Source organism: Anoplophora glabripennis, unplaced genomic scaffold (genome assembly GCF_000390285.2).
Source record: "Anoplophora glabripennis isolate ALB-LARVAE unplaced genomic scaffold, Agla_2.0 scaffold31, whole genome shotgun sequence".
NCBI lineage: Eukaryota > Metazoa > Arthropoda > Insecta > Coleoptera > Cerambycidae > Anoplophora > Anoplophora glabripennis.
This window is the reverse complement of record NW_019416897.1, coordinates 1,838,573-2,107,075: the sequence shown is the minus strand read 5'-3', so window position 1 is coordinate 2,107,075 and position 268,503 is coordinate 1,838,573. Positions and strand designations below refer to the sequence as shown.

General features: G+C 33.2%; 12 protein-coding genes across 32 annotated transcripts; 6 read left to right on the top strand and 6 right to left on the bottom strand.

Annotated features, from left to right (window-relative positions):
* Positions 1 to 15,434: 15,434 nt before the first annotated feature.
* On the bottom strand, positions 15,435 to 29,488 carry LOC108905734 (tropomyosin-1). The gene is made up of 6 exons (XM_018708738.1): positions 29,392 to 29,488; positions 18,903 to 19,195; positions 18,626 to 18,759; positions 17,117 to 17,294; positions 16,834 to 17,053; positions 15,435 to 15,811 (listed from the first exon to the last, which is right to left on the bottom strand). Exons 2-6 carry the CDS (start codon positions 19,140 to 19,142, stop codon positions 15,729 to 15,731), a joined length of 855 nt encoding a protein of 284 aa, XP_018564254.1. The 5' UTR covers positions 19,143 to 19,195; positions 29,392 to 29,488; the 3' UTR covers positions 15,435 to 15,728.
* An 8,266-nt stretch (positions 29,489 to 37,754) lies between these two features.
* LOC108905719 (tropomyosin-2) lies at positions 37,755 to 98,132 on the top strand. Of its 18 annotated transcripts, none has more exons than XM_018708715.1 (10): positions 37,755 to 37,867; positions 51,709 to 51,861; positions 51,942 to 52,067; positions 74,076 to 74,209; positions 77,246 to 77,363; positions 84,229 to 84,299; positions 84,677 to 84,752; positions 87,892 to 87,954; positions 90,341 to 90,410; positions 97,814 to 98,132. In XM_018708715.1, the coding sequence occupies exons 2-10, from the start codon at positions 51,748 to 51,750 to the stop codon at positions 97,891 to 97,893; spliced, it is 852 nt and encodes a 283-aa protein (XP_018564231.1). In that variant the 5' UTR covers positions 37,755 to 37,867; positions 51,709 to 51,747; the 3' UTR covers positions 97,894 to 98,132. The 18 variants fall into 18 exon arrangements, with proteins under 18 accessions (XP_018564231.1, XP_018564227.1, XP_018564229.1 ...); XM_018708711.1 differs by lacking the exons at positions 77,246 to 77,363; positions 84,229 to 84,299; positions 97,814 to 98,132 and adding exons at positions 79,267 to 79,384; positions 83,511 to 83,581; positions 92,582 to 93,793; XM_018708713.1 differs by lacking the exons at positions 87,892 to 87,954; positions 97,814 to 98,132 and adding exons at positions 88,323 to 88,385; positions 92,582 to 93,793.
* A 6,993-nt stretch (positions 98,133 to 105,125) lies between these two features.
* LOC108905696 (46 kDa FK506-binding nuclear protein) lies at positions 105,126 to 113,296 on the bottom strand. The gene is made up of 7 exons (XM_018708679.1): positions 113,129 to 113,296; positions 112,732 to 112,928; positions 111,038 to 111,221; positions 110,784 to 110,974; positions 110,379 to 110,726; positions 105,947 to 106,119; positions 105,126 to 105,476 (listed from the first exon to the last, which is right to left on the bottom strand). The coding sequence occupies exons 1-7, from the start codon at positions 113,136 to 113,138 to the stop codon at positions 105,395 to 105,397; spliced, it is 1,185 nt and encodes a 394-aa protein (XP_018564195.1). The 5' UTR covers positions 113,139 to 113,296; the 3' UTR covers positions 105,126 to 105,394.
* A 2,089-nt stretch (positions 113,297 to 115,385) lies between these two features.
* LOC108905701 (protein spindle-F) lies at positions 115,386 to 116,834 on the top strand. Its single transcript, XM_018708684.1, has 2 exons — positions 115,386 to 116,299; positions 116,420 to 116,834. The coding sequence occupies exons 1-2, from the start codon at positions 115,573 to 115,575 to the stop codon at positions 116,701 to 116,703; spliced, it is 1,011 nt and encodes a 336-aa protein (XP_018564200.1). The 5' UTR covers positions 115,386 to 115,572; the 3' UTR covers positions 116,704 to 116,834.
* A 369-nt stretch (positions 116,835 to 117,203) lies between these two features.
* LOC108905731 (39S ribosomal protein L32, mitochondrial) lies at positions 117,204 to 118,852 on the bottom strand. The gene is made up of 3 exons (XM_018708733.2): positions 118,627 to 118,852; positions 118,311 to 118,550; positions 117,204 to 117,545 (listed from the first exon to the last, which is right to left on the bottom strand). The coding sequence occupies exons 1-3, from the start codon at positions 118,715 to 118,717 to the stop codon at positions 117,283 to 117,285; spliced, it is 594 nt and encodes a 197-aa protein (XP_018564249.1). The 5' UTR covers positions 118,718 to 118,852; the 3' UTR covers positions 117,204 to 117,282.
* Positions 118,853 to 118,859: 7 nt separating this feature from the next.
* LOC108905730 (decaprenyl-diphosphate synthase subunit 1) lies at positions 118,860 to 224,018 on the top strand. The gene is made up of 8 exons (XM_018708732.2): positions 118,860 to 119,012; positions 177,354 to 177,566; positions 184,405 to 184,544; positions 200,938 to 201,076; positions 219,792 to 219,881; positions 219,962 to 220,093; positions 220,191 to 220,385; positions 220,491 to 224,018. Exons 1-8 carry the CDS (start codon positions 118,860 to 118,862, stop codon positions 220,710 to 220,712), a joined length of 1,284 nt encoding a protein of 427 aa, XP_018564248.1. The 3' UTR covers positions 220,713 to 224,018.
* Positions 224,019 to 228,596: 4,578 nt separating this feature from the next.
* On the bottom strand, positions 228,597 to 234,610 carry LOC108905694 (ras-related protein Rab-8A-like). Its single transcript, XM_018708677.1, has 5 exons — positions 234,487 to 234,610; positions 233,242 to 233,441; positions 233,097 to 233,183; positions 228,803 to 228,916; positions 228,597 to 228,692 (listed from the first exon to the last, which is right to left on the bottom strand). The coding sequence occupies exons 1-5, from the start codon at positions 234,608 to 234,610 to the stop codon at positions 228,597 to 228,599; spliced, it is 621 nt and encodes a 206-aa protein (XP_018564193.1).
* Positions 234,611 to 238,499: 3,889 nt separating this feature from the next.
* LOC108905693 (serine/threonine-protein kinase Nek7) lies at positions 238,500 to 242,191 on the top strand. The gene is made up of 5 exons (XM_023455641.1): positions 238,500 to 238,582; positions 238,736 to 238,927; positions 241,647 to 241,785; positions 241,842 to 241,970; positions 242,024 to 242,191. Exons 1-5 carry the CDS (start codon positions 238,500 to 238,502, stop codon positions 242,189 to 242,191), a joined length of 711 nt encoding a protein of 236 aa, XP_023311409.1.
* Positions 242,192 to 244,543: 2,352 nt separating this feature from the next.
* On the top strand, positions 244,544 to 248,378 carry LOC111692007. The gene is made up of 4 exons (XM_023455642.1): positions 244,544 to 244,869; positions 246,911 to 247,152; positions 247,930 to 248,083; positions 248,140 to 248,378. The coding sequence occupies exons 1-4, from the start codon at positions 244,738 to 244,740 to the stop codon at positions 248,206 to 248,208; spliced, it is 597 nt and encodes a 198-aa protein (XP_023311410.1). The 5' UTR covers positions 244,544 to 244,737; the 3' UTR covers positions 248,209 to 248,378.
* A 9-nt stretch (positions 248,379 to 248,387) lies between these two features.
* On the bottom strand, positions 248,388 to 249,647 carry LOC108905733. Of its 3 annotated transcripts, none has more exons than XM_018708735.1 (6): positions 249,558 to 249,647; positions 249,227 to 249,504; positions 248,955 to 249,161; positions 248,766 to 248,904; positions 248,566 to 248,707; positions 248,388 to 248,510 (listed from the first exon to the last, which is right to left on the bottom strand). In XM_018708735.1, exons 2-6 carry the CDS (start codon positions 249,368 to 249,370, stop codon positions 248,405 to 248,407), a joined length of 738 nt encoding a protein of 245 aa, XP_018564251.1. In that variant the 5' UTR covers positions 249,371 to 249,504; positions 249,558 to 249,647; the 3' UTR covers positions 248,388 to 248,404. The 3 variants fall into 3 exon arrangements, with proteins under 3 accessions (XP_018564251.1, XP_018564253.1, XP_018564252.1); XM_018708737.1 differs by having other exon boundaries at positions 249,582 to 249,598; XM_018708736.1 differs by lacking the exon at positions 249,558 to 249,647 and having other exon boundaries at positions 249,227 to 249,547.
* Positions 249,648 to 252,024: 2,377 nt separating this feature from the next.
* LOC108905732 (alcohol dehydrogenase class-3) lies at positions 252,025 to 257,445 on the top strand. The gene is made up of 7 exons (XM_018708734.1): positions 252,025 to 252,263; positions 252,317 to 252,560; positions 252,613 to 252,833; positions 252,898 to 253,114; positions 253,173 to 253,439; positions 256,862 to 257,000; positions 257,318 to 257,445. The coding sequence occupies exons 1-7, from the start codon at positions 252,246 to 252,248 to the stop codon at positions 257,346 to 257,348; spliced, it is 1,137 nt and encodes a 378-aa protein (XP_018564250.1). The 5' UTR covers positions 252,025 to 252,245; the 3' UTR covers positions 257,349 to 257,445.
* Positions 257,446 to 257,500: 55 nt separating this feature from the next.
* LOC108905698 lies at positions 257,501 to 268,034 on the bottom strand. Of its 2 annotated transcripts, XM_018708682.1 has the most exons (9): positions 267,879 to 268,034; positions 267,402 to 267,820; positions 267,084 to 267,347; positions 265,722 to 266,609; positions 262,481 to 262,664; positions 260,392 to 260,546; positions 260,084 to 260,293; positions 257,726 to 257,856; positions 257,501 to 257,650 (listed from the first exon to the last, which is right to left on the bottom strand). In XM_018708682.1, exons 1-9 carry the CDS (start codon positions 267,970 to 267,972, stop codon positions 257,623 to 257,625), a joined length of 2,373 nt encoding a protein of 790 aa, XP_018564198.1. In that variant the 5' UTR covers positions 267,973 to 268,034; the 3' UTR covers positions 257,501 to 257,622. The 2 variants fall into 2 exon arrangements, with proteins under 2 accessions (XP_018564198.1, XP_018564197.1); XM_018708681.1 differs by having other exon boundaries at positions 257,501 to 257,856.
* Between the last annotated feature and the right edge of the window lie 469 nt (positions 268,035 to 268,503).

Below are 268,503 nucleotides of genomic sequence, written 5' to 3'. Positions count from 1 at the left end.
CAGCAGAATAATAATAGAAACTTATAAGTAAAGAATTGTTATAAAGCAATATATGAATAATGTGAAAATATATATACAGGGTGTTCGGATAACATGCATACGCATTTTAAGGCTCGAACACAGAATCGATAGGAGTGAAAGTCGACGTAGTATATACTGGAAGAAATAGAGCCTGTATGGTTTACGAATAACTTCGTAATAGGCAATGGGACAGGAGCTGTAGAAGTAGGTTTGAGGCTCAGGTGGCGAAATAGCTATAATGTGGGAAGTTTCCCTACAGTATTCTAAGTAACAGTTTTTGCTATAAATGCGTGTTTATGTATCTGATACTCAGGATGTAATAGACATGGCTCAGTACATGTTCTCTTAAATGAACCAGCGGCTACTATCATTTCTAGTCCAAGTATTCTGTGACGGCCTAATGTTAAATTTGCAGAAATTATTACCTGAACAAAAAAATATGACCGTATAATTCGTGAAAAAATAACAGCAATTTCTTTCTGTAAAAGTCGTTGTCATAAAGTAAAAATTGAAATAGTTATAGGACGTACCAAAAAAAAGTGAGTTTTTTTCTGTCATTTCTTTATCCTTAAAATTAATAGTCATCAAAATTTTTTAACAGCATGGTAATACCAACCCTTTAAGAAGAAAATGAACTGAAAATCGTTACTGCGTAGGGTCATCCGCTGAAAAGATCTAGCCAATTTTCGAGAACGCATTTTTTTTTAAATCGATATATCTCGAAAAATAATTAATATTTTTAAATTTTTCAAAATTGTACTTTTTTGGCTTGACACGGTCTATGCTTACAGTAAATAGCAAGTATGGGAACGTAAACGTAAACGAGTTATAGAAAAAGAGAAAAGAGAAGATTCTTAACGGTTTTTCGATATATCTCGAAAAGTAATAAAGCAATTGATACTTTTAATTAAAATATTTTGGATTAGAGCTATAGTTTTTTTAGTTATTTTAGAAAAACCATTTTTTTCAACTTTGCGATTTTTTTTTCATGTTCGCCATTTTGGATTGAGTTTAAAGAACAAGAAACTCAATTTAAAATTTAATTTCCTATACGGTCATATATTTTTTTTCCACGTAGGTAATAATTTCTGTAAGTACTTCTCTAAAGTGCTTGGACTATTAAGAAAAGTTTTCGGCGCAACCGCTTGGAACACTGCTCTTGTTAGTTTTTATCACTGAGATACCAATCTACAGGGTGTTTCCTAAGTACGGTCCGTAACTTTAGGACACGAATTTCTCTTTAAAGAAAAAAGTTCCTATAAACATGTGGTCGGAAACGCTTAGATTCCGAGATACAGGGTGTTGAAAATTTAAAAATATATATTAATATTTAAAATAACTGACTGTCCCAAAGTTATTTAAAATATTAATATATTCTTTAAAATTTTCAACACCCTGTATCTCGAACAGTCAATGTTAGATACTTATATACAGGATGTCCCGAAATTCATGCAACACAATTTGGTCACAGATTCTTAAGACAAATTTAGGGGACCCGTATTTTTTATTTTTGCCAAGTGGCCCCATCTTTCGGAGTTACAGCCCCTTGAAGTCCGCCCCTAAGAATAATCTTTTTTTTATCTCAGAACCCTGTTGTACGAGAATCACTAAATTTGGTACACAGGGGTTTTATTACATGTGGAATCTGATGGTGCTACGTTTTTTGGCGGGGAACCCCCTTAAGATAATTTTTCTTGGGCCCCCTTGTCCTTGGAGCCAACAAAATTTAGTCGCATATTTAAATTTCTTAAAAATTATCTGTCCACTAGGAAGCCACTAAATTTAGAAACTTTTTGTCTCTTTATACTTTTTCGTAAAACGCAATGTTTTCGAGAAAAATGTCAAAATGCGATCGAATGCATATCGTGATTCGTCATTTTCCTAAAAAAAAACATTGCGTTTTACGAAACAAATATCAAGAGACAAAAAGTTTCTAAATTCAATAGCTTCCTAATTAATTAAAAAAAAATCAAATTTGCGACCAAATTTTTCTGGTTTCAAAGACGAGGAGGCCCACGAAAAGGGGTTTCTCGCCAAAAAGCGTAGCACTGTGAGATTCCACATGTCATAAAACCCCTGTGTATCAAATTTAGTGATTCTCGTACAACATGGTTTTGAGATATAAAAAAGACTTCTTAGGGGCATATTTTAGGGGGCTGTAACTGCGAAAGAGGGGACCAATTGGCAAAAAGAAAAATTACGGATCTCCTAAATTTGTCTTAAGAATCTATGACCAAATTTTGTTGCATGAATTTCGGGACACCCTGTATAATTACATGTCTAATTCCTGGGACTATCCAATTTAATTTGACCAAAATCGATCGTTCCAAACAAATGTTGGTTGTATTATTTCAACTAGATCTTTTTAAATTTTTTTATAATTTTAATTCTGTTGAATAGTCCAATTAACTAAGCCTTTAAATCGAAATTTTGTCAACTTGGCTGAATTTTTGATATGAGTTAGTTTAAGGTATATTATAACAAAAAGTGAGAGTAATTTTTTGTTCAACCCCCGGCCAAGGGTGGAAAAAGATAAAACAAAGGGCTTTTTCAAGATAACTCAAAAAGGGTAAGAGCTAGAAAAAAAAGTTCTTCATGAAAGTTGTAAAGCAGACAATTCTACATAAAAATGGCCTCTTAACTTTTTCTTGTACTATTACAATTAACAGAGTTAGGGAGGCTAGAAGTTAAGGGAAGATTTCAGAAATTTAAAAAAAATCATAACAAACAGAAAAATGATTGAATTTTGTAATTTTTTTTTTCAATCTGCTCTAAAATATGTAACTTTTCTTTTCAGAGAAATAGATATATTTTTTAATTTTTAATAAGAAAGTTATAACAAAAAATCAAATTTTTAATCGTTAATTTTAATGATTTAACAAAATTAAATTTCTGAAATCTTCCCTTAACTTCTAGCCTCCCTAACTCTGTTAATTTTAATAGTACAAGAAAAAGCTAAGAGACCATTTTTATGTAGAATTGTCTGCTTTACAACTTTCATGAAAAACTTTTTTTTTTGCTCTTACCCTTTTTGAGTTATCTTGAAAAAGCCCTTTGTTTTATCTTTTTCCACCCTTGGCCGGGGGTTGAACAAAAAATTACTCTCACTTATTGTTATAATATACCTTAAACTAACTCATATCAAAAATTCAGCCAAGTTGGCAAAATTTCGATTTAAAGGCTTAGTTAATTGGACTATGAAAAAACCTAGAAAATGTTTTTCATAGACTTGGACAAAACCCGCGCTGTATGGAAAGAATTTTGATATGTGGAGAGTGACGGATCTCAAACATTATTGACTGGACTAGTGAGGTCACGATTGATATAAGTATCGTTTTTGTAAAGAGCACGCTCTTTTTTGTCGAAAGCAATAAAGGCTCTTTAATTAAGAATTTAATAAGAACTTACCCCTGGCGGTGTTTTGGATGGTCCAGTGGGACTGGGAGACTTTTTCAGGTAGTGCGTGCCGCCTCCGGTACCGGCAGGGCTCTTGACGGCCGTGGGACGGCGGTGGGTGTGGAAGGCCAGGGGTTGGTCGGGTCCGTGGCGTTTGTGATGCAGCACTCGCCGTCGGTAGCAGTACCAGGTGACGGCGACCATCAGCAATCCAAAGAGGACACCTCCCAGACAGAGTCCTATTATAGTAGGGTAGGCCACTAGAAAGAAAATAAGCCAAAAATTTAGTTTTTCGTAATCAGAATTGTGGGCGTCGTCGTTAACGTGAAATCCAAAAGACGGGTAAATTTAAATTTTTATGTCTAAGGTCCGTGAGTAAATCGTACGTGGTGTAAAAAGCAGGGACGGATTCAGTATACCGCGCTGGCGTTACAGATATGAAGAAATTATAGGTCATATGTTTTAATTAGTGATTTTGTAATATACAAAATTACAGGTGTAATAAATGGGTAAGTAGTCCAATTATTACTGACAGAATTAAAGAAAATTAGCAAGTGTTTAGGAATTAAGTTTAGTTTACCGTTGCGAAAAATTCAATTTCATGGAACAAAATAATGTATTTGTATGTAGAGTCTGTAGAGGAAACGATAGCATATTTAAAATATGTGAATGAAATTTAAAAACTAGGTGCCCACCATGGGATCTCGAAAAGGATGGCACGCATATGTGTACATTTTTTTTCATAATCAGCTAATTAATACAATTAGGATTTTTTATTTTTCGCAAAATTTTCATTTTTCTTAAAGTAAAAGCATTATGGATTTTGAAAAATGGGATGATACTACAAAATTAAACTATAAAGAAATGTAACTAAGAAAAGTATTTAATTTTGTAAAAAATGAAAAAACTAACTATACAGGGTGTCCGGTAAGTACCTCCTAATCTCTCGGGAGTGTATAGGGGAGGTCAAAATAAAACTAGTCCTTCCTATAATTTTTTTTCCTAATGTGCCCCCTAACGGAGTTATGGGGGGTCAAAGGGGTACCTAGAAATTAACGTTTAGGGTTATAACTTTGAAACCACCCTGTATATTTTAATAAAATTTTCGTACGTTGTATTACACATGGAGCTCTACGATTTGATGCTAAAATCAACTTTTTGCTATTATCAGGTGTCCAGAAACGGACTGGCCCTATCACAATTTTTCTCAAAATTTTGACAGAAGTAATTTTATCAAACTGAAAATATTATTATTAGATACTCTGAAGGTTTTTCTTTAAAAATGGTACTCTTTATTTATTTCGAAAAAATGAACGGTTTGCGAGATAAATCGGTTTTGAAAAAAATTGGTAACAAATACAACAATTAAAATTTATTTTTTTTACATATTATTTCATGCATTTAATTTCTTTAACTTTATCAAGTCCAGAAATCTTTGAACGGGTTGGCTATACTTTATGAGCAAGTAGTGACCAATTAAAAATAACATTTGAAAAATAACTTACTTACAAGACATGCAACAAAGAACATTCAACAATGAACAAAGGTACCTAAATGTTACTTCGGTAGATGTTCAAAATGAGCACCCCGTACTTCAATGCACTTTCTAATCCTACGAATGTTTTCCCGGTGCACTTGAAATAATATTCCGTGATTATTGCGGAGATGGTCACAGTTCTGTGTTAGCCTCAGCAGAAGTTCCTCTCTACTATTTACGGGTGTTGAATAAACGTTATTTTTTAAATGACCCCACAGAAAAAAGTCTAATGGGTTTAGGTCGGGCGACCTAGGTGGCCATAATACAGGTCCGCCTCGACCTATCCATCGATCACCAAAAACATTCGTCAGATGTTGACGTACTAAACGATCAAAGTGGGGTGGTGCACCGTCATGCATGTACCACATTTCAGTTCTTATTTGAAGGGGCACTTCTTCTAACAAAATATTTAGATTTTCCTCTAAAAATTGCAAATAAAGAGCACCATTAAGTCTTTGCTCCAGAATAAATGGACCAATCAAATGATTCCCGATAATGCCAGCCCACACATTCACCATAAACCTTTGTTGGTAGCGAGTTTGAACTAAAGCGTGAGGGTTTTCTTCATCCCAGACATGTAGATTATGCGAATTAATTATGCCGTCTCTTGTAAAACCTGCTTCATCGGTGAACAAAATAGATGTACCAAAATTATGATTCCGAATATGATGCTGTAAAAACCAATTGGCGTATTGAAGTCTTTTTGGATAATCATCTGGAGACATAGCATGTACTTTTTGGATGTGGTACGGGTAAAGCAATTGTTCTTTCAGAGTTTCATGTACAGCCCATTTTGTAACATTGTTTTGCGCCGCAAGCTTCCTTATGCTATTTGAAGGATTATTAGCAACGTCTTCCAATATTTGTTCCTCTACATGAGGGTCTCGTACTCTCCTCGGGGCTCCTGCTCCACCACGGCGTGGCAAAAAGCTTCCTAAATAAAGGATTCGGAAGAAATTAGTTTCACTAACGTTTTTCACTATTTTTTTTTACCTGTTTCTCTTAAACTACGATCAACTCTTTCAAAAGTTTTTGGACTCGGCAAATGTCGACCCGGAAACCTTTCCTCATAAAGTCTTCTTGCCTCCACGGAGTTGCATAATGCTTCCCCATAAATTAGGTGCATATCAGCATATTCTGCACAGGAATATTCTTCCATTTTTAAATGTTATTTCTAACGGCTTAAAACGAATACCACAATAAAATTGAATTTTTATTCTGTCACGCGCCTTTGACAAGTACTTTAAAATCAACAGGGTCTAACAACGAAAACAATAGAAAAGAACTCCATGGAGACAAGAGCAATAATAATTTGTAGATGTATTTTGGTCATAGATGTTGATTTTACAAGAAACGGCATTATTCATTCCCTTAATTCACCACCAGTAAATGTTTATGGTGAATCTGTAGGCTGGCACTAGCGGGAATGATTTTATTGTAAAAAAATAAATTTTAATTGTTGTTGTATTTGTTACCAATTTTTTTCAAAACCGATTTATCTCGCAAACCGTTCATTTTTTCGAAATAAATAAAGAGTACCATTTTTAAAGAAAAACCTTCAGAGTATCTAATAATAATATTTTCAGTTTGATAAAATTACTTCTGTCAAAATTTTGAGAAAAATTGTGATAGGGCCAGTCCGTTTCTGGACACCTGATAATAGCAAAAAGTTGATTTTAGCATCAAATCGTAGAGCTCCATGTGTAATACAACGTACGAAAATTTTATTAAAATATACAGGGTGGTTTCAAAGTTATAACCCTAAACGTTAATTTCTAGGTACCCCTTTGACCCCCCATAACTCCGTTAGGGGGCACATTAGGAAAAAAAATTATAGGAAGGACTAGTTTTATTTTGACCTCCCCTATACACTCCCGAGAGATTAGGAGGTACTTACCGGACACCCTGTATACGTTGTTTTTTTTCATAAAAAAAATATTTTGCGCATAATATACATGCACCCTTTTCAAGATTCCCGGAGTCGGCATTTTAATTTCTTATTTCGCAAATTTCGACCGAAATTTTTCCCTTTATGGTCCTAAACACCATCTAAATTATTGTCACAAATATTGCGAATTGTGATACTTATCTGTGTATCTATATGCCAGCCACATAAAAATAAACTATACCTACATGTGTTTATTTTTTAGACAACTTGTAACAAAAACCTGTTTTTATTGAACTACTTACGAGTTATTATAATTAGCAAAATTTGCAAAGAATGTGGGAAACTGAAAATTATATTTTCTGTCTAGACAACATAATTGAGACATTCCTAAATTACATTAATACACTAATTTTCATTCATTATGCGAATTGTAGAATGGAAGAGTATAATTATAAGGAGCCATCATAATTCCTTGAAAATATTTTACATATAATCATAACATTAGTTATTAGCCCACAATATTCACAGATTTATGAGAAAATAATTGAAAATAGTAGTTCAAAGTACTTCTGAATGTCAAAGTCGAAGGCCTCTATAGAATTTGTGATCAGAAATTGCAATGAAAAATAAAATTTAATCAACAGTGTCAAATCAAGCATGGGCGTCTTTAAAAAAATCAAAGTACAATCTCGGAAACAAATAAATATGAGATATAAGTGTTTTAAAAATTGCTCTAATAAACTTCGATAAAATTTCCTCAAAACACAAACTACGAATATGTTTTTTCTCATTTTTCAAAAACGGTATCGAATAGGGTTTGGAATTATCAATTCAAACTACTTCTTAGTTCTACAAACTTCGATAGATATTAAATGGAATAGTTAAATATGACTGAAGTTTGATAATAATTTTTAGTTTTCATGTACACGTGTACAGAAAAATTACTTGTAAATTCTGTTCCAGTTTCAATAATTTTATACGTATACTCTTTTTATTTCCAAAGTTAATGGTTAAAACTACTTGATCAATAAATGACGACAAAATTAATTTTTTTAGTAGTGTTAAGGGATAGTTTTTAGTGTATCTCCCCATTTTCCTATTTGAAATTATAATCAAAAACATATTTTCCCCGTTCTGAGTGTTATGCAAGTAACTTTTTTCACCTTTTATCTTTTCTGCCATTCCAGAAAAAAAGGTAAAGGGGAAATTAAAGTTTACTAAATTTGAAGATACAATTTGTATCTTTTCAAATAGAACACTATGTTCTATTTACCACTATAGTTTGAAATATGCACACTGACCATTATTTTTTAAGATTTTCACTTATAGTATCCCTATTCCGTTTTAAAGCATACAAATACCCATTGTTAGTCTAAGATATTTGACGAATGTTTAGTATTTATAAATTTAAAAAAAACTAAGGTACAAATTTTTGTTTGGTTTATACTCTGAGGGAATTATCATTTAGCCATACGTAGAAATTGATTAAGACTAAGAAAATATCTGCTTTAGATTGCCTCCAGAAAGTTTACGATGTTGTCATAATAAAAAATATTTTGATAAAGGAACCTATTAATGGTTAAAAAATTTTCATGTACTTATTGTTGCAGAACCAGTGCAATCTTTTACCTATTAAAAGCTTTTATTGCAGTTGTTACTTTTTTTAATGTAGATAAGTGATCTTCTAGACACTAATAGCTGGATTCAATTATTATTAAATTAAATTTTCCCTTCATATTTAATAAGTTACAAGTGAAAAACAAGATATCTATAACTGGACAGTTTCCATCATCCCTCGCTTAACCGGTACAAGAATTTCCCCACGGATCTTCCCCAAAGAGTTCGTCTTTGTGAATGGTGGAGCAATCATCTGGATACTCTTTTATCTAATGAAGCGACATTTACAAGAGATGGAATCAACAATTTCCACAACGATCTTGTGAGGGCAATCGAAAACTTGTTATTCGAGAAACCCATTTTCAGAGAAGATTCTCCGTAAAAGTTTGGGCTAGAATAATTAATATTACAATTCAAATCAGAAGGACGATGTTCTTTTTACATAATGGTGCTCCATCCCATTACGGAAGGTGTGTCAATAATTTCCTCAATGAAAAGTATCCAAATCGATGGATAAGTTACGGTAGTCCCATTGCTTGGCCACCGCGATCTCCGGATCTCAACCGGTTGGATTTTTCATGTGGGGACATGTGAAGACACTTACCTATTCAATGAGAAAGCCTAATCGCAGGGACCAACTCACTGAGATGGTTCATACAGCGTTTGATGAGGTGAACAACAATATGGAGAACTATAACTGGAAACGAGAACTTCGACAGAGGATTGAGTTATGCACTGCACAAGGCGGTGGTCACATCATGGAACAGCTTTTTTTTCTAAGCCTTCTAGTCACCCCATACGACCTGGCAAATTCAAGCCCCGATATTTCAAGAACCATTGAAAATTTGGAAATGAATTTCTGCTTAAAATTAGTCAGAATTCATACACGAACTATCTCGATTAAAGTCACTTACCTAGTTCAATAAGTTATGTATCTACTTCAGTGGAAAAATGCTAGAAAAAAAGTATCTCTTCACCGTAGCAAGGTTTTAAAGTAAAATTGTATTAGCAAAATAATTTGTACTAAGCTTGGCATTGATATTAACAGTATTGAGAAAAATTGCTTATATAATACAGATTATCTTAGTAAAACTTTCTTATTGGTCGATTTCTCTCAGTGTAGGGGAATATTCCCAGAAGTTGCAGTGCATTGTATGTCCGCTTACTAATAGAAAATCCGAAAAGCTGATGAACTGAGTAAACAAAGCATTTTCTTGGAAATACTGTCCGTTTGTTGGAAGACTGAAATGTCGTCACTCATAATTTAGCAGCCGGTCTTGCAAAGCCGTGAATATTTCACGCCGAACGATCGATATACCTGCTTTTAGAAAAACAATTTCTTACAGAGAAGATCTGCTGCATTGAAGTGACTTGTCTTATATACAAAATGTATTTAGTGTTTCATACTTTCATACCTTTTTCCACGAAAGAGATGATGACTATGAACAATTATGAAGTTAGAAAGAATTTAAAAAATTGTAAATTATGGGCCGTATTTTTATTTATTTATTTAGTTATTTTGTTGAGGAAACATTAGTTAATTACACTCAAACTAACCTTTAAAAAACAAATACCGTAAGAGATATTCTAAAAATGTTTTATTATAGGTGAAAAAAATACATGAGACTTGAATATAGTGACCATATTATAAAAATTAGAAAGATGTTGACATTTTTTAAGGTGATACTAACAAGAAAACATTTTGAAAAGATGTAACTAAAATGCTAGTGATGGAAATTTTTATTTATTTATTTTTAATTACAAAAAAAAAGGTTTGAATTAATTTATTTCAAGTTTGGCATGCACTTTTTGATTTTTTAATTTTCTCCATACTTTTGTTTCTTCCAAGCTTTTTCAAATTTGACTCACTATTATAACAAAGAGCTAAAGGTTCTTTAAAAATATGTTTGCGTGTTGCTAGGATGTACAAAAATAATAGTTATACAAATAATAATTTTATCTATGAATTAAATAAATATTTACAAGGCTTCGCTCGTTTGTGTTTTGTATTTTGAAATGAGTCACATATTTTCTCAATTTTGAACACGAAACTTTTCCAAAATCGCGTTTATAATATTTTTTTGTTAATTTGTGAGTAGAATCTCCCCTTCAAGTTTGGTTAAATATTTTGATTACATCCTGTATCCTTTATAAGAGTAATACTTATAAAATTAATTGTCTTTGCTGTAAACGAAAAAATTCTAAGATTCTAAAATGTATTACTGAATTGTGTTATTTTTTTGGATTAACAATAACAATTTTAAGTGTGCCTTACTCTTATTTTATTATTTTGTTAAATAGAGAGAGACCAATAAAATGACACAACGACAAGCGGTCAATAACATACATCTTTTGAAATACAGTAATGTAGAAACTTGAAAAGGCGTAGAAAAATTAATACATAATATGTACAATAGTACTACTTTAATAATATGTATTTTGAAAAATTGTCTGCATGGTGTTCTAGGAAAATAAAGCATATTTAACTTTTTTAATGGCAATTTTGCAATACTAAAGTTAAATACTTATACAATGTTTAGTGACAAGTAAACAATATTTAATACAAAACTCAAATATTGCTTGTGCATCTATTTTATAGCAATAAATATTGAATTTTTTCTTGACATGCAATTTCATTGCAATAAATAATAATAGAACTCATATTAGAACGCCTAATTTTTGTTATTACGCAGTTTTTTTTTCAGTATAATTTAAAGTAATAACATAAAAAATTGTGTCAAAACGAAATGGTACTACGAAACAAAGTAACGTAATTTCTAAAAAACGGAAAACTTTCAAAAGGATGTAAATATGAACACCATCACCGACAATGGTGCTTATCCGCAATGAAAATGTCACGGGTATAACTCACCCCCTTGCACGGGCTTGATCTGTGGGCCCTCGCCGGCCATGGTATCCAAGAACACCACTTCACAGAGGATTTACAGACTGTTGGGCGCGTTAACGACGGGCCTTCACCCGCAGGACTTTTCGCTTTGCTCAAATTCGCCCCCGAAATATGCTGGGATGCTGTTGCGATCGTTTTCGGGTTTTCGACTTAGTCATACAGACGTAGGGCTGATCAATACGGCGTCCGACGCAGGCGCCGCGACGCCCCGTGACGTCATGGTACGTGGGGGTTGCTGATGGTCAGCTCCGGTAGGTTTCGGGCTTGGGTCTATACTCCATTCGCGATGGCTCTTTGTAATGGCCACCCCCGACCCGTACTTCTTTTATCTGTACATTATTATTGAGGCTAGAGATTAATGTTCGTCCAAGGGATGACTTTCCATGCAGGGATGGTGTGCCGTGACAGTGTGTGGGTGGACGAAACTCGTAACAATTTTTATTTTGAGATAGATGCGTTTTGGCACTATCTTTCACCCTAACAATTTCCACCCATGGAAAGGTGGGTAAAATAATTCCTTTTGAAAGGTCTTTTGTTAACAAGAAAATAATTAACATATTTTACCCAAAACACAGCCCCAAAAAAAAGTTGCGTACCAGAACAATGAGTACATATTTTTTTTGGTAAAGCGCTAATATATCCACTAAAGTAAGATGAAATAGTGACGATAGAGGTAAAGCTTTATAATGAAAAGCAACAATTTGTAAATACTATTAGAAAACATTTTAAAATGATATTTTGAGTACTGGAAAGAAATATATGCAAACTAAATCCACACCCACCCCTACGAGGGGGTTAATTCTACGCCCAAGATCAAATAACGAATGTTAGTGCAAAACAATGTGAAAAACCATAGTCCTGTATTTTATACTGCCAAATACATAAGTGTATGTAGGTTGATAGACAACATACAAAAAAAATATAATATAACATCTCTCAAAGGGTTGGAAACCACCTACAAACCAGGGTCCCACTTACCCCTTTAAATCACACATTTTTCTACTCAGTATTTTTGCCTGCATTTTATTACCGCTAGTTTTTTGGGTCGCTGATTACGAATCTGAAGTCCGAATTCGAAAATTCCTGAATAAAAAATGGCGTATCCAATATGGAGGAAAAAAACCGCCAATCAGAATTATAAGGTTAATTGGGAATTTCTTAAATCCAAAATGGTGGACCCATTATGGCGGATTGAAAGGTACCATGGAAATTGGTATTTACCACACAAAGAAATGCGTTCTGAATATTAAAAAAATTGAATAATGTGAGTAAAAGCAGGTGAATGTATAAAAATGAGAAACAATAGTTATTTACACTATAAAGGAGGTAAGTATTGTTTACCTGTCGAGGACGATTTTGCGCCCGAGCGGAGCGAGGGCTGGCAATAGAGTCCGAGACTGGTAAATTATACTTAACTGCTGCGTGGTGTATAACATTTTATCGGTTCACACAGTTCTTATGGTTCATGAAATAAAGATTAGGTTCTATTTTTTGACATTTTGACAGATTCGAAATCTTGCAAAGTCGCCTTGGTTGTTTGGATTTTGTCGTTTCTAATGTGTTTATAAACAAAGCTAAATAAAAGTTACAATTTTGCTGGTTTTGAATTATTATTTCTTAATGAGTGATTTTCAAATATTTTTATTGCCCGAGAAGTCGAAAGTGCGCTACGGACGAGCATATAGAAATTTCAATGAATGATGCCAGAACAAAAATACTGATGTTTCTGAAATGTCACTGCTAGCATATTTCATGGAGAAGTCAAGAACTTTAAAGTCACTTGCGAGTTTGTGGAGTAAATACTCAATGATTAAGTCAACTATTTTCATAGAGGAGAATGTGGATATATCAAAATACCCCAAGCTGAGAACATTCTGAAAGGTAAGAATGACAGCTATAGACACCTAAAAAGTCAAACGTTTTTACAACAGAACAAGTTACAGTGGCTATGTGCAAGACAGTGGCGACAATAGCGACTAAACCCCGCCCATCCGCCATATTGCATCCAATGTCAAATTGAAAGTAACTTTTATAAAAAATAAATTAAGTACAAAAGTATTTTTGTTTTAAATTTTACGCAAAGTTTTAGGTAAATAACTCCCTTGGAAAGTGATTTTAAATAATGAATGAATATAGAATCTACTTGCGCAATAGGGAAGGATAAATATATAATAATAACAACTATTGGTTTATATTTTCTAGGCAAGTAAATTTAAGCATACCTACATTACACAATGAAATTTATTGGGTTTACATTAGAAAAACGAATACTTAATACTAGCGATAGTATTGTTTGGAAGCTATTTTTAATTGGAACATAATAAATCTTTTAACAATTTTATTTTTGATCTGATGATAACTTGGTAGATCTAAATTTAAACCAGACATTTCTTTTAAGAAAACTCTTATAAATTTATGTTTTGTCAAGATTCAATCGCAAAAAATGTTGTAAAAGTATTTTCCATCTGCAAGAAGAAACAAAATACCGCTTCATTGCAAAAAAGACTGAATGTTCTCTAATTCTCTTAAGTACGCTAAATTTTGAACATGTTTCGGCGTTTTAGAACCAACAGCATGGAGACAGTTTGTACAAGTTTTTGACGTTTTAACGATACTTTGGGCAATATATCCGCACACATTATAAAGATAATTTAATTCACTAAAACTAAGATTAAATTTTAGTTTTTCTATGTTAGCAGGAACCAACCTTAACTTCCTTATAAGTAGGTCTTATATTTTTTGTTATGGTGTCCAAAAAGCCTGAAAGAAATTCATGGTCATCATCCTCATGAAGCTTCTGCAGACGTTATAACTTTCCCTTAGCACAGAATACCCAATAGTTTCACTAGTAATCACCAAAATTAAAATAAAACAATACAAATATTGAATAATACCATAAGAACGCTCCTGACACCATGACATTTCACAGATGAATTTGACACTGGATGCAACATGGCAGCTAAAATCACGTGGACCAATTAAAAATGATACACTCTATTGTCGCCACTGTCTTGTATAGAGTCACTGTAGAACAAGTCAACGATTTTCTCGTTCAGGCACCGATGACACATATTTGCTAATGAAGGTAGTGACGGTCTTAGGCATTGCAGGAGCATGCCGTTCTGATGAAAGTTATGCAAACTTACTTTGGACAACGTCAATTTCAAAAATTTCGATGACATTATGGTAATTACAATCCCAGATTCTCGTCTGGGTTCTGTTTCTATGATTCCTAATAAATTGTACAGTTTTTGAAACTAGAACATCCTGAAACGTATACAGGCCATTCATTCCGAAGAACATCGGTAAATGTTACTAAATGTGATAACTAGAATTACTATAAATATTCGTTCATAATAATTAATAAAATGTAATGTTCATCAAATATTTCTATGTATTTGTTCATAAAATCATCAATCATTTATAACTCGAAACTTGTCTTTGTTGCCAATGTTTTCTCTCTCTAATGTTGAAACTGTAGTTGGTTTTGTAGAGATGTAATCTCTGCAACGTCAAATCATTTGAAAATAAAATAACGGTATTATTTTTCTAAAACATTTCAAAACATTGTATTTAATAATCCTTTAGCCCCATATTATTTTTATTTGATTCATTGTTTCCATAAAATAAAATGATAATTTTAATTTTAATAACGACCTATTTTTAAATACAAAACTTTAAAAATTATAGCTGTTTAGTGTTTATATTTTAATAATAGTTTTGTTTGTAAAATTTTCGTACTAGGTCGATATATTTCTGTCTGTTGTAAAAACTGGTCAAAATTTTAATATACACAAAAAGAACGTTTTGCATAAAAATGACCTTAGTTAAAGCCTCTCAAAGTTTCCAAAAAAATATGGAATAGTGGCTGTAATTTTAAAACCAAAAAAGGTATGGTGGTGAAACTTTACATAAATTTTCTACTAATACATGTCAATTTTTCGAATACCGGTACAATTTCTGCTACTTCTTTTGAAAACCCTTGTAGAAAAAATATTTTTTTCCCGTCTAGAGACACCGTTTTATACATACATATGAGAACAGAGAGAAATGAATTCAAATAAACAAAAATTTAATAATTGTTTTTATTTAATAAATTAATATATCCATGGCTTCTAAACGCGAACATAACTGAGTGGCTAAGGGGCACTTAAATTAACAATTTACACTTCTAGTTAACCTTAACTATTAGTGGCACTTCTCCATGGTTTTTTGTTCTCACCGACAGACAACTTGGGTGTGTTATAAATACAAATAGATACATCAGAAATACAATATACAATTTATAAAACAAAACTTTGGCTTATCCGGACTGGGATGATCTCGACCCGGAATATATCCCTTTGGAAGATGGTGAGCGGTTAGTAACCGGCCAATTCGGCGAAGGTGGAGTCCATCTCGTCGGCGAGGGACTTGTACCTGTCCTTGTTGATGCCAAGCTCGTCTGCAAAGGTCAGAATATGTTAAAAGAGTTCAACATTACACTTTTGAAATACATAAGGTGTCACGCACAAGACATACAACGTGATTTATTTTACGAAAGTGGACTTAAATCTGGCAAGTTTGCTGGTCGTTTAACGAATAATACAGATTATATGGTAAATATAATGACCAGAGCCGTAGGAAAGAAGGCTGGTGTCTACGTCAGAGGCCACCAAAAGCCACTCGAGCAAATAAGTATACAGGGTGTTTCAGGATTAATTGGACTTAAATTGCAGGTGATCAAAATAAGTTCTTATTTAAATTTTTTCCAGTGGTACACCACGAAAGGGTGAATACGTCAAATGTTTTGTGTGAAATGATGAAACATTTTTTTAAGCAATTTGGGGGGCATTAAATTTCCATGGTATAGACATAGACAGTACAAAGTGCAAGGGTAAGACTGTGGACATAACAAAATCGCTACATCAACTTACCCTTCATTGTATAGCAGCAGAAGAAAGCAAGAAAAACGGAGAAGTATTAGTCAGCGTTACAACTATATATCAATAGTAATTATAGCTAAATATTAACATGTTTTATATAAAATTAGAAGTTGTAAATTAGTCTAAAAGCATCTTAAAGTATTGCCAAGGTAACACTAGTATTTACAATGAAAGAAATAGTTGCTAAGTAAATGTACACTTATAAAAGCTACTGAACCGTGGAGGATTGAACACCTAAATAGGAAATGACGAGCGCTATTGCGTGCAAAAGTGTTAAGGGCGAAGCGTTCATTTCTTTTCGCCAAGCGCGGACATCTCGACAAAGGTCTTGTCGATTTCGGTGATGATGCCGATATATTTGTTCTTTTCTCGGAGTACGAAATCTGAAAGCAGAAAGGCAGGCGCCGATTAAGAAGCTTGAAGCAAAGTCCAGGGAAAATACAATTCACTACTCTCGCAACATTTTTTGAAAAGAGATAGAGAAGAAAGCAGCACTTACAAACCAAGAATGCATTGCACTTGCAGAAATGAAAAGGTTTACCTTCTAGTCTGTCGACTTCCTTCTGCAACTTCTTAACGGTCTTTTCAGCAAATTCAGCACGGGCTTCAGCTTCCTTTAGCTTGACGGTGAGACTCTTCAACTGTTTCTTGAACTCCTCGACCCTCTGGTTAGCCTTTTCCTCGGATACTTCCAAAGATTTGAGGGAGTTTCCTACGACCTTCAATTCTTCTTCAAGTTCCATGATCTTGGCATCACCACCCTAAAATTCATCATCAGAATGACATTAGTGTTATTTGGTATTTGCCTCAATGGATCATCGTACCTTGACACGATCTTCAGCTACTTCGAGCTCATCTTCAACGAAGGCCAGCTTGCGGGACACTTCATCGGATTTGTTGTCGGCATCTTCAGCTAAGAGACGAGCCTCCTTCAATTGGTTAGTGAGTTGGTCCATACGTTCTTCATCTTGTTGAGCACGATTCTCCAATACCTTGCACATACTGAAAAAGAACAATTTCGACTGTATTCCTTTAGTCCTTATTTAAGTAAAGAATATATCTAAATGGTGAGATTTTGAAAAACAACACCTTGCTAAATTGATATCAGACAAAATTTCTTCTACAGTTCTATAGGTACACCCTTCCTCTTTTGCACTGTTGAAAATCTGAGATTTGGCTGAATCCAGTTCAATTTCGTCCTCCATTGTCAAAATAGAAAAACAAACTGTCAATTTTGCCTTATCTGACATTTTTAACGAGATTTTTTTTCGAACTTATTCTAAATCAGTTTGTGTGCAACATTTTATTCCTTTTTATTTGTTTCGGTGATACTGTTTTCTTGAGGATCAACCGCAATAGTGATACAGAAATTATGTAAATGTTATAATACTTTTTGTATATCAAAATAAGCAAAATGGAGAGATGTAATGAAATTTCCTTTTATACGATGACATATATATTCATATCTCAATATATATCTCACATATATATTCTTTGGCGCTTAAAGGTTTGGTAAACCAAAAAGAATTGCGGAACAGCCTTAGGAAATTATAGGCAGCTATATGAAAAATGTGGTTTTCAGCCAAAAATGATCTTATAGTAGTAATACGGAGAGAAGTAGAGAAAATACGTTAATTTATTCATTTCCACGAGATTCGCGATTATGAGAACTACATCCATTGCAATTCTAGAGATTCTGTTCCATCTACCACCAATTACTTCATTTAAGGAGAAACAGGGTTTGTAATAAACTGCAAGAACAACCCACCAATTGCCTGGTGACAGGGTGGAGCATGCCAGCGTCCTACAAGGACGCCTTCTGCGCCATCGGTAACTAATTATGACAGTTATACGGGAATGATTGAAGACCAGAAGAGTACCAGCATTGGTGGCAAGAAAGCCTAGGAGGATCATGGAATTAATTCCTTCCATGGTCCGACCTACTAAACCAAAGGCTTGAATTAATAAAGAAAAAGTAGGACTACCAACTGGGCAGTGCATGTAATGTTGGATTGATAGAAGACAGCCCATGTCTTTTTATGCCAGTATGAAGGTCCAGCAAGGGTATGCTGTCTATTGTTCGGAAGAGGAAAGACTTAAAACTGAGCCATAAAAAGGACCCATTGTCAAAGTTACTCGTAATTAGAAGACTAAGAAACTTCACGTCATTTTGTCCTCTCCTAACTTACAGATGTGATAAGATTTGATAATATCACTATTTTCTCATAATTAATTATTATCAAGAAGTTAATAACTTGTACGGCAAGTAATAACTAACTTAGTATTGTTCTAGAAACAGAAGCAATACTTATAAAAATGTGTAATGTGTATACCGTGAGCTCTCGTCAGCGGCTTGGGAAGCTTCAGCGAGTTTGGTGGTAGCTGTGGCCAAACGTTCCTCAGAGCGCTCCAAATCCTCTTCAATCAGTTGTACTTTACGGTTCAGGGCGGCTACTTCAGCTTCAGCCTGAAAGTGATACAAAATTTCATTCAGTAGTCACTTACATAAAGGACATAAGAATTTTTAGAACATCACAAATCTTAATAGACTCCTCATTCTTCCATAAACACATTTTATAGAACCAGTTAATTATAACATCGTATTTTTACCTGGGTGAGTTGTTTTTCCTTGTTCTCCAGATCCTTGTTGGCGTTCTCGAGGGCCTCCTTGTTGTTGATGAGGTCGTTCTCTACCTGGGAGAGCTTCTTCTGCAGATCGCGCACCTCCTCGTTGATCTTCTCGACGCGTGCGCTGGCGTCCTTGAACTGACCTTCCATCGCGTCGGCTTTGTCCGCCGCATTGTCCTTCTCAAGCTTCATCGCTTGCATCTTCTTCTTGATCGCGTCCATGGCGGCGGCTGTTGGTTAACTCTCTCCTCACAAGAACAAGAAACAAGGGATACCTGAAAGGAAAAAACAACGCTACAATGCACTGAATTATAAGACAATGTTACTGATTTCATTTTAAGGTTTTTAAAATGCATATTTATCATGAGTAGTTATTGAAGGATTTTTAATATGTTCAAGGCGTTTTCAAAAATAATTCAATAATAGTAGTCAATGGCCGAGCGGTTCGAGACATCAGTAATCGATGAATGCCACTGACGCGGGTTTGATTCCCGCGGTCGTATGATCAGCTTTATTTGTAGAGAGGAATTAGACACCCTCTCTGCGTGTATGGTAGGGTGGAAAGACGTTAACGTGGGTCAATGTAAGAGATTGATACCGGCCGGCGTTTGACCATCCCCCTAATTAATGAGGTTTTCCAGGTTTCCCTCATTCCTGCACTGAATGGTGGTTAAGACTTACAAACGTAAGACGTTCCTGGGCGCACCTGCGGCCTACTGAATAATAATATACCGTCCCCTCCCCCGTACAAGTCTACGACTTTTGAGCTAATCCTTGCGATTAACATGGGGATTGAGATATTATTATATTACTTATTTCCGTAGGCATGTCACCATATTTGCATATTAAATAGAACACCCAGTATATATTGTTGCATTTTATGTGGATGGATATTATAATTATTATGGATGGATATGCATGGATATTGCAATTAAGATGTCAGAAAATAATACTAAAAAAATGAGAAATTAGACACTCACAAGTATGCAGAAAATATAATAGGGAGAAATATAAGTAAGTTGTTGACACTGGTTACAACATTAGGACTCTGGGGCGCCGCTCCACCAAGGAAATATCATAGTAAAGAAATTTAATTTAAAATTTATTTTGCAATGTTATCTGGATAACTAAATGGATTAGCCTTATGAAACAAATTAAAAAGAAAAGTTAAATTTGTAATGTGCAGTCAATTCAACTCGACTTGGAAAATTCGTTTGAAAAACTTCACGTAGTTCGCTCCTACATCTGTAAAGTGTTTACAGCGGTGGTCATGGTTACAGTCGCGCAGCAATGAAAGATGTAGTGGGAGTAGCGCATATTTATTTATTAGTAGTGATTCTCGTACAACAGGGTTCTGAGATATAAAAAAGGATTATTCTTATTGGCGGATTTCAAGGGGCTGTAACTCCGAAAGAAGGGGCCACTTGTCAAAAATAAAAAATACGGTTCCCGTAAATTTGTCTTAAGAATCTGTGACCAAATTTTGTTACATTAATTTCGGGACACACGGTATTTCAATAGTAGGTAAGTACTTAAAATAAAACTGCCTAATTATTTTTAATTTTTTTTCAATACTTTGTACCTAAATTTTTCCGCCCTCCCTGGTGTGGAAGTCAAGAGCCGCCACTGGATAATAATGAAACATCAGTATAAGAAATGATTCAAACTAAATTTAGTTAGCTTTAGAGAGCACCCTTAGATTTTTTAACGCTAATGCACTATTTTTAATCAAAACCAAAATATTTATACAAGCCCACATTTGAGCTAGCCAACATCTGGCATGTTCTAGAACCCCTTAAAATTAAAAACTAAATGTTCCTTTAACTGCTATTTTAGGTCTCACATATACATTAAATTTTTAGCAGATTTCAATTTACATTTAATAGACACGATTTATATATTACGTATTATTAAATTTTACAAATATCTATTTGTATAAAATCATTCTTACAATAAAAATATACTATTTCATATACCTTTTTCTGGAAAATACCAGAAAGATTTCCGTGTGTTTCTCCGAGTTTTCTATCCCATTTGCATTGAGAAATATTAATAATGGAAGGATCAAAGTATCGAGTTGTCTTGCACATAAAATTCTGAAGGACATCCTGTTCTATTCGGGTATTTCAGTGATATGCAAATAAAAATGTTCTCTTGAATATCAGCATGAAATAAAATCATTCTCGGGCTTTCCACGACACGTGCTTTCGCACTTTTGCCCATATGTCACACGATTTTGCAGTCCACCGAATTGGGGAACGGCAGTCGGTATTTTCTTTTATATTCGGCAATTTAAAATTCTTTTGTACGGTTGTAGGCATATCAAATTTTTATGAATTTCTTTTTTGATACCCCACATAAATACGTTTTATGTTTAGCTTCCTTTTGGTAGCTTTACTTATATCTGCTTCTGATTTATTGAAAAACTGTTTAAGCTAGTCGCAATGATTTGTTGGCGAGACAAAAGATATTCTATGGCCAGCCAAATAACACGATTTAACGAAATTAGATATTTTGTAACTTCAGTAAATATTATTCACTGATTTATACATATAGAGTATATCTAAGATATGGTAACAAACTCAGACAGGAAATAAAAAATGCCATTCTTAACAGCAAGTCAGACAAGATTCCTAATTAGTGATATTAATTTAGATATATGATTTTTGGTTTTTATTTTGGATTAGGTATGTAATACTTTGTATTAGTAATTATTTCTTTCTCTTACTATTAGAGTTGCACCCATCAGACTTATGTAAAGTTTGCTGCAATTGTAAAAAGTAATTCTATCAAAATATATAGAAATATATGTAATATTCCATTAAAAAAAATCATATTTACTGATGTATCTGAAAAAATACCAACTATGTCAAATTTGACATTTAGGACATATAAGGTGTATACTGTTAAAAAAAAATAATTTTTATCAACTAATCAATGTAATTATTGTTATTTGCATACAACACAATTTTCTATTTTCAAATTCTGATTCGTTTATTCTGCAAAATAGATAAATTTTAACTGCATAAAATAGTTTAAAATACATTTTTTTTTTCGGGAAAGATCAATGTAATTGGTTTTGAAAAAATATCGCACATAATTACGTTTTCCAGTCAATAACAATTTTTAAGCCTCAATTCTTTAAAATCTTTATAATTTTGGTAAGTGTAGTTTATCATTTTTTTCATAAATGAAATTAAGAAATTTAAAAAAATATATGTAAAAAATAATGAGAAAATCAATTAAAAAATGTAATACCTAACTGATATTATGTAACTCCATTAATATTGAATTTTGGAAAAATGGTTAGATATAGGTTATTTTATTGAATAGAATCGCCTACTTATTTTTTTGCTCATAATTTCTAGACGTCCCGTATATGTTAAACTAAGAACGTATTAAAGTTAATAATTAAAATATTAATTTGCTGTAGCAAAATATATGTTTTCTCAGCTTTCGCCAATATAAGCCTGTTCGATCACCGTCACGGTTATTTATATTTCAAATATTTATCAAATTTTCCGCTAGAGCCCCAAAAAAAAACAATCCCGCCTAATCTTCCGAATTTCCCCGGCTGAAAAATAAGCGATAGATGGACATTAATCATCAGCTATAGCACATTCGTAATCGGCACGTTCGCTGGTGGGAAATCTGCTGCTCGTGGAGATATCTAATGGCAAGTGGCTAATTTTAACCCGCTCCTAGTTTAGGCAGAATGGGAGGTCGACGGAGATGCCACCGACGCCTTCAGTGCGAAACTGAAATGTTCCTGTTGCGCCGAGCACACTACAATAGATTATTAAATTTTGACAAACTTTCATCATGATATTTTACGAGCATGTTCTTTTTTTAAGTTGACATTCGATAAATATGCACCGAAATTAAACTAAAAATACATACAAGGATACAAATGCTATACTTTCTTACCTATTTGGACAGAACGTTATCTTATTAGGATTGCAGTGATAAAATGTTTGATGGGCCTACCTCCAATAATAACAGATATGCGGTTATTATGCGGCGTGTGGGCTATTACCATAATGTGTTAGATAAAGATTTGGTTGCTTATAACAACTAAAAATAATCTCTTTCTCTCTTTGTAACACATTGAGGTTATGCCAGACGTATTTAGCCCATATCTCGTTGACTGTTATAGATAAACCTATTAAACCTTACATTTTTGTAATCGGAAGCATGCGCTCTATTTAAATATGTAAAATATACAAGTATTCTATTACAAAACAAAATTCCCACAACTTTGGTGTATGTACCTAAACCAATTCTTCTGAGTACGATGTTACAATAGTAAGAAACTTACGCGAATATCTTCATATGTACAGAGATTTTCTCATAACCTTCTATTCTCCTTATCTTTTTTTTTCGTTTCATATAGAAAAAAAATGAGACAGAAATTTACCTGAGATCCTAAAGAAATACATACTGTTCTGTTTTGGAGACATAAATCAGTTTTTTAATGACACTGTATATTTGTGTTTTTTTTAAATCGTTCCCTTTTTAGTCCAATTAACTAAGCCTTTAAATCGAAATTTTGCCAACTTGGCTGAATTTTTGATATGAGTTAGTTTAAGGTATATTATAACAATAAGTGAGAGTAATTTTTTGTTCAACCCCCGGCCAAGGGTGGAAAAAGATAAAACAAAGGGCTTTTTCAAGATAACTCAAAAAGGGTAAGCGCTAGAAAAAAAAGTTTTTCATGAAAGTTGTAAAGCAGACTATTCTACATAAAAATGGCCTCTTAACTTTTTCTTGTACTATTACAATTAACAGAGTTAGGGAGGCTAGAAGTTAAGGGAAGATTTCAGAAATATAAAAAAAATCATAACAAACAGAAAAATGATTGAATTTTGTAATTTTTTTTTTCAATCTGCTCTAAAATATGTAACTTTTCTTTTCAGAGAAATAGATATATTTTTTAATTTTTAATAAGAAAGTTTAATCGTTAATTTTAATGATTTAACAAAATTAAATTTCTGAAATCTTCCCTTAACTTCTAGTCTCCCTAACTCTGTTAATTTTAATAGTACAAGAAAAAGCTAAGAGACCATTTTTATGTAGAATTGTCTGCTTTACAACTTTCATGAAAAACTTTTTTTTTTTTTCTAGCTCTTACCCTTTTTGAGTTATCTTGAAAAAGCCCTTTGTTTTATCTTTTTCCACCCTTGGCCGGGGGTTGAACAAAAAATTACTCTCACTTATTGTTATAATATACCTTAAACTAACTCATATCAAAAATTCAGCCAAGTTGACAAAATTTCGATTTAAAGGCTTAGTTAATTGGACTATTTTGTGGCATAATATTTTGGTTTCTTTCATAGCTTAGCACATAGAATGAAATAATTATTACTATGGAGCTAATGCATATTTATTGTTATAAACATTTCTATAAGAACGCAAAATAATTTCCTGATTTTTGTCATTTTTTTCTATACAGAAAGGAAAAAAAGAATTCAGGTCAAGAAAATACGCTCTGAAGCTAAATACTTCTGAATAATTTCATAAATAAATAATTTTCGGCAATATATATTACCCATCCAACTTGTAAATTTTGTAGTTTTTGTAGTTTTTTTTTATACAGGTAGCCTTAATTGTTTCCCGATATTATCAGGATGGTATATCAAATAATAAGAGTATCTTTTTATATAATCTTTTTCGATATCGAATAATAAGGAAAATATGCCTGTTTAAATGCCATGGTATATTTTTGAATATCTTAAAAGTCCTTCGAGATGTCTTATTGATTCAATCCCACGTCTGCGTAAGAGATGACACCCAAATTTCGTTTTCAGGTTCATAGAACTTCCATTGCATATGCTTTGTTTCTAACTTATTCTGTAAAACAAGTGCTTTAGTTGTATTGTCATTTAAAAAAAAAATAAAATTACATCTCTATTTTCAAATATTTTCTTAAAAACTGTTTAAAAAACATTTCTATTTTTAGTTCACGGAAAAGTTATACCAACATATAAATAAAAATTGACGTCAAACAGAATTGGTTTATTCATTATTACCGAGATTATTATACTGCAAATGCACCCTCTTTTGTAAATTTCTCATACGTGATTGTGAATTTCTCCAAAACTATTGGATTATCGAAAATAAACAGTACCTAGTACTTTTTTCTCTATAGGCTTAGATATCTATATTTTTAAAATATAAAAACGGCATAAAAATAAAAAAATGGGGATATAAAAGTGACAATCACCCTTGGAAATTGAATAATACTGAGTAAATTAGTGTCTAAATTTAAAATACGATTGTTGAAGCATCTAGAAGGAATTTTAAAATATTGCAAAAAACATCATTTCTATTTCATCTGCACTTATCTAAGGATATATCTCCCTTATTATCCTTTTTCGGCAATTTGTTTATATGTTTTTAAGTTACTATCGACCTGAAATATCCGGAGACAATGTAGGGCCAACTCATAATAATTATTGTATTTTTTACATTTATTTCAAGTTCAATAACAAATTTTTAAACAGTCACAGCATAAAAATATACTTGGATAAAAAAACTTCATTAAATATACATGCAGTGTTTGAGACACGAATTTCAAATAAATCAGAAGTAGAAACAATGTTAAAATAGACTGGATTTGGGAAAGTTTCCACCGTATTAAAGTATATAAAAATAAAATTGTGTCAAACTCATCTGTAGAGTATAAATTTAGTCCTACTTAATACTGAAAATATGCAAAATACTGTAAACATGAGCTTAAAATATCCACGTAATCGCCATGTGAATATATACATTTTTAGTCCGTACTATCGTAGGCGAAACAGAAGTTTAAACTGAAAGGAAATCTTGCAGTTCAATTAATTGTTTCATTTTAACGAGTAACTGTTTGTTGTTTAATTATAAACCAATTGTTTTGATGTACAAATCAACAGTTCCATGCAATTCTATTACATAGCCGGAAACAATTCTCTTGAAAATTTGAAAATTTGTACGTTTTATGTTAAAAAATTTTAATTAACATCCGAAATTTAAAAAAACAGTCAACAAAAGTATTGTCAACTGACAAGCAAAACAGGTAGGTACTCAGTATTGAAACACGCGTTGCTCTAATGTCGTTCAAACTGTTCCCAGGTCTAATTTTAAGACCTTAACTAATATAACTCTTCTTTTGATGTTACATTTTAATTAAGAAAATCAAAATATGAATATACATTTCTAACTAAGCTTCTTATTTTAATAAATACATAAAAATTTCGTATAAAAGATTTGAGCTCTTGGTATTTTAGCTACTGTAAAAATTTTAGTCAATCTTATTGCAATATCCAAAATAAAGAATAAAGCTAAAGCCTGGTTCATAGTCATTTAATATATAATGTTGGTTTTTGGACCACAAACACAATATCACCAGGAGAGTCTCTGGATATTTATCTCTCATAAAAAGTTTGAGACATAGAGGTTCTTGTCAACCAGGATTTGTTAAGAAATTAAAAAAATTGCATTGCAAACTTTTTAAAAGTAAGTTCAAGGTCTTGTTGACAAAATGTTACTCTAGTCAAATGTCATAAAGGACTTTGTCTTAAAATATAATTTCGACAAAAATTATATAGTGCCTCATTTAAATAGATATATGTTAAATTAATTAGCGCAAACAATTGTTCCACTCTAGATAAATACATGAGTAAAAATAGAATCCTCAATTCTGACTCAACACTCATCACATCAGCATCTGCACCAAGTATTTCCGATCATTGATAACGCGGCTGCATACTATATCCGATTGTTTAATTGAAAATAGAATTTTCGGCAGTGATGGGATGCAACATTTTTTGGTCCCAATGGTGTGTACATGGGCGTATTTTGATACATCCCGAAATATCACTTCAAACACCTACACTGGTAGCCTTTGCCAGAATAGCGTAATTATTATGAAATTAACCAGAAATACTTTATAAAATATACGAACGTGTGGATGGACTGAAAAGGATATCGAAAACAACTTCATTTTTTGATTGTCGACAGTAGCGAATGAAATACTGAAAGACACAAAAAATCCGTGAGATTAATTACGTGTTCTTCAACAAGTGAACTCGATTATCAACTGTTACAGTTAGATAACTGGATTCTATACAAAAAAAGTCACTTGACAGCTTGATTTTTTCAGAAAAAAACCCATACCTAAATCGGAACAAGCCCAATTTTGTTTTTAAGTTGCTCTGTTCTAAATGTCAAAATGGTATGTTGATTACTGGTGGCAGAATTCATTTTACAAATTAAATTTACCGCCCTATATCTTCATAACCAAATACGATAGACTCGGAGTTCATAGAAAAACCCATCTCGTTTTTCCCCCTAGTACATATGGTATGTCCTGAAGCACTATGTATATAAATGTTATTAGATAAGTATTTACTTTTCAAATTATTTAGGAACATTTATTGATTTTTTGCTTCTAATTGAATAAAATTACATCTTCGTTGGAACCCACGCAATAAGTGGGAAGACGTCGAGTCAGGAAAAGTTTGATGAAAAATTTAATTAGCAATTCCTGTTTTTGTTTAAAATAGAATATAGAAATATTTGGAGTACAGAAGGATGAAATTTTATAAGATTGCATAAATTCTCTTTTGTAAAAGTAAATTACTACAATTAGTAATATTTACCGAGAAGTTAAAAAAATGTAGTATGACACAATACAAAATAAAATATGCAGGATCAATATAAATTAACTGCCACTTTTTCCTGGAGCCACAAAGGAGTTTTAAATATAAAATTACCTTTTCTGTTTAAATAATTTAAACGTTACACTAAACTGTCTTCGGTTTTCTTAACTAGAAATGTTTTTTCAGTGTATATATTTCATTTGCTCTAGTTATTTTCTGTGTCACCGCTCTAGTTAAGTCAGTCATTTCGAGAATCATGCGTGCCTTACATTTGACACACCCTGTACAAGAAATGCATATCTAATTTTCTCGATGCGTATAGAAACAAACGCAAAAGGTTCGCGTGTTACCCGTATTTCCATATATGTATATTATTTGCGGTGAATAAACACTTTGTTCGGGTAATTAATGTTTATTATTATTTTTTTCTTTAAATGTATCCTGTTCGTGTGATTGCGCGTTTCGCGGACTTTCAAATGAGAAAATTCGCCGAGAAAATATCCATGATTATTTATTCATCAATTTTCCAACCGAGTAGCTGCTAGTTAATGCGGAAAAACGTGGTTTAATTAAAAATTGGGTCGGAATTATACTGAATCAAACCGGCTTCATTTTGTGATACAAATTGTGTTGGCCCATTTATTGAAAGTTTGATTATTGGTTTATTTTTATAGAATCATCTCTTAAACGCACACAAAACTGGATCTAATCTAAAATGAAAACATCGAAACAATCCCAAGAATGCCAAATAAAAGACCAACGGGTTCTTTAGGTCTGATTATATGGTATACTTCAGCGTGCGTTTATTTTTAGCTCATCTTTCGAACTTTGTAGGTTAAACATGAGCAATGGATTCACAAATATAACTTTAGCATCGTTTAAAATATTAGTCTTTCTGTAAAATGATACCTTGATTTATATATACAGTGCAAGTAAAAAAACCTATTCATAATGTACCCTAAATATTTTAACATACATTTTTATAAACACTAAGATGTCCTACTGATTATTTCTTAATCAAAAGATCCAAGACAATTCAGATAAATACGTAATAAAATAATATTCGATAGTACATAGTATCTTATCCTTAAATACACTGATCAAAACCTTCGTTTATCATTTTGCCCTTAAATATAAAACGGACAGGAAAGATTCTCGAAACAAGAGAAGAATTCTTTATACAATGCAATAAAATTTTCTGTGTCCATCTGGATGATTTCGAGTCTTTATGAAAACATAACCTTAAAATAAAACGTAAATTTATCGAAAACCTGAAGTACCCCAAAAAAGAAATACTGAAAAGGAAAACGCAATCTACTAATATGGGATACAAAATTTAAGCCGCATTGCTAAAATTGTTCATTTGGTAACTTTTCTTCTAAGAAACAGGCGTACCAACATCGAGACGAAAATGTCGAACGCACACTGAGATATTTCTAAGGGTATTTTTAGATCTTGCAATAGTTTATAGGTTACACGCGAATAATCTTCAAAAATAGCGAGTGTAGCACATACAAATCTGGAAATTCAAGATACCACCAACTATTTTCAAACGGTTGGCATCGGGCTTATGCAACTACCAAAACATTTCTTAAATATATAGTTAGTAAGGTTAACAAATCTGGTACAAATTCGACTATTCAGTAAATTAGTAACTTAGTTTTCCATTAAAAAGTTAGTGATGTGTGGACTATACATTTTTCAGTGGTACTGGTTTTATTTTATTAAGTGATACTGTACCTTTTCGACAAGTTCGCACATTACAAACACACGTACACGACACTTTTTAATGGAAACCATGGTAAAAAACCACCAAAAGCACTGTAACCTACCTGTGCCTGAAGGCGGTCAGAGGTTGACGCTGTCCTAGTAGCTACAGGCGTCGCGACGGCCTGAAAAACGTCGCCGTCCACCTCTACCAGTTTCCCCTACCAGTGTCCCACCACTGTCTGCCGACGGAGGCTTGATTATGCTGGTGGTCCCCAAAATGTTGGGGTTTGTTAGCTCTCTAGGACAGGTCATACTTTTTCTTACCGCGGTATAAAACCGGTTGATATTGATTCTTGAGGATAATTCTGAAAGATTCCAGGTGTCCTGATCGTCCTAAGAACAACCAAAGAAAATGAAATGTTAATTATATGGGTAGGTAATAAAGATATTTATTTAAATTTAAAAAACAAGAACAACCAAAAATGTTTTAAAAAACATTATTAGCTCTCGCATTAGAGTTTTGCTGACAGTCTAGGAACATCAGTTCGGTACCGTGGTCATTTGGACATTTCGAAAAGCTCTACAAGGTAACATATTGACGAGTTTCTAACCTGTAGGGACATACAATAGTTATTTACACCATAAAGGAGGTAAGTATTTACCAGTCGAGGACGATTTTGCGCTCGAGCAGAGCGAGGGCTGGCAATAGAGTCCGAGACTGGTAAATTATACTTAACTGCTGCGTGGTGTATAACATTTTATCTGCCCCCACAGTTCTTTATGGTTCATAAAAAAAGATTAGGTTTCATTTTTTGACATTTATTGTCTTGGTGTTTCTGAAATGTCACTGCTAGCATATTTCATGGAGAAGTCAAGAACTTTAAAGTCACCGGTGAGTTTGTGGAGTGAATACTCAATGATTAAGTCAACTATTTTCATAGATGAAAACGTGGATAAATCAAAATACCCCAGAGCATTTTTGAAATGTAAGAATGACGGCTAGCAAGAATACCCTTTCTATGATTCCCAATAAGATTGCACAGTTTTAGAAACTAGAACATCCTGAAACATATACAGGCCATTTATTCCGAAAAACATCGGCAACGTTACTGGCTAATACAGGAGTTGATGTATTAGCAATCAAGAGACATGGTAGGAGGAAAATAAGCCTCAATTGCAGAAAGTTAAGTTGTTGACAGTTTAAGTAACTCCAGTTTCCAGTAGTACGTCGCATGCTGTTTTAATAGATCAGTCAGATAATATTTAGCTTCCGGTGACTGAAATGGAGCGGACAAATCATTTTGAGAAAAATGTGACAATTAGTAAACGCGAGGGGAATAATTACCCAGATTTTATAAATGTTACTAAATGCAGCATTATATAACTGTACAATTATACTATAAATATTCATTCATAATAATTAATAAAATGTAATGTTCATCAAATACTTCTATTTATTTGTTCATAAAATATGCATTTTTAACTCGAAATCGCTTTTTTCCTAGGGAGGTAAGTTACCTCACTTACCCCCCGTTGTCCATAGCAACTTCCACTTCTACGGTAAAATCCACTTACCTCCTTAGAAACAATGTATTAATAGTCTATTTACTATAGTGGGAACAGATAAATACAATTTTTCTAGCAGAACACGGCAGTCAATTTTATATTTAATTAAAATATACATAAAAGAAATTGCTGAATTGCTTCTAAACAGGAACAGTGCAACTGTAAAGCAAGGAGTAGCACATTATTGTCTACGATATACTTCTCTTAAGATATACACATTTTTTTTAGAAATAAACTTTATAACATCCCCTGAACCTATCCTATTAGATAAATAGAATGTTGGTAAAGTTCCAATATTATTGACTCTTACTCTGATTTACTCCTTATGAGTAACAATTTCATTGAAGTAACATTAAAAAAATAGCTTATAAATAATAGCTAATAAAAAATCCTAAGGTCGCTACTATACCTAAATCGTTAATATAGCTCATAAAAGTAAGTTTAGAATCAAACAATATTCCCAATTTTTTATCGGTTGATCAATTTTTAATAGGAGTATTATTAATTTGATTATTATTATATTGTGACTGTTCCCTATTTCATGTATGAGACTATACGGATATACAGGGTGTCCCGGTACTTGATACAAAAAAGTCAAGTACAGTTAGATCAGTTCTTCATATAAATTTATTTCATACAGGCATTCGTTAACAAGTTACGGGCCCAAAAAGTGAAAATTAAAAAAATATATTTATTTAGTCTCTAAACCATTAACTTCAGCATGATGCAAATTTGGTGACCGATAACACATGCGTACAGCTTGTTTTTGATGTTGTAAGTGAAACTTCATTATGTCTAGAACGCCAGGGACGGACTATGCCCAATGGTTAACAACCCAGAATTTTTGCTCAATCTGCCTGTATAAAAAATAAGTTCCTTGAAGAATTTACCAACGATAATACTTTCTTGGTTCATGTCGGTAAAATTAGCAGTTTAGGAAATATTTATGATTTTATATGTTATAGTGCACATCGAGCGGCGCATCCACCATATTTTGCTTTTAATTTTTAATTGGCTATAATTACTATGTCAGAACCGTACATATTTTAAAAATAAGAGCATAGAAAATCTTACTGTCTGCTAATGTTATTTTCACCAACAAAATTTGACAAACACACTTTACACATAATAAAATAAAAAAACAAAACAAGAATAAGTTAGTGTTAAAAAAATAATTTAAAAGAACGAAAACTATCAAAATACATTTTCAATATGGGCACTTTCCACCTCCACACACTTCCTATGTCTACGAGTGTTATTTGTTTGTACACGCAAAAACATTTCTGGGGTATGTCTAATGTTATGACAATGGATATTAATTCTTTGTATCAATTCATCCCTTGTCTGTACTGGGATTGCGTATGCTAAGCTCTTCAGGTATCCCCACAGGAAGAAGTCCATCGGGTTAAAGACTGGAGAACGTGGTGGCCATGAAATTGGACCAATCAATATAGAAATGGCGAGGAGCCCTTTCGTGCATGAATCAAATGTTTCTCCGGGAGTCTAATGGAACATCGTCTAATGGTGGCCGTAAATTATTTTACAAAAACTTCAAATATCGATGTCCATTCAGACGTTCCTCAAAAACGTATGGACCTATTAAATTATTACCCCAGAAATGCTTTTTTGTGTACAAACAAATAACAGTGTTGACTTCTTTAATAGAACGATAAAGAGATTATTTCATTTCATTTCTTAAAAGGACCGCAAGTTTAGGAACGCCTCGTATTCGTCGGAAATGAGTCAGCCACCGCTAGACCCGCGAAGAAAAGAGCAGCAAACCCGACCTTGCCCCATAACAGCTTCTACGTCCATTCCTTATACAAGTAAAGCACCCACAGAAGTACCCGAAGAATCCTGCAATTACCATTTCCGTGACGGGGCCGAATTCGACGCCACGGCCCATTTGTTTCGTTGCACGCGGAATGGCCCAATTTACCGACCCCTGGAATGATAATACTAGGGGTAATAGGCCCTTTTCGGTACATTTGCGTTGGCGTGCGAGAAGTGTGTCGTCATGCGGGTCAGTGGAGCACGTCTCTGTCCAATGCCGCACTCTCGCTTTTACGAGGCTATTTTCTAAGGATAGCTATAGCATGATTCGAAATACTGATGACATAAAACAACTAAACAATTCAGTACGATAATATTGTTAATATTAACGATAAGTTATTCGATCTTGTCTAACTTACAAGAATCGCTTGATCCTTTACGAACCATTGATATTCCTCGCCACCCTTTGAATATAATTATATTTATCTCAAAATAGTATTAAAAAGAAAATTAGGCTTTCTGTTTTAGAAAGGCAGATTATCGTGGTTTGTATCAGCATTTAAGTACCCAGGACTTTATACAGGGTGTTTCTGAAATAAATGCGTTCCTTAAAATGGGTACGAAAATGAGTAACTTTCATTAAGCAACGGATGATCTAAATCTGTTTTCGAGAAAATTAACTAAGAAAAGTAACCATAAATGTAAGTAGACCCTGTGCATCTTGTGCACGTGCATTGTTTGCTGCAGTATTACTTAGCCAGCGTATAAAATGTTTTCTGATCAAGAACTATCAGATATGGTGTTAATGTGCGGAGAATGTCAGTACAATTTAAATGAGAGTTGTCGTTTGTATGCGGTCCGTTACCGTAACAGACGACAACCTAACAGAACAGTGTAAAAGGTAGTTCAAAGGTCACGGGATACAGGGAATGTCCACCTGACAGATGAAGGTCGTGGACGGGAAAGGCCGCAACATGTTTTCGACAATGAAAGAAACATCATAAACCTCGTTGAGGAAGATCCGAGGCACAGTACTCGCGACATGGGTCGAGAAGTGGGTGTATCTAACAGTACCGTGTGGGTGTACTACGGGAACAATTATTACACCTCTATCATGTACAAAGGGTTCGGGCAGGTGTGGAATTTTGCTAGTGGTTTCGACATCAAATAATACAAGATTTTGCAAACAAGGTGCTTTTTACGGATTAATGTACGGATCATAGTAGCATTAGCCAAGAAAAAATATTCACCTCCACCAGTCAAAGCAGTTTCCTCATTTTTGATTAACTATTTTTATCGGTGGTGAAGTAAAAATGAGGAAAGAAACCTATAAGAAGCAGAAGTTATTACTAATGAAGAGGCTGCAAATAGGTTGAAAAAGAAAATTTACCTAAACCTGAAAAGAAAGTATCAAATACAAAGACAGCAGATGATATAAGGAAAGAAACAGCAGGAAAAAAGATTCTCTCGCTGTCACAATTATATGGTTGTAGTAGCGATGAAATAATTTACAATAATATCAGTGACGAAGATTTTGGAGAAGAGATTATGGAGCACGATTCTCTAAATGAATATATAAATGAACTAAACAAATTAGTATTAAATCTGTAGTCTTTTGCAGTCCGTACAATATTTATTGAGAATTCCAAAAGAATAAGCCAATAAAGTTCTGTTGTCGAAACTACGGTAACAATTTACCGTGGCAGGGCCGTGTCTGGAATTTTCCGCCGATGTCTTTATACCTCGGATGTCGATTGCGGTTGATTCCAAGAAAGTGATGCAGGGGTCTTCTTGTAATTCTATCTCAACAAATATAGTACAAACTGTGTAAACCTGTGGAAAGTTAAGTCACTGTTACTGACTGACTTATTATTGGATCTACGATGTCCTGTTATTGTCATGTTCTCCGTTCATTGCTGTAGCTACAGGAAAACAATTGAGCATCAAGTTTTTGAGGCATCGATTTATGAAGATAAAAATATTTACAGATCTTAAGATGTAATGGTCTTTTTACTGACGGTAAGAAGGTATTCTATACTAAAAGTATTAACAGTTGCAATGTAGATGGACTACACGTAAGCTGTTTCAAAATCAAGTTTTCAAAGGAAAAGATTATCTTCAATGTCATATAGCCACTATTGTTTGGGAGATTATAGAGCCCTTAGGATTTGTTTAGAAAATATGTAATTCTCGCTTTTCGTGTATTTTTCTAAAGCAAGTTTTGTTTTAACGTCCATCGCTGTTAGATCCTGCACTTATTACCTAAATTAAAATGGACAGTTTTTTTTCTTTGTTGAGTTTGTTCAGAAAGTGTCGTAAGAGTTGTTGAATTACTTAATACCGTTAATTATACTCGTAGCAAAGACACCAAAAATTGGCCACAATGTTGTGAATCTAAATATAACTATTATAAGTCTATTAAGATGTTTGGTAAAATCTCGCATGTCGAGACAGTTCACAGATTTCTCATGAATATAAATAATATGTAAAATCTATCAATTAAGAACAAATAAAACTCCTGACTGCATTAATTGGTTTAATTGACACACTGACTTTCTCTTATTTATTTAATTACGGAAAAGCTTTATGTTATAAATTATGACGTAAAAAACCCTAGTTCCAAAAGAATTTCAGATAAGCATTTCTTTATTTGTAAAACAATTATCGGGTTTAACATTCATGTCAAAAGTAACTCTTACCAGGGGCTGTAAAGACCCTTTTCAATCGGAAATATTTATTTTATTATGCATTCCCCGACGATCCTCGGTTCTTTGACCTTTAGATTCATGGTAAGCTTGCTCGGGTTACTCACATTTTCGAAGATAATGGAAATGAATTAAAACATCGTTTATGGATGAGGTGTTACGCGTAAACCGATATTAGGCTATATCGTTTAAACAAATATTTGGTGACGTACAAATAAACTATTAAAAACATATTTTTATTATTATCATTTTTTCCAGAAGTAAGAGAAATTAGTACTTAAATAAGTTACACTCATTATTTAAAGTTGAAAGAAATTTAACTGTTTTTGAGCACCAATATAACACTTAAATCAGTATTGCAAAATTGTAGAGAAGGTACATTTTAGAACGACATGGAAAACTTTTTCGTAAGTCACGTAACATATTGCAGATAATAATTTATAATTTTATACAGGGTGATTCACAACTTATCGAAAAAAATTTGGGAATAGATGCTTTACGAAAAATGGAGTCAATATCTTAATAAAAATTTTTGTAAAATCCTTATAGTTTCCGAGGAAAAAATTATTGAAGTTGTAGTATTTACAACCTTTAAATCGACGGGGTTCTGTAATCTCTAGTGTCATTCGCGTTGTGTTGCCTCCCCACGTAGTCTCAGGCGATTCCGAATACTGAAATCCGAGTATTAACGTTTTTGCGATAGTGTTTACCTTAGTTTTTCAAGTGTCATAAATGGCTTACGTGTATAACAACTCGAAGTTGATGGATATCGTTTTAATTTATGGTGAAGCAAGACAACATTTGTGTTATCGTGAAGCATTTGTGTTATGGTGAAGCAAGACATCATTTGTGTTAGTTCGTAGAAACTGGGTAAGACGGGCCCAAATGTTCATATGCATTTCCAACCAAAAGTAAATTAACTTTAATTATTTCGCTTGACGGATGTAATACAAAAAAGGCAATATAAGAATTTCCATATCACTTGTAAGAAAAAAAAATCGCTAAATCTCCAGATTGTTTCGAACATAAAATGTACAACAAATTACTTGACGAATTTAATTAATTAAGGGTGAATATTTATTTAAAGATGCTAAAGAAACAGTTTTTAATGAAAGAATGTTACTCTACAGGATGTTTCAAAGAGGTGTTGCCAAACTTGAGGAGAATATAGAGGACTATGTAATTGAAACTAAGTTGTTTTGGGCCTGGAGCAATTTTTGTCCAAAAATGTAATGTTATCTCATTGACACCAAAAGACTTTGATATTTAAGTAATTTTTATTAAGGATAACGAAAAAAATTAATAAACACTTCTGATAAGTGTTTACCAACTGCATGTCCTACACAAGATCTATTGCTCGCTTCTATTCTAGCCATGCAATGTCATCTATGTCACGCTGTGAGGAATAATGAAACAAATGAACAGAGCTGTCACGTAATAAGTGGTCAGGCCTAAGGCTTGTTTTGGTTCTGTCTACGGACAGTCTTAGAACAGTTCAAAATAGTTACCCAAGTGTATTGTCAGTATGTCTTGGCTTAGATGTTCTTATGAATGAAATGGTCAACTGATTTGAACTGTCCTAGAACCGTTATCTGTCGGAACCAAAACAAAGCTCTAATTGAGTGTTTCACATTTGTTTTGTTTGCAACGAAATTTTGCTTCGAAGTTGTTGAAATGGACCAAGTTACGTTCGAAGAGTATGCAGACATGCACCTTATGTATGTCGAAGCAAGATGCAATGCTAAAGAAGCTGAGCGCTTTCCTAAACCTTGCCGAACATCATTTTCGTCAATCCATCGTTGGTTAAGAGAAAAAGGCATCTTTAAACCAGAAGGAAGTTGGCATCCACGAACTGCATGGACAGTGGTCATTGAGGAAGAGGTTTTACATCGAACTAAAGAACAACCTACCACAAGCCGTTTTGAACAATTATTATTATAAATTTATTATTTTTGCGTAGTCCTTAATAAAAATATAGAACCGTTTTGGGGTCAACGTAATAACTACGTTTTTGAACAAAAAATGCTCCAGGGCCAAAACGGCTCATTTCCGACTAGAGGTTTGTGTACAAAAATTTTCTTCCGCCATGTCTCTAAAACCCGCTCAAGTTTGGTAACACCTTTTTGAAACACTCTGTATATTGGTATTTTTGCCTACGTTGTCTTTGTAAGTTTTATTTGACTATTCCTATGCATGTTATGTCACTAAAAAAAATAAACAAATATTATTTGACTTCAGGAATGCCTAAAAAAAAATACTTTCGTATAAGCGTCCAAATTTGAGGCTTCCAACCGCAATTTTCTCCCCGAGGACCACCCTGACGGCCGAAACATTTTTGGGACCTCTCCGCGACTGCATCTCCTCCCAGGGGGAGCGGGGTGAGGCGGCGTCTTCGCCGTCGGCCTATTCTTGGCCGGGTCGGTGGTGGGGCCCTCGCCAGCAGCAGCACCCGGTAAGGAGCCCGCGTAAACTGATAGCACCTTCGCGGCAACGTCGTGCCGTTAGTCGCTCGAGACCGTGTGTAGTGTCAACGGGTAACTCAGGATCCTCAGAGGTGAGTACCACCAGGTTCTCTGGTTTTTTCTCGTCTCGGTGCCATGGCGCCGTTGCTACTTGCGAAAGCCTTATTGCGGCCGGTTTAAGGCGTTTACTTTGCGAAATGCACTTCGCGTTGCTATGTTAAACCATTAGCTGCGAGTGTTTCATTCAAAAAGTTGTAATGCGAGCGTCTCGATGGATAAATAAAACGTTAGGATTAACCCTTGTCCTGGAGGATTAAATGTACCTACCATAAAGGTCCACTCACCCCTACTGTTAGACCGTAGGCCAGGCTTCACTTTTCGCTATATCAAAATTTTCAAAAACGTGTCCTTGGGTGATGTACATAGAATAAATGTTTATCAAGAAAGGAGACAGTAATTTTTACGCATCTTTCGAATATTCAAGTCGTTTTCTAAGACATTTGTAACAGAAGTTGGTATAATTAGACTTTAAAAAGGTAGTTTAAAAATACCTTGGATATATTGAAACTCGTGCACATGTATTTATGCAATAACTATTACATTTAGAACTATATTTTCAAAAATAATTTACCTAGGCATGCATTACTTGAATTATTTTATGAACACACTCTAGTGAAGTAGTAGTTAGGGAATGTTCAAATTTAATTGATACACTTCAGTAAAAAAATTGTTTATAGTGAATTTAATATTTTTTATCATGTGGTCAGTTTAAGGATTTACTTTGTGTAACATCACTTTGCTATGTTAAAGACTGGCTGTGTGTACTTCGTTCAGAAAGTTCAAAAAGTTGCAGTGCAAGCATCTTGATAAATGAGTATTATGCTGAAATTAAGCTCTAACCTGGTGTATCAAATTTTAACCCTATTGTTACAAAATAAATGATTAAAAAAGAAGAAATTTGTCAATGACTTGCGATGATCAGTAGTTTTTACGCATCTTTGGAATTTTCAAGCCGTTTTCTAAGCCATTTTTGACAGAAGCTGGGTATAATTAGACTTTAAGAAGGTAGTTTAAAAATAGCTCAGTTGTAGTGAAACGCCTTCACATATATTTATGCAATAACGATTTAGAACGGTTTTTTAAAAAATGATTTACGTATGTATTACTTAAATTATTTTATAAACACGTATTAGTGCAGTTTTACCTTTGGGATTTTTCAAATTTAATTGCTACACATTAAATAAAAATTTGCTCACAATGAATTTGATATTTTTTGTCGTGCGACCGGTTTAGGAATTTACTTTGTATAATACACATCACTTTGTTATATTAAAGACTGTCTTCGTGTATTTCGTTCAAAAAGTTGTAATGCAAACACCTTTGATAAATAAAATTATGGTGAAATTAACCCTGAAGTATCAAATTTTCCATAAGGGTTTATTTTGCAGTTTAACGCTATTGCTTCACGCACCCCTACTATTATATTGTAATAGGACACTTTACTTTTGCTGTATCAAAATATAATAGCTCAATTCCATTCAATAGATATTTTTTTAAATATGAAAATTGAAAACTAAGAACTGACTGCAAAAGTACCCCTCCATAACAATATTTCCGGAATTTAGAGCTTTTAGAATTTTATAGTTTTTTTTTTCGTTCTTTTGAAATTCGGATATTTTAAAATTTAAGATAAAAATTTTCGTTACTAATGGTTACAACTGTGGGAAATAGACAAATGAAAGTTTCCTGAATTACTTATTGTCATTTAAGAAACAGGACTTTATTAGTTTCGTTCCTAAAATGATCCACAAATAAAACATATCTTCCACTTAAACTAGAATATCTTAATAGTGGTAGCCATCAAACTGATAATTAGGTCAATGAAATATACTTAAAACCTCATCTTATGATTCAAAGCAGACTTGCAATTTTTTATTCGATGTGTTAAACTTCTACATTATATTTTCGCCTCAACCATCTTGTATTACATGTAAATGATATACAACAGAAGTTAACACTAATAATTTTATGAAAAACATAAATTATATAACACATAAGTATACAGAAGTATTTTTATTTTCTATTCAGCTTCATTATTTTTTTGCTCCTTATATATAGAGCCCCCTGAGATACCAAAATAAATCTAAAAAATCTCATTTCAGGAATTTATTAGCAATCTTTATTAACAAATCTTGTTGAGAATATTTCTGTTCAACCAATAAGGATAAATATATTATAAATATAGGGTGTGCCGCATAAGAACCGACACAGGGCAGATGCATGTAGGGGTGTCCAAAATATTGTAATTTAACCAAACTTACCTTTATACAAAGTTGTACTCCTGAGGAATTATTAGCCCCCAAAGTGGGGCCCTAAAGTTCGAACAAATATTAATATCTCTGCAACACTTTACCTGTCCTCTGTCGGTTCTTATGCGCGACACCCTGTATATACTTTTTGAGATTACGCCAATATTTAGATGAAATATTTGAATAAAATAGCACATATTTCAAAATACAAAACAATTTTAATGAAAACTTCACTTTAAATTCACACTTTCAAAAATTCAATCAACTTTGCATGCAGCCCTATTAGGCGATTCCAAACAATTTTGTTAATATAATTTCCCAATAAATAAACCTTTCTCTCTCTCTCTCTCTCTCTCTCTCTGCTTATAAACGTGCTCATAAATTAAAGTGAAAAAAATTTGCAAGATCTAAAAATGTTATAAGGGTTACAGTCATAAGTGGATAATGAAACTGTGGAATATTACCATTTACATAAGGAACATATAGGACTTTTTCGTATGCAAACAATATTCAGTAACTTCGAAACGTGTAAAAAAAATTAAATAAACACAATCTAAAATAATTAAATCATTTGCTGAAATAGAATCTCCATCATCATTTCCAAATCAAAATCTCAGGCTCTAGTATATACCATTTATTCTTTCAGTTCAAAACGTGTTGTTACATTTTATCGCATTTTCAATGTGCAGTTCAATTTTTTGCGTGGGGACAAGTTCCTTTGTCACGTTTGTATGCACAAGCAAGAGCTCGGAATTCTCGTAAGATCTTCGAAATACACAATGGTATGTGGGTCAGATAGGGGCATTGAGTCAGTTATTAAATATTTGTGACTAACAATATGTACGGAACAACGAAATCGAATTTCAAGCTACAGAATTTATGATTAATTGTTTTAGAATCAATGTTCGCGTTTATTATACAGGGTAGATAATCGTTAGGAATGTGATATTCAAGTGGTGATTCATCAAAATAAAAGTACAAGTTCGTATAACCGTTTTGTGAAACATAGGGTACAGTCCATACAATATTTGTTGAGGTAGAATTCAAGAAAAGAATAAGCCAATAAAGTTCTGTTATCGGAACTACTGTAAAAATTTTTTGCGACAGAGGCGTGCCTTGAAATTTTCTAACAATGTCTCGGATGTCGAATGCGGTTAAGTGACCCAGAGGTATTCTTGGAATTCTTTATCAGCAAACATCGCACGGACTGTATGTAGCTCGAACTTTATCTTTTTTTAATTAGAGATTATGGTAGAGTATCATAATTTTTTAAAAATCTATCAGATAGACTAAGGCTGGAAAACCCATAAAACCTCTTTAATCTTGACACACACTGTAACTTAATATCATCAAATGATCCTTCTAGTTTTTAGCTACAACTTTCTGATTTTTCTCTACAACCAGTCATTATATTTATCATCAACAGTAATAATAAAATCAGTTTGTCTTTAAAAAGTTATAGGTATTTTACAGATATGCAATAAGACATTTTTTGGAGTAAAATGTCTGTGGATTCTAAATATTGTAAAACTGTTTTTAATAATAGAATTGCAGTATATTGTCGACCACATAACATTAGAAAACAGTTACTATATAGATTTCCAATACGATATAATAATTTTTTTTATTTCGAACAACATTTATCGACACATTTTTAGGTATATGGACTATCCCCATTAATTTTCAATGATCTAGTGGTGGACTTTGGCCCGTTCTTTAGCTGAGCTCTGTATATTGTCGTCAATTTTGTGGTCAAGTTATAATGATTTAATGAAAATGCGATGTCGTTTTACCCATATAAAGCCTGGTTATGCGATTACACTATACGTATTTGGTAAATATTTGTTTATGAATAGCAGATGTTGCATAAACAATAAAATTTGTTTTTAATTTTCTGTTTACGTCAAGGAAAAGTATATGGGTATATATGTAAATACACCCATTCATTCATTTCTGTTAAATCGTTAGCTAGTGATTGAGTGATCTTTTTGGGTTAAGCTAAAGAAGTTCCTTTTTTTCAAATATTCAGCCAAACTGATTCTATACAGTTCCCTACAATAATGTTTGTTAAGCTGGAATGACCAGATGTAATGGTAGCAACGTTAGTCAAATTGTTAAAATTTGACTGTAACATTAATTATAATTGTTTTATTTGTTAATCTTTCAAAAATTTAGCAAGTTATTGTTACATCATCATATATTTATATCAAAGAAAAATTTCAATTAACTGCAACTTGAAAGATACATATTTTTTCCCCGAATATAAATACAAAATTCACGCAAGAAGTAGTTATGATGGAAAACACAGATTTTCGATTAAAAGGACCCCGCACAAATCTTATGGAAATTGGGTCCCGGTCAAATTCGCTGAATTTTTGATATGTGATAGAGTTCATCATACTGGTCAATTGTCTCAATGGCCACAAAGCTCAAAAATGGATAGTTTGGCCGGTACAGAGCTTTAAAGTTCCGAATATCCTCCACGGATTTATGTATATACGCAGTGTGTATAGACTTCTGAAATAGCCTATTTCATTTTTTTTATTATCTAGGTTTATATTTTTGAGGTTGCTGAATTCAGATCTGTTGTTAGATTTTTAAAATTGACAGTTGGCAGCTGTCAAATAGCTGTCAATGTGCTATAATAAAGCCAAAAACTTGTTTTTTTATGTTTTATCTTTCTCTTTTTTTAGTTCGATAAGTTCAAAGACGATATCAAATCAATAACAATGACTATCGGCAGCTGTCATTTAGCTGTCAACAATTCTTCAAAGTCCGGTAATAAAGTCAAAAAATTATTTTTTGTTTATAACTTCAAGTTTTTTAGATAAGTGAATATAAATATGATATAAAATTATGTAGTCATCAGCTTACAGCTGTCAACAAGCTGTCAACTAACTGTCAAAATGCAATAATAAAGTCTCAAAGTTACTTTTTTTAAAAAGCTTTAAGTTGCTTAGATCACTGAGTTCAAAAGTGATAAATCATAAACTTATATCATGTTTGATTTCTTATCCACAAAGTTAAGCACAAAAAATAAGTTACTTGCTCTATTATTGCATTTTGACAGTTAGTTGACAGCTTGTTGACAGCTGTAAGCTGATGACTACATAATTTTATATCATATTTATATTCACTTATCTAAAAAACTTGAAGTTATAAACAAAAAATAATTTTTTGACTTTATTACCGGACTTTGAAGAATTGTTGACAGCTAAATGACAGCTGCCGATAGTCATTGTTATTGATTTGATATCGTCTTTGAACTTATCGAACTAAAAAAAAAAGAGAAAGATAAAACATAAAAAAACAAGTTTTTGGCTTTATTATAGCACATTGACAGCTATTTGACAGCTGCCAACTGTCAATTTTGAAAATCTAACAACAGATCTGAATTCAGCAACCTCAAAAATATAAACCTAGATAATAAGAAAAAATGAAATAGGCTATTTCAAAAGTCTATACACACTGCGCATATACATAAATCCGTGGAGGATATTCGGAGCTTTAAAGCTCTGTACCGGCCAAACTATCCATTTTTGAGCTTTGTGGCCATTGAGACAATTGACCAGTATGATGAACTCTATCACATATCAAAAATTCAGCGAATTTGACCGGGACCCAATTTCCATAAGATTTGTGCGGGGTCCTTTGCAAATTTTTTATTGAGTCATAAAGTATACAGTATAGGGTTATATCTGGAATAGCATATCGGGTAAATGGCCTTCACGACTTTACTGGCACATACGCACTCTTTTGCCGAAATTTTCCATGACTGTTTTGCATAAATCTGGCAGTATTTCGTTGATACAGCGCTCAATTTCCTCCTCCAAGGCGTGGGTGGTCGAGGGCTTGTTGACATCAAACTTAGACTTCAAAAAAAACTAAGAAAAAGTCTAACAGCGTTAAGTGTTAAGTCGTATGATCTGGGCGGCCAATTCTGATAACCAGCACGGGAAATTACACGACCAGGAAATGAGTCATGCAGTAATTGAATTGTTTCTCGGGTTGTGTGGTATGTGACAACCTCTTGTTGTAACCACACGTCGTCTGCGTCCATATCATGCAATGTAGGCATAAAAAACTGCATTATCATTTTGTGGTAGCGAGCACCATTAACTGTTATTGCCCGACCAGTCGCATGTTCGATGAAGGATGATCCGATGATGTTTCCAGCCTTTCCACACCAAACAAACGCGTTTTGAATGCATTTGTTCCTCAACAATCACTCGTGGATTTTCTGAACCCCAAATGCGTAAATTTTGTCGATTAACAAAGCCATCAAGATCAAGATTTTGTTCGAAAAATCAGCATCCATTTGTTGTTGTTCCATAATCCATTCAACGAACTTTCTTCGCTCTGCGTGATCAGTAGAACAGAAGTTCTTGAGTCGATTGAACTTTATAAGCAAATCTTTCGTGAGAATGCGCTGTAAAGAGTCTCTCGAAATACCCAATTCTTCACCACGGTACCGAATGTTTCTGAACTCTCAACAACACTCCCATGAACTTCTTCGATGCTTTATTTTTAGATTTGTTGAAGGACGACCAGAGTGTTTAATATCACTAATTGGTTCAGCCTCCCTGAATTTTCAATTAATCTCTTCAGAGTCGATGAATTAAATCACTATTTCGACCATATTTTGTACGAAAATCGCGAACTGTAGCTGTCAGACCTTTTTAATGTTTAAAAATTGCTCAAAAATGGAAAGGTGTTGTTCTTTCGTGTAGTGTTCCATTTTCAATAACCCTGAACTGTCATCTCTCACGCTATCCTTTTTTTCGTTCAAAATTCAAATCTATTTTGAATTTTGGGACACCCGATAAATCAAAACTAGCCATGATCAGTTTTACGTTTAATTTTTTTTTATGATTAGGCTGACAAATTCTATACTAAAATCAAATACCAAAGTGAAGCCGCTGTAGGAATTTTTGAATCCACATATTTCTGAAGTACATCCTAAAAAATAGATGATGATTCTGAAATTCGCAATATTTGGAGAATTACACTCACTGATTTCGAAACTTTAATGTTTTTGTATGTTTACGTATGTAGATCTGGACTAGACTTAAGACCTTGCTTCTTATTGATTTATTTTTAAACAAACAACTATTTTCAGTCACACGTCATGTTAGTAATCATCAAGCAGATATGAAGACACAAGTATTTGTAAATATCCACCGGGGTGTTTTTTTTTCTGCAAGCTAAGCAGCATACTTTAGCGAAACATTCAATAACAAATACTCTTCTTTGTTTATTAGCAATAGCCTGCTCTGGCAAGGAGAACGGTATTCCAATCGTACTCGAGCACGGCGAAGAAAATGTTTTATTTCTTCTCTTTTGTGCCGTTGCCGTCAAAACATTCCAATCGTGTCACCGAAGGAACTAACTAGTGTGTATAATGAACATCGGTTGCTTTCAAGCATTTACAATAGTATTCCAAACATTTTGATTTAGTTACCTACCGTTTCAATAATTTCTGAATTATATACAGATACGGTATTTCGTAAAGTGTAAACTAACTATTTAATAAACAATTATCATCTATTAAAGGAAGAATAATTTAATTAACATTCAGGCTACTGCTAGTTGATAGTGTACAGGGTGGTTGGAAAAGTGTCATCGTTTCTTTTGTCGTTGATTGAATATTTTAGTTTGTTTGCAATAAATTTAACTTCGCATTCATGATATGCATATACAGGGTGTAAGAAGTTTGACTGCCATTACTTCAGCATGAGATAGAGTAATCTTAAATGAACAAAAAAGTTGTATATTACAGAGGCGTAAGATTAACAGTTTTCAAAATACAGCGAGTATTAATATTTCACAGACCACCTAGACTGGACGTATCTAATTCCAATGCACGGGTACCAGTGAATGCAAAATCCGGGGAAGTGGAGTGTGGAAGGCAATCGGATCGCGCGCATCTTTAAGCAGATCCGGATTAAGTAATATTTTTATTACATATTAAACATTATATTGCATCTTATGACAAATATTCAATTTAAAGTTTATAATTATTCAGAAAATAGTACATTTTAGTGTCATATTAAATAAAACTACAAAATAATTTAAATATATTTATTATCCTCTAAATAATATTAATTTATTTAATATTTATCTTTTCGTAGATTTTACCGAATTAAATAATTTGACTTCATGATTTATTCGTACATCGATATACTTTTCACATTCAGCCCTTACAAGTTCTATTAAATGATTACAATTGTAAGGCAAATTATCAAATTGATGTTTATGCAAATATTCAAATATGTTCACATTCAGAAAGTTTTTTAATACATGATAAACAATTTTATTTTTTCTGTAGCCTAGGTGTTCTGCTTTCATCATTATTTAAAAATTTTATTAATTTTTCTGTTTCTTAGCATATTACTACGACATCTCGAGATGAATACGTGAAACAACCACGATCTTTAATAAAAATTAATTGACTGTACGAATACTGAATCTGAAATTAGTTTTGTTTGCAATTTTTTAAATTGAAAAAAATATTTAATTAATTTTTAGCTATCTCGAAATGACGGGAATTGATAAAATTTCATAAAAATTTAAGACTCACATAGAGTAAATAATTACTAAAAATATTTTACAGTAATTCATTCATTATTTTATAATAACAATATCACGTTAATCGCTACACTATGTGGGCGAACAAAATTATAAAGCTAACCCTGGAAACTTGTGACGTTAACCGAAATATGGCGTACATATTTACCTTTTATATATTCCTTTTTTTTACTTACCTAAAGAAGGAAACTTTTCGCCACTCTTCAACAACTCGATCACTTCTATTTATACAATGTTTCACAATACACTTGCCCATGATAAAACGTCTAATTATCGAAATCACAGCGATGCGTTCACGTCAAATGCTAGGACACGACTGAGCGCTGGGCTCCAAATCAGGCTCCAAAGTGTTTTCACCAAAGTCGCTCTATAAGCCAGTCTAGGTGGTCTATGGGGAGTTTCATCGCAACGTGACAATAGCGCTTAACCTAACGCTACACAGCTGGTGCCTACCACATGTCCACTAGTCAGACTTGTCCTACGGAAAAAATGTAAATAACTATTATTGTGAAACATTTAGTAAATTTCAAGACAATTGTTTCCCAGTTTTTTAATAAATAAAATAAAATGTATCGATTTTGTAGTACGAAGATAGTGTTGTGCTTAAATTTTAGCTCGAATTTTAATAATTATGAATCTCTTAAAACAGGAACTTGACTTTTAATCAAATTATGAATTTGAAAAATATGTAATTAAAGTACCCAAAGATTCACGTCATCCAAATAATCATACGAATTAAAAATAATTTACCAAAAAGCAGAATTCAGTAATTTTTAAACACACAAGTATAAAACAAATTACAACATAATCTGCTCAAAATGTCCACCGCCATTTTCGACGCACGCGTGATACCTTCGATTCCAATTTTCGCGCAGTGGCTGGAAAACACCTCGAGAAAAGGAAATAGTGGTACGCAAAAAACACTCAAACACGGTCCAATTCCAGATACAAACTGAATCAAGTTGGAGATTTTGATAATTTTTTTCTCGGAAATGGTTGAGTTTAGGACCTATGTCATATAAAGTTTTTTTTGTTTATTTTAATGTATTCTATCATCTGTTAAAATTAAAGCAGTTAAACTAACACCCTGTATGTATATTTATTTATTTTGACTGTCGCATTGTCTTGTTTTTTTAGTGGTACATAATTACAAAGGTTGTAGATATTTTTCTGAATTATATTTTCAACAACGCCTTTCCTTTTAAAATCATTTACACATTCAGTTTCTTCGGACTATAGAAATATAAGGTTTACGAAGCCTCTTTACTTACGTATGTATATTTAATATTAAAAGGGAAATTAGCCAAAAAGAATGTACCATATGTGTATGTCGACAAATAATTATTCCCTTCTAAAACAAAATAATTTTCTTAATACTGGAAATAGACCCACTATTTAAAAAGTACAAATTTGGGCCATATTTTTGAATGCTACATTTAATTATCAAAGAAATCTGGAAAATGTCTTTCTAAAAGAAATACATTGTATCCGAGATCTACGATCAAAATATGGATAATTAATGACTTTGCATCCACTTATTACCTAAGACATAAATGGGACAATTCTAAAAAGAATAAATAAATAAAATGAAATGTTCTGATATACGAAAAATATTGAGAAAATAGTGCCTATCCATTTTGCTTTTAATCGAAAACTTATCCATTTCTTTTTATACATGAGAATTAACTTATTTTTCTACATAAAAATTAACATTTTTCGTAACGAAACAAGCTTCGGTTTGTTTCCGCAACCATTTGCTTAGACTTAATTTTATTATGTTGTTTTCGAAAATACCACTATTAATAAGTTGATACGAACATAGGTAAAGCCATGTCCAAATGGATCTGCCGATCTTGTATTTGGATCAATGCGAAATTCTCATTAAATTACACTTTAAATAATTCGTGTCAGGATATGATTCAAGATATGACTTCAAATAATTAACATTGACAGTTGGCGTTGGTCTGACCTGATGTGAGCGGTTTTTGTTCGCGAAGGATACTAGATTAAGGATAATCCTCGTATTATAACACCAAAAAGAGAAAGTTTCTACAGGTTCCGAATACATGAATCATGTTTTTTAACAACACATCTCTGACACATTTTCTTATTTCTAGTAATAATTCAAAATATAAAAGGTTTCAGATCATTTAATAACTCAAAAACTCTCATCCCTGTGCTTTTTACATAAGCGAAAGCTTCGGATAGCGATTTCGTCATTTTATTTGTTTCAAAAATCCAAGTCCAGTCCAAATCATCCTGACTACCTGACTAACTTCTGTTGCTCTCTCGGGTAAACGCCTGTTCTGTGATCTAGCAAAGGCATCGAAAATCGAAATTGCTCAACCTCGTACAACGCTTTGTCGCCGCTTTGTTGGAAATCCGGCAATTCCGACCATTTCATCAGCGTTTCGGCCCCCCAGTTCTGTATCACGTAGCACGCATTCATTCCGAATTGATCGTGACCCCAAAACCAATCCGTTCGTACATTCGATACATTAATCAGAAACATATGGCGCCTCAACTTGACCCAATAGGGTAAAAATTGAATCGGGCCCGAGATCGGGCAGAACCTCGACTGCCTTGAGAGATTTGTAAGGAGATTTCGTTGCACATGTCGAGGCGCAAGTACACATATGTCTGCGTTTTTTGTGAAGACTTACAGTAAGTCGTGCACATGTTTCTCATTTCACGATTTTTTTATGCACTCTTTGATTTTAAAATATATCACTTTTACTCGAATATCTCCGAATATATTTCACTTGAGTTGATCAAATTTGGCGGATGATTAAATTAAGTAAAGGTAAACTGCTAAATTTGCATACAAATCTGGGAGACACTAAGAACCCCACAATTTGGACGCCACTGAGAATTTTCGAAAAATGCATTTCATTCCTAATAGCATATCTCAAAGAAAGATGTCTTCGGTTTTACGCAATTATTGTCTAGTATTTTTTTTTTTATAATTTAAAAAGATAAAATAATTTTTCCACAAACAAAATTGCAAGAAATTTTTTATTCGAAATACATTTTTAAAACAAATTTCTACGCCAACGATTTTTAATGTTGGTTATACAGGATGTTTGGTAAGTCGATCCATTCCTTGCAGGGGGTTAAATATTACTGAAACCGCTCAGATTATTTTAATGAAATTTTACAAACTTTGACTCGTAGTTGAGAATTTTAAGGGCCCCATATTCTTTAAATAGTGTTTTCCGCAAAGACAAATAATTTCAAACATTTAATAACTGAATAATCTAAAGCTTATCAAATAATAGGAATGTTATGTCATGCCACCTGAGTATTTTCAAAGACTCCGCAGTAAAACGAATAAACAGGTGCAAAAAACGATCAAACCATCAAGGTTTTAGGTACTGAAATCTACGAAAATACTAACTTTTTTATATATAATTCCACATGTAAATATTCTTATAACATTTACTTGCTTAGTCCTACATATAAAATTGTTTACTTTTATTTATAAGTACGTGAAAATAATTCTTAAAATGTGGGGTTAGAATAACAGCAAACGCATGTTTTACAAACGCTTTTTTTTAGTTATTATTTTATTTGAGTAAATTTAAATGGTAACAATGAATAAACAAAACATCAAGGATTTTATTTTTGTGCTTACTTTTGTTCTACACGTTTTACTTTTAAAGATTTCAGTACCTAAAATCGCCAGAAATTTCACTATTTCTCGGCCAGGAATATGGCCACCTTAAACCCATTTTCCAATAATGTAGATCTAAAAGAAATTGTAACAGCATTATTTTATTTATGAAGAATACATAAAAGAACAAAACAAAATAGGTAGTGCCTATGCCAAATTATAACTAATTGTAGATAAAATTGGCATGGAACAACAGAGTTTGGTTGGGACACCCAGTATAAGAGTAGTTATAGATTTCTCAACTTGCCAGTATACCACCAGATATTACGAAGTTTTGATTTCATTATTAGTTAACTCCATCTTAATTAATAATGATGAAATAAAGCACAGATTTCTTCAAAATTGAATGTTTTTTTCTTTATTACAGCATATAGTAAACAAAATTTTGATATTAGTAAATAATAATTAACAGTATCTTCGTGTTATATTAACAGTGGCGTATCAGACCTCAAATGGCTGGGAGTCTCATTAGGATTGTTAATTTTTGAGTATCTACGTATGTAAATTTTATATTCCGTGGGAAGACTCACAATCAGAGGAAGAAATTGATTATTTCAAAGGTCATTATAGACATTTAAACAAATGTTTTTGCATTTGTTCCATTATCATTATTTTGTTAGATATCGGGTCATTAACATATTTAGTACTTTTTATCTCACTAGTAATTTACAAATCCATTTTCTTCATATTAAACTGAATTAAGAAAATAAAAGCTAAGTATATTTTACCCTAACTTGAATTTGGTATCGCAATTTACCGGCACATTCAGGTATGTTTCAAAAAATAATTTATTTTTATTTGCAAAGAAGTTACAGCCAATATTAATACACTATTATTTTTTTCATACAAATTACTCTATAATACAATATATTTTTAATATTTATTAATTTTTCTTGCTTCCTCAGGTTGCTATTTCTATTATTTCTCAAAGTGACATGACAAATCGTGACCTGTGGGAAGTTTAACTTTACAACCACCTTGTACAAAATGTATAACGATATCTAAGGCTAGACAGTGTCCTCCTATCACAAATAACGACTTCTAACGATCGAATATGTCAGTTTTAGAACGCGGTGGCAATCCTAATTGATGAGCAAACCGACTAGAATCTTTGGAACGCGTCGCGGAATAACAATTTTTCCGGAATACAAATCTCGCACATTCCTATGTGTCTGTGCCCCTGCTATAGTCCAATTACCTTATTTTAACACTGTAACCTCGATCGTTCATGCAAATTCCGCCAGCGATGAATACAGGGGAAAGTCGAAATGCACCCGTAACATTTTTATTATACGAGTAGAATAGGGAATTGTAATCGAGAATATTTTACGAATTTCCAATAAACAAACTTGTTTTGTTGCAGTTTTTCTTTCGGTAAGCGCGAAAAAAATAAACCGCCGCCATGGACGCGATCAAGAAGAAGATGCAAGCGATGAAGCTTGAGAAGGACAATGCGTTGGACAGGGCAGCGCACAACGAACAGCTCGCCAAGGATGCCAACCTTCGCGCTGAAAAGGTAATTATTGGTTTCCATCACGGCTCTAAACGGGGCCCGGTCTTATTTATTTGATGCTTAATAATCGTTTCTTGTGACAGGGCGAGGAAGAGGCTCGTTCCCTCCAGAAGAAGATCCAGCAGATTGAGAACGACCTCGACCAGACCCAGGAACAACTCACCCAGGTTAACGGAAAATTGGAAGAAAAAGAGAAGGCCCTCCAAAATGTAAGTACAAGAATGTTCATTTTATAAATTTTCAGGAAAACTGTACGAAAATACTTTATTAATCCACAACCTACAAGGTGCGTTTCAAAGTCAACAGGACTTTTCAAAAATAACAACAAAAGTTTTTTGGTACAACCGTTTTTTTTTATTCAAAATAGTTTCGACCCAATACAGCGATTTTCACGGTCTAAAAGCATGCCGAATTAGTGTTCTAGATCGTTGGCCGGTATGTCCTTCCGAATGTCGGTACAACCCTTTTGGATGGCTTCTACGTGTGCAAAACCCTTTCCTTTTACCGGCAAATACATTTTTCTGAAAAGGTAAAAGTCGCACGGTGCCAAATCAGGCTAATACGGTGAGTGGCTGACAGTTGAAATGTGATTTTTAGTCAAAAAAAATCGGTCACAAGTGTTGGTCGATAGGATAGTGCATTATCATGCACTTAACACCAACTTCCTTCTGTGCGATATTCTGGCCGAATACGATACAGCAAATGCTTCGAAACGCCGAGATAGAATTGTACGTAAACGATTTGGCCCGGTCGTGGAACGAACTTTTTGAGGACAATGCCTTGGAATCGTAAAAGGAAATCAACATTGCCTTAACTTTTGACTTCTACAAATGAGATTTTCTGGGTTTTGGTTCGTCTGGCGCCTTCCATTCGGCACTTTGGCGCTTGGTTTCTGGATAATATCGAAAACACCACGTTTTATCACCAGTCACAATGTTATAAAGGAATTTTTTGTCCTTTTTGGCCTCCTTGACGATATTCTTCGAATTTGAATTTGGAGCGATCATTTTTGGTCGGCACACACTTTTCGGTACCCAAATATTCTGCCAAAATGCGATAAATTGATGTTTTTGAGATGCTCAATTCCTTTTCCATGAATTTCAATGAAGGTTTTGGCTAATCTTTGATGAATTCGCGCACAGTTTTGATAGAATCTGCGATGATCACGGATTTCGGTAGGCCAACATGTTGCTCATCATTTCCTCACGATCGTTTCTAAACCGCTTATACCACTCATGAACGGGGACCGCCTAGCCGGGTGTCTTGGCCGATGGATTTCGATCGGCCGAGGTAAACATCACGGACGCAGGCTGGAACTTGGATGGGTGATCTAAGGCAGGCTCGGGACGTGGCTGTGGCAGCCTACCAGAGACCTGGGTCGCTCAACACCTTCCGCCTGCGTGTGGTCCCCGATAAAATGGTAATGAGAATAGAGCAATAAATCTCTGTAACTCAAGACCATCATCCATAAAAAATTGTACGAGACTTTGCCACCAAGCCACCCGTGTAGTAATAGGATGGTTTGGAGGAAAGTACTCGAGTAATGAGAGGGGGGTATACAAGGGGCCTAACAAGGCCCAAGTGCCGGGGTGGAAAAAACAATAAACTTGATTCGTCAATTGAAACGTTTCGGTAAAAGTTTTACCAAGTTAAAAAAACTTGATATTAGCCCTTTGGCGGATGCTCATTTTTGTACCAATCACACATAGTGCCACTTCACACGCAATGACTCCGCTTCTATTCGTCCAAATATCATGAAATTTTGACAGTACATCAGTGATGACTGATGGATCTACCTATGGAGTGCAGAATAGGAGTGAAGACTCCATGTTAAAAAAGTGAGCCATTTCTTAGATCACATAAAGGCAGCGCTGATGTAAGTAAGTAGAGAATGCAGATGCGCGACATTGTATTAGTCCGGGAGCCAGCGCCGAAATTTTGCACCCATGCCTAAAGAGCTGTAGGAATAATTACATCAATAGTGTCGCTGTCCGCGAACTATAAGCTCAACTTCATTAGTGGACTCTCCATTAATTTTTTCAACATCAATTCTAATTTTTGATTTACTGAGTTTTTTTGGTGGTTCTGATTCTACGTCTAGTTCTTTATTTGTGATTAACATTCCTAGCGTAGACTGGGTGATGCCGTATTTTTCACAGCCATTAGGACTTCAAATGAGTGCTCATATTTTTTATAAAAAAAACGTTCATTATTGGTTGCCGATAAAATACAAGTACCTAATTGAACTCGTGCCTTATCCTCCTATCATGCTTACTTATTGCATTAGTTTTCTTACCTATGGCATTAAATTTTTATGGTGTAAAAGAACCACGTTTGTTAGGATTAATACTTACACTTGCTCCCTAGTTTATTTTTTCTCTGTTAATATGAATCCAGCCGTTTCCCTTTTAAAAAATGACTCAGTATAAAGATTAAAGGTCACATTATTCAATACTAAACTCGGTGCCAAATCTAGTACAACATTGTTGATTCAAAATTATTTGTTATGTGTTACATTTTGTTATTGTTTTTACTACTGCAATTAGCAGCCGTTGTAGAAATACTGGAACTGTGCACGTCTGGTCGTCTGGGTACATATTAATTAAAAGGTTTTGGCTAATTTGATTTCGTTGTGTTTCGCGGCTGATCTGGTTTAAATTCTGAAATCATAAGAAATCGTTTCCTTGGAACGGTCTAAAAATACCCACGAACTCGATCTCTTGCCAAATATGGACCGACCACAGGCCATCTGTCCCTGTCTATCCCACATTCTCCCGTGACGTAAGTCGTTCTCGGCCGACCATGACGTCACCCTACTTGAACAAATTCCGAGAAAATAGAAAACGCGAAAAGAATCTAGGTCAATGATCACACACCGGTGTTTTTACTTTTTAATCATTACAGGTGAATATATGACGTTAATACATACACCATCTTTTTTTCTTTTAATCCGTAATGGAATCGCGTGCTGCTCGTGCAGAGTTAGTTGCATACACGAAAGGAGCTCGCGCCCGCGGTGCAGTGAATCTAGTTGTCCGCGCTGCCGCTAGCGGTTCGAGGATCGACCGCTGCCAAGTCAACGGCGCCAGTGTGGCAAGATGGCTGAAATGAGTTGCACGCGTTAAGTTCGATCTCTGCGAAAATGTCAACACCTAGGGCAGTGGGGAGCGCGAAAAAACGGGGGCACCAACACCACCCCCGGAACGAAGGCACGAGAAGAAGGGCGGCCCTAGATTTGAGTTCCAACAGCGCACCCCTAAGCATTTACAGCAAAAATAACGTAGTGACAGTGCAAAATTCAACAGTAACGAATCAAAACAATGTGATTACTAACAGTGCCTCCCCCGGTAAAAAGGAACCAAGCATAGAAATTAAGAAAACCACTCCAAACAATGCCAACAATAATTGTGATATAGAAGTGATAGATTTAACCAATTGTGATGACGATATTAGTAACGTTAAAAAAGAAAGTAACGCCAACACCAACACCATCGAAGACAAAAATAACGAAGTAGTTAGTAAGAGCGTCAAAGAGGACCGCAACAAGAAACTGAGAAAACCGAAAAGGTCCAAAAGTAAAAAGAGGGATGAGGAGATGCAAGACATGTCCCTCATCCACCGGCCTGAGGCCGAGGGTTCGAGCCTCAGCGACCTAGAGAACGAGTTCAAGGAAGACAATATAGATCCAGAGATAGAGGAATTGTCCAAGCTCCGCTGTACGTCTGAAATGACTGAAGTGGTAGCTGAAAGGGAGAAACGTCGGAACCGAAGGTGCGCGGACTACCCCGGGCTAGCATTCAGCTCGATCTTCAGCTCCGACACCCTGATGAAGTTTTCCATCATCCGAAACGAGTTGCATAACATAATGAATACCCAGCTAAAAAGGGTAGGTACAAGGTTGAACGAGTTAGAGTATTGCGCCTCTGAAAAGTCGGACGCTTATTCAGTAGTTATTTTTAGACCTTAAACAAACAAATCCTTCCTAGTTGTAAGAAATATTTTGGTTTTCGTCTGCGACATGGTTACTTCCCCTTCATAAAGGGCTCTGACCTTTCCTATCCTAGCCGAGCTATCAGCATCGAAATGTCACGGTATCAGCTGTTGCTTGTCACATGGCACGTGCACATGCATGCACATGAAACTTCAGAGATTTATGGTGTAATTTTAGTACTTCGTTTTTTAGTCGAGTTAAAAATATAAGGAATTAAAGGAATGTAACTATGGTTGAAAAAATTTAATTAATGATTCCGTTTAATTTACGGTTGAGAAAGTTTTGCTGCGGAGTTGGCTCTCGGAAATAATTTATAACAATCACCTAGTTGTTACTGTTAAATTCTAATGAAATGATAATGAATTAGTCACCGTGGAATGTGTTTCAAATGTGTGCTGACAGTTTAATGGCAGGGGGAAACTTTCTTTTTGCTATGAGCTTATTATAGAATATGGAATTATTTCATTGTATTGGCAACTGCGACAAATTGTAACAGTCTTTGATTTAGTAGTTCGTTAAAGCATTAGGTAATGTAACACTTTATGCGGTAGACTTTATGGCAGCTGATGCAATACCTACTTAATAGGATTCCAATCACTCATTAATTATTGCAACTGGTATTGCTTTAAATTCGTCGAAGTGCCTTCCTTAAATGAGCTTGTTTATGAAGTACCCCTGCCATTATTATATTAACCTGATTTAAGATAATTTTTATGTTGTTTACGATATGATTTTGTAATTAATTATGACGAATAGTACATCGGAATTTGTTTACATAAATCCTCAGTAATCGGCTTCCATATCAATTGCGATTGATTAATTGCGGAATAAATAAGTAGATTTTCTTCATTTCTAACAGTTAAATAATGGATATATTTAGTTAAATAGTCATTTGGAGAATATATTTCGTCATATCATGTATTTGTTAAAATTTATTGTTCTGCATTATCATTACATTTCCACATTAGCTTTTACTTTTACTAAAGGGATTGGGAGATATATGGAAAACAGGACAGGCTCCAATTTATCTGCGCGAAAGCTGTCGTTTTGCGCGTTTAAATGACTTAGGTGGGGGAGAAAACGGACAAATTTTTCTTGCAGTATAAAATTAACTGCCCAAATGAGCTGTTCCACTTCAACTTCACGATACTAACAATATTGAATCGTTTCCAACCTAAACGGACTAACCCCCTCACCCTCCTTTCCCCCTCCACCCCCTTAAATACCGGAGAAACCATCGCTTATTAGAGGAATCTTTAAAGAGCTTAGAGATGTGAAAGACATTCAATTTCTATGAATCTTACATATGAAGAGTTTTTTGAGTCGCTGATCACGAATCTGATCTCAGAATCTCGAAATGTAAGATGGCGGATCCAATATGGCGGACAAAAAATTAAAATGTCTTCAAAATGCACGAATGGGAGTGTTGGGAGTTTTTGTGTCTTTGGGTATTCCATTTGGCGAGTATAAAAACTGAAATGACTTCAAAATGCACAAATTGTGTTGAGGGGTTTTTTGGGTCGCTAAATTACGATTCTGTTATCTTTTTCTTTTTTACTTTATTTAAAGCTAACGTGTGTCTCCATTTTAAACCTTTGCTTAATATTTCTGCTTAAATCCAATTTTTACAGACATGTATGGAGGAAACGAGACATTTCATAATAAATAGTCATACTGAATACATAAAACCTTGCTTTCAGTGGGCTTAGACGTATATGGTGATACCAATAATACGAAACACATTGATAATCTACACATTGTGCTACCAAGAGACCATCGACATCTTTCATTAACATATATCTTATTTCTAGTTTTTTTTGCTTCTACTCCCTCTTACCACTATCGATTTACTTTTCCCGATTATATTCCTCATCTCGATCATATCCTATGCAAAGGCCAGTCACCCACCTAATTACCCTTTGCGTTTTAATTCCAATGTATACAACGAAAAGGAAAAAAATCAATAATTAATTATAAATATATACATACATGTTTGTGCATATTTAATTAGCCACTTTAAATTTCGTAATTCTGAATTCATAATTGTAATCAGTGATCCAAGAAAGAAAATATTTGAGGATTATGAAGATCTTTTTAATTTTTTTGTCCGCCATATGGAATACGTCATTTTGAATTTCGTAATTCTGCCTTCAGATTCGTAATCCCAAAAAAACCCATTACAAAAAAATCATGCATTTTGAAGACATTTCAATTTTTTTGTCCGCCATATTGGATCCGCCATTTTGAATTTCGTGATTCTGAGACCAGATTCGTGATCAGCGACCCAAAAAACTCTTCATATTTAAGATTCATAGGAAATGAATGTCTTTCGCATAAGTTCTTTAAAGATTCCTCTAATAAGCGATGGTTTCCCCGGCATTTAAGGGGGTGGAGGGGGAAAAGAGGGTGAAGGGGTTGGTCTGTTTAGGGTGGAAACGATTCAGTATTGCTAGTAGGTACTAAAAAAAAATTTTCAGATTTTTTCAGTTAAAAATAAATAAGGCCAAAAACCGGCCTTAGGAGCCATCCTCCTTACGTCTATTTTTTTTATAAAATGTTTTGTTTTCATTAATTTTTGTGTTTTGTTTTACCATGAATATAAGAACGAACAAAATTTAATAATGCAATTAAATCAATGATAAGGTTTAATTAAAATTAATTTTAAAATTTGACTGTTTTCAGTCTTTATTGATGTGAACTGCTATCTGCTAGGAGAATAAAGAAGTATACATATATGTTTTGTTCCTGTATACTTATATTGCTGTATAGCTACTAATGAAAGTTCACGCACAAATGGAAACTGTACAAGCAATTTTGTTAATAACTGGCTATAAATTTTTATTCGATTTTAACCATTTTTCGATTATTGCCAACGTCAAACTTATAACGTAGTAGACTTGACATATTATTGTAGAAAACTTATTTTTTAAGCTACTCTTCTACGTTACTAGATAAAATAACAATGGTTTGATGAGTTGCATCTCTTATTAATAGATGGCACAATAAAGCTGCCTACCAAATTCGTTTCACTTTTATATTTTTTCGAGCGGGAAGGAATACTACTAAATATTATCGAAGTATTACTCAAATAGTAGTACTCTCAAACTTGTACACCAAATATTTGAAAAGGTGGTAGAAGCCACATTACTAAATCTATCACTAAATTAAATATTAAGTATCACAGTTTTTTCCAGGAAAACTCAAATACCAAAAACATTGTTTTTTAAATTAAAAAATTAGTTCAAAGTATTTTAATAGAATCTAATAAATATTGGTGGTTGGAGGTATGAATGTATTTTTACTTCTTCAATTTTTCTTGGAGGACTGAAATCGGCCCTGGAATTTTACCGATTCCAGTAAAGAGGACCTTGAATCTCTAATAAAGCGAACCCCTTAAAAGTAGTTAAAACACGTAACGAAACGCACACAGCGGCATCGACATGCTGTTGAGTAGTTTGGCCGCAGCCTTACATCATTACCAGAGGATGACCATATATGGGGGGCTAGTTGCACGTTATGCGGGATCGAACGGAGGCAATGAGGTCAAAAGTGTCGCCACTACAACGCCATATGGCCGACAGACAGACACTTTCCTTGGACCAACTCACTATTCTTTTTATTTTCGATAATAGCAATTGTTTAATTGAAATTTTAGATCGACTGTGATCATCAAGTCCTTATAAAGCCACAATCAAGTTAGGCAGTACGAAATATCAAATTTTTGGCTTATTTTCCTGTATTTGAACCAGGTCATCATGGCACATTTAAATTATTCATAGTTAAATGCATTAATTTGTCTTTTTTACTGTAGGGCAAAATTTATTGTTATTAAAAAATATAGATACATCATTAAATATATTAAATATAGATACATATAGATACATCATTTTAAGAAAAATTTATAATACCTAATCGTTTATCTGGCTGATGCGCTGTGAACATTCGTAAATGTTTTTATATCCCGCTTCTGATCACTTCAACCTACCTAGGATAAAAACTATTTATTTGAATATCTGTATCATAAATTGTAAAAAATATGACTTATTTAAGGATAAATTTAACCTCATTTTCAACAGTACCTCAGTAGCTTCTCATTCAATGGTTAAAGCAAAACCTATACATTTTTTTGACAGAACACCCTGTATTCTTTAATATTTTTTAATATAGCGCTTCGTTATCTTTGCAGTTAAACGAGGTCTACCCCTAATAACAACATATATTTAGTCACAACAGTTTATTGTTAGCATACTTTTTTTGGCCATATCTTCTTTATTATTAGAGTTAGATCTTATCAGTCCTTGTATCATTGTAATCTGAAGGAAGTAAAAATGTGCTAAGTGTTCTATCAAAAACATAATATATGTCACAAGAAAGTTGCCTTCAACTTTCTTACTTATATAATTTTTTTATAAATATGAAAGCAATAATTTCAGATAAAAAGCGCTAACATAGTTTAACTTTTACAGATTGTCAAATAATGTGAATTATTATAATAATTATAATAATGGTAAAAATATCATTTACAGGAAACAAAATGTTTCCATACCAGAACTAACACGAAGTAAATATATTGGAAAAATTTAATTTTTTTTTAATTCTAACCTAGAATACGGTAATACGGTACGTTATCTGAAATCTGAATTAATACAAGCTCATAATTCATTTATTTTCTCATTTTCCTTTAAAGGTAACAAACAATTAAATATAAATTACTGTTTGGTAATTTTCTTAATGACTTAAAGTTTATTATCATATGAATAAATTTTTCAAGTCCATTTTGGAACTATTTGTGGTAATTATTTACTATAGTGGCACCTCGAGTGGCACCCTCTCCAATTTTCACAAAATTTTGTCTACCCCCCTATTTTCGATGGTGCTGAACACGAATTTTTTTTGTGCTGTCGAACCCAGTTTTTGAGAAATTTTTTTTTAAAATTCTAACCTGAATATTTCAGATAACACTATGTAGAACTCTGTATATTTTATGTAGCTTTCAGAACATCTGTAATAAACAATCAACATTATTTAAAAAACACATTTTCTCAAATTTGAACTCAAAAAAATACTTATGTATTTAATACATAAAATTATAGTAACTTTATGTGGAATGAACAGAGATGAATGAGAGTGGGTGAACTCAATGTTGTTATCACGAATTACAAATGGCGGATTCAAACTACAAAATTTTTATTTATTAAATACATATTTTTTTACTTGAAATTTACGAAAATGTGTTTCGTGAACAGTGTTAATTGTTCATAACAGATGTTCTGAAAGCTACATAAAATATACATAGTTCTACGTAGTGTTATCTGAAATATCCAGGTTAGAATTTTGAAAAATTTTTTTCTCGAAAACTGGGTTCGACCGTACAAAAAAACTGCAGATTCGTGTTCAGCACCATCGAAAATAGGGGAGTAGACAAAATTTTGTGAATATTGGAGAGGGTGCCACTAAAGCAAATAATTACTCTTCACTGTCTAGTTATCTACAACTTTTAAATTATTTAAGTTGTTATTTTATATTAGTTTTTAAACAATGCGGAAAACAACGGGACCTCCGAGTGCGCGCCTAAAATTCAAACCTGCTGTCAGTAGTTAAGTTGTCCTCTCGAACTCCGGCAGGTGTCTGCGCCTGCGCCGCCATTTTGCCCGACGAGACTCGCCCAGTTGGATATTCGTCACAATCGCGGCGGTATTGCTTCTATCGGACATCGCCGACTTACCCGTTTGCCGACCATTTTTTTACCCGTGTAGTGCAGTGTGTGCCACAAAAATGACCACGAATATCCATCAGCAGGGGTCCTTACTGGACGTCCTCAAGAAGAAAATGCGCCAGACCAAGGAGGAAATGGAGCGATACAAGGACGAGTGCGAGGAGACCATCAAGAAACTTCAGCTAGAGACTATGAGGAGAGAGGAGGTACACATTTAACGTTTTTATACTGCCGTTTCTATGCGAGGATGGCCGTTAGGTTTCGGGAAAAACTACTTAAAAACACGCCTGGTCACGGTATCGGCCAGAAAGTTGTTCCTGTTGGAAGTTTGGGTGCGATGGCCTCTTATATATTGATTTCGGTGATGACGTGATCGTTTTGGACGGTTTTCCTTTTTGCATGAAAATTTTATGGGCTTTTATGAACGGTACAGCACCCACGCCATACCCGCTACAGAAAATTGAAAATGATAACGCCAACTGTCAACCACATAGGTATTGATCTAGTTGATAAAACATTAAGCCCAATCCTACAAATATTTTTTTAACATAAAACATGACTAGTTAAATTGTTATTTCTTTTAATACGAGCGAAACAAGTCAGATATATCATATTTATCACTAAATAGAGAACTTTAGATACTTGTTTTTCTGTAGGTAATCTTATCGCTGATACTGGATCGAATTTGTAGCTAATTTGTAGAAAGCTGCACTTGTTTTGTTGCCGCATAAATCCCAATATCTCCATTCGTATTTACTTAGTTTTATGATTAAGTGCTGTCCAAATATAAGCTAAAATGTAGAGATATATTAGGTACCTACTCATTTTTGTATTTTTTTTGTGCTGTAGTTTACACATATGAGTATCAAGTGGCTAGTTTATTTCAGACGTATAGACAACTTGTACAAATACCTACTTATCTACTTTCTAAATAAAGTATCAACACAAAGTCTGCGAATATACCTAATTAATGTTTTTTTAATGAATTTTTCGTGTTTAGTAGGCCGATAAAACATTACATTTAATTATTGTGAAATTATATTAGGTATCTTTCTTGTGAATTGATAACCTGATAAATTGCATATCTGATATACCTATTTTCGATGACTTTTCGGTAATACCTACACTCGCCTTTACGTGATTTTCAAAGAATATATTTTTATCTCAAATATAAATCGACAAAGTACTTATTGTATGAATCACTAATTACCGTTCACAGTTTCCAAATTACATAAAATTTCAACTTCTAAGCATTTAATAAATAAATTCGCCTTATAAGGATTTGTTGTTCTTAAAAAAATATGACTATGATTATGTGACCACTGATAAATCTATAAAAAACGTGTCTTGTATTATTTAGAAAAATATACCTACAATATTTTTATATAGCAAAGATGCAGATAAAATCGAGGATGAAACATTTTATATTAATAATTAAAATAATATTAGAATCATACCCAAATGTGCATACAGACATATAGGTATTTCCTATCTCTATAAAAATAGGAAAATGGATCAATCAATCTTTTAATTTGTTAACATTAAAGTATTCAATAGAAAATTCCAATCTCTGACAATAAAAAAATTGAATTTAAAACTCTGAACAAGGGAAGGTAGAAGAGCTCGATTTAAAAAAAAATCGAAAGGCATCTCGATATTTTGATTCCCTGAAAAAATACATGACGTTTTTAAATTTTGGATTAACAATCAAAAATGAACGTAATGTTATTTTTGTAGATGTTTCATTCAGTCATATTTTATAGTTTATAAACGTATTTTTCTACAATTTTTTGGTTTTAAGTTAGTTACGTTACCTTCCTCCTATAACCCAAACATATTTTTCTAATATATTTTTTTAATGGAACACTCCATTTATCTTTATATTTTTAAAACCTACGTAAAATGTTTGTACATACATATGTTGGATATACAGAGTGGGCCAATGGAAACTTTCCACCCCGATTTTTTTGGTTTAAAGTAAAAATCTGGGAAAACGCTCTGACACGTCGACTTTTGATTTGAGGGGGAACTATTTTTCAGTTTTTTTATCCCCGTAGCTTTAACCCCCTAGCTGGGGAGAGAACAACCCCTCAAATTTGATTAGGGAATAGGGGTCGTGCCATATCTCTTTTTAAAGGTCTCATCGAGTTCTTTATGACCCTACAATTTCGCCTCATTATTTTTATCCGTAACGAAATGACAGCTTGTCAAAATAAAAATAAATAAAAATACTAATTTATTAATTAGGTCTACACGTGAACTTTATCTAACAAACAGTTCAAAATGTTCGCCATTAACATCCATGCAATAATAAAATTGATTCTCTATCTCTTCTCTAACATTCTGCAACATATCGGCATTTATCCTTTGACATTCTACAGTTATGCGTTCTTGCAGAACTTGAAGAGAAGCTGGCTGTGTTTTATAAACTGTAGACTTCAAATGGCCCCAGAGAAAGATTTATTTAGAGTCTCACACTCAACATCCTGAAAAGTTGAATGTCTGGGCAGGTATCTTAGGCAATAACTTAATCGGCCCATTCTTTTTGCAAGGCAATTTGACTGGATAGATGTATCTTACTTTGCTTCAAGACAATATTGTTCCTAGAATAAGGGAGGTCATTGCCGAAGATAATAACTTGTCCACAACATGAAGTGTTTTTTCAACAAGATGGGGCTCCAGCCCATTATGCAGCCCCCGTTCGGCAATTCCTCCACGAATATTTTAGAGGTCATTGGATTGGCCGTAGGGGATCTATTGAATGGCCTGCAAGGTCCCCTGATCTTTCCTGTCTAGACTTCTTTCTCTGGGGCCATTTGAAGTCTACAGTTTATAAAACACAGCCAGCTTCCCTTCAAGTTCTGCAAGATATGTTGCAGAATGTTAGAGAAGAGATAGAGAATCGATTTTATTATTGCATGGATGTTAGTGGCAAACATTTTGAACAGTTTGTTAGTTAAAGTTCACGTGTAGACCTAATTAATAAATTAGTACGTATTTTTATTTATTTTTATTTTGACAAGCTGTCATTTCGTTACGGTTAAAAATAATGAGGCGAAATTGTAGGGTCATAAAGAACTCGCTGAGACCTTTAAAAAGAGGTATGGCACGACCTCTATTCGCTATTCAAATTTGGGGGGTTGTTCTCTCCCCAGCTAGGGGGTTAAAGCTACGGGGATGAAAAAAACTGAAAAATAGTTCCCCCTCAAATCAAAAGTCGACGTGTCCGAGCGTTTTCCCAGATTTTTATTTTAAACCAAAAAAATCGGGGTGGAAAGTTTCCATTGGCCCACCCTGTATGTTATGTACTGGAATGTCTTAGGGAATATCGTATGTAAGTTAAACTAAAACAATTTGTAGAACTAACAAAATGAAAACTTAACTAATTTTATTTTCATTTAATATTAAAAATTCCGATATACACAAATTAATAGTAATACTTCATCATTTAAAAAATGTGTACCAAATTATCTCGGTATTTATTTTAAAAGTAATTGTCGCGGTAATGTTCATTCATTATAACAAGAATTTTCAATTAACTAGATATTCCACATAACCTCGTACAGAAAGAATTTAATGACGTAACATTAATATTTATTTACATTCTACAAAGTTCCACGATTCAAAATTATTGACAAATTGGGATTAAAGTTATGGATAACTAGAATGCCATATTTTTTTTTGTTCAGAAGCTTCTATTTTAACATTTTTAAAGAAATATATAATTATACTCTTCCAAAGTAAAATTTTACGCTTTGAGTCTTTTTTTATATGTAAAAAAACTTGATTCTCACTTGATCATTAATTAAAAAAAATAAAAACTGATTGGATTTTTGAAATCTACGTAAGTCGATACACCACCTATCCGCGATAATTTTTAAGATGCAAGCGCACCAAGCGGCGAAAGTAGTAAGCTCCGAGACAAGGTAACTTTGACATTGCCGTTCGTGTTTACACATTCATTTGAACAACATTTTTGTCTTATTTGCCATTATTATTATAAAAAAATAGTAATTTTGTTATCAAACTGCGGTTATTTGACTTTTGTGTTATTTTATAGGTTTCAAATATTTCATAAATAAATTTTAAGGCAAGTATTTATGTCTCTTATTTGTCTCTAGCATTACAATTTAATATACATTTTATTAGGTTATAACTATGAACTTATCCGTTGTGGAATACATTTCCTATTTATATATATGCCAACGAAAACTCTCGTATATCAGAAGGAGAGGCAGTTTTTAACGCTGATCATGTGGGGGGTATGGGAAAATTGAGCAAAGTTAATTTAAATTTAGAAATTTATATTGTCTGCAAACCAGTGCCCTTACTTACTAACAACCCTCATGAAATTCGGGGAGTATTATCTTTGGTATTATCTATCGGCAATAATATTATGAAAATTTCTTCAATGGTTTGATGAAAACTTAATTCTGGTTTTTTCTTGGACCATGAAGAGCAACCTTGAACTGAACAATAATAGTTTGACAGTTTCTTCTTTCTATCCATAATTGCTGAATTTTTCCGCACACTATTTTCTTAAATAACAGTGTTCAAAAAACGAACACTAAACGCAGTTTTAAATAAAATACAAAACGAAATGTCACAGAAGAAATGTTTACCTTGTTTCGCTAGTATCACTTGTCACCGCCAGAGGGCGAGCTCTTAGCTGCATTCGCGATGTGTTTATAATAAAAGTGCTGACAATATTATTAACTATTACGTGTTATTGTTATTATTTAGGTGATCTAATAAACTGTTAGTTGAATCAATATAGTGGGTTTTGTTATATCGAATTATATAAATGCTCATATAGAAGTAAACTGTCATTGGTGAGACAAAATATAAATAATAAATCGGCATTGATTTAATAAATTATTTCCACCACTCTTTACATTTTTTTAAATAATTTCCAAAACATCCTCTTAAACACATTAAAGATACCTCTCAGACGTGGATTTGAGATTTTTGTTTACAGTTTCGGTACACACGGTGCGTGGCCAATCAGCCGTTACTTAATAGAAAATATAGTAAACGCGATCAACAATAGGCCGGGCCATAATTACGTCAGTTCTGCACAGTTTACGATTCCGAGCGGACGGAAGGAAGTGGGCTTCGCTTCCTCCCATTCAACCGGCCGACGAAAACCACCTCACCCTGTACCAAAAAGCGGCTGATTACGCAAGTCGGTGCGTGTGATGGACGTGCTGCGTTTGCATGCTATTCAATTCGCTGAATGGACCTGCCGGGGACGAATTCATTTGTTTTTTTTCCTACAATTTGACAGATAAGGTTACTTGTTGATTTTGTCCAATGATGGATGATTGTCACATAGCGCGACATATATAGCGACACCTGTGGATAGAATTCTAGACTATTAGTTCTCATCAATACTTGACAAATGAATAAAGAAAAGAGGAAACGCCAGTGTTTTTCTGACCTTTAAGAAAATACTTGAGAATTACAAAATTTAGGAAATATTAAATATTTTATATTTTATTTAATGTCAAAACGTGAAAATTAGCGTCGAATTGTAAATAAAGAATTATTTTTCTACATTTTTGTAGTAATAATTAGAAATAGGGAATATAAGCAATATGATTCAGACTATAGATTAGGCAAAGAACTGTAAGCAATGTGTTTTAGAGAGAAATATGTAAGTAATAATTCGTGATGTGCTACAATATCGCAAATTAGGTGTTTTTCAACTTTTTAAGTACGTCACAAAATGAAAATACATAGCTTAAAAAATGAAAATATGCATCGTAGCGTCATTAAGCGAAAATTTCAGATCTAGCGCCAAGTGGAGTAATTTTTAGAATATTGCAGCAGCAGCAGCATGCAAATATCCGCTTCGAATTTTTATGAACATTTGCTTCAGTGTTACCAGATTGATCCACTAAGCTGATGGTCTTAACAAGGCTAATAGCTAGAATAGCTCTTATAATAAAAAAATTAATATCTTTGTAAATTGAATATAAAATTATGATTAGATTAGATATTTTTAATTACTGGTTAATAAGTTAAAAAAGTTATTGTGGCAATTGTCAGGCCCACAAAATATGAAGTTTCTAGTTATCGATATTTCCAGATGATACGGTTTTAATTGATATCTTAAGTGTATTAGTTGCATTTACTAGAATGTTTTGCAAACGAAAAAGCATCTAATTTATGACAGATCGCTCAATCTGGCAACGATAGGTCCATCTTTCAGTTATCCAAGAACCCATAGCAACCTCTAGCGGAGGAAGGATTTTTTTTTGTATTCTCTTTTTCATTTGCGGTTAATGAAACCTAAGTACAGCCTTTACAGGCTCGAATTAATACAGGGGTTAGTATGTACATACCTACTAATAATGATTCTATAAGCTACGCTTAATCCTATCCGGGTGAAGCTATTGTCTTTCTTTCTCTCTCTTTTTTTTTGATTGGTGCTTCTAGAAATACAGTAACTTATTGTTCTGTATCTTCATTTTGTAATATTTTGACATCTTTTACTATTCCACCATTAGCTCAGTTCTGTTTCTTTTTTCCTTTCATTTATCCCATTTTCTAATGTAACAATGAGTAAACATCATGTAACGCACATTTGGTCTTTTATAAAACAACATATCCAATCTAGTATGTATTAAAACCTATCCTTCATCTTATTTCCGTGCTTATTTCTACAATAAGAATAATCTTATGGTTTTTGTGGTCAACCATATTTCCTACTTTGGATAAAAACTTTTTACATAAGCAAGTCACAGTAAATCTGAAAGTTCTACTTATTAAATTGGCTTAATACTATTCGTATTAATGGCTCAATTTATTAAAAGCGCTGCCGATATCAGGTTCACTGCAGATTACTCGTCGTGCTACTGTTACTTCTGCAACTTTGGCCACGTAGGCAGTGGTTCCGGCTTTTCGAACAAATCGAAGAAAAAATCGATCTGATCCAGATGGCTTCGTTAATATCAAGACCATAAACGATTCTAAGATCGGTGTTCTGTTCACACAGATACGACCTTGGCATGGTGGGGTAAGGTCGAATAGGCCATGCTCTTATTTAGACTTTCTCGCCGTCGACTGTTTCTGAACGCTTGAACGCCTGCTTTTGTTTCGTGTCGTAGGCGACTATGCGTTTGCGTCGGCTGCAACAGGCAAACGTCTCATTATTATATTAATTTGATAGATAGCACGAGTAGGTCGGACTATTTTAATGGATCCATCAGCTAATTAATCTTATCTCGAGGAGAATAATTCGTCAATTGGAACAAATAGTAGGCTTAAGTCTGTCAAAATGGGGTTTTGCTATCGGAAGATTTCTGTACATGTTATTTTGGCGAATTATTCAAACGAATAGCAGCCTTATCTCAATGATTTCTTGAACTGAAAAATCCCACAACTCGCCACTGTTGTACGAACTTGATGTAAATGATAAAACTTTTAAATTCTTTATTAATAAAAAATATATCTTATTGTAAAAGGTGTTCTAGAACACCTTCATGTTATTCTATTGTAAGTATTTTTTTTATAATGGCAGTGCCCTTTGTTATCGGCCTTGTAGATTAAATTCCCTTTGTCTAGAAGCAAGATGGAATGTAAAATAGATGTTATTGTTGGTATTGTTACCTTTTATACATGGGTCATCACAAAGCAGTTATCTCGACAACAGCGGGGTCATTCGTCAGAAATTAAGAGGGTATATGAAACAAATAACAAAATTACTGTTCTGTCAATAAAAACAAATAAATAGGTAACTCACCGGGGGGTTACACTCCCCCTAACCTTAGGATTCAAGGTATATCCTTCCATACGTTTCCATTACATTAATTAGCAACTATGTATCATTCTTTCTTCAACAACTAGCTAGTGTCACCTGAAATAAGTCGAGGCTCCCCCGGACGCCAACTAGTTAGCATCCCAACTACCGGGTGTGTGAGTCACACTATTATTATTATGCCACCTACTCAACACCACCCAGTATGTGTCAATCAAAGCGCATGCAAGACCCCGTAGAACTTACAAGACACACTTTGAAGGAACCACAGCCATAAAGACCGGGAACACGTGGCATGCCCTGGGGTTTTCAAAAACATAAACGAGTATGGCATATTACTCACAAATTCACAAATCATTAAACAAATATATTCAAGCTAGCACACAGATATAATCGACCTTATTCGGGCGCTGGCCAGGCACCACTGTCTCAAAGAACACCCTCTCTGTTTCGGCATCCTGAGCTACATCTTTGTATATACCCATAAATTACATTATTCAAGGGCACATAAATACTTGGCTGGCGCATTCCGTGTATACAGCAGAGGTTTTATTCAAAGCAACCACGATAGTTTCATTTCATAATAAAATATATATTGATTCGTATTATTACAATACGTTAAAAATAAACAAGTGTTACATTCGGCCAACCTGATATTGGTTGCGTCCCCGCAACTTATTCCGACTCGCTATCAAATAGAATGGGCAGTGCGACTCCATCCTCATCACTCAGCAATGTAGTTGAGACATACATACATTTGTGGCAACCCTCTGAAGAATGAAAGTAGCATGCTAAATACAAATATGCAACACATAGAGATGCATTAAAGCAACATGCAGTTCCGAAATAGAAGTTTCTAAGCATAGAATAGTAGGTACCACACATTTTTCTCTCTGCAATCTTCAATCAGTCACACTCACCTATGCTTTTCTTTTGCACTTTTTCGTTTTAAAAAAACAGCCTAATAATTATTATTAGTACGCCACTGCTTCAACGTGTCGAATAATGAGTATTCAATTATTAACACAATAGCAAAATTCGTGGTGTTTGGTTTAAACTATACTAAAGAATGTAAACAAATATTCAGAGCATACAGCCCGTCCCTATCCCATAATTAATCATTCATCACTTAGTTTAAGAAATTTGAAATATAAACACTCGATAACGGTCGAAGCCGCCAGCCAGTCTTTGCCCATACTCGAACAGTCGCATCATTTTTTATAATTTTCATGTAATATGAATATTACACAACAAATACCCTCACCTTATTGTTGTCAAGACAAACAGTTTGTGCGACCCCACACCTGAATGTAAAATAGATGTTATTGTTGGTATTGTTACCTTTTATACATGGGTCATCACAAAGCAGTTATCTCGACAACAGCGGGGTCATTCGTCAGAAATTAAGAGGGTATATGAAACAAATAACAAAATTACTGTTCTGTCAATAAAAACAAATAAATAGGTAACTCACCGGGGGGTTATACTCCCCCTAACCTTAGGATTCAAGGTATATCCTTCCATACGTTTCCATTACATTAATTAGCAACTATGTATCATTCTTTCTTCAACAACTAGCTAGTGTCACCTGAAATAAGTCGAGGCTCCCCCGGACGCCAACTAGTTAGCATCCCAACTACCGGGTGTGTGAGTCACACTATTATTATTATGCCACCTACTCAACACCACCCAGTATGTGTCAATCAAAGCGCATGCAAGACCCCGTAGAACTTACAAGACACACTTTGAAGGAACCACAGCCATAAAGACCGGGAACACGTGGCATGCCCTGGGGTTTTCAAAAACATAAACGAGTATGGCATATTACTCACAAATTCACAAATCATTAAACAAATATATTCAAGCTAGCACACAGATATAATCGACCTTATTCGGGCGCTGGCCAAGCACCACTGTCTCAAAGAACACCCTCTCTGTTTCGGCATCCTGAGCTACATCTTTGTATATACCCATAAATTACATTATTCAAGGGCACATAAATACTTGGCTGGCGCATTCCGTGTATACAGCAGAGGTTTGATTCAAAGCAACCACGATAGTTTCATTTCATAATAAAATATATATTGATTCGTATTATTACAATACGTTAAAAATAAACAAGTGTTACAGGAATTATCATAAATAGTGTTTTTTAAATAAAATATTTAAAGACCTTTTTAGTAAATTTAACAGTGGAAAAGTATAAATATATGCACTGGTTGCATGGCAAACTTGACTTTATCTATTGTGGAGTGACAGTAGATAAACCAAAATCTGTGCAAACTCTTACGGCAAATGATATAAATATCACTAAATCAGAAGACATAGGGCTTCCAAAAACGACAAATATAAGAATGTTGCATAAAAAAACAAAAGTTTAATTTATATTTCCGAAGTGCAACATTCATTTATTTTTTATACAGGGTGTTATTTAAGTACTTCATGGGGTGAATTTTTGAGCGATTCTTAAGACGAAAAGTTGATATAAAACGGTAATGCTTCGTTTTCAAGAAATAGGGCGTCAAACTTTTTTAAAAAATCGTTTTTACGTAAAAATCTTATAATAATCCTTTAGCCGATTTTGTTGAAATTTGGCAGTGTTATTTATGGTAGAAAGGGGCTAATTTAGCCCTAACTAGATTAAGATTATTAAGTCTAGTAGCGTCCCAGGGGGGGCCCTTAACCAATATTTTCAATAAAAAACTCCACTGGCATTTTTAAAACTTATAATTTTTTGCATTAAGCAACTAAAAATACCACTTACTTAAAATACTTTTTATCTCTTCAGTTTATTCCATTTTGTTTTTCTAGATATTTAGACGACTAAATGAAAGATAAAGTTAATACAATGTTATGTGAATACCCTAGTATACAGGATGTAACGTAAAGGTTGGGATTAAATTAAACGCTGGATTTTTTATTAAAAAAAATAAATATTTGTCATATAAAATTATGCTCTACGGGTTTTCTTTTCCAAGCTACAGGGCCCTAAAAAATTTCAAAAAATTTAGCTTTTCAATATGGTTTTCAATGCAAAAATCTTTTTTCAATGCCTATATAACCATGTTCGGTAGCTGAGTCAAAGCATACTTCATAATGTTTTTGTTATTTTTCTTTTCCGTTGTTAGCAGTGGGAAAATGGTATTTACAAAAGTTTTATTTACGGAAAAATTACAAGAGCTGGGAATAAAACACGAGGGTAATTTTGTTTGAAATAAAAAGTGGATCATAAAAAAATATGTTTTTACCAGTAGCGTACCACAATTTTCTTCGAAAAACCTTACGGTACAATTCGTACGCACGCCACTGAGTAATTTACAAAGTCAATCTTTTTCCTGTTACTAGGGGATTACCAAATTAAGCTAAGGCTAAAATTTCGTTCCATTATCTTATAATGTTCGAAAGTTATTGGAGAAAAACTAAATTTTTTGAAACTTTTTAGCGCCCTGTAGCTTGGAAAATAAAATCTGTAGAGCATAACTTCATATGAGAAAAATTTATTTTTTAAACCAAAAAATCCACCGTTTAATTTATTCCCAACCTTTACGTTACACCCAGTATAGCTATTTTCTAGGGTTTTTAAATATGTTTCTATCATTTTCTTTTAGTATTAATAGTAACGCAATATACAATATTGTTATAGTCTTTCCGAAGTCAGTTATGTATAAAAAGGCCTAGCAATAAAATTTAATGAGTTTCATAGGCGACCCTACAAAACTTATATTATATTGTTAATAATTATAATAATTTGTTTATAATATGTAGAAAATTTCTATTATATGTTCATTTGGCCAACAACATATTTTAATTATTTATATTCTCAAACAATTTGATTATATTGATGGCAAAATTTCGTTCTTGTTCCGTTTCAAAAGGTCTTCAAAATGCCATGTTGTAATAATATTAGTAAACAAAATATTCCTCTTATTTCTCCTTTTCGCAATTGTAATATGAATGATTAATAGAATATGCCTATAATAAATTAAAATTACCTGAATCGTACCAAATTCCTCATTGCTGCACTGAACTGCTAGGCAATTTGTCAACCACTTTTCAATGGCTGAGATTTATTGCCCAGATTTTCAAATATTTCAATGCCAAAAAACATCTTTTTATTGTAAAATTTACCAAACTAGAGAAAAAATTAGTCAAAACTCTTCAATTTGGAACCCCAAAAATAATTCCGAGTAGATACATTATTCCATTATTCAGATTAATAGGATCAACATGAAATGATTTTATTAAATTTATCACTATCTAAAGTTGCTTTATTTAGCATTTACAGGGCGGCAAATTTTGGTAACTAAGTTTTAGACCTATTTTGATCAAAATAAGTTAAAACTGTTTTCGCACAATGAAATTCTTTTATTAGTTATTAATCATTATCAACGCATTTTCGATATAAATCCGGTGTGTCATTAAAAATGTATAGTAGTTCCATGTGCCTACAAGGAATATTGATATAATCTCTGGCATAACATAAATATTTGGGTAATCCCTTTCAACAGTGCATTTAAAATGGACATTATTTGTAGGACGATACATAATGATGTCTGTAAACCATATACATTTCATGTGATTTTATTACTCCATTGATGTCTTTATAACTGTCATATATCAAAAACAAATATGTATATAGCATCTATGTTAACTCGGAAAAGCACAATTCTATCGAACTTTTACGCCAGTCTGCATACTTGCGTAATTAGAAAATACATGCATACTTTATTTGGTTCTCTTTTTTCCAGGCTGAATCCGAAGTAGCCGCCCTCAACCGCCGCATCCAACTTTTGGAAGAGGACTTGGAACGTTCCGAAGAACGTCTGGCCACAGCCACTGCCAAATTGGCGGAAGCCTCCGCCGCCGCCGACGAGAGCGAAAGGTTTGTTCACGCCTTCGCGAACGGTCGCGAGCAGATCGGTCGCCGTGCTAGGCGCGATTCCTACTAACCAAAACGAGAAAGAGGTGACACACAACGCTCCTACCTTATCAGTTATCACATTTAACTTCCAAAAAGTAGCATATTTGACCACCTCGTATATTTTAAATTTTATCTAGGCTAGATTTAGTAAATCTGATAAGTGTGGTTATTTGAGGGACGTTGTTCTAAATATGGTGAATACATTGTATTTGCTATCATATAGAATCGGTGACTAACAGACTTTTTTGATGACATCACTAGTTTCCACGTCGCCTGGATTAATATTATGACTATACGCATATTACTGGGAATTGTCAAGACGGACTTATCAATGTGATATTTCCTATTCAAACATTGTTTTAATGGCGCCACACGCATTTCAAAATCTTTAGAAGTGTTTATGTCTACATTTATGGCATTCTCGATTCGTGTCTGCGGGCTGTTCAGACAAGCAGGCAAGAATTGATAGTTTTCTTGAGTGCACTCAGTTTAATGACGAAATAAAAAAGTAACGTTTTAATACTTTTGGTGACTAAAGATATTTTCATTCACAATGACGATACGGACGATTCCGGCTCACCAAGAAGGGTCTCGACCGCGCGCTAGAGGGTTAGATTTATTATTGAATTGGCGAATTCTCTTCGGTTCTTTATAACACTTTTATATTTTTGGCTTAAAATAGCAGTAATCGGGAGCTATTCATTATTTCATCCTTAGTGTCCCAAAATAAGTTAGTTTCAGTGAATTTAAGCTTAATTTTTTTTAACGTGCGTCGCCATTGTAGTGGGAATTTTTTAAGTTCAAGACTTCAATTTAAGGGCATGTTGATTTTTATTATTTTATGCCAAATAGGTAATTAACCAAGTGTCACTGGTTTTCGAGATACAAGATGGTGTTGAAGTTAAAATAAATGTGTATCATATTTTACTCAAATATATATATAGGTAAATAATTCGTTAAATTTGAGTTAGTCGGGATTCTGGGGTTTGTACTACTAACTCTGTATAAGACCTCTGTTACTTTTTGAAATACATTATTTTTTCTATATGTTTTACTAATTCGATTCCTCAGTTGATTTACTTTTCACTACATCTACACAAAATAGAAGGTAATTTATAAAATTGTCCTAATGTTCGGCTGTTAAGCTAATCAAATCCGGCAGTAGTTCGTATCTTCTAGAAGCGTGCTTTACAAATCGTTAACGTGTTTCGATAATCCTTATCATTTGAGGGCCTTAGATTGAACCTAATCGCTGTATTCTGATAGCCTCGCGCATGAGCTGGAAATTCCTGCCTTATCTAATTATCTCGTTAAAATTCTTGCGGGACGTATTGTCTGGAACTGTTCACATTGTGTTGTCTGAGTGCTTTGTCGCAGAAGTTTTGCAGGAATTCGAAAAAAGAAAACTTGTCATCAATAAAATTAAAACCAACACCTTTTTTAGTAGATATCTGTGGATTTTGACGATAAATATTTACTATTAATCATAGTAAGAGATAAGACTAAAGTTTCAAATTTAATTACTCTAGATAATTTCTAAATTGTTATGTATATAGTGTTACACAACTTAATTTTTTCAGAAAAGAACTTGTGATTCTGTCATGTCTTAACTATGTTTCTAAATTGACAGTGCCAACAACTGCCAATAATAACGATTAGCCTTGCTTAAAACGATTGAAAATCGACAAGTGATGTATCTCCTAAATCTTTTAAAGAAAAAAAGAAAAGAATGACCCAATTATCTTGGAAGGTGATGCCAGGTTGCCCACTTTTGTTTACTTTCCGGCTTTCTAATAATGCCATCTTAGCAGTAATCCAATTACGGGCGACATCGGCATACCACTAGCCATTAGGCAATAAATATTGTTTGTATAAAGCAGTCTATTTTCGTAACTTGATACGGCGAACACACAAATATTTTCTCACACAATTTCACCGTATCTGTGATATGGAACGCCCAGTACCACCTCATTATAATTCCTCCTCTGTACACGGTAAAATGTTTTCCATTTAATACCTGAATATTAACTCCTAAATCGGATATTTAGTGTGTGAACTAGTAAGAAATGATTTGGTTAAATTTACAAATGTAACAAAATATGAAATTGGAAATAAACATTTACCGAAATTACATTTCTTAAATTTATGTTATCTCGTTTCATTACATTGTATTGGTGATATAAAATCGGCATATTGGCAATCGTGTTTGAATTCAGATTGATGAAAATGGTGAAATAAGTCTATGTACAACTTTTAGACCACCTAAAGTGATTATAGAAAAGGATTACGAAGTATTAAAACCATAACAATAAATTCCTTAAATTAATAATTTTACTACTTTTAAGTTATATACTTATCACGATCTTGATCTATTTTTAATACGCTTTTCAACACAAATAAGAAATTATTACGGTCCTGATTACCGCATCTCTATCCAAGGTGACGAAAGCTGATGAATAAAGATCAAAATGCCGTTGTATCTCACTATATTGATAATTCTAGACTGGAAGCAATCTTCTGGTTTTTTATTTTCACGATTTGACAAATTGCACACCTGGAATTGATTTTGTCCTTGGAATGATAGTCGATTATAGACAATTTGTCTCGCAAAGTACTTCATCCGAAATTCAATTCAAAATGCAATATTTTGTGTCTAAAGCGCGCCAAATTGTCACGTGAGTACAAAAACTGTAAGAACCACCGGAGTAGACGTTGTTGGTTAACACGTTGCCGTGGCACGTTTGTAAAGGCTTGCTTTGATGCAGTCAATTAATTACGACTTCCTGTAACTAAATATCGAGCTAAATATACTATGTCTACTTGTAAGTCGAAGGTTACTTTAATATGTTCCTACACTTCAAGCTGAAAAAAATATAATGTACGAGAAAAACAACTATCTCTAAACCAAGTACAGTTGTGTCGCGCCTCTTTCTCCACCTCCCCCATCGCGGTTTTTTTGCTTAACCCTCGACTGACCTAACGACCAATTCCTCTTAGGATACGAAAAGCCTTAGAGAACAGGACGAACATGGAAGACGACAGAGTATCGATCCTGGAACAGCAACTGGCCCAAGCGAAACTGATAGCGGAGGAGGCAGATAAGAAATACGAAGAGGTATATAGTAGCGCCCCCTTTAACACTCATTAACCCACACCTTAATGCCGATCGGACAAAGTTGCGGGCTCTCGCCGAAATTTGTCCGATCGGTGTACAGAATACACGGTTTGTGCGAGGACTTTGAAATTTTTTCGATGCGAATATTTTGACGTAAAAATCAAATCATATAAAAATGGCATTTCGCGAAGGAAATGGTACAACTAATTTCAAATTCATCGCACAGACGAGACAGCAATTAGGGACGTTAGGATGTTTTTCTCCCATTCATTTTCAGCATTAGGTACGTCAAGGCCTTGGTCAGCGAAGATGATGCACCGAACGCCTCGCCAATAATTAATTAAGTTTTGTGCATAGCATCGACTATCTATTGTACTTTTAATATCTTACACCATGTCTGTAACTCCGAATTCGTCGAGTGTGTGCACATTGACGGTTGTTGGTATGAGCAGGTATAGCGGCTCTGTCTTGAATGTTAATTTTAAAAATGCTTAAATCGTGAGTCACCGCCAACAGGGCATCCTTGTCTTATTCTAGCAAATAAGGAATAAATACATCGGATGGATGTAGGTCGGTGTTGCATGTACGAAAAACATCGCTGTTAGGGACACGTTTACGTCTGTGTTACTTTGAGGAACGGTGATTTTTTAAAAGAGTGATAGAAATGGAATAAAAACAGATTTTTCAAAAAAAAATAAACTGTCATTCGGTTTTGTTTAAAAAATATGGCAAAAAATACATTATTTCTCAAAATTTCCGAAAATTTAATACTTATTAAATTGAAATTTTGACTCATGGAAATATAATTATGTATAAATACAAATATATAAGGGAATATATAAAGAAAATTAAAAAATATACCTACTTTTCTTAGATGTTTTGCGAAATTTTGAAAAACAAGGCTTTTTTAACATTTTTTAACAAATTTGACATATTAATTTCCTGCACGTCATTTGGTGTTATACACCGTGTCCCGTTTTAATCGATCAACCCGACTCACTTTGCAGGATGAGCTCCAATTGAAAAACAGAACAAAATTTGGAAGCTTTTAAGGGGGCCGTACGATAATGACCTAGAAATCAAACTTAGGGGTCATTTAAAGGTCAACTTCGGAATTTCATATGGAAACCCCATTTGTTCTATCCAGCAGTGGAAAGAGCAGATATGTATATTTCATATTGGGTCAGATTGACACCTAGGTCAAATAACCTTAAATTTGACCCCAGGGCGCAAGGTCAGAGTCACAATTAGACCACAAAACATGGCCACGGCAGTTTGTGCGAATTTGCTACAAAAATTAATCAACATTTGGCATAAAATATTAACATTTAATTCGGAAAGCCGGTTTGACCTTCAAGCCCCTAGGGGTCAGTTTGACCCAGGTTCAAATATACACCCCTGAACGTAGAATTTCTTGCTCTTTCTATTTCTGGGTAAAACAAATGGGAGTTCCATTTGAAATTCCGATAGTGAGCTCCAAATGACCCCTAAGTTTGACCTCTGGGTCACAACCAAGGTCATTATCGTGCGGCCCCTTTAAAACCTTTCAACTTTTGTTCTGGAAGTTTTTAAACGATTTAATTTGATAAAATTACAAAAATCAAAAACCTTCGAATTAATAAATTCGGTTTTCAAAAACTGTTCTTGCATACATATTTGTTACGAAGTGTTGATATTACAGAGATTAACTTTAGTAACATCAGTTTATTAAATTTTTTTTATATAAAAAATATTTCATTAATGGTCTGTCAAAATTACAGTCATGCAACTTTTTTTTACTTTTACTGTTATTTAACGACATTTCTAGTACAGGCGCCCAACCTTACCAACAACCTTCAGTATTTCCGCACCTCGACGCCCCAATTTTTAATCTATTTGTATGTAAACCTTGTATTTAACTTAGGCAACGCAAAGTACTAGAAAACCGCTCCTTGGCCGATGAAGAGCGCATGGACGCCTTGGAGAACCAGCTCAAAGAAGCTCGCTTCCTTGCTGAAGAAGCCGACAAAAAATACGATGAGGTTTTTAAAATGCATATGACTTAGTTGTGTGTTACTAATAGCCAAATACGTGGTGATACTAATCGAAAAAAAAAAATGCAGCCGATCCCTTTGGCTTAAGTGATCTGAGCAGCTCTGAGCTAGTGTGCGCTGACAGTGCCGATCCTAGTTTGTTTTTGCGCTTGTTTCTGGAAGATATCGTGGAACGTACCGTCACATTTTCAATGCCTTTTGGGGGATGGGGAATGTCTTTCAGTGTAAAAAGTGTTGGGGAGTGCGGAAAAGTGAAAAAAAAAGTGTTCCATAAAAAGGTCGAGTGTTTATCGTCAGAAAATATGTGTTTTTTCGTGTTTGTATGTTTTCAACGAACAAACATAATTGAATGACTTCCGCCGTCCTTTCAAGCGCATAATAGGCATTGCTATATTTTTTTAATTGGGGTTAGGAAACAAAAAGTATTAAATGGTTCTTTTGCTTATTTATTTGTAAATAGGTTATTACGACCTGTTGAATTGTTATTGCTTTAGAGTATTTAATTGTATACACGGCGGCTTAGCATCTTTATACTCAAATAAAGAAAATTGTTTCACGAGTTTCGAACAAATAATTTAAAGATATTAAGAAAAAGTAGTTGTTAACAGAATTAATATATAACGTGTTGGAAAAGGCATAAAAGAAATATAAAAAAATATATTTAAATAATTATGTAGGTATTTGATATTTTTATGGAGGGAATATAAAGTGTTAAACATTATAAAATCTTAAAAATAATATTTATTATATAAAAAAAAATAAAATATTTCTCTTGCTGAGTAAATTGGCAACTTAAAAATATAAAAGACATTCAACTCGAATCGAATAGAGGGCAATAAGTAATATGCCCTCAAAAAAAAAAAATATTTAAACAAAGATAATATAAAGAATAGTCTCTATAGAACGGGTTTTACGTTTAACCTTAGATATTGTAGTTTTAAAAAAGCGTTTTTTATTTGATTTAATACTAATTTAAATGTATGTTGGAAAAGTGGTTGATTTTTATGTAAAAAAAATATGCAGCTTTGAAAAATGAAATTCATAGTTTAAAAAACAAGTAGTTAGCAATGGGTTGATTTTCAAAATTTATCGTTGTAAAGTATTACAAGAAACGAACCATGGAAAATCGATTAAATAATTTAGTAGGGTTGGCAAAACTAATTTTGAAGATCCGGTTAATAGACAGAAAGAAAATATATATAAAAAATTGATTTTACGATTTTGTTTAATACCTAGTGCTGATAAATATATTTTTACGAAAATGACAAAATATTTATTATCGAAGGTGTTATTAATTTTTTGTTCATGGAACTTTAAATTATTATTTACAAAAACACCTTTTAAAAGAATTCACATTTTACAGAACGTATTTTGTAAATTTTTTGGAACAGACATTGTTTGACTTTGACACTCAATTGGATTTTTCTCGAAAATGGTGCAATTTCAGCAGTTTTGTGTAAAATTAATTTTAATTCTAGGTACATTATGTACCTATTTAATCTAATACAGAAAATATAACTTAAACAAAATTAGGCTTATAAAGTGTAATCGCCATGTTAGCGTAAGTAGTCGGTTGAGAGTGCTTTGAGCCGAGGGATCAGCTTTCTATTACCTTCTTCAAAAAATATCTCGCCGCCTCTCAGGCCCATTGTTTCACAGCACTGTTGATCTCGCCGTAGGTAGAAAACCTTTTTCCACCTATAAACACCTTCAGAAAAGATAAAAGTTGAAATACAGAAGGTGCCAATTCAGGGCTGTGAGCAGGGTGGTTGATGATGTTCCAACAATGTTCTGAACGAATCCAAGAGTTGCTTCGTGGCGATGGCTATATGAAGTCGTGCATTGTCATGCAACAATAAGCATAATTTCTTCCTTAACGTTCCCGTTCTTTGTTCTGTATTGCCCTCCGTAGTGTTTTCAGAGTTTCAAAGTACCGCGCAGCATTAATTGTTTCCTCCTGAGGCAAAAAGTCAGTGATGAGGATCCCTTTACGGTCCCAAAACACAGTAGCCATGATCTTTCGGGTTGAAACACGGGTTCTTGTCTCAGTGTCGTGAGCCATCCACGATTCGTCGTTAGTCACAATACAGTCAAGGAATCGTTCACCTTGTGTGATTCGGAATAGCGACGCTCATTTCAATACGTCACTTCAACAACAGTTCTCAACTGACTAAGACAAATGAGCGCGCGTTCTGCTTTCAATACATGAGCCTTAAATGCAGTGTTGGGAACTTTGTCGAAAACAAAAACCGTAGAGCATCAGTTTCAGTTTTCTTACTTTGCGGATATGCCTCGTAGAATACATTTTGTGATTGGTTTCAAAACATTTTAGTTAAAAAATAATCTTTGATGTCTGTAGCTTAAAAATCAAAAACACAAGTCCTTAGTCTATAAAATAAAATTGTCTTAAGTTTTTATATAGATTTTTTTTAAAACATCTATTCGGAATTTGGAGTATTGCCAACCCTGAAAATATTGCAACAAAATCTAGTTATTTTTATATACAATTTCTAAACATTTTGTAAAGAAAAATTATTTTTTTTAAATTGCTTACTATTTCTACATGTTTGCAAAATCGTTGGTATTTCAAGTTCCACGTACTTTTTTAAAAAAGTCAGTCGATTTTTCATGTAGGGTTATAACTTTTTTATCACCATGAGCAACCGTTGTACATATTTCTAAACAGCGTATTGTAATTATTGTAATTATAAACGTTTAACTATTAAGTGTATAAAAATGTAGAAAAGAGAAAGGTTTATTTTTGTAATTAGAGCTAGGTAAAGGCGAGCAGCTTCAAACATGAGCATTGGGTAGTTATTAATGATTTAGTTTGCTTCTGTTAGACCAAAGTTATGTTAACGTTAATATAGTATTAATTTTCCGTTAATAAAAAAAAAGTAATAACGCGAACCGGAGTGTTGCTTGAACTGCAGAGCTGGACTGGATAGTAATTATTACAGTAAAAGAACAGTTGCCTAACAGTCTAGTAATTAGAGTGGACAGACTTGGATTGTTCCGATCGACCAAAAAAAAGTTTATTCGCCGGAGGCTGCAAATATGATGAGTATGTTCCATGGTATTTCATAATTTTAGTTGTCTAGACCAATATTCGAGAAATAATGGTTGATTTTCGATTTTCATCATATGCTTTTGTAAAATCTCTGGATTGCATGTGTTTTTGATTATGATGAAAAATTGTTTAAAATAATATATAACTATTTCACAACCTAATCATATGAACTAGAGTACTTGTATGCATTAAAACTACAATTTTTCTTTAAATTTGTTCAAGAAGTTGTTTAAATATAACCAAAGATTTGTGAAGTACGCTATACATTTGTTAATGTCTCTGGAAAATTTTCTTACCAAAATAATTTTTAGTCTATACAAGTGTTTTTTTTTTTGTTTGTAACACCCCCTTTAGTTATACGGTTCTATACCGATTGTATTGGTGATATCAAATTTAACATCCAGTAAAAAGCCATGGTCAATCTAGGATCAATTACATTATTGCCATTATTGAAGATGGTAAAAATTCGTTACAAGTACGGAGAGTGTGTAGCTGAGACTGCGTTACTTTTAGGACACTTTATTTGCCAGGCAACGAAGCTTTCATCATAGGCTCATCAAGCCTGACATGAACGAGAATTTTTACAAATAGATTGAAATTCATTAAAAACAAAATGTTTCTTTTATATGAAAAAATTTCCATATAGCGACATTATAATTACTCTGATTAGATGGACCATGTCTTTTGATCCCTTGTTAAATTTGATATTAACAAAACAACCCATCTAAAAGTTACACTTAATATGGCATTAAAAAAAACACCGTGTATAGATAAAAATTTGGAGGAATATCAATATAATTTTCTGCCAAATCTGTTAATGTGCCTGATTTGGTACTTGTTTTTATTACATAAATTTAATTGTGCTATCTTTAAAAAACTTCGACCTATTTATGTAAATTAAATTTATTGTTTATGTGATGGCATAAACATTTTGAAAATACCAGGTGCCAGAAAACTAACAATCGAGTGTGTTTTTCTCACTAAAACTGTTGCGAAAATTATTGGTTATTAAGGTACTCACACACTCTTCTCTTCTACGTCTAGGTAGCCCGTAAGTTAGCCATGGTTGAAGCCGATCTAGAGCGCGCTGAAGAACGTGCCGAAGCAGGCGAATCGTAGGTTTCATTTGTTTCGCACCCCAAGTGTTCTGATTTTGAATGTGCAGCATGCGTTTTATCAATGAAATCAGTATTTTCGTTGTTAGAAATGCAAGCCAACTAGATCTTAAGATGTGAAGTAATGATTTATAGAGACAGTGTTATATTTCAATTATGTTCATTCGTAGTTTAATGACGATATTATTCCAATTGTTAATCCGTATTCAAAACACCAGATATTAATTTACTTTTTCCTGTCTAGTTGGCTCCCATTTCATTTTTTTTTTTATATTTTTTATTGATTTTTTTAGCACTTCAAAGAGGCAGAAATGATTAATCGTGAATTATATTTATTGTAAAACAGTTAACTTTTTAGCTAGCTATTTCATATTAAAAATAATAATATAATATGTAAAAGTGGTGTGATATTCTTCGTAGAAAATAACAATTTTTTTCAGAATTATTAATTTAAGATTTCTAAAAATGAAAAAACATTTTTTGAAGTATTCATTCAATTTTAATTTTGATTTTCAAAAATTAAAAGTAATTTTTCCGAATGAAATGAATATACATATTTCGCAACACTTGCATATTACTTTTATTAGTTTATTTTTTACTTTGTTTATTTTTTACAATTGCTTGCTGCATGTTTGCAATGTTGCTAGGTTGCCCGAAAATTGGTTTTGATGGAGCAGGACTTAGAAAGAGCAGAAGAGAGAGCAGAAATTAGCGACAGGTGGGGCAGTGCTTTTTTTAAATATTGTATGCAAAGTGTCCTATAAAAAATATCATCTTTCACTAAATTAAAAGATAATAAACAAGTCTCACTTTTTGAGGCAAAAAAGTTAAAACATGACACCTAATCACTAGGGCACTTCGCATATTTTTTTTCTTTTTGCATGTGCATGTAATTTTTTTGTAAACTATTTTTCAAAAGACGATTCTTGAATTCAGTCTTCGACTTTTGTGTCAGTTCTTACGTTTATACTGAGAGGTCGAGAAAATATACTAGAAATTTAAGAAATTTTTTGATACAAGAACCGTTTTTAGTTATATTCAATATTGTTTGTAAAACTAAAATATGTATGTTAATGAGAATTGAACTGTTTACAGCAAAATCGTAGAACTTGAGGAAGAACTCCGCGTAGTAGGCAACAACTTAAAATCCCTTGAAGTGTCAGAAGAAAAGGTAAGATTTTTTTATAACTTTTAGATATAATTCATAATAAGAATGATATATAGGGTGACATAATTTGTGTACAATTTTTTAACAGGCGAATGTTTTTCAGCGAAATTAATATTTTTTATTAAGCCAATTCAGACTAATTCTAAAAATTATCGTCAAATTAAATCGTTATGCTTTTTGATATTAAATGTCTAGGTATGCTAAAGAAACAATTCCATACGCAAGATGGGCATCAGTAATGGGCTCATTCAGCAATTTTTTTTTATTTGCTTAACGGAAAGATATTGAAATTTTAAGGTTCTCTGCAAAAAATTAAAATTTTATATCGCCTACAAGTCATCCAAAAAAAAAATCATAAACTGGCGCTCTGAGTATCCGCTGAATCGGCGGGTGTGACGTCACCGCATGGGAAACCGATGCCGCATGCTTGCGTGTGTTGTGTCAGTCGGGTAGTCGGGTTATAGTTGCCTGTTAAGTTTCAATTGAGTACGTTAAGATACCGAATTTTGTTAGCAATATGGAAACAGATTAATAATGTATTGGTTTATTCTTATTTACTATTCTTATTGTACGAAAACATCAAAACTTTCGCTACAAACGTACTTTAAAGAAGAAGGTTTACACGTTATTGAAACGTAACCTTTGCATTTTCACTCCTCTCATCTCGGTACTGATAAAATCGTGGTATTTATTTAAAAAATCCATAACTATTAACAAACCTACTTCTGGCAAATTAGAAGAATATGCTTTTACGAAATTTTCCTCAATTTTTAAATTTAATGTGCACAAACGCTAAAATATTCTGTAGATGCAGAAACTCATCTGAAAGTAGCGTCATGCCGGCTGACCGTCCCATGCGGTGACGTCATTGCATTGCCGGTTGAGACAAATATTCGCATTTTGAAAATCATATAGTTTGAAAACCGCTCAACGGATTGAGTTGAAATTTTCATGATCGCCTAATTATGAGTAATACTTTGCGTATACATAAGAACGTTTTTGGAAATTTACAAATATACATTTGTAGGTATATGGGTCATTAACAAATATAAGTAAAAACCATGAATGTCAAATACTTTTTATTAAATAGACCAAGTATATACATATTTGGAAACTATGATTTCCTCAAAATTGCAAATCCTAAGCCTGCTACGATTTTATTTATTTATTTATTTTAAATAAATGTCTAAAAAACGTCTATTTTGTACTTTATAGAAGCAGATAAAACTTTTTTTCTCAATTAATCTTTAATAAGAGAAAAACAGTAGCAGTGGGCAAAGCCGAGGGATGTAGAATATCGTTAGGATTGGAATAAAAAAAATGAGTAATTTTATTTTAAAAAATTGGCCTCAAACGATTTCGTAACGGGTTTAGGATTTACAATTTTAAATAAGTTACAGGTACAGATTTCAAATAAGCGCATTCTAACTTACGGTCCATTTAATAAAAGGTATTTAATGTTTCGTTTTTTATTTATATGTTACTGGCTTCTACATGTATAATATCCTATTCTGGATATCTTATAATAAAATATTGGCGTTGAAAAAGCGCATTGAAATCGTTAAGTATAGTAATAAGGGTGTAACTTTGAGTGGAGATCATATTTATACACAGGCTTCATTTGATCTTTAGAAATATGTGTCAATACGTTTTTTTTTTCAAATTCAGTCGTAAAAACTTCATTTTTTAACCTTATTTTAGTAATTTTCGTACCCCGCCGCTAGACAAGCTAATGTAACCTCAAATAACGGCGCGCATGCATAATGTTCTTTGTCGCTAGCGCTCGTTACTCTCGTTGAGTACCACAAACAGTACGTAACAAGAAACCTAGCAAAAAGCTGAAGCAGTAAACAGTAATGATAAATGAATTGCACAAAAATAAGTAGTCTGTTTTTATAACACTTTGTGTTTGTTCCCGACCAATATCCGCGTATAGTCGTTCAAAGCTCGCATAATCTGAAATGTGTAACCTGCTACTTTTTTAACTATGTGGACCTCAGGATACGGAGTTCGTTTGCAATTTAAAAACGATGAAAAACATTAAAATTCGCACTTAGATGTAATATCTTCAAATGCGTCACCGTTGACCCACACTATCCCGCCTCATGCACTGTAGGTTGCCGACAATCTCGTTATAAATACATGAGTAATACAGTGGCGGCGTACACAAAAGAATTAAAGTGTATTTTAAAAAACTAATTATAACGAGTATTTATTTGATTAAAAAAAATTATAATTTCAAATTAGTATTCTAGGAACACCCCTAAAAAAACTAACCCCCTAAGTTACTCAGTGCAAAGTTTCAAAGAAATTATCTCCTATTATTCTACGAGCTATAACATCACTTTGAAGAAAAATCAATATAAAATCTCACCGCAATGACATAGCTAATTTATGTATTATGCATTTTTAGGATTGTTTTTTTAGGTGACCTGCTTTTAAAAATCTATTTAATAGATACTTAAATGCTAATAAATAATTACATATTTAATGTGAATTTAACGAATATTCATTTTAAATTAGCTATTCATAAATGATTACAAGCCACGTGACCAGTAATTTTGTTTGGAACAGTAAATTTATTTTCGTCACATTGACAATAAAATTTCGGTACAATTAAAAATTATTACAATAAGATCAAGATTACATTAAAACACAACATTCTGTTTCACCGGCTGTGATTGGTGTATTTTTTCACGAGATTTCTATTCAACCAATCAGCTGTCGCATTATCTCGAGCGTAAATATAACGGTTTGCCATTGTTCATTGTAAACAAATCATTAATGTTAATGACGCTCAGATTTAGGGATTTTTAGTTAATAGTACCAGTAGTAGAAAACGAGTATAAGTTTATGTGAACCACATTTCTTGTGTCACCCTATATAACAATGTGTTTTTTTTTTTCGTTTCCAAATTTCACAGAATTCTAGATCTTTCCATATTTGGTACTTAGTAGGAATCGTTTATTAAAAAATATATACCTGGAACTGTTTTCCACGAAATTACATTTCACATGCATTTCATTAATGACGCAAAAGATAAGAAAAAAAATTAATAAATTTGCGTTAATTTCGTGGAGAATTCGTTTCACTCATGTTGCTATGTCGAACACTGATTAATTTGAAATGTGATATTGCATAGGCCAATCAACGTGAGGAGGAATATAAAAACCAAATTAAGAACCTCACCACCCGTCTAAAGGAGGTACAACGGCAGTGTTTCTCTAACATTGCTGTGCCTTAACCTCTTGCTGCAGTTCGTTGGCATGTACTGTTGCTTTTTTACGCGCACACGTAAAAATAAATCTCATCCGTAACAGGCATAACGAAATAATATGAAAGTACACCGATAATTTTCATAAACCATCGCAAATCTAGCAACCCATGGACCATTTAATTTCTCTTTTGTTATTAGCTCCTCCTCTAGTAACAACTTCTATTGTTTTATTGAAACCACACCCACATATCTCGGTGTGTACTAGATTTTGCCACTATTTTTACGTGTGCGCGCAACGAACATTGTTGTTTTCCGTTTGTCTTGTCGATTTTATTACAAACTAACTCTTAACACAGGCCACACGCAAAGAGGACGAATATTCGATCACCTTAAAACAGGTGGAGCAACAACTGAGAGAGGTAATTTGGGAAGCGATCCTAGAAAAAATTGGGAATGTCTATATATATATTTATTATACATACTAGGTGCTCTGTGCTAGCTGTCCCATTATTAATGTTTAGCCTGTATATACTATATGTTGGTTCTTTTAGCTCTGTTATGGTCAATCTACGGGTTCCAACTTCTACCATGATACACAATGTCACAATTTTTAGTTATTTTGCATATCGGCTCCATAAAAAAGAAAACTTTATATGTAACTAAAAAAATCAAGTAATGCCAAATCTGGATAGCAAACAGGACGAATTTCGGCCCGATAGTTAAAAGATAACGTAGAATAACCTGAGTTGTGGCGTTGTGGAACATTATCCTATTTCTTTATCTTGTATTTCGGCATGTATAGACTTGTGTATATGTTGTTTAGGCAGCTGTAACCAGAGAACACAGCGAAGACAAAATCCGTTCCATCTCTGATAAATTGCGTGAAGTAAGTGTACATTTCGATAGGTGCCTTTTTGTAAAGTTATCCTACTTTCTATTCTATAAGTATTATCAACAGAAATGAAGGTTAAAAGTTTTAGTTACATGATACAAATTTGGAAAATGAACACACTAGTTAGATTGGGTTGAGAAAAAGGAAAAGCCCTGTTGATGGTGCTTTGTTTAGATACAAAAAGGTACCTCGGTACTGGTTACGAATATACGTTTCATCTTCTTACATAATTTGAGTGTAAAAAAACTAAACCAGATAATAATTTGAAAACAAGAAATAATTTTACCGATAGGTAATGGTAGTAGAGTATGTAGATACAAATTTACCTAACACTCGTTTCTATTTCATTTATCATATAAGAAACAGGTTTTAATTTTATTCACTACAAACACTACGCCTTGTAGAAAAAATTGACGGAGAGAAAAATGTAAGCGGTTTTCTCTATTTAAAAAAATATCTGCAATATGATAAATTATCTTTCAAGGCATAAAAAATATTGTTCATGTTTTAACAAAATGTTCCTAAAGTGCACAAAAAGATCTGTAACGATTCTTTAGGGATTTTTCAGTTTTTGAACAAAAATGTTGTAGTTTTTATAAGACAATTTTTTATAATCAAACAGTTGGCAGGTGAAACGTTTTCAACACTTCCAATCTTACCAAAATAATTAATGTATAACAATGCTACATATCGAAGCCTCATCGCGGCATGCAGTGCTATACGGGCTATTTAACTTATTATAGACGTTACGTAACGTGACACTAATCTAATTAGCCAATTTATTCAAAGTAGTGTAGACTTTCCTCTTTTACTGACTGGCATGTTTGAACACTCCCGTCCTTGCTTAATTCACGCTTATCCCGCACAGGCGCAATATGTATAGTCCATTCAAGATTTTCACGTACGTATAGTCCATTCAGAATTTTTTTTATGATCATTTCTGTTGATATGGGCTTTTCCGTATCAAAATTTTGAATGGACAAACAAGGTCATATGTATATTTAAGTTGTTCTTTCGAAGGGCATTGTCACGGGTGCTTGTAAAAAAAAAATACACTTCCACTTCCTGTAAGTATTGGTGTTTCTGCATGTTTTGGTTGACGTCTTATTTTATTTAGATTTTTTGTTAAGTTTTTTCTTTTTATGAAATAAATAGGACTATGTTTACAAATAACCAGAGAAGTTTATGAACGTGTACTTATTAATTTAATTACATCATATTATTTTGACTAATTTGTGAATATAGAACTATTTTTAAAAAAATGCATTTTGTAACCAGGCTTCTTGATGTGTGTATAAAAAATATGAGAGCTTAATAGTATCACTAAATCAAAATTGATTGTTTCGTATCACTTTAGGATGAAAATAGTAAATTTTTATTTTATAAAATTTTGGTGTCTCTCTCTTTTTTCTTTTTTGAGAACAGTCAATTTTGATTCGTAGCCATCTGAACAATTTAATGATATTTTTCTCATCCCTTTAGGCTGAAGCTCGTGCTGAGTTTGCTGAACGTTCCGTACAAAAGCTCCAGAAGGAGGTTGATAGACTAGAAGGTACGTAATTAAAAAAAAAAAGATGTAGAAAGGTAAAATTGAAGTTTTGTTTATGATTGTTGTTGACTGATCTAATCAAATATGTTTTACCACTTTGGCGCAATTAAGAACAAGTTATTCATATTTGCTAGTGTGTATAGTAAAAATACAGTTTTTTTAAATATTTTTTTAAATTAAGTTTTTTCAGAATTAATTTCTAAACTTTAAATTTTAATTTGCTCAAAACTGATCTCAACATTTTTTTTGCGCGTAAATTTATTACCAACGCACGAGAGAATCAGAATATGTGAATTTTCTGATTATCTACCGTGTTTTATAAAATTTAGTAAAAAAAAAAAGTTCATAGGATTGTAACTTTGGAAAATCTAAAAAATCATTTCCATACAAATTTTCAGTTTGTTTAAAAAATACAATCCACCAAAAAAATATCCGGAGTTTGTCATTTAAAAATTCCAGGTAAAGTAGATTTAAATTTCTTTTTTGATGGGAAGTTGATAGCACTGTGCTCTACTTTGACGCGAAGTTTGAGAGCTACCTGTCGAGTAGTTTTTTTACAGCTTTTAATTTTGTTAGTCCACCTAAAGTGTGTTCCGCGATTTTTACTATGGATAATGTTATTGACCAATGAGTTTGCCTAAAATTTTGCGCTACTAACGGAATTTCTTGTACTGAATCGTTGAAAATGTTGGGAATGGCGTATGGTAATCCAGTTTTCTGGAAAACTCAAACATACGAATGGTACAATGCATTCAAACATGTCCGAGAAGTGGTTGATGATTTGCCATGTTGTGGTCATCCTTCGGCGTCTTCATCTGAAGAAAACATCGATAAAGTGCAGGAAATGGTGCTTACAAACCGTCATTATAGTTTGAAAGAGCTGACATATGAACAAAACATATCTCACTAATCAGTTCGCACCATTTTAGGTGATTTTTTGGGTATGAAACATGTTGCAGCATGGTTGGTTCTAAAGAAGCTAAATGTTCTTCAAAAAGAGCATTGCAAGTCATACTTGAACGAGCTAATTCGGACTCTACAATCATGCAACACATCAAAGCGTGTGTCGAAAAATGGGTTTACGAGTTTGGCATGCAAATGAACCAAAAGCTTCAGAATGGTGCTTTTTTAATGAACCGGAACCAAAAAACCATGTCAAAGTCGATCAAAATTCAGTAATTGACAGAATTCCTTCCCGATGGAGAAACGGTCAACAAGGAATATTATCTAGGGGTTTGAGAAGTAGTATCCGCCGCAAAAGACCAGATTTATGGAAGAACAATTCTTGGACTTTGCACCACAATGAATTTTTGACGAAATGTCATCGTACAGCCACCGTATTCGCTAGATATGTTCCCTGTTGACTTTTTTCCTTTCTCAAACTCAAATTATCACTTCGTTGAACACGTTTTGGGTCGATAGAAACGAAAATCGCTGGAAGGGTTAAATCCATATCGTAACACGCTTTTAAATAGTGCTTTCACTACTGGGTTGTTCCTTGCAAAAAGTGTATTGCTTCAAATGAAGCCTATTTTTAAGAAGACAAAATAAATTTTGAAGATTTATTGGATAATTACAGATACTTGTTTGACAGAATGTATTTATATACCGTTTCAGTAGATTTTTACTTTTAATTAGATAAAATATTTTTAGTTCCATCAGTGCATCAAATGTCCAGATATATTTTAGAAAACAAAATGGTTTTGGACATTTCTTTTTTTGACTACTCGATTTGAAATTTCACGTTTGGCCAATTAATCCTGGTACATCCTGTATACTCTTTATAATTCATATTTTTGCTTTAAAGATGTTCAGCTCATTCAAATTTATTTTAAAAATTTTCTGAACTTTTAGATTTTAAGATTTTTCTTAGAATTAATTTAAATCAACTTAATAGCTTTACAGAAATAGTTTTTTTTTGTATTTTTTCAAATATGAATAACTTTCTAGATTTCGATATTCAAGCCTGAAATTTCTCAAGATTTATTAGCACAGTCTTAAAATTTTAATGTTATTAGTTTTTAATAAAGTCCTACATGTTGAGAAACTTCAGTCTTGAGCGACGCCTTAGAAAAACACTAAATCCACTAATACCGCAAACGCATCATTTTTATTATTTCCTTTTTTGTATTATTTTCGTTTTGTGTGTTGCCTAATAACCCTGTGCCTTGCAGACGACCTTTTGACGGAAAAAGAAAAGAACAAAATGCTGGCCGACGAGATGGAGATGACATTGCACGACATCCAAAACATGTAAAACGCTCCCCGTTTCCGAAAGGCCGCCCTCACACATACACACGACAAACACACATTCCTGCCTTGTTTCATGCATTCCCGCACAACATTTGTCGGACTCTCAATTTCAAAACCACACTGAGCTAGTGCTCGTGCCGCGCGTATCAAACTTTTCCAAAAATTTATTGGTGCTTATATCGCTGCAAAAAATCGTTTCGCTTATTATTTTTCCTTGTTATATTTTGTTTGAGGGAACAGAATAGCCCTTGCGGGCGCGCTGGACTTTTCGGTGCTATTTTTGGTCTTCAGATAAAAAACTGAGATAAAGTATTTTTTTTACAAAAGTTACAGTTAACATAATAGTGATTAGTCTATTTGGTGTGATTGAATTAACTTTCACATAAATACCAAAATTGAGTTGTATATTTGTCGAAGGAAACAGTTCCGTGATTAATTCATATTTTGTTATGAAACAAATAAATTTAGTGGGAGATCACGAATAGCACCTTTTTCGTCGGCGCGTCTTGAAAGTGCAAAGTTAACGGTAGATTCACAGCACACATAGATAGTTAGGCGTTTGTTTCATTCCTTCACATATGTTAACGAAGCGTGGCCATTGTTTCCTTCCTCTATTTCTATTTTCGTTTGTTTTGTTGATCTCCGCCAGCTGCAATATTACTTGAAACCGATCAACACTGCCATATTGAAAAGGGGCCCAATACTTATGCTTCGTTAATGCATTTTTTTTTTCATCGGGGATATTTTTTGTATATTGTACATTCTTCCACGAAGTTTAGTCATTATTTTTTTTAATTATTATTTTTTTGTAATTTATTTTGACCACAGAGGGGCCGTTCGCGGTTCTGTCGCATATGTTTGCAATTAATCGATGGAGTGAGGTTTCGGGTTTATCGTACAGGTCAGATCCGTAGGCCCCTTTGTGTGCGACAGCGTTCTATTTACTTTTCTCAATTGAGTATTATAGGGCTGCGTGGGTGCGGTACGAGATAGGCAAAGGAAAATTGTTTGAATGTCAGTGGTGACATTACGAAGAATGTTTAGTTCAAATGTACCGCATTATGGTAATACATGAACGTTGTTTGAATGAACTACCGGCGATAGGATTATTTAGATATATTAATTTGCAGTTGAACAAGGTTAATCCTTATTAAGATTCCTTTGCTATTGTCTCGTATTGTGACACCCGCCCAGCGGCATAAATAAAATTTTCTATTTTAAAGCCTGTTTATATTCTAATATTTACTATGTATTTTATTTAGTTAAACTAATAATTAATTATATAAAAGTTTTTAATATTTGTTTTTTTATTTTTTCCCTTTTTGTTTTGCATGTATTTTTTTTAATTGTTGTTTTCGAGTGTTGTGCAGTGATAATAACCGAATAACCGCAAGTAAAAATCGTTTACTGAAAATCTGGGTGAAAATCTATACAAGACACTTGTTATACGGGATGTAAGAAGTTTGACTGCCATTACTTCGGCACGAGATAGAGTAATCATAAATGAACAAAAAATTTGTATATTACAGGGGCGTAAGATCAACAGTTTTCTAAATTCAGCGAGTATTAATATTGGGAACTATTGTGAAACATTTAGTAAATTTCAAGATAATTGTTTTCCAGTTTTTTAATAAATAAAATAAAATGTATCGATTTTGTAGTACGAAGATAGTATTGTGCTTAAATTTTAGCTTGAATTTTAGTAATTATGGATCTCCTTAAAGAGGAACTTAACTTTTAATCTAATTATGAATTTGAAAAAGATATAATTGAAGTACCCAAAGATTCGTGTCATCCAAATAATCATACGTATTAAAAATAATTTAGGTACTTATCAAAAAGCAAAATTCAGTAATTTTTAAATGCATAAATACAAAACAAACTACAACGTATGCTCAAAATGTCCACCACCATTTTCGATGCATGCACGATACCTTCGAATCTAATTTTCGCGTATTCGCTGAAAAAGGAAATAGTGTTATGCAAAAAACACTCCGACATGGACCAGTTCCAGATACCAACTGAATTGCGTATTGCTGGACAGCTTAGTATCTCGTGTTATCTGCCGTGCTGTTGTCACATTGCTCGATATAAATTTTATCAAATTTTAAATTCTAATTATTTTTTAGAATTAAGCATAAAGAAATTCAAAAAAGTGATACACATATTTTATGGTATTCTATGCACGCAGTTATGTCAATATTCCTTAATTAATCGAACTTTTGTACATCAAGTTGCAGATTTTGATCAATTTATAACTGAAATGGTTGAGTTTAGGGCCCGTGTCATAACGGCCGGGAATACTGGGAAAAGTCAGGGAATTCGTTATTCTTCATAAAAAATGGAATAATCTGGGAATTTTTAAAATATTCATTATTAGGGAATTTGATGTTTGCAACTGGAAATTTTGTGAAAACCGACCCTGGATTCTTGAAAGAGAAAACTGTTTGTGGTTTTGAAAGATTTATAAGATGTTTTTTGGTAAAAAAGATTGTGGAATCGTCGAGAAAAAATTTAATGCATAAACATCAATTAGTATGTAAAAATGAACTACAAGTGACTTGGATTTTTTTTTATGAGTCGGGGAATTCTTTATTACTTTTGAATTATCAACCCTGTATAAGGTTTTTTTGTTTATTTTAATGTATTCTATCGTCTGTTAAAAAACACTTGGACACGGTCCAATTCCAGATACCAACTGAATTGCGAATTACTGGACAGCTTAGTACCTCGTATTATCCGCCGCGCCTTTGTCGCATTGCTCAATATGAATTTTATCGAATTTTAAATTTATTACAACGCAAATTATTTTAGAATTAAGCATAAAGAAATTCAAAAAAGTGATAAACATTGTATTTTATTATATTCTAGGCACGCAGTTATGTCAATAATCCTTAATTAATCAAATTTGTACATCAAGTTGGAGATTTTGATCATTTTTTCTTGGAAATAGTTGAGTTTAGGACTCACGTCATATAAGATTTTTTTGTTTATTTTAATGTATTCTATCGTCTGTTAAAATTAAGGCAGTCAAACTTCTAACACCCTGTATACAGAAGACCTGAAGAAATAAAATAATCTTGTTACGTCACGTATCAAAAATTTAAACCAGTATTAGCGTCACATATTTATAAAATGATGTACTTTTGGATATCTTATACAATATCCATTTATACTGAACAAAAGGAAAAATATTTCTATTTTCCATTTTACGTAAAAGTCTAAATTTGGCTAGCTTTTTAACTAAGATTGTCGCAGAGAATTTCAAATTTGTATGCTGAGGAAAAAGATCTGAAGATGATGCAGGAGTAAACCGCATATATTTTAGTAGCCTGAAAAATACTGTATGGTAAAAGAGATTGTTGGGCGAAATAAAAATCAATTTTGAAAATACTCTAGAAAGCTCCTGTGCAAGAATAACGATTAACCTTGAACGTAAAGTATCGTAAAAATGTCACTAATTAAAAAACTTTTAACGATTCAAAGACTCGGGAAAATTGTTGGGTGTCGTAAAAAACAAAAATATGCTTCACTGCAATATTCACTTCATTTTACCAGATTCTTTTTTAGTTTGGAACAAAGACAATTTGTCCACTTTGATATAACAATTTTCCTTAATAGCATTTTCTCATGTCAAAAATGAAGGCAGATCTTGCACAATTTATTGAACACTATATAAGCAAATTTTAAAGTTCATGGCATCTGTATTTTAAAAATGCAAAATTTTTTGTAAAATAAAACATTTGCATGTCCACTTTAACCGAAGACACACTGTATACTTCTCTAGTTATCTTTTTAAACTTTTCGTATGGAACCCGACCATAACATACATTTTTTATGATCTTGCAGTTCACTTTCCAATTGCATTCCAAACCACTGAAGCGTATCATAGCTTTTTTAACTACGTGTTAATTTATATCTTTAATATAATTTCTATTTATAAAATTTGAAAGTGCAACGAGCTTTAAAAAATGGTAGTCTCAAATTTTTCATATTGCAGTCAGTCTTTTACTTAAAAAATTACATGTAATTACTTATTGCAGATTGCATTTTTGAAGCTAAATGTTAAAATTCGTCTTATACAGGGGTCGCCATAAGTCAGGCAACGCTCTCGAAAAATCGGCATAAGTCCGGCAACGCTCATAAGTCTGACAAAGCTGTCGAAAAAGATTAAAACGAAGCATGTTTGTGTTTCAGACAGTTGTGTCTGTGTCATGAATATGATAACACGTGTTCGTCGAGTAGACGTGTTTTCAGAATGAAAATTAATGCTCTTAATGCAAATTGGTTGCCTGACTTATGCCGACCCCTGTATGGGTGTTTTTTTTTTTAATTAAATTAGTTAATTGACGAACCCTCTAACTCTTATAAGGATTTTCTGATAGATGTTAAATTGGATATTCTGGGGCGGAACACGGTGTGATGAAAATAATTGCATTGTTGCCAGTTTGTCATTTTTCAAATATAACGGGAAATGTTTGTAATTGGATTTTTTTCTTTTGTTAACAATTGCAATGAGATAAGATTTGATAGGTCGTACTCTAGTAAGAAGGGAGATATATCCAACAGACTGCGATAAGCCAGCAGTGTTGGCTACTGAGGCAACCCCAGTTGCAAAAAAACGTGAAGGGGAGGGGGTAAACAATTAATTAATTTCTTATGTCTGCCTTAATATTAAAGAGCAGTCCAATAGTTTTACAGTCTCAGTATAATAGTAAGAAAATATTTTATAGAAATAAGTAGAAACGTACAGTGTGTTCCATTAAAAATAGGTTTTTGTCATATCTGAAAATAAACAATTGAATTTGATCTTACTTCGGTGATATGCCATTTAAATAAGACACCCTGTATACTTAAAAAAAATAAAAATATATAAAGTCAAGAATCAAAATCATTAATATTTAATACTGTAAAAAATATATCGAATATTTCTGTTTTCTCTTCAGTTCTGAATTTCAAAAAAAAAAAAATTAAATCACGATTCAAATCCATAAAATTGAAGCAAATGTCGATAATTTTTGCATACGAACAAAAAAAATTAAAAATTCCTGATTCAAAGTTCAGATCAAGTAACAAGTAAGTAATAACCCAGATTTCAAGTGTTGCTAAGCTTCTCGTTATGACGGTACATCTGACACTCAATTCAATTTCAGACGAGCTGGTGGCTGAAAAAGAACGCTACAAGGAAATTGGAGACGACTTGGACACTGCCTTCGTTGAGCTCATCCTTTAAATTTCCCTTCTTTCTTCTTGTGCCTCTCTGCGCTCCCTGTAGTTGATCTTCCTTATCACGGTTATTCCAGCATAGCGACTCACTATCAGATAAATATTCTCACACCGTTTGTCAAGTACAGGGTGTTATGGTAATGCAGAAGGTGTATTGTTGAGTTACTCTTTTATTTTAACATCTTCAGAGTATTTTTATCATTTATTATGTGTTTTTATTTATGTATGTAATATATGTACACAAATAATACAATTAAGTTCAAATTTTATTTTGTTTTATTTAATTTTCGTTACCCCCTTTTTTTTTCTATAATTTTGTTAAGTTTATTTTCAGACGTTTGCTAAGGTAAAGTATTAAAATTTCAGCAGACCTCAGTCATTTCAAGACTACAAATTACGATGCGCATGTTGAGAGTTTGTCATACTTCTAAAAAGCCAGTTTTACATTTCTAGATGAACTCGTTGACGAGAAGAGCAAGTATAAAGCCATTGCTGACGAAATGGACCAGACGATGGCCGATTTGGCCGGATACTAAACGAACTCATATCCAGTCTACTGAAACTGCCATTCGAATTTGTAACGGTTGAAATTCTGAGATGAAAACAAAATTTTGACCTATTAAATGTTATAAAAGTTTATATTTGGTACAATCAGTATATAGAAATTGTTTTCGTCTCAGAAATAAAACAATTTTCTTTATGTTGTGCCAGGAGAAAAAGCAAATCAATTAAATTATATTAAACAATTTAATAAACTCCATTTTTTTATTTAAACTTCACCAAACAGTAACGAGTAGAAATTTGTAATGTCCAGCACAGTAAAACAATTGATGTGCTTTTAAATCTGGTACTGGTAGTGCTTTTTGCTTAGGAAAAAGTAGCATCAAAAAAATTGATTTAGTTGCGAGTTTAGCTTTGAAAATTTTGATATGAACTTTAAATGGATTCTCGTTTGTTTTTTTCTTTTGCGAAGTTATAACACGATCGTCGAATGAAATATTTCAAGTTGGCCAATCGTATAAAAATGCATGTTGTTTACAAAAGGTTTGTGACTTCTCTTAGATGAAGACCTGAGGGTATATTTACATTTGTTTGAATTTCTAGACATTTGTAAATAGGCTCTCCTACAGTTTACTTCCTGTGATTTACTCGAATTAAGAGAAATAATCCTGATCTTTACACTTAATACATTCCTCTATTAAAAATATACCCACTTGTCGTTTTAAGGTGTCTGCATCTACCAATAGTGTTTCGAAATAATAGTACATAATTCTAACCAGGAAGTTGTGTATTGGGAACAGAGTGGAACGGATATCTTCAACTATAGATTCCCCAACCCTGATTTTAAATGTTACACAATTTCCCGGCGCCACACCTAATATAACAATTTTTTTGTGAATTTAATTTGCCTTTTTTAAAACCCTTGCAATGTTCATGTATGTAGTGTTTTATATACATTATTGATGCTCATGCTGTTCAAACCTTGAGAAAAAATAAATATTTTTACGGAATTTGTATACTTGCACATTTTATTTAAGGAAACACACGTAAATGATCTGAGTAAAAATTTAAATCGCCCAAAGGAGGAAAATGAGTAGTTCCCCAAATAAACCATGTGGAAATGACTAGTATGTTTGCCCTTACCTGGAATGTTCTTTATAATGTATAAAAACATCTATAAATTTTAAATATTGTGGGTTACTAACAGTCGCTCAAGTCTCTTCCATAGTATTTTGCAGTCCGAAATAATATAGTAAAAAACAAAATTGTTTTATTTTGAATTTACAACTTTTAATTTTGAAGCAATTTCTCAAAAATAGTGAAAATTCTGTTTTAACGTCTCAATTTTACACGTTACAAAAAAGAGTAGGTCAAGCCATTAATCAAATTCTTTGAGAAAAAATAATGACAAGTCAGTTTTTCAGATGTTATAGTTACAATGTAAATAGTTATTTATATCATAAAGGAGGTAAGTATTATTTACCAGCCGAAGATGATTTTGTGCCTGAGCAGAGCGAGGGCTGGCAATAGAGTCCGAAACTGGTAAATTATATTTAACTGCTGCATGGTGTATAATATTTTATCTGCTCCCACAGTTCTTTATGGTTCATGAAATAAAGATTAGGTTTTATTTTTTCACCATTTCTTAATCGATTCATTTTAAGATTATTCGAAATCTTGCAAAGTCGCCTTGGTTGTTTGGATTTTGTCGTTTCTAAGGTGTTTATAAACAAAGCTACATAAAAGTTGCAATTTTGCTGGTTTTGAATTATTATTTCTAAATGAGTAATTTTCAAATAGAAAGTGCAGACGAGTTTTTATTGCCCGAGAAGTACGCTACGGATGAGCATATAGAAATTTCAAAGAATGAAGCCAGAACAAAAATACTGGTGTTTCTGAAATGTCGCTGCTCGCATATTTCATGGAGAAGTCAAGAGCTTTAAAGTCACCGGCGAGATTGTGGAGTGAATACTCGATGATTAAATCAACTATTTTCATAGAGCAGAACGTGGATATATCAAAATACCCCAAGCTGAGAGCATTTCTGAAACGTAAGAATAACGGCTATACATCTAAAAAGTCTAAATGTTTTTACAACAGGACAAGTCAACTATTTTCTCATTCAGGCACCCGATAACACATATTTGCTAATGAAGGTAGTGATGGTCTTAGGCATTGCAGGAGTATGCCGTTCTGATGAGTTATGCAAACTTACTTTGTACGTCAATTTCAAAAATTTCGATGACATTATTATAGTTACAATTCCAGATTCTAAAAATGGTATGTCACGTATGTTTACAATTACTTCTCGTCTGGGTTCTGTTTCTCACCTAAAAGTTCTCAAGAAATATATCAAGATTATATTGGAAATTAAAACTGAAATTTCACGCAGTCAGCAAGAATACCCTTTCTATGATTCCTAATAAGATTGTGCAGTTTTTGAAACTAGAACATCCTGAAACATATACAGGCCATTCATTCCAAAGAACAGTGGCAACGTTACTGGCTGATACAGGAGTTGATGTATTAGCAATCAAGAGACATGTTGGGGGAAATCAGCCACAATTGTCGAAAGTTATGTTGCTGACAGTTTAAGTAACAAAAATGAAATAGCCAACAGGATTCTTTACAGTGACACTTCAACTCCAGGTTCTAGTAGTATGTCGCATCACGCTGTTTTAATGTGTAACAAAGTCATTTTTTTCGACACCCCACATTTGTTTTCTTTTCATTAAATGCTATTAATAAATGTAATTTACCGCACCGCCATTATTTTTTGGCATTTCAAACGCCGTCCATCACCACGTAGCACCAAGCCTATAGCCGAAAAATCCACGCCGCGACACCGCGGAAGGCAGTCGTCCACCAGCCAGTGCCGAGACCAGTCGTGCCGTTCTCCAGCCTGCCGTCTAGCCAGCGATACGTCACCGCCTGAGTAAGAATTTTACAAGTCCCGCTTAGGAGAACTACGCAGCCGCTACCGAAACGTCACCAGGACCTAGGAAGTAAGCCGCCGTCAGCGTTTTAGTTCACCACGAGGCATCGTAGAGACCAGTCCAGCCGTCAGCCGTTCCAGTAAGACCTACATCACCAGTAAGGAATGAGTAAGAATTTTACAAGTCCAGCCTGAAGAAACTGCGCAGCCGCCAGGATCCGCCATACCAATACAGCAAACAAGCTGCCGTCCGAGATTCAGTCCCTCACAAGCCGCCGAAACAACCAGTCCAGCCTGAGAACAACTCCAGCAAGCCGAGACGTCACCGCAGGAAATAGGTAAAATTTTACAAGTCCAGCCTAGAAGAATTGCGCAGCCGCCCGTTCCCAGACAAGGGACTTAGGAAAGAAGCTGAATTTGGAAATTCAGTTCCCTGCCAGTCGCCGTCGCAGCCAGTCGAGCCGTTCCAGCCCAGCCTACGTCACCAATAGGAATTGGTGAGATTCTGCTAAGTCCAGCCTGGCAGAACCGCGCAGCCGCCAGAGACCACTCCATCTCCTGTCATCACCAGAAGCCGTCCAATCCGACCATCAAGGTATCATTTGCCACCGTTTAGCAGTAGAGGTAGAGTAATATGGTGTAAATAGGTAGAATTGGACTAAATAAATGTAAATATATACCCATTGTGTGACTTTTATTCCTGTGTGAAGTCTAACTCTCTCTAGACCCTCTGGACATACCGTGTCTTCACTGCAGCCGCCCGCGTAGTGGTGTTTCTGCACTTTAAACAGAATCTGGCGCCCGAGGAAACTACCGCCACTTAGGCGTCATAGTGACGAACAACGAAAATACCAAGCAAGCGCGTCACAAATGGATCAGATAATATTGAGCCTCCGGTGACTGAAATGGAGCGGTCAAATTATTTTAAGAAAAATGTGACAATTAATAAACGCGAGGGGAATAATTATCGAGATTTTATGTTACTAAATAAAATGTAATGTAATTTGTTCATAAAATATGCATTTATAACTCAAAATCGCGTTTTTTCCTAGGGAGGTCATTTACCTCCCGTTGTCTATAAAAAGTTCCACTTCTACGGTAAAATCCACTTAGCTCCTTAAAAATAATGTATTAATAGTCTATTTACTATAGTGAAGCAGATAAAAAAAATAGCTGCATTGTTTTTTATGGCAATGGACAGAAATTTTTCAGATTTTTATCTTACGCTGGCATATTTTTTTATTAATTTTGTTAAATTTGATGTGCAGATGGATAAGTAGAGGCTGTAGTACACACTGACCACCCACATTTACAAAATTTCAAGTCTCATCGTTTTAGGGCATTGTAGACGAGTCGAAACCAAGCATTCATTTGGAAAAGGAATCATCTCTGGGATATGGCCCAATTTCAAAATGAACTGCACACTTCTTACTTTGCTGTGAATAAGTATTACGAATTTCAATTTACCAGTCAAGAACAAGGTGCAGTGATTGCTAAACCCTTCATAGGGTGTTTTCACATATACCGACACCGGCACGACATCAACACAGCACCGATACTGACACAAAATCACAACAACGCAAGTGGAGTAGCCTGTCACGACACAATACCAATATATTGGCGAGTGTGAAAACATGACCATTTATTTATAAGAGATTACGCATCCACCGGCATCATTGGCGTGTCGGCCAGTGTGAAAACGGCCATAGACTTTTGTTTACTGAAGAAAACTAATTTATTACTGTTCATCCCTAATCCATCAAGTAATCCTGCTTATACTGAGAAAATTCATATAAACGTTAAAAAAATTGTTGATTTAAAAACGTATCAGTACGTGCGAGATACACAAGCAGTTTTATGATGAGCTCTACCTTTCGCCCACGACCACCAACGAAGAAGTTCCTGAAGAATTTTGAAACTGTTCATTATCTTCTGCAGGCACTCCAGCATAATATAACTAAATGAAGGTTTTCAGTTTTGCGATTGCAAATTATGCATTTCCGAAGCTTTTAAAATACTGCAAATAAACTTTTATTGAAAAATAAATGTTTTGCTTTTGAAAACCCAAGTTCATTTGGAAACGGGTAATCTCCACTGTGAAAAATTTATTTTCCTGTGCACCAGAACAATTGAAAAATGTCAAAAACCCCATTAGTGTATCAGCCAGAATGCTTGCTAACAGAAAAAAATCTTCAAAAAAAATCAAGTTATTATTAAAAGTTTAATTTAAAGTTTGAGACCCAATACATTGCAAAAAAAAGACACCTAATTAAAAACTGGCATTAAGGACTTGCTTTTTGCAACACTCTGTATGTATATAATGTTCAACAAATGTGTCAAAATTTCTACCATGCAACTTGTTGAAGGCAATAACTTCTGTCTAATACATTTTTTCAAAAACTTATAGAATCATTCGTTATCTCTAACTTTTGAAAATTGAAATGGGATGTTGAATTAGTTGTTTTTTCGTGAAAATTAATGCTTTATTTAAAAAAATTGGTGATGTCACTGAAAGTATTGACCATCGCTAGGCCTGCCCATCTTTCTGGCAGCATTTTAATTCAACGTAGGAAAAACGACACGTCTTTTGAGGTTATCCAAGAATCAACCTATTTTTTTGCAGCTTTATAAAAATGGAAGTGCTGCACACCCAATCCATGTGCCATTGATCGGAACAAGTGATAATCAGAAGGGACAATGTCTTGTGAATACGGCGGGAGAGGTAATGTCCCATTTAAACATTTCCAAGAAGGTTTTCACTGGTATTGCAACATGTAACCAAGCATTGTCATGCTGCAAAACAAATTTATCGTGTCCCTGCTTATACAGGGGCCATTTTTCTTTGAATGCTCAAATTAAACACACCAATTATAGTCCAGGAAATCTCCCATGATGGTTTCATTCAGTTTGAGCAGCCCATAGTGAACTACACCCAGCTGATCCCACCAAATGCAGATGATGTTGACGCATTGCCAGGCTTCCCCTCAATTTTCTATGCTTAGGATTATCATAGCATATCTATTTTTCATCGCCAGTCACAAAACAACGTAAAAAACCTTTCCTTCTCTGCCGTTGAATCTTGTTCACACGTACAAAGATGCCGTTCGACGTCTATTGGCTTCAACTCATTCGGCACCCAATTTCCTTTCTTTTGAATCATTCTTAACGCTTTCAAATGTTTTGCAACTGCTGTGATCAACGCCTAATGATTCTGCAAGTTCAACTAGTGTCCGACATGAGTTTTCATCTTCAACTTGTTTCAGTGCGCCAGAGTGTTGTTTATCTTCAACGTCAATATCATTATTTCTGAAGTGTCTAAAGTCTGCATGTTGCTTGCGACGGAGTATGGTCGCCGTAAGTCTCAACAAGAATTCTGTCTGCTTTGGCTGCAGATTTCTTTTGAATAAAGTAGCGCAGTAAATTTCCCCGCAAGTACTGTTTTTTCGGCACGACTTTCGTTTGATATGAAAAAAAAAAGGTTGAAAAAATGACAGTTCGGGTGTCGCCACCTGGTGGAAAACAGCGAGAACTTATTCATTATCCCTCTATCATAAAAATTAAGATTCTTGAAAAAATCTTTAGACAAAATTGTTGCTTTTGAGGAGTTAATTGTGCAGTAAAAATTTTGCACTTCTTTCTGTATATCATAATTAATTCCTAGTCTTTTAATATCATACAATAAAACGCTATTGTGGAAAGTCAGATTTATTACGATTTTACAGAAGTCAATTCATAAAAAAATGAATTCTAAAAGCGATATGAAAAAATAAACGAAACAAAACAGTTTAAAGTAAAACTCAACCTACTGAAAAATAGTTTATTCCAAATTTAAAACAAACGATTCACAAATAACTAATCAAAGTGGGTAAATATAAAAAAAAATTAGAGCACTTACACGTTCCAATATATCCAGTAACAATAATACCTAACATAAATTCAATTAAAATAAAAGATCTTAATAATCGGCAAACAATAAATCGTGAAAAAGTCACTGCCGCCTTGTCTGTAGCAATTGACATACATGAATAAAGACGTACATGAATAAAAAGAATAATAATACTTCACGATGGTTTTAATTAATTTTTCTAAGTTCTACGTCGAACACTAATGTTGAATTAGGAGGAATGGTGGGCGGTGAACCTTTCTGACCGTAACTGGAATAAAGATTCAACATTCAAGTTTACGATATTGCAGAAATTATTGACAAATACAACAAATCAAACAAAGCCCAAAATATAATCGCCCTCTAATATCAAATTACAATCACAATAAAAACATTTCTGACTTACGAGAGGTAAGTGCAACCAAATGAATTGTTATTTACATTGCAGTAAAATTTTATGGTGATTTCAAACATGTTAAAATACCAAAAAAAAATAAAAAATATTTTTTGACAAACACGCTTTCATAGGCCGCACTGTATGTAATAAAATAATGTTCAAAATGTGAATTTTTTGTTCTGTCCAAAATAATATCAGCTTTATTAATAACACACCCTGTATGTAACGGTAAATAAAATGTGTAAAAAAGCCACGTAAAACTTAATTGTGAAAAATAAGCTTGTCTAAAACTACATTCAGTGTGACCGACGAACGATGCGACGAAACTACAAAAAAATACTTACGCCATAGCGGGTGGGCACGTTATCCTCCTCTTGCCCCCAACTTTCATGCCTGCCACTCCAACATCCCATCCTTTGACTACCTCACCATTGCCCAGGCGAAAACTGAAGCCAGAACCTTTCGTCGTCGAGTCAAACATTTTGTTATTTTGCTTTAGCCTGCCTTCATAGAACACCTGCGAAAAAGTATTATTGTTCCAGTCTGTTACAATAGTAAACCCAGAAAAACATGTCCAAAGCTTATATGTGGCATTGTGTAATGGCTCATACAAGAGGCAACAAGTTTCCAAACCATGATGGAAAACAAATTACAAAAATCCCAACCAAAAGGACTTGTCCTTTTGGTTGGGATTTTGCAATTGCAATTGTTATTATGCTGAAATTTGCCACGGTTACATTTAAAAAAAAATAGGTGATTTTCTAACTTTATACGGGGTTAAGTAGATAGTAGTAGAGCTTTAGACCATTTTAAAGAAATAAGTATGAATTTTTAGAAAATGCGCTGGTTTACCAATTTTTTACTGCAAAAATATTTAGAATCTCTTAAAAAGTACAACCACACAACAAAAATTGAATATTGAGTTCTACACTACAGGGTGTCCCGAAATTCATGCAACAAAATTTGGTCATAGGTTCTTGAGACAAATTTAGGGGACACGTATTTTTTCTTTTTGCCAACTGTCCCCCTCTTTCGGAGTTACAGCTCCCTGAAATCTGCCCATCTTTTTTATTTCTCAAAACCATGTTGTACGAGAATCATTAAATTTGGTACACAGGGGTTTTATGACATGTGGAAACGCACAGTGCTACGCTTTTTGGCGAGAAACCCCCTTAAAACACTTTTTCGTGGGCCCCCTTGCCTTAGGAACCAGAAAAATTTGATTGCAAATTTGACTTTTTTAAAAATTATTAGTTAGCTAGAAAGCCATTGAATTTAGAAACTTTTTTGTCTCTTGATATTTGTTTCGTAAAACGCAATGTTTTTGAGGAAAATGGCGAATCACGATATGCATTCAATCACATTTTGACATTTTTCTAGAAAACATTGCGTTTTACGAAATAAGTATAAAGAGAAAAAGTTTCTAAATTTAATGGCTTTCTAGTGGACTGATAATTTTTAAGAAATTTAAATATGCGACCAAATTTTTTTGGCTCCAAAGACAAGGGGGCCCACGAGAAATTGTCTTAAGAGGGCTCCGCCAAAAAATTTTGCACCATCAGATTCCACATGTCATAAAACCCCTGTGAACCTCTCGTACAACAGGATTCTGAGATATAAAAAACAGATTATTCTTAGGGGCGGACTTCAGGGGGCTGTAACTCCGAAAGAGGGGGCCACTTGGCAAAAATAAAAAATACGGTCTCCTAAATTTGTCCTAAGAATCTATGACCAAATTTTGTCACATGAATCTCGGGACACCCTGTATAGTCCAGTAAATGAAAAAAAAATCGTTTCAGATTGAAACTTGGTTTAATCGTTAGTTTAGGCAAAAAGAAATAATATTTCCCAAAATGTATCAGTTTAAAACAACAAGATCATTGTTTAAACAATGATTATAACGTAAAAATTAGCAAAAATTGAGATTTTTTGGCTGTATTAAAAAGCGCTCTTCAACAGGAGTTTTTGCTTTTGTTTATACTTATAGGTTTTCAAAAAATGCTTCATTTGAGACCTGCTAAATTAAAATCCATTAAAAATTTGTTTAAATAATTGCAAAAATCCAGCAAAACTTGAATTTGCTATAAATAGAAGAAAAGAGCATAAATCGTCTCTAAACTGCAGTAACAGTTGTATTTTGTTACCCTTAACCCTTTCACTGCTCCAGACGTATATATTCGCTAAAAATGTATAGGGCTCAAACTGCTCCAGACGGATTAATTCGCACGAATAGTTAAATTGGATCAGGCTGCTCAAACAGTATATATTCGCAACCGTGCGCATAGTGACTCGGTTATTGCAATTGGTAAGGCGAATTTTTGCGGGCGAACTTATACAGATTGTGACAAATATTTTTATGGAAAGAGGTACTGGTAATAATACCAAGATTGTTCATGTTTCTTTCAGTTTCTATTTAGTACATATACTGTATTTTATTCAAAATAAAATCGTAAAATTTATCGTAAATCGTAATTTAACACAACATAATGTAAAACTATAAGTGGTCTAACTGCTCCAGACGTATATATTCGCACGCGATAAACTTTCGCGCACGACGCGGTAGCTACGTTCAGACGTATTGTGCAGCGAAAGGGTTAAGAAACCCTGAAAATTTGGTAAAAAATATTTATTTGTTTAAGAGTTTTTGCATTTATTTATTAGAAATAGAACATTTTTCAATTGCAAAAACACGGTTGTTAGCATTATAGTAAAAGGACTTATGATGGCTCATTTGTTTCGTCTTGACTTATATTTTCAAGATATGCAATTGGAGATTGTAATTTCATAGGCTAACCTCCTACACTAGGCGCTATCTGTTTTGGTTTGGGTGCATCGTATATCCATGGTGATTTTTGGCTTTTTGGCTTTCAAATATCACTAGAAATGAAAATTTTTCTATGCGCATAAAAAAACGTGGGCTTAACTTTTGGCGGCATAATATGTTAAAAAAATTCGAAAGACGTCATATTTTTCTTCCTAGGTATTTAATTATGTATCTTTTCAAGAGTTGATTTTAGGCGAAAATGGAAGAGGATAAAAATGTTTGTAAATAAATTATTTATAAAATATGACTAGTTACAAATCGAATGAATGACGATTATTATTGTAAAAATCGAAAAAATAAGACAAAAATGGGGTTAAAAACATAACTTCTTAGGGAATTTTTTTGGGGTCTTAAAATTGGGTATAGGACCTTCATACTTGTCTCAAGAAAACTTCATGTTATGTAAAATCTTCACACCAAATTTCATCAAAATCAGTTTGATAGATTTTGCATAATAATTTTGCAATCCAAATTTTGAAAAAAAATTTGCAAATTTTCAAAATTTTGCACAGCAAAAACCAAGGCCCTTAGATACTTTCTCAAGCTTTCAAACGCTTTTTGAAAAATTGGAATCCTTCAATTAGGAGCTCTGGCGCTTGTTTAAACATTGGTCGAATTTTTGCACTTATAAACAATTAGAATAACTTTGTGAATATTCAATCAAATCAAATTTTTTAAAGCAGGAAAAGTTATTGGAAAGACGCTTCTTTAAAAAAAAAAACAGATCAATTGGTCAATTAATTACGTAGTTATAGCCAATCAAAGTATAATTCAAATATTATTTATTGTTTAAAATATAAGCAAATGAGAAATTAACTCATTGCATTACTAATTTTGCTAAATGCGAAAAAAAATTTATTTTACAAAATTAATAGTTTATAACAAATTAATAATTATTACAAAATGGACCGTGCAGTTATTTTCAAGCGCTACCCCTGATTAAAAAAAAAAAATTAAAATTGGTCCACAATAACCGGAGATATCGCAAAATTTTTGGGCAGTTAAGATTTGAGGTCTCAATGTCCACTTTTGAACGTTTCTGTCTTATTTCCCCCACCACATTCCAGGTGTAAAAATGTATTCGATGACGTTTTTTAAAGGGTTAAAAATTTCTTCAAAATGCATTTTTTTTGATATCTTTAATCGTTATTATGAAGTTTAAGGGTCGATTGATTTATTCCCGAAACTTCAAGTCTTAATGCAGTTTATAAACAAGTTATGATTTTTTTTAAAAAAAAACGCCATCTCGGCTAGAAATGGTCCTAGAACAATTTTTTTTTTTAAATTCGTGAAAAATTACCAGGATTACGAATATCAAAGCGGCTTTAAAAAAAAATATTCATTCTTCGCAGTTATTAAAGAAAAACCTTAAAAACAAATTACACTGTTTATACGCCATTTTGAGGAGGTTAGCCTATGAAATTACAATTTCCAGTTGCATTTCTTGAAAGTATAAGACAACACGAAACAAATCAGCCCTCATAAGGTGCTTTATTAAAACGCTAACAACCACGTCTTTTCAACTGAAAAAATATTATTTCTAATAACTAAATGCAAAAACTCGTAAACAAATAAATATTTTTTTACCAAATTTTCAGGGTTTCTTAAGCGTAACAAAATACAACTTTTACTGCAGTTTAGCAAATTAACAATCTGTAATAACTTTCGTTCTCAATAGCTGTCTTAAGCAAATATTTCTAATATTTTTAAAACCATAGGTACTTTACTCTTGGCAATTTTTGAAAATTCACCGTAAAAACACCCTGTACATAAATTAATTGAACTAATTTTTTCAACAACCCAGTTTAAGGCCAAGCAGAGATGATGCCCAGAAGCTCAAATTTCCACTCGAAACATTTTTGTCATTTACACCCCACGTACACTTAATCCGTGGACACACTGTATATCTAATTCGACCCTATGCCCAATATCGACAAATTTTAAATACTTACAGTGACAAACTTCCCACTCTTCGCCGGGGCACCCTGGCCTTCCTTAATATCTTCCACAATTACACCACCTCGCAACGATCTCTTCTTGGGTGTCTGATTTTCCTTATTGGGAGTCTTTGCTTCCTTCTTCTGCTCGTTCTTCTGTTGTGATAATCTCTTTACCGGTTCCGTTTCTTTCTCTTTGTTCTTCTTATTCTTCTTTTTTTTCTGTGATTCATTTTGGCCGTTTTTGGAACCAGGCACGCCGTTCACCTTCGGTTTAGCCACTTCTTCTTCTTCTTCTTCTTCTTCACCGCTGCCTGCCTCACTTAAAGACGATTCACCTTCTTCCTCCTCCAGATCTTCATCCTAATGACAATGCCAATTATTATTCATTAAGAAGTTAGCGGACTTCTTCAATCTTACCTCTTCTTCTTCTTCTCCCTCTTCGCCATCATCCTCTTCGTCTACAGACACATCACTGTCTTCATCGTCCTCATCCTCATCCAAAGACTTCCCAAGCAGACTCTTAATGTAATCGCTGTTATCCGAGTCGTCTTCATCATCTTGATCTTGGCTGCTGGTAACGACTCCATTTTTAGACTTTTTGCTGGGTGCTGAAAGTGTAATAAAAAGAGCTGTTAAAAATGACATAAATAAAGGATTGGAAATACACTTACGTCCACTTTCTACACTTTTTATAGGTCGTTTAATCTTAGGTTTAGGGGATGTTTCTTGCTGCACCTCAACCTCGACTTCCTCCTCTACTTCTTCTTCTTCCAGATCTTCAAAATCATCATTTAAATAACCAGTCAGGTGTATATGACATCGACCATTGGCTGCAAAAGAAACTTCGCTGCCAACCTGAATAAAATGGATTTATTTAATATATTAAATATAACAAATTTAACAGCTTTTTCTTATTTTTTGCATCTACAAACTTCTAAATTGGTTAAACATTTTGGACAATTTAAACCAGTTATTCCTAAAGTGGATCGCAATCCCCTGAGAGGCCTAGAGAGACATCGCACAAAGTCACTAAATTTTGTATGTTAAAAAAAATGATGAGACATATATATGTCCGTTTTTAAGAAATTAATTTATTACATCTACAGTTCGTTCTTCAACTTTAATTATTGCAGGGATTTATAGTTCTTTAGAGATAATACAGATTCTTCATAAATGTTTACAAGCCAAGTGACCCCCGAATGTTTTGTTTACAATAAACAGTAACAAACCATTATGCCTACGCTCGAGATAATGTGACTGCTGATTGGTTCAACAGAATCTCTTTCGTTTGACTAAAAAAAAAGCGAAATGAGAAAGTTTTTTCTGGGGTGGGTACCGGGTTTTCTAGGGCAGGCCGTGCACACCCTTGCCCCTCCTAGTTACGCCCATGTTAGTCATAACTTCTATATTGTAATACTGACAATAGCTTCGGTCAATGGCCCGTTGGTTTGTCCAATAAAATACGTCCGGTTTTGTATGAAAGTAGCAACCAATTGTTTCACAGCAGCGTTTGCTTGATAATTGATTAAAATATGCCAGTTGACTTTACACCTGTTATGATATGACCAGGGATGGTAAATGGGTAAAAAAAAAACATTCTGCCAATGTTAATTTGACAAAACTAGAACGGCTGAATAAGTTGGTTTATGAAAAGGCATTCCTATAGCATGGGAGACAATTTCACAACTTTCTGCATGACGTTTTAGTTTTTACTAGAATTGAAATAGAATTTGTATAGTGCAGTACCATTCCATTTTAGTTAAAATTTACAGGAAAATTTAAGCTAGTATTTAGTGAAGTAGTGTACAATCTTATAAAGTTATATATTTCAATGTTTAGTGACAGTACAATAAATTTTTGTATTTTCATTTCCCAGTCTTTGTGTGACATGAAAAAACATGGATACTAATCAAGAAAGAGTTGAAATGACTAGAGCCTACTTTTTGTAAAGATAAAACATGCTTCTGCAAAAATATGATATCCCATGGTGATCCCACCCGACAAGCATATCTGTAAGATTGGTTCAACATTTAAGACTGTGGGAGCTTTGAATGACAATATGCTAATGTTGGCCATACACTCAGAAACTGAGAACCAGAATGGTGTGGAAGAAACTTCTAATACCAGTAGTAGATTAACTAGATTTTAAGTATGTCAAGGAATTGTTAAAAAAACTAAAATATGAAAAAATGTTTGATTCAAATTACTATTCCATTCCATGCAAACCATTATAGTCACAAATATTATGTTACCTATACAAAATTAGTCCAAAAGTTTGGAAAACAATTAAAATATCTCACAATTCCACTTTTGTGATTAACTGCTAATGAAAATATTTAATAATTAATAAAATGAATACGCTTACATCAAAATTTAGATTCAGTGGACATTGCAATACATCTGGTTTCTTCAATGTGCACAACAGATAATTTCTACCTTCGAATCCACACATTACTTGGGCAGGTTCAGTTGAAGATGTTGATAAGTCTAAAGCTGCCATAGAAATATGAAATGCTTTCTTCACCTTTTGAGTGTACCGCCGCTGCGGTTCCATTATAAGTCCTAAAAATGTTCCAAATATAAGTTATTCTGAAGACAACCTCTTATTATCAACAGACGAATGATTTAATTAAAATCAAAATAAAAACAAGACAGATCTGTTTTTAAGTTATTTTTTCAACTAAAACACGTGCTGCCGGTTCACATATTTATCACAAAATATGGTTAGAATATATATTTCGCATTTACATTGAAGTACTTACCCCAAAACATATTTAAAACTGCCTGATAAATTTTAAGAAATAGAAGAAAAGGCTTGACTAGAATCTACACGAGAAAGTATAGATTTTTTTGTAAAATTGAGAAAAAAAATTACAGCACACCGTAACAATCAACATCAAAATGAGGGAAAAAGAAAAACTGTATTTGGATTACCAACTACGCCGCATGAAAAGCGCCAATCGCATACGCCCAGTAGAAGCTACCAACAGAAAAATCAAATATACCTAACGACCACTGAATGAAGATGAAAGATGGGCGCCATTATTCCATGGCTAAAATTTGGCCTCAATGATTTGGGATCGAGGGGGATTATCCCTCTTTATCCTGCCTCATCTCGTGTAGGCCTGGACAGCCTTCGTAGGTGGGCCCCATCCGTCATCTACGCCGACCGCAAATGCGGCCGGTGTAGGCGCTTTGTGGGACCTCCTTTTGTCCTGGCTGGGCCCCGCCGGCTAAGGCCCTTTCTTCTGGCGCTCTTCTTGCTTCGCTGGCTCGTCTGTGTAAACCCCGGAGGGTAGTGCGGCTATGCAGCCTGGGATGCGCTTTGCTAAGGTGGCCCTTAGGCTAGCTCGGGAGGGGAGGGGAAAGGAGGGTATGGGGGGTGTGTATGTGTCGTTGTCTTCGTTTCTTGATCCTGGCGGTCTCTGAAACAGAAAAGGGAAGCGGGCACGGGGGGGAGATGTCGTTGGGGTGGTATCCCAGGGTCAAATAATTGGTGTCTAGGTCTTTTGTGTTTGTCGGTCACGTCGGGAACGTAGTCAACGGCTTGCCTGAGGAGGGGATTGTCATGTCCAGCAGCTACGTCAAACCGTTTCTCCGTGTTTTGTCTTATTGCGTCTGTATAGCGTTTGTGTATTGTCTCGTAAATGTCAGTGTTTCTTACGTACCAGGGCGCGTCGGTGGCCGTGCGGAGGGCTATGTTTTCCACAGCCTGTACGTACCAGGGCGCGTCGGTGGCCGTGCGGAGGGCTATGTTTTCCACAGCCTGTAGTGACTTTAAGTGGCTTTTTGACGCGTGACCCCACGCCGTGGAGGCGTAGGTTAGCTGCGGTTGAAGTACCACCTTGATAAGCGTTCGCTTATTCCTTAAACTGAGGGTGTTTCCACCTTTGAGTAAGGGATAGAGCCTAGCCTGGTGGTCTTCACTCGCGCCACCGTCTCCACGATGTGCGGTTTCCACGTGAGACGCTGGTCCATCGTCACGCCCAGGTATCGTGTTTGTCGATTCCAGGAGATGGGTTCCTGGGATAGTGTCAGTCTATCGAGGTTTTGTGGGATTTTTCGTTTGGTAAAATGGCGGTTAATATGAACAAAGTTGTTCCATTATTATCGTTTTTATCGAGTAGAGTAGTGATGATGATGAAATGTATGTTATAGCAGTTATACGAAAACAACTGCCAAAAGTGGAAGGATTCATGGAAAATGTCATCTACAAACTTAAATAAGTGATCCGTTTCAAATTTAATTCTTGTTCATTGTAACTACCTTCTTTGAAAAACTTCGACTGGTGAACTGTTACTTTGGCTGAATAAAAATCAAAACATAAACATAACAACCTATAATGTCAGAAATCCACGCAAAAATTGATATTCCATTGAGATTGCACCAGAGCATATTTCTCATACAACCAGTGGAGTGTCAGTGCTACCCGAGTGCAGCTCCAGTTTTCCCCAATGGAAATCGCTATAAAGAAGTTTGACCTTCGAGCATATACCTACTAGAGGCATCCTTCAATGCTAAATGAGCTGGTTAAATGAGCGAACAGACGTGCGGGAGAGATACCAATTAAAACTATTAGCTATCTATCTCACTAGGTAAATTTTATTGGTTAATAATCAGACCCCGTGATTCTTAACGGGTTCCCTTTTGTGTTCCGTTGCCCCCCTCACGCACCACCTCTTACTGATGAGTAAATTACACTCGTAATTGTTTTCACACTATGTGGAGTTAGATATATAATATATTTCGTTATGGTTATTATTTTGAGAAACTGTCCACTAATAAGGGAAAATTTTTTTATTAGGTTCTGTCTTTTGGCTCGCAATTTTAAAAATAAATACTTTCGTATTTCGTATTTCTCTTGGAGGTGTTTCAATTGTTTAAGTTGGTGTGTTGTCGACGAACACTTCAGGAGCAGTTCGCTGACAATTGGAAAGCAGCTTTTGTCAAAACGAAAGCACCTGTGATGGAGTTGTATCACGTATCTAATATGTCAAATATCAAATGATTTGACGTTTATTTTGATAATTGACACAATTATTTTTGTTTTTATTTCTGTTTTCTGTGAATTCCCAAGAATTTCTACATACGTATATATAATAATGAGTCTTCTAACGGTTCTATTATACTATTCCTGCACATAATCTGCTAAGCCTAAAACAAGGTAAAAAACAAATATTTATTTTTTTAGTTGATTGTGCAAGAAATGGAAGAATCTCTGGGTGCTCAGTATGCCATACAAATAGCTGTACAAACACTTCGAGATAGATGTAAAAGTTTACAGCATCGCGTCGCTGTTCTAGAGGAGGAAAATATGAATCTTCGAGTCCAATGTAGCCGAAGTCAAGAAAATGAAAACTCCTTAACAGAAATTGATAAACTGAAGGAGCACGTAACGGAACTTACAGAACAAAAAGACCAGCTTCAGAACAGAATTAGAATGATCTGTAATGAAAATCAAGACTTATGGAATAAGCTGGGTAAATTAACAACTGTAAATAAGAACTTGGGTGAACAGTTACATAAAATTAATGATACTGTTACTCAAGTAACTTTTCCATTACAACCACACACTCCTCTGATAAGATCAAAGACTTTTACACAGGATGAACCTCAGACTAGATTTCTCCAAAAAAATTTAGAAATCAATGAGAAGATTAGTTTAGAATTAGAAGATATTTCCTTGAAATTGACCGATAGTTTTTCTAAGCAAAAAATGGAATTGGATAAATTATGCTCCGAAATGGAGGGCATGCAATTTAACGATAATATAATAACAGAAAATTGTGGTTTCTTTTATGAAGAAGAATTAGACGAAGACATAGTGGAAGAAGTTAAATACCTCTTAGAAAACCTAAAAATGTTGAGGGATGAGGCTTTACAACAGAATGATATTATAAAGAAAAATTTAGGAAATTTAAATGATTTACAAGGTAAATATTATTTGTTACAAGTTTTTATTTAAGTATTCAACACAAAGCAAGTATTATCTCTATCGTTACATTTGTTTAATTTAACGTGCAATCTGTCCTTGATTTTTTTTCTTTTCTTAGGGAACTTGGTGTGTAAAACTTGTGAAAAGAAAACAAATGGTATGTGTGACCGAACAACTTCGACTAGCGATATTCCCAAATCAGGCATAGATAAATGCACGGAAATTGTAAATTTAGACAATGAAGTACCATTAGGAACATCAAAAGACTTACCTTCACCTGAGAAAGAGAGAATGTGCCCAGTATGTACGAAATTATTCCGGAAAGATGTGCAATTTTTAGAGTTCCATCAACATGTTGAGGATCACTTCAGCACGGAAGTGGATTCTTATGAAGTGTTATGAGAAAAATATAAATAAATAAGGCGAAATATATTTGGAGTATTAGATTTATTTATTATTTTTAGAGATTTTATTACTATTTATGGGTTGTAAAACAGTGATATATCAAGATAAATAATAATTTTTTAGTTCTGCCCTGGTTTATTCATTATTTCTTTTTAATTGTGAGCTATTTGGTTAATTAATAAAACTAATTATTTTTTGATACAACAATGCATAATTTCATTTTTCTCTAAGCAGTTTAATATTTCAGTTTTTGAAAATTTAGTATACAGAGTGTCCTAATTGATGTGTTCACGGTGGTCCAAAGTTTACTTGCCTTAAAGAGGTCGAATTTTTCGAAGAAATCGTAAGCATGCTATTTTTTTACATGGCAATTTATTGAAAAATTATTAACAATTTTTTACAATAAACCTACAATTAATACAAAAAATCTAATAACAACTTTTAAAAGAAATTAAGAGTAATTTATTTTAAAATTTTCTTCAATCAAAAAAAAGTTATTTGCATAAAAATGCTTAGATTTATTGATTACTATTAAATGAACAATACTTTCATTGTAATTTTCTACAAAATAACGGGTTAACCTAAATCAGAAGGTTTAACATCGCTAGTGGTAGCGGGTTTCTGTGTAGTTTGCTGTAGAAGATTTTTACTGAACCATGCCGGTCGGGGTTTCTTCACTTCTACTATTCGCTTTCCTTCAAATGTCTCGTCTGGTTTTTCATCTTTCTCTCCTTCATATAACACTACCACTTCTTTTTCTACCGGTTCAAGTTTCAGTTCTTCTTGAATTGCTTCTTGCATGGCTTTAGTTTCATCCATTACTTTTTTGTAACATGTCGCTAAGAAGTAAGTTATTTTTAAATATACCTGAGTGACATTATTTTGTAGAAGTTCTTTTTTTTACAAAAATGATTAGAGCTTAAAAAAATAAATGCAGAAAGTGCAATTGAGCATTTCCCTTGTTCAAATTTTAAAATTATTAGCTTATATAAACAGTATACTGAATTATTTTAAGGCAAAAATAGAACCTATCAGTAACCAATAACAGTTCAGAGTAACTCTAAGTTGCTACTAGTTGCTGATAGCTACTATTTTTGCCAAATCGAAAAGCCCTACTGTATAAAAATGCTATAAAAATTAAAGGGTTGGCAGCATTGACTGATAAAGCGACATCTTTAAAATTTTGTCAATGTCAACATTGAACATTACCAACATTATTTTTATAATGAATATGAAGACTGAAGCTATTTTTGTTTTTTTTACCAATTTTTGGACAATATGATTAATATAACGCAAATCAAATATGAACTATTGTTAGTTTGAATAATATTATATGATAATTTAAAATTTTAAATTATATTTGCATAGAAAATTCCAAAACAATGGCCCTTCACAAATTGTAAAAATGCTGTACCGCTAGTAAATTACATTTCTATAGTAAATTATATTTCTAAGTACAAAAAAATTCTCTTAATGATTCGTAGATGAATGAAAAAAAATTAATTTAGATAACAAGAAATATTTCAAATACTTAAATTGGTTTATTCGGGTGTGTATAAGATCACTGTCAATGGTTGTTGGTACATACATTTGAAAACACTTACGGCATAGGACTCCGGCCTCATGGTCATCTCCACAAACATTGCATGTTCTCAAATTAGTTTTGGGTTTCATAATTTTCAAAACGTAGTCCGGATGTCCGAATTTTCTCTTAAGCCTTTTCTCGATAGACCTTCTGTGTTTGGGCACTGCCCAAAGAAACCCATCTCCCAACACATCCTTCAGCGAAAATCGAGGGGGCTGTGGAAATCGATCTACTGCAGTTCCGGCCAGGCAAAACGCGCCTGTCAAAAAGTGAGGTTAGGTTGGGTAGTAAATTACGCGAGGTGTATGCAATAAGTTACATAATATCTGATTTACCTGGAGGATATCTTCTACCCAATGTGAGGTCGATTAGCTGCTCGAATCGTCCGATTGCGATATTTATACGGGTTAAAAGTGAAGCGGCCATCGTCCTCCGCGAAGGAAAATGATTGTGAATCAGCTGGCCCGGGGTGGGACACTCGCAGCAGTCGGCGTGCTGTACTAGACGTTGGAGAGGTGTTAAGCCGCGGTTCTTCGTCGCTGATTGCCGTCTCACAACAGTCTTGACTATGGCTTCTGTAGGGTCTAGTAGGATTTGTGCCAAGGTGCAGGATAAGTTGTGTCAGTGGGGACAATACACGTTTATCAGGAGGAAATCCGCTTGTGTGCGCTCCCGAATCGGATATCAAACACCCTTCAGGGCCTACTTGCAGGACACACAGGTCAGACTATTTACCTCTTTAAATTAAATTTCATTAAAATACCTATTATAATGGAGTACATTTTTTATCTCGTAAGTGTTCCATTATCGAACGGTAAGGAATTTGACTAAAATCGCTGAAATAACCATTTCTTTAATGTGTATACAGAAGCTTTTACTTTTATTAACAAGTCGATTGAACTCATTGGAAAGTTTTATTCATGAAGACTTTATTGTATTAACTTCCATTTCACTGCAGAATGTGTCCTACATATGCGAGAAAGATTCGTATTGCCTCTAGCTTTCAAACCGTTCCCGCAAAATGCACCTGACGCACGCGCGCGGTTTCGGAACGGTTTGGGCATTATAAAATCTAATTCCAATTTTAATTGTTATTTGCTTTCCTTACGCGTAAATATTTGGGAAAAAGTAGGCTAGCAAAACGGATCCGTCGATGCGGACAAGTGAAAAATTCTAAGCGAGTTTAATCTGCCACACAACTTTCTCGATTTTGCCGTCTTTGCCGTGTAGTCGAATAAATAACTTTCTTTTGCGCGCATGTTGTCGGAACGCGCAAACATTTTCGCTAGCAGGGTTGTTTTCTAAATGAAACGCGTAGAAATCTAGTACCTAAGCCGTAAGTCACTTTAGGCAGTACCCATATTTAATATTTTGAGGTAAAATATGAATATAAATATACAGGATGTTCCGAATTATCGTGCGATATTTTACCAGCACGATCTATTATTAAAAATAGCAGGAAAAGTACTTTTTAAAGTGTCTAGTCCTTAAAAAAAAATGATTTCCTGAACCCTGAAACATATTTTTCCAGATATCACTGAAACCATTCGAAATTACTTAGGTTTTCAATGGAATTGTTGAAAAATAAATCCAAAATTTTAGTCAAGGTTGTGGTTAAATGTTATTTTAACTGTTCTGTATGTGGACTTTCCTACTTTTTGAGAGAAAATTTGAAATTATATACAATTTTACAGCAAAAAGGTGTTAATGTATTATATAAAAAGTTGCACAAGTTTGGAAGTAAAATTGATTTAAAAATTGCGTTAAATTCCACAAAAATGTGAATTCGAAATTGTAAACCATATGAGGTTCCTAAGTCATGAAGAACAGGAGCATCGATTATTTAGAAATTTTGTAAATGTATTACTTTGCTTATTAAAAAGTAGCGCCATTATGTGTCAAAAATATGAAAGAAAAAACAATATCTCAGAAACCTACAGAAAGTTACCTATAGGTAATTATAAAGATAAAGTTAAGGGAAACTAGTAAAATGATGCTTTGAATGTGAAAATTCTTTTTTAGAAATCGTTTAGGCGCCCAATGAAATTCCAAATATTAAACGAGAAAAGTTTTTTTCTAAAAATGGAACAGATATCAGTTGTTGTCTCATATTGATTAATTTTATAATGAGGTCAGTAACAGATTCTATTACTCAACAAGAAATTGTGTATATACCTACTTATATAACTACGCAAATTTGTATGTAATCTACATAAAACTGAAATTAAATGCTATGTCAAAATTGTTATATTATAGGTACGTTATCTTCGAATGTCGATAGTTCGTAACATTTAAAACTCTAAGAAAAATTAGTTTGTCTCCTTAAACAAATGAACTCTTTTAGGCACTATGTTTTTGTCTTACATAAAAAATTCATATCTACTTATTTTGAATTTAGAAATATTTTATTTAATGGATGGAATTATATAGATATTATTTTCAAGTTATTATGTGTTGTGAAAGTAGTAAAGTAATTTCTAATTAAATACCGTTTCATTAAAAACGCCATTAGTATTAATAAAATGCAATGTTTTCAAATTGAGGTAATGGTAATTCCATTTTTTAACTGTACACAGTGTGGGCCTCCAGATTTTTTGGAAGACTCCTCATATTTTGGGAGAATACCGACTAAAAATAGTTTCATTTTTTTGTAAGTGTGTCATGCATTTTTTCTTCGATACATCTGGTAGATAAATCCATGGTATATTTAATTGTGTCAAGAAAGAGTTGAATTAAAAAAAAAATAATTATGCATCACATACAGGATGTTCATATTTGATCGGGAATTGAAACTAATCGGCCTACAGGCGAGAAACATGTTGTTTTCGGTCGCACTAAATGACGCCACAAAGCGTACTTGGTAGCGTGCCAAGTTTAAATTTTTACATAATTTTAAACATTTATAATTAGATTATTATGCCACTAACACACATATCAAAATGACAGACGTTGTTGGCGGCGTCCGAGATTCCCCAAAATGTCGCTTCGTTTCTGGATACCTACCTATTATTTGTTCCTGTGACAAAGGAGGAGGGCTTCTAAGGCCGGTTTTTGGCCTAATTTATTTTTAGCTGAAAAAATCTGAAAAAAAATTTTTTAGTAGCTACGAGCAATACTGAATCGTTTTCACCCTAAACGGACCAACCCCCTTACCCTCCTTTCCCCCTCCACCCCCTTAAATGCCGGGGTATCCATCGCTTATTAGAGGAATCTTTGAGAGATGCGAAAGACATTCAATTCCTATGAATCTTACATATGAAGAGTTTTTTGGATCCAAGAAAATTGAAATGTCTTCAAAATGCATGAATTTTTTTGTAATGGGGTTTTCTGGGTCTCTGATTACGAATCTGAAGGTAGAATTACGAAATTTAAAATGACGTATTTCATATATCGTAATTAGCCACCCAAAAAACCCCTCAACACAATTTGTGCATTTTGAAGACAGTTTAATTTTTGTCCGCCATATTGGATCCGCCATCTTGAATTTCGAGATTCTGAGACCAGATTCATGATCAGCGACCCAAAAAACTCTTCATATGTAAGATTCATAGGAACTGAATGTCTTTCGCATATTCTCCAAGCTCTTTAAAGATTCCTCTAATAAGCGATGGTTTCCCTGGAATTTAAGGGGGTAGAGGAGGAAAGGTGGGTGAGGGGGTTGGTCCGTTTAGGGTGAAAGCGATTCAGTATTGCTTGTAGGTACAAAAAAAATTCTGATTTTTTTCAGCCAAAAATAAATTAGGCCAAAAACCGACCTTAGGGGCCCTCCTCCTTAGTAATTCTTAAAATAGTCCAATTGGATTGAATATATTTCCTTGGACTACCCACCTCAGTCTCAGTACGTATATGGTTTTTGAGAAGCTTTTAATCCCAATGCAAAGTTAAGTTGCGATATTTTCTAAACATTTGTTGTTACTGCAGGAGGTATCTAAAAACTTGCATTTGAAAAAATAAAAAATAATATGCGCTGCTTCCGATAACCTATTCCGACCTATCAACCAACGAGATTAAATAAAAAACAAAATAATTAGAAGGATGCACCGTGTTATTTTTATTCGTGTTTTTATGGAGACGTTGGGCAATAATTAGGTACTTGCCATCACCGGCTTTCGATACCCGTATCGGGAGGTCAAGGATTCCTCGACTTGCTACAATAATCCACCTCTCGAGTTACAAACGACACGCATGCCCTGCGTGCATATATATTCACGTTAATTAATTTATTTGAGATTGGTGCCAACCGATAAGGCGTGCGAGTCGTTTTCGGAAAACCAAAAGGATCGGAGGGGTTTTCTTTTCCTTCCATAAACGTTTTGGTGGATGTGAGTCCATAGAAGAATAAAATCTTGGGGTCTAACGATTTGAAGGGAACCCGGCAACGTCGCCTCGAAGAACAACAAACGAATATTCTAATAACTCCGGGGACGTTGCCACGGCAGCCACGATGGGTGAGAGTGACCTTGATCCTGCCCAACTGGGTCAGCTGTTACTTTCTTCGGGCCGCCGCTGACAGGGAAAACGATCACCGGCATCAGACACGTTACACGATCTTCGGTGCGTTCATCTGCTACGCATATTATTACACTTGTGACAGAGTAAGACCTTTTCCTACCTGTTGAATCTGTAGTAATAGATCTTTAAACGTTGGAGTGAAGATTGGATTAAGATTTTTGCTCTCTCTCCCAATGGACAGCGATGAGGAACTTTGAGAGGGGAAACTTCTTTTGGAAAGAGTGAAAACTGATGGTTTAAAGGGCTAGTAGATTGTTTCAAATACTGGTTAAATTCTTTAGGTACAGGTTTCAACCAATGCAAAAAGTCCTTAAAATTTAAAATTTCAGTCATTGAGGATAGCAGCGTTAAAAAGAAAGATTAACTGGAACAAATTCTGTAACTTAATAAATAAAGGTTTGTCGGAAAACAATAAGGAAATGTTTACTGAAACTACTTGAATGCAAAATAAATTCAAAGTGACTTCCGCCTTGTTACTGACAATACCCAAATCGATTATAAAAAGCATTCAGAACATTTTGTAACACTTCCAGCGTTACTCGCCTAATTTCATTCCTGATTCTTTGTTGAAGCTCTGTGATGTCGGTTTTGTAACATAAATCTTGCTTTTTAGACATCCCCATAGAAAATCTAATGGGGTAAGACTGAGTAATCTTGCTGACTATTTAATTGGGCACTTTCTTCCAATCCACCTATACGGAATCGTTGAGCAGCAATCGTTACAATTTGAGCAAAATGTGGTGGCGCTCTATCTTGTTGGTCAAATACATCAGGATCCAAATTATTGGGGTATAAAACCGCTAAAGCAGGAACCAGTTCATCTTGGAACATTGGAACACAGTTAGGTATGTTTGTCCGGTTACATTGTCATTGAAATATACAGGACCTACTATGCGATCCCCAATAATTCTAGCCCAGACGTTTGTTTTTTGAGACCTTTGGGTAAGACATTCACGCATCCAGTGGGGATTTTCGTCAGTCCAATAACGGAAGTTGTGCCGATTGAGGCCCATGTAATATGAACGTAGCTTCATGAGAAAACAGCACCCATTCCAAAGCAATTTGCCCACCATCGATAGAAGCCATAATTCGTTCGCAAAGGTCGAGTCTTCTTCGTTAAGCTCGTGCAGATTTTGCATCTAATATGTGTTACAGAAAAACTTAAAAATTCACCCAATAAGTAACCCAAATTGCACAAACCTGTACTAAGAATATCCTCAGGATATCTGGTGGCATATACCAGTATGTCCCAGATATCTTACAAATCAGGATATCCTTCGGATATCCACAGTATGGACTATATGCTATCCTCAGGACAGTCTGATGATGTCCAAATATGATGGCAGATATAGGTTATCTTCGGGACATCGGAGGTGTATATCTTACGTTACAAATCAGGATATCCTCTGGATATCTCAACGTATGGACTATATGCTGTCCTCGGGACAGTCTGAGGAAAATGCTCCAGTAAAAAATAATATGGATTTCCAAAATCAATTAATCGAATCTACTAAAATGATGTCTTAAAACAATGCAGGATGATGAAATCGTTTGTATTAAATTGCAGCCACTCGTGTGATTATTAAAATTACATTTTTGTTTCTGATGATAGACATTACAGCGTAGATCTCTAACCAAATTGTATACATTAGTTGTAATTACACAACAGTCGATTGCTGTACCCACATCCAATTTCAATAAAATAATGGTTTCATCTGTTGAGAACCATCAGCGATTCTGCTTGTGTTTAAACTTTCCAAATTGTGAAATTATCATGAAATATCAGAAGATGTTAAAATGTTAAGGATACGCAAAACACAGGAATTACTTCATACGGCACACAATGAAGTAACAATCGCGTTAATATAACACGCGGCCCAAATAATGCGCGATGCCGTGTTTTATTTTGGGGGGAAATGCATTTTGACTTTTTCTTTATTTATTTGGGTATTTTGCCGCATGTGAAAAAGTTAATTAAATAACTCCTCCTTTTGAGGATTTATTTCATTGATTTTTAATTTTTTTTTAACCACTCTGTTAATTCCTTTTAACGTTACAATTGTTCTTGTTTATCTGGTACCTACTTATATTTGGTACAAAATTATTCATTTTTAAATTAATTCATGTTCGTCTTGTTTTTTGAATTTAAGGGGGCGATTTAGTATGTATATTTTTACAATGTAACAGAGCTTCAGATGAGGACACAAATCGTCGAAGAAACTAACATAATTGAATATTATTATATATCAATGTATTCGCAATGGTTCCCGCTAGTGAGTGAAATAAATTTCAATGCTCATGAGAACAGAAGAATAATTTAAATAAATGCCAAAGTACCTCAATTTTAACCATACTGTTAGTCTGCCAATATATTGGATTTACGACGGAACTAGGTCAGGCACAATAACCAAACTACTTCACTCACTAGAACGGACACTTAGGATCATTTGTATTTAATTTTCAGATTAATATTTATTAACAATTCTATAATTTGTGTCCTCAAGTAAGATGACAACATTTTACACACGACTCCATGTTATATTATATTATATTATATATTTAAACCAGAATTTTAGCGGTTTCTATCTTCTACAAGAATTTCTAAATAAAATTAGTTTGTGTACTCTGTCACAGGTGTCGCTACCCTTGAAAATGAAAGCGAAAACACAGAGTTGGTTTATTGTAAATTGTATTGGCCGAGAAATAGTGAAATTTCTGGCGTTTTTAGGTACTGAAATCTTTAAAAGTAAAACGTGTAGAACAAAAGTAGGGGTAAGCACAAAAATAAAATCCTTGATGTTTTGTTTATTCATGGTTACCGTTTAAATTTACCCAAATAAAATAATAACTAAAAAAAAGCGTTTGCAAAACATGCGTTTGCTATTATCCTAACCCCACATTTTAACAATTATTTTCACGTACTTATAAAAAGTAAACAATTTTATATGTAGGACTAAGCAAGTAAATGTTATAAGAATATTTACATGTGGAATTATATATAAAAAAGATAGTATTTTCGTAGATTTCAGTACCTAAAACCTTAATGGTTTGATCGTTTTTTGCACCTGTTTATTCGTTTTACTGCGGCCGGCGTCTTTGAAAATACTCAGGTGGCATGACATAACATTCCTATTATTTGATAAGCTTTAGATTATTCAGTTATTAAATGTTTGAAATTATTTGTCTTTGCGGAAAACACTATTTACAGAATATGGGACCCATAATGGTCTGATATTATCTTTGATATATAAATATGGGTAATATTTTAAAAGTAGGTAGGTACCTAAGTAATAAGATTTTGTAAAGCTTAAGTAGTACGAAAATATAACGCATAAAAAACCAATAATATGTACTAATTTTTCTTTATTAAGAATAAAGATTAAATTTTACGTACAGGGTGTCCCACATAAAATCGTTATTTATGTTGTAGCCTTGGTAGTTTCAAAATAAATTTACAGCTTAAAAATTGGTCTGGCTCAGGTAGATTTCTGTTTCAATCTACAAATCAGTAGCTACTTACCGATAAGAAGGAAACCACTAGTCTAGTCGAGAAGTGAGTTTTCTGCGAAAAATAGTTATTGTAATCCTAAAAATATGGTTGTTAGTACATTGGATTCGGAATTAAATTCAGAGAAAGAAGTATTTTTTAATTTATCCGCAATTAAAAATAGCAATTGTTATAAACAAAAAACGAAGAGAAAAAAGGGAGTCTCCGTTTTTTAACTATAACTAAAAAAATATTGAAGATAGCTGAAATTTCAAAAAAGATCCTGAAAGAGGAGAAAATTTCAGCAAAATAAGTCAGGAATTGTAGCTCCATTATTTATAATTTTAATTTGACGTTGAAAATATAGCTCCGCGCGGCGGCGGCGGTTTCCGCGTCGTCGCGTCGCCGCCAAGCAAAGTGTGCAACACAAAATAATTTTTTTATAGTATTCAATATTAATTTAAAAATCTAAATAAATTATAGTGTCATCTAGACACTTGAAGGAACACAGCCCAGTTGGAAAATAATTTTTAACTTGACTTATGTTAAAGTTATTCAATTGTTAATGAACTAATTTTTCGTGGTCCTAATCTTTCATAAAACTTGTTGTAAAACTTTAAATAATGTATCTAAAATTTTTTTTCTTTCTGGGAGGTCTTTTTATATACATAATAAACAAGATTCCGTTGTAAAAGTTTATAAAAGTTTTTTCATTTGTTTATAATGATTTTTTAAAGTTAACAAAAAATGAAAAATCCGGGAAATGTTATAAATTTTTTTTTTACCAAATGTTTGATTTTAGTTGTTTTTCTATTAATATATTGCGTTTATTAGCTTAGCTAAAAACTTTTTAACGTTATTTGTTTATAAATTTGTTATAAACAAATGGACAAGTTTAATATTTTTGAAACATTTTTTTTGCCATTTTATTGTCTTGGTAATCTGTTTTTTAAAAACAAAAATTTTTCTTAAATAAATTTTTTAATTGTTTATAATCGTAATTTCCCTGGGAACACGATGGTGCAATTATTTTTTTGCTACTTGCCGTAGTTTACGAGATATTTGCGAAAAACCTTATTTTTTACGGGTTTTTTGACCTTTTGACCCCTTGCCTGATCACCTAGGTCAAAAATGTTTGCGGATTCGGATTCCTGAGGGTCGAAAACATATTTGCGCCCAGGTTTGATCGACAGAGGAAAAAATGGAGGTTCAGCCTTCATTTCAATGGACTAAATACATACAGTAATATTATATATATATTTTATGCCTATACATATTATTCTCCAAACGCAATTAGTAGCAAGATTCTATATATTTTAGTAATTAAGCAGTGTTTTTAAGTTAAAACGACTCGTCAAAGTAAAAAAATATTTCAGGTTAGGTATATATTTTTTTTACTGAAAATAGCAGTTAATTTACATTATCGGATTGTTAATGTGAAAATATAAACATTAGACTGTTGACTATTCCATGTTATACGTGTTTTAACGTCACTTTTGAAGAAGAAACTACATGTAATTTTAAAAACCGTATTTCTGTTTTTATAATGAAGGAATAGTAATTATAAGATTGTTTAAGCTTATTAACTAAAAATTATTGCCTACTCAATAAAAAAATATTATTGTCCTCGATAATCTATTACTGATTAATAAAATATTTACTCTCTTTCCTTATAAGATTGTATGTACACAAATTGGAGCCGTTCCTGAAAAATCGGACGAATATCCGGTGCAGCGGAATTATTAGACTTGAAGCGTTGGCCGCTAGAACAGCACCTGCCGGGGTCCCGTTTCGTGACTCACGCTGGGCGATATTTTTTGTACAAAATCCCGTCCTTAAACACAAAGTTAACTTGAAGTAATATTAAATTGTTCAAATTAGATTATGTAATTTTAGGAAAACATACCAAAATTAAAGCATCATTTTTTTTAAGATACATAATCATCCATATTTAAAGAACTTGCAGTGATCCCTAAACCACGCCCTAAACAAATTTTGAAGAGTGAAAAAAAGTAAAAGGAGGGAATATATTTTTAAATACGACCTTATCCGTTTTAATAATTGCGACAGCCAAATATTTTGGTTCTAATAATATTGTTATTTTAAATATTTGCTTCTATTAAGATTTTAAAATTATTGACTTTGTCTTCTGCAAAAATTATAAATAATTTGGTAACGCCATAAACAACTCATGTAAAAACTGTTTCATAAAAAATCTTACTTTTTGACCCCCATACATAACCTTGCATATTAGAAAATAATTTTAAGATATATTTTTTCTGATCCTTGCAAGTTTTTTTAATTGTTTGTATCTCGGAAGGAATAGGACTCTTAAGGACTACCCTGTACGAAATTTGGCAAAAACAATTTTTTGTTTCGAAAAAATTATCTCAAACTATTTCGACCGTCCTAAACTAATTTGCAAATGCTTTGAAAACATTGAGATAATTCAAACAAAATTCAAGAAATTTTTTTGTAACAAATCTTCATTCAAGAAAAGTTTCGACCTCTATTACTACTTTGTGACTGAAAATCAGTTAGCAAATGCATGTTTCTCGTCATTCGTTCTTGGTCTTATTCTTCTCTTTGCCCTCACACATGTAAAAAAAGTGTAATATATTTTCATCCACAATCACCTTATAATCGGACTTTTATCCACACCATATGAACCGTCTAAAGTGATACTTTATCCACTAGTGGAATAAAGTAACTTTATTTCACTAGTAGAATAATGAAAAAATAATAAATCAAATTTAATTTATTTACTTATTAACATTAACATTTACATTCATAGTAATAGACATTTCGTTTTTTGTTTTATCGCATTTAACTTCCTTTCCGTTAATAACAACCCTTGTAGCATTGTTGCCATCATTTTCGGAATGCATATCTACCGAAGTTTGTGAAGAATTTGCACAAGTTACGAATGTCTCTTCTTATAAGGAACAGCTATATCTTGATGTATCTTAAAAAGCATCTGTCTTGTGTTAGGGGAATTGGGCGCAGAGAAATATATTTTCTGCATATTTCAACAGCATTCACGCAAAATCTTTCTTCTATAATTGTACATTTTCTTAAAATGTCCGTCTTGGTTCGGGTATTGGAACAGATAGGTAACTAACTGCCAATGTCCTGCACGTCAGTAATTTTCAAATTTGTCAGTTCACAGCATCGACAGGCAGCAGAAACTCCCATTATTAGTGCAACCTAAAATAATTCGAAGTTCACTATATACCTAACAACCTAACAACATGTAAAAGGTAAAGAGATATTATCTTAATCATTAAATATTCTATATCGGAAGCCCCAGTAAAAAATTCTTCCATATGTGCTCTTTCTAATACTGCAGCTTTTTTTTGCTTTGTATCCTCTCGATTCACTCTCCACTCAAATAAGCAGTAAGCTTGTTATATATTCCAATATCCATATTTTTGTAGACCTTTATAGTAGCCTTTAACATCGAATACTTCGACTATAGATGAAATTGCATATTTTTTCTCCAAATGTAAAAAATACGATAGCATGACTTCTTCATTTATTGTCATTACTCTCCGTTTTTCCCTCCATTAGTTAAATATGGCGAACTCTTTTTCGTAATGTTCCCTGGATTTAGCTGGCAATAAATGGAAAATTGCTTCTTGAGCTTCTTCAAAAACAGCTACAGGATCACTATTATTTTTTTGCATTTTTACCAAATTAAGATCGAACTGTTTATTATATAATTGATAATAAACAATAGGTATAACAAAACCACGTTTTATTGAGTACTAGTAAGAAATATCAAGACGAGTGAATATTTTTTTTATTAAATTCTAATAATTCTGACTCCACAAATATGATTGTGATATGATTGTGGATAAAACGTTGTATTGCATTCGTGTTTTAATTGCCTTTTATTCACTTAAGAATATACATATAACGCTCGAACTACATTCTCGCGTTTAAATAGTCTTGCATGGATAAAATGCTACTTAAAACACTTATACAATACCTAAATAACTATTATGGCAACATTTTACTTGTTTATTTAATTGATTTATGATTGTATAGATCCCATTTAAGAAGATTAGAAATTATGAAACACATGAAATATTTACTGGAGCTTGGTAGAGAAAGGGCTAATGTCCAAAAATTACATTCAACAGCCAATTAATCTCCTGGACTACCCATGATACATATTTGCATCACAAAAAGGGCCAATGTCAACAAGTATTATAAGCCTTAATTATTTAAATTTTAAAATGGCCTAAGTCCATCTTAGTTTAATAGAAAAAGGGCCAATGTATGGACTTTGGTCCTTGAAATACTTTTAAAACCTTTGACAAAGACCAATGTCCAATGCAATGGACATTGGCCCTTTTTCTACCAATTAGTAATTTAGTATTTAGTAATTTTAGTTAGTTAGTCGGCAATTTTAGTCTTAGTTCGCTTTTTTCGTCAATATGTAGAATTTACAAGTAAAATTCATTCAGAAACAAGACCTAGATATCAACTACAAACTCTTGTCAGCTTTAAAGTTTTGAATGCAAGTTTAGTTTACCATAACCTAAAAAATTATAGTCAACATCTAGTTAGTCTTCATCGGTGTAGTAGTTGGTGACAAAATTCTTGAAACGGTGCGTGCCCAATTGTTGGTAAGACCTCAAATTCCGCGGGTACCGCGCATCAGGTGCTGCTGGGTGTGCCGAGGTAACTTTCACTCCATCTCGATCGAGGAGAGAATTTAGATATTAAATACACATTTTCGTCTGATACCGCGGGTATTATCAACAGAAACAGTTGAAAACCGAGACCGACGCGCCCTGAATCTGAAAGAAACCAGTCACAAAGTTCGTTTCACGAGCTGTTTCCCACGTTGGGCAAACTCTCGACATGACGGTATCAAGACTTTATACTTAGTATCAAGCTTCCAACTGACTGTCGACATAAACTTCTTCGATTTCCAACTAGCAATTACATAATGAAATTATTCAGTCAATTGTATGGATAGTTCGTTTTTCCTTTAAAAAACAATAGAAAACAATTGTTTTCGAGAAAATATTCTAGCAGAGATTTATTGTGGACACGAAGTAGTCTTTAATAATATATGGAACAAAAAATTGTGACGACATTCAATAATATTTAATTTACAACTTAATTACTTGATAATCTGTAAGCACTTAATCCTCTAAATCTATAGTGAAAAAATCATAATATTCGCGATTGCTAAATAAATGCGTCAATTTCAAATGAAGACTTGGAAATACGGCTATTAAGTGTACTCTCGAAAAACATCACAGCAATCGCTACAACAATCTATTTACAAACTGACTTTAGAATACAGTCCGGCTTCATAAGAAACCTACAAACTCGTAAAAAGTGTTATATAATTTTTTGTCGCGATAAAATACATGTATTTCAGCAGTTCCAAAACAGTTTTAAATACATTTTTAATTAGCTTTTTTCTCTATAACCTTAAACTTCCGATACAAGTTTATGACATCAGTTAACTCAGTTCTTGCTCCTTTTTCACCCCTTTAAGTTTTTGACATAAGTTCATTAACACCCTGTACACACAACGGTCTAAACTACTCGCAGAGCATTTATGACGTCACACCACTCGACTGTTTAGATCCGACAGGTCAATGCGCTATTAGCAGTTGTCTCGAGTTATTTATTTGTGGTATAGTTTTAGTTTTTTCAGTGTTTATTGGAATTTCTAACCTTTGCGCCAAAAAGGATCAAATAAAGGTTATTTATTAAACTATTTATGCCTAATCAAAAAATCGCATGTTGAAAAAAGTACACAGGTAAGAAATATGCATTTCACACTTCAATTGAAGACTCTGGTGCAAGAAAGGAATAAATATATTTATTTGAAAATTGAAATTTCTGCAAACGTAAGTTTAAAAGTGTTTTCTTTTCGTCTGCTACAAATATGGAATAGCTGTGAGCTTAATTTTGGGACTTTTCTAACAGAAACTAAATTTATTCACTGAATTCGTGTATAGAGCGTCACAACGAAAAAGTCTGGAATATCAAATAAACTATTGATTTTGCAAAAAAAAACACCGAAACATGTAAATTTTGATTAAAAGAGGGGTTTCAACATTGTTAGTGTCATAAGTGTAAAGAATTTACGGAATTTACTTTATTACGAAGGGCGTCCCCTTTAAAGTCAAGCTTTTTTTTAATCGATAATTATCCCAATATTCCTATTCGTCTTCTGCATGAGACACCCTGTATACATTTTTTCAGCCAGTGGCGAAGATATATAGAAGGATCATATTCGATGGAAAGTAATAAATCATTGCCTGTCAAGGGATCCAGTGCAGTACGGTTTTAAGGGATTTAGAAATTTGTATAATTTTTGTATGCATTATGGATTAACAATTATATACTTATAAGGGACAAAATGAAAAACAAAGGCATCTCCCTTTATTCTCATAAACTATTTATTATGTAATTTATTATAAATCTAATTTGTTTTTCAAATTCCACATATATACGACATTTCACCTCTGTTGTTTACTTGTTTTTTGGAGGCGGTCTCTTGATTTACCACCAAGCTCGCCAGATTAGTACTTGACGTATAATCGACCACTTTGTACACTCGATGCGACTACAGCTACTACCAGAACACATTGCATATGAAGCGGTATTTCAGATTTTACATTCAATTTCATTTTAAATTTAAAATCTTACGCTTCCTAAAAATGATTCCTTTGATAAAATACCGACAATTTTTTGCTTTACTTTGCATCGAATACGATTCTACTATAGAGAGTCACTGATTAAGAACCCCAAAAACGCCACTGGATGCTTGTCAAATTACATCACTACTTTTGATTTCTGATGGTATTTCTAAAAAAATAAGTTCCGTTTCATTTTTTTTTTCGAAAAATGTACTTACTAATTTCTAGTTATTAGTTTTTAAAATTTACATTACCATTATCAATTTAAAGTAGTTCGAGAACTAGTTGTTTTACAAATAATGTTTGTAAATTTGTTTTTTTGCTAAAACTGCTAAATTTTAAATGCATTATCAATGAAAATTATGCTTGTAGCACTTCTATTCCCATAAAAAGTATAAAATTTCTACGTTAATGATTTTTCGGTCATCATTATTGAAATTATTTATAGAAAAAAAATTATAAGGTAGGTACATTTTTTTCAGGGCTATTTATTCCCTTGCGATCTAAAATGCAGAATTTCCACGTCAATCATTTTTTCTATACTTTCATTAATAGTACAATATATGTATTTAATATAGAATTTCTAACAAAACTGTTTATATATCCTTGTGAAAAGAGTTTTTTTAATTTCTTGAATAACAATAACAACAATAAAGAAGCAATTACTCGATACCTAAGTTTTTTTTTTAAATATAAGAAGAAAGTAGTAACCTAATTTCTAAAATATGCAATAGCGACGAATTCTTGGTACTCTTAGTGATATTGACTCCCCCCCCCATCTCCGTCACTGGTGGACGCCTTCTGATGAGGGTTTTCAAGCTGATAATACATTGAGAATAAGAAAAAAAAATTATCATGTTTTTATTTCTTATGGTTACATTGTCTGAACTGTACACGCCTGTTGAATATACAGAAAACCGCGTACGGTACTATAAACATAATCACACCCAGCAGAATGCTTTTATGAAACTTCTGACACTGAAAATTAAAGAAATTCTTGCAATTCAACATTTTTATAGTTTAGATGGATTTTCTTTTCTATCATTTTCTATAAAACGCCAGCCTCCTACATCTGCGTCTAATGAGGCGAATATTTTTTATTTAAATTGCACCATTCATTTTCATGGTAGAACGTAGTTAGTTGTGATCTGGCGAACACCCATTTGTCTAAATACGCTTTATCGTGAAAACTATATTGTTTGAATAAAACTAAAATGTTATCTTTACATGTTTAACTACCTCAATAGGCGTACGAGAAATCATAAGATATTAATTTGTTATCTCTTATCTTGTTGAAGGAAATTATAAACAAAATAAATATGTATCAAGTGCCACATTCGATTGTCGGTGCAAATTCCATTTTTCAGTATTTTGAAATAAGTAAAACAGATAAAATTTTTGAAACAGTTAATAAAATAATTTCTGTATTAATCAGCAGAGAAATCAATACTCCTCCTTTGGTAACTTTAACTGATTTTGTATCTCCAATATTGACGAGATTAGACGAACTGATTTGAAACCTGTATCACATATAATAAGCAGGCAATTTATAAAATATTTTTTCCACGGAAAAATGTTCTCGCCTACTCATGACTTCGCAACTAGTTGTGGGGCTGTGTAAAATTGATACAACAAGATATAATTTACCTCGATATTGTAAATGAACTTTCACAAACTGTGTTGCAAAAATTCGTGGAGCAGCCACCCAACAATCGGAATGAAGATTAATTATTACGCACTTCATAGTCTGCTTGCAGAAACAGTATTTGATTGATAGTTTGCTTCAAATATAGGTACAGGGCGATCAAATGAAAAGTGCTAATAGCTAATTTTATTACGAACAAAATCATGTCCTAAGCATTTTTTCGTACAGTCATCCCGCTGAGTTATTTAAAGCAAACTACTAAAAAAAAATTTCACGATTACATCGTTAATAACTTTTTCCTGATAAAATACTTTGTCAGCAAATTAGCCTGTTATTGTACTCATCATTTAAAGTATTCATGTGTAGTTTTTCCGAGTTATCAAAAAAATGTCACCAACAGTAACTTTTCGGCCTCTGCCGACTGGACTATATGTCCTGGCACCCAAAGCATTCTAACTATTATCATTACTACTATTAGTGGTAGTCAATTCAATCAGCATTTGTAAACATTCCCAGAGATTATCAGGGAATATGTACATGAGTACATTCTCTACAAAACACGCCATTACCCGAAAAATTTTGCTTGAAATACAGTGAGAAACCTCCCTAGCTTGTAGCTTGCACTCCATCTAGGCCACATATTCCTGCACACGTTTCCCTGGAAATTTTGAAGCCATCCGCAAACCAGACCAGGCTCTATCTTTCCAAGATATCAAACTTTTCCTCCCATTTGCTTTGATTCTCTATTCGAGTCTCTATCTTATGTAAGTGAAATCTTGGAATCTCCTTGTAAATGTTTCCATAATCCTGGATTAGGGACTACCTCTCCAGTTCTTATTATTCCTGAGTCAATATGCTTCTAACCATGCTTCTATTTCCATCACTAGCGGTGGCAGATTTAGTAGGAAACAGTTTTTCCCTTGCTATGGTGTGTTGTGTTTTTTTGACACCATACCACAGCGCCATAAAATATCCTAGGTCTTCCTAATGATCCAGTGTGACATCCTCGGCTTCAGTTTCCAGGTCCTCCCTAAGTGGCGACAACATAAGACTGCCCACTTCTGACAATGAAATACTTTGGAGAATATTCTGGATAACTTTGTATTTTTTTCTTTAGTTTCGCAGGAGCTTATTACTAGATACATATTATTACTGCTGGAAGAGAATAGCGCCTACTTTTCTTAATTAGCGATGTCGAAAATTTCGTTTCATACATACTTTCGATTTCAAAACATTGCAGCAGTTAAAAATCGGCAACATATGTGCATCGTTAGAGCTGCATTTTTCCATCGATAAAATCGTTCTCGACTTAAGGATCTTTCCTATTAGAAACTGTTTGTGCGTCGTTAATTTACTAGTGAATATAACGTAACACGAGCGTGTAGAGTAACTCTCCAACGAAATATCGTAACACAGGTGGTTTAACTGACTAAGATATTAATTATTTCAGGTCTGATTATCAGCCCGCGATGTATAATAATGTAAAAGCGCACAAAATAAACTTGATTTCTATTGCGCCGTATCAGCTGTTCGATTGGGGGCAATTATCTAAAAGCCGATTTGAAATGTTTTGTTAATATACAGGGTGTCTCATAATTAGTGTCCAATAATTTACCACCTGATTCTATTGCCAAAAATAAGAATAGTTTTTCATATAAACATTGGTCGAGAAATGCTTCCTAAGGGAGCTACGACCCCCCTAAATGGGGCCTCAAAAAATTGTTTTTTTTTTAATATCTCTGAAATGGGTTGGAGGAAAATTATGAATTTTGGCACCATGAACGCTCATTAAATCTCGAAATAGATCACCATAAAATTTTTAAAAAATTTTGATCAAGGCGTCTCAATTGGGGGGGGGGGAGTCGTCAGCTAAAATTTGCCCCAATTTTTTTGCTTGTCCAAATTTTCAAATTCAGAAGCCAGTGCTTAGAAAAGCGCACTTTGGGAAGTGTTATAACATAAATTTAAACCGATTTTTCTCGAAAACGCATTACTTTTTCGATATAAAACATTATCATTTTTAACAGAGAAAACTCAGATCTATACAGGGTGTCTCATAATTAGCTGCCAACCCTGAACAGGCCGATTCTATGATCAAAACTAAGTAAAAAAATTCATATGAACATGGGTCCGGAAATGCTTCCTAAGGGCACAGGGACCCATTGAAGAGGGAGGAATGGAAATCATTTTTTTGCAATATCTCTCAATCGCGTTGTGATAAATGAATGAAATTTGGTATACACAGCTAAATTTTGATGAGCAATTTGATGGACTAATCCATTTATTTCCACAAGGTCCATTGGGGTGGGTACGGGGGGGCCCTTGGTACTTTGCGTGTGTAACTTTTTCATCTTTGACTTTTTAACAAATTGGACAGCAAATTCCGTTTTCCCGAACTGTTTTACGTTAAAAAGGTACTCTTGTTTCAAATCGTTATCTTTAACGGTTTCTGAGAAAATCGCTCTTGAATTAATCCCACTTTGGTCAATTTCATAGTAATTTAAACAAAATAATCAAGGTATTCTTATGTCAAAGTATTGTCAACCCGATTGCCAATTTAATAGTTCTAAGCGAAAAAAATGGAAGAGTTTACGGGACAAGAGTTAGTTGATATGATATTTATTTATGGCTTTTGCGATGGTAATGCTGCAGCGGCAGAACGCGAGTACGGGAGAAGGTTTCCAAACCGAAGGCTGCCATCAAGGAGGACATTCCCTACGGTATTCCGCAACTTAGCTGCAACCGCCACTTTTCGAAAGGCACCGGGTCAAGGACGTCCCAGGATTAATAGGGAAGCGGAGGTCCTTGACGCTATTGAACAAGATCCTACGACTAGCATACGGAACATTTCAAGGCAAATAAATGTTCCTCGGCCAACGGTACTACATATCTTAAAGATTTCCTTAACAGAATTGATTAGATGTGCTACTAACATTTCAGGTTGGAAGAATATTAAAGCGACAAGGTCTACATGCCTATCACTATCGACGTGTACATGGCTTGATACCAGAAGATTTTGCGCCACGTATGCAATTTTGTCGCTGGATTTTGTCGCTGGACAACGAGCAAGCTTCCAAAATTTTGTGGTGTGACGAAGCTACTTTTACCCGAAATGGAAAATTAAATTTTCATAATTCTCATTATTGGGAAGAAGAGAACCCACATGTTGTTCGGAGAACAAACTTCCAGCAACGGTTTTCCATAAATTTATGGGCGGGAATAATTCACGACACTCTGATTGGACCTATTGAAATTCCACAACGTCTCAATTCAAATCTTTATTTAAACTTACTTCAAGAAAATCTTCCCCAAATTCTCGATGATCTGCCTCTAAATTTACGACGTAACATGTTTTTTCAACACGATGGAGCCCCGGCACATAGTGGTCGCAATGTTCTAAATTTCCTAAACGAAAATTTCGCTGGACGGTGGATAGGGAGGCACGGACCGGTAGCTTGGCCGCCGCGTTCTCCCGACCTAACCCCGCTGGACTTCTTTTTCTGGGGATATCTAAATCAAAAAGTTTACGCCACCGAAGTCGATACCCGTGAGGAATTGCTGCAGCGTATCAATGATGCAGCCAATGAAATTCGTCAAAACCGTTTTAGCATCTTAATAGCTTCGAGAAGTGTTACACGTAGGGCAAGACTTTGTATCAGAGAAGGTGGAGGGTTTTTTGAACAGTTTTTAAAATAGCTTGTTGTCTGTTATCAAAATTAAGTTTCCATCTTATGATCCCTTCGAAAAGTGACGGTTGCAGCTAAATTGCGGAATACAGTGAGGAATGTCCTCCTTGATGTCAGCCTTCTGTTTGGAAACCTTCTGCCGTACTCGCGTTCTGCCGCGCAGCATTACCATCGCAAAAGCCATAAACAAATCATCATATCATAATTGTTCTACATCAATAATGTGTATTACTGATTACGTATTAAATTATTATTATTATTTTTTGTTTAAATTACTATGAAATTGACCAAAGTGGGATTAATTCAAGAGCGATTTTCTCAGAAACCGTTAAAGATAACGATTTGAAACAAGAGTACCTTTTTAACGTAAAACAGTTCGGGAAAACGGAATTTGCTGTCCAATTTGTTAAAAAGTCAAAGATGAAAAAGTTACACACGCAAAGTACCAAGGGCCCCCCCGTACCCACCCCAATGGACCTTGTGGAAATAAATGGATTAGTCCATCAAATTGCTCATCAAAATTTAGCTGTGTATACCAAATTTCATTCATTTATCACAACGCGATTGAGAGATATTGCAAAAAAATGATTTCCATTCCTCCCTCTTCAATGGGTCCCTGTGCCCTTAGGAAGCATTTCCGGACCCATGTTCATATGAACTTTTTTACTTAGTTTTGATCATAGAATCGGCCTGTTTAGGGTTGGCAGCTAATTATGAGACACCCTGTATATCTTGCTATAGAAAATAGCAACATGTAAAAAATTTTAACCGAGTCCCCCCCCCCCCTGCTTAGGACGCTCATAAAAAAGTTTTCTAAGAACTTTTCACGTTGTTAATTACAACGTATAATTGAAAAATGAGCAGAAATGCCTTTCTTAATAAAAAAACCTTTTAGTTTTTTAATATTATCTCGCTTGTGATGGACCCAACAAACCCTATATGACTATGCTCGAGAGGGAACGTTCTATCCAAATATGAAAAAATATACAGGGCGTTTCATTTAAATTAACAAAGTTAAAATTCGCAGCCGTTTTGTTTGGACTTCATTTGTTTTTCTACTATCATTTTCGAAAACTTCATAAAAAGTCGTGCAACTTTTATATTTCACATTTTTTTATAGCTCTTAAAACAAAAAAGTTAAAGCGGGGGCTCAAAATATAGTGAATCACCTTGTACTTATTTTTGCTATTCAAGAAATTTTTTTTGGATTTTATTAATGTATGGAATGAAATACTTAGATCCGCTTTTCCCGCAAATGGAGCATTATATCGAAAGAACTAAAAAGTTCCATTTTTGTAGAGGAAATGAGGGTCTATCATATGTTGGCATCTGAATTTGAAAATTTCGACAAACAAAAAAATTGGGTCAAATTTTAACCAACGACCCCCCAATTGGGACGCCCCTGACTAAAATTTTTGAAAAATTTTATGATGATCTTTTTCGACTTTTAATGAGCGTTCACGATGTCAAAATTCATAATTTTCCTTCAACCCATTTCAGAAATATTAAAAAAAAAATGAATTTTTTGAGGCCCCATATTAATATGAAATAATATTTTTATTTTTGGCAATAGAATCAAGTGGACACTAATTATGAGACACCCTGTATAAGACTAAATTTGGTTTCTATCTCAGTTCGGCTGGCTATGTTTATATCGAGTTGTGTTACATATTGTGAGACGTTAGGAATTTCCTTTCAACTTGAATGCAAATATTCTCCAATGGTGGAAAAGAAATGTTAATTAAATACCAGCCGCGGCATTAATTCTTCTGCTTTACTGTCTAGTTAAACAAATAACTATTCTTCAAGGATTGTTATTTTTTAAATAATTTATCTTATATTTTATTTTGCAAGGCAATTACAATTGCGAAGAAAATAACTGTCACTAATAAATTTTAAGTCGATTCACCATTAGAGTTGGACATTTGAAACTTTGTATAAGTTCTAAATAATAGTGATAATTATACAAGTTGTTCACAAACCTGAAGATGATCTTTGATGGTAAGTAGAGTGCATTAGTACGAGGTCTGTTCAGAAAATGTCCGAACATTTTGAATTACGCTCTAATTGAGATATTTAGTGCACTTGGCAGCATTCCGTTGCGTATAACCTCTGAAACCACATGTTCTTGGATTGGTGACATCGCATTAAGTTTTCATGATATTGTTATTTCAATGCAACGTGTTTAAGTGTTAGTGTCGATTTTTGAAATGTGGAACGATGTATCGTAAAATGACTACAAATTTTTGCTCATTTAACCATTTCTACAACTCTTAAAATAAAAAAGATACCTGTATTGGACAATTAAAAAGTTGTAACCCTGTATGTATCGGATATAAAATAATTTACACTTATTCATTACAATTGAGAACGATTACTAGAAGTTGAGAAAAAACATGTCTTTGTAATAGTTTTTCACGGTTAAAGTCAACAAATTTGTATATTTATCTTTACTTAAATATTTTAAAATATAACACTAATAAGTAGTTTTCATCTAATCACAATTGAACTTCTTCTTTGACGCCGCGCCGTCACAAAAGACCAATCCTACACTTTTTATAGCATAGCACAAATATATTTATATACAGTGTGTTTATTAATTGAATGCCGATGCTTAAGGGTGTGAATCCTTGGGTCATTTTAAGAAGAAATCTTAATATCAACATATGTCCTAAATTTCTTAATTTTTGAGCTACAGGGTGTTACAGTTTTAAGAAAAAAATTACTTTTTTATTATAATTTTCTTATCACTCCAGATATTTTTATGAAATTTTGTACACACCTATTAATCATTAAGGAGCATTGTTTGATGTGAAAAATGTTTTAAAATCTTTGGTACGAGGTTTGAACTAAACATTTTTTAAGAAAAAAATGGTACGCCACTGCTTTTTCTAAAAACTAAAATTATTTTTAAAATCTCCATTTATTTTACAGCAAATTCGGTCCCTAGACTTACTCTCGTACGACGCACCATTTGCACGTAAAAAAATGAAAACCAAAAAAGTTTTTTCCCCAAGTTCATTGAGACTGCTTTTGATATTTTGTTGCCATTTTGTAGACACCCACCATGCGTGGAAACACTTTTTGTGGGGCAAAAATTAATTTTCTACTTTCACAAATGACGTTCACGTAGGCATAATATTAAATGTTTGGATATAAAAAAACGGTAAGCTCATTAAATGCCCCCTTAAAGCAAATGAAATAAAAATTAGTGGGCTGGGTAAAGTGTCATAATGTATTTATTATGTATTTACAGTAGTTGTTGAAAATGTCCTCCACCCACACGTATGCAAGCATCTACTCTTCTTCGCATAGACTGACGTACATTTTCAAAAATTCCTGGGGTGTCTCTTATGGTTTGGCAGCATACTATTATACGATTTCGTAACTCTTCTTCGGATTGAATTGAGTGAAAATGTACTCAATAATTTCACTCAGTGGATTCACTCCGAACCTTTATTGCTTTCACTCACACCGATTTTTGTATCTCTGGTTCTGACTGTATATTTTTGAAAAAATGTAACATACTTTATCTCGAAAACTAAGCCTTTTAGGACATAGGTTCATATGAACTTTTCTTATTAGAATGCAAAAGGGATCACATCCGGGCAAATTCTTATGCGCAGTACACCCTGTATATTGTTTACGAGAATTTTATGGCTGTGGCCATGGACACTATTAAATTTACTACCGATTGCACATTAGATACCTATATCAGTGGCAATTCTTCATACATATATTACTTATTATTTATGTACCCTCACCGAGCAATTATTTTAAGACCTTCAACCACCTACGTAAATACCGAATACTCGTTGATCTAAGTTATGACTCTCATCAGTATGTCGCGATTATACCGTCGCTGTTAATAAAATGTTTTTATTCTTTAATTTTTATTTACACAGAGGCGTATCAGTTTTGAAACAAGTAACTGTGATTAAGTACATTATTAAACATTAAAAAATCGAGTTGGCGCCTCATTAATTGGATAGAAATAAAATTTTAAAAATAGTAAGATTGACAATAAACATATAAGGTTTATTCCAACAAGTTACTATCATATTGACTGAAGTTTGTGGGGCATGGAATCCGTTTTGTTTTCTTATTTACTGAGTAAAAGCCACAGCAATCAACATCTTGTTTTCATCGCTTACTGATCTCAAAGTTTTAAATCCGTAACATTGCTACGTAAACCGAAGCGCAAAACCTGCAAATAATTTTTCTCAACAATGGCTTTCTGTAGGCGATTTTATCAGGAGACAATATTTTTTTTAAATAAAACGACCTTTTCAATGTTACTGCCCGTTTTAAAAAAATACAACCATTGTAAAAGTTTGGCCTGCTGAAAGGTAGGTTTGACTTTGAGCTTTACGAAATACGCCATAATAGTCCAAATAAATATGCAAAAATTTTTACGCGATCGGTTATGAAGTTATTAATTTAGTTTTATTTTTGACAACTTTGAAGGCCTGTACCTCAAATACCAAAAAGTTTTTATATAACTTTTTTGTCATACACTGAAAGAAATGCGTTTTATTCTTTATTAGAATTCTATGTTAAACAGGTGAATATTGGATATAAAACGCGTATTGCTAGCACAGTTGTATAGTGACTATAAACCTTATTCTTTATTAAATTATTGTATAACTAGTATACAACGTTTTTTATACCCTTTACGAAATAATAGCAATAACTGTTATTAAAGTGTTCCATATCGTTATTAGAACATCTAGTACTGGTTATAAGTTTTATAATAATAAATGTATTAAACTGTTGTATACTCTGTATGAGTTAAAAACATATGACATTAAGTTTTCAGAAATTTTATTGGATAACTGTAATTACAAGCTAAGGTTCTAATGTAAACATACATAAAACATATTTTTAAGGATTAAAAATGATGACAAATCGCTCCCAAAACTGTCCAGTTTATTAGCAACGATGCACCCGTATTTTCTTGTATTACATGAGAATTTGCACTATAACTCTTCCACCTTAAGAATGCATCCCCAGAAAGGCTGAGCTTCTTTCCATATAATTTTATTTCCTCTGGTTGATTGACTTTATACCCATGCTCTTCTTTGTCACCGTCTTATGTAAAACTTAACATCAGCGATTTCTAATAGGACCTACAAAATAATAATTTTTAAGATTTAGACAAGATTTATATTTGAAAAAACAAAACAATTACAAGCCATAAAACAGTTAGATACTTACATAAGAATTTTCCATTTCACACAACGCCATTTACCATTCCCACATACTGTCCATTTTCATCAAACTAGACGTGTGTAAGTCGATGCACAGCGGACTGTCGGAAATTTTAAGATTGTTGTATTTTCTCTTCTTGAGTAAATATAATAAAGACGTTGAGGTTTTGTGTGTTTATTTTGACAATGATTGAACATGTATGAACAATAAAAATGGACTGTATAAAATAGTTGAGTACCGTTCTGCTTCATGCATAGCATGCTACTGAATTCTTGGAAGGGATGAGCTCGTGCGGCGAACCCTAAATCAGCGGCTGGAATAGCCAGGTTTCTTATTGAATCGGCGCACTTCGCTCTCGGGTCTGACATATGATTATTATTACAAGACTATGAATATAACTTAACAACGATCATAACCCATTATGCACCGAGAGGTGACGATGACTTAACCATTATAAGATGCGTTTTACACGTTAAAAACGGAAACATATTCAGTATAAGAACGAATAATTCTGTTAATACAATTGTTATATACAAATTCGGATACTGGTCTTTATACAACAAATCTTCCCTACTATACAACTGGAATATAAAGTCTATAACACCTAATAATGTATAAGTAATTCATTATAACCTTTATTTCATAGATGCATAAGGTGTATTAAGCACCTTCCAGTTAAACTGATTGAATAATGAGTATGGAGATGATTGCTTTTTTTTAATAAAAGTTGTATATTGGTTATAAAAGTTTTAATATGCGCTATACACATTATTCTAGATAAACAGTTTAATAAGCCCATTTCTTTCAGTGTAGATCGTATTTATTTATCGTCGTGAGTAGGTATGCAGTCAAACGTTGTCGGTGAAATTTGCGCACTTTAAAAAGTTGTTGACGGTTTGAAAATCTATATGTGCAACTCTATGATAAATCCCACCCTAAAATTTAAATTTTAGCTTAAGTAGAAGAAGATGACATCGTAGGTATAACAATGCTGTGCTTAGTTATAACGGTTGTATAGTCGAGCGTTATAACGTTGTTTACCGATAGATCAGTTGTGTTTATGGGCATGTAGATTCGCCTGTGCCACATTTTCACTTTCCTACATTCCAACATGATTTTATTAATATTCACTTTCAGCAGCTCTTTGCGCTGAATACATTATTTCGTTGCTATAACGGATGTTTGTGTTCGATATATTTCAGTTTATTTCCGATTTTTCATTTGGGTGTAATCGTTACAATCATACTTTCCTTTAGCAAATGCGATTTTTTGACGATATGGGTCGCTGTTTTGTAAAGTACATTATTAGTTATAACAGTAAAATCACGTGCTCTGGCATAACTTTCCTGGGGCATCGGTCAAGAAAATAATTATATTGTTTGTAATATTTATTACGTTCGTTTCGGACATTCTGACTAGAGGTGAACGAATTCATCCCTAGATTGAAATAAATGGTATAAGTTTAATGTAAACTAAGCCGTTGGAAAATTCTTATTGTCAGATACGTGCACGAAGTAAAAAAAAATCAGTAAACTTTCACTCAAAATCAACACAATTTTTTGTTAAAACGAGTCCACGCCTAATTGTGTTGAAATAAAAACCCTATTAGTTGAGTAATGTTTCCTCAATAATTTCTTAGCTAAATAAACCTTAAATTGATTACATTGATTAATTTTTTAGTTAGATATTTTGATTTTTGATAATGTAAATAAAACACAACAGTATTTTTGTGAGCGGTTTGTGTTTGACAAATATTTAATTTTGTGCGGGCCTGATTCCGGCGCCTCCGGCAGATTCTCGACTGTCGTAATTTTTCTTATTTCAATATTTCTATAACCAGTATGGAACTCTGATAAGAATCAGACACTCTTTCCTGAAGTCACGACAATTACTATTTCAAGTGGGCCTTTGTATTATAGTATTTCTCTTTACATATTTTTATAAGGTAAAGTAACTAAACTCTGTTTATGATCCGTCGAATCGATAGTTATTATTAGATAAAACTATCAATTCAATTACTTTTATCGAGTTTCTGAAAAGATCAAATGTTAATAATAGCCATAAAATACTTTATAAATCAGTTCGGTCACTTCCCACAAGATGGAAATGCATTGACGTTAATTTCAAATTGTTTTAGAAAGTAAGTAAGCCAGTTGTAAATTATAACAGACATTTGAAGTTTGTAAAAACTATAACTATAAAAAGAATACAATTTATGCTTAATACCCCAAATGCAGTGGATTTATGAACTTTTGTATCATCTACTAATAATATTAAAAGTAGCAATATTAGGTTAAAAGTAATGACGTATTAATTTGTAATTCGGAAAATTGCATAAATTCAGTATTAAAAATTAACATACTTACAAGGTAAAAATTTGTTTTTTCCCTTATTTTGAATGTATTGTCAGTTGTCTCTTATCTTGAACAAAACTTATATAACTGGTACAGTGAAGAGATATTGTTTCGAGGTTGCTTAGATTTTCTAAAATACTGGATAAAAATTGCGCATATAAACGCCCCCCTTAAGTACATTTGCATTGATTACACAGCCACATAAAAAAAAGTTGTCTGTACTTTTCATGCGACATATGTTATCCGTAGTATTTTTGCCTCCTAATCACAAATCAGCTGTCAGAATTGAGCTATCACATCACAGAAATTTCCTATCCTCAAAAAACTGGTCAAAAAATAGCAAAAATTCACGAAAAAGTGTTAGGAAATATACAAAAAAAATTTTTCCATATTCAGATGTTTATTTATATGTTTAAGACTTTACCGAACGTGAATCCACGGTCAGAATTGATGGTTCTTTTTCTAACTTCAAGAAAACGGGTCAATTAAAGTCAGATATCACGAATTTTCAAAAAATTCAACTTTGCAAAATTCTAGATGGCGGATCCAAGATGGCCGACTAAATTTTGAAAAAAATAACAGATTCGCACCAAATTTGGTATACGGGGTTTTTCGGCTATATCTTGTTCTTTTTCTGTTTATTCACGGGTTTTCTGCCTAATCTCAGGTAATAAAGTACGTAGGTAATTGATTAAATGTTTAAAAACGAATTTTGTAAATCTGATCTCGGATTCGTGATCAGTGACCCCGAAAACCCCCGTATTCCGAAGTTGGCGCGAAAGTTATTTTTTGAAAATTTGGTGGGCCATATTGGATCTGCCATCTTGAATTTAACAAAATTAACCACGAATTCGAGATCAGCGACCCCGAAAACTCCCTTATACTTAATTTGGCGCGAATGTGTTATTTTTTGAACATTTGGTCGGCCATCTTGGATACGCCATCTTGAATTTTAAAAAGTTGACTTCGGATCTTCGATCAGCGACTTCGAAAACCCCCGTATACCAAATTTGGCGCGAATCTGTTATTTTTTGAAAATTCGTGATATCTGACCCGTTTTTTTGAGGTTAGAAAAAGAACCATCAATTCTGACTATGGATTCACACCAATTCTGACTATGGATTCACGTTCAGCGGGGTCTTAACCATATAAATGAACATTTGAATACAGAAAAACAAATTTTTTGTATTTTTCCTGACACTCTCGTGAATTTTTGCTATTTTTGACCTGTTCTTTGAGGTTAGGAAATTCCTGTGATGTGATAGCTCAATTCTGACACCGGATTCCTGATCAGGAGGCAAAAATACTACGGATAACATACGTCGCATAAAAAGTACAGACAACTTTTTTTTGTGGCTGTTACTTGTGGAAAATTTTCACTTATAATACCACTAGAGCTTCAATTATTACTGGAAATTTTTTCGAGCACACGAATTTTCTAAAAAATATTCGTGTGCAAGAAAAAATTTCCAGTTTTTAATAGAAGCTAGAGTGGTATTCGGTAAGAAAATTTCACAATAGTTAGTTGTATTTTATTTAACCTAATGTTATATGTATGTAAGTTACTTTGATTATATATACTGCTTCAAGTTTTTTTGCAATAAAATATATTTTTACCAACTTTAGTTAAGCAAAATAATAAAAAATAAGTCGATCAATCCCTCAGTTTTCCACATACTCATTTTACTAAAGTTGGTAGAAATATATTTTCTTACAAAGAACCTTAAGCACTATGTAATATCAATAAAATTCATATGTATATATTATTAAGAAGGCCATGGAGTCCATGTCAAACAAGGTAATCGTGACTTTTGACGTTATTTGACCATTTTCTTTAAAATCGTTGTGTTGCACAATTGAAAAATGGAGCGGTTTGAGAAATACGTTTTATGCAAGTTTTGCAAAAAAGTTAGTGAAATTAAAATGTATCATCGGAACCTAAAATTTTTAATGTATTTATTACGAGAATGCGGGCCAGAAATTTATTCGCCAAACTTGTTTGGGATTATTAAAAATCATTTGCTTCTTGTGTGTAAGAAATATGGAGCTCTTCGTGGATCACAGCAGAATAAGATTGTTTCAAAGTACTACATTTATTTTTTGAAACATAGACATTTTATAAATTTTAGTGAATGTGTGCTTGTTTATTCCCCATTAAGAAAAGAAGACGTGGCTGAGGAATTTCAGCAACATTTGGACGCTTTAATTAAAATTACTAAAAGTACATACTTGGTAAATAATTATTTATAAATGATTTGTACTTATTAAATTATGATAGAATAAATTTGAAGTTAAATATAAATGTCATTTTATTTATAAATGTCAAAAAATTTCCAGTGTAATTTCATGCTCCTTACCCCAAGGAAGAGAAAAATTTCCGGAAATTTTCTTAGTTGAAGTTAAATATAAATGTCATTTTATTTATAAATGTCAAAAAATTTCCAGTGTAATTTCATGCTCCTTACCCCAAGGAAGAGAAAAATTTCCGGAAATTTTCTTAGTTGCTATAGTAACGCTACAAAATACAGGCCTTTAATTGGCTGGAAAATACTATTGTGAAATTTTGATCTAAATTCTGCTATGAGTAGACGTTTGAAATTTAAAAAACGCTAAACAATGCTTATCATCCATCTTTTTAGATTGTCGAAATATATAAAAAAAGAAATATCCTTATAATAATAATCTTGGATGGAAACAAGTAAAAAAAATATTGAGTTTTTTAGATACATACCAACTTTTGAAACAATTAGAGAATATAAATGAAATAGATATACGACCCAAAAATATTTCCATTAGATATAAATTTGTTCCAAATATGTATAATGACATATATTGTAGTTCAAAAAATTGTTTAAAGGTATTGCTTAAAAAAATAAACTGTTTTCTTCTTTTTATTTAACATGTTTGCATTGATAAATACTTTTGACACAAATTTTTGTAATATTCAACGTATTTTTCTTTTGTTGCAGGTAACATTTTACAGTTGCGTCATGATAACTGGTTTCCTGGATCCTTACAGGTAACTTTACCATAAAAATAGTGCTGATGTAATTGATTTTCAGGGTTTGGGATTATAAGACATATTTTCTAAATTTGAAGAAGATAAATTGCCTTGTGTGTGGATGTTTGTGGTAATCAAAATTGAAAAGAATTCATTAGCCATTTTTTACTACCCCCAAAAATAATGAACAACGGCCTAAGAAAATATTGTTCTACAAAATATTTTTATTTATATTTGCCCCATATCTAATACAGTCCTAAACGTAAAATATAAATCGCGCTGTATATCGGCTACGGTTCTAAACTTCTATAATGTATAAATTGTGCAAAATTAACGCTTAATATACCTTCAGATACAAATAATGAAGGATACTTTTTCTCATTACGAATTATAGTGTCACTAACCAAGCATTTAATATCGGTAATTACGGCTGTCTATTCATTAATTCGGTCGTGTATATGCGATTACGCTCATGCAATTTCACGGCAGTTTCCAGTGACATGTCACCGTGCCAGTTTTAGTTCCTAACCATTTGATATAACACAATTGCAGCTACTAGAGACATGTCAATTTATTTATTGTAAAAAATATTCTGTGCACACGGAACGAACACAGTTTTCAGGAACTGTTCTCTGCGATTATTGATAGTGAAGGACAACCGAGGAACAGCGTTGAAGCTGCTGTTCACAATTTTCAGAATGAAAGAGTACTAAGAAGAGAGAATTTTAATTTTTTGCATAGATGTAATTTATGTATGAAAAACGGTAGCGGGCTTAGGGGTTCTGATAGCGGGTTCTTACCCACAGAGACTAGACCGAGAACAACAAGGGCAGGTCAAAGATTGCTAGTTTAAATAATTTCCAGTATTTCCGCCACTGACTGGTTGACAGATTCGTATACGAATTCAATGAGTCTTTGCCTTCTGTTGGTTATATCATTAGCTCAACTTTAATCAAGATAATTGAAATATCTTTAGACATATTTAAGTCTAAGGCTGTATCTTGAAAACGAGTAGGTAGTTTTAGATCCTTGATTCTTTAGCTTTTTGATCTGACACTTCTTCAAGTTATGACATTTTCTTAGAAAACACCCTGGTTAATAAGAAATTGTAGTTTTGTCAGTAAAATTTTTTCGAATTATTATTTTCTTTTCTTCTTAAGTTACGAATGTAATATTTTTTAAGTAATTTCGTTAATCTTATATATTAATATTAATTTTAAGAAACCCCATTTCTTTTTCAACGATTTTCTTTTTAGAAATAGGAAATTCAAAAAATGATTTTACAAGACCATTGTCTTAAATTGACAAAAATACAGGGTGTAAGAAATTTGACTGCCATTACTTCAGCATGAGATAGAGTAATCATAAATGAACAAAAAGTTGTATATTACAGGGGCGTAAGATTAATAGTTTTCAAAATACAGCGATTATTAGTATTGGGGAGTTTCATCACAACGTGGCAACAGCGCTTAACCTATTGCTACACAGCCGATGTACACCACGTGTGCACGCAACAGGCTTGTCCTAGGGAATAACAAAAATATAAGCAACTATTATTGTGAAACATTTAGTAAATTCAAGACAGTTGTTTTCCATTTTTAAAATAAATAAAATAAAATTTATCGATTTTGTAGTACCAAGATACTGTTGTGCTTAAATTTTAGCTCGAATTTTAGTATTTATGAATCTCTTAAAACAAATTATAAATTTGAAAAATATGTAATTAAAGTACCCAAAGATTCACGTCGTCCAAATAATCATACGTATTAAAAATAATTTACTTCCAACACCCTGTATAAGAGGAATAACATCAACTGTCATATTTAATGTAATACCCAACAATCGGTGATAAGTAAGGCTGTCAGAGACAGCCGCAATCAATGGCGTGCCAAGCGACTCAACCAAGACATGCGTGAGCCGCCGCCTCAGAATGCTTTTCACGTTCACGTCACGGTAGTATACTGTTGCCTTTGGTATCGTGCGAATGTTGCGTAATTAATTCCTATTCGTTGGTGTTTATGGTGATGTATTGTAAACAATTTAATTTGTTGTTTTTTAAAAAATAATGCGTACGCCTATGTCCTACGGCTCAGCTCTGACAGCCCTAGTGATGACATACTGCAGTTTTACCAACGATAAAAGTTAGTAGAGTAGACTCAAGTTTTATTATTATATCTACTTAATAATGACGTGATGGTTCTGAAATTGATCAGAAAATAATTTTCAGTTATAAACCTAGAAAATATCTAGACAGCGTGCAACGTTACGAAATAGACACCTAAAATTCATAGCAAACTTAGAAGGTCCAAAATTTTCTTCTTTTGTTCTCAAATCCGCCTACAAACGAAAATTCTATATTGGTGCAACTGTTTGGCATACGATTGCATTAATTTATAAAACATATATTTAGGTCTAATCTTGTTAATTATTATATTTTTCGCTTCCGTTCCTACATTTAGGAAAAATACGAAAATGACATTTCTCCTCTTTAGAGACGACAATGAAAATGTCAAATTTATGCGTTTCCTAATTAAAACACTAATCGTCAATTTTCCATCTCCTAATAAATCTGTTTCTAAAATTAATCCATATTTGTTTCATAAGTGTATAAGAAAGTCACATATATACATTTAATTAACAACTAAATTTATTTTGCATGCATTTTCTTATCACTTAATATAATTTTAAAGGAACGTTTTTTGTACACAGTACACACCTACTATGTGCTTTTTGGAATAATTAATATATGAGTTTCAATGGAAACGTCTAAAAATATAATTAATTTTGAATTCAATTAAACATAAAATTATACGGTTGTCCCACGAGGAAGAGCACAAATTTTAAGGTGAACCCTTCGAACAAGTCGTGTGATGAAAATTCTTGAACGTCTTACTTCCTTCAGACGTTCAAGGATTTTCATCACATGACTTGTTCGAAGGGTCATTAAAAATGAAAAAACCGATGGGTGCTATTAAATTAGAGGGTTGAAATTGAATATAGGGTTGAAATTGAATATAGGGGTGAAAATGCACTTTTTCAGTTTTTTAAATATAGCACGAAAACGAAGCAAAATTTTGGTATAGTTTATAGGAAACATTTTGTAGAGAATTGAATTTCTCATAGAAATGGCTTATTTAAAAAATGTAAACGGAAAATTTTATACAAAAAATCGCCAATAAACAATTTTAAAGAAAGCAAAAAATAAGATTTTTTTTTACTTTTTTAATAAAATAATTTAGTAAAAACTTGAGAATTTAAATACAATAAAGTTTATTAATAACTGTGTCCACGGATGGAGTTGACGTGAGGAGAAACTCTTTTGTTTTTGACTTTATCGAAAAATGTCACTCTTTTTAAAAAGTTCTGCCCCTCGAACAAATGAAACTGTCATACAAATATCTTAGATTAGATATACAGGGTGCTCATAAATTAAAGAAACACTAAAATACTCGAGAGAGAAGTACCGTTATTTATTATTTTACACAACATTTTTATAAAACAAATCTGTTTATAACAAAATTTAATCAGAAGCATCTTATACTGAGGCTGTTGTGGATAAATACTCCTTCAGTTTTTTCGTATACTAATCTCTCAACAGTTTCAATTTTTTCAAAAATTAGAGAGTTTTAGAAAATTTTACAATAAAACCATACCTACTCTTGTATGATTCCAAAATTAATCTAATATTATTTTTTTAATTTAACATTGCATACTTTAGAAATTTATAGACCTATTTGAGAAACACATCAGATCTGTCGACAAAAAGGTGAATAATAATTAATACCTACGAATAATGCTTATAGCACATATTATTTTGCAGCGACATACGCATTACGGTTTCAGATCAGACTCACGCGTACGAAAAACTCTCTCCGGAGTGTGCAACTGACTGCATTTAATAAGGAATGTCTAAAAATATTCGTGTCAAGTTGGTTTGCATCACCGACTCCGGGAACGACGATTAATAAATAATTTATTTTAATGAAGAAAATGACAGGTACTGTGCATTCCAAAGGTCACATTCCAACGAGCTTTCCTTCTTTCGGAACACCGGGTAACTACGATCGTATAACCAGGTTTGGATTTTTAGGAAGAATGTGAAAATAGATAATTTTGTTTTAAATAGACGTATTGTGTATTGTGTAGGGCCGCCATTACAATGAAAACGGAAAGAGGAAATAGGAAATCGCAAGAGCGGGTCTTCATGGTATGATGTTACAGGTATTTAACAAAATATGCATTGGTAAATTTAACTCCCTAGGGGCAGTAACATAATCGAAATTATTTTTCCATTTTCGAACATATTGTTTTCGTCAACAAACAGTTTTTCAATATTTCTTTCCATTCAAATGATATAACACTGGCTGGATCAAGACATTATTGATTTTGTCAGCTTTGCTGTGTAAAACAAGACACAAAATTACAGTCAAGTTTTTCTAAGAAAAACTGCAGACCTAAACATTACCAACTATTACTATTACACCACTATTTCAAGCGATAACATTCATTTAAACATTAAACATTTCAGTTGCTTCTTCAACCACGGAGCACTTGGAGTTTCCTTTCTCCATATTTACCAAGCAGTTTTATAGCTTACCAGAGTTAATGTTTGCGAAACGCAAATGGCAACTGTTGCAAAGGACGCGAGTTTGCTACCATACATCATAAATATGTACTTGTGCCAATATTTACTATTTATTGCCATAACTGCTTTGTTCCATTGAATATCTATTAACGATTATTATGACCTTGGTGGCATTACAACATTACACCACGACAAAGCGTCTAATGATGCCGAAGCAGAGTCAACACTTTTTTACGAAAATATTGCTTAGTGTCAATTACATGCGGTGAATGGAGTTTGTTATTACCAAACAGTCATGTCACAGAAGTGTTTTTATAACAATTGGAAAGGTTTTCGCTGACAATAATGCGGTAGTAATAAGTTTTCTGACCCAAAATTGGGAATTTTTTTTTTTCAACAACCAAACTAGCAAATTATAGTTCATGTTTTTGTGGATGTGGCAATATTCCGGCGATAACATTCTGCAGATTTTCTTTGGCCAAAGATAAAAAACATGTGCTATACACTCGACCAAGCAAAGTATCAAACTCACACACGCGCACAAACGGCAATGAAATGCACGACCAACGTCCTTCAGCAAAAAAACTGGATCAGTCACGCCGTCGCCAGGCCGACAGGACAGGCATTAGGGCGCCGCTAGATACGTATCGAATAAATTGATCGATGCGAAGCTTTAGATCAGAGGCAGACATGTACATGTTATTGTACAACAGCCAAACCAGCAAATTACTGTTCATGTTTTTCTGGATGTTGCAGTATTCCAGCGATAAAATCCTGTAGAACTTTCTTTAGTTAAAGATAAAAAAGGTTCGTATGAATGTAGGTCCACAAATGCGTTTTTTAGTTACAAACTGATGAAGTCTTATTTTCTTTTTAGTTATTCTCATTTGTTTCGTACAGTTCCCCCTCCACTCGAGGCGGTTAAAATAACGTGATTTACGGAGGAACTGAGGCCGGCTTAAAGCGGCTTGTACTTTTAGTGTCAGTTCGCGGTTAATGTACGCGCGCCATAGTACGCGGGTAATGTCTGATGTCAGTGCGAGGGATAGTACAAAAGCTTTAAGGATAAGGTCAAGGCAGGTATTAATAATAATAATTTGTTAATCCAAAAGATTATACAAATGGCATAGAATTAGTCGGCAAAAGACATAAGATCTCTATGGAGATGGATAATCTTATTAAAATAAGATTTAACCAAGATAACAGATATACTATACTGACGTTGGTTTTACATTTGCTGCTAGATTATCTTTTGATGATATTAGTTTAGTAACCAAATCAGCTTTAAAAAATTTAGGCCTTATTTTGCGTGACTTTCAGTACATAAAAGTCGTAAAGATAGTGTATGTGCGTTGCAAACTAGAATATGGTTCGATTGTTTGGAGTCCCACTTATAATGTTTATAATATTCAATTAAAGAAAGTACAACGTAGATATTTAAAGACTATTCATTTTATTAGCTAGGAAATTTTTCCTTCTTGTGGTACACCTAATGAATTATTGCTTTCTTGTTTTAATTTTTGTAGCCTATGGTAGACGAATTATATATTCAATTATATTTCTCTTTAAAACTCTAAATAATACTTTAAATGCAGATTCATTAGTTTTGAGGAATTTATTTCATGTTCTTAGACTTAATTCTAGATTTCACTCTGCTTTACAATTACCCACACCTTTATTTACTAATAGTGTCCCGCCTATATCAAATGATTTCCAATTAATTGTCAAAAGTGTGAAGATCGACTTGATACATTTTTTCATTCTATGAATAACATAAAAAAATAGTTTAGGAAATTTTATCCTAATATTAAAGCTGCAGGTGGTTTTTAGTCCTGCACGGATTTCGAAAAAAGGGCTTTATACAAAATCAAAGGCTTTTTTCAAACAGTTGAACAGTGACCGGAGGATACGCGACGGTGTGCTACTTACTTCGTATAGAGCGTTTTTGCGTTCGTGTGGAAGACATCGCAGGCCTGGGCCGTTCTCAGTTTCTCAACCGCGATTATATAACGACTCGTCATACCTGATTTATTCTCATTTTCAGTGTGGCTGCCATGCCCGATTTTTGTAACTGCTCCTCGCGCTCGCCCTCCTGCCATTCCGCTGACAGTGACACACTTTCCAGTTTTCGTCAGTCCGAATTTGTTCGTCGCGAAGGAGCGATTATTATCTAAAATTTATTCGCTCCCTATTGAGATATTTGAATAAAATAATATGTAGATGTGGTTAGATACATACGAAGTGTCTCACGTAACCACCAGTTACAATATTTCATACTCCAACATATACAGGGTAGGCCATAAGTGTGAGAAAGTAAAATAACTCCCTTGTTATTCATAATACAGACATGTTGCAACTTGTTAGTTCATAATTCATCATTCCATTTTGACCTAATTTTATTATTTAATATTTATTTGTGGTATTCTATAAAATAATACGTAATAATAATTCTATAAATAATAATAATAATAGGAAAGACTCTCCTTAAAATTCACCAAAGAATACGAGTTTTCATATTTGGACATTATTTGTGAATCACCCTGTATATTAACTTCAATTGATAAGATTTTTTTAGAAAAATTTCATTAATCAACCATTTAACTGATCCTTTTGATGCAGGGATTATTTATTTATTTATTTTTTTAATTTCAGTGTGGTAGAACCCTGAATTAAATAGAAAAAAGAAATAACAAATATCTGAAATTAATAATTGCAAACAATGTATAGATATGTAAATGTTCTGGATTAGATTGATGCAATGGACATTCAATTAAAATCGCATGTATCTAAATTATTTACATTGGTAATATCCTTGACATATCACTTTCTGGCTTGACCGGAAATTGTTTTCGTCCGCGACCATATTTAATCAAACTCGTATAATAATTACTTTACATAGATTAGTTATGAATTTACTAACACATATTTTACATTATTTTACAAACTAATTAATTAATAAAACAAAAACTTTTCAAGGTAAGAATTAACACCATAACATCTAATAAATTGGAAAAATCAAAGAATATGCATTGAAAAACAATTTATATTCGTTTTAAGCTCGGATTTTTATAAATTATTTTCAGTTTTAAAAGTTCTTATTATTTTGACAGCTTTTCTATATTGTTGTTTCTTTAGCATACATCTTTAGTTGATATTATAGTATATACATATATACATAATGCTCTATTTTACTTTATTATTTGAATTTATAGAAAAATGAAAGGCAACAAAGTACTTGTAGATTCTCTTTGCGTTCAGTTTTGGAGAGGAAAAAAAATTATATATCGAATCCGGTTGAATATTTAACAAAATTATTAACTAAAGAATTAACTTAAAATTAAAAATGTACTTCTTTATTATCCTTCAAATTAACGCTAATTCGTTAGTTTTTTAATAATCCTTCAAATATCATGGTTCTGAAATAAATATTAATACCAGGTGGCTATGACCAGTCAAAATATGCTTTTCTCTTTTTTCACGCCTTATAAAATAGTCTACGTCATTAAATTAAAATAAAAACAGATACAAGTATTTTTTTTGCTATTAAAGTATCAGTGGTTTAAACAAAACAAACAAGTAATAAGTTCCAACAACCCTTACTTATTACTATTATTATTATACGTTTTTAAATAGAGCTGCCTTCTTGCGACGACTCACTGATTAGGAAATAGTTTGTTCTTTTGAGTTGAACTTTCCAGATATACGAGTATAAACAAACACAATGCCGGTAGCGGGCTCGACCTCCCGTGTACCTATATAGTTCTCTGAAAAACGTGATATTCAAGTCATTAGTCAAGCACCTTGAACTTGACTTTGTAGGTTTATAAAACTATATTGGACATTTGTATACACATTAGTTGCGCTTAGCTGTGGAGAGATTCTTTTAATTCGGGACGATGCATTTTTGTCATACAATTTGAATAAATTTACCATAATTTAGGTTTATACCTGGTATTATAATCTCACCTAAAGTTATTTTTATACAACACAGTGGCATACTTAGAAAATAGCTTGAGAGGGACGGACAAATTTGGGAGCAGTATTTTTTTAAATCAGTATAACAACACGGTTTTTGAAAGAAATTTCTTCTGTAAATAAAATAATTGAAATCTTAAACGAGATCATTTTTTAATCAGTTTTATGTCTCACTCTCAAAGTCGGTCAAAAATAAAAGTCATATTGACTGTTTTCTTTGACCATCTTGGTGAAAACAGTCAATAAAGAATATTATCTGGATGTTATGAGGCGTTTGAGAGTATTTGCCGCAAAAGACCAGATTTATGGAGCGTCAATTTTTGGATTTTCCACTATAATACACCATCACAAAGCGATAATTGTGAATGAATTTATGACCAAAAACTCAACCAATGTCATCGAACACCTACCGTATTCGCCGGATAGCTGCTACTGCTGACATTTTCCTCTTTTCCAAAATCAAATTACCACTTGGTACAACACGTTTCGAGTCGATAGAAGCCATAGAACAAAAATCGCTGAACGAGTTGAAGTCCACAACGGAATATGCGTATAAAAAGTGCTTTGACGACTATGTGTTCGTTTATAAAAATTGTATTGTTTAAATGGAGCCCCTTTTGAAAGAGGCAAAATAAATTCTGATGATTAATTGAATATATTGTGTTTTATTGACAAATTCTTGACACTTTTTTGACAGAGTAGTATTAAATTATATATAATATACAATAGCTGTCGAAACTATTTTGTAACCTACCACAACAATAACACCATTGTTACTGCAGTGGTGTTATCATAAAAACCAAATGAGATTGATTATTACAAAATTTCAGAATGATTTTTTAAATATCTTGGAAATTTCACTACGCATTTGAAATATTTATACTAGAAAAGTGTAATAATTGTACAAATTTTCGAAATATTTTGCTATATTTATCTGACATCGTTTACTTAAACTAGTTAATGTGTGAATATTGTATTTGACTACCATTCTACATTGACAAAATGCTCCAGGTCTTGTCTATCTAATTTTTCTTACAACCTCTTCAGTACATAGAAATGAAGACTAAAAGTCCATGTAATCAGACAGAAAAGATTCTATTTTTTTGACAGCTAATGTAAGACTGTCAAATTTGGCTTTGCGTTATTGTTATCTGGCTAGCCATTTTATAAAAAGTGTGGAAGTTTCACCAAACAACGAACAAGTGCGACCAGATTGCGTAGGCTTCAAATAATCGCCTGCATGATATTCCGGTTAAAGCATTTCAGTTGTTTTATAAAACTACAGATTTTTAATTAAAATCAATCTGTTGCCTATGATAAAGTTGATAAATAATGGAGTTTTGATAACACGGGAGAGAGACATCAGTGCCAGTATAACAGAATCTCTCTAGACTATTTCTAAATTATTATGGGAGGGTACTTTGATTATGATTACAATAATTTTTCTGTTTTTGCAGTAATTTAGGAGTAATTTGAAACTATGGGAGATATTGGACCAATTGATTCGTGACCTTAGATTGGCTGAAAGTACGTGACAAATTAAGTAGCCGAATTATATGGTAGTTTGAAAACAGTTTGAGACTACTGTAGAAACAAACCTCAATCACTGACAAATATTACTGTTAGTCTTTGGAATGAAGAGCGAAACCTGAAATTCGGAAAAATCGAAATTTATTTATGAACTACACTTCTGCAAAAAATTAAGGGAGCAAAAAAATTTTTCGAATTATTAGTGATTTTTCAGAATGCTGTATCTCAGTTAAAAATGATCGTATCAGGGTTTTAAAAAAAGCATTTTAAAGCGCCGAATGTCTAGTTTCCAGATTTCTTTGTTCAAAATTTTTAGGAGCGATAGTCATCGCGAAATTCTAAGAAATAAGAGTAAAACATTTTTTTTTCAATTTTTTACGTTTTTTTTCTCGGTCCACGGGCTTGGAAAAATTTTTTACACAAAAATCATGATATGGACTTGATAGCCTGTTCATTCAGTTTTAATTTCTTTTTATTAATTTTTCTCTACGTTAATTTGACCCGGAGATATTCGACTACGAATACAAAAGCATTTTTTGGCTTTAACCATCGATATCTCAGCAACTAATGATCAGACAGAAAATTGACGGGCAGTTTCGAAATCTCGAATAAATTTCCTACAAGGCTATGTAGCGTTCTTGGAAGAAAAAAATTTTCTTTCATCCTCGACATTAACTTGAAAAAAGTGAAAAAAAGTGACTTTTTGACTTGTTTTGCTAAGTCGACCGCATCTTTGCTAATATCGATGGAGAGTCTAATGCTTGTACGAATTTTTACACCTCGATGTACCCCCAAAAGCTCCGTAAATTAGCAGATCGATCTATCGAACGGTTTTTCCGGACCGCTTCATCAAAATTTCAGAAAAATTTAAAGGAGCAAAATTTACATTTCTGAGCACCCTGTATCGTTCATAAAAATGAAATTTTGATTTTTTTTTCAATTCTTTTACAATTGGGCATTTTTTGCTCATTGAATTTGAAAAAAAATAATAATTTTTGAAAAAAAAACTTAATTTTTGAAAATTTTTTGAAAATTTACTCTTCTTTATTTTTTAACAACTCAAGATAAAAATATTGAGTCATTTTTGAAGCGATGTACTCTTTCCGTACCGTAATTTCCTTTATTTTGAATTAACGAAATTGATTAAAAGTTGATACCCCCAAGATTGGTGTAGTCCTCGATCTGCGAAAAAATAGTGCGTATTATCCTAAACTTTCTTACGAAGCTGAGCGACTTCTGGTGCGGATAAATGCCGTCTAGGCATGACAAAAATTAAAAAAATTGAAGTCTACAAAAACTTTTGATTAATTTTTTTCACTAGAATTACAAAAAATATTGTTAGTTTTGAGAAAAACTGTTGGTTGGTTCCTTTGAATCAAAGATAGAGTTTAAAAAAAAACTGTTTTTTTCACACTTGTTAGCTTCGTAAGAAAGTTTAGGATAATACGCACTATTTTTTCGCAGATCGAGGACTACACCAATCTTGGGGGTATCAACTTTTAATCAATTTCGTTAATTCAAAATAAAGGAAATTACGGTACGGAAAGAGTACATCGCTTCAAAAATGACTCAATATTTTTATCTTGAGTTGTTAAAAAATAAAGAAGAGTAAATTTTCAAAAAATTTTCAAAAATTAAAAAAAGTTTTTTTTTTCAAAAATTATTTTTTTTTTCAAATTCAATGAGCAAAAAATGCCCAATTGTGAAAGAATTGAAAAAAAATCAAATTTTTCATTTTTACGAACGTTACAGGGTGCTCAGAAATGTAAATTTTGCTCCTTTAAATTTTTCTGAAATTTTGATTAAGCGGTCCGGAAAAACCGTTCGATAGATCGATCTGCCCATTTACGGAGCTTTTGGGGGTACATCGAGGTGTAAAAATTCGTACAAGCATTAGACTCTCCATCGATATTAGCAAAGATGCGGTCGACTTAGCAAAACAAGTCAAAAAGTCACTTTTTTTCACTTTTTTCAAGTTAATGTCGAGGATGAAAGAAAATTTTTTTCTTCCAAGAACGCTACATAGCCTTGTAGGAAATTTATTCGAGATTTCGAAACTGCCCGTCAATTTTCTGTCTGATCATTAGTTGCTGAGATATCGATGGTTAAAGCCAAAAGGATGCTTTTGTATTCGTAGTCGAATATCTCCGGGTCAAATTAACGTAGAGAAAAATTAAAAAAAAGAAATTAAAGCTGAATGAACAGGCTATCAAGTCCATATCATGATTTTTGTGTAAAAAATTTTTCCAAGCCCGTGGACCGAGAAAAAAAACGCAAAAAATTGAAAAAAAAAATGTTTACTCTTATTTCTTAGAATTTCGCGATGACTATCGCTCCTAAAAATTTTGAACTAAGAAATCTGGAAACTAGACATTCGGCGCTTTAAAATGCTTATTTTAAAACCATGATACGATCATTTTTAACTGAGATACAGCATTCTGAAAAATCACTAATAATTCGAAACATTTTTTTGCTCCCTTAATTTTTTGCAGAGGTATATTTGGATAAAAACTACCACAGTCTTATTTATTTGAAGACGATTGCATTTCTAGACTTCAAGAATCGTACCTAATGGTTTATCATAAAGCTCCGTATGTTCTACATATTTGCGGTAAGGTATTTTTTTGTTCCGTTGCTACCCGATTTTCATTTTAATTTTCTCACTTAGGACACTAGCCCGCAAGTATCTCGTCATAAAAATAACCTAAACAATTTAAAAGTGTCTTCACCTGTTGCGGTTCAACTCGACTCTTCTAACCCACATTTTCTCACCCAGCCACGATGGAATGTGAAAGCGAACGCGCTACCAGGCCTAGTCGAGTCAGAGCCACCAAACCGCAAGTGCTGGGTGTACGATTGTCGTAAAAGAACTACACCTGATATGCCATTCATGAAAATAACTGTGGTACACCTTCAAACTGTCGACAGAGGAACAAATATTTCTATGTACTCCATAAATCAAATTTGACAGCAGTCCTTTTATTGTTATATCAAATTTGAATAAGTTTCACAGGTCACTAGACGTTTCACCAGATATTCATCAAATCAAGTAGCTTCCAGCATTACTTGACTCGATTGGAAACTTGATTTAACTCGGGCCGTTACGTGACTTGATTCCATGCTGTTGTTGACTGTACTGTGTAGTAATCAATAAATCAATATAAAATTATTTTGTTTTTTTTTTAACTGAACTAGTTTAAAAGTGTTCTTTTATGACTATTTTCATTTTCAAGATAGAGTGAAAATAAACAAATACACGCACGTTTCACGTGTTCAGCATAAATCGTAAAATTGAACAGGGGCGGACTTAAAACTAACTAGGTATGAATAAAATAAAACAACAATATTTTACTTTGTAATTCGTAATTTGCCGAAAGTAGACATCCAAAAGATATACTGAATAATAATATCTAATAATAAATTCTAAAAACTTAAAAATATTCCCTATTGTAAAAAATAACTCGATTTGAAAAAAAATAAGAAACTATTCGGATGAACTGGAAGTATTTTCATCAACTATATTAATAATAAGACGCTCTACTTGTGTCTCAATAATATTATCCAGGTTCCACATTTCAACTTCCACTTTTTGTTTTACATGCCCAATACATTTTTGCCATTTTTCCGGTGTAATGTTCTGTAACGCATTATTAAAATGTATTTTGACGTCAGATAATTTGTAAGTTTTGTTATGTTCGGCCACAAAATTTTTTGCATGTGCCCGTATGAGCTCAATGGGATTAAGCTCACAATGATACGGGGGCAAGCGGAGTACTACTTTGTTCTGAATCTCAGCCATTTCGACGACGATGAACTTCTCATATTTCGATTTGTGCTGTTTTACAATGGCCAACAGTTGTAATTTTAATAAAGACTCGTCAAAGTTGATTTCCTTCGCACGCAACCAATTTTGAATATCTATTTTTTTCTTGCCGTGGTTGGAATTTTCTCAACTTTGCGGGAGTGATACGGTGCATTGTCTAGAACGATGACGCTGTTGTCATCAAGCCGTGGCAAAATATTAAAAAACCATTGTTCAAATGATTCACCATTCATTTCTTCGTGATAGTCGGTTGTTTTTTTCGACTCGAAACACCATAAACCGTCTTCAACAAAGCCATCTTCGCTGCCAATGTGGCAGATTATAAGTCTGTTTCCCTTTCCTAAGAAGAAAAACATCGAACATATAAAAATTGTTATTTACATATACTTTTATGTAAAATAAATTGGCCATGTTTATTAACGTTGGAGACGCAATGATCGCGAATAGCTTACTTCACACATGTTTATACAATGCCATGTGGATCTTTTCTGTCAAAATAAGCATTTAACCAAAAATCAAAATAGACCAGAAAAAATTTACCGAAGATAAAAACATCGTATATCGAAAGATAAACTGTAAATATATATCAAAAACAAATAATGAACAGTAATAAGGGTTTCAATACCCAAATGTCAAAAAGCACTGGTAACAAAGAAATAGAAGTGAAATTCATTCGCTCACTATTTCAGTTGAAAAATATTGAAATAAATGGCCAAAATTAACGAACATGACCAATAATTTTCTGGCTGTATACTGCGGCGATTGAAAAGTTAAATATTTTTTTAAATGGATTGCACAGCGGCAGGCACATGCAAAACGGTCTGCGGGTGCCATGGTGCCCGCCGGCATAGGGTTGGCGACCCCTGATCTAGAGCATAAGAATGTGGTTAAACTTTGTTAATTATTACCTGTTGGATTTTTTAGTCCGGTTGACAGTCCGTCTAGAAATGCCTGTCTCGACGATGTGACAGTTTTATCAACCCAAACCTTTGATTTGGTGTGACCTGCATTCACCCATGTCTCATCAAGATAATAAATCTTACGATTTTCATTTCTGTAGGCCTTAATTGTCGTAAGGTACTCTCGTCTCCATACCACAATTTCATCTCTGTCCATCAACATACTATTACGCCCTCGTTTTTCATATTTAAATTGCAATTCGTTTATTACCAATTTATAAAAAGTTGTTTGTTTAAAACTGGGCAAATCAGGATCTTCATTCACCACCTGCAACACTTTCTTTAGGGTTGGAATTTCGTTTCTAAAAAAAAATTCGTGGACTTTCCTCCTAATAGCATGTTTTGCCATGTCATCTAATAATTTATAGGCAGATTTACGATTTTTATTTGTCGCCGGTTTAGAGAATTCATGCGAATGTTTATATTTTTTAAGAACATTGTATACAGACGCACGACATATACCAAGTTTTCTGGCCGTTTTTTCTGCTACTTGGTCTATTGGCAAATTAGGACATTGTTCTAGTTCATTTTTGTACACGTTTAAAATGGCCTCCTTCATTTCTATACTCAAATGTTTTTTTTTTTAGTCTTTTTCTGGTTGGACTCAAATTTACATGTTGGGTTTCTTCTGCAGACTCTGTAGTTGACATTTTGTTTATTCAGTACACAGAAACGATAAGCAGTAAATAATCTCTTACAATTAGTATTATGTACTGAATTTAGTAACTAGATAATGAAACTAAAATAGCTAATTCAAAATCCAACCCTGACCACTACCGTCTACAGCTACCTCCCACTTCTTCATGCAGTTTATGGCTGATCAGCCAATAAGAATGCGATGAGGAAGGAGGCTCGATCTGATCACGTGAATAGCATGCGCCAGTCTATGTTTACATTTACTCTATCTTGAAATTGAAAATACTATAAAACTGTTGAGAAAGATATGAAAGCGCTTTTCCGAACTTAATTGCTTTGGTCAAAGATTCTTTGTTATCAGCGTATTTTGTTTTTATTGAAAGAGATTTTTCCATATTAGCTCTCGTGTTTTTACTTTATTGTAATAGTCCAGGAAAGTTAGACATAAAAAGACGGAATAAGCGAACTTTTTTACACACACGCAACCACCAACTAATTCAAACGAATTCAAGAAAACATTTGTAAAGAATCTTATCAAATGAAGTCAAACAATGTTTTTCGATACCAGAAATCTGAGTATGTGAAAGATATACAGCGTTGCCAAATGAAAACGAAACAGTGCCATTTTCAGGAACTGCGTCAAGATTGTAGAAAAACGCTCAGACCCGTTGATTTTAGATTAAATGGGGATATTCTTTGCTGGTATTTTTGACTCCGCCACTTTCACCCCCAAGCAAGGGTAAGCATCACCCCAAAATATTTAAATGGCATTGGGGGTTGAGTAATATTTCTTTTGAAAGCTCTTACGATTCTCTTTACAACAAACTTTAAATTTTATAATTCCGCCCAATACTTATTAAGAATTTTGATTTTAAAGTTGAAACTTATGTACAAACAATTAGTAACGGTAAAAATGTCAGACATTCGAGTTAAGTACGCCAATGGTGTAAATTTAGTATTTCTTGCGTTACATTGGTTTTTGGCGATTTGTTATCACTTTTGTAAAAAATACACAATTGTAAAAAACAGAAATGAATGCTATACATACACAATGAACGTAAAATTAGTAGATTCCAAATTATTTTCTAGTATTATTTGGAGGCGTTGGTTGGTAGTTTATTTAATTGTGTTTTTGAAAATTAAACACTATGGTTTATTCCATTGCGGAAAGGGTAGCTGTCATTTCGCTTTACTTTATGAACAATAAATATGCGAATAGAACAGCTCAGTTATTTAATGAACAACATCAAGATCGACATGTCAGAAGGAAGTATGTTCTAGAGTCAGTAAAAAAATTTCAAGAGACAGGGAACGTAGCCAATAAAAAACGAGAAATTGAAAAACCTTTAGTTAATGAAGCTAGTGAAGTTGCAGTTTTGGGACAAGATGATCTTGATCCTAGAGGCAGCTGGCATCTGTGTCTGGGATCAATTGAACTAGCATACAAACCATTTTGAAGAAGAATAAATTCCATCCATACAAAATACATTTAGTCCAGGAACTTTATGAGGATGCAGTTTTTTCTTGAACGGGACGGTAAATCGTTACAATTTCCGCTATTGGTCCGATTCAAACCCAAGAGTTTTTCACGAGGTGCATACACAGCAACCGGAAAAATTAAATGTATGGGCTGGAATTTTCGGTGACCGGCTCGTGGGTCCTTTTTTTCTACCTAGTAATTTGACTGGCCTAATGTATTTGCAATTACTGGAAGACCCTATTGACCCTGCCTCGACTGATATTATTGAAAATGTTCCTGAGTATGATGAAGATCATTTGACTCTTCAACAGGACGGTGCTCCTCCGCATTATGCGTTAATTGTCCGTCAGTATTTGGACCAACGTTTTCTACGGAATTGGATTGGGAAAAGAGGCAGCATTGAGTGGCCTCCATGATCACCGGATTTATCGCCCCTTGATTTCTTTTTGTGGAGATACCTAAAAAGTAAAATCTATAAAACACAACCAACGTCTCTGGAAGATTTGCGTCAAAGAGTCGTCGACGAATGACGTCGAATCACTCCGGAAATGCTTCGGAATGTGCGCGAACGTTTCGAACAAAATCTTTATTCATGTATGGAAGCGGGCGGTCATCAGTTTGAACATTTAATCAACTAAGTAGTAAATAAGCAACTAAACATAATTTAAATTTTAAAATGTAATTTTTTTTCAAAGTATTGGGCGGAATTATAGAATTTAAAGTCTGTTGTAAAGAGAATTGTAAGAGCTCACAAAAGAAATATTACTCAACCCCCACTGCGATTTAAATATTTTAGGGTGATGCTTACCCTTGCTTGGGGGTGAAAGTGCCGGAGTCAAAAATACCAGCAAAGAATGTGCCCCTTTAATCTAAAATCGACGGGTCTGAGCGTTTTTCTACAATTTTGACGCAGTTCCTGAAAATGGCTCTGTTTCGTTTTAATTAGGCCACCCTGTATATCCCCAATATTGCGGATTGTTAATAATGCGGAAATCATGGGATACATTTACAGTAATGAAAACAATTTATCAATTTTCCTCCAATCATATAATTTAATACTATTTTAGTCATAGTCATCAAGTTCGGTGTCTATACTGATTCTGATAGAAACCCCGTTTCAAGTTCGTCCATGTAAAATCGTTTAATTTAAGCGGCATTTTTACAAATTACACCGTAAAACTACTAAACGCTTCGGCTGTCTCCGACGTTTTAACATTTTTTAATATTAGTAAACTCGGTTATTGCGGTTATTAGATCCATTAATGTGATTTACAACATATCGCTAAATAATCCAGCGAACCAAATCAGACTGTGAAATTCTTGTTTTTCCTTGTTTTGGGTGTCGGTTTTAATTATTGGTGGGAATAATCAATTCTGTAACTAATCATGAGAAAAATATTATTCGTCTTCTTCGCGCTAATTTTATAGTACACTTACAGTGTCTTGAAATACACACACACTTCTTGCGTTGCAACAGAATACTTAAATAAAACTTTATTTATTACATATATCATTTAAGACATGGATTTCAAGTTTGGTACAGTGCTGTTCCCTGGCCAGTGGTGTCGGAATTGATTAGAAGAATTTTTTTTAATTTTATGGTTACTATTGTAGGCTATTAATTATATAAAAAAAAAGAGTTAAAAGGAACTATGAGGTTCGAGCGATTTTATTGTATGAATCGTTCAAAGGATCATTTTAGATGAATGAGAGCTATCAAATTAGAGGGTAGAAATTGAAGATAGGAGTGAAAATGCACCCCTTTCAGTTTTTTAATTAAAAAATTATATCAACGTTAATTGCGGCGGTTTGTGCAATTTTTCCATTCGGTATTAAAACGGTTATGCTTTAGAGCGGTTTGGCTTTTAACATTTACTAATCTGTTATTTATTAGGATCGAATTCATTATTCGAGAAAAGAGAAGGGTATTTGTACAAGAACAGAAGTTCTCAATTAAACAGAACAGTTGGCGTCCCATTTTAATGGGAACAGCTTAATATCTTTCGTTACGTAAAAAAAATATAAGACGTAGCCTTACCAAATGAAGAAAGGATGATAGTATATAATTTTCTTAAAAAATCACAAGGTTTTAAAGGCGCCAAAAATAGTAAATTGCAATCAGTACTTTTTATATTATTCCATTCATTATTAACATTTTGGACGTATTTTGTCATGTTTTAAAAAAACATTGATCTTTCTAAATTTTTATAGCTTGCGACTCTTTTACATTGTTGTTAAATACGATATTATTAGACCAAGTATTCAAGTGTTTCATCATTTTTTTCAATGCAAATTTGATTAACTTTCTGCAATTTTTGTACGTTTTAAAATAAAATTGGTTGACATGTAAACATATGCTTTTTTAATACACTCTCATATCGTCTTGCGAAAGTTTAATGGGATAAAATCATGATACTTTGCTGGCCACAAAATGGGACCATCTCCCAATCCAACGCTATTGAAGCATGGAAAGTGAAGAAGTACGTCATCTTGTTGGATCTACATTATTAAATTGGATCTAATTGTTAAAAAAAAAACTGTTCCTTCAGCGTAATGGTGGTATGGATGGTAATGAACAGTTTTTAGATCTTTGAGTCCTCAAATAGTGATCTATTTTATTGCTAATAAGGAAATTTTGATTGACCATGTTAATGATAGCCAAGAGGTGAGAAAATTCATTAACAAAGTAATGTTGCATGTTATCAAGAACATATTAAATATTTGTGGGCCATAATAATGAAGACAATATAAATCGCTATTTGAAATTAAAAAAAATAAAAACAAATACCTCTGAGGTATTGTAAGTTTTAAAAGAATAAATCCATCTTGCTTTCTCCCAAGGAATGCTGCAACATATGTTTGAAACATTTTTCATAAAATGAATAATTTCGAGATTAATTGAAACATTAAGTTGTTTTAATTAATTAAAAAGACATGAGGAAAAAGGATATACAAAATTCTTGATAGGGAAACATGATGTTTTTGAAAAAAAAATGTTTTTTTAATAGTAAAAAACTGTTGCAGACTGAAACTTGCTTTCAGTACTTATAAAACAATGCTAGTATTTCTGAATTTCAGTTTCCAGTGCTGTAAATATGGGGGAAGGGACATTTCGTGAAGCATAATTTCTACGCCCATGACTTTTTAAAAAAATATGTACGCATATATGTACGGTTAAAACGACACGGAAAAAAATACTTTTGGTAAAATTTTCGTATTTTCTTAAATTTTGGTGTAAATTGAATAATAATAATTATTGAAGTGTCTGTTTGTTTTTCAATAAGAACTACAATTTTTCAAAAGAATTTTAATTAATATGTTGCCGTATAATAAAACTAAAGCTTGTGGATGTTGATATATAAAAATAAAAACAAATAAACATAAATTAAAGACAGAACAAGAAATTGTAAACATTATTTATCATTGTTACAGCGAGACAAAATAACAAAACTTTTCAATTAAAAAAAGGTTTATTGTCTATTAAAAAACAGAGTCCAGATATTTTTACAATGTCATGGCAAACAATGACCCAACGGCAACCTTCAAAATTGTTTGTAATTTTCCTGTTTGACAATAACAATGTTAGACTGTTTACTTATTTATACTCTTAATTTATAGTTATTTATTTTTTTGTATATTAAACTCGTTCAGATTTAGTTCTCACATGTGTTAACCTTTTTAATTAATAATGACAGTAAATTGTCAATTGATTGTTAAAAAATTAATAGAAAGATGAATCAGTATTTCGCAATTTATTTCAGAATCTAAGAAAATACGAAAATTTTAGAAAACTAATTGTTTCGTAGATGTATCGCTTTAAAGAAGTAAATATTTCAAAGAATATGATAGACGTAGAAGTTATGATTCACCAAAGGGTCTGACATCTCCGCCACTGACAACTGAAATGCAAAATTACTAGCATGATTATAAAATCATGCTAGTAATGTTTATAAAAACATTAAAATGTAACGTTCGTGAAATATAAAAGAATAAGGTGCGACCCAGGATTATATGTATAAGGTCTTTTACTTAATTTTAAGGAATGCTCCCTTAAAGTTTGTGTATTTGCTTGTAGAACACCCTGTATAAACAGAAAAATAAATTATTTAAACTACTTAAATTGGAATGACAATTTTGAATTTTGTGAAAAATAAAAAACTTTTATCTGAGTATTAGAAGTACTATTTGTCATCGTACTTTTCGTTTAATTTCTGTTTATGACATGTTGATGATACTCGTAATACTGAGTATGTTCGAAATTCTAGGCTCATTGAATCCCAGTTAATCTAAATAGACTAAATAAGAATATAAACAGATAGATTATTTGTTTTTTTTTTGTAATGTTCTTAATTTTGTATTTTGACATTTGTTGAACTGAGAACTCAAAATTGTCTTCTATGGGGTTACTGAAATCATTCAACAAACAACAAGAAAAAAAACATAGCTAACTAAGAATAAAAAATAACTAATAAATAAAATGCTAATCGTAAGAAACAATAAAATTCACTTAACTTTCCAATCAGAACCGTGAAACCATCGTACGCAGGGCCAATCTTTGTAAAAATAGAGAAACATGTCAAGGAAACCCAAATCACCTTCCATGAACAGCAGAAAGCGCGGCGTGGAAACTCCTAGCCGCTACAAACACCGAAACCGCAGCAGACAACTCCTCCAGAGGTAATTCACCTCAGTGTCGAATTTCGGAAACTGAAAAGTTTTCCATATATTATAGAATTCGAACTGACGAGCTGAAAAATAACAATAAAAGTACCATGCCAAGAACACAAGTCGATCATAGGTTATAGTTGGTGAAATTCCAAAGATGGGTAAAATCCAGAGAGGCCAATGGTTCAGACTTACCGCGGAGTTCGCTACAGTACCTTTACGGACCCATCGAGGACCGTGATTGAACGTCAACTCTGATGCGTTACCTGCGACAGATCCTGGCCAGTACACATTGTACGCCCCAAATTTCGTATATTGTTACATAACAATGCTCACATTTACTGTCATTATTAATAAAAAATAACAATAAACCATAATTTTACAAAAAATTAAATTCTTACAAATTTTTTCACTAACTCAAAGCTGCCATTGCTTCATAGCACACTACCGCCACGGTTTAGTCCACTTGTGGTTAAAATCCTAAGGGATATACAGCTCCTAAAGCTGCCATAGATGAGCGTTCCAAGGAAGCACCATAAATTCAAGCCCCTAAACCATACCATACAGGGTCTTTAAGGAGGTCTCACACAAAAACTTTAGTGCCTAGCCCAGCACTCAAAGACAGTGATAAAGATATACTGAAGTATCATAAATTAACTATAAATAAACAAAACATAAAAAACTATACTAAACATGCAACTATAGATAAAAAAAGAGACCAAGGCCAATCAATCTCGTTATCAATGGAGGAAGAACGGCAGCATCGACATCATCTATCCTAAGCGTCCGAACATCCCGCAAATCCCCTTATAGGCGAGCAAGTGACTAACCTCCCCCAGCACAACAGGTAAAAATGGAACCCCTAGGAACCGTTACTCAACCCGATTCCAATATAAGGGTGTATGATACCCTTATCATGTCGACAACCAATCCAAATTCTCAACAGTTTCTTATTAATCGTATTTAATTTCAAAAATGCACCGATAGGGAAAAATGAAGTGTCTACTTTAATTAAAAAATTAAAAAATTACCTATACGAGTATAACATTTTCGTTAAACATCACCAGATGTCAAATTAAAAATTAAGGAACATTCCCAAAAATGCGGAGAATAAGATATACTCATTTTAAAAACACGCAAAGTAACTTTGGAATTTATCATATCTTTTCGTAGCTTTCGTATTAACCGAGCTGAACATAGTGAATGTCAAATATACTTCATAAACCACCATCAAAGATTTAATTATTTCTTACTTCACTCTTTAGAATTCTTAAAAGAACGTATTGCTTGACGATCCGTTATGCCTCTCTTTCTCTCATAAATAATACCAACATGTCTTGTTGTTGTTTATTGTCTATTTATAACTGTTAAACCATTAAAAGTATCAGTGGATACCTCGTTCTACCAAACGGGCAAATAAATTACTACCTTCCACTATTCCTGCCTCTTTCTGGCGCTCTGGTATTGGGCAACAAGAACAAGTTCCTTGGACGACCTTGGCGCCTTAAATGTCGTTAGCGTTTCCAATATTATATGTAGCAATATTTAATGGTCGGCTGGCGCAATTCGTTTCTTTCGCATCGGCGAGTAAACGCTTTAAATGTATGCGAATATTCTAACCTAAATAGATACTTGTATGGAAAAATTATCCTATAACTACCGGCTCAAGTAGGACGCGTATAAAAGAAAGTGGTCTGTTATTTTTTTTTGGTCTGTTTGTCATATGGGGGATTGTTGGTTAGCGACTAAGCGAGTCGGCAAGAGCATCTGTTTGTGATGTTGTGGTCTTCAAGGTCATCGCTCTGAGCGAAAACAGTTCTAACCTCTTCTAACCTTTCTAACTTCAACATGCAATGTAAATATTAAAATATGTATCTATATACAGGGTGTCCCGAAATTCATGCAACAAAATTTGGTCATAGATTCTTAAGACAAATTTAGGGGACCCGTATTTTTTCTTTTTGCCAACTGGCCCCCTCTTTCGGAGTTACAGCCCCCTGAAATCTAATCTGCCCCTAAGAAGTCTTTTTTTATATCTCAAAACCATGTTGTATGAGAATCACTAAATTTGGTACACAGGGGTTTTATGACATGTGGAATCTCATAGTGCTACTCTTTTTGGCGAGAAACCCCCTTAACACACCTTTTCGTGGGCCCCCTTGTCTTTGGAACCAGAAAAATTTGGTGGCAAATTTGATTATTTTAAAAATTATTAGTTAGCTAGAAAGCCATTGAATTTAGAAACTTTTTTGTCTTTTGATATTTGTTTCGTAAAACGCAATGTTTTTGATGAAAATGGCGAATCACGATATGCATTCGATCACATTTTGACATTTTTCTCGAAAACATTGCGTTTTATGAAAAAAGTACAAAGGGACAAAAAGTTTCTAAATTTAATGGCTTTCTAGTGGACTGATAATTTTTAAGAAATTTAAATATGCGACCAAATTTGTTTGGCTCCAGAGACAAGGGGCCCACGAAAAATTGTCTTAGGGGGGTTCCCCGCCAAAAAACGTAGCACTATCAGATTCCGCATGTCATAAAACCCCTGTGTACCAAATTTAGTGATTCTCGTACAACAAGGTTCTGAGATAAAAAAAAGATTATTCTTATGGACGGACTTCAAGGGGCTATAACTCCGAAAGAGAGGGCCACTTGGCAAAAATAAAAAATACGCCTAAATTCGTCTTAAGAATCTGTGACCAAATTTTGTTGCATGAATTTCGGGACACCCTGTATATAGGTACATATTATTATGTCTCAGTTAATGTTGATAAAGCTAATTGTTTGGTATCATTTGAAAAAAAAATGAACATTAAATTTCACTCTGAAATCACACAGTATTGTTCATATTTATCCACACTCATGAGAGTAAATAAAATATTTTTTCTAAAATTGATTAAACTTTAATATTGTTTTCAGGATTGAAATTATATCCTTTTTTGAAGCACATACTGTACACGCGGAAAACACTGTTCCTAAATTTGTAACGAAAAGAAATTGTAACAAACTTTCACACAATATTGTATAAAAATTTTAGAAAATCTATAATTTTCTGGTAATAGTTTCACAATTGTATAAGTAATCACAATGTAAATGTCGAATTTTCACAAAATTTGTTCCAAACAACGGTTTGAAATTTCATGACAATGTGTTTTATGTGTAGTTACATCTCAGGACAAAGACAATATAAAAAACAAAAACTGAACATAGTAAAACCAAAGAAAGTAAAAAGTAAGACAGAAATATACCTAACTGAAATAAATATTCTTATGCAGTACGGTATGTACAGACATGTTGATTTGAAATTGATTGAAATATCTAGAATTAACAAGAATAATTGTTATACATATACAGGTTGAACCATAATTATTTCAATTGCAATATGCTCCTTAGTTAGGTGGGATATTTAAATGGGGCAAATTGTAAACATATGTCCTGCGAAATCACAATATGCGATCAGAAAAACAATTGAACATCGATTTAGAAAGCTATGACTCAAAAACAACTTTTTAAGAAAAATCAGTCTGTATTTTTTGCATAAAATGATATAATTGTTTTCAAAGCATATTACATACTGTTTCTGAGTTTTCGCAAATTAGGTTTCGTATATTATATCCAATTTAAAAATAACGTAAAAGGGCTTGGAGATAGAAAACAAAGTTTCTTACAAAAGTTGTATAGCATAAAATTCTACATAAAAATGGCGTATTGACTTTTTCTTGTACTATTAAAATTAACAGAGTTAGGGAGATTAGAAGTTAAGGGATGATTTCAGAAATTTATAGCAAGCAGAAAAATGAATTAATTTTATATATATTTTTTTCAATCTACTCTTAAAAGTAAACTTTCTCTCCAGAGAAATATGTATGTAGATATATTTTTTAATTTTTAATAAAAAAGTTATAACAATTTCAATTTTTTAGTCCTTAATTTTTTAGATTTAACACTAAAACAATTTTTTTCTATGCCATTCGATTGATTATTTAAAATAAGCCTTGTGAAATTGTTATTTTTTTCTAGCTCTTACCCCTTTTGAGTTATCTTGAAAAACCCCTTTATTTTATCTTTTTCATCCCTCACCGGGGGTTAAAAAAAATGACTGTCACTTATTGTTATTATATACCTCAAACTAATTTCTAAAAACTAACTAAAAATTCAGGAAAGTTGACCAAAATTGCGATTTAAAGACCTATTTAATTGGACTATATTTTCCACATTTAACATTTTTTAAATCAATTGTATAGTTACTCCAAAACGATGCAACCTATCGAAATTATTTATTTATTTATTTAATTAATTAATTAATTAATTAATTCATTCATTCATTCATTCATTCATTCATTCATTCATTAATTTATTTAGACAATACACTACTCTAGAGAAATTCCAATTACCGGGTAGGTACAAACAGAAAACTACATCATACACTGCATGATATATGAGACAAGTAACAATACAAAACATTATATACCTAAACAATTAGACAAAACAGTAAATAAATGTAAAACAAATATAATTTAATTTGTAAATATAACTTTTTTAATTATGGCTATATTAAAATTTAAAATATCAAATTGATTTTGAAACTGATTCTACAAGAGTGGGTACCTTTTTACCGTAACTCTTTCAAAGTCTCTAATTTTCAGCTCAAACTATTAGAAAGTTAACATATGAAAAAGTTGGAGCAATATTTATCCACAAAACTTGCAGTCTTAGACTAAAGTTTATACATTATTTTTTAACCATTAGATATACTAGTCTACAAAAAAAAAATCTTTGATACCTACATTCCAAGAAATTTCTTCCTCACGTGTCATTATAAGACCGAATTAAAATACTCTTAAATTATTTATCTCTCCACTGCCATTAAAGCAAATATGATGAATATAAAAAATATGTGTCTGTTCTACCACCAAAAAAAACTGTACCAATGTTGTGAGAATTAATAATTGTTATAATTACAAAAATGATTATTTTTCTTGGATCACTCCTTGTAGTAAGTCAATTCTAAATAATTCCTCATACATTTGTTCTTCTGTATCATGATTACATTATTACATATCCTGTGTGAAACCAAAATTTGTACGAAATGACTCAATTCGACTTATTACTGTTAGAAATGCATTTAACGAGCATAAAATCAAGTGGTATTAAGCAAAAGCTCTTTGATAAGATGCTTGTTTGTATACATTTACTTGCAAATTGGTCACGGATTTTAACTCTTCTGGCCCAGATGACTAGGACTGTATCATCCTAGACAATGCATAGTGATGTCTCGACACGAAAACAATGTTTTGCCGTTTTACTTTTTTTCGTATAATGGGTGAAGCAAGGTTCCTATTATAAAGAAGATCTTGTTATCTTTCTTTGTGAAATATGTCATTTAATCATTACCATATAATTTAACTGAGTAGCTCCATATATTGTACCTTTTTTACCGTTAGTGGATGATTATGTTTGTCGATCTAACCTGTTTCATTTTCATTTTTATTTATTTTCACCACACGAAGATTTTAAATGAGCAATTTATTATAAATTTTGTAATTATTCATTTGATTTGATCTACGACATCACACCAGTCGATTGACGACCTGACAGCTCAAAGTCCTTAAGTTATTTATTCGTTATACAGTTTTAGTTTTTCATCTGTTTATTGGTATTTTTTAATTAATTAAAAAAATCTTTGTACCAGAAGAATTAGTCAAAGGCTACTTTTATCAAACTATTTTTGCTTAACCAGAAAAGCAGAGTAAAAAATATTCATCACTATATCACTCAGTTCAATTGAAAATTAATGCAAAAAGGAAATGAATCGATATTTTTAATGATATTTCTGCAGACATAGGTTTACAAATGTACTCCTTTATGTCTGGTGCAAATATGGAATATGTGGACTTAATAGAAAGTAAACTATGAAATAAAATGGCTTATGCAGTGCTATAGTCATATCCGTTGTTTTTTGCGCCTGGTATTTGTTTTGAGAGAGAAATAAATTTTTTACATATTAACTTTGATATATTCCTTCTGAATATGAATTTAAAAAATATGTACCTACTAAATAAAGTGCATTCTACAAATTAATCATAAAAAGTTAATCAATGTGAGCTTGCAAACGCTGCACTTGTTGAGAAGCTGAACGATAAAGGTTTATTATTTGTTTTGTTTTCATTTATTTTATATTTTTACATTTTAATAATTATGTTTTTATTTTACAAGTTTACTAATAATGGACTGGTACCAATAGTCCTATTCGCTGACTGACTGGGTCCCCAGAATTGACACCATGTTACACTTTTATTTAAAGCTAGCCAACAGACCACATACAAAACATGACATTTCGATGGAAACAATGTACAAAAAATCAGAAGATCAAAAAATTAAGGGATGCAACAGAGAAGTTGTTTTTCCTCAAAAAATAGATGCAGTGTTGCTGAAATAAAAAAAAATGCGTATCTGAACTGTTCCTAGTTCAAAAAAATCTGTCACATTGTATGATCTCGAAGTGTAATTTATATATTTCATTAGTCCTCAAAAAAGTGCTGCGTGGTACAGAATTTTAATTACTTAGAAGAACGTATGTATAAAATAATTGAGAATGGAATAGAAATAATAAGAATATTGTATCACCCTGTACCTCAAAAATACAACGTCAGTACGCTTATAAAAATGGATTGTGTTATTTTCGATCAAAGAATTACCCGTAGAGTGTAGAACATTCTAACACTCTGTATAAAATGATTACAAAAAAAAATCATTCTTCTAAAGATTTTTTTCAATTTACCCAATTATTTAGGAAAAAAAGCTATAGAGAAATCTAAATTTGGTATCTTTTTCAGGCGCAATCACAGAGCACGCTCGTCGGGACGGCGACGGCGTCCACCGCGACGTCGGCATGTTGGCACCCTTGCAATAGGCCGGAGGTGGCGGGTACGGCGCGGACATACGGCACAATGAGAACCCACCAGCCTGGGTCCCTACCCGAATACCAGGTGGATCCTTACACGGTAATGGAGGATGACCTTAAGGATGTCTACGAGTATATCAGAAACGTAAGTAAAAAAATCGATTGATTTAGACAATAAATTATTTGAATTTGTTTTCAAATGCCTGTCGTTAGAGCTCAATAATATAAAATAAAAAAGCAGTGGGCTTAGAATTGAACCTTGTGGTACACCTATCCGTACAGTGTACTGTACAGAAGAGCTAGTTTTTATGGCAGCATATTGGCTGAATTTTGTACCCAATTTACAGCCAAACCCCTTATACAAATCAATCGTTGATGGTCAACGCAGTCGAATACCCCAGTGAGATCGCAAAAGATCCCAATAAGGACGCTCATCATGCTCAGTGAAGTGGTATATTTTTCTTAAAAATTACTGGACGGTTGTACTTGTAGACATATCACGAAATCCATACTGACTTTGAGTTGCAATGTTAAATTTATCCTCAAAAGTTAATAATCGGTCTAAGAAGGGATATTTAGATATTGTTTGGTGTTGGAAGCTTTTTGGAATAACCGATATTTACCTAAAACATATAGGTCGTTAAGAAAGGAGCTTTATTTTCGTATTTTTTTATATATATACAGGGAGCCAAGTATTTTAATCGATTAAACTTCACGCATATGCTAAATTTGTATCTTTATTAAACTTTTTTATAATTTGGATCAACTTATATCTAGTTGAAAATCAGCGACTGCTGAGCCTCTAACACTGTCTAATAATAGAGAATTTTAAATTGAAATAAGTTCCAAAAATGGTAAAATCAAATTATAGATACATACATTTTGAAATCATAAGAAAAATATCCCAAATTTTCAAAATGTATTTTAATAGTGCCATTAGTGTGTGGACGGAGGATAGCTCCTAAGTCCGAAGAGATATCAAAATGAAATTTAGTCCAGAGGCGTACCTACATCTAGGGAGCACGTTTTAATATTATTTCCATTTTTTTGAACTAATTAACACAAACTTGCATTTTTTTACACACTGTATATTTTTGCATACTTGGATAGCCCTATCAAAATGCAGCAAAATAATATAGGATTTATAGGCGTTTCGATGGGCCGTTTTCCTAGTAGAGGCTCATAAATTCGAAAACAGACTCCGATGCAGCCATTTGTAAACACTCAGTGTGATGTAGTTTCAACGAATCTGCGACATAAACAATCATTGATGGTCTTGCAGTTTCTTAGAAACCACAAAAGTGTTGTCATTATTCTTTAGTTATACAGAGTGATCGAGCTTTGCAAATTAAAAAATGACTAAACATTTTTAAATGGAATGACCTATTTCTATTAGCAAATATGAAAAGCAAGCCTCTGGACTAAATATCTCTTCAGGCTTAGGATCTATCCTCCGTCCACACGCTAATGGCGAACCCTGTATAAAATAATTAAATTCGTACATCTTTTAAAAAGAACATTTCGATCTCTTAACAATAAATCACCTATTTTTAATGGTTTTTATTTCCGATAAGAAAGTCACTTGTTAAATGATGTGACCGCAGACCGGACTGATGTCTCGTCTTGAGTTTCTTGATTGTTTATTTTAAGAAACAAAGTGATTAACCGAAAAGGATAATTCAGGATTCTATTGGATCATATCTAAAGTACATGTTTTTCAACATTCGACCTGATACAGAAGCGATTAACATAAAAAATAAAAATAAACGTAATATTATTAATGCCTTTGATGATAGTCACAGCAAGATGCTATACATCATGTTAATCATTATCAGAATGAAGTTGAAGGTTAATTATTGTTTCAAAATGTAGGTATATAATATCCAACTTTCATTTAAATATAGAATTACAACATTTTTTTATTTAAATGTTTTCAAAATCTACTTATATAAATGGAATTACCTCATATTTTAAGAACGTTATCCAGCTTGCAACACAGTTAGAAGGCCCTAAATAATATACGTGTTTACAAAACTGTGAATAAATTAATGCAATTATTTAGGTTAGGCGTATTTTGTTTCTTTTTTTTTTCTCCAAACTGCACATTAACTTAAAGAAGATAGCGGTAGAAGTGGTGTAATAAATTATAGTTAAATGAATGTCATTCGAAAATCTTTAATAAATATACAGGGTGGTCCGAATTTTATGCAGGAAACTTCGAGGGCAGATAGATCTCTTTAAAATAGTAGGTGTTTGCCTTATAAACATAGGTCTGGAAAGGCCTCGTTTTAGAGATACAGGGTGTTGAAGTTGTTAAAAAAATTGATTTTTTGTTTATATCTTCAGAATCCATTAATCGATTTCAATAAAATTTAGTACAGATAATATATGATAGTAGGCCTTGTATTCCCTAAAATATGAGCTCTCAAGGTTCAACCAGTGGTGTACAGCTGGAGAGGAGTCACTCCCTTTTTATAAAAAACCTACGCCACGGTATTTTTTACAAGATATTGTAACGGATATATATTCTAATGCACTAAATACGTAAAAAAGGTAACTTGAATTTTTTCCCTGAGATTCACCATTTTCAAGTTATTCATACCAATACAATCCCCTTGTGGCAGACACTTCTAACCATAATATTGCAAGAATATTTATGTTTATACTTAAAAGTAAGTGCAATTTGTAAGCACATCAACAAAATTCTTTACACTCATCGCTTTCATCTTTTTGGATTTAAACAATATTTGGAAATCACGACGAAGCAATGAAAGGCATAGAAATGAAATTTTAAAAACATTTGACGACGATCCTCGGCTAAGTACACGAAGAACGTCTCGGCAACTTGGGATGAGTAAATCGAAAATTTGAAAAGTTCTATAAGGTAAGGATGGCAGAAATCCGTACCATTTACAACCTGTGCAAAATTTACTTCCGGAAGATGCAGAGAGACGCCTGAATTTTTATCAGTGGTTGTTTGAATTCTTACTAGAAATACTTTGTATAATTGAATAATTCGCAATAAAGTTTGTGGACCTTTCTTCTTGCCACCCCATCTAAATTCCCAGTCATTTCTAAAGTTTCTAGAAAACCATCTATTTGAATAATTATTAGAGGATGTTCAATTAAATATACGACAAAAAAGCTGGATACAAATAGATGGTATTCCTGCGCATTTTAAGAGAATAATACAAGAACGGTTTAATGAAAATTATATGGGGTGATGGATAGGTAGAAGACCAAATCCCAATGTCAACCATAATGGTGCAGAGGGTCCAGCGTCTTGGCCAGCCTGATCGCCAGATCTAAACCCCCTGGACTTCTATGTTTGGGACCTATCTGAAAAGTTTACTCTACTCCAATAAGTACTAGACCATAACTACTGCAGCGAATAGAAGACGGGTGTAATGAATTAAAAGAAATCCACCACATGATATTAGCTTCAATTAGTTCCATTAACAGAAGATGTCAGAAATGTATCGATGTGGGTGATTCATATTTTAAACAATTGTTGTAAATACGTAACGTTAATTTTGTTTCTTGTTTAGTTGTTGTTGCTTGGTAAATGTAATTTTATTATTTTGATTTAAATTGTTCTTATTTGTAAAGAGGAGAAACTAAAACACACCAGGAACATTACCTCACAGGTGATGTGGAAAGAATTTTGTTGATGTGCTTACAAATTGCACTTACTTTTAAGCATAAACATAAATATTTTTGTAATATTATGATTTAAAGTGTTTGCCGCAAGGGGATTGTATTGTTGAGAAATGAGGTTAAGTTGGTCGCTATAAGCAACTCCCTACGTCCAATGTGTCAGAGCCAACTTCGACCACGTTTTTATTTGAACGCTCGTTATGAACTTTTTTTTTCATATTTTCCTTTTGAAGAATATAATTTTAGTACTTTTAAAATGGGAGCATTCAGTAAATTTTCAAAAACGTTCTTATTTTGTATACATAAAGTATTATTCATGATTAAGCTATCTTGAAAATTTCAGCTCAATCCGTTGAACCGTTTTCAAACTATATGATTTTTAAAATGCGTGTATTTGTCTCAGCCGTGGCAATGCAATGACGTCACCGCATGGGATGGTAAGCCAGCTTGGCGCTGCCTCCAGATGAGTTTCTGCATCTACAGAATGTTTTAGCGTTTGTGCAAATTAAACTTAAAAAATAGAAGCAAATTTCGTAAAAGCAGATTCTTCTAATTTGCCAGAAGTAGGTTTCTTAATGGTTATGGATTTTTTTTTATAAAAACCACGACTTTATCAGTGCTGAGATGAGAGGAGTGAAAATGCAAAGGTTACGTTTTAATAACGTGTAAATCTTCTTTAAAGTACGTTTGTAGCGAAAGTTTTGATGTTTTTGTACAATAAGAATAGTAAATAAGAATAAGGGTCTTGCGTTTAATTGGATGAAACCGTTTCTATCACAGGTTTCAAAGATTTACCTAATCAAATACAAAATTCGTATTACTATTTCTATAATATAATATTTATTATGTATTTCTATATAAATACTTAGTACCTATAGGTATTTAATAAGTAATTTTTCAAATAAAAGATATTAAAAAAAAACAAATCACAGTAGAGACTAATAGACTATTGATTTTAGATCTGCACGATAGAATTACGTGGACATTATTATACTGGCGAACAATACAATATTTGTAATTTTTTTCTATTCTGTGTCTTCCATATTGCTAACAAAATTTGGTATGTTAACATAACTCAATCGAAACTTAACAGGCGACTAAAACCCGACTAACCGAATGGACTGACAACACAAGCACGCATGCGGCATCGGTTTCCCATGCGGTGATGTCACACCCACCTGTTCAGCGGATACTCAGCGCGTCAGTTTATGATTTTTTTTTGGAATGACTTGTAGGCGATATAAAACTCTAATTTTTTGCAGAGACCCTTTGTAATTTCTTTGTGAAAATAAAAAAAATGAGCCCATTGTTAAATTGGTGAGTAGTAATATTAAAAAAAGGCCAAAAACAAATATTTGCCGATCATGTCCTGTAAATTTGTTAATAAGTTTTTAAACCATCGATTATCCAATTATCTTTGACAAGCTGTTTAATCTTCTGAAAATTGTCAAATGTCAAAGATTCCAAGAAGATGAAAATTTCAAGAAAATTATTCAAAGTAAGAATATTTCCTGCAAATACTCATTACGACTGGCGCATTCGCCAAAAATTAGAATATACTGAAAAGTAAACAGTTTGATTAAATATTATTTTTTCAGAGTATTCTAAGACTTTTATCATATTTGTCCATCATTTAAATGGCAAGAAAAAATGTTGTGGCTTTAATTTTTTTTAACAAATTAGTTATCTTTCGTTTTTCTAGGCAACTTCAACCTTACCGAATTCGATAGCCGTGTTTAGACGTATTCGAAACGATTCATTGCGTTACTTTAATAATACCCTACATCTGTTTTGTCTCGTAACACCGCCTACGACAAGCAAAACCCATCCATCTGAGGAAGGTGTCGTTTTATTAGCATTAATTAGCCCGTTTACCGGTCCGTTGTGACACAGTCCTCGCCTTGACTCGAAAAACCGACAACATTAATTTGTAAATCTCCGTGCTCCTCTGTTTATCTGCCGATTACCAGGATGCTACCTTCAATTGGACATTATTATAATTATACACCCATTAGATGCACATCTGCGAAAAGCTGCGACCATTGTGTGTGTCTACTCGTTAATTGCAATTAGCTTTTTATGCTCGTTAAAATGATTCGGGTTAAGTACACATATTTTTTTTAACAATACCACACTGTAATATGAGCTTTTCAAGGTTTGCGAATAAATTTTTTTTTCATTAATAAATTTTATTATCTACTGGGTAAATCAACCTTTTGTAGCAATATACATATTCCGAGACCGCTTGGTTTCTGATCTACAGGGTGATAAAGTTTTAATAAAAAATGCAAATTTATAAATATTGCGGAAACCGCTCAGAATATTTTAATGAAACTTTACAAGCTTTGACAATTAACAACAATACGTGTTTTACGACAAAAATATTGTTTTTAGTTTCACCAGTGGCGTGCGCATAGACACGTCTTTGGATATGTTTGAAGAAAAAAATGATACGCTACCGATTTTTCTTAAAATAAAAATTATTTTTGAATTCCCTGTTCAATTTGGAAGAGACAATGTATCTCGACTGTTTTTCTTATGAAGCATCATTTTCGAGTAATAAAATGAAAATCGATTTATTGCATGGCGTAATCCGGTTGCAATAATTTGAAATTTTTTTCTTTAACAATATCTAGAGACATGCCTCTGCGCACGCCACTGGTGAAACTGAAACAATATTTTTATCATAAAACATGTATTGTTGTTTACTGTCAATATCTGTAAAATTTCATTAAAATATTCTGAGCGGTTTCCACAATATTTATGAATTTGCATTTTTATATTAAATCTTTAACAACCTGTAGATCGAAAACCAAGCGTTTTCGGAATATGGTATATTAAGGAAATATATCACAAATCACTTGTACTATAACCTCCTGCTAGGGGAGGACTTACCAAACACCCTGTATACAGGGTGTATTTAATTGAAGGAACACAAATGATACCAAAGATGAAAATAAGTTAATTTAACCTTACATACCTATATCCCAAATCGCAGAAAACACAGATTTCAAAAATTTAGAAATATACAGGGTGATTTATTAAAAAAAGACGTATGTATAGTTTGCCACGCTTTTTGAGTGGCAATCTAGACAAAGACAAAGTTCAGTACCATTATCAAAAGTTCTTGTTGATAACTACAACTTTCGTATTTAACATCTTTTCTTAAACTTGAAACTAAAAAAGTTAACTAGGACTGACTTTTATAACTAATAACCCTGTACCTATCTATAGCAGATATCTTTTATTTATTATTATTAATAAATTTTTCTAAACGTTTGTTGCTTGCGTTGTTGTGTAATGTTGTTTAATGTTGGGTATTTCAGATCTTAAGGCAGAATACGTACCAAGACAACCTATACGAAATAGCCACCTACTATTTCGATGGACATGGGAAGGCTATCCGACCTATGGTATCCCTACTTATGGCCAGGGCGATAAACTACCACATGTACAAAGAAAAAAGGTGAGTCTTTATTACATTCCTACTGTTAACTTTTATGGCGAGGTTTTATTTAAATATTTTCCATTTGATAATCAATTCATGGTTGAATTATGTTCCATATTCAATAATCACATTAAACTAAAATACCAATATGTGATATTATGGATGCTATTACACACCCAAAGAGATAAAATATCCCTTTCAGATTTACAGAGAAATATTATTGTGATAGTTTTCGGGTTTTCTTGCATTATGCAAGTCGTTATGTTAATAGAAGTGGTCAGAATGTAACTTATACGGATTTTTGAGAAGTCGTTGACCGTAACAAGTTAGATGTGTAATTTCTACATCTGAAATTACGAAATCTACCTATGCAGGCGTTTTAAGTGGTATGGGATAATAAAATCCTAAAAAATATTTGCCGTTACGTGTACAGTTAAAGTTCATTTGATGAAATAAATAAAAAATGGTAATGAAACATTCTTTTAATAAAAAATAAATTTAATACTGAAAGCAACGTTTTATTTTACAACATAATCTTTCGTTATGGGCGTGGGTGAGAAATAACCTACGAAATATACAGGGTGTTACAAATTAGTAGGTCAAGCCGTTAACCACATATTCTTGGGATTAAAATAATGGGAATTTTCTTATGTCACTTTTCATTTCGGAGTCCCATTTTCAAAATATAGGGTGACAAAATTAAAATTTAAAAAATGATTTTTATTGATAACTCCGGTGATTGTTAGAGGTGTTTATTCGAAATTTAGCACATATTTTGATCTTAAGTTGGCAAATTTGTGTAATTTTGGTTTAAAATATCAGAGCGCGAACGTAGGGGAGGGAAGGTGGAGTTGGTTGTTGCAGTACTCATGAACCCCCTATTTTTTTTGAGCACGTCTATGCTTTCCGAATATTTTAGATAAAGCGGCGTTTTATTCTATTTTTTTACTCTTGTCTTGTAAGATTTTTATTTAGGGCCTATTGTAATTTTTTTGGATAAGCTACATCGATTTAGTTGCAGGAATATATGGAATTTTTATTGTGAATGTAATTTCTCTTAGTTGTCTCATAAAATTTACAGAGTACTGATTGTTTATTAGCATATTTTTTATGTGTTTGCCTAAAGCGTGTACAATTATTATACATTAGATTGCTTGTAAAATGATATTAACAGATTTCTAACCCTTTGTCTTAAGTAAGTTTTATATAAATGTTGTAAATATGTATTACTTTTAATCAATAGGTAAGTTATGTGAATTTTGTATTCCACCTTATTCTAATTTATTGAAAGCATTTTTCGAAATAAATGCTGATTCTTAAAAGCATCCTATCGAAATATATTAAGGTTATAAATCTAACTTAGATAACACAACTTTTATAAATGCTATGCAGTAGCGTTTTTTTTTACTAGGTGGGTGAGAATTAAAAAAAAGGCGCCGCAGGCAAAAATTTTTAAATTTTCAAGGTCAAACGACTAAAGGCGTCTGGAAATTTTTAATTGCATTTGCAATATTATAGAAAAACTGATGTTCACGAGCAGGATTTTAATTCAGATTTTATAAAAAATAATACGCAACTGTTTTGATATTTTATTAATCCGCTCAAGTAATAGTAGGAATAAATTTCCACGTAATTTTTTATTATGGAGATCTCCGCCAATAGCCCTATTATAACCGTAAATAAAAAAATTGTATTATTACTATATTATTAATAATGATATCAGAACTTTAAAAATTGTGTTTACAATAAATTTAAGTAATAGAACAAAAAATACAGTGATATTATTTACCTAACAATTAACAAAATTGTTCTTATTTGGATTATGAATATTAAAAAATTTAAAAAAATATAAAAACAAATTTTCATAAGGCAGCCAGCCAACTTATCTATTTACATATAAAACAACGCCGCCAGCTTTTCGTTTGCTTCCAATTTTAACAAAAATGTTTTAAAAACACAGTGAATGTTTTTATAAAATAGATTTATTCGTCCGTCTTTTAAATTTGCAAATTTACTGATAATGTCTTCATAAAATTGAGGATCGGCACTAAGCCTTTGCAATAGTTCTTTTTCTATGGTCATCACTGATAAGTTGTTTAAGTGCTTTTGTGTCATCATATTTCTTAAGTAGATCCATAAGTCTTAATGCGCTTAAGACACAAAAAGTTTATTTCTACCGAGACACTTGTTGCAGGAATTGTTAAAATTGTGCAAAACAATTTGTATGTTTCCGAAAATACCTTTTTAAATTCCTTGTATAATATTTCTATCGTTTTTTGAACTTCTAACTTACGAAATTGTTCGTCTCTATACAAAATATTAAGTTCGTTTTTCAACTTATGTATCTATTTCTAAAACATTTGTAATAAACATTCAAACGATTTTTCGGGAAAGTTTGCATATTCGGGAAACTTTGAGGGATCTGTTACAGCAAATAAATTTAAATCATGTTAATTCCCAAAACGAGTAAGTACCTAATTAAAGGGAAATATATTTCGACAATATTTCTAATTCGTCACAACTTTTGCCCCTTTTACTTGGCAGTAATATTTTTCGCATAATTACAAATATGTTTTAATTTTTCTTCGTTGCTTACGTCAAAAATTCTTTGACTGGTGATTTTAATTTGTTTAGACGTCATTACGTCTTGAAAAAGGTGTTTCAAGAGATAAAGCAATATTGTGAGATAGTTTCATTATTAGCTACGTTTGTAGGTATTTGATAATATAATAATTATCTAGTAAATTACGTTAAATTTTGTCCTACTTACTACTATTTGGGTTAATAGTAGGTATTAAAATATACGGTGTGAGAGCCACATTTTACAATGAAGCCAAAAACTGAATTTGTAAAATAATAACTCCAGTCATATTTTGCAGGCAATAAACAGCAAAAAATATTGTAAATATCTTCAAAAAAATTAGTCTCTGTTAAGCAAATATAACCTTTCTGTTTATTAATATTGAAATAGATTCACTTTAAATGATTCAAACGATTAACAATATATTTAAGTGTTATCTAAACAAGCGGTCAGTTAATAAACAAACACCTACTACGGTGGACATTTCAATCGTTTCTTATTTAGACAAATTTGTGAGGAAATTTCAACCGAACCGTGTGAAAAGGGAGTGTTAACGTATTTGTTTAATAGGTATATACTTTAAAGAAGGCCGTTCCCAAATTGTTAGACAAACAACGTTGATCGCCGTTAATAGGTTCTCAAATAAGAAACGTTGGACGAGATTTCGGGCGACGCATGACCAAGCAGTAACGAAGGACTCGGTTGCGATGGCCTTTCGGATATCCCCATGTTTGAACGATTATTCCGAGGAGGTTATGAATGTACGGAAATAAGGACGAAAGATAATTGTTGATTTTCCAATGATCGCGGCGGCGTTGTCCGAAAAAAATATTCAATTACTTTGGTTAATGTACTAAGATTAATAATTAATATCACCAATTAAAGGAAACTAACTTCAATATAGCATCGTATCCCATTTTCTTTTCAATAAATTTGCCTGTAATAGTTCACATTCGTTTAGTTATTTTTTGTTGTAGTTAAATCCAATGAACTGCAGATTTACGCAACTTAGCAACATAATTAAAACACTTTTGTATTTTTCTGAGAAAAACCGATGAAACAAACGTTATTTATGTTATAAGTATTTTATGTTTAGGTACTGTGAGTCAGATTTAATTTCGTACTCGTGAATAAATGTAGGTATTTTTTTAAATAAATAAGGTTTTTTAATAAACACTTTTCCAAAAATGATACCTGTTTCAGATCCAAGGTTTATCACCTTGGAGCTTAAATAAATATTAAAACAATATAAGTATAGGGCTTTTCCAAGGCAATGGTATTGAAATTAAAAAAAATAACTTAAATTTAGTCTTATCTTGAAAACCTACACAAAAATTATTGTTTCTTAATTTTACTTAGTGTATGATATTGTGGGTTTCTATCATCAGGTTTAGTTTCAGTTGAATTGGAAAATCCAGTGACGTACACATGTTTTTGACACGCAATTTTTTTCTGCAAATAATGTTCTCTTATTTCATATCTACAAAATGCACCTTATTCAATGCGCCATACTACTATACACAGGGTGGCCAAATGAAAACGAAACAGAGCAATTTTCAGGAACTGCGTCAAGATTGTAGAAAAACGCTCAGAACCGTCGATTTTAGATTAAATGGGGACATTCTTTGCTAGTATTTTTGACTCAACCGCTTTCACCCCCAAGCAAGGGTAAGCATCGCCCCAAAATATTTAAATGGCATTGGGGGTTGAGTAATATTTCTTTTGAAAGCTCTTACCTACAGTTCTCTTTACAACATACTTTAAATTTTATAATTCCGCCCAATACTTTGAAAAAAATTTACATTTTAAAATCTAAATTATGTTTAGTTGCTTATACTACTTAGTTGATTAAATGTTCAAACTGATAACCGCCCGTTTCCATACAAGAATAAAGATTTTGTTCGAAATGTTCGCGCACATTCCGAAGTATTTCCGGAGTGATTCGACGGCATTCGTCGACGATTCTTTGACGCAAATCTTCCAGTGACGCTGGCTGTGTTTTATAGATTTTACTTTTTAGGTAAAAGAAATCAAGGGGGATAAATCCGGTGATCGTGGAGGACACTCAAATGCTGACTCTTCTCCCAATCCAATTCCGTAGAAAACATTAGTTCAAATACTGACGGACAATTAACGCATAATGCGGAGGAGCACCGTCCTGTTGAAAAATCAATCAAATGATCTTCATCATACTCTGAAACATTTTCAATAATATCAGTCAAGGCAGGGTCAATAGCGTCTTCCAATAATTGCAAATATATTTGGCTAGTCAAATTACCAGGTACAAAAAAAGGACCCACCAGCCGGTCACCGAAAATTCCAGCCCATACATTTAATTTTTCCTCGTGAAAAACTGTTAACACACTTGGGTTTGAATTGGACCAATAGCGGCAATTCTGACTATTTACCGTCCCATTCAAGAAAAAACTGCATTTATCAGAAAAACAGATGTTAAAAAGGAACTGTGGATCGTTCCCTGCTCGCTCACTCATTATTTCGCAAAATTGTAAACGGCGGTCATAATCATCCTCATGAAGTTCCTGATGGACTAAATGTATTTTGTATGGATGGAATTTATTCTTCTTCAAAATGGTTTGTATGCTTGTTCGATTGATCCCAGACACAGATGCCAGCTGCCTCGTACTTAATGTAGGATCAAGATGAACTTGTACCAAAACTGGAACTTCACTAACTTCATTAACTATAGGTTTTTCAATTTCTCGTTTTTTATTGGCTACGTTCCCCGTCTCTTGAAATTTTCCTGACATGTCGATCTTGATGTTGTTCATTAAATAGCTGAGCTGTTCTATTCGCACATTTATTGTTCATAAAGTAAAGCGAAATGATATCTACCCGTTCCGCAATGGAATAAGCCATAGTGTTTAATTTTCAAAAACACAAGTAAACTACCAACCAACGCTTCCAAATAATACTAGAAAATAATTTGGAATCCACTAATTTTACGTTCATTGTGTATGTATAGCATTCATTTCTGTTTTTTACAATTGTGTTTTTTTTACGAAAGTGATAACAAATCGCTAAACACCAACGCAAGAAATACTAAAATACCATTGGCGTACTTAACTCGAATGACTGACATTTTTACCGTTACTAATTGTTTGTACATAAGTTTCAACTTTAAAATCAAAATTCTTAATAAGTATTGGGCGGAATTATAAAATTTAAAGTCTGTTGTAAAGAGAATTGTTAGAGCTTTCAAAAAAAATATTACTCAACCCCCAATGCCATTTAAATATTTGAGGGTGAAAGTGGCGGAGTCAAAAATACCAGCAAAGAATGTCCCCCTTTAATTTAAAATCTTGACTCAGTTCCTGAAAATGGCTTTGTTTCGTTTTCATTTGGCCACCCTGTATATATTTTAATATAGTACCTACCAAGTGTATTATTCATATATAAGTAGAATTCTTTTCAGGATTACAGTGATTTGATCGAATTGGTAAGGAAGATATTGCTATTGAAGATGCTAAAATTGTAATATTACTATCTATAATCCTGAAAAACATTCTGTTTGATTATGAACGTACATACAGCATGTTCTATTGAAAAAAAAATCGTGAGTTTTGTTTATGACACTTTCTAAAAACACCTTGTAATAATAATTTAATATCATCATATGAGACTTCTAGTTGATAACTAAAACTGTCTTTTTTAAAATTTTTTCTATACTAAAAAAACATGTTAATGTAGAATAATGCTATTAAGTAACAATATTAGTATTAAACAACAAAAGGCATCATTTAATGTTTGTAAATGTGGCAATTTTTGACAATGATATTTGCACGTTACTGTTGATTTTCCAGTTCGACTGAAATTATACCTGATAATGGAATTACAGGATATTATTCATTATGTAAGCTCTGTAGATTTCCAACAAATGTTTACCCGAAGTTTTAGAACTTTTTTAATTTTTAGATCAATAAAAATAGGCAAATGAATGTAAAAAGTATAGAAACAAAGCCAATTTCGACTGTGTTAATGAAACACCTTGTATATTTCTACAAGGAATTACTTTTATATGACGGAAAAAGTGTGTTTTTAGTTGCCAAAAAGCTAATAATAATATCATTATTCCCTAACTAACTGTCAGTCTTGGTGTCAAAATTTCAGAGATGGGTCAGATAACATACCAACGAGAAGCGACAGAATCGGCGGCTCCTTTGATGTTTTGTGGTCACGTTGAATATATGTACCTAGACTGAACGAATATAATAATAATAATTACCTTTCCTAATCCTTAGGGAATCTAAAAAGGGTTAATCCTTCACCAGTTTTGGATGAACAACCGCGAAAAGCACAATAATAACCAGACATTTTACTGATTTCAAGTTGATTATAAATGAAAACGAAATACAATACAAATAAATCTACTGTCAATTAACGTTAAACAACACAACTATCCACCGCCTAAAAAACTATTTACTAATTACTATTTATTATATTTGGCGGCTCTGATAGCCACTGACAACTGACAGCAACACAATATAGTTCGCGCATGCGCGTACAAAAACTGTTAATGCAGAAAGTCTTTCTGTCGCCTCTCATTGGTATGGTTCTCTGTTCTCTGGAAGGGTGGTGGAACGACTTCTGATCGAAATGTAATTTCAACTGTTCTTGATCCCTTGATCCAATTTTCTTTTTAACTTCATTTTATTTTATTCCTTTGGCAAACCACTTTGTTTTTTTTGAAAACAAAGTTGAACGTCACAGAATAATTTGATTGTTTAGTGTAAGTTTGTCCTTAGTTTATTTTAGTTTTTTTTTCACATTTTGGGAAAACACAATGAACGAAGGAAATACTAAAATATGTTTACAATGAGAGATAATTCCCTACTGTCCTTACCAGGGAGATGCTAATTCTTATTCTATTTTGCATATTTTTTCCTGTTATTATTTTCTCCTCGATAAAAAAAAATATAATTCTATTTCCATTGACATTATCTTATTACTATTGGATGGATCGCACTTTAAAATTCGGATGATAAGGCGGTTGCCCAAGACAACTGCCTGTTTGTCGATTCTAACTTGTGGTCGACGATGCGATTTCGCAACGAAAGTTTTTACTTTCGAATGCCCTGAATATTCATGTTTGGCTCTCCACTACCTAGGAGGTATCCATCGGAGTATTACGAATACCGTTGCCGCTTTGTTAGTAGGTTTAGAAGGAGGAAAATGTTATTTACATGTTCGGGCTTACATAATAGAACGGAATGTATGTGTATGATTATAAACATAATTCCTTTGACAAATTAATATGTGGTACGTTTATCTTACAGCTATTTATACCAATATTAGCAAATTTTTCTTTTCGTCAATACTTAAAAATGTTTATTTATTTTCTTAGATAATAAATTAAATAATAATTTTTTGTCATATGAACTATATGTCTATCTCCTCTTGTTTTCGAGATACACAGCGATAAAATAAAAATTTTTAAATAGAATTTTTACGAAAATTTCCAAACGGTGCGAAATATTTTTATTATATTTGGTACTCCGGGGTTTTTGAGAACGCCAAATATGCTGGCTAATTATTTTTTGGATATTTCATAGAGGGCTCTAATTAACTTTATATCAAAATTTTAGTGACTGTAATTAGTCATTACTAACTACAGTCACTAAAAATCACTAAAATTTTGATATAAAGTTAATTAGAGATTAAAATATATGCGTTGTTTATGAGACATCCATCAATAAGTTTCGACATAAGCCTACTTTGAGAGAAATCACTTGTTTTATAGACCGTAAGAGTTCAATTAAAAGCCTTTTTTCTCGAAAACCGTCCACATTAGGAAGTTCTAACAAGAGTACATTATTTTTAGAAAATAAAATTGTACATTAGAAACTGGAGCCCGAATGGTAAAAAACTTAACCTTAAAAAAATTAGAACTTAAAATGTAATAGGAATGTAGCATAACTAGAGCCCTCTATGAAATATCCAAAAAATAATTAGACCAGCGTATTTGGCATCCTTAAAAACCCCGGAATAACAAATTATTTCCCACCGTTTGGAAATTTTCGTAAAAATTCTATTTAAAAAATTTTATTCTATCGCTCTGTATCTCGAAAACAAAAGGAGATAGACATACAATTCATATGACAAAAAATTCTTATTTTTTGTCGTACTATCACCCCCTGTATTTACGGAAGGTCTTTCTGAAACACCCTGTATACTATAGTCGTAAGGAGTAGGTAATTTATGATTTTTGCACTACTTCTTTTATGTATATTAAATATTTTTAGTACCCCATTAGCGTTCGACGTAAATTTCGCATCAGTTTTCGTATTTACATAAGTGAGTCCGCAATTTCTTCCCATTTTATGGTCTTAATTAAATCAACTTGCACAATAATCGTACAGTAGGTATTGTTGGTTTTACAATCCTAGGCAAACACGTTTAACAATGTGAAATAATTTTTCTAATTAGAAAATACAACGCGGTAGAGGTCACAGTTGGTGTGAAATGTACGAAAATGATTACACAAAATTTGCTCATTATTACATGTTCTAACACCAGCAAAATGTGGGTCCGCACCTATAATATTTCTTGATTGCAACATGTGCTACCCATGAAAATTATAAGTCACATAATACATAGTACATTTTGTACATATAAAATAAATATATTTACGCTTTTTGACAGTGACATATACAGGGTGTCCGGTAAGTACCTCCTAATCTCTCGGGAGTGTATAGGGGAGGTCAAAATAAAACTAGTCCTTCCTATAATTTTTTTTCCTAATGTGCCCCCTAACGGAGTTATGGGGGGTCAAAGGGGTACCTAGAAATTAACGTTTAGGGTTATAACTTTGAAACCACCCTGTATATTTTAATAAAATTTTCGTACGTTGTATTACACATGGAGCTCTACGATTTGATGCTAAAATCAACTTTTTGCTATTATCAGGTGTCCAGAAACGGACTGGCCCTATCACAATTTTTCTCAAAATTTTGACAGAAGTAATTTTATCAAACTGAAAATATTATTATTAGATACTCTGAAGGTTTTTCTTTAAAAATGGTACTCTTTATTTATTTCGAAAAAATGAACGGTTTGCGAGATAAATCGGTTTTGAAAAAAATTGGTAACAAATACAACAATTAAAATTTATTTTTTTTACATATTATTTCATGCATTTAATTTCTTTAACTTTATCAAGTCCAGAAATCTTTGAACGGGTTGGCTATACTTTATGAGCAAGTAGTGACCAATTAAAAATAACATTTGAAAAATAACTTACTTACAAGACATGCAACAAAGAACATTCAACAATGAACAAAGGTACCTAAATGTTACTTCGGTAGATGTTCAAAATGAGCACCCCGTACTTCAATGCACTTTCTAATCCTACGAATGTTTTCCCGGTGCACTTGAAATAATATTCCGTGATTATTGCGGAGATGGTCACAGTTCTGTGTTAGCCTCAGCAGAAGTTCCTCTCTACTATTTACGGGTGTTGAATAAACGTTATTTTTTAAATGACCCCACAGAAAAAAGTCTAATGGGTTTAGGTCGGGCGACCTAGGTGGCCATAATACAGGTCCGCCTCGACCTATCCATCGATCACCAAAAACATTCGTCAGATGTTGACGTACTAAACGATCAAAGTGGGGTGGTGCACCGTCATGCATGTACCACATTTCAGTTCTTATTTGAAGGGGCACTTCTTCTAACAAAATATTTAGATTTTCCTCTAAAAATTGCAAATAAAGAGCACCATTAAGTCTTTGCTCCAGAATAAATGGACCAATCAAATGATTCCCGATAATGCCAGCCCACACATTCACCATAAACCTTTGTTGGTAGCGAGTTTGAACTAAAGCGTGAGGGTTTTCTTCATCCCAGACATGTAGATTATGCGAATTAATTATGCCGTCTCTTGTAAAACCTGCTTCATCGGTGAACAAAATAGATGTACCAAAATTATGATTCCGAATATGATGCTGTAAAAACCAATTGGCGTATTGAAGTCTTTTTGGATAATCATCTGGAGACATAGCATGTACTTTTTGGATGTGGTACGGGTAAAGCAATTGTTCTTTCAGAGTTTCATGTACAGCCCATTTTGTAACATTGTTTTGCGCCGCAAGCTTCCTTATGCTATTTGAAGGATTATTAGCAACGTCTTCCAATATTTGTTCCTCTACATGAGGGTCTCGTACTCTCCTCGGGGCTCCTGCTCCACCACGGCGTGGCAAAAAGCTTCCTAAATAAAGGATTCGGAAGAAATTAGTTTCACTAACGTTTTTCACTATTTTTTTTTACCTGTTTCTCTTAAACTACGATCAACTCTTTCAAAAGTTTTTGGACTCGGCAAATGTCGACCCGGAAACCTTTCCTCATAAAGTCTTCTTGCCTCCACGGAGTTGCATAATGCTTCCCCATAAATTAGGTGCATATCAGCATATTCTGCACAGGAATATTCTTCCATTTTTAAATGTTATTTCTAACGGCTTAAAACGAATACCACAATAAAATTGAATTTTTATTCTGTCACGCGCCTTTGACAAGTACTTTAAAATCAACAGGGTCTAACAACGAAAACAATAGAAAAGAACTCCATGGAGACAAGAGCAATAATAATTTGTAGATGTATTTTGGTCATAGATGTTGATTTTACAAGAAACGGCATTATTCATTCCCTTAATTCACCACCAGTAAATGTTTATGGTGAATCTGTAGGCTGGCACTAGCGGGAATGATTTTATTGTAAAAAAATAAATTTTAATTGTTGTTGTATTTGTTACCAATTTTTTTCAAAACCGATTTATCTCGCAAACCGTTCATTTTTTCGAAATAAATAAAGAGTACCATTTTTAAAGAAAAACCTTCAGAGTATCTAATAATAATATTTTCAGTTTGATAAAATTACTTCTGTCAAAATTTTGAGAAAAATTGTGATAGGGCCAGTCCGTTTCTGGACACCTGATAATAGCAAAAAGTTGATTTTAGCATCAAATCGTAGAGCTCCATGTGTAATACAACGTACGAAAATTTTATTAAAATATACAGGGTGGTTTCAAAGTTATAACCCTAAACGTTAATTTCTAGGTACCCCTTTGACCCCCCATAACTCCGTTAAGGGGCACATTAGGAAAAAAAATTATAGGAAGGACTAGTTTTATTTTGACCTCCCCTATACACTCCCGAGAGATTAGGAGGTACTTACCGGACACCCTGTATAATAGATGTTTTTAAAACATCGCTGAATTAGTAAAAAATATAGAAATGTCTCGTTTCTTTATCTTCTAAATAAAGGCTCCTCTTCCAATATAACAATTATTTTTTAAAGATTTCCTCACCATACAGGGTGTTTTACAGGCTGTGTTTTTCTTATATTAAAATAGGTCCGATTCGTTTTTGTTTAGAAGTTATATACAAGCTTTTAAAAAATTATAATTTCTTATATCGGTTATTTTTAACATTTTATAGAAAACGTAGCGAAAATAACGATGCATTCAGCTCTAGCATAAGGTTGACACAAGCATCATATTTATGAAATTTACTTTGTATGGACATTGACATGATAGGAGATAACAGAGGTAAGTCCAATATCTAGGTTAATAAAAGATATAACTTAATTTTTTTTCTACAGAGTTGCTTACTTTCCCGAGCTACACAAAATGAAAATATATTTGCATATACAGGATGTTCAGTTTTTCCTGGGCAGGTACCAACTTAATTTTTTTAAATGGAAACCTATATTTTTTATGGCATTATTGAATTCTACGTGAAAAATTAACGGGACTTTGTGTTATGATCCCTATTAAAATATTGATAGTTTTCGAGATAATCGACTTCATTTTTTTTTCTTACGTTTCGTCACTTCTAGTAGTTGACATAGTTATGATTGTATGACAGCTAGAAATTATTTTTTTTTTCATGAACTGTAGAGTGAAGATGGCTCTTTCAAAAAACGTATCAAAAGTTGACCTGCGATATACAGGGGGCAAAAAAATCGTGCTAAACCTGATAATTTAAAATTTTAAAAATTTTGAATTTTTCAAATAGAACACCCTGTGTTTTATGATTTCATTAGATGCCTTTCTGTAGACCCTACATTTTTTAATAGCCGTCTCTATACCTAAGTTGCGTAGATTTTGCAAAAAAACATTTTTATGTAAAATAGGTACCGGATTTGCGCCCCTTCCTTTGTCGGGAAAAATATTGCAAGGGTATTTATTTTTATTAAATTTATTAGTTGTCTGACTACACTATTTAAAATAAAAATTATAACTGAAAAATTTAGATATTTGAGTTTAATAAATAAGTCTTTATGGACAGTTACCATTTATTTGTAAATAAAATCAAAAAACCAAAAAATCGCTACAAGTGATTAAGAATTAGCAAAATTTGGGAAATGTTTGCTAACAGCACGTATTTACAAAGCAAATAATCCAAATTTAGAGATTCCCACTGTTTTGAAAATGTGAGGGAAAGGTTTGAATGAACAGCAAATGCGAATTATGAGGTAACTACCAGGAGACATGAAAGTAACAACGATATTATTTAGTTTAAACTTGTGGCGTCTGCTGTTGAAAATCCAAATATTAGTGCCAGGAAATTAGTAGTAACCTTGGAGTTTTCAAAAGCTTGACAAATAAAATATTGAAGAAGTTTCATCCGTATCATATTGAAAATCAAGCACTGTTACCGTAGATAGGAAAGTTATTAGTGAAATTGGAGATTAAAAAATTTAAATGAATAGAAATTTGAAAAAAATACTCATAGTCCAAGCTAACTTAAAATAAATACCCTTACAATGTTTTTCCCGACAAAGGAACGGGCGCAAATCCGGTATTTTACATAAAAATGTTTGTTTTTTTTGCAAAACTACGCAACTTAGGTATAGGGAAAGCTATTAAAAAATGTAGGGTCTACAGAAAGGCATCTAATGAAATCATAAAACACAGGGTGTACTATTTGAAAAAGTCGAAATTTTTCAAATTTTAAATTACCAAGTTTGGCACGATTTTTGTTGCCCCCTGTATATCGCAGGTCAACTTTTGATACATCTTTTGAAAGAGCCATTTTCGCTCTACAGTTCCTGAAAAAAAAATAATTTCTAGCACTAGAAGTGACGAAACATAAGAAAACAAATTAAAAGTCGATTATCTCGCAAACTATCGATATTTTAATAGGGATCATAACACAAAGTCCCGTTAATTTTTCACGTAGAATTCGATAATGCCATAAAAAATATAGGTTTCCATTAAAAAAAAATTAAGTTATTACCTGCCCAGGAAAAACTGAACACCCTGTATATGCAAATATATTTTCATTTTGTGCAGCTCGGGAAAGTGGGCAACTCTGTAGAAAAAAATTAAGTTATATCTTTTATTAACTTAGATATTGGACTTACGCGCACTAGGTGGACACGGTGTATATTTATAGGAATATAGTTTTATAAAAGGTACAGGAAACCGGCCCGAGTTCTCACGGACGTTTTTCAGTTGAGTGCGCCTACCGCGGCTTTTGTATCTGGAATTTATAGAAACACTTTAACGTGCCTTTCGTTACACAACCAAAACCAGTACCGTGATCCAAAAAGCGTGGAATCATCCACGAGCCTCGAGTCCCGTTTTGCGATTGCCCAATCAGGGGCAACGGCCTACTGTCTGTCGAACGAGAGATGTTCCCGATCTTGATTTTTTTTTTCAGCTTCCGCCCGACCTTGTACCCGCGATGGTACAAGGTCAAGTCTGTTTTATCCCACGTGTGCCGGGGACACGTGTTTCGTACGCGCTCGCTTGCTTTTGTCCGCCGAAGAAGTCGATGAATGTGATCCATTGTTAAAACAAAAAGACGAAACGTGGTTTAACGAGATTATTTGCATATTAATAAAATAAACATATTCTGTGCAAAATATTCAATAATTTTAAATGGAACCATCATTGCAACCAAATATACATGGTGTTTCAGAGAAACGTATCATCGGTGAAATATCATGTTACAAATTAAGTCGGGATTATGATACGTCTTTTGTTTTCAAGACACAAAGTGTTAGTTTTATTTGTACAATCATATTTTTGTCACTTACTGTCATTGTTACTAGTTAGGTACTGAATTATTATTAGTCTATTTGTGTTTATATACAGGGTGTTAGTAAATAAGTGCGACAAATTTCAGGGGGTGATTCTACATGAGAAAATAATGGCAGTTTGCTTATAAACGTATGTCCGCAGTGGACCCTGTATATACAGCTAAAATTAACTAAAAAAAAAAAGGAAGCCAGAAATTTAGACTTTTTAGCTAATGGTTTTGCGGAAAGCAACTACTCTGCGGGCTACAGCTCCATTCAACATTGAATTACATGCTCATTGTCAAGTAAATAGCTAAGATCATTCGTCAACAGAATGTGTTCCACCCGTTTTGTGTGGTATGCAAAATATTTTTGCAGGATTCAATTTATTTTTCTACAAAGTCGTCTTCGACATAACCGTCAGCTAATTTAGAGCAGCAGTATTCACGCAATTATAGTGGAATTAGTTGTGTGCAGCTAATTTTCCATTCTTTCTCGATTTCAATACCAACATTTTCCTATTATTAATACTTTCTTCCCCAAACATTTCTACATTTAAATTCATTATGTCTCTTAAATCTACGTTGAATAAAAAATTTCTTAAATCGTTGAAGTACTGTTCTTGAGGCACTTGCCTATGTATTGTAATATACTGTTTTTTAAATTAAAGGCATCTATTGTAATATAGGTACATACTATTTTTTAAATTAAAGGCATTTAGCTCCAAAACCCGGGTTCAAAATAATTTCAAGGTAATATTACTAGAAAGGAAAATTGGGAACTGAGCTTCCTGTTAAGGCAGTTTAATAAATTTAATGTTATATAAAGTGCTCAACGACAAATAAAAGAGTCGGAGTTAGGAGTTATATAAACTAGGAGAAGCTAGATTAAGGAAAGGGTTTGAGATTCATCTTAGTTTAGAAACGCACACCACAATCTTCTAGACAGAAGTGATGGCCATTGAATGCTGTCTAAGGGATTAAAACAACTAATAAATTGCTATTTACTCTTAACAATCACACATCGTTAAAAGGAATTAACTTATACCAAATCAAATTTAGGCTTTGACAAGGCTAGGCAGTCAAAATGATGTAATTATATTGGGTACTTGGACATTTGGGCAAAAAGAAAACTGATAATTTAGCCGGACGAGACCACCAACAGTTACCTGCGTTATTAGGGTACTCATGCAAAAGTGGGTGCAAGATAGGGCCCACAAATGATGCAAGAAACCCATAGAGAAAATCAAGGCAGAAGCTTCTTAAAAGGACCGTCGAAAGAATTAACGATCTACTGAACCAAGGTCATAGATCAATAATGATAACAGTAGGACTGCTGCTAACTAGACATTGTAGACTTAAGGAATATTTTTAGTGATATTGGTCTTATAGAAGACCATGCAGGTTTTGCCATGAGGAAAAGAAAACAACAGTCCTTGTATTGTGCGATTGTGATGGCCTAACAAGGGTACGCTAGTTCAGAAAGAAAAGCCAGAAGTTGGAAAATATATGAGAGAAACAATGGCAAAAGATGAGGAGGTTCAAAATCATGGAGGTTCACAATAGACCTATGGATGGTCATGGTGCAAAAGAATGGTTTATCTGCTCTATGAATTTACAGTCTGTGGACTCGGACTACAAAACTAGTTCTACTTATGAAAAATGTTGGTTGTGAAGAAAAATTTGTAAATGTTCATGATGCACGAATATAAATGTACTTATACTTTTATTTAAATGCTTTTTGTATCTTTTTTAATTTTCTGTGCTAAATTGTATGTTTTTTTGTTACAGTCTCTTGTCGTCGCAGAGAGAAGTAGCGATGATTTCGGAGATGATCCACACAGCCTCTTTGGTCCACGACGACGTCATCGACCAATCGGACTTCAGGCGGGGCAAGCCTAGCGTCAACGTCATGTGGAATCATCAGAAGGTAAAAAAAAAACTCTTTTATTATCCCTCAATCATATTAGAAGACAGGGAAGAAGAAATTGGTATTGTTTTCTCTATTGTTATGACAATGGTAGGATGACAACGAAACAAATATTGTGTATTAATAGTCATGTTTTCATCCAAGCCAACATTTTACGAAGATATACTCTTTTTAAATGTATTATAAGGTCATAAAACACTAGTTTTAAATTCATCAGACGCATGATCTATGAACATTAACATCGAAACGTTGAATTGAATTATCTTAGCGGTAGACTGTAAAGAAAATTATGCTGTCTTGTAATAGAAGAATTATTATCAAATCAAATAATTTTCTTTTTTGATAATAGGAACCACGCAAACTCCTCCAAAGTCATCGGTCCCTATTTGTTAACATTTTAAAAGTTGATATGAGTCGATACTAAGATGAAAGTCTTATATCTTCAATGGTTGAAGTAAGTTGAGTAACTGACCACAGCTGTATCGTCCAGTCTTAAAAGAATCATAGGTTCCTTAGGAATCGGTCTAGGAAAAAATGTTATTCTTTTCAGTTTTTGTCGCGACATCGCTGGTACATAGATAATATTTCACTTTTGTGGATGATTGTGATCTATGAATTTTCACTAAAGTTGCAGTTGCAGATTTTGGATCATTTATGAAAATGAATTCTAATATTTGAAACACCTGTTGCTATCTTTACTTATCGTGTATAAAAAGAGAGGTGACCAAGGTGCTTAGTTTTATTTCTATATGTGACACAGTCTCCAGCTTAGGCGTTTTCTTTCATGTCATGTGCGTGACTTTCACCACATTTCCAGCTGTTGAAATCATCCCTCGCTTTATTTTTTTTTATCTTTCAAGAATCCGTAAGCCTGCTCACTTTCCGCATACAAAATCGCTTTATTTATTATTCATCTGGGAAAGTTGATGAGCCAATGTTATTATTAATGTTGAGCCGTTGACGGGTTGTCATAAAATTACACAAATAGACCAAGATGAATCAGAGGCCTTGCGCAGGCTCCGAACGGCAGTAATTAACAATAACAGTTTATTGTATCATCGTTAATATTGCAACTAATTATGGCCGAAGAACGGTATGCATACTGATGGGCCGACGCCGACGGTAGAAGAATTCACAAGCGGTACAGTATGTAAATAGCACGATTAACGGGGTGTTGTAATCCTTGTTTTGCAAGCAGATGTAGTTTCTGTTTAATGCTTGTCCATTTCTGTTATGTTTGTTGAACATCTAATTGTACAGGGGATCCCGTTCATACTTCAGGAAAACTGGGGGAGGGGAGTATACAGGGTATTGAAGTTCTTACTTTGAAAATAGGGTTATTCAAAGCGGTTAAAGATGATAAAAATGTCAACATTTTTACACAAATAAATTTCAACAGTGTCTTAAGAGAAACGTGCAAATCATGTTATTCCCAGTAGCAGTGGCGTGGATACGGGCAGTTTGAGGGATAAAATTGAAGGAATAATATATTAAAAGTCAATATTTCTTAAACATCCTAAGAGATTTGAAAGCCCGAAGGATAATTAAAAAAGTACGCATGTTGAAAACCCATAGGAAGTACATTTTTCGAGAAAAAAGAAGGTGAAGCTCTTTGGTCACACAAAACGGCAGAATTAAATTAAAAAATAATAACATGAAAAAGTATGATTTGGTATGGTTTGAACACAATTTTTAGTTTCACATTTATGACCAGAAATGCAACATTAAATAACTAACTCTCTTATAACTACGAATAAATTAACCGTTTCATGGAGGAAAAACGATACAGGGTGTCCCAAAAATACCTAATCGCCAATCGCACAATCGGCGCCAGACCACTAATTCATAACAAATGTATTTTAACTAATCATCTGTGCCATGGAAAACAAAAAATAATACAGTAGATCAAATAAAACTCAAAGGAAAATTTTGTAGTTAACAGAAAAGAAACAATACAATGAATATCAGTTAAAAGAAAAACAATTTAATTAAATACATTAACCATTATACAAAGTTCAACGCGAAATAACATTAATTAAACACAAAACACATTAAACGAAGAACAACAAACACAAAACAACTAAAGAAATAAATTGTAGCTGTCGCTCTCTATCGTTTTCCTCTAATGCCTGTACTTTTTGAGGAATGTATGGGTTGAATTTGTACTTTTTCAATACTGGATGTACAGTTCTCTTTGATGCTCTAATATTATTAGAAATTTCTCGAATGGAAGTTCTTGGATTTTCTTAAATCTTAAGAAGAACATTGAACTCGATGTTTTAATTAAATTGGCGTTCTTCTCGCTTTGGTTTCTTAAAAGCACCATAGTCTTCAAATCTACGTGTTTCTGGAACTTCTCTGTGAGGGAATAGTTCTCTGTAAAGGCGGACCCATGCACCACGATTTTTATTACACCGAAAGTATACCTAAATCATGTCCGTTAATTGATTATTAGTGATATTTTGCACTGTTGAGCTTATTTCAATAAATAACCCACTGTAAATGACACAGAAAGAGTATAATGCGTAAAAAAAGGGACACGAACGCTAAAGTGACATTTACTGGTTTTATGTATTATTTTTTGTTTTCCAGCATACATGATTAGTCAAAATATGTTTGTTGTCAATTAAGCGATCGGACACGAACGCTAAAGTGACATTTACTAGCTTTGTTGTATTATTTTTTGTTTTCCAGGATACATGATTAGTCAAAATATGTTTGTTGTCAATTAAGCGATCGGGCGCGGTATTGACTAATATTTTCACACTTTTTCTGTAATACATTTTTCACACAAGTAAACTTTATATACATCGTTGAATTCAGAATAGAAATCTGCACAATATTAAATAAAAAAAACTATATTGCCATTTGAAAAAAGCTGACTATCGCGTTTCAAAAAAATAATAAATGCGCTCCAATAGGCTCACTCTATAGTGTATTTAAAGCCATTTCACATAATTTTTTGTTTGCTAAGGACGGGATTTTGTACAAAAAATATCGCCCAGCGTGAGTCACGAAACGGGACCCCGGCAAGTGCTGCTCTAGCTCTAGCGGCCAACGCTTCAAGGTGTGTTGTTTAATAATAATTTACGCTGGACCGATATTTTAACAGGCCTCGCGCCCGATTGTTCAGGAACGGCTCCAATTTGTGTACATACAGTCTTATAAGGAAAGAGGGTAAAGATTTTATTAATCATTAATAGATTAACGAGGACAATAATAATTTTTTATTAATTAGGCAATAATTTTTAGTTAATAAGCTTAAACAATCTTAGAATTACCATTCCTTTATTATAAAAGCAGATATAATTTCTAAAATTCCATGTAGTGTTTTCTTTAAAAGCTTAAAAAACGTATAACAGGAATAGTCAACAGTCTATTGATTATATTTTCACGTTAACAATCGGACACATAAATTACCTGTTATTTTCAGTAAAAATTATATAACTTGAATTATTTTTTTACTTTGGTGAGTCGTATTAATTTAAAAAACACTGCCTAATTACTAAAATATATAGAAACTTGCTACTAATTACGTTTAGAGAATAATATGTATAGTGGGGTGGACCAAAAAAAAAACGATTTTTTTTCGTGTCTCTTGTAAAAATATGTTAGTTTATCATGTTTTAAGAGCCCCCTCAAAAAATCAGCTCAAAAAAATGTTTTTAAAGGTCGCTCAAGATTTTTAAAAATTTCCAAAATCGTCAAAAATTGAATTTTTTTGTTTAATTTTTTCCCCGTTATTTTATCATTTTCTAGGTTGAAAAAAATCTCGATTCTGAAAATTTCAAATCGATATTTTAATTTCTAAAGGTCACTCATAATTATTTTAATTTTCAGAGTTGAGCGACCTCTAAAAAATAAAAAATTTTAAAAAAATTAAAAAATTATAAATATTTGATACTCACAGTGCGGTAGTAAATTTTGCCTCGAGACATTTATTAAGTGTTTCGTTCTCGTGTCAATGAAAAAAAATTGTTAGTTTGTTGATATTTATTTTTTAGAGGTCGCTTGAAAACATAGGTACCTACCTACACTACTTTGAAAATTAAAATAATTATGAGTGACCTTTAGGAATTAAAATATCGATTTGAAATTTTCAGAATCGAGATTTTTTCCAACCTAGAAGATGATAAAATAACGGGAAAAAAAATTAAACAAAAAAAATTCAAATTTTTACTGACTATAAGTCGCACTATCGTCTTTAGTACTGTGAAGGTCATTTGTCTCGAAAGCTCTTTTTTTATTTTTAAGCAAAACAGAAGGGATCTCCGTAAACAACAATCTGAAAAAATTTGTTAAAATAATACAGTCGTGTGTAAAATGTTACTCGAGGACACAAATTATAGAATTATTAATAAATATTAATCTGAAAATTAAATACAAATGATCCTAGGTGTCCGTTCTAGTCAGTGAAGTAGTTTGGTTATTGTGCCTGACCTAGTTCCGTCGTAAAAGCAATATATTGACAGACTAACAGTATGGTTAAAATTGAGGTACTTTGGCATTTATTTAAATTATTCTTCTGTTCTCATGAGCATTGAAATTTATCTCACTCACTAGCGGGAACCATTGCAAATACATTGATAAATAATAATATTCAATTATGTTATTTTCTTCGATGATTTGTGTCCTCATCTGAAGCTCTGTTACACGGTAAAAATATACATACTAAATCGCCCCCTTAAAACCAGACTATAAATGACGGAGTTATGGCTTACTGAGTTTTTTAGGAGACAGCGTGTATAAATAAGAAAAAGTCCAGCACTGGATGAGTAGACATTTCCACAAAAGCATACACCTATCATTTTGTACATACATTTCAGTTTTCGATAAGATTGAACCTAAATCTATTTAAATATGTATTTTTCTTCGACATGCGGCTATTTTAGACGGCATAATCACTTATATTAAGCGTATTTACCTCGACAAATAGATGAAGTAAAAGCCCAATCAAGATGTGCTCTTACATGCAAATGAGTGCCGACATGCCGAATCGTGAACCGACTTAAATGTTAAAATTTTTAAATTCAAATTAACTTCATTAACGTCCGTATACCTGTTACATAATTCTAAAAATAGACAGCGTGGGACATGCCTGAAATACATTTGAACACGTGCATCAATCATAAATACACCAAGCGAGGGATTTTGCAAGCATTCAGGAACTCTTCAATCGCCGATCGAGGTGATTAGAAAATATTAATTAGGACGTCACCGTAGTTTTGGCTCGCCTGGAGAATATAAATCCGCGGGACCTGTGACAGGGTGGCCTTAGTACAAAGGACCTAAAATTTACATCCTGACATCTCGATTCTCTTGAGACAAATGACGTTTCTTCATTTTTGTCTCTCGGTAATTTTTGGTAACATATCAATTATAAAATTTCGTATCAAATTCAGCATGAACTATGTATTTGTATAATTTTAGCCTATGTGTTTTCAATTAGTATATCTGTAATTTCCTTTGAATTTTCTTAGCATATAGGGTGATTTATTTGAATAAAAATATACGTGTATAAAGAACGCAGTGAAATAAAGAGCACATACGTGAGAGTCCCCTATACGGATGCGTCGTCGCCTATCGACATAGTTTGTTTAAAATCATAAAAAATATAATGATTCTTAATAAGAAAGTTTGAAGATTTGTCCGTTTCATTGCTGACACTTTTATAATCGGCAATTAAGATGTTCGCAAATGCTCACGAATTATGTTTGTGGCTTACACTAACAATAAGTCTTGGTCACTGTCAATAACTTGAGCCTATACCAAGCACTTCGCGTTTACTGACAAGGAAATTCATTGGTGTGAGACTTTTCAGAAATTTTCTTTTTGGTTTATCCAACGCGGTACATATTCTGCACCCAAATAGGCTCTAATTTCACGATTAAAATTCTGAATCCACCACAGGATGTCTAAAATGATATCCTTAAAGAATTACGAGCATTCAAGAATATTTATTTTTTTTTTATTTCATTTTCTGTACATAGATAAGTTTCCGATTTGTCAACATCTTGATCTCTGACATTTACGCGAATCACCCTGTATGTGAATTTATTGCTAAATAGTTTTAATGAAAATTAGTATACAAACAAGGACGTCTCGTTAATACTCCATCCGTTACTCTCCGCAATTTTTATTTTAATGCCGTATTTCCCTGATGATACATTAATATCTCGGTCATATCACTGCCTATTAATGATTCAGTGATACGGAAAAACCGATATGTTACTGGGAATTTCATAATTTTTCCAAGTGCTGTTCATAAATAATACAATAGGTAATGTGTTTTTCAAAAATAATACAGATCTACAAGGTGCCTTCCAACTTAAACAGGACTTTTCAAAAATAGGTACTTCTAGTGAGGCCATCTATTGGCAATTGTCGGGAAGGTAGATCCTTCACTGATGGACTTTCAAAATTTCGTAACATTTGGACGAATAGAAGCGGAGTTATTGCGGTTGAAGTGACAGTATGTTTGTGTCATCGGTACAAAAAAGAGTATCGAATAAAAAGCTAATATTAAGTTTTGTTTTAAACTTGGTAAAACTTTTACCGAAATGTTTCTATTGATGAACCAAGCTTATGGTGTTGATTGTTTATCCCGTTGCGGAGTTCATGAGTAGGTATTATACGCGGTTTGAAAAATGATGCAACATGTTGCTCAATCGAAATCCGTGATCACCGCAGATTTCATCAAATCTGTGTGTGAATTTATCAGAGATCAGCAAAAATCTTCATTGAGATTAATGGAATTGGAATTGAACATATCAAAAACATAAGTTTATCGCATTTTGGCCTAATATTTGGGCTACCGAAAAGTGTGTGCACGATTGGTTCTGCACAAGTTGACTAACGACAAAAATTGCTCATAATTCTATATTCCAAGGACCTAAAATGTCATCTCTTTATTAATCAAGAGATGCCGACTTGCACAATAAAGAGATGCCGACTTTTAGTTTTTATATGGTTTCAACTATCTTCGTAAACACTATACCATCGGTTCCACAATCTGGATGGGATCCATTATAGATCGCATCATCAGGTATGTTTCTACCCTTGTTTCAACGAAACTTATTCGCGGCGGTGATAAAATATCTTAATCTGAAGAGAACGACCGGTCGACATCTACTGATGTAATATTTGCATAATTAAATAATCTACTTCTAAGCTGGTCCGATATAGTAATTTCCACTGAAATATTTTATTATTTACTATATCAAATGGTAGGTTACACGCAATCAGCATGAAAATTAAATCAAATTAAATTCTTTTCGCCAGTTTTTTTATACGTGTGTTTATTAATATTTATTTTAAACATTTTTATACATATACAAGTATGTACGTATGTATTTAATATAATGAATTGAGCCAAAGATTTTAAAAATATCAAAGGGAAAGGTAAATTTGGGAAAATAAAATTAGTAAAATTGATTTTAAAGAAATAAATTATAAGTTGAATAAGTGTGACCAATAGAAGTACAGTAAATGGTTGAAATTGAGAAAGGAAAGACAAAATAAATAAAAATTAGTGCATGATCAATTAAAATTTTTGTAAAAAAGGAATTTCAAACAAAATTTAAAGAAATATAATGTAATAAAGTATATTCAAAATTAAAAATGTGATGAAAAGATATTCGAAATTAGTACGTACCATTTATAAAAAACAAAAGTTATGTACATCATTAAATATTTCTGAAATAAGTGCGATAGAGGACACGAAAATGAGAAACTTTTATTAAGTAACTGATGGTCTAAATGCTTGTGTTTTCGAGAAAATTAACCATAAGTGGAAACCGACCCTGTGCATCTTGTGTACGTGCACGCCCAGAAAGCCTAAAGTCACTTCTTCAAATACGTCCTATAGTATGAACTGTTCCATGGTTCAAAGATGAATTTGTTTTTTTTTTATAGAAAAACCATCAAAACCACAAAATTCTATATACATTTTTCTCTGTAATTTACTTTCATACAAAGACGATTAATAGTATTTTTGAATTATTATGCCGACATCAACTATAGGAAGTTGTTAAGGCCTCAGATATGTTATTTATATGTCCAGAAGAGAATCTGATAAACGTTTAAGATATTCGTATTTTTATGTACTTTAACTGAATAATCATTCAAATTGTTCAATGTCCAGCATACTAATTCCGCCTTTGAGATAACATTTCGATAGAAGATAATCTAATTGTTTGGTCGCTAAACTTTGAAAATAATAAATAATGCAAAACTCTGTGGTATCGTCTTTGTTTTCTTTGTCCACATATAATTGAATTATTCAGTACATAAATATATATGTTTTTAAAATTATGCCGGAATTCACTTGCAAATTTACGTGGGTTTAATAGCAAAAACTTTGTTGGGGGAACACCTGGGTATACCACAGAATACCTCGGTTTTTTGAAAAAAGTTATTTGCGTTTCGTATAATTTAATGAATGTTGTCTAAAATGGCTTGTACATACTTAACAACTTTCGACCGAATAAGTTGTTGAAGAAATTATCGTGCGCAATTCGTATAATTGGCCAACTTATTGGTCGCATTTAAGGCTACCTACTTTTAGATTAAAATATCAAATCATGATAATAAACCACAAACCTGCTTAACATATGGCAACTAACACAACTGCAATAACTAAACACGTATGTTATACTTTTTCTCTTTTAAGTCGAACATGCTATTTTCGTTTCTTAGGACGAAAATGAAATTTTGCACTATAATTAATTCTGAATTAAATTGATTATAAAATTATATGAATACAAAAATAGTATGTATAGCTCGAGACGAAATATTTTTTTCGTGCTTGAACCTTTACAGGGTGATTCACTATATTTTGACCCCCCCCCCCCCATTAACTTTTTTGTTTTTAGAATTATAAAAAATGTGAAATACGGAAGTTGCACGAATTTTTATGAAGTTTTCGAAAATGATAGTACAGATACAAATGAAGTCCAAACAAAATGGCCGCGGATGTTAACTTTGTTAATTTAAATGGAACACTCTGTATATTTTTACATATTTGGATAGAACGTTCCTTGTCGACCATAGTCATATAGGATATGTTAGGTCCATCTCTGACAATAAGCGAGATAGTATTAAATAGCGAAAATAAGGTTTTTTATTAAGAAAATAAGACATCTTGTAATTATTAGACCTCCTTCAGGCATTTCTGTCTTTTTCCAATTACGTAAGGATTTACAGATTTAATTGTAATATATTTTGACGTATCAGACATTGATACGGTCCAAAATGCGTATAGATATTTTAACAAAATCTCACTAATTACGCTACGAGGACTAATAACTTATGGACAATGTTATATGGTATGTCGTGACAATGACAGTTAGTAATGTCATGATAACATTGTTTTTGATTGGCAGTGTGTATGATTATTTAATTAAAAATGGGTTACACAGAAGTAGAAAATTGAAATATTATTAGGAATCAAAATAGAGTATGGAGAAGAACTTTACTTTTTTAATTAAATAATAATACAAACTGTCAAACAATAAGAATGTTGTCATGAAATTACCTGTCACTGTCACTGCCTACCATATACCTATAGGCATTTTGTACCATATCAATGTCCGATGTGTCAAAATATATTACAACTAAAATCATTATGTAATTGGAAAAAAGACAGAAATCCCTGAAAGAGGTCTAACTATTACAAGATATCTTGTTTTTTTAATAAAAAATCTTCTTTTCGTTTTTTAATAGTATCTTGCTTATTGTTAGAGATGAACCCAACAAACCCTATATGACTATGCTCGACATGGAACGTTCTATCCAAATATGTAAAAATATACAGGGTGTTCCATTTAAATTAACAAAGTTAACATCCGCGACCATTTTGTTTGGACTTCATTTGTTTTTGTACTATTATTTTCGTGCAACTTTCATATTTCACATTTTTTTATAACTCTAAAAACAAAAAGGTTAATGGCGGATCAAAATATAGTGAATCACCCAGTACCACCACTAGCATAGCTCATGGGCAATTGGTCTGCAACCGTAGAACTGACAGTAGAAAGGGTAGCGCCCGTAGTCACCGTAAAACAAGCAGGTCACAAAAAAGCAACATATTCATTTCTTGTTGCAAAATGTACGATATGAAATACTTAAAATAGAAATAAGTATTAAAGTTGTAGAATACCTAGTAAATAACTAAAATTGACAATAAGCGTTGAATACATTTAAAAAATTACCTAACATCACTAAAAATTGTTTCATAAATTTCAATTATTTGTTAAATGATTACATTTCTTCACGAATAATATTTTTTTTACAAAATCTGTTGAACGTTGTACTTTATATCGATCTGTTCAAATGAAGTTTGTTGTTTTACCCAACGTTGGGGTCTCAGTGTAACTTACTAGAAACAATTCTTTTGTGATATTAAGCTTTAATAAATGTTAGATAAAATATAGTATAAATACCTACTTATTTATATATTCAATAGTCTTCCTTTGTCTTTTCAGTTATACTGTTGCTTGCGATAAAATGTCTGGGTTTTGAATTATTTAGATTATCCCAGTTTTTGGATTGGGAAAGGACGCTCCTCAATTTCTCTTAAATTTAATTTTATAAGTATATCTTTTTAATAGTTACATAGTGACGGACAAATGTTTATGCACCATATGTGCAAGATATTTATTTTTACTCACCTTCTCAGAGTTAATAGATTCCTACTACTTAATACTAATGTACGGAAATTGTCTCATTCGCGGCGAAACATTTGCAGAGTTGCTACTGAGGATGCCAACAACAATAAAGAACAAACGTGTTAGCTTTATATTCCCATTCCAAATGGTATTTTATATGTAAAAGCATGTCTTTCATACCACTGGTCCAATCCCAATGTTTTAGTAGATTGCAATTGAGGTTAGAGATGTAAACTGACCTTCACGTGATGATATATACGTTTTACATTTTTAGGTTTACCACATCTCAAACAAATATTAATACAAATTACTTAAATCGTTTCGTAAACATGAATTAAGCAAGTAAGTTACGTTTGCCACGAGATTAGTATCAAAGCTAGAATTTAAAGAAAGGATTTTACGATATGTCTTATAAGATACTTAACTGAAATTGTTCGCAGCATTCAACGCAGTTTTTTTATAATTTTGGTTAAAAAATCACAAACGAAGAAAAGAAGATTATACAGTGTAAAAAAATTTGACTCAAATTTCACTCAATTTTAGTCAATAATGTATCAATTTCTGTCCACACCTGATTGAGTAAAATTTTCACTCAATTAATATGAGTACAACTGAGTGAAACTATTTAGAGAATAGAGTGAGTTTTACTCAAATCCGAGTTACTGCTAACTATCGATTGAGTGACTTGACTATATTCTGAGTATAAAAAACCAATTTAGAGTTGACTTTTTCTCTAATATGATTTAAATTTAACTATTATTGAGTCATTTTTTATTCAGGCCGGGTTTTTACTTAACTAAATGCAAAAATAAATCACTTATAAATGATTAATTAGGTTATACAATGTTGAAATTAATTAGACGCTATACAGCGTGTTTTACAAATGAAGAACTTTCAAATTTAGGAGAGATATTGTAAAAATAATTTCTCAAAATCTATATTTTTTAATAGTATATTTTGTAATAACTTTTTTGTTATTTATTAAATTTGTATAATTTTTGGGTAAAAGTCATGTTATTTGAAATTAGGTCTACTAATGTGTACAACTTACTTAATAAATTCTTCCATATTATTAACGTTTGGTGTGGTTTTGCACCACTTTATATATTCTTGAAATATTAATTTAAATATCATTGTCATAAACTACTAAACAGTCATGGTGGTTTCAACACAGATTTGCTTTAAAGACAATAATTTATGTCTCGATTGGTTCACTGATCGGATAAATATATTGCTATAACCTACGTTACAAATACGTAATTATAGATAACAATTTAACTGTCCGTTTATTTAACCAAATATTATTCGAGACTTAATGTCTTTAATTATTGTAATTAAATCACTGCATTTAAATACAATTTTCACTAGAATAACCAGATAAACCGATACTTGTCCAACTCCAAAGCACGTCATATGCCATACAGCCATCCACCACGCCACGGTCATGAGATAACCTAGATATGAAAAAGGGTGAGATCATTCACAATAAGAAATGAGGACATTTGCTCTGATTTAGGTACAAGTGCACCAAACACGAGTTTACGTGAAGAATTTATTTAAGGTGTACCTATATTTTTAGTTTTAGTTTAAATATAATTAGAAATGAGCAAAATGATCAAAATGCCCAATATTGAGTGAAGATATAAGTACTTAATTATTTCCCTCAATTGATTCACTCCGAACCTTTATTATTTTCACTCACACCGATTTTTTTAGTGTGTATTTATTCCCTTAACTTTTTCGAGTGATCGAAATATGTTGTTTATTTATTAAAAAAATGTATTTACCTAAAAAATTGTTCTACCATTAACAACTGCAATGTTAGCCTGCAAACCAAATAAAAGCCCATGGCTTTCCAAGATAAACAACACTTTTTGTTAAGATTAACTTTTTCTCGAAAAATGAGTAATAAAAAAGTTTACAAGAGTGCGATACCCCATCCGGGGACACACTGTACAATAGTAGTGGTTCTAAATGTTCAAATAAGAAATTGTTTGCTAGGATTCATAGCTGCCACAGTCGTTTGGTTGCTACATCTTTGTAGGATTATCTCTTATATCTTAGAAGCTTCTCTAATAGATTCGTTTTCACATTCAATTCAGTGCGACAAAGGTCATCTTCATAACGACGGGCCCTTGACATTCTTCCTAATCTCGAACCCCAGTCCTTCAGTTGCTCTGTCGTAACGACTGTTATATCACCATTTGAGAAAATCGTCGCATTTTTTCCGAAACGAAGACGCTCGGTCGAGGTCGTCGAAACCACTGAGCTCATGTCGGTTGGGCAATGCCGCCGGGATTGTAGCGAAACAATCGCGACTCGCAACTTACTTTCGCCACCACCGAACTAACGAGGAGGCACTACTAACCCAGTTATTAATTTGTGCGCGCGAACGCCAAAAAAGCGACAGGTTGTGCATAATGGTCCTTTTTTGTGTTTGTTTGATGCAATCGTTAATCCGATTCATTTCTGTCGGTGCAATAGGTTCATTTGTTAATTTAAGAAATGTTTGGCATTGCTCAAGCACCTTCTAATTCACTTCGTGGAATCTTTATACATCGAACGTTTTGTAATAATGGTAGATAATAATAATAATAATTAGTAAGGAAAAAACTTTCTTGTTGTTTACGATCTGTTGCACATAGTGGAACGTTTCTAAATACAGAATCTGATAAAGTAGTCCGGTCAATCTAGACATTCAAAGATACACAAATTTACAACAAGCTGAAAGTGAGTAAAGTTGTAAAAAATTTACTCGAGGTCAAAGGTAAAAAAAATGGGTTTTTCGCGATTTTCAATTTTATCATAAAATTACCTAAGACAAAAATTGTAGATCATAATATTATCTATAATTATTATCAATACTTTTTCCTAAGAGCCACCGTTTGTGAGATATAACGATTCAAAAAGTTGTAAAAATTTATTCGTCTGATTCATAACCTTCAAATACTTCTTCTTGATCTTCTTCTTCTTCATTCTGGGTGCAAGTAAATTGAGTCAATAGTGATGTATCGCATATCTCCTCGTTGGTATCAGACGAATCCTCTACTGTTGCTGATTCAACATTAGAACACGACCGGCCTTGACAATTTGTACATGCCAGAGAACAAAACAGTACAACTTTTTTGCAACCACATTTAGCACTGCATCCCTTTTTATAGTTGCAAAAAATACAGTCTGAATTGGTTCTAATGTATTGTCGACCAACTTCCAACCCCAGTCTTTTGGGGCTAGCTAATAACCAAGCCACACTTGAACTTGGTAATATGTATACCCGAAAAAGATGTCGATGAGCAGCAACTCAGGTTGGAGGAAGACAAGCTAATTGCACTTGTTTTTTATTTCCAGTGTTTTTAACGAAACATACATATCGATACTTAATCTAAGCAGGTAGTTTTTAAGGGGTTGGGTTTCATTTTACCTGATATTCTCATAGTTATACTTAGGTATATTTTATATTTTAAGTGTAAGTTACAATCACCTATGGAAAAATATGTTTACTTATATTACAGCTTCAGAGATGTATATACGTGGCGTCATATGACGATTACAACTTTTACAACTTTTTGAATCGTTATATCTCAGAAACGGTGGCTCTTAGGAAACAAAGTATTGATACATTTTTTATAGATAATTTTATGATCTACAATTTTTGTCAGAGGTAATTTTATAATAAAACGTACCGTTTAGCTGAAAATCGCGAAAAGCCCATTTTTTTTACCTTTGACCTCGAGTAAATTTTTTTCCGAGTACCGGAACGACGAGGAATTTTAATTTTATTTTCAATTATGTTTTAAACAATTTTACTCACTTTCAGCTTGTTGTAATTGTATCTCTTATTTTTGGTCTAATTTGATCGGACTAAAGGTGGACAATCCGAAAATTCATAAGATTTTTTTGTTTACTTCTGAAATTGTTCCAATATTTTTAATACAATGACTCATGACTCATGACCAGTACAGAGTAATATACAGGATGTTACAGGGGAGTCAATCTGCGCATGATTTTAAACAAAAAAGTTCATATAAACATATATTCGTAAATGTTTCGTTACCATGACACAGGATATTGAAGTTTCAATATTTTTTCTGTTTTTTCTATCTATCTCTCACAGTTTTTGAGATATGTAGCTCAAATTTGGAAAGTAGGCGAACTTAGATTACCTGCATCATTACCTGGCAAACCAAATACACTGTAAAAAAACCGGTGTGAGTGAATCAATTGAGTACATTTTCACTCAATATTGGGCAGACTTAAATAAATTCTTCACGTAAACTCGTATTTGGTGCGCTTGTACCTAAATCATAGTAAATGTCCTCATTACTGGGTGATCCCACCCTTTTTCATATCCAGATGTATTGTCTCTCGTCACTGTGGCGTGGTGGATGGCAGTATGGCGTATGGTGTGCTATGGAGTTGGACAAGTATTGGTTTATCTGGTTATTCTAGTGAAAATTGTATCTAAATGCAGTGATTTAATAATTACAATAATTAAAGACAATATATTAAGTCTCGATTAATACTCATCTTCAAAAAAATTGGCCACCCTAAAGTATTTCATAAAAGAACCATTCATTATCAATTCAAGTTGCAACGAATAACTAAGAAAAAAAAAATTTAAGACAAAATTTAATTTAATTAAAACAATAACACATACGGAACATAAATACACTTTTTTCTTATGTCTAAAAAATTATGATGGGTATTTTTAATGGCCTTCCTGGTTATTGTTAATAGCGTGTATGTCCTCCTCGAGTCTCAATTGCAGCATTCAACCTTCGTGACATTGAGTCAACTAAATTTTTGAAGCGTATTTGGGGAATTGCTTCGCATTCTTCTTGAATGACCAGTCTTAGCTTTTAAAGTCGACGACGAATAGCCCTCTCAAGTTCATCCCAATGATGTTCAATTGGGTTAAAGTCCGGGCTACATGCAGCCCAATCAAGTCTACGAATACCGACCTCGTTTAAATATTCAGTTACGATTCGTGCGTTGTCGTGTATTAAAACGAAGTCATATCCAATAATATACGAAAATGGAACGACATCTTCTTGAAGAATATCTTCCACATATCTGCGGGCGTTCAAAACTCCATTATCCACAAATATGTGGTCGGTACGTGCGATCGCAGAAATGCCCGTCCACACCATAACAGAACCTCCTTTAAAAGATGCTCATTCAGAGATGGTGCAATCTGAATATCGTTCAGTTTGTCTTCTCCACACCCTTTCCCGACCATCAGGTGCAATTTATATGTAATCGCGCAAACTGAAGACGTGCCTTCAATGCCTAAGTAGCAATCGTGGTCCTGTGGTGGGCCTCAGTGAAGATTAACCATTTATTACAAGCCTCCTCCTAACCGTACTATATGTCTTTAATGTGATAACAGATTATTGACATTACACCATTCTATGAATTTAACTATGTATGTATGTATGTCGGAGGTGTGGTGGAATTGTCTTTCACCGCGGCACTTAGGCCTTTTTAGGCCCCTTGTACACCCTCCTTCATTACTCGAGTACTTTTCTTCAAACCATCCTATTTACTACGCAGGTGGCTTGGTAGCAAAGTCTCGTACAGTTTATGTATGATAGCATGGTCTTGAGTTGCAGAGATTTCTTGCTCTGTCCTTATTACCATTTATCGGGGACCACACGCGTGCGGCAAATGTTGGGCGACCCAGGTCTCTTGGTAGGCTGCCACAGCCACGTCCCCGAGCCTGCCTTAGGTCACCCATCCAAATTCCAGCCCAAGTCCGTGATGCTTGACTCGGCAGATCGAAATCCACCGGCCAAGACCCGGCCCGGCTAGGCGGTACCCATGAATTTAACTAATTGCGATTGTAAATTTCAATTCAAATAGCAAAAATGCAGGTGGACCGAGATTAGACCTCTGAGGTACTCCTGAGATAAAAATATCCAGACTGGTAGCATTGTATGCTACTTATTGGGACCAATCCATGAAATAGGATTTATATAGTGACTGTAACACACAACCGAAACCAAACCTTGATAAGAGCATTGAATGACTTTTGCTACAAAACGTCTTCAGGAGTTCTTGTACATGTCAAATTGTCCTTGGTAGTCCAAGACATCTGAAATATATTTAATTGGTACAAGTAAATTGGTCATTGTTGCTCTTTGACTTATCAAGCCATGTTGTGGAATGAATATGACCAGAAAGACGTCTCTTGGGAATACATTGGTACAATGATATACTTATTTACATTGGATTTCCCTGTTATGTACCATCTTTTCCTTTCATCAATCAACACTTTGTGTCATATCCCGTCTTTAAAGGATCATGGAGGCTTTAATGATTGTTTTAAGGAAAAATATTACTATTGTTTTTTATTTACTTGGTCGAAAGGAATCACCCTTCAGAGATTGTCACAAAAGCCCTACATTTTAGAACGTCATAATATTCATGAAGTGGTTGTACTCTAGAAATAGAAAAATTGACAATATTAATTGCTTACTGTAATCTTGCGACCCGTGTGGTAGTGAGTAATTAAAATCGCCAATTAAATGAATGGAGCCAGGGTATGATGACCTAAGATGAGATCAATTATTATAAAACAACCTGCGACCAGATGTCGAACGTGTCCCATTGAAATTGCCAGTCGCTAGCCTTCGGCTATGTAACAATAATTACTTCCGCAAAAGTTCTGTTTTATACTTATTTCAGCAGACGCTAGTATACAAGCTATTAAATAATCACGCCGCATTACATTCTCGCCTGTTTAAGCTGATATGATTACGTGCGTGGACATTCTTATCCTCATAGTACGGGAGTAGTGCCAGAAAATGGATAACTTATACCTGAAAAAGTCGATATGGGTTGGTAAATATGAAATCATACTGATAAGAACTAATTAGTGCGAAACTGGTCTATATCTGATGATTCCACTGACGAATTACACAAGTCAATGCTGGGCAGGGCTGTAGTCCGCAGAGTAGTTGTTTCCCATAATATCATTAGTTGAAAAATATTTTCTATTGATAAAATCGGTCTATTCTCGAATTGTTTTAAATATTTAATCTACCACATAGTTGCAAAAATCGAAAATAAAATAAAAAAAATTAAATTTAATTAAATTAAAAATAAAATTCTCTTATTTCAGAAAAAAATGTATTTGTTATAAAATACAACTCTTTGAGCGTTTCTAGGTAACAGTTATTGTTTCTTTTTGCTTTTAATTAGTAGAATCAGTCTACATCGAGAATAAAAAATAATTTAAATTAAAAACAAGATATATTTCTCTATATTCCAAGAAGTTGTCTTCAAAATCAATGCTTTAGATTTAAACCATTGATTTCCTGAAATATGACGTAAATACCCAGTATCAAACTATTATATTTTTTAAAATTTATATAAAAAAATTGGTTTCAAAAAAGAATCAAATTCGTTCAGGATGTCGACATCGACAACAGTGAATTGCAATTTGTTAATTTTTTATGGATTTTTTTTTGTCAGAACTCTTACGCGACCCCCGAACTACAACGCTGAATTTTTTCGCGTTAGTTGGAAAAGCAAACAGCGCTTTCACTCGAAATGTAACTTACAGAGTTGTATAACGACATACATATAGGCATAATAGAATACGTAACTGTTTAGCAGATATAATGCAATACAACGATCGAATTGACCTCTGACTATATCCAGGTGTGCCACTGTTCCTGTATAGGAGGGGCAGGGAGGGGGAGACTTTCAATGCAACTAATTTATGGCTGAAAGTTTACGAGTCTATTAAACATTATTTTAGAATTGCTCGATTATAATTATAATTTTATTATGGAGTGTACAACTAAAAATTTAGTGTGTCAAAGAATAACAATAAAAAAGTTTCTGCTCCCTTAATTTTTTTGCTGAGTGTATAACTCGAAATGTTTATAGATTGTTTAATCTATGGAAAAAGTATCAAGTATGATCTTATAAAAAAATAATTAAATTCATGCATGGTTGAAAATTTTTGATTGTTGAACAATCATTTGACATTGTCGCCAATTTGAAGGGGTAGTAAAATTAAGGAATATTCCTTGTTGCAGGTTACCATGGCAGGCGATTTTATTTTAGCCGTAGCTTCGATGATGATAGCCAGATTACGCAACAATGACGTCACATCGGTTCTTAGCCAGGTAAAAGTTATTAATGCAGCTCATTAAGTCATTTGTTTCCTTATTCTAAGTTTTTCGAGACTTTTTTTTAATTTTCACAGGTAGTAACAGACCTAGTTCAAGGCGAATTCATGCAGTTGGGCTCCAAGGAGACGGAGAACGAAAGATTCGCCCATTACTTAACAAAAACCTACAGGAAAACGGCTTCCCTCATGGCCAATTCTCTAAAATCAGTAAGTATTTTTCTTTGTTAGGGATAATGTGCCTCAGGGGTCTATTTCTGGGCCTATATTATTCTAAGACCGTATTAACGATCGATGAAACCTCCAGGTATCAATACTCGCTGGTGCTGAGGAGCAGCTGTCAGACATCTCTTATCAGTATGGTCGAAACTTGGGACTTGCTTTCCAACTAGTCGACGACCTGTTAGATTTCGTTTCTTCAGCCGAAGCCATGGGGAAACCGACGGCTACCGACTTGAAGTTAGGCTTGGCTACGGCTCCCGTCCTCTTTGCTTGCGAAAAGGTGATAATTCTTTGATGTTAGCATTGCCCAAAACATTCTGGGCAGCTGTACTAATTAACCATTAAGTGGTCACTCCGCATATCCATTGCTTCTCTTGAATTACAGTACCCTGAACTAAACCCCATGATAATGAGGAGGTTTCAAGAGCCGGGAGATGTCGAGAAGGCGTTCGAGCTGGTCCACAAGTCCAGGGGGTTGGAGCAGACCCAATTCCTGGCGAAGCAGCACTGCCAGGAAGCCATGAGGCTGTCCCAATTGCTGAAGGAGAGCCCGTACCAGAAGGGGCTCGTCGTCACCGCGGATTTCGTCCTTAACCGTATGAAGTAGCACGGCTCAGGTTAAGTAGGCCCTTAGTTATGGAATTTACTCTGTACATTGTGTTTTTTTTTATATGGAAAACGAACGTCGGTGTCGATTCCGCGAGACCGGCGTTCGGCATTCCCCTGTTATTTATTTTTAATTAGAACGTACTATAACTCTTGCAGCCTTTGTGTAAGGAAATGAAAGTTTGCTCACTATTAATTTAGTACTTGGGGTAACTCGCTCTCGCACGGGGTGTTGCGCAGATCTAGTCGGATTTGTGTCATTTATGCTTAAATTCTGAAATGGGAAAAAACTTTTATTTTGGGGGGCTATTGTAGAAAGAGAAAATCAAATGAGTGAATGAAACAAGTAATTAAACAAAAAAAACATTTTCAACGTAATGGTTTTTGGAAGTTTTTAAGTGACTTGGAAGACGGAAAGTGTAACTGCTGCGACGAAGTATTTGGAACAAAAACAAATTCAAGAATAACGTTTTTTGTTCCTAAATTATTCCTAATGATTCATGATCGTCCAAAGACTGGACGTCAAACATAGTCTTTGATCAATTATTCTAGAACCATTGAAAATATAGGCTAGAACCATTGAAAATATAGGCGTCCAAATTGGTGCAGTCCCTTGATTAAATCACTAACCCTCACCAACTATGGTTCGCTGTTGATGAGTTCCTAACTTTGTCATGGTCTTTATACTTTTACTTATACACTGTACGAGAAAAGCTCAAGAGGTACAAAAGCTCCCATTGAAGATGGTGCAAGTCCAATAACTTTTCTCTGACAGTTGCAACCCTTCAGAGGGCCTTCAATTCCGACGCCATTAGTTATTTTTTGTGAAAATTTTACATGCAGGAAGCTACAGCACTGCACCAGTTTCGAACCTTATATTTTCAATGTTTCCTGAGCAATGTATCAAAAAGTGTGTTTGACTCTCTGAAGGCTAGCTCGTTTCAACAAAAAATATTCCTCTTATCTCTTTTTCTTTGTTCTGATGAGAGGAAACAGTCCTGAAAGTTCATTGCAACTTCGCTGTTACTTCCTGTATTTGAGCTCAAATTTGTGCAGTATTCTAAATATGCAGGATGAGGCATGACTTAGAGGTCAAATTTAAAGATCAGATAGAACAAAGGTAATAAATCGTCGGCTGATTATTTGTTGATTTGTTCTGTCGCTCATTACTTGAGTTACAAAGCAAGAGTGGATTGTAGACATTAAAGTGGTATATACGATTTAACCAAAAACAGATATTAAGATAATTATAGTCATTTAACAGTTTAAAGCATATTTCGTGAAAAAAAAAATGCCGACTCTGGTACCTTTGGTCTTTAAAAAGACATTAATTTGGACATCTTTACTGTAAAACCTCGTACCTGGAAAGCCATATCTTTAACCATTTCTGAGATATTTACATTTTAAAAAATCAATATACAAACTACTGTTTATCCCCCTACCAATCCAAATTGTTACACTGGTAGGGGAAGTGACATAGGTTGGTCACCAGGTTTCCCTGACCTGATTGAATTTTCTTGATTAATGCCTTACCTTTCCTTTGAACACAGGTTTATTCTAAATTCAAAAATAGGAAAGTAATTTCACAAACAAGTCATTGCGTTTTGAATTTTTTCCATAATGCAGCTCGAATGCTAATGGAATCCTCCTAAATAACCAAAATAAATCAAGAGGATTTAGGTCGGTAAAATGTGGTACCCAACGCATGACACTACCTTTACCTGTTCAAGGATCTGAAATGTGTGTAGGTTTATGGATTTTCGAACATAGGCATATTAATATAAAATTAATTACAAAACTGGAATAACTTGACACAAACTGGCAGATTCTACTCCATGAATTTGGTTCTAAAATAAAATTCGTAACCTACTGGTCCAAATTTGAAAATTGAATTTGTAGCTCCTTTACAGCTTACGTGAAAAAAAAATTGGTAAGATAAATGGTAGCCTGTATTAATTTTTCTAATGCAAATATCTAGAAAACGATTAAAGATAAGGATTTCTACAGGGTATTGTATTTTTCAGTTAAGAGGTCTAAATTACCGTCATTCCCATCTGTACCATAAGATAACTCATAAATTTAGCACCACCAAAACCCTTTGGTACTAAATTTGAAATCGATATCAAAAATTGTAAATTTTCGAAAAAATTACACCCGCATGACTAATATCAAATTTTGGACTATGGTGGGGTTGACCAAATTTTAATGTTTAGAATCCACTGTTGCTCTGTGACGTGACCCATTACTTATGAAACACACTGTATGTGTATTTTGTTTTCGCTCTCCTAGGATTACAGAGATATAAAATTTAATGGGTCTACCTTTGATAGTAACGGAAATATGATCAAAAAATGTGTCTCAATAGTAATATGTTAAATTTCACTTATTTGTATCACTAATAGTAACTGAGATGGGCGTTTACATCGGATTTTCCATACTCATAATTGTGTACTCGTATATATGCTCTATTGCCATTATTAAGTAAAATATTAGAACGGTCAGATCATTATTTCCATAAAAAATTATGGATTTACTATTAAAAATGGACATATGCAGTTTTTACGTCACTGAACACCCTGTTATATACAAAACGAAAAAAGTTCTAGTCTTCGAACACTCTGTGCCGCCTGTACATTTTCTGATAGCGCTTTATTTATGACTCATACGTCTTGTAACCTATTTAGTGTTAGAAAAATGTTGTAAACGGTTGTTACTGCATTATTCCAAATATAGGTACATATTTTCATATTGTTAAATAATGATATTTTTGTAAAGCCTTAGAGTAATAGTTGATGATTGTCTTGGTGTGACTGAAATATTTGAAATGTGAGTGCGTCTGTGTGTCAATATCCAGTCATTTTTATTCTAGATTAGGTTTCAGGGAAAAATAGGGAATTCTCTGTAAATATTACCAAAATAATTAGAGGTTAAGCTTTCATTGAATGCCGGTTTTTGGAAAAGGAATGGAGAATTAGTAGAATCACAAATTAACCCGTGATTTTTCTCAAATTATATTAACTAAGTTGGAAATATAATGAAAGCTTACCAAATCTTCACTTTTAACTCTACTTGTAGAAAACCTGCCTTTAAACTGATTTACTACAAGAATATTGCAAAAATCATACTTTTTACAGTAGTTATTTATACTTTTCTGAAAGGAATGAGACATTTTACTACCCATTATATCGTCTTTTTCTTTTATCTACCCTGTATATATAACAGCTGATACATATGTGTTGGTATCTATATTATTTTTATTAGGATATTAACTTAAAGTAATTTTATATTTGTACAATTAATATATTACTGTACATATTTTTAAAAAACTTATGATATTGTTAATATATTTCATAATCACTGATATTTCATATGTAAAATTATTAATAAACTGGTGGGTTTAATAGTGTGGGTTTTATTTTCAGCCTTTCGTTCCACCCATTAAGGGACCTGATAGAAGAGTGCGTATGTACGGTTGGTAATCACGATTTTTTCTAAAAAGACGAATTATGTCAACCTTTACTGTACCAAGTATTTATTTGCTCATAATTCCATTACAGTGGCCGAACAAATCACTGCTTGTTGGAAATTATATCCCCACGGAACGGAATCTGTAGCAATGCAACTTAGTATCCTCTTGTCATTATGGTTACCGAATATCTCCTGACATCGAATAAATGTACGTCTTTCTTCATATCCTCATAAACGTCAGTGTCCGTGAATTCGTAGATTAAACAGGCCGCATCCATACGTACAATCTTTACGCCCCTTACCGACCCTCCAACTGTTTCACCAGTTGAACGTCCTTATGTTTCCGTACATTCCCCATTGTTTTGCCAAAAACCGCGTTGTTCATTAATTTGTAGAAAATTTTCTCAAATTCGGTAGTCGCCTGTTTTCGTATATATTTTCGTAGTCAAGCCGATTGGTTGAATTTTAAAATACTGTGGACTTCAAGTTATAGAATTGATCGACCGGTACCCACTTGAATCCCTCGGATAGAAAAGTAGGAGACATCGCTGCGATGTACAAGTTGTTTATGTCACAGTACATGATGTACTTATCTAGTTCTTCTGAGTTGTATGTCTCACCTATGTACTTCTTATTAGCCTCTGAGTACCAGTCGAACACAGGATAACTAAAATTTTGGCAATGCCCGTTGGTAATTCTGAATTTTCAACATAGCATCAAAAGCCAACCAAGTCACTGATAATGCAATTTTTAAAATGGAACTATGTTAAAGATACAAATAAAAATTTATTTTGAGTTTGATTAAAGTATGTTAAAGCTTAGTTCTTAGGGTTTCCAAAATATTTGCGGTTTTTCATATTTTTTGTTGCTGTTTCCTAAATCTAAAGAAGGACCTATTTTAAATTGATTGTATTTTTTCTATCGAGATGGGACAAGGAAAAACAATAACAGCACCAGTGTACTTATATATTATATATATTTTTTCGTACATTAAAGTTGTCATACATCTAATTGTATCACAATTTTGTTTAAAATGCTAATTGCGCAATTTAACATGGTCCCAGCAAGCGATATAAACGAACATATTTATACTAGCTTGCTCCTTATGGTGACATAATAAAGCAGTCTACACCTAAAACAAATTTGTTTCACCCTGTACCATTTGCGTTCGGCTTTATTATGTGATCATTTACGTCCGATGGACCGAATATCCTCCCTGACAGAAACGGTTAATACGCCTATTGTGTTGCACGTTTGTTGCATAATCCGATTCCCGATAATTACATCAAAGAGAAACATAATGAAAAATGTAGATGTCGAGACTTCTTGATACAAACAGGGCGTTGCAATGTTCTACCGACGAAATTTGCAGACGTTTCACTTACCAAAAATAAGAAGTAAAAATTAGTATTAATGTTTTATTATTCTTTTGGTAGTATATTCAATCTTTTTGAAACAATTTAGGCATAATTTTTTTTTGAGACAACACTATCTCTGAGAAAAAACAGCTTTAAGTAAATTGTAGTAATATGATTTTAATGTTGGTGATCTAACCGACTAACAATAAAAAAAACATTTACCAGGAAACGTAAAAAAATAAAAAAGGAATAGAAAAGTTTACAACCTTATATTTTAGAAACCAAAACATTTGCGGATTTACTCTCACATAAACAATTTTTCTTCCTGTGTAATTTTGTCGGTGGAATGTTGCAACGCCCTGTAGAAGCAACAGAAATCCATACATTTTTCTCTATTTTATTTGCCAGAATACACATTCAGGTAAAGGACATTCGATATCATAAGCACTTTTTAAAAATTATACATATAACAACTGCACTTAACACGTACACTTTGGTGAAATTTAAATTTTAAAGCACTTAGGAATTGAAATGTACTGAGAGATACGTATATTACAGTTACTAAGGTCGTAATATTTTAAATAGTTCTATTAAAATGGCTCAGTACCACATTAGCATCAGGCCTCTCGATGATTTATAAGTTGATTGACGAAACGCGGCCAAGGAATGTGGCAAAGCCACTCTGTGACGGTTGTGTTTGAACACTTCGAGCATATGTCACTGGAGGTAGCCTCCCAATCAATGGCCGGGCTAGATAGAGATGGCTGGTATGGGATGAGTCGCGAGCCAATCAGCGAGAGAGAAAGAGAGAGAGATAGCATGTGCCTTCATAGCAGCTATCTCTCTGTTCGCCATAACGTGCCAAGACGTTGCCGTTGGAAGGCTATCTCCAGTAGTATATGCTCGAAGTTTGAACATTCGCTGTCAAAAATGACATTTTTTATAATAAATATGTAATTATCTAATATCTAATTTTAATGTGCTATAGATAAATAAAAATATGTTATATATTTTTTTATAAATAAAAAATCCTATGCTTTGTCGACGTTTCAATTTTTTTTAATCTTCAGAGTTAATACATATATGATTTTATTTGGTTGTAATTTAAACCATTAAACACCTCGACATAGTATAGGATTATTGATTTGTTTCCTAATACTGAAGAATTCATCGACTAAAAGTGAAGTAGTTCTGTTTTCTATTGAATTTCTATACAGGGTGTTTCAAATATCATGCTATAACATCACTATCTCGAAAACCGTCGGAAGTAGTGAAAAATGGGGTAAAGTTGCGAAATTTAATGGAATATTTCCAAGAGAAGAGTCTGAAAGAGCAAAAATGGTCTTACAATGTGTTTTTATTAAATAAACATATGAAAACTTTACATTTTTCAAAAAATTCTCAAAATTATTGTTATTCACTATTTTGCCCCTCTCTCTACATCTAATTGTTTCCTGCATCAACGTATTTCAACTAACTTGAAACATCCTCTATGCTAGAACCTATATAATTAATCTACAACCCTTACTATATTTTTACTTCCCTTAGTAAGGAAATATACGTAAATTCATAATAATTATATCAATTGAAATTTTAAAATAACGTTGAAAAATTTCAGCGATCGCCAATTTTTCAAATTTATTTTAAGGCTTCAATACATAGTTAAAGCTAAAACAACGTCTAACAGAAGTTTGCTTTAGGATAAAGCAATGTCAGTCTTAAAACAGATGAAGCTATCATGGTTAATCTTTGACTCAAGCGCCCGTCAGTTGTCAGTCGCACGTGGTTAAATCAAAAGCGTGTTCCATTCCCTTTTCAAATCCAAAAAAATGAATTGGTTCCAAATATGTGACCGAACAAGTTAGGTTTTACCTGCAAGAGGCAGCATCGACTGACAACTAAATCGGCGTTTCACCTTGGCCGAACAGAATTGTGGCTTGTGATTGTGCGTATGTCTGTGTCGTAGGAACCAATAGTTAAACGTCGTTACTAATTTCTCGAGATTCTAGAAATTAACCTCACTGCACGATCATCGACAGTACATCTAGGTGCCAAAAGTGACTAAAGCAACGCCGACAAAACATTATATTTTCTTCTCCTTTCAGAACTGGCTAGATATACTAAGTATACCTTAGAGGAAGCACCGGCGACAGTTTGGGTACTCTCTCTCTCTCTCTAATCGTTGAGGAAGAGTGGGGAGATCCCGCCGTTAGAGAGCTAAGAGAGCTGCGTTAGCCAATCACGTGCCTGCGCGCGAGAGAAAGATAATACCCAAACTATCTTTCTCTCTCTGCCACTAGTCTACACTGTCGCCGTAAGAGCGCTTCCTCCATTAGGCTCCAAGAACAGTACAGATCAATCGATTTTTTGTCTGACAAAGTATTCATAAAAACAAATCGAAATAAAGGTTTTGCGACTATCCCATAAGTATTAATGTTATGTTGAATTGAAGCTATCAATTAAGTATTTTACTTTTCGCTAAATCTTCATCTCGCACGTATCACACATGAAATTGCTTTAGATAGCTAAGATATGATAGAAAACCACAGACCACGTTCTCGTCAGGATACTTAACCTAAATTTGCGTTTAAAAGGATCCCAATTTATTTTGCAGTGGAAATGAACAGCTGGATAGTATCCAGTGGATACACAATCACCTAAAAAATTATTTAAACACAAAAAATATGCGGCAAATTTTTTTTGAAGGTCAAATAATACCATTTCCTGCAAAGTAAACTGATATTCTCGAAACCAACAAGCACCTATAGAAAATGTAACGCGTATTTCCATTCCAATATTTAACACACTTTTGATTTCTTTCGACATTTGCATTTCCATTGGAATGGAAACCGGTTTGAAAACAAATAAGGTGGCGATTCTAATACTGTATATAGTTTTTATAAATAATAACGAGCAAATTTAACAATTTTGAGCTTATAATAATGTACAAAATAGCATTTACACGTAACACGGAGGTATTTTCATCCACTTACTTGATAGCTCAACATTCACAATGTATGTATATATATAATATTGTTTATACTTGCAGTCTTTATCGTTTAACATGTTGATGAACATGCACGAATTTGAAGCTCTGTTTTCGGTTTCAGTAAGTCCGTATTGTCCTCTGGATGGTGATCCAGTAGTGCGTAACCCTACAGGCATAAGCATTATGTATTTAACATGTAGATACCTAAATCGGGTATTATTGACAACTGAGGAGGAGATAACCACTACCAAATCGAAAAAATAATAAAAAAATTACCTTCTGTTCTCTTTTTTCGCGAATTTTCCTAGCCAGGTTCATGAAAGCCGCCTCTATGTTGATGTTATTCTTACAGGACACCTCAAAAAATGATAAGTCGAAGTGTTCAGCGATCTGAAAACAAGTTTGAACAGAAAAGGACATTTAATTGGGTGACACTAAAACGATAAAGAAATTTTAAATAAATAATACAGCCTACACAACCAGCTGCTCATCGTTCTCAGTCAACGAAGCACAAGTACTGTTTCAAGTATATCGATGAATAAAGATCGTCAGTACAACGGATATATTAAAAAAAATGTATAGGTACTCTTGAGAACTTTGCGGGATCTTAATAACAAATAGAGTATGTCCCAAAATTCACGTAAGAAGTAATTTTGATAGAAAACACAGGTTTTTAATTAAAAATTGTAAATTTTTCATTTATTCAGTATACAAGGTTATGTATGGAATAATATATCGGGCCTGCACAACTTTGCTAGCACATACGCACCCTTTTGTAGAAATTTTCCATGACCGTTTTTATAAGGCATGAGTGATCATGGGCTTGTTGACATAAAGCTTAGACTTCAAAAAAAAAAAAAACAAAAAAAGTCCAACGGCGTTAAATCGTATGATCTGGACGGCCAATTCTGATCACCAAAACGAGAAATTACACGACCAGGAAATGAAGTAATTGAATTGCTTCTCGGGTTGTATGGCGTGTGGCACCTTCCTGTTGCAACTACATGTCATCCACATCCATATCTTGCGATTTAGGCTCAAAAATCTGGATTATCATATCGCGATAGCGAACACCATGAACTGTTATTACCTGACCAGCTACATTTTCGAAAAATAATGGTCCGGTGATGCCTCCAGCCTAAAATCCGCACCAAACAGTGACACTTATGAGTGAATTTGTTTCTCAGCAATGACTCGTGGATTTTCTGAATTCCAAATGAGAAAATAATTTAGTGGATTAATGAGGCCATCAAGATGAAAATAAAGCCTTATCGTTGAAGATTATTTTGTTCGAGAAATCAGCATCCACTTGTTGATCCATAATCCATTCAACGAACTCTCTTTGCTTCGCTGTAGAGAGCTTCTCATGGAAATGTCCAATTCTTAATCACGACGCCGAATGTTTTTGGATTCTCAGCAACACTCTCACGAACCAGTTCGATGTTTTGTGTTGAGCGACTTCTCGCATGATGGCCAGAGTGTTTAAGATCACTAATTGATCCAGTCTCCCTGAAATTTTAATTTCTTCACAGTTGATGATATGATGTTAAATCACTATTCCGACTATATTTTGTAGGAAAATTGGGAATTGTAGCTGACAAACCTTCATTATTCTTAAAATATTGCTCAACAATGAAAAGGCATTGTTCTTTCGTGCAGCGCTCCATTTTTAATAACTCTTAACTGTCAGCTGTAACGCTCCGCACAAATGGCGCAAAATTCGAATGTTACGTGAATTTTGGGACACCCGATATTAATAATAATCAATGCTCAAATTAAATACAGATATAATTTATTTGACTGGATAAATGCTGGGACAATTCTCTTCCATTCTAATATTTTAAGTTTGTCCAAATGGTACTAAAAAATTCACATTTCAGTCCTGATCTCTAGCTTTCTCAATTCTGTAATTGCATTCGCAAGCATAACATAGCATAGCATAGCAAGGTCACCAAATCCATCTTATACTCTACAACAATGCACTATGGGCCAGGAACCTGAAAAGGTGGCCATAATACTAAAATTGCTCTAATTGCTATGAAATATGGTACTCCAATGTTTTTGGGGTTGCTGATTTCGGATCCGTTCTCAAAATTAAGAAATTCAAAATGGCGGATCCAATATGGCGTACGAAAATGCTGAAGATGATCTAATTGTGCTGAAATTTGGTATTATTAGGTTTTCGGGGTCACTGATTTCGAATTCGTACTCAAAATTTAGAAATTCAAAATGACGGATCCAATATGGCAGACAAAAATGCTAAAGATGCTCTGATTTTGCTGAAATTTGGTACTGAAAGTTTTTTTGGGTCGCTAATTTCGAATACGCACTCAAAATTCAGAAATTCAAAATGGAGGATCCAATACGATGACTATAAAATTACAAAATTAAATTTTGAACTTAATTACCTACGATTACATATGGAAAATTACATTACTAATTTGCAAAATATCGCTGAATGAGTTCAAAGTAGACAATTATAGTCAAGATCTTGACACCTTAAATTTTTTATTAGAAGATGCAGTTGCGGCGAACTGAAAAACGGCAATTTGTACAAAACAAAAAAAAATAAAAATGGTTTCCCAAGAAATCACAATACTCAAGTCAGGTTAATCTCCGCATATTGTTATTACCTTTTTCGAATTCAAATATCAGTAATACTGATTTTACATAGAACATTAACTTCAGAATTCATGTCAATTTTTGAATTTTTCAAATGTTCAAAATCTGTGCTTTTTATGAGAGACCATGCATTTTCTACTAAAGTGTTGTCAATATCGGAACACTTATTTAGGAAACCCTAAAGTATTTTTCAGAATTTTATTAAGTATAAATTAATAGATACATATTACTATAAATCATTAGAAAAAAAAATAGAAAAATCGTTTTTTTTTCTGCTGTAAATACAAAAATAGTTGAAATATTTCTTATAATAGGGCCCTGAGGTTTTTTTATTCGTAATCAGGGACCTGAAAAAACTACGTGTACTGATTTTCATGAAAACGAAAAAATTTTCTGTTGTATTGGTCCGTCATATTGGATCAGCCGTTTTGAATTTCACAATTTTGACTTCTGATTCGTAATCAACGACTCGAAAAACCTCCTGGTACCGATTTTCATAAAAATTAAATACTTTTTTTGAATAATAATAATTCAAACCGGACCAATAGGTCCGCCATACTGTATCGGCCATTTTGAATTTTACAATTCTGACTTCTGATTCGCAATAAGCGACCCTGAAAATATTTAGATGCCACATTAAAAAAAAAGTTCCATCGAGAAATAAAATGTCACGCGCGCTGTCACGGATTATTATAAAATTCTTCGAATTATGTGAATATTCGCAAAAGTTCGCCTGTTTTTCTTAAAGTACACATTCTAAGGAATCCAATGATGCATCGCTCATTTTGATAAGTAGTGGAGTTAGGGGAGTTCTGCTTCCAAAGTATGGTCAAAACAGCGAAATTCAGTAATATACTCTTATGATTATAATGTTAATCCATTTTCTCTGTTTTTCATTTTTGTAGGTATTTTGTGCCCTATTACAATAATTTATCGAAGTAAAATGATGAATGAGATGCAATAGCAGATTTTTGATTTGCTGAAATACAATAGTACCAATGAAATATTTGAAAAGTAAAATTGCTGGTTTCACAAGATTTTAAAGTTTAAGTCACTGCCACATTGAGAGTAGCCGGTCAAATTCAATGAAACTTTAAAAATAACTAGTTCAGCTTATCTAGATAACGACAAGACATTTGTTTGAACGAATCTCCGCAGTCGCGTTTTGGCCACTTTTTCAGTTTCCTGGCAGTGGTGACTTAGCTGTACAAACTGTGCCAAAAAGATCAATCAGAAGTTTGACTAGGTATAAACTTAGTTTTACTTGATCAGAAATTGCCCCAGATTTTACAGTGAACATTGTAAACACATAACAAGTGAACATTTCAAAAATTGTTTAATTTTTCACTCTCAAAAGTATAAGTAAATAACATGATAAAAAATATGAGCTTTTTGTTTTGTTTATCTACCTTCCAAAGACTTGATATGTCATAAAATATGATCGTTGACATATTCTTACTTACCTGGAGTTGTATTCTGTAACTTTCTTATAGTGCTATAACTTTATAACCACAAAAAAATATCGCAAGATAAGTTTTTGTGACATTTTAAGTAAATCTGATAAATACTTCTCAACGACAGTTACTAAAAAAAATTGTAAAAAAGTTGAAGGTTATCGGTTGCAGTCGCCGTACCATGTTACAGAATATCAGATTTTTGAAATCTAGGTAACATTTTCTTTAAATGTTATAATGATAATGTTGAGTGGATCGTCAAAGACAAAGTAGGTAAATAGTAATATAATGACTATTTCTGATATTTTATATCTCTATGGAAAGTAGATAAATAAAAAAATACTAGAAGACACCCCAAATTAATAACTATAGACAATGAGAATAGTCAATGACTGATTTTTTTTTTTTTCAAGAACCATAGTTCTATAAAATATAATTTACTTCTGCAGTTACAAACGATGCTTTGACAAAATGACAAAAGAACAATCTCTCACCTTATCCCCACTCTGAGTATCCACCACCCTGTCGTTCGATTCGCACTTGTTTCCAGCCAGCACGGTGATCACGTGGGGAGACGCGTTCTACAAAGCACACTCTGATTAAAAACCTGCGTCATACAAAACAATTAAAGGCACAAACCTCCTCGATATTTTGCAGCCAGTAGGTGATGTGGTTGAAAGACTCCAAATTGGTGACGTCGTAGAGCAAGAGGATGCCCATAGCGCCCCGGTAGTAGGCCGTGGTGAGGGTCCTGAACCTTTCCTGTCCTGCCGTGTCCCATATCTGGAGCTTAATGGGAACGCCGTCCAGGTTCACTATCTTCTGCTTAAAATCTATTCCTGTAACAGACAAGTTATGTCAAGGTCAAAGATCGATGACTCCGAGGTGGTGGGTCAAAGGTTAACGACTAAGGAACAAGGTCATTTGGGGACAGTTCGCTAATATGGTGTAGTAATTACAATGGGAATAATAATCTTTAACCAATGAAGATTATGTACATTCCAAACTGTTTTTGACAAACGCTTTATTTAAGACATCAGTAATGATATATTTTTCATTTTGGTTATTTTGGCCTGTGTGGCATTTTATTTCGATTCCTTTGAATCTTGTGGGACTTCACCATCTCACATTTTTCGTTTTTTTCTTCCATTCTTTATTACTACATATTCTTATTGTCAGTTTTTCTTCCATCCCTTCTAGTTGTTCGCTGGCGGTACTATTATTGTATTATTTCTATTGATTTATGATTAACTTTTTATTGATCTATTTGCTAACTATGTTTTCTAATAATACTGATGATACAAAAATGCAAGCATACAAGGGATATGGGATGAAGAAGAAAGGAAAGATTTGTCTTACAAAATTATTTTATTCTGCTACCAGATTCTTGCACAATATTACTTCACATCGAAGAATGGATGTGAAGTAATATTGTTCACAAAACCCGGAGCAGATTAAAATAATTTTGTGAGACAAGCCTCTCTTTTTCATTCAATCTACACCAAATAAAAGCAGTTTCACAATGTACCTCATCAAACGTCAAAATACAATATAATGTTCCTTGAATGGTCTTCCTCTTGATTTTTGTGTATATATTTCGAAAATTCACTTCATCAAATATCTGAACTGAAATATTAATACATTTGGAAAGGTTAATACGTCCTACTGCTGTCTTTGACAGTTGGATTACCATGACAAAGGATGCGTTAAATAAAAGGATGTGGGGAATACTATTTTGGTCACTAAAAATGTTCGTATACCAAATCAAGTAAGCGTAGACCTTACATCGGGACAGAAGGCAAAACCAAAGACTGTTGCGTTAATATTTCGCAACATCCAAGAGACCCCACGAAAGATTTTTTCCAAGGAAAAAAACCGACTCACCTATTGTTGATATGTACGTGTCGTAGTACCTCTCGTCGCAGAAACGGTGCACTATGCACGTTTTGCCCACATTGGAGTCGCCCAGCACCAGGATCTTGTAAGTGGCGGCGAAGTCGAGCGCCATTTTTCACTATCGATTTCATTGTTGTAGTCGCCGGGAGGGCGCAGAGATTGATTTTTAAGAAGAACGTGCGCAGGCGCCACCAGCTGGGACCAACTGTAGAGGGTGTATTGGCCGTTGATAACGACTTTGGACGGAATTTCCGAGGTGACACTTGAGGGGTTAAAGGTGAAGTTAATTAAGTGTCGCCTAACCTATTTTTCGCGAACCCATGTTTGTTAAGGCAAATAAAAGGTTAATTAACAATGGCATTTTGTAGTTAAGTTAGTGTCAATCAGAATGATTTACGTTAAGAAAAGAAGCTAAATCAAGAGTACATTGGCGTTTTCGTACGTCATACTTGGTTCAGATTTGGTGGTTATAGTCCAATCAATGTGTCACAGCCTTATGTTAAATTTACAAAAAAAAACACTACCTGGAAACAAAAAATATGGTGATATAGGAAAAAAAATTCTAAGAAAGATAGTGCATTTTTCCTGTGGCGCATAAATAGCGAAGTTAACCTAAAAAATTCATAAAATCAAAAAAAAACGGTTTTTGCTAATAAAAAAAAAAACTTGAACTTCAATCGTAAAAAGTTAATTGAGAAAGTTGTAGCTTTTAAAAAAACCTATCGATTCGTATTTTTAATTATATCGATTGGTATATTACTTTTCGCGATATATCGAAAAAACCGTCAAAAATCGACATTTTTTGATTTTGCTGTATCTCTTGCAAATTAAGGTTCTGAAACTTGTTACTTGCTGTAAATGTAGCACTCGGTAAGCAAAAAAGCACCTATTTTTCAAATTAAAAAATATTAAAATTTTTTCGACTTATAACGATTTTTCGAAAAAAAAATCATCTCGAAAATCGGCTCTTCTTGCTCGACGAATAGTCGTAGGAAAACAAATCCGGGCTCATTTTTTCCTTAAGAGTTGTACTTTCATGATAAAAAGGATTGATAACGATTTTATTCATTTTAAGTGTCCAAAGATGTCTTTAGAAAAAAGTAAAAAATTTTTGCTCGTGTGTTTCTTGAATATCTTTTTCGATTTTCATTTCTCGATAATGTATATTACAGAAATCGATTACTGGCATTTTTACGAGAATTTAAAAAAAAAACGTTGCTCTACGATCTTCTGGAGTCGAGATAATTTTTTATCATCATTCTTACAGAGATTGAAGTCGAAGACTTATATTTTCAATAAAAAAATACTGTGGTTCATTTTAGCCACTTCTGCATTTTTAATTGTACGTCAAACCGAAACATTCGAGCGCTGCGCGAGCTAACTGTAGCGGACGGCAGAGTGGGGGTAATAGTCCAATTAAATTGGGCTTTAAATCGCAATTTTGGTCAACTTGCCTGAACTTTTGATATAAGTTAGTTTGAGATATATAACAATAACAAATGACAGTAATTTTTTTTTTCAACCCCCGGCCAGGGGTGAGAAAGGGTAAAATAAAGGGCTTTTTCAGTATAACTCAAAAGGGGTAAGAGATAGAAAAAAAGTTTCTTATAAAAATTGTAGAGCAAAAAATTAAACATAAAAATGGTCTATTGACTTTTTCTTGTACTATTAAAATTAACAGCGTTAGGGAGACTAGAAATTAAGGGATGATTTCAGAAATTTAAAAAATCATAACAAGCAAAAAAATTAATGAATTTTATATATATTTTTTTCAATCTACTCTAAAAAATGCAAACTACCTTTTCAGCGAAATAGATACATTTTTTAATTTTTAATAAAAAAGTTATAACAATTTCACAGGGCTTTTAAAGCTCTCGGTTATTATTTATATTCTCATTTTTCCTATAACTTATACGGCTATAGGGTAAAGGGTTATTATAAGGTTAAAAGACTTACAGAGTTTACAGTTACAAAGATATTAATTTCTCCAAACCCACGGCTTGCAGATAAAGTAGTTATTAGTTTAAAGGGCTTACGGTTTGCAATATAGGTATATTTATTTCTCTTTTTCTTTCCTGTAGGTACACTGTTTATAGGGGTAAACATAATAAAATTATTTTTTTGACCTGGGAAAATCCCATTTCTATAAATGATTCCAAAATAAGTCGGGTTTTGCCGACTGCCCGACCTGGCCACACCGGGCCTATGACAAGTTATAGAAATTATTGTTTAAAATGATCACCGTTTTCTCTCAGGCATAAATCCAATAACTGCTGATTGTTTCTAATGAATGCGCATTTATCCGAAATGCTATCCCACAATTCTGCTCGAGACGCAACTAGCGAGGAATACACAAATTCTTTTACCGTTCCCCAAAGAAAGCTGTTACATTTGTTGAGGTCTGGCGATTGTGGAGGCCAAGAGGCTACGATATTGAGACAAAAGTTCAATCATCACAATGCATTGACATCACACGTCAGTGTCGATTCGATGTTTTTTCGACTTTGACGAAATTGTGCATTTTGAATTCTTGCCTCAAGGTGAAACAGTGAACCGTGTGTATTATCAAGACGTTTTACAACGGTTACATGAGAAAATCCGCAAAAAGAGACCAGAATTGTGGCAAGACAATAATTCATGGTTCTTGCACCATGACAATACGCCCGCACACACAGCTTTGTCAATTTATTAATTTTGTGCCAAAAATCAGATACTGATAAGGACCAATAAAGTATAAAATTAATAATAAAGTTTAAAAAATAAAGTTCGGTTGTTTTCTGAGCAGACCTTGTATTTCAAAATTTATATATTCGATTGAACATACTGTGCCTCCGTTTTTATTTCGAATTCTGGTTTTCTCATTTTTTATATAATTATAAGTTTTCGATATTGCAGTCATAGTCCTTAGTTATCTGTAGTGTATTTATGATTCCTCATCCTCTGTGTCCTAATTAAAAAAAAAAACAAGTAAATGAAATATAGATGATAACGCTGTACTTATGCTATTTAATAAAGGAACACTCTTTATATCATGTATTGTTTATGGTTGTCAGTTAAAATAAAAATTTACAGCTAACGATCTGTTTCCATGGAAAATCACTTAGTATACAAAACATAATTGATGTATATGGTCATAGCCAAGCCGATTGTGAAGTAACTAGGAAATTGAATTGAATTTCTATTTGTAAAACACCTCCAAAACAATACCATAAGATGCTCAACGAATACAAAAAACTAAAAACAATTGGAAAAGGTAAATATGTTCTCCTGACAATGAGAAGCACAGTGTGAATTTACCATAATATTGAAAAACGTTAAGATAATAACTCAAGCATGCCTTATAAGTGAAATCGGTTCCATACAGTTAGATATGTGTCCACAGGCACAGTCCCCATCAACAGGGGCGTAGCTACAATTTTTGCTTTTGGTGCGCCCAGGACTACAAGCTCTATGAAGGCTTCGCAATCACCGACTTACCAATATAAAATTTTGAACATGTTTTGATTTCATTCTAAAAAAAAGTTCACGCAGTCACCGACTTGTCGATGTGACAAAGATGATATTAGATCTTTTTTCTTCTGGGGTGGGCCATACACACCCCTGCCCCCTAGCTAGGCAAATGCCTATCAAACATGGATACTATTCCCTCCTATATTCCAATACAAACTAAAGTGAACTAAATTGGGTTTCCATAAATTATTTTTTTTACTGGCATAGACTATTATAGTGAAAATAAACTTATATTCATTGCCAAAGTTTAGTTTAATGTACTAATTTTCCGAACATGTACCTTTTGCACTATAAGATACAGATAGTGGCACCTTGAAATACTGACAATTTTTTAAATAAATTATTGCCATTACAAAACATACAGACACGATATGTGCAATTAGATTTATCTTAGACTTAGATAAGTAAATTTTATTTTCAAAGGATCATTTGGAACTGCATCATTGCAACTAGTAAACAATGAGTATGTTGTGGTTAAAGAAATTCTTACTATGGACATGGATGACGAAGACAAGAAATCTGCTTTCAATGAGGTCGACATTTTATCAACTCTAAATCATCCGAATATTATACGGTAATTTTTATTAAAGTATTAAACAAAAATATATAGTTTGTTATTAGCTCTAATTGGCTTTGACTTTGTTTGATAGTATTTTCCGGAATTTTTTTAAAATTTATTTGAATTACCTACCTTAATATCTTTAAAATTTACTATTTGTGTTTTTAGCTATATAGAAAGTTTTAAGGATGAGGATTCCCTACAAATTGTCATGGAATACGCAGATGGTGGGAACTTAGCCCAGTTGATAAATCTAAAAAAGCATAAAAACGATGTCTTCACGGAGATAGGAATTTTGGACATAATTTCCCAAATAAGTGCTGCTCTTTCTTACATGCACTCCAAGAGAATATTACATAGGTGAGTTGTTAAATGAATTGTTGCAAACAGTACGCAACCCTAAAACATTGAAATTATTTTTTATCATTTTTACTATGTAATTTGATTGAGGTTAATAAATGTTAATTGCTCTTAATTAATGTTAATAAAAGTTAATTAGAAGTTTAAAGAAGAGGAGGGAGACTCAGAGCCAGTAAAAAATAAACCATTCTATTTTAATCTGAAATCAAAAAATTGTGCTTGTTGAACTTTTATACCCATTTGATAATAATTATGTGTTTTAAACTAAAAAATCTAAATTGTTGTCAAACTGTAACAGATCCAAAGAAATGAAGGTTACTTTTTGTGAAAAGTTAAAGGACTCATCACGCAAAAAAAGAAATTCTTAAATCAAGAATGGTATATTTATATATACTTACGCAAAGAAATATATCCTTCCCACTAAACATTTTTCAGTTTCTGACATGTTTCAGAAACGTTTCCATTTTTCTTGAAACGTTTCATAAAAAGTCCATGCAACGTTCTGGTAACGTTCTAGAAGCCCAAGATGTCCTCCCCAAAATACGTTTCCAATGAAACGTTTCAAAAAATTGGTTTCAGTAACATTCTTTTGATGTTCCATTTATGCACTCGATATTTTTGTTTTACGTTTCAGTATATTTTCAGAAATGTTTGAGTAACATAATAATTTTTATACCATATTGTTCTCATAATGCTCTCAACTTTAGATAATTTCCATTTCAGAAGCGTTTTTGAAACAGTATAAACAGTGTGAGTAATTTTTTAAATATTTCTAATACTCTTTTGTAATATTTTTATTTGTATTGTGAATGACTTAATTCGTAATCCAGACAATTTTTTCTGATTTCTCAAAAAATTTAACTGAAAAATGTTATTGTATATTAAAAAAAATAACTGCTCTTCTAGTTTGGGGATGCAGCAACTTTTATCAAGAATTTTTTTCTTTTTGAGAAGCCACTGAAAAAGTTTCTAATATGGATTACGGATTCTGCCATTCATCGTACAAATAAAAATGTCACAAAACAATATCAGAAGCATTTTAAAAAAGCTACACATCATTTTATATTGTTCAAATACGCTTCTGAAATGGAAATTTTCTAATGTTGAGACCATCATGAATATGGTAACAATGACGAAATGATAATTAAAAAAATTAGTTATGATAATGAATCTTGAAATGGTAGGTACATGAAAAACAAATAACATTACTGAAAAATAATATAAAGAAGTTACAATTTCTTCTACGCATAGTCAATATTACATCTAACCTTTTTATAATAAATTTTACAGTAGAAATAAATAAGATACAAAAGGATATCTTGAAAAAATAAATATTTGTAGGTATACTTAAACTCTTTTATTTAAGCATTCCTATACACGTACACAAATATAAACATTTGTACAAAATATAAAATAAATGACATATATTTCACTTGATTCTTCCGTATTTCAAATAGTTCTCCGAAACGTATAGTTCCATGTTCCATTTTTTTTAGTTTTTGTCCTCTTGTCTTTAATAGGTATTAGGTAGTGGGTATAATAACTATGTTTAGGTAGATGTGACGCAAAATTCGAAATCTCTACACATATCGTTTTAAACATTTTGCATCAATATTCATTATTTTATATGCACCTTACAATAACCACAACTGCACACACTATAAATTATCACATAAAATAGCATCAAAGTAACGATCATGGAGACTATTCTCCCTGGTAACGATGAAGAACAACGAAGCCAGGCAAACGGGTAAAGGCAAACCGCAAACCTAACCTAACACCTAACATAATACGAATTGAAAACGGCACACGAGAAATAAATAAATTCGGGCTGTTACGCGCGGTCTGCGCAAGTCACGAACATACATTTTTTCTAGACTTGTGTTATAAATATGCTACCACAATTTTTTTTCTGTTTATGTCTGGTTGTACATATAACAAAGGCAAATGAACTAACGCTTGCTATAATGATGGGGCTTGAGAGCAAAATTTAAGTAATGCCGAATGGAAGTTCCATAAGATAAACAAAAGCAAAGGGTTGTTTGTTTGTCGTTGTTACGTTTCCGAGATCGAAAGGGAATGTTTCGAGTAATGTTTCAAACTCTCTTCAATTGGAATGTTTCGGCTATGTTTCACTAAGTAAGTTTTCAAGTGCTACATTTCTGTAATGAAACAGCAACGTTTCTAGTTATTGTTTCATATGTGTAGTAAATCAGCTCATTTGCAACGTTTCATTTACGTTTCGTGTTTAGTGGGTTGATGCATATATATCATAGTCTTAGGTAAATTAAATAAATTTCTTCATTTAAATGAACGTTTTCTTGATGGAAGAGATTTTACTTAGCTTAAGATTGTGGTACATATAAATTTACCAATCTTGATTTAAGAATATCTTTTTTTGTGTGCGTCTTTGAATTTCTATGGAGCCAAATTACTTTTTTTTAAATATTGATTCTAGTAATATTTCAACAGTTACATTACTTACTATTAAAATATAAATCTTTTTTCTCAAACTGTAACACCCTGTTCTCCTTACGGGGCCCCAGATATGTAAAGTTTATATGACGAAGTGATTTTTTTACTAAAGATTGTCAATTTAAAGTTGAAACAATCTATTTTCATCTCTATTTCAATTCAGCCTCCTCTCATTCAAACTTTTTCTAAATGCTCTATTGTGAGCCCTTGCCATTTTCTGTGAAACAATTTTGTTTGTTTTTAGAGATTTGAAAACTGCCAATGTCTTCATAGGCATGAATGGTACAATAAAATTAGGAGATTTCGGTATTTCAAAAATGTTGAACACCAAATCACAGGCACATACAGTTATCGGGACGCCCTACTACTTAAGTCCTGAAATGGTAAAAAATATAGACAAAGTTATAAATTAGATACAAGCTTCATTTATTAATTTCAGTGTGAATGTAACGATTACAACGCAAAGTCTGACATTTGGGCCTTGGGCTGCATTTTGTATGAACTGGCCAGTTTGAAGAAGCCATTTAGTGCTCAAAATTTGCCGGTTCTAGTCCAAAAAATAACAGCGGTACTAAAGGATGTATAATCTTGTTTCTTCTTATTGCTGGAATTATGTTTTAGTGCGAATATGACAATATTCCTCAGTTCTACTCAACAGATTTGTCTTGTCTTGTGAATATAATTCTCCAGAAGAATCCCGCAAATAGGCCTTCTGCTAACGAAATTTATGACGTTTTAATTCCAAAAATTCAAGAGAAGGTGATGGATAACGACCAGAACCAAAGGTAAGTATGATTGAAAGAAATCTTTACTTACATTTAGACACAATGAAAGTTTATATGTGATTTCAGTACACCTGAAAATAGATCCATTTTATATGAAATGAGGAATTTCTTCGACGAAAAAGTGATAACTCCTGTCGAGTTACCACACAAAAAAATCATCAGTTTTTCAGTTAGTCCAACGCACAGCTTGGTGGTAACAGCAGGTAAATATATATAGACTGAATAAAATTCAACTCCACATAGGTAAGCTCAATATGACAAAATGTTTATGGCGCACTTTTTTGACCACATCTCCCTTATTATTAGAGATAATATTAATGTAAACAAAAGTCGTTTATTTTAACACAATTGCAATGTTGATTTGTTAAATCTGACACAAAATTTTGTCGCTACTGGAAAATGCAAAAAATGTGTTTGACATTTTCCTCTATCTCCCAGAATAACAGCTGTGGGTCGAGTACAAAACCTTTTCAGGATAGAAAGGTAAAAAAGATAAGGGGGTAGAATATTATGTCAATGATCATATTCACAAAGTAATACTACTCAATTGTTTAAATATTGAAACGGCAGTACATTTATGAAAAATTTACATATCCAAAAAGATACATCAAAGCACTTTGTGAGCCGAAGGTTCCTCACCTCGCAGCTGGCGGTATTCGGAATAGCGACACTCATTTTTTTTCAACACGCCACTACAACAACAGTTCTCAACTGACTGAAACAAATTAGCGCGCGTTCTGCTCTCAACACCTTGGCCTTGACTGCAGGGTTGCCAACTTGCCAAAAACAGAAACTACAGAGCACCAGATTCTCAGTACACTTACTTTCAATCATTAAATTTAATTTAAAATGTTTGTTATTTAAAGATATCTATTAATATTTACAGATCAGATGGTGTATGGATGGGGTGAAAATTCCCATGGACAATTAGCCTTGGGGAACTGCGACCCATTAAAAAAATATCCAGTTTGTGCGAGTCATCTAAGGAATAAACACATCAAAAAGTTAACCGATCCTAACAGATAACGATAAGGCGTTCTAATATTACTTTTTACAGGTGTGCAGCAGGACAAAACTTCAGTTTATTCCTCAACTCTCAAGGGTTAATATTTAGTTGTGGAGATGGAAGCAAGGGATGCTTAGGACATGGGGAACTTTCCAGCGTGACAGATCCCAAAATATGTAGTAAGTACCTACAAATTTTATTTTACAGAGAAGACCTCCAAAGTTGTTTGGAAGTTCCTTAAGGGTTCACTTAGTCTCCGCCACTTTTCTATGTGCATCGGTGACTTTTTATTGTCAGAAAGTCGTAAACATCTTATATACTCAATACTTTCCTCGTTTTGTCGTTCACTATTTTGGAATTTTGATTTTTGACAGATAGCCTTGTTACGTCGACCATATCGGACATATGCTGCGGTTTGCATCACTGCGTAGCCCTTTCGACAGAAGGAAGGATTTTTACCTGGGGAGTCTCTGCACATGGCGAATTAGGTCTAGGTCTTGTAGAACGGAGGTAACCACATATGAATAAGTCATTTTTATCCTCTTCTCAAGACAAGAAGTAAACAAATGACAGTCGTTAGATTTTAAACAAGAGTTCTTTCTTTCATATATATATTTTTTTGTTTTATTAAAAGTACATATTTGTTTTATTAATTACCATCAATTTATTTATTATTTTACAAATCTGATTTAATTGCAACCAAAAATATCATTCGTATGATAATAAAAACGAAATAACGCTTTGATAAATTCAGAAATTTCTAATTCAATGATCTTTCATGAAAATTATTAGAAATAGTCATTAGTTTTGATATAGTCTTTCCGAGGTCAGTTGAATATGTATAAAAACGCCTAGTAATAAAATTTAATGAGTTTCATAGGCGTCCCTAAAAAAGTTCTCTGCTTAAGGTAAAAAATAATAATAATTTGTATATTAAACTAATGCAAAAAATTAAAAGGTCAAAAGAATTTCCGAAATTTTTTCGAAAATTTTTTTAGAAAACCTTCCGGACATTGAAGAAAGCAAAATCCAATTGTTTCCAGCACGATTCGTCTTTTCCGTCCTATGCTTCTGTTCATCAACTTTTAATTAAATTTAAATTAAAGTTGCTGACCCAAACCAGATTTCGACCCCGATTCATACCGTTTTTCTGAGACAAATTTCTAATTAATTTTTGTGCAGTTAAAACACAGTTTTTTTTTCAAAACTACCCTTTTTCTTCTCTGAAACAATTTTTTTTTTCATCTTAATCATGATTATGAAGTGTTTAAGCTCAAAAAACGTGACACTTTAATTTTTCAAAAGTTGGAGTACAGTAAAGAAAAGATTATTTTTTTTTTAGAAATAAACCTACTGCTATTAGTTTACCAACGAAAATCGACCAGATATTTTGCTCTGAAGACGCTACTCTCCTTCTGGCCTCGAATGGAAAGATATTGGTGGCTGGTAGCAACGAATATAATAAACTAGGCGTTCCTCAAAAGGGCAATGTAAGAACTTTTCATACCCTAGTTTGTAACTATGGACGTATAAAAAGTGTGTCGATGTGTGCCAGCAGAACGCTGTTGGTTAACGAAAAAGGACTCTTGATTATATTGGGGAAGAAAAGTGGCAAGGATCAAGATGGCCGCAATAACGAGGTCGTTCAAGTTATAAAAATGAGTTCTAAGATAACAGTGAGTTAAGTACGAGATGATAAATATGAGTATTTTATCTCTAGAATGGATGTTCTACTGGTTGACTGAATTCAATTGATTTCTTCAGATGAAAAATTTCATATAATCTATTTAAATCCTTTGAATGTTTTCTTGTCCGTTCCAGTTTTTTAATAGAATTTGTATTCTTCGAAACAAAACATACGAAAATATCATAATTTATTTATTTGAATCCATCACAAATACAATAAATCGGCAAAACGGAAAAAAATTAATTTAAGATACAGAATAAAAATTAAAAAACTTTACTTATGTTTTAATAATTCAGTCGAATAGCCAAATATAAAGAAGTATAGTACCTACCTTCAAAATTGTAACTTTCCAATTAATTTCAAGATTTATCATTTCCTATTATAAGAGTATTAATTAATTACTTCAAACCGCCAAAAACTATTAATACTTTTTTTTTAATAAAGCGCACTATAAGTATATTTTTACGGTTTCTAATACAGAATTCTAACCCATATCGATATATTACTTTCTTTTACCAATCTCTTTTAATTTCTGTGATTGATAATTTTTAATTTAACAAAATGCAACATGTTGCAACTTTTAGTTTCGTTCATTAGGTATATGAATAAAAAATAAAAACTATATCAGTAAAACAAAACGTAAATTTTCATATGTATTGCAAAAATTGCTTCTTTAACTTTCAAAATTAGATTAGATATAAAATTTTTATAAAAAAATAATAAGTTTATAAAGAAAAGAAAAGAAATGTAATTTCTGACTGCCTACAAATGTGCATGCCACAAATTTTAATATACAGATAACCTTAATAATTTGCGTTCCCACTTTTTTTTTTACTCCTGCGCTATTTCAAATTTGACTCACTCATAATAGAACACATAGAGGCTTCCTTAACATATGAGGTCTGTTTGGAAAATAACCGAACTTTTTGAATTACCTACCTCATGCATAATGGAGATATTTAGTGATATTTTATATTTTAGTGATATGCGGTTGTCAGCATTGCGCTTACCACAACCCCCTATGTTATCTTTTAGTGTGACCGCCCATATTTAGGCAACTCGCAACAAAATGTCAGTTAAAATTGTACAGATTGAATCTGACTCTTGTGTACTATTTACATAGATACTATACTCCGCGGTCGAAATTATAGAGAGTGATTCAGACATAATATAAAAACACTATTACCATAATGCGTATAAAATATAAAATAATTTTTATACGCTTCAATATTATTTATCTTTGTGCCGCTCGCTACGCACATCGACAGAATCTATAATCGTCTATAGACTGAGTTACACTGAACGTTGATCTATATTCTATCTCTGTCTTTTGCACTTGGTAGAGAATAGGGAAATTCTTTATTTTTAGTGGGTGTAAACGGACTTGATTTATCCGTCCTGAGAAACATCATAGCATAAGCGTAAACAAGGGGTCTAATTCCATGGCTATAATAAACTTATAAATTAAAAAAACACAACTGGGACGTTTTAAAATGCTGTAATAATTAAAATGGATCAAAGTGCCGGTTATAGCAAACCGTAAAAAAATATTAGATGTTTTATTATCTTTGCTCTATATTTTCTATATTTTGTTGCCTTTTACGCAGACACGCCAATGGATTTTCGTTCCCGGCACACTTCATCCCACTTACTAGTCAAAAAGCTAGCGATGAATCACTCTCTATAATTTCGACCGCGGAGTATAACTATAAAAATGATCAACTTCAAATTAATTTATTTTTACAAGGATTTGGAAGTCACGGTGTGCTATCTGTGGCCACAATTAATCATCTCCGCTTATGTAGAGTACCTACCTACGATTCCAGGGGTTCTCAACAAGTTTTAAAAATTATGATTATAATTTTTATGCATCATTTTGCAGTTTCAACTGTTTTGATTATTGAAAATGCTTATTATTATTAATCCATTCTACTTACCACTAACAAATCCTCTCCAAGCCTGTAAATTCTAAGTAACCAATAACCAGATATAAAGAAACTACTTACATGCAGACGATATGTATGTTTTAGATGAGTACTTGTACAAATAGATTTATAACAGTGGCTGACCAGCAGAACGTTATTTGGTTTTGGGGATCTTACGAAAGAAAGATCAGTAACGAAGTTTCTTTAAATGGCGACTCTAGCAAGACGCGTAATAACAAGTACAACTCCATTGTGTCACTACTAAATGAAAATAATTCGAACGTTAAGCAAGTTTTGTCTCCAAGTACCGAAACAATTCACATAAAAAACCCAAAGAGTGTTTTAGCGTAAGTATTTCATACTTTATGGCAGGGATTCCCAAATTGTGCGTCGCGACGCCCTGGGGCGTCGCACAGCTTTCCTGAGGGCGTCGTACCGTTATCCTGAGGGCGCCACAAAGTAGACGATATGCACAGGTTACCTGTGTAATGAGTATCCTATCACCCCCTCCCCTCGCTCTTCTGTTTGTTCACTCTTTCATTCGTTTATTATTTACTTGTTCGGTCAGTCTTTTGTTTTCGTCGAGTATAAACGTTGATGCATCCTTGTAACCTTAGAACATCGCAAAAAAATTACAGCCTGTAAAAGTCGTAATATAAAAAAATTGGGAACCCCTGCTTCGAGGTATACTTATTTGAAATAAAAATTGATGGGGAAGAGAGGAGCAATTTATTAATTTCAATAATTTTTTTTAACCGTTTCTTTTATCAGTATTTCTATTTTTCTTTGGTATAGGCATCAAAGAAATACTTGTTCAATGATTTTGCTCAGTTCATTGAGAAAAAGGATAAACTATCCAAAAACGTGTGGCTCGGCACACGGTTCAGCAAGTAATGTTTGTGATTTTTGAAAAAAATTCTCTTAAATGCTCTTTGATCGATTCAATAATAGATGTCCTGGCGTAGATACTAATATGTGATAGAGGGAATAATTCCCGCCAACATGAAATGTTCTTTAGTTCTATCCTGTATCTAAGCTTTCAACCAATATAATTTAAAATCTATAATTTTAAATTCGATTTCAAATACTTTAATGAAACCCGATACCCATGTTTTTAATTTTAGGGTTTATTCCTCCGAGAAAAATATAAAAAGTGGCAACATAATTCACATAAGTGACATAAAGGCACGGGACAATACCGTTTTAGTAGTTGTACATACAACTACACCACCACACACCAAAACCTTCAATATTTCATATCCAGGAAACAGTAGTTTTGTAAGTACAATTTGCATTTCCCAAAAAAAATAATTGATTTATGAATTGAGTTGCAGACGTCTCAAAACGAAACTTCACTAGCAAAGAAGATACCCATTTGGGAGATACAAGATAGAAAATACTAACCAGTTATCTTAATAAAATATTTCAAATCTTTATATTTTATATGTATTTCTCTCATATTTGTATCTAACATTGGTTGCCATTTATGTGAAATATAAAAGTTTTAAAAATTTCTGTTATAATTTATTACCTAAGAATGTATATACTATCCTAAAATTGATTAGGGGAATGGAAAAAAAAATCAATATTAAATATATATTATTCTTTTTTATACGTAATACCAGCTACAAATTTTTTTGCAGATGTTTTGGCATTGTACGTTTTCCTTTTCCTTTTAACTTGATTCCAAGGATCCACTTTGACTCTAAAAAGAAACGCAATATAACATTTACAATTTACTTGAAGATAAAATAACTAACTCCATAACCTTTGCTTCTACATCCCCATATTTGTCAATGAAACCTTCCCAAAACTTGCTCGACTCACCGCATGTGTCTAACATAAGTTTATCGCTTGGATTTTTCAAGATATTTGAGTCAAACTTTTCTGTTATTAAATCAGCTATAACACAAAGACGATAAATGAAATCATAGTTCAATTTGTGATATAAAACAGTTACTTCTAGAAATAAGTCCTTTCTCCATTTTGTATTCCTCTAGTTCCCTATCTTTCTTTTTAATTAAATCACATAGCATTTTTTGTTGTTTTTCTAAGTAGTTTATTGTATGAATCATGGGAGCCGTAACCTCTTCTGCAAACTAAAATTAAATTTATACAACGATGTTAAAGTGTTAACAAATTACCATACCTTGCTTATATCTTCCTTAAAAAGACTTAACTGATATTTTAGTTTAAACTTAGAATCACTTATCCCAATAACTTCTGATTTCACTTCTAAATCAATTTTATCTTCGGTTCTGTTGATTTGCACTAAAGCATTATCCATTTCATTAAAAATTTTCAGTGTTTGAGAAACTGCCTCTTCAGTTTCTACAACAATATTTGGATTACATTTCTGAAAATTCAAAAGCCATACATTTTTAATAACTCGTCACTCAATACCTCGATAATTTGAATTACCTTAAATTCTGTAATAATATCATCTATTGAAAAATCCTTGGTCCAAACTTCCTTTAAGTCTGATACAGAAATTTTGTAAATACCATCATTGTTAATAATTTTCAATATATATACATCACTTTCAACAATAAAAATTTTCCACATTTTAAAATTTCAATAAAACTCAACTACGGGACAACAAAAACAAAGAATAATTTATTTACTTCGTAAACTATATGGGTTTTCTATGAAATGAACCACAAATCAGTTCACACTGTTCACAGCTGAAAGGGCTGAAACTGAAATAAAAAATTAACAAAATTAGCTGAATTAATAACATTAACCAATTAACCTGAATAAACAATTAATTTAATACCATTTGACCTCCTGACAATCCTGACATCCATGTCATAGAACAAAATAAGTAAAAGAATGTTCTCTTAAGCCCTGTTCGTTAGATACTACTCCTAGTTGCTCCAAGAGATCTTGGATCATGAGGAGTACGGAGCAGTGCGACACCAGATCCATTTAGATCACAAAGTAGAACAGTCAGATCTTGGAGTAATTTGCCTGTGTTCGTTATGACGACTTGAACATTACCTATCATAAAAAATTTTCTGTGATAACCTTTACTTTGATTTGTTTTATACGTGTGTTTTAAGTTTACTTTATCTAAGACATTTAGCAGGTTTTCTTCTGTTTGGTTATACAAAAAGCAAATTTGTTATCCACCACGAATAAAGAAAAATTAGTTTTATTGGCGGAATTACTAGTGGATGAAGGAGAACATGGATTGGAAAATGTATCAACATGTTTAGACGAAGATTATGAATATGTCATAAAAATTTTGTATTAAATAACCGGCAGTGCATTCCCTTATTCTATCAGCTGATAGCTCTACTCCCTTTGATCCAGCACAAATAACAGAGTAACCAAAGCAATGATCTTATTGATCAGAATGAAATACTCCTACATAAACAACACGCGCCATTATTCCATGGCTAGAAATTGGCCTCAATGATTTTGGATCGGGGGGGGATTATCCCTCTTTATCCTGCCTCATCTCGTGTAGGCCCGGACAGCCTTCGTAGGTGGGCCCCATCCGTCGTCTAGCGCGACCGCAAATGCGGCCGGTGTAGGCGCTTTGTGGGACCACATAAACAACAACATACATTTTGTGCTCGGCTTCAAACGAGCATCGATGAAATACTCCAATTAAGTTGGAGTACGTCAAGCAGACGCAACGAACAGGACTTTAGCTTTACATATAGAACCTGAGAGCAAACGAGAACGGCTATTGACATCACCAGAGATATATGGCGATTTCCAATAGGGAAAACGGGCTGCACTCGGGTAGCACTAACACTCCACTGGTTATATGAGAAATATGCTCTGGTGCAATCTCAATGGAATGACAATTTTTGCGTGGGTTTCTGACATTATAGGTTATGTGTATGTTTTGTTTTTATTCAGTCAAAATAACAGTTGACCAGTTGAAGTTTTTCAAAGAAGGTATAGTTACAATGACCCAAGTATTAAATTTGAATTTTAAAATAAACGACGAGGAAGTTACATTGTGTATTCCTGTAGACGAAACGGATCACTTATTTAAGTTTGTAGATGGCATTTTCAATGAATATCTTTCCACTTTTGGCAGTTGTTTGCGTACAACTAGTATAACATACATTTCATCATCACTACTACTACTACTACTTGATAAAAACGATAATAATGGAGCAACAACTTTGTCCATATTTACCGCCATTTTTTCTTGCACTGACACCGGCACCAGCTCCAAGACCTCTTGCGAAATAATATGCACTCAGAGCAAGAACTGTTGCTCTAGTATTCCAATGGAATTTGAAAATTTGGACCGACTTGACCTATAGCGATTTTCATTGATGCATTGAGTGCGTATTCAGTGTATCTCCATCCTGTATTATTTACAGTAATAATAAAAGATGGAAATATACTCGGAGCGCACTCAGTGTGTCAATGGAAATCGCCACTATGGAACGTCAATGGTGCACTCAGTGTGCACCAGTTTTCTCAATGAAAATCGCTAATAGAGTAGTATCTCTGGACATCACTAAACATAATAGCGGGCGGCAAATTCGAATGTCCAGGAAAACTGTCTAAAAAATTGAGAATTTTTTTTTTTAATTTAAGGCAAATTTCTAATTTTGTAAGAAATTTGAAACACAACAAAATCTGTTTTCATTTGTTATTTATACTACAAACATAGATAACCTTATAAACTGAGTAACTACTGTATACACTTTACTATCAAAAGAGGATACCTATATTTTGATAACATGATAACCCTGATTTATAATGAATAACCTTAACCCTTAACCCCTACCCCTAAAAGCAGTAGATAGGTGCTTAGGATTATTTATTTCTTTATCAACTTAAAAATTTGTAATTCAATAAATTTCTAGGAAAATAAGAATGTTATTACTTATAATCGGTATCTAAACTAAATTCGATTAAGCTTTTCATTTGAATCACAAAGCATTTATAGTATGATTTGTTGCCTGAAGGAATAATGTTAGAATTCTCAGTAGTCTCGCAATGAATATAATATGACAAATACATCTATAGTAGAAATAATCGATTTGTGATAATCGAATTTGTTTTTAATTTTCCTTGAAGGTCGGTCTTGCAATTCAATTTCGCGCTTGTAATTTTATTTGCACTCGTTACCAATAAATTTATCTAACGATAATAATTATGATCTTGCATATTTCAACTTGTACCTATTTTGTCTATTCCTAACGATAAAAAGAGAAAAACTACTATTGAACTGCGTAAAGGATATCTTCCACGTTAGTTTCGTCCTAGAGAAGGACGCTGAAGGGAGTTAAATCTTATATTGGAAGGTAACTTTAATCACAGTTATCTATCTATTCTGTAGTCTATTATCATTATCTATTTATGAACTAACTGTAGTGGTGTAAAGGTTCGCCGCGATAATCTCAATTGCTATAATAAATTTTTTACATACTTTAGTTAATTTGTAAGTGCCTACGATTTGATAATGAGTACTGCAGGCAAGGTAATTTTTTTAAATAATTTTTTCATTAGGTTTGATAATATAGTATTTTCAAGGTAATCAGTTGCAAGGCCGCAGTGGCGTGGGGACCTAAAGAGGAGCTGAAGATAGAAACCATCGAAGTAGCTCCACCAAAGAGCCACGAAGTGAGAATTAAGATTCTTTATACCGCCGTTTGCCACACTGATGCATATACCTTGAGCGGCCAAGATCCTGAAGGCCTATTTCCCGTTGTCTTGGGACACGAAGGTGCTGGTATTGTAGAAAGTGTCGGAGAAGGCGTTACAAGTGTTAAGCCAGGTCAGTAATAGATTAATATATTTTTTTGTTGGGTTTTTATAGAATTTTTTAGGTGATCATGTCATTCCTCTCTACGTTCCACAATGTAATGAGTGCAAGTTCTGCAAATCCCCAAAAACGAATTTATGCCAGAAGATCCGTATACCGCAAGGTAGGGGAGTCATGCCTGACGGTACCTCCAGATTGTCTTGCCAAGGGAAAATGTTGCACCATTTCATGGGGTGTTCTACCTTCAGCGAATATACTGTCGTGGCTGATATTTCGGTAGCCAAGGTACATCTTATTAAGTGCTTTGTCTCTTTTGGCCAGCATATATTTTTAATTATTGATTTGTTAGGTGAGCGACGATGCTCCTTTGGATAAAGTCTGCTTGTTGGGTTGTGGAGTACCTACCGGTTATGGGGCAGCTCTCAACACCGCCAAAGTAGAAAAAGGCAGCACTTGTGCTGTATGGGGACTGGGTGCCGTTGGCCTAGCTGTAGGGCTCGGATGTCAAACAGCTGGTGCTTCTAGAGTCATTGGCGTAGATATAAACCCCGAAAAGTTTGAAATTGGTTTGTATTTTTTAATATTAGGTACATTAAGCAAAAAATATACAACAAAACTCTGCAGCAAAGAATTTTGGTTTCACCGAGTTTGTGAACCCCAAGGACTACGAGAAGCCCATTACAGAGGTTCTGATTGAATTGACCGACGGAGGCCTAGATTTTACCTTCGAATGCGTTGGAAATGTGCGCACTATGAGGGATGCTTTGGAATCCTGTCACAAAGGTTGGGGGGTCTCTACTATTGTAGGGGTAGCTGGTGCTGGGCAAGAAATCAGCACCAGACCGTTTCAGTTGGTCACAGGCCGTGTTTGGAAGGGCACAGCCTTTGGAGGTAAAAACATTAATTCAGCTACTGAAAATTAAAGTGGTTATATAAGTATTGGGCTCCTTTCGTAAGGGATGATTTTTAAGCTCGCAGAGATTTTTTTAATGAAAAAATTTTGAATGAAATTTGCGAAATTAAAAATTAAAATGGAAGTAGCGGAACCTGATATTACAGGTTTGCACATATATTTGTAAAATATATCTCTTTTCATAATCAATTAATCGTTAGTCAGGTGTTTTTTTTTTTCAATTTTTCACAATATTGTTCTTTGTAGTTACACCTTTTTAAATTTCATAGTGTCATTCTGTTTTTTAAATTTCACTTTAAGAGATGAGAATTTGTGAAATAAGCCTAGAAATCATCTAAAAAACTGTTGTCCCACACTTTTATTTATTATTAAAATATGAATAATTTAAATTTCAGCAGCCATCACTGGATTAATAATAATCTGTTACGTTATATTTTATTTTTTGCTGCTACTTATTGCCAATACAGATAAGTGTACAAAGCATTACTTTGTACTTATTGACTGAGAGTGACCTACAAATGTGTAGACGCTACGGAAGCATGACTACTCTTGTATTACGCAAATAAACTTTTTAACTAATGATATTGTTGAAAACAACTGCTGTGTAGACTAAAGCCCATTCTGCATTGAATTGTAGGTGTAATTAAATGTTGACCGGGGCTCTAGTCTGCAGAGTAGTTGTTACCCACAATATTGTTAGTTAGTAATCCGTTACTTGAACATTATTCCTACTAGCATGTCAATATATCTTAAGCGTAACTTTTAAACTAATCTTTTTTTTAATTACACATTTTTCATGAATTGTTCGTGTACTTTTTATTAAATCAAATAAATCCTAAATATGTTTTGAATTTCCGTCAAAACAACATACTTCACGTCTTGCTTATGGCAGATGTAAGACTAAATTTCTTTTACACATTTAACTTTCAATGTGTTTTTTACATTGATCCATCAAGGTGTAAGTCAGATAAAATGTTTAATGCAGTCATTAATTTGATAGTCATAGCTCGACGTTTTAAAATTTCTTTTGATGTGTTGCTGCCCACAAGAATACCAAAAAGACACGAAACAAAACGCAAGTTTCACTCCATGACATAAATCCCGCAGGCCCCATTATTATGTTGTTTTATAATGTACTGAAACGACAAACTGTAGTTATAACGAGTGGAAACAAGGGTAAAAAATAATTACTTTGAAGCTTTGCAATATCATTCAATAATTCCAATATGACATGTATTTTTATATACAGGTCGTTTCAGAAAAACCTACCGTAAATACAGGAGGTGATAGTATGACAAAAAATAAGAATTTTTTGTCTTATGAACTATATGTTTATCTTCTCTTGTTTTCGAGATACAGAGTGACAAAATAAAATTTTTTAAATATAATTTTTACGAAAATTTCCAAACAGTGCGAAATATTTTTATGAAATTTGGTATTCCGGGGTTTTTAAGGATGCCAAATACGCTGGTCTAATTATTTTTTGGATATTCCATAGAGGGCGTTAGTTATGCTACATTCCTATTACATACATTTTAAGTTCTAATTTTTTTAAGGTTAGGTTTTTACCATTCGGGCTCCAATTTATAATGTACAATTTTATTTTCTAAAAATAATGTACTCTTGTTAGAACTTCGTAATGTGGATAGTTTTTGAGAAAAATGCTTTTAATTAAACTTTAATTTTTCTCAAAGTAGGCTTATGGCAAAACTTATCGATGGATATCTCATAAACACCGCATACTTTCTTAGAAATATTTTAAACCCTAATTAACCTTATATCAAAATTTTAGTGACTATAATTAGTCATTACTAACTACAGTCACTAACAATCACTAAAATTTTGATATAAGGTTAGAGTTTAAAATATTACTAAGAATGTATGTGTTGTTTATGGGATATCCATCGATAAGTTTTGACATAAGCCTACTTTGAGAAAAGTCGCTTATTTTATACACCGTAATATTGTAAGGTTTAATTAAAAGCCTTTTTTCTCGAAAACCGTCCACATTAGGAAGTTCTAACAAGAGTACATTATTTTTAGAAAATAAAATTGTACATTATAAATTGGAGCCCGAATGGTAAAAAACCTAACCTTAAAAAAATTAGAACTTAAAATGTAATAGGAATGTAGCATAACTAACACCCTCTATGAAATATCCAAAAAATAATTAGACCAGCATAGTTGGCATCCTTAAAAACCCCGGAATACTAAATTTCATAAAAATATTTCTTACCCTTTGAAAATTTTCATAAAAATTTTATTTTGTCAATCTGTATCTCGAAAACCAGAGAAGATATATAGCTCATAAGACAAAAAATTCTGATTTTTTGTCGTACTCTCACCCCCTGTATTTACGGGAGGTCTTTCTGAAACACCCTGTATATTTTTTTTATACTGTGTGGATATTTTGTCTATGGAGCTATTTCTTTAGCATACCTATATATTTGATGTCCAAAAGTATACAGGGTGTCCCCGAAAGGTTAGGTCACCACTCGGTGTTCATAGCTGAGCAGTAACCAGATCTTTCTGGGACACATGAAACTAGGCATAGAACATAAAATATAAGACTTTATTTCTATAGGTCATGGACTGATCATCATTTATCAGTTTAGGGTCAAAGATAATTTTTTTAAATCAAGTTTTAGCCATATTTTATCCAAAAAAGAAAGTATTGTATTGAAAATTGATACACGTAAGTTTTCGAGTGTCGAATGTTGATATTCTTAGTTTCTGAGCATCTACTAGATGGCGCTAGTCATGACTTTTTTTGGGGTTAGGTTTTTTTTATAGAGAACCTCGTATACTTACCATAAATTAAAATTTAATTTTACACAAAAACTGTTTTTGAGAAAAACAAAATTGTGTATTCCAAAGTCAGTCCCTATTTTTTATTGTACAGGGTATTTGGAAACAAATGGGATATAATTCTGGAGTAGCTTACTTAACTGAATTTTGCTTGCTTAAAGGACATTGAAAAAAATATATTTTTCTATTAAATTGCCTTTAAAGGGTAACGCCACTCTAGAGGTTGGGAAAAATGTGATTTTCGTGAATTTTCGAGGTAAAATCGATGTAAGAGATAGTGTCAGGAGCAAAAAAGCTTTTGACATGTTTTTGTAAATTTTTTCAAATGATTTGGATTCAAAATGGCGGCTGTATGTGTTGGAAAGCAACGACACCATTTTTTGATAGTTTTTTTCATCCAAGTGAGGATAAAAAATGTTTATGCCAAATTGAACCCTTTAATATTCTGCACCTACAGTTAGCAGCTATTTAAAATACATCACACCCTGTATATCTTTATTTGTGGAGAATTTAGGAAAATGTTTAGAATTAATTACGTTGCTCGACTTGTTATAATGATTGAAACAATTTCCTATAAGTAACGTTGTTCAAGGTTGGAAAAGCCGAGAAAGCGTACCCAAACTGGTGGAGGATTACCTAGCGAAAAAATTGAAACTAGACGAGTTTGTTTCCCACTTTCTTACATTCGAAAAACTAAATGAAGCATTCCATCTCATGCACAAGGGTGAAAGGTAGTGTTACGCAGAATCCTTAAGAGGGCTCTATAGCAAATAGCCAGCCAGCAATACATTTTTATAGATTTTATTACACAGTTTGTCTAATTATGAATTAATGCACAAATAACAGACTTTCCTCCATTCTAACGCAGATTTCCTACAAAATGGACTTAGTTTGAAACTCAAATCACTTTTTGGTGTAAACAATTTTGAACAAGAGATATTGAAAATTGTGTAATAAAATCTATAAAAATGTATTGCTGGTTGTCTATTTGCTGTAGAGCCCTCTTAAATAGAATACTATTGTAATACGATAAATTTTTTTGTTTTAGCATCCGCACGGTTCTGTCCGTTGCCCAATAATTTCCGCTTACTAGCTTAGCGTTGGTCTTGGTTGCACGTTACCTGATATTATTCCTGTCACTTTTTATTGGTTATTAAATAAAACTTTATGCATTTTCTAACAATGTTTTATTTTAAGAAAATAGTTTTTTAAGTATCAAAAATAACGAATAAACAGAAAACAGAATTGCCTTACGTGGCATAATCAAAAACAGAAAACAAAATTCTCTTACAGCTATTTATCAACGTAAAATCACATAAATACGAAATATTTTTAAAGTGTCCAACTCTCTCCTCAGTCCGCCATTCTCTGTGCTACCGTCCTACAAATAAAGCTGTTATTAATTGAAATTAGCAAACACGCAAATTCCCTGTCATCGGCAAGTGACTTTAGAGACCTTTGTGTTAAGACATTGACGATGGACAGTCCTACTTCCTCTTTCAATGCTTCCGGCAGGTGTTTTAGAAGTCTGCAGACACCTTTTGTGATGTCCACTTCCACCGCCTCCGTCGAATCTGACTGGATACTCTTTGGAAAGGACATAATTAGTGTCATATAAATTGTTTTAAATTGAAAACGATAACTTTGCTATCATGCATACATGGTGTCCGCAAACTTAATGTGATGACAATTGTGATAATTTTGACATTAAAAGGCTGTCAGTATACGAATTAACACATAACCTAAGTTTGATCCTTCTACAGTGGGATCCCAAAATAATAGGCAGCGATTTCATCTTTAATCCGGCACACCATTTTTAACAGTCAAAAAGAGAAGTATGAGTACATTCTTCGTATAAAGTTGTATGCGCCGCATTCTCACAGAGCAGTTTTAGGACATTTTTCTGTTGCAGATTCTAGATTTTCACTGGTGTTTGGTGTGTGATGTCAATTGGGTTGCATTTATTCGGATTCGGGTAATTCTGTCAGCACAGGCAAAAAGGTGTACGCGCGAGACAAGTAACAATTGTAATTGATTTATTAGTGATTTTGGGTTTTTCGTCTTAAAAATGGAGAGTAATTCAAGCTGGATGGTATTTTAAAAAAGAGCTTCAGACAAGGAAAAAAATTCAGGCTGCTGTCTCGCAGGATCAAACTGTCCAGAATATCTAGAAAGGTGCTTTGGGAAACAATGCATGACATGAAAATTTCCGTTTTATAAAACGAAATCGAAAGGGTATGCGATAGAAACGGAAGAAATACGGAGAAGAAACTATTTATTAGAGTATTAGAAACTTGAAAACTAAGTCGTAGAATATATTACAAGAACAAAACAATAAATGAAGGTCATACGGTGGCAAAAGTGTGGCACCATGGCAATATCGGAAGCAAATGGCAGGCATTTCTGGAAGGATTTTCGACTGTATTAAAGTCACCTTTTGGAAAAGGGCGACGCCTAATAATAATAACGCATATTGGAAGTACAGCAGGATTTTTGGAACAGGGTGTATACAGGGCTGGAAAATCCACATGGTCCATCTTCCTTTACATGAGAGCGACAAAGTAAAGTAAAGAAATCCGTGCGATAGACAAGGATGGCTATAGTGAAGACCTTTCATAATTTGAATAGTCACGGCCCGTTTCGGATTAGAAGTGGGAGTGACTATTCAGATTATGAAATGTCTTCAATGTAATCATCCTTGTCTATCGCACGGATTTCTATGACTTACTTTATCGCTCTCACGTAACGGCTGATGAACCATGGGGACTTTCCAAACCTGTATACACTGTGGCTACGATTTAGGTGAAACAGGCCTATAATTCAGGTGTTAATTGACGAATCCTTTTCAAATTTTAACCACTTATGCAGACCGATGGGGTGCACATTTGAGAATCATTAAACTCACATATATCCATAGGTGCGCATTAGGGGAAATTAAAAGGGGATCGATTTTTCAGTATTTTTTATTTGCGAATAAAATACGGAAATGCTGATGCCTTAGTCTTAATCAGCATCATCGAAAATATACCCATGGCAAGTTTCATCCAAATCGTATACAGGGTTGTACAGAAAATTCATTTAGTACAAAAATTAACATTATATCTTGTATCCCCACAATAATGCAAAATCCAGTGATCCATGCCAAATGATTTTGTTATTTTTGTCATTTCATTTAAACAAAATCATTTGGCATGGATTACTGGATTTTGCATTATTGTGCGGATACGAGATGCAATGTTATTTTTTGTACTAAATGAATTTTCTGTACAACCCGGTATACGATTAAGGTTAAGTCTATAAGCTTTTTAAAGTAAATATTCACCATGAACTTATTTTTTATAATTTTCTGTTTTTTGAACCCTTCTCAAGTAGTCCGCCTATGGATCTTGTCCCCTGCACCCCTTACCTCCCGTATTAGTCTAAGTGCTGGATATGAATCACTACCCATTATTATGGAACACGGGTATAGATAAATGGCGACCTGAACAATAAAAAAAAATAATGTCCAAGGAAGCATTTTTGGATAAGACGATTCATGTCAAATTGATATAAAATCATTCCTAGAATTTGCCGTCTTTGTTTGTCCGTTTAATTTCTGGACACCCTGTATAATGAGTTATAATTCGATGCAAAATATTTAACCAAAGCTTCTGATCAAAACGCAGCAATTAACCAAACACATCTCACTACCAAAATGCTTATAAAAAGTTACAGGCCTTCAACGAGTTTTCCAGTATTTTTATGAAACTTGGCATAATATTTTTTTACCTAAAGTATAGAGATCTAAAAAATATCTATTGAAAATACTTCTTACCTGAAGAGCATTTCCGTACAGCTGCAAACAATACTTCAAGGCGATAATCAACTGCTTCCCAGTATTACTATCGGGAGCCTGTGTCTCTACCACTTTACACAACAATATCATCACATCTGTCAGCAGTTCCATAGCCTTTTCACTTCCGCACAGGGAAAATATCTCTTGCATTACGTTCAACCATTCACTGCTTACGGCACGAGGCAGAAACTGAAAAATTTTCAATGATAATTTTTACGATACGAAATTATTTAAAAGATACAGAAATAATCAGTCGCCGCAAAAGTAGGGATAAATAATTTAGTTACCTGTAAGATCCGATTTACACAATCTGCATAGTTTTCGGTGCTAAAATCACTGTATAAACTTCGTAAAAGTGTTGAATCAGTCTTAGAGGAAAGGAACTTTTTATAATAATTGGTAAATTCATCTTTATATTTATCTGCAGGAGTATGAGATTCATCTAGAAATACAAGAAATAATAAGGCTATTAAGTTTTAAGAGTGATTTTATTATGGCGAAGTACGGTGCGCTACGTGCGGTTCATGAAACTACGTAATGGGAAGCCTTCCGAACAAAATTTCATCAGTACACTGTATCTACCACAAAGTTATTTTTGTGAAACTATTTTTCGATAATCATGCAAATACACATTGAATAGTGTAAAACAATGAAGTTCACATCCGACTGTGTTCCTGTGGTTAGGGAGATTTCATGTTTGAAACATTCTGAAACGAGTCTGAACATTCTGATGGTTGGTCGACGATCACACTTGCCCTCTCTTCTTGTCGTCGTGTACACTGTCTCGGCCATCACGAAACTTCCTGACCTACAGGAACACAGTCGGATGTGATACACACTCCTCACCGTACACCTTTGTAACAGTTAATATGTTTCCATCTCTGTCTTACGGACTTTAAAACAGAACTTGATTGCTGTACGCTGTTCAATGTGCGTTTCCATGACAAATATCAAAAACTCGCTTCACGGAAAACGTTATAACTTCATAGTAGATACACGTATACTGATGAAATTTTGTTCGATCGCTCAGAAAACTCCCCACTGTGTAGTTCCATTGACCGCACATAGATAGCGCCACACAATTTGCCACAATAAATTAAGTCTTAAAACTTAATAACCAGATTGTGCATATTATTTTTAATATAAAGTTCAATATTTCCCGAGACATAATTCATTAAGAACTATTTCTGTTTGGCAACATTTATTATTTATATTCATTGTAATAAATGCCCATTTTCAGATAACGTGTGGTTCCAAAAAACAGAAATTGTTAAAGTTACTTTATGGATTTAATTAAAAGTTAAAACACATTCACTCCTACGTCAGTTTTTGGCGGGATTTGCTAACACAGCCCAAAGCTATTGCTTCATAAATTTTCAAATGACAAAATTTTAAAAAATATTAGAGTATTGCAAGTCACACATCAGGAACACGATGGTGCCGAAAAAAGACCATGTTACACCGATGCGACGCTGGGCCCACAGTGGAATTTCACATATCTGTGACAGGACTCGATTTTACGATTTTTACGTGTCATGTGGGAGGGAACGCGTTAAAATTTGACTGTGACATGCGATTTTAATAAAAAATTAATTGATCTGAACATGGGTAAGTATACAAAATATTAATAAGAATTTCACATTTGTCTGCCAAAGTCCCACTGGTATCACTAACTGTATCAAATTTATTAAAATAAACTTTCCAGCATTTTGATGTACCTAAGTGAAAAGTGGCAATGACGGGTTACAAAAATTAAAGTGGTTATATTTTGGTAATGAAGGCCCACATAGAGAACTTTTGTGAAAAAATTCCGACTGGAATTAGCAAAATAAAATATTAAAATATGGGTGGTGTGTCTGACCACCATCTCAAAAAGGGTTGCATATACAGGGTCGGAAAGTCCCCATGGTTCATCGGCCGTTACATGAGAGCGATAAAGAAAGTCATAGAAATCCGTACGATAGAGAAAGATGGCTATAATGAAGGCGTCTAATAGTCACCGCCCATTTTGCCCTTCCACAAAAAGATCCACTTCCTATTTGTGGAAGGGCGAAATGGGCGGTGACTATTAGACGCCTTCATTATAGCCATATTTCTCTATCGCACGGATTTCTATGACTTACTTTATCACTCTCACGTAACGGCCGATGAACCATGGGGACTTTCCGACTCTGTATATGTGAAAAATATATCTGGCAAACTCTAATAATAATAAATTGAAATGTTTATTATTGACCGCTATCCCAGGAAATATTAAACTTCATAAAAAAGTGATAAATAACAGTGAGGAAATTATTATTCTAGAACAAAAATGTAAATTAAATGGTAATCAATAAATTTACAGAAAAGAAGAAGTGAAATATATCAATATATTACTTTCAAGGTCGTAGTTTGGGTGTACTTCGCACAAACTCTTGATGATGTCAACAGCATAGGCAGTGGTTTGCTGCTTAACAACATTTAGTTCTAAAAAGGTACAACGACATTCATCCATTATAATCAGTAGGACACATCTTACTTTGGTCATTTCAGAATTTGCTGGAATTTTAAATGAGCAATCCTGAAAAAAAATTAACCCTTTTTGTATTTTTCCTCAATGGAGTCAAAATTATAATTTTTTATTTTTACAATAATGACCTTTCTTGTAGAACAATTAGAAAACAAAACATAATTCGCATGCTGATGATGATTAAGATCATGATTAAGACTGTTTTATATTTTTGACTCAATAAACTGATGAACAAATGTGCCAAGTTATATAAGTACGAGGGTAGCCTTTTATATTTCGGGAATAGAGAACAAAAATAGAAATTAATCATCGTATAAGGCTTTATTGTTTTTAAAATATTCTCCATGAAGATCAATACACTTTTGCACGAGTTTGAACCAATTTTCAAAGCACTTTTTCCATTTCGATGGAAGTACCTCCAAAACATGCATTTTTAATGCATCAACCACTTCTTCAGGCATCAAAAAACGTTGACTTCGTAATTTATTTTTGATGTGCGGAAATAAAAAAAGTAATGGCGGGCCAAATTAGGGCTGTACGGCGCATGATTCATCAATTCGGCTTTTCAGTTCTCAACAGGTCTTTTGTTCGAACCGAAGAGCTCATATTGTTATGGTGGAGAATGATCTTCGGCATCTTCAGCCTCAATCTCACGATAAGCCACATTAGTCCTGTAGCCAGGGGGGTCCCAATTGCCTCCTTTATTTAGGTGGAGTTACTCAAGTGTTTTTTGTGTATTTTGAGCTGCAGAAAACGCATTTTTTGGGTAGAAGTTTGCCCTGATGTCGATAAGTTTTTTATTAACAAAAAACTTGCAAAATACTGAGAACTTAGTTTTTGGCAAGATAAAAAGTATTTTCTTGTTCTTTGATCCATTTTAAGAAGAAAATGTCTCCTGTTAAACGCATAGTTTTCGAGATAAACACCGCCATGTATGTAAGAAAGCGGCTGTCTTCTTACAGGGGTTTAATACACGATCTTGACACATACTCTTCATTTCTAGACCAAAGAAACGATGAAAACTGAACGAAACATTAACAATTTAATGAAAATTTGCAATATAACAATAATTAAAATTAAAATTTTTTTGACAAATAATGCAAAAATCTGATTTAATTAAACTATTCATCTTGTAACATGAACATTAATAATTCTTTATCTTTAGTGCAATTTTGAAGCGCAACTGGCAAATTTTTAAAGAAAAAATTTGATAGATGCAAGGGTCGGCGGAGATGCTAGTAACTCTTTTCAGGAGTATAATATCATGGGGTTTTTTGGTACCTGTAAAGGGCATAGGTAACGCTAAATTATGGTATACCAACAAATTAAAACATTTAATACTAGGTGTTTCATTTTTGCTGGTACATTTTGATAACTTCAAACAACTATAACTTTAACTTAAATGGAACACCACCCTATATTTTTTTACTCTGTCGTATGCAGATTGAAATTTCCTTTCAAGCCATATAAGCATTGTTAGGGTTGCCGTTACTTCTTTTAGAGATATTTGCAATTTTCTATTTTTTGGGCAGTTTTTCTCGTATCAGACCTGTTGTCAAATTTGTCTTTACCAGAAACACTCCAAAAACAATTGAAATAACATGACATTTGTCAAGTTAGTTGTCAAATAATTATTGTTGCGTCTGAATAGTTTTGCCGAAAATTTAAATAAAATGCGTGAAGATCGTTTAAATTATGCTAATCAAGATTATTTTAATTTTTTGTTATTTATGGAAAATGTGACAAAGTAATTTCAAGAACATGTAGAGAATCTGACGCTCTTTTGGAAAATGTGACAAAGTAATTTCAAGAAATGCATGTTGAATGCTGATTTTTTCCATAAATAATAAACAAATTAAAATAATTCTTATAAGTATAATTTAAACGATACCCAGGCATTTTTATTTGGTAGTGCTGGAGAGTTCTAAATATTTTAGTTGTGGTCGTCCCAGGAACATTGCCATGTTGCCAAATTTTCAAATTTTTGGAGCAGTATATTTCGACTGACGTAGTTCTCTGGACACCCTGAATGCAGTGGTTTTTGATGGTACGTCATTGTCGAAATAAGTTCATCGATGCACTGTTGCTGAGATAATCCACACTTGAAAGTTGTAAAAAGTAATTGCAGTGAAATGTACACGACTTAATTCCATTTTTTTGACCGAGACGAATTTTTCAAGTCACTGTAAACGACACAAATCAAAAGTTCTGAGTAAGTATACCGATAAAAAGTTAAACTTTACGATAGTGATGTCGGTTATTAGATGGCAGCACCAGGATCATCTAGTCCTGACTTATAAAAGACAACCCTCTTAGTACGCGCTATACACAAATTATGGAAAAATTTTTGGCTTCCATAAATTGGTCTATTTAAATTTTTTAGTAATTTTTTTTGTTACAATATTTTACAATTTTAATATTTGTTTTTATTTTATAGTATATTACGTAATAAGTGTTGTAAAAAGCATTTTACGCACGAATGGAAAAGTTACGCACGACGCCGCGTAGGGGTGAGTGCGTAATTCTATGAGTGCGTAATTGCATTACACCACGTATTACGTACTACGAGTATACTTTACCTACGACCACTACTTTAAATTCTTAAAAACACACTGTCTACGATCAATGCAAGATTCCTATTACGTCGTACGGTAAAAAAATCGCACAGCTTGGTAAAAAAATCGTACAGTTTTCCTAGCAACGGTCAATACAAACAGTATTGTATTGACCGTTGCTAGGCGGTTGCTAGGAAAACTGTGCGATTTTTTTACCGTACGTAATAGGAATCTTACATTGATCGCAGACGGTGTGTTTTTAAGTATTTACAGTAGTGGTCGTAGGTAAAATATTTAATTGACATGTTTGTTATTGCAGTTGCATTAGTAGTATAGTTTGGTCTGCTATTATCATAATTCATTTTTATTGTAAAAGATAGTTCTAGGATACCCTCAAATACCAATAGACTCGCCAATTTGTGACTGTTGAAACACATATGTTTGTTTTCTTAAGTTCACGAATTGTCACCATTCTTTGAATCAAACATTGTTAACCATATTAGATGTTTGTCCTGCATTTTCATTTAGAGAGAATTAAAAAAAAAAAACTTACCAACAAGATTTGTAAAACATAACCTAACTGCTCAAACTCCATTTCATTCAAGAGAAGAGACAGCAGTGGAAGAAACAAGACATTGACTATGTTGTTACTTCTCAAGTAACCCATTTCTTGTAATTTCAAGAACAGAGCGATGTAGTTATCAACATTGTTAGCATCAGGCCGATTGTCTAAAATGAACTGCCATAAACAATCAAGGATGAAATTCTTTATGGTCACGATTTCTCTTATGGCGGCAAACAACTTTTCATAACACTTGATGTAACATTTATTTCTTATACATTCGAAAAAAACCGCCTTCAATACGATACCGGGGCCCTGCAGCAACAATAAACACATATCCTTGATGAAATCTTCATCAATATCTGTCTGACCGTTCATTTTATTGAAGATTAACTTCAACTGAGCCTCGACTCTATCAGTATCAGTCACAAGTACGTTAAAGTAGTGTTCATAAAAGTGTCTTGTCGAGATCAAAATCAATTCTTGCAGAATTAGTGTTGAGGCGCATTTTACAGCTAATTGCTTTGCCTCATCTTTTCCTGACTGACAACTTAATTTAAGCAACCTTGCAACATCGTCTTTATCACAGAGATGTGCCCAAGTATGAACGCACTTCATGGCATCCTCATTGTTGAAGATTTGGGTGCCGAGTACAGCTTTAAACCAAGCTTGCTGATCTTGGTCTTTCATATGGACTTTCTTGATCATTGTTGGAGTGTCGGCAGCCTGGATGCGTTCAGCTAAAGTTTTGGGTTTTTTGGCAATTGAACCTAGCATATTTATTAATTCTATGGCTCCATTGTATTTTTGGTATTCCTCTACTACTTGGTACGCCTTACCGGCTACAACACTTTGTAGTGGCTCCTCGCCTTCGTTAACCTGAAAAAAACATGACACACTGCTTCTATAGCACAACTAACGGTTGTTGCTTGGATTATTTTAACCCAAAAACTCTTAACAACTCAGGGGTATAAAGCCACTGGTTTACAAGACACAAAATGATTAATTTAAAAAAACTACAACAACAACAACAATAATAATAAATCATATGTATTTTCAATTTTTTTTATAAATACATAAATTCCAAAATAATAGGCAAGAATCGGTTAAACTGCTTTATGACTTTACACTAATGAAAAAAGAATAAGTCTAAACAAGTAACATCTAATGATAGCAGGAACATACAAAATACTAAATTACAAGTGAAGAATGATATAATCATTAAATACTTACATGTACACGTACACTTACTATGTTCAATTAATTACGAAATGAATAAAAAGCTAATGCTAATGACCCGTACATATATTGAGACAACTGAAGCAATTTGTAAAAATATAACTTTTTACTAACCTCTGCCCAAGAACAGTATACGTTTATAGTAACGTTTTGAAGTAAGGTACAGGCTGTCCTAAGAACATTTTCGATAAACTGTTTCAAAATAATGTTTTCCTTATCGCAGTATAACAGTAACTCGAACAAACTTAGTAAACTGTACCCCATATGTTGATATATTTGAACGGCCTTTAAATTTTTTACGTGACCTGGATGTAAACCAGTTAACAACAGCAAAATCATATTTGTTACTTCCGTAAGCTTAAAAACATCATACTCGTCCTGAAATTAAAGAATTTTGTCAACAATAAAAATTTATAAAAAATTATAACATGCCTTTTCTGAAATCTTATCTGAAGAGAGTTTTATTACAGCTGCTCTAAGGAACATCACAGCATATCGCAGTTGAGTATTTGGAACAGACTTTTTCAAACAAGGAACTATTTCTTCCAATAATTCTATTCCATAATTTATCGGTAACTTCTCAATGACTTTGCAGTAATATTTACACAGATCTAAACCATAAACTATGTTAGCTAAAACGCATTTAGACAGTTGTGGCATTATATTGATTAAATGATCGTAATCTGCCAGTTCTAGTGGTTTTTTGTATTTAGTATTAATAGCTAGGAATAAAACGATATCTTCTACTTGTTTATCAACAATGCTATTAATTTTTCCACCTTTGACATAGTTTTTGCTACTAATGTGCTTTTGAATTTGTTCAATAATTTTCAAAATCTTTTCTTCGTTTCCTAAAAGAAATATCCGCCTTTTTCAAAAAACTAACCTAATCATTATTTTAGAACCCACCTCCTTTATAATTTATCTTTGTAAATTCTCCAGTTATTTTTATAACATTTATTAAAATGCCCTGTATGGCCACTAAATCATCCGTTAGTTCCATTTTTTGAATGATATACTTAGAATATATTTATTAAATTTGTATTCCACAATATTAAATGACACTATTGGAAGAAAGTAAAAAATAACAAATAACAATCAAAATCAACAATTCAACAATTGTGTGAATTCTGTGCTCTGTGGTCACAAAACAATAATAGATCTGTGAGTGGCGCCGCGCCATTATTCTATGGCTAGAAATTGGCCTCAATGATTTGGGATCGAGGGGGATTATCCCTCTTTATCCTGCCTCATCTCGTGTAGGCCTGGACAGCCTTCGTAGGTGGGCCCCATCCGTCGTCTACCCCGACCGCAAATGCGGCCGGTGTAGGCGCTTTGTGGGACCTCCTTTTGTCCTGGCTGGGCCCCGCCGGCTAGGGCCCTTTCTTCTGGCGCTCTTCTTGCTTCGCCGGCTCGTCTGTGTAAACCCCGGGGGTAGTGTCATGTTTATGTGTGGTATGGTTGGGTAGGGTAGTGCGGCTATGCAGCCTGGGATGCGCTTTGCTAAGGTGGCCCTTAGGCTAGCGCGGGAGGG

Excerpts from the sequence above, each read along its gene's own strand:
- LOC108905733 (XM_018708735.1), bottom strand. The coding sequence starts at position 249,370 with ATGTGGAAAATTTTTATTGTTGAAAGTGATGTATATATATTGAAAATT. Across the intron at positions 249,162-249,226 it reads ATATTATTACAGAATTTAAG|AAATGTAATCCAAATATTGT; the intron begins GTAATTCAAATT and ends TTGAATTTTCAG. Across the intron at positions 248,905-248,954 it reads TTAAGGAAGATATAAGCAAG|TTTGCAGAAGAGGTTACGGC; the intron begins GTATGGTAATTT and ends ATTTAATTTTAG.
- LOC108905734 (XM_018708738.1), bottom strand. The coding sequence starts at position 19,142 with ATGGACGCGATCAAGAAGAAGATGCAAGCGATGAAGCTTGAGAAGGAC. Across the intron at positions 17,054-17,116 it reads TAGCTGAAGATCGTGTCAAG|GGTGGTGATGCCAAGATCAT; the intron begins GTACGATGATCC and ends GATGAATTTTAG. Across the intron at positions 15,812-16,833 it reads GGAAGTCGACAGACTAGAAG|ACGAGCTTGGCATCAACAAG; the intron begins GTAAACCTTTTC and ends TGACCTTTGCAG.
- LOC108905732 (XM_018708734.1), top strand. Across the intron at positions 252,834-252,897 it reads CTGATATTTCGGTAGCCAAG|GTGAGCGACGATGCTCCTTT; the intron begins GTACATCTTATT and ends TTGATTTGTTAG. Across the intron at positions 257,001-257,317 it reads CTCATGCACAAGGGTGAAAG|CATCCGCACGGTTCTGTCCG; the intron begins GTAGTGTTACGC and ends TTTTTGTTTTAG.
- LOC111692007 (XM_023455642.1), top strand. The coding sequence starts at position 244,738 with ATGTGTGCCAGCAGAACGCTGTTGGTTAACGAAAAAGGACTCTTGATT. Across the intron at positions 244,870-246,910 it reads AAATGAGTTCTAAGATAACA|ATGAGTACTTGTACAAATAG; the intron begins GTGAGTTAAGTA and ends TGTATGTTTTAG. Across the intron at positions 248,084-248,139 it reads ATCCAGGAAACAGTAGTTTT|ACGTCTCAAAACGAAACTTC; the intron begins GTAAGTACAATT and ends ATTGAGTTGCAG.
- LOC108905701 (XM_018708684.1), top strand. The coding sequence starts at position 115,573 with ATGGAAGAATCTCTGGGTGCTCAGTATGCCATACAAATAGCTGTACAA. Across the intron at positions 116,300-116,419 it reads AAATTTAAATGATTTACAAG|GGAACTTGGTGTGTAAAACT; the intron begins GTAAATATTATT and ends TTCTTTTCTTAG.
- LOC108905698 (XM_018708681.1), bottom strand. The coding sequence starts at position 267,972 with ATGGAACTAACGGATGATTTAGTGGCCATACAGGGCATTTTAATAAAT. Across the intron at positions 260,547-262,480 it reads CCCAAACTACGACCTTGAAA|ATGAATCTCATACTCCTGCA; the intron begins GTAATATATTGA and ends TTGTATTTCTAG. Across the intron at positions 260,294-260,391 it reads GTGTAAATCGGATCTTACAG|TTTCTGCCTCGTGCCGTAAG; the intron begins GTAACTAAATTA and ends AAAATTTTTCAG.
- LOC108905694 (XM_018708677.1), bottom strand. The coding sequence starts at position 234,610 with ATGGCGCTCGACTTCGCCGCCACTTACAAGATCCTGGTGCTGGGCGAC. Across the intron at positions 233,184-233,241 it reads GGCTGCAAAATATCGAGGAG|AACGCGTCTCCCCACGTGAT; the intron begins GTTTGTGCCTTT and ends TGTGCTTTGTAG. Across the intron at positions 228,693-228,802 it reads GCGAAAAAAGAGAACAGAAG|GGTTACGCACTACTGGATCA; the intron begins GTAATTTTTTTA and ends TTATGCCTGTAG.
- LOC108905696 (XM_018708679.1), bottom strand. Across the intron at positions 110,727-110,783 it reads AGGGAGAAGAAGAAGAAGAG|GATGAAGATCTGGAGGAGGA; the intron begins GTAAGATTGAAG and ends CATTGTCATTAG. Across the intron at positions 105,477-105,946 it reads ACGTGCCCACCCGCTATGGC|TTACGGTCAGAAAGGTTCAC; the intron begins GTAAGTATTTTT and ends TCTTTATTCCAG.
- LOC108905719 (XM_018708707.2), top strand. The coding sequence starts at position 55,001 with ATGTCAACACCTAGGGCAGTGGGGAGCGCGAAAAAACGGGGGCACCAA. Across the intron at positions 74,210-77,245 it reads GCCGCCGACGAGAGCGAAAG|GATACGAAAAGCCTTAGAGA; the intron begins GTTTGTTCACGC and ends AATTCCTCTTAG. Across the intron at positions 77,364-84,228 it reads CAGATAAGAAATACGAAGAG|GTTGCCCGAAAATTGGTTTT; the intron begins GTATATAGTAGC and ends CAATGTTGCTAG.
- LOC108905693 (XM_023455641.1), top strand. The coding sequence starts at position 238,500 with ATGGACATGGATGACGAAGACAAGAAATCTGCTTTCAATGAGGTCGAC. Across the intron at positions 238,583-238,735 it reads AATCATCCGAATATTATACG|CTATATAGAAAGTTTTAAGG; the intron begins GTAATTTTTATT and ends TTGTGTTTTTAG. Across the intron at positions 241,786-241,841 it reads ACTACTTAAGTCCTGAAATG|TGTGAATGTAACGATTACAA; the intron begins GTAAAAAATATA and ends TATTAATTTCAG.
- LOC108905731 (XM_018708733.2), bottom strand. The coding sequence starts at position 118,717 with ATGGCCGCTTCACTTTTAACCCGTATAAATATCGCAATCGGACGATTC. Across the intron at positions 118,551-118,626 it reads GGGTAGAAGATATCCTCCAG|GCGCGTTTTGCCTGGCCGGA; the intron begins GTAAATCAGATA and ends ACTTTTTGACAG. Across the intron at positions 117,546-118,310 it reads TGAGGCCGGAGTCCTATGCC|CGACATGTTACAAAAAAGTA; the intron begins GTAAGTGTTTTC and ends CTTACTTCTTAG.
- LOC108905730 (XM_018708732.2), top strand. The coding sequence starts at position 118,860 with ATGGCTTCTGTAGGGTCTAGTAGGATTTGTGCCAAGGTGCAGGATAAG. Across the intron at positions 201,077-219,791 it reads TCATGTGGAATCATCAGAAG|GTTACCATGGCAGGCGATTT; the intron begins GTAAAAAAAAAA and ends TCCTTGTTGCAG. Across the intron at positions 220,386-220,490 it reads TCCTCTTTGCTTGCGAAAAG|TACCCTGAACTAAACCCCAT; the intron begins GTGATAATTCTT and ends CTTGAATTACAG.